The 243,793-nt window shown below is 41.1% G+C and overlaps 3 protein-coding genes across 30 annotated transcripts; 1 reads left to right on the top strand and 2 right to left on the bottom strand.

Annotated features, from left to right (window-relative positions):
* Window positions 1-275: 275 nt before the first annotated feature.
* JAKMIP3 (Janus kinase and microtubule interacting protein 3) lies at window positions 276-132,263 on the bottom strand. Of its 26 annotated transcripts, none has more exons than XM_081955979.1 (24): window positions 131,691-132,263; window positions 91,527-91,627; window positions 60,751-60,983; window positions 53,189-53,686; window positions 41,588-41,803; window positions 40,087-40,206; window positions 35,856-36,002; window positions 35,174-35,305; window positions 34,113-34,148; window positions 33,317-33,376; window positions 31,640-31,768; window positions 26,763-26,891; window positions 25,265-25,348; window positions 21,548-21,610; window positions 20,924-21,022; window positions 18,723-18,821; window positions 18,554-18,613; window positions 16,013-16,078; window positions 13,927-13,995; window positions 13,761-13,838; window positions 10,831-11,034; window positions 9,602-9,667; window positions 2,733-2,774; window positions 276-548 (listed from the first exon to the last, which is right to left on the bottom strand). In XM_081955979.1, exons 3-24 carry the CDS (start codon window positions 60,883-60,885, stop codon window positions 405-407), a joined length of 2,676 nt encoding a protein of 891 aa, XP_081812105.1. In that variant the 5' UTR covers window positions 60,886-60,983; window positions 91,527-91,627; window positions 131,691-132,263; the 3' UTR covers window positions 276-404. The 26 variants fall into 26 exon arrangements, 25 of the variants coding, with proteins under 25 accessions (XP_081812105.1, XP_081812097.1, XP_081812087.1 ...); XM_081955971.1 differs by lacking the exon at window positions 91,527-91,627 and having other exon boundaries at window positions 131,691-131,972; window positions 132,108-132,263; XR_014175616.1 differs by lacking the exon at window positions 91,527-91,627 and adding an exon at window positions 723-2,285 and having other exon boundaries at window positions 428-548.
* A 33,628-nt stretch (window positions 132,264-165,891) lies between these two features.
* On the top strand, window positions 165,892-180,901 carry BNIP3 (BCL2 interacting protein 3). Of its 2 annotated transcripts, XR_014175639.1 has the most exons (7): window positions 165,892-166,375; window positions 169,710-169,887; window positions 173,704-173,788; window positions 175,309-175,415; window positions 175,526-175,675; window positions 177,358-179,944; window positions 180,005-180,901. XR_014175639.1 is itself a non-coding variant. In XM_081956184.1 (6 exons), the coding sequence occupies exons 1-6, from the start codon at window positions 166,330-166,332 to the stop codon at window positions 177,407-177,409; spliced, it is 618 nt and encodes a 205-aa protein (XP_081812310.1). In that variant the 5' UTR covers window positions 165,892-166,329; the 3' UTR covers window positions 177,410-180,901. The 2 variants fall into 2 exon arrangements, 1 of the variants encoding a protein (XP_081812310.1); XM_081956184.1 differs by having other exon boundaries at window positions 177,358-180,901.
* On the bottom strand, window positions 179,770-218,720 carry PPP2R2D (protein phosphatase 2 regulatory subunit Bdelta). 2 transcript variants are annotated; one of them, XM_081956182.1, is made up of 10 exons: window positions 218,215-218,720; window positions 217,870-217,977; window positions 199,725-199,822; window positions 198,813-198,978; window positions 194,617-194,729; window positions 192,925-193,102; window positions 190,976-191,140; window positions 186,880-187,049; window positions 186,702-186,793; window positions 179,770-184,102 (listed from the first exon to the last, which is right to left on the bottom strand). In XM_081956182.1, exons 1-10 carry the CDS (start codon window positions 218,219-218,221, stop codon window positions 183,823-183,825), a joined length of 1,377 nt encoding a protein of 458 aa, XP_081812308.1. In that variant the 5' UTR covers window positions 218,222-218,720; the 3' UTR covers window positions 179,770-183,822. The 2 variants fall into 2 exon arrangements, with proteins under 2 accessions (XP_081812308.1, XP_081812309.1); XM_081956183.1 differs by having other exon boundaries at window positions 217,870-217,974.
* Between the last annotated feature and the right edge of the window lie 25,073 nt (window positions 218,721-243,793).

The following is a 243,793-nucleotide window of genomic DNA, read 5'->3' as shown; positions in this document are numbered from 1 at the left end:
CCAATGATCAGCCTGGAACTGTTTTCAATCTTCTTTCAAGACATGTATTTAAGCATTTACAAATAACAGTACAAGGACTGAATTACAAAACAGGATGAGTTCACTTCTTTACAGAAGCAGTTTACTGCCTGCTTAGCAGGGAACTAAAATATTTTCACTTCATCTGAACGAATTTACTGCTTTTCATGTAAAGCTGAAGTTGTTTCGGGTAGCACAGATGAGGCTTCCTTCAGAGAAGCTGGTTAATTATTACGATTTTTTTCTTTCTCTCTCTCTTTTTTTTTTTGGCTTTCTTCTTTAACAATTTTAATACTAGTTCATAAAAAGTTAGAGAGCTATACTTGTCCGAAGATCAGGCTTAACTTCAAAATAAAATTCACGCAAGTTCTTCTTTATAAAAATGGTCAAAAGTTTAGAACTTCAGTCTCCCGTGTCAAAATAAAATGTAGTCCACTTTCTTGTAATGAAATCGTCTTTTCTCCAATTTCTTTTTTATATACACGGTTCCAGTGCCCTAAAAGATAAACATTTCTAGTCTTCTCTCTGGGCTGAAAAAAGAAAACACAATACAGAAAAAGAAACTAAAGTTATTTAAGAGAAGAGCTTTATTTTTATTTTTTTAATCAAATTTCTCTACCACCCATCCTGCTTGCACGCCTCTGGGCTCTCTTTCTACAGACACAGTTACATGCACTTGAATTTCTTTTCTAATATTCTCTTACCTTTTTTAGATATTACTATTAAAACATAGGAGTGGGATGGGCATATAGTTCTTGATTCTTTTCAATCACTCTCTGCCTGAGACTTTTATGATAATGGATGACCTTTCTAAAGAACTTCTAAGTCTCATCTGTGTCTTGGTTCTTGGGGGGGTGTCTCCTTTTGGATTAGGTTGGTAATTGTTTTTCTTTGGAATCCGTTGGAGATTAATACGTTTGTGAGAGTGTGTAATTCAGTTTTCAGGTGGTCTTTGTCGGCTAGGCATTTGGTTCTGGAGATGAGGGTCTTGACTACAGAGTTGATCTGTGCAGGGTGGTGATGGGATTGTGCGTTTAGGTAGCAGTTGATGTGTGTGTTTTTCCAGTAGATGGTGTGTCCTAGGGAGCCATTGGGTTTTTTGTAGATTAGGACATCCAGAAAGGGAAGTTGGTTGTTTGCTTCTATTTCCACAGTGAATTATATTTTGGGGTGTAGGCTGTTGAGATGTGTGAGGAAGTTGTCCAGTTTTTCTTTCCTGTGTGGCCAATTCACGAAAATGTCATCAACATATCTAAACCAGAGTTTGAGTTTGTGTTCAGATTTATCTAAGGCATTAGTTTCAAAATGTTCCATGTATAAGTTTGTGATGATGGGTGAGAGGGGTGATCCCATGGGTGCTCCTTCTATCTGTTTGTATCTTTGTCCATTATGTCCAAACTCACTCCACTTCATAGGAACAACACAGAAACAAAACGTACAACCCAGCGACCTACTATGTGAGTTTCGATGTCATATCCCTCTTCACCCAAGTACCTATAAAAGAAGCCTTGACAGCTATCCAGAACAAACACAACCCCCGTAAACACATCCTGGACCTGATCAACCACTGCCTAACCAACACATACTTCATCCATAATGGACAAAGATACAAACAGATAGAAGGAGCACCCATGGGATCACCCCTCTCACCCATCATCGCAAACTCAAATTCTGGCTTAGACATGTTGATGACACTTTCGTGATTTGGAGGCAGAGAGGGGGCCAGAGCTATAGGCCAGTTATCAGCTGCCTTCAGAGTCAGACATCAGTGAGGCAGACGAACAGCTGGAGCCTGTTCCCAGTGTGCGCATGTGCAGAGTTGCCAGATGAAGGGAACAGCTAAAGAACAGCGGTCGATTTGGGAGTAAAGGGTGAATGGCTCCTCCCAGAGGAAATAAAAGAGGAGCGAAAGGGGAGTGGAGTTTGCAGGAGACAATTAGTTTGCTTAATTGGCTCATGACTCTCCAAGACTTCTTGCCAAGTTTTGCAGATATCAGCCTGGCAGTTCCCTACACCAGATAAGGTCGGTGACTGAAAATCCTCCCTTGAAAGACTTTGCTGGATATGAATGAGCAGAATTCATAGCAAATTAATAAAAGGGTTTTTGGTCAGGACAAGGAGTTTGCTTCATGCTTTTAGGAAGCCTTGGTCAGAACAAAACCAGGACACAATAAGACACTATTCTAGTCCTATATTAGGCAAAATACAGTTGTGGGACTTTAGGCTAGTCCCTCTGACAGGAGGATGTGGCAAACCGCTTGTGAAAACTGCAGGAGACAGATGTTGGGAATAAAGAAAAATGATTTGAAAGCATGATTTTTAAGTACCTTTGTGATATGCTATTATACTTTATAGTTTCTATAACTAAGAAATATATAAACATTTTAACATATTGCTATTACAGCTATCTGTAATTTATGGTGCACAAATAACTTGGTTTGAAAAAAGCTGAAGAAAACAATCCCCCCCCCCCCCAAACATATACGAAATTAAAAGGAAAATTGATGGTGGCCGCAACAATGCAGTCAAAACACTGTCTGTTTTTTATCTGCATTGCTTTGGCATCTGCCATGTAGCCTTTTGTTTTATTTTTAACCTGCTTTTCAGCTAAGCCTTGATTGTATCCCAAGCCACCTATGCAGCTGTGTGGATCATAAGAAATCATTAGGCTCAATGAAAGGAGTGCAGAAAGAATAAGCAAGGAGGACGCTTACCTCTTGTCGCTGGATGGACACACTATGACCAAAGAATGAAAGCTAGAGAAAAAAATAAAAACAAAAATAAAAACTAAAAAAAGGGAGGAGAGGAAAAATGGAAAGAAAAAAAAAGAGAGAGAAAGATTTTAAAGCACACCTAGTAAGAAACGAGCAAGGAGTCTAGAATAAGGGGTCGTAGTTTGTGCAAAGGTGTGAAATATGCTGGGATAGGACACTTCCCAAATTTAATCTTTCCTCTAACAGTTGTCATGTCTGCTGGCATGAACACAATGTATAAGAAAGACAGAGAATGCAGGATAGCTCAGTTTCCCAATTACTTTTGCTTTGTCCCTATCCATTTCCAGCACATAATTCCCCTGGGCTCATTGATAGGATAGAAATTTAACAGAAAAACAGAATGACAGAGTTGGAAGGGACTGTGGAGGTCTTCTAGTCTAATACACCCACACCCACTCAAGCAAGAGACCATATACATATACGTACATTTGGCAAGGGATGTGGGGAGTTTGATGGTCCTCTAATTTCTTGCAAAAATGATGGTCTAATAGTGCAATCACACCATTTTATCTACCCATACAAAACCTGAATTGCTGCTATTTCATTCACTTGCATGAACCATTCACCAGTAAGAAAAACCATTATATTATGATTACTGGGATCAGGTATTTGCAGTATACTTCAATATCTTATGGTTTTAAATGACGTTATTTATTTTTATGGGACTTATTTTTGGTGAAGAAAGGACATAATTTCAGACTTCTTCTATTCGACTGTACCTTTTCTAATCAAATTTATTAGCTAATGAAATTATTCAAAAGAACCAAAAGTAACATTCTTTTTCTTTTTAAATATCTTTTCTATATGATGCTTCATAGTCTATCACATTTACTTATACAATTCTTAATTTTATGGCTCTAGAAAGCTGGCAACACTAACTGTAATGCTGAAAACACACAAGAATTTTAGTTTTCTCATTGTTTTTAGGAACATAAAAACAAGGTAGAATAGCAATCTGCTTTTCATTCTATTCTGAACAGGGACAGAAAAGAAAGACTGGGGATTATTGCACTTTTGCTGCAGAAAGTTAGTTTATGAGAGGCCTGCAAATATCTTGCAAACCAAATGCAACCCCCCCCCTCCTAATATTCATCCTTCATGTTATCAGAAGCATCTTTTGCATTTTAACATTACATGTATTTTTAAAATATTGTGTCTAATATCTGCAAATGATTGCGTTATTGTCACTAGGCCATGAAAAATATAGAAGAAATGGTGGTGTTTTATAGTTAGGAAGAGCATAGAAAGAACAGCACTTGGTTACAATGAACTAAATGACTAAGTACAGATGGTTCTTGACTTATAACAGTTCATTTAGAGACCATTCAAAATTACAACATCACTGAAAAAAGTGACATGACTATTTTTCACTTTTACAACCATTTACAACATTCCCATGGTCACATAATCAAAATGCAGATGCTTGGCAACTAACATATTTGTGATGGTTGCAATGTCCCGAGGTCATGCAATCCCCTTTTGCGACCTTCTGACAGAGTCAATGGGGAAGCCAAATTCACTTAACAGCTGGGTTGCTAATTTACCAACTGCAATGATTCACTTAACAACTGTGACAAGCAAAGTTGTAAAGTGGGGCAAAACTCACTTAACAAATGTTTCATTTAACAACAAAAATGTTGGGCTCAATTATGGTCATAAGTTGAGGTCTAGCTATAATATCAGTTTGACTTCATGGATAACCCTTTAAGATGAGCATTCAAATTTATGCTCCAACCACTGATGCAGAAGATCATAAGTCCAGTTTTAAATTGACAGATCATACAAGCAAGATGTGCTGTTTGTGATTGAGCTATGGTGACACAGTGGCTAGAGTGCAGTAGTGCAGGCTACCTCTGCTGATTGCTGGCTGTTGGCTGCCTGCAATTTGGCAGTTCAAATCTCACCAGACTCAAGGTTGACTCAGCCTTCCATCCTTTTGTGTGTAAAATGAGGAGCCAGATTGTTGGGGGAAATATGCTGACTCTATAAACCCCTTAGAGAGGGCTGTAAAGCACTGTAAAATGGTATATGAGTCTAAATGCAATTGCTAGTCCTCTTGGAATCTGGAGTGCCAAAAAAGAAGAAAAGGAAGTTGGATTATATGGCTTAGAAAATTTAAATGAAGCAGGAGACCAATTTATACATTTTTGCCACACCAATGATTTCTTCATAATACTATCTTCAAATGGCCAAAATGATGCATCCTTACATGTACATTACCTGTGATGGAGTATATAGAAATCAAATTAACTACCGTGTTTCCCCGAAAATAAGATAGGGTCTTATTTTCTTTTGACCCCCGAAATAAGCGCTTGGTCTTATTTTGGGGGAGGTCTTATTATTTCTGAGGCGTAGGAGGTGGCAAGTATAGTCACCTCATGGTGCTGCTGTGTTGCAATATTTTTGGGGAGGGCGTATTTTTGAGGGAGGGCTTATTTAGTGCATGTGCTCAAAAGCCCGATTGGGCTTATTATCCAGGGAGATCTTATTTTTGGGGAAACAGGATATATTATTGCTAAGAGGACGTGGAGGAGCTCAGTAGCATGAAAGATATGACCAAGTAGTGGAAGAGATCATGAACTGTTCATGTGCAGGCTCCAAGTTAAGCTAATAAGAAGAAAGCCATTCAGTTTCCATAATATGATCTTGAATATATAACCACAATTTTCAAGGGGAATCAAATACATCGTCTTAAAATCCTGAACTTCACTGATAGAGAACCAGTTGGATTACGGAATGAATTTAAAGGATGGATATAAAAAGAGACTGCTGAAAATAAAGACAGAGAAGAAAGTAAAGTGCATGTTGTACAAAATCATGGAGAAGCCAAAGACCCCCCCCCCCAAAAAAGACAAAAATCTCAGAAAGGAATTTAACAAAAGTTTCAGAGAGTTGTTAGAAGACATAAGAAGCAGTATTACTATAACATATATAAAATATTGAAGATGGAAACACATGGAAAACAAGAAAGCCTTTCAAAAGAAGGCTCTAAACTCAGGAGGAAGTTCCAACTGGCAGACTAAAGGACACCAATGGACATATAGTAATTAATTCAAAGGAGATCAAAGGAAGATGGAAGGAATATATTGAAATGCCACTTATCTTCCAAAATACCTTAGAACAGGGGTGTCAAACTCACATCGTCACGGTGACATCATGTGACGTATTGGGACTTTCCCCACTTGGCTAAACCGGGGGTGGGCGTGGCCAGTGCCTGACTCATCTGTCCCATGGGCTGGGAGTTTGACAGCCCTGCCTTAGAAGATATTTCTGGCTTACAAGAGCTTTTTCTACTTGAAGGCGACATTAGATCAACACTCCGATTATTACCAAATTGGAAGCATACAGAAATCTATAGCAAAAGCAATAGGAGAACCAGTCAAACTTCTTACAGAGCTATGCTTGCAAATCTAGAGAACAACACAGTGACCAATTATTTGGAAGAATTTAATCTACATTCTAATACCAGAACAAGGAGACTTGACAGGATGTGCAGACTAATGTACATTGTCCTTAATTTCACATCCTAGCAAAATAATGCTTAAGTTCATCCAACACAAATTAGAGCCCTATATGGAAAAAGAGATATCAGATCTTCAAGTTGACCTTAGAAAGATCTGAAAAACAGAAGACATTATTCTAGATGCATGCTGGATAATTGAGAAAAGCAAAGAATATCCAAAGGAAATCAATAAGTACTTCATTGATTAGAGAAAATCATTTGCTTCTGTCAACCATGTCAAGTTGTGGAAAATGTTCAGAAAATGAGAATCCCAGAACATCTCATTGTCCTCATGAGAAACTTATATGGGTCAGAAAATTCACACTAGGGACAGAACTTGGGGAAAGAAACAAGACTGCAATAATACTTTCCCTTTGTTGATTTAACCTACATGTTGAATTAAGGGATTGGAAGAAGATTGTCAAGAACTGGAGAAAGAAACACCAATAACCTGATGGCACTATGCTAATGGCTGAAAATGTAAAGGAGCTGCAAACCCTAGTATTAAAGGTCAAAAAAACACATTGAAAAAATGGATCTAAAATTAAATATAAAGAAGACCAAACTAATGATAACAAGTAGATAATTGCCAATAAAAATATCAAAGTGATGGATAGCTTCTCCCTTTTAGGATCAGCCATCCATAGTAAAGGGGCAAGCACTCAAGAAATACTCCACAGACATGGTGGAATAGTCATGAAGTCTTTGGAAAAGATATTCAAATCTACAAAGATCAGAATTCCCTGTGACACTCTATGGAAATGAAAGTTGAATGTAAAGAAGTAGGATTGAGAAAGTATTGTGACCTTTAAACTCAGGAGAAGACCACCCAGAATACTAAGCCAAGAAAACAAACTGATGGATCATCAAATAAATCAATCTAGAATTCTCACTCTAGGCACAAATGAACAAGCTTAAATGATTCTATTTCAGACATAGTCTGCAAAGATCCAGCTCTTTGGAAAAGGGCCTAATGCAGGGGTGAAATCCAGCAGATTCTAACAGGTTCTGGAGAACCAGTAGCGGAAATTTTGAGTAGTTCAGAGAAACCGCAAATGCCACCTCTGATTGGCCCCAGAGTGGAGTGGGAATGGAGATTTTGCAGTATCCTTCCCCTGCCACGCCCACCAAGCCACGCCCACAGAACCGGTAGTAATGAATTTCACCACTGGTCTAATGGTAGGAAAGGTGGAAGAAAAAAGAAGAGGATGACCAGCAGCAAGTTGATTGGACTCAGTTGCTGCGGCTCTGAGACCTGAAAGAACAAGTTAGGGATAGATAGTCATGAAGAAGATTGTGATTGCTAGAAGACAAAAGTGGAAAAGGGCACTTGATAGGACATAATCAATTATTGTCAAAGGGACCTGCTGGATTTTGTTTTAGGAGACTTATATAGGCTATTGCATCTTTATGTAGGATATGATCCTGCTTTAAAGAGCTGCTGGCAGGTGCTATGTGCAAAAGATATGTAATGTAATGTAATGTAAAAAAAATACAGTAATGTTGGACGCCCAAGGAAAATTCTATGTAGTCAAGTTCATAGGAAGAATCTTCTGCATTCAAGAAGATTTCTGAAACCCAGCATCTTATCATATACAGGTAGTCTTTGACTTACAATCACCACTGAGCCCAAAACTTCTGTTGCTGAGTGAGACAGTTCTTAAGTGAATTTTGTCTCATTTTATGACCTTCCTTGCAACAGTTGTTAAGAGAATCACTACAGTTGTTAAGTTAGTAACATGGGTGTAAAGGGAAACTGGCTTCCCCATTGACTTTGCTTGTCAGAAGGTCGCAAAAGGTGATCACGTGACTCTTGGACAATGCAAACGTCATAAATAATAGCCAAAAGCCAACATGGGTTTGTCAAAAACAGATCATGCCAGACTAATCTTATTGCATTTTTTGACAAAGTGACAAAATTAGTGGACCAGAGGAATGCCGTCGATATAGTTTACTTGGACTTCAGTAAGGCTTTTGATAAGGTAGTAATAACCTACTACTAGATAAAGTAGAAGAATGTGGGTTGGACAACATCACCACCAGATGGATTCGTAACTGGCTGACCAACCGCACTCAACGTGTAGTTCTCAATGGAACTGCATCTACATGGAGGGAGGTATGCAGTGGACTACCCCAAGGCTCTGTTTTGGGCCCAGTACTCTTCAACATCTTCATCAATGATTTGGATGAGGGAATAAATGGGGAACTCATCAAATTTGCAGATGACACCAAGCTGGCAGGAATAGCCAACACTCCAGAAGATAGGCTTAAGATACAGAAGGATCTTGACAAACTTGAACATTGGGCACTATCTAATAAAATGAAATTCAATGGTGAAAAGAGTAAGGTTCTACATTTAGGCAACAAAAACAAAATGCACAGGTACAGTATAGGTGGTACCTTGCACAACAATAGTAACTGTGAAAGGGATCTTGGAGTCCTAGTGGACAACCATTTAAATATGAGCCAGCAGTGTGCAGCAGCTGCCAAAAAAGCCAACACAGTTCTAGGCTGCATCAACAGAGGGATAGAATCAAGATCACGTGAAGTGTTAATACCACTTTATAATGCCTTGGTAAGGCCACACTTGGAATACTGCATTCAGTTTTGGTCACCACGATGTAGAAAAGATGTGGAGACTCTAGAAAGAGTGCAGAGAAGAGCAACAAAGATGATTAGGGGACTGGAGACTAAAACATATGAAGAACAGTTGCAGGAACTGGGTATGTCTAGTTTAATGAAAAGAAGGACTAGGGGAGACATGATAGCAGTGTTCCAATATCTCAGGGGTTGCCACAAAGAAGAGGGAGTCAAACTATTCTCCAAGGCACCTGAGGGTAGAACAAGAAGCAATGGGTGGAAACTAATCAAGGAGAGAAGCAACTTAGAACTGAGGAGAAATTTCCTGCCAGTTAGAACAATTAATCAGTGGAACAGCTTGCCTCCAGAAGTTGTGAATGCCCCAACACTGGAAGTCTTTAAGAAGAAGTTGGATAGCCATTTGTCTGAAACGGTATAGGGTTTCCTGCCTAGGCAGGGGTTGGACTAGAAGACCTCCAAGGTCCCTTCCAACTCTGCTATTGTATTGTATTGTATTGTAAATACATGGCGGTTGCCAAATTTTGATCATGTGACCATGGAAATGCTGCCAACGGTAATAAATGTGAAAAACGGTCATAAGTTACTTTTTTCAGTGTTGTTGTAACTTCGGACGGCCACTAAATGAACTGTTATAAGACTACCTGTACAACTTTTTTTGAATATAGCTTCATCTCATCATTCAAGCTTTTCAGTGTTTTAACCATACCTTTTCTTCCAATTCCTTTATTTGTCTTTTTTGAGCTTCAATTCTTTCTTCTAGCTCCTTAATTCTCTGTGAAAATTAGAATTATGTATGAATACTACATTTTTAGACTTTCTGTTAAGCCCACTTTTGACTGTTTGGTATGCTATGCTTTCGTGGAGAAGGGGAATATATTATGAGCCATGATATGCTCATAGTCAATACAGTAAGTCAAGTAACAACTTTCCTTTGCACAGATACAATTGTTAACGTCATAAAATGAGGTCCCTGCTTAATTATACTCCTCAAGGCTGGTTTACAGCAGCCTGGTTGCAATCCCCCTCCCCCCCGTGACTATTAAAGCTGTGAAAGTGACTATGCATAATGGAGTGATGTGCCTGAGGACATCTGGTATCTTTATGGCTGCTTGTTGCTACTGTAGTCACTTCCTTAAATGAGCTTTTTAAATCAAATTTAAATCAATTTTAATGTATGTGTTTTTACATTTTAAACTGCTGTTCTGTGTAGCTTTTTCTGTTTTGTAAGCCACCCAGAATTGCAGTATTGGGGAGATGGGCAACATATACATTTAATAAATAAGTAAATTTAAGGTCAAATTATTAATGCAGGTTCCAATCTGGATCAGTCACCAGGACCAGAGGTTTAGTTTTCTGAGCTTTCAGACTCATGCTTGAGTTCATCCTCGGGGAACTTTTCTGTATCAGAGTGTGTGCTTTGGGATATTCTATTTATATGATGCCTCTTCTTTGAGGCTTTTTAGTTATAGATTGGGGTGGTGATGGCTGGCTATTAAGTCTTTGGCTGCTGTTTCCTTGTGCTGCCAATCCCTCAGTTCCTAAGTATTTGATAAGCTGGTGGTAAATCCGCACTCCTGTTGACCTATAAGGGGCTTCACTCACTTCCCTGGCTGTTTTTGTGCCTGCTCGTCCACAGTAGCTGCAAAATTGAATGTATGTCCTTGTTTGTTGCAATGTGAAGTTACCAATGAGTTTGGATCTCCTTGTCTGACCGCTGGCTTGTGTTCTTGTAATTTGGTGGTTAGCTTCCTCCTGTGAAAGCTCAGAAAACTAAACCCCAGGTCCCAGTGATCAACCCGGATCCTGCAATATTATCCAGGGACACATATATTCACCTTCATTCATGAAAATTATTAATGGCATAAAGAAAACACAAGTGAAAGTCATTGTTCTTCTTGCAGGAGGCATTCCTAGTGGCACAATATCCTATATCACCTGTTGTGCATGTTGAATATGCTCCATCCTTTCTCGGAGAATCTGGGAGTCCCTTTCTCGGAGTTCACTCATAACCTGCCGTTTCCATTGTTCCACAGCATTCTTCAACTTCTCTCTCTCTTCATCTGACAGTATTTCTGACATTTTGGCTCCTGCTTCCTGCTGTAGAGCATCATAGAGCATGGCTTCCAATTCCAAAATGTGCTAAATAAATGAAAAATCAAGCTACTTTATTCCGATTAAGTTTGGGTGATGATGGCAGTTTGATATAATTTGTGACTGTGTGCTCCATTGCTCCTTGTCTTTCATTGTAAACAGGATGGGCTGTTTCAGCCAGAATATTATTGTCTCAATAAACATGGCAGCTGATGTCTTCTTTTGCCTCCAACTTTAATGTTGTACTAAATTTATTCTTACAGAGCTCATCAATTTAAAGCTCAATCACAACCAATAGAGCCTTTTTAGATGACTCAGTCACTCTATATTTCAAGATCTTAAAAAAGGAATCACTTTTAAGTCATTGCTCAAATTACCCAACTTGTTGTCCCTTTTCCAAACACAAATGTAGAAGACTGAAGAGAAATATATTGCTTATTGATGGCACCACTAGATTGCACCCAGGAAATTCACTCCCAACTACACATATCATTATGTAGCTAAAGACTTTTGTGACTTCTAAATCTCACAATGTTTCTATTCTCTCTCACATGATCTCATTAGATTTGGCACATTTAATATTTTAATGGTTTCATGACCACAACACTGTGCATATAATATGACTATGTCTGCTGATCAAAAATATTGCTGACTTATGTTGTAGAGATAGATCACTTATGGCCAGGCAGAACATGGATTACGCCACAGCAGCTGCCATTTGAACTTAATTTTTTACCATTCTGCATGCATGTTCAATATGAATAGAACATACGAAGAATCTCTCTCCCAGTCAGAAATATATATATCCTTATCAGCTGAGCCAGGGAAATAGGTATGTATTTGTGTTACAACCCCTGGTATGCCCAAATATGGGAGGGAGCTCACTACTCCCCCTTTCTGTCCTTCGGCTCATTAAGAGGAGGAGAGCCTGTGGCTTAGTGGCTAATCATCTGCCTAATATGTAATACAGCACAGGTTCGAATCCCAGTAAGGGTATGGCTAGCTGATGAGAGCTAAATATCTTGAAATAGATCTATACTAGTCTCCCTTTATTTATTTATCAGCACAAATACAACACAAACATAGCAAAGGCAACATTAAAAATAAAAATATGGTTTTCTGCCTGGATGGTCTTCTGTAATGAGTTGAAGGACAGAAAGGGGGAGTAGTGAGCTCCCTCCCATATTTGGGCATACCAGGGGTTGTAACACAAATGCATACCTATTTCCCTGGCTCAGCTGATAAGGAGGAGAGCCTGTGGCTTGGTGGCTAATCATCTGCTTAATATGTAATACAGCCCAGGTTCGAATCCCAGTAAGGGTATGGCTAGCTGATGAGAGCTAAATAGCTTGAAATAGATCTATACTAGTCTCCCTTTATTTATTTATCAGCACAAATACAACATTATATATATATATATATATATATATATATATATATATATATATATATGTGTGTGTGTGTGTGTGTGTGTGTGTGTGTGTGTGTGTGTGTGTGTGTAGCCTTTATTGTCATTGTACAAAATGAATACAACAAAATTGGTTTATAATAATTATAATGTAATAATAATATTCACATTGTTGTGAATAAATCATCATGAACATCACCCTTGGGAAGCATTCAATAGGTGGACAAAAATGCCAAATTCAGTATAAACTGTGTTACCAACCATCAAAATAAAACAATTGCAGAATAAATATCTTGTCTCCAAATCCAGAAATAGCACAGAAAACTTGTATTGATGAGCTAGGGAAAAATTGAGATTTTTCCATATTTCTGCAATGTTTCAAAAGGAGTGCTAAACACAGCATGGTTTTGCCTGTGATAATACAACAAGCCATTCCATGTGAATTATTTAAAGTCTCTAGGGGACTGTACATTTCACACTCCATTTTGTAATCTGTGATATATGATTAGGTGCTGAGTGGAGCATAACAACGAATTTTCAATGGATTAAAAATTAAATTTGAGTGAGAGAGAAAGTGGGCAAGCAAGCTCAAGAGAGCACAAAGTGTTAATCAGCTATGGCCACATAAGTCATTAAGTTGTTGCTTTTTCTGGCTCATAGTGATAGAAATCTGAGTTGCTAACATCTCTACAGTTTTATGCCCGTTATATAATTTTATATAAAGTAAATATACTTTACTATACTTTTCTATCATAGGAATACTTTGCTAAGAGTCCATGGTACAGATGAGGTGGGAAAACCTACCGTTCCTACCACAGCTGCAGTCCTGATCAAATCCTGTCTTTCAGAATCTACTGCTAGTTTCATAGAGGAAAAAACATCAACCGAGACCTCGGGAATTGCACCTGAAAATTTTGCCTTGAGGTTGAAAAAGGAGAGAGCCTCTTTCTACCTACCCTAATCCAAACTGATTTTTGTATAATCAAATTGCACTAAAAAAAAATATCCAAAACAGATTTTTTGTGTAATGATTGGCCCATACTATAATGTATCTCAATCCAAAACCAATCTGGATTCATCTCCCATGGAGTGCCTGAGAATTAAACCTGTGCATGCCAAATCCCAAATGTAATGCAGGTTTGCTTTCATTAGTGAATCTTTTACACTGAATCCACTTCTCTGCGATAGAAAGTCTTTCAAGCTATGTGACTCAAAGATTTCAAGAGAGGTTCTCAGAATCATTTGACTTTAAGGCGGTGTTTCTCAACCTTGGCAACTTTAAGATATGGGAACTTCACCTCCCAGAATTCCCCAGCCTGGGGAAAATGATCCAAAGGAAATTTTGTCTGTGGACTTTCATACCTACCTTGTGTGCTTGATCTAAAGACTGTTTCCTGTAATCCAATTCATCATCCAGATACCCCTTTTGTTTACTAAATAGGTCCTAAAAACAAGGAGATTCGGGTTATACTGATTTTTCTCAGGAAGCACAATATGTAATCACGGATTTTAACTGTTTGGTGAATCTGTACCTTTTCATTTTCTAAGTCTATCATCTTTTGCTGGAGTGCTGATTCTGTAACTTCTATCTGTTGTAGCCACTGCATGAAGAAAATGAAGAAAAATCAGATTTGGATAGGCATATCGAGGGTTTGTTGACCCTGGCAACTTTACGCAGTACGCAGTTCGATAAAGGAGAATATTTGTAGCTCAGGGTTGAAATGAGGGGTCCTTGGTGTTCTCTGAGCCTGTTTTCTTTTAGACATTTCATCACCCAAACTAAGTAATCGGTGCTGGAATGCTGGAAAATGCTATAAAGCAGGCATGTCCAAAATGCGGCCCGGGGGCCCAAATGTGGCCCTTTTTCAAATTTCAAGCAGCCCGCAGCCTCTTCTCCCCACTGGAGTTATTTGTTTAGTCTTTCATAAAATACCGTATTTTTCAAAGTATAAAGATGCATCTTTTTCCCCTCAAAAAAGAGGCTAAAAATCTGGGTGCACCTTATACACTGAATACAGCATTTTTTGCCTCCCAAAACTCTGCCCCCTTCACCAAAATGGCTGTGCATAGCCTTTAGGAGGTTTTCAGAATGCTCCTGGGGGCTGTGGAGGGCATAAATGAGCAAAAAACGGGCCATTTTTTGCTCAACTTTGCCCCCTTCTAGCCCCCAGGAGCACTCTAGAAGCCTCTTAAAGGCTATTCATGCCCTTTAAAAAAAAAAGGCCCATTTTCGTGAAAAATGGGCCATTTTTGTGAGAGTGCAAAAACTTTTTTTTTTAATTTGCCTCTTCAAAATCTTGGTGCGTCTTATACTCCGAAAAATACGGTAGTTAATTCGCATTTAATGTTAAGGGTTCAAAGAATGTCAGGCTGAATGATCGGCCCCACACATTTTCACCTCACCAAATCTGGCCCTCCTTGCAAAAAGTTTGGACACACCTGCTATAAAGGGCTTGAATCAGTGTACTAATCAGTGCTAGAAAGGTGTGAGGTAATGAAACACCTGCAAGAAAAAAACCAAGCTCAGAGAAGTCATGTATGAACTTTAACTCCCAGAATTCTGGGAGGTGAAGTTCACACAGCTTAGGGTTTCCAAGGTTGACAAACATTGGGCATATCAGACAAGAGACCAGCCTTCAGTGCATAACTCTATTATTGGGTTTATAGCAAAGTACCTCAGTATGCTCAATATCTCTAAGTTTGGCAATTCAGTTATAATAATCAGCATTGCGATTTAGCAAAGGTAATCTGATCTTTGGGCTCAATGCTTCATATAAAGGAGCTGAACATAATGCCTGGATTGTCGAATAGTAAATTTAAGCCTAAGTTATAGTACGATATTTCTGTACCCAAATCTAAGGCACTTCCATTTTACAAAAGTAAAGAAAAATATTTAGGTGAAAAACTGGTCACTGATCAGCAAACAAATATTTTTAAAAACTATTGGTAAGAGAGAATAGAAAATTAGGGATAGGCTTAGCAGCTTGAATTGTTTTAAAGCTACTAGCTATGAACATATCACTCTGCTTCATTTTGTTGTTTATTCCATTCATATCAGTTTAATAGCTATAGATATTTATAAGGAATTTGGTTGGAAATGGTATTTACAGCTTTAGTTACTCTATTAACCCACTTTGGGTATTCTACCCCAACATCCCAGCAACCAAATATCCAGATCAGGTGGGGTCAAACTCGCATCATCACCGCAGCATCATGTGACATACTTTGATTCCCGCCCTCCTTTGCTAAACTGGGCATGGGCGTGGCCAGTGTATGATGCATCTGGCTCATGGCCTGCGAGTTTGATAGCCCTGATTTTTTTCTGTTTGATGCAGAGTTGAGAGCCATCCTGCTAGTTATACTGGTGACCAGTTATACTGGGGACATGGCAAGATCATTTCCAGACAATGATAAAAGTAATTTGTAGAACCAAGTCTTAGATAAGTTTTTGGCAAGATTAAGGTTAAAGTTAAGGCAAGGTTAAGGAGGATGTCAAATCTGTTACATTTGCTCTACTTTTATAAATCAGTACTCAATAGTGTTGCACCAGAGCATAAGTTATGCTAATATAACTGGACACTGAATCCCTTTCAGCAAAAGAAGCAACATCCCCATTACCTTTTCTGCCAGTGTCAAAACTGTCCTTGCTTGTATGACTACAACTTGCTCGTCATTCGTTAAGTTCTAAATTAAGAGCAGAATAAATGTATTATCACAACATACATCTCTGCATTGTTTTCCCATTTCCAAGGTGCTCTTGCCCTGAATATTTAAACATTCCTTAAAACTACAAATCAAAAGTAGTACTTGATTATACTTTCTTGATTATAATTTCTTGATTATATTACTTGATTATAATTTCAAGATAATATTCCATGACCAGGAGGTGTTGAAAAGAGTTGATCTCTACAATCCACTCCCGATAAATACAGGTAGTCCTCAACTTACAACGGTTCGTTTAGTGACTATTCAAAGTTACAACAGCACTGGAAAAAGTGACATGACCATTTTTCACATTTACAACCTTTGCAGCATCCCCATGGTCACATGATTTACATTCAGATGCTCAACAACTGATTCATATTTATGACGGTTGCAGCATCCAGGCCAGGGGTCATGTCATCAGTTTTTGCAACTTTCTGTCAAGCAGAATTAATGGAGAAGCCAGATTCACTTAACAACCGTGTTACTAACTTAACAACAGTGAGTCACTTAATAAATGTGGCAAGAAAGATTGTAAAATGGAGCAAAACTCCCTTAACAAATTTCTCACTTAGCAACATAATTTTTTAAACTCAATTGTGGTTGTGAGTCCCTCTATGCAAATATTGGTTTACTCCATTACTGATGTATCAATTATTAATTCTCAATAAATATTAAAAGAAACATGAGGTAAATAAATAACATTCTAATACTTCCAGATATTAGAAGTGAGAAATCTGGACCAGCAACAGTGAATCGCTTCTCTGACTTTGTGAAACAATACATGGTACAAGTCCAGGTTGCCCCCTGAAGTCATTTGGAGGTATCCTGAAACACAGCCTTTTTATTTGTTTATAAGAAGCCCATTTGCACTTTATCTCCTCCCCTCCCCCGCCCCGACTTCACAAAATATCTGGAGTTCTCCAATCCTCTTTCCAAAAATAATTGCCTATTGGTTGCATTGAACATCTAACCACAAAAGCCTCAGTATTTGCAAGTTAATCAGTGGGAAGAAATGAGAAACCTAATTTACGACCTACTCTGCTTCCCTTTAATCAGTGTAAATCTAAAAACTGCTGATGCTTGGATCAATCTCGGCAAAATGAAAGAGCTGCCCTTTGGAATGGTCTCTCCTCACTCCCAACATTTAAAAACCTAAAGATATGATTATTCCCCCCGGGTTTGGGGCTGGGGTTCATAAATTCACAACAAGAGAGGGTGTGAATGTGTGCCAATTTGTCTATTTCTGACTTTTATGGCTGATTTTTGTTTGTCTTGATTAGTTTCCTGTAAGCTACCAGGGCCACCTTGGGCAGCCCTATAAATTATTTGAATACATTTTTAAAGCATCTGGAAAGGGAAGGGTATATGATTACGGCTCAGACAAACATAACTTCTCTTAAATGAAGGAAAAGTCTACCCTGCTTTTCTTTGCTTCCAATTAGATGTTGCCCTGAAGCAGTAAATTTTCAAAAAATAAAATAAAATAATAAAATAACAATAAATAAAATAAAATAAAATAAAAATGTTGAGGGGGCTCTAGAAAAGGTTTTGGGGTCCAGATGAAGCCTATGGGCATTGGATTGTAGAGACCATCCCAACATAAACAAAAATTAATTTATTCCAATCATGCTTGTTTCAAGCTGTGGTATGTTCTAATACACACACGCACACACACATGCACGCACACACGCACACACGCACACACACACTTAAAGGTTTTTAAAAATAGCAAAGGCTAGTAAAACACTAGCAAAACACTAGTAAAGGATATCCAATCCCCATGTTACAATATTAAGTTAACTTGTGAAATACCTTAGACCAGGCATAAGTAACTTCAATGTGCCTGGAAATTATTTTCCATGTTGTACCTTGCCTGAAAGATACAACACACACCCAGTGGCATCATGGTCATCATTGTGACACACACACACTCTCTCACTCCCAAAATTAACTCTCTCCAATTTGAGTGTTTCTGACAGGATATTGGGAGAGGCGATAGTGGCCTTCACGTTACTTGTTGCCAACTTCTGCCGTATTCTATAAAATAATAGATTGGGGCAGTATAATGGTTGTTGGTATAATGGTATCACACAAGTGGATGATATAAGGGTTAATGCTTAGATAATGCTTTGTTTTCAGCCCTTAGCTACTTCAACCAGAGAAAAATATTTAATCCTCCCCTAAACGCAAATCTAAACATTTTTCTTCTGTCCATTTCAGGGGGTCTCTGGGGATGGGGAACATGTGACCTGGGTCTATCCAACCCTGACTTATATTATTGACATTCTGTATAAACTAGGTGTGAGAAGCATTGGTCCGAAACAAGGACTTCCCCACGTGAAAATGTTGCTTAATTATAACAAATAAAAGCAATTACAGGGGCATTTAATGCAGCTTGAACAAAAGAACGAAACACATTCACTGAAACATGCACAATTAATTAAATGAACATACACTTACGGCGTTATCCCCTAAAATATCCAGTTTTTTCATCAACTCTGCTACTAGTATATCCTAACAGGAGAAAAATAGACAAGGAGCAGCATGTGAAAAGAACATGATATTACACCGAGAGAGAAACAAAAATTAAAAGTTGCAACAAGAGCAACTGGGAACTACTTACTGTTACTCCTTCTGCCTCGCAGTAGACTTGGAGGGGACTTTTCCCTTCCGTAAAAGGAATGTGATGAAAATTAATTGCTGGTGATCTTCTTTCTCTCTCCTACAATCAAATTATTTGTGGGGGGAAAGGGTGTGGCTTAATCATCAGCTTAGCCCACAATACAATTTCATTAGTTAATTTTCCAATGTAAGTTACAAAAAATAATAATCAAATATATGTTGATAAATTAGGAACTGTTTTAAAGGATTGGTTTTGGACTCTTTGAGTTGCAGAAATTCATTTGCTCCGCTGCTCCTCCTGAAGAAATGCCAAAAAAGAGTTTCTGAGGGGATTTTCCTCTTATGATTCTTGGAGTTTTTCTTCTCCACCATAGGGGAAGATGGCATTTTGCCTTCAGCTCTAGAAGACTTTGCTGCATCCCTTCATTGTGCCCGGTTTCTGGGTGCTGCTTTTCTTTCTTTTTTCTCATCACAAAAAGCAAACTTGATGAGGGGTGAATAAAGAAGAGGGCAGGCCAGTGCAAGCTGCTATTTTTAGCCCCCTCCCCCTGGCCAGAGGGAAATTGTCAGAACATTAAAGTGCTATCACGAAGCATCACAAAAATGCGCTTGACAATTGGTGGCTGTCTGAAAAAGACTAAATTTTTCCTCAAAATAAATAATACCATATTTATGTTTCTCATATGCTGGGAATACAAAGTCTGAGAGGTTTAGGTTTAATAAAGGAGAATATTTGTAGCTCAGGGTTGACATGAAGGGTCCTTTTCCTGGGTTGTTTTTTTGCAGATGTTTCATTACCCAAAATAGGTAACATCACACCAGTGAGCATCCCTTAAGCTTAGATTTTCCTCACTTTCACTGTAAAAGCTCATCATACTGGATTATGGACTTTGGCTGAAACCTTACGAAAGGCCCATGAAGACAAACCAGACAACATGGTGGACTCCTCATTAACCACCAGGCATGAGTTCTGATTCTGGGACAATCTTCAATCTTACCAAAGAGAAGGTAAGATTTACAGAAGTAGGTACTAGATAGAAATCTGTCATTTATTTAGCAGATGGGTACAAATTTCTGTCAGCTAGTACAGGTAGCCCTCAACCTACAGCCACAATTGAGCTGAAAATTTCTGTTGCTAAACAGAACATTAGTTAAGTGAGTATGCCACCATCTTGCCACCGTTGTTAAGGGAATCACTGCAAGTGTTAATAATTTTGACACGATCAAAATTCACCTGCTTGGCAACTGGTTCATATTTTTGATGGTTGCCATGTCCTGGGATCATGTGATCACCTTTTGCGACCTTCTGACAAGCAAAGTCAAAGGGGAAGCCAGATTCACTTAACAACCAGCTTACTAACTTAACAACTACACTTGACAACTGTGGCAAGGAAAGTTGTAAAATGGGGCAAAACTCAGTTAACAAATGTCTCACTTAGCAACATAAATTTTGGGCTCAATTCCAGTCATAAGTCGAGGACTACCTGCATTTATTTATATTCAAAGTTGCTTAGACATATCATATAGAACAGGGCTGTCAAACTCCCAGCCCATTGGCCAGATGTGTCACGGGCTGCTCATACCCCCACTAGGTTTAGCGAAGAGGAAAAAAGTCCCAATATGTCATGTGACGATGCCGTAATTATTTCAGTTTGACACCCCGGATATAGAAGGTTGCACATTTACTGGTACTAATCTAAAGCAAATCTGGAGGAGGATAGGAGGTGTAGTCTGAACCGCCTGGTTGAGGAATAGATATATAATAAGTATAATTTAATAAAACTCATGCAAGCTAAAGTGAAGGAAATCAGACTTATGCTGATCATCTCAACAGTATTTGCTTCCACTTAACACAGCTTGTCACTCTGCTATGGGATTGCAGTGATAAATAGTTGTTCAAACATGCCAATGCTAGCAAACCCAATTTGTATTGTCTAAAATTATGAGCCAACAGAAGGAAGAGGGGAGGACCCTGAAGTGTGATACAAACTGCACTTGGCAAATCAGAATACGCTGAAGACCAATATATGAATTTTCCCAATATATGGAACCAAGTAATTAATGTAATTGGGCCTTAAGTTGAAGCTGTTCTGGCAGAGTTTCCTTGATTATACTGTAATGATGTTCCATGAGCCATAGGTGAATGTGGAACACATGACAAAACATGGAAATATGAACTCAAAACATCTAGTTCTTACTTACCTCAAGTTCTAATATTCTAAATTCCAGCAGTTCATTTTGATCTTTAGCATCCTGAACATCATGCTTTAGCCGAGCTTCTTCTATTTCCATTTGTTTTATCTAAAAAAGCAGAAGGATTTTCCCTTTTTAATTTTTTTTGTCAACAATTTGTTTTAATTGCACAGTGACTATAGAACTGATTATGGAAACTAAGTGTGAGCTCTAATTTTGCTGTAACCATTAACTCAGGATTATGCTTGATCAAACCACCACTGCTCAACCTCATACTTCTATATGTAGGTAATAATACTAAGAAATTTTAAAAACAAATTTCAGAGGTAAGATATGTGATGTGTGATAACTGGAAAGATAAATGTGTTGTCATTCTAAACAAAAATTGAAAGTCAAATTTTATAGTTTACGTCTTTCTTATATTAATTTTCAGCATTGAAATTGAAATAAAGATGTCTACAAGAAATACCATTTTTGTTTGGTGACAATTCTTCTGCAAGTTTGGATTCGAATAACGTTCCCTTTTGATGACATACAAAATACGTGTGTTTCATTAAGTGCTCTTTTGCCTTAAGATTTTTCTAAATTTCTATTCACACTTATTTTTAAATTCCCTATGAAAACAGAGGGCACCTTTTCCACAAGCTCTTGGTTTCTTTTGTATAAAGCCTGCTTTTCTTCAATCCACTTCATGTCCTTAAAAAAACAGAAAAACCCAGTGTTATAACAAAAAAAGATAGGGAAACGCCACAAATCTTTTAAAAAGGCAAAACATTTGAAGAGAGCATATACGTCCATAAGAAACAAGGAAAGCACAGCTGAAATTTGTTTTCCTGATTTGGCTTCAGTAGTTTTTAGATAAAAATACATTCTGACTTTCTAATAGCTGGATAATCTGTCTTTAGCTCAGTAAGTTATCTCCTCATGGACAATTAGATTACTGAAATGAAATACACCCTACTGAAGAGTTTCATGTACAGTTTTGAGGTGTGCTCTTCAATGAATTACATTCTCAATTTACAAGGGTAGGAACCTTCAGAAGAATAGGAAGTACCGCAATCCAGCAAAAATCATACTAGAAGCAGTTTTGGTGTCTACTCACTGATCCTTCCCCTGTTACTCATCTGGATATATTTGCATTGCAGTTTCCATGACTGTCAATGTCTTTTGTTCTTGTACAAATTTTTAAGAGAAATCTTTTAATTTAGGCATAAGATGCACGCAGTGTATTTATGTCCTGTATTTTATGTATCTCGGGTTCGTTTGCTAGTTTGGGGAATAGTTATTTCTCATTGAAATGGGAATTAATTGGCTTGATCTCACAAGACAATGGGAATCTTTAGCTCAGTAAGCTATCTCCACATAAACAATCATTGGAATAATGGGCATTATAGATGAATAGTACAATTCATTCAGAGAAAGAGAAAAATAATCATTAACATATGAAAGAGAAAATGGTTTGGTGAATCTGATACACTAGCCCTTAATACCGTAGCCTAATTTAGAGCTAGAAAAAAAAATCTAAAGTTAGAAAATTATTTTAATTTAAAGAGAGGGAAAATATGGATTATCAGACACTATGGAAAAGTTGAACTAAGTGAAACAATATAAGAGAATATTTGTAGCTCAGGGTTGAACTGTGGGGTCCTTGGTGCTCTCTGAGCTTGACTGTTTTCTTGAAGTTGTTTCATTACCAAACTAGGTAACATCATCAATGCTAGAAGGGAGTGGATGTTACTGCCCAGTCAGTATTGGTGGGAATTGTCTTGGTGATTCCTTGATTAGGCTCTTGTTTACTGTTAGCTTATTTGTCTGAGTTGGTAGTTCCTTGATGGGCATACTGTTTACTTCTTGACTGTAGGTCTAGTGTTAATCCCTGCTCATCTGGGTGTTGAATAGATACATAAACATAAACAATATGTACATAGTATGCAAACAAGACAATAAACAAGCCAAAAAGGGAACAAAAAGACCAAAACACCTCCCCACCAGCAATCAGCACCCAGATGAGCATAGATTAACTCCAAGATTAACATCAGACCAACAATCTGATGTTAAGGAATGGCCAAACAAACCAACAGTAAGCAGTAAAACCACAGATCCTCTAAGACCATCCCTACCAACACTGTCAGGACAAGCCAGTAGAATACGTAGAAACTGAGACCATATCCCACAACTAACTAGCACTGATGTTTATCTAGTTTGGGTAATGAAACATCTACAAGAAAACAACCAAGCTCAGAGAGCACCAATAATCTCTCAATAATATATACATCCAAGTAACCTTCCAAAATCTCAAATTTCTAGCCAATCATGTGACTTTTAAACCATTTGAAGCAAAGAACTAAGCTATGGATTTAGCAAGTGAATTTCTGGGAGATAAAAAAAAACCCTTTTCTCTAGGGCTATTATAATATAGATTTATCCTAGAAAACAAAATAAGTATAGTTCAAATAAGTATCGAATGACTCTCCACCCGGAAATGAGATTAGGCAGCAGAGTTGGGCAGAGGCAGTGCTTGAAAAGGAAAAAAAAGAATGAAAGGATTGGAAATTAAGCAAGGCAGTGAGTAGACAGGAAGGAAGAATGAGAAGAGAGGCGGCAAGTGTTTGGACTCAGGGCATTCCTAGGTTGTCCAACAAAGGCTGGCAAATCTCAACAATTCCACAATGATGGTAAGGATAGGAGAGAAAATGAGAGGTTCGCCCTGAAAAGAAAGCAGGAATGTAGCTGGCTTGACTTCTACAACTACATGACAAAAGACAGACTGCAGTGGCGGATTAAGGCTCACTGGTGCCCTAAGCACTGACAAATCTTGGTGCCCCGCTCCTTTGTACATACTTCATTGTTTTTTTTCTTTCTCAACTTTGTGGTGCCCCCTTGGGCCTGGTGCCCTAAGCACGTGCTTAGTCTGCTTAATAGTTAATACACCACTGACAGACTGTTGAAGACAAAATCACACTGGAGATGGCTACTAGGTTGATAACAAACCCCACCTCTGCCCTCATTTTCTACTTCACTACCTACCCATCTTTTATTCTTCTATCGCTGAAGTCTCACTGTTTTCTTTTTATTCCTTGTTCTATTGTTCCATTTCTTTGCTATTACTATTATGTTTAGGATATAACTGATGAAAAATATGGATTCAGTTGAAAATGTATATTTGATGTCAAAACTACATAAAATGTGTGCATTAAATATTAGAAGCTTTCACCTTCTTTCTTTCTCTGCCTGCACTGCTTTGAATTTTAATACGCATTGCTCCATTCACACAAAATAATAGAGCATTGTTTAATGGACAGAAAAGGAGCATCAGTAAAAATGGACTTGTTCCAACGCACTTGTTCTTCTACCAAACCATGGCAAATAGCAGTAGCACTTAGACTTCTATATTATTTCTTAATGCTTTACAGCCCTCTCTAAGTGGTTTACAGAGTCAACATATTGCCTCCAACAATCTGGGTCCTTATTTTATTGACTTCGGAAGGATGGAAGGCTGAGTCAACCTTGAGTCAGTCAGGATCAAACTCCTGGCAGTGAGCAGAGTTAACTTGCAATACTACATTCTAACCACCATGCCACCATGATTCCTTATGTAATGTAGTGGGGAAGATGTTCGAGTTGAATCTACCTTCAGTCAAAAGCTTACTCGGTGATTTTGATCCAGTCGCTCTCTCACTGAACTTGTTTTTATAGCGGCAATTCAAATGCTATGTATGCTGCCCTGAGCTCTTGGAATAAACACAGGATATAAATCTAATAAATAAACATCAATAAATAAAACCAGGAAATGTGTATAGTAAACTAAGATCTGCTAAGTAAGATAACCAATCCAGAACTTGGAATTATCAATTATAACTTGCATATTAGAGGAAAGGAGGAACCAGAAAATGGGGAACTATTTTATTTCTGTCTCCAGTCATGAGGGAGAGACTTCACTTGGTATACTTTATAGATATAAAACTGATTTAGCTTTACAATATAGGGATATTTTAGACTTAAGTTCCACAAATGGAATGATCAGGAAAATTAATTTAGAATTAAATCCACTCTCCTTCTAGATCATTCACTGATTTTCCAAAAATCAATCCTGTGAAATGGAAAAGGGATAAAAGAATACAGACATGGTTCAGCACCAAAACAAGTCTGCTCAACCCAAAACACAATGTTTAGAACCATTTTCAATTCAATATATTGATTTTTGGAAAACTGTTTGACAATCTCCAAGGGAGATTAGAATACATTTGTTCATGTTTCCATGTGAACCTATTGCTAGCTATTTTATAGTGATAACTTTTGATAAATTTGTTACAGTAATTAACACAAAACATTTTTTCCAATGTATATTACCTGTCCTTGTTCAGCAAGGGCCTTTTCTAGATCCTCTATTTGAGCTTGGGATCTCTGGATTTCTGCCTGAAGCTGCTCACGAGTCTGTAGGATGGGATTGAAAAAATGTCAAACTTACTCTGATTGCTGCTATGTTAAATTATCCCTAACACATGTTTGCATGGAGGGATATAAAATTGGAATTGATACATGCTAAAGACAGCCATAGCTCTCTTGTACCAATTCCTCATACTTCAGGGATACATACTTCAGGATGTCCATCATCCAGTATCATCTATGTCTTTTAGTTGATTAAAAATTGATTGCATTTTAATGTATAACATTACATGTTAATAACGTGTCCACTGTCAGTAACCATAGGAAATTGGTTGCAAAAAGATGAAAAATTATGTGCCTGTGCAACTTTACCAACAACCCTTCACTTTACTTCTTTATTTTCTAGCATTTCTGTCTAAAATGGCACTGAATTCCAATTTCATTCAGAAAAGTTGTTAAAAGTAAAACACGTCCCTAACTAGGGATGAGTTGATCAGTTATTTCCACTTTATGTTGATTTCAACTCAGCCTTGAGTTTGACACCCCTGCTTTAAGCACTCTATTCAAGCCAAAGAGGATTCTCTCGGCGTGTGCCTGCATGTAAACCTTTAGTAATTTCCTTCATCATTAGAGGGAAAATTATAATTTTATTCTGAATTTAAATCAACAAGAAAATGTTGCTGTATGGCAGGAAAAGAAAAAGAAAAAAAGAGACAGAATGACATGATTTAGATGCTTTGGTTTTGCTGGTGGGATACTGGAAATATGTGGCCTGCAATGCAATAATCAAGGGATTTCTTAATAAGTATAGTATTTAATTTATTGATCGGTGAAGCAAAGCAAGTTTGTTAAATGTCATCTTCCCATAATTTCACAAACACTCCCACCCACTATTTATTTATTTATTAATTTATTTAAAATATTTACATAGCTGCCCAGCTTATAACAAACCACTGGGTGGTTCCCAATAAAGCATAAAACCATGTAGTGCATCTTTAATGCCCCGTTCTCAGCATATCTTTTTAAATAGGTCCCTCTAAACCAGGAATGGTTTAGAGCAGTGGTTCTCAACCTTTCCAATTCTACGACCCTTTAATACAGTTCCTCATGTTGTGGTGACCCCCAACCATAAAATTGGTGTCTTGGTTCCTAAGACCATTGAAAATATGTGTTTTACGATGGTCTTAGGCGACCCCTGTGAAAGGGTCGTTCGATCCCCAAAGGGGTCCCGACCTAGAGGTTGAGAACCACTGGTTTAGAGGGACCTAAACTTTGGTAACTTTAAGAGTTGGCAGGCTGGGGGATTCTGGGAGTTCACAAGTCTTAAAGTTGCCAAAGTTGAACACACCTGATCTAAAGCAAAGATATGAAGGGGTGGGAAACCAAAAAAATTGTAAAGAGTTCAGGAACAACATGATACAGTCACAAGTTTTTACTTTCATGTAATATAAGCCATTTAGACCTTAACTTCTCGCTCAGCATCCAACGTTCCTCCAACTTGTTCTTGCAACAGTGCATAGGCTCTCTGTAAAGCTTGATATTCCATTGTCAGTTGCCTGAATCTTAATTCTGTTTCTTCTTTTGCCATACCCTAGTGTGAGAAGGAATGCAAAACTGAACTGAAGGTGCAATCCTCCTGACAAATCAAAACATTAGCATTCATCCATCTGTTTATGAGCAGTACAACCTCTTTTATGAAATAACAATTTGAGAGAATTATAAAATGTTATGTATTTATTAATGGATTAACTAAAATATTTCTAATGCAATATGTGTGCTAGTCTCCAAATTACGTGACCAAATTTGGAACAGCAGCTTAAAGTCTACTAAGGATTTTTTTGGGACGAGAATCCAATATAACAGATTCCAATCATTTAAATTTCACGGAGCTAATTATCTATGTAGTCCCTAATTTAAATAATGACTTGATTGCAATATTTAAATTTAGATATTACTTTAATTAAATTTATTATTATTATATACTTTATTCATTAAAAATGAAACTCAGCCAACTGAACATTCAAAAATGCATTACAAGTACCATTGACTGGTGCTAATGGTTGATACGGTTTGCTGCCAGCGTCCTAGGTATCAACCAAGAACCTTCTTAAAATATAAGATGTTCCGAGTAGCTCAGTTTTTTGCAGTTCCGCTGGTGTTATTGCAGGAAGCTGCAATTTGTTGATGTATCTTGTAAAATTCTTGGACATGGTGCCAAGTGCCCGGATGACAATGGGTATCACTGTTACATGCTTCATCCATAGCCGTGTAGTTTCGATGGCCAAGTCGTGATATTTCATTATTTTTTCTAGTTCTTTTTCTTTGACTCTGGCATCTCCTGGAACAGCGATATCAATAAACTGTACACTTCAGCCCTCTACAACCGTGATATCTGGCGTGTTGTGCTCCAAACGACGATCTGTATTCGAAAGTCCCACAAGATCTTCACCTTCTTGATAACTTTTTCCACTTTATGTTCCCATGACTTTCTGGATACAGGTAAATCATATTTTTTTATATAATGACCAGTGGGTTAATTTAGCAACTCGGTCGTGTCTAGCTTTGTAATCAGTTTGTGCGATTTTGCTGCATTCACATATTAAATGTGAAACAGTTTCGACTTTGTTATTGCAAAGTCGGCAGTTTGGGTTGTCAGTGGATTTTTGTATCTTCGCTTTCATGGCATTAGTTTGTAGTGCTTGTTCTTGAGCAGCCAGTATTAAAACTTCCATTTCTTTCTTGGTAGTTCCCATCTTTAGCCATGTCCATGTCAAGTTGTCATCACACTTTCCTTCAATGTTTATTTAATGTTTTTTTTTTGATGATGATGATGATGATGATGATGATGATGATGATGATGTGGTTAATCTTTAGTGAGATTCACAGCCTTTGGGGCTGGTTGGTAGATCAACAGCTCGAGTCCTAACCAAGGACCTAGGAACTGTTAAGGTAACATCGGAGGATATAAGCTGTTCCAAGTAGGGTGGTTTTTTTGAAAAGTCAGAATGTTCAAGTGCAATAAATTTAGAATTTCCAAATAGCGAGATAGCCCTTTAAGTATTGCTCCAAGGGCTCTAATTACAATCGGGACAACACTCAATTTCTTTTTCCACAGTCGCTCAAATTCAAATTGCAAGTCCCGGTACTTTGTGATTTTTTCTTGCTTCTTATCTTCAATTCGTGCATCACAAGGTATTGCAATGTCAATGAACCAAACTTTTTTCTTTTCAACTATTGTTACGTCAGGTGTGTTGTAGGCCAAGTGCCTCTCAGTCTGAATTCTGAAATCCCACAAGATCTTGACTTTTTCATTCTCTAGAACCTTCTCAACCTTATGTTCCCAGTGGTTTTTGCTGTACTCAAACCCAAACTTCTTGCACAATTTCCAGTGAATGATCTTAGCAACTCGGTCGTGGCGTTGTAGGAGTCAGTTTGTGAAATTTTGCTGCACCCACTGATCAAATGGTCAACTGTCTCATCTTTCTCATTACACAGGCGACATTTGCTATTGGTGGTAAAATGCTGAATTTCTGCTTTCATGTAATTTGTGGCTAAGGCTTGTTCTTGAGCTGCCAAAATAAAGCCTTCTGTTTCTTTTTTTCAGTACTCCTGATTTTAACCAGTTCCAAGTTAGCTTTTGGTCAACTTTGCCTTTAATACTTTTCAAGTATTGGCCATGCACAGCTGCTGCTATTATTATTATTATTATTATTATTATTATTATTATTATTATTATTATCATCATCATCATCATCATCATCATCATCATCATCATCAATAATAATAATAATAATAATCATCATCATCATCTTTGGTGAGATTCACAGCCTTTGGGACTGGTTGGTAGCACAACAGCTCGAGTCCTAACCAAGGACCTAGGAATTGTTAAGGTAACGTCGGAGGATATAAGCTGTTCCATAGGGTGGTTTGTTGTTGTTATTATTATTATGTTAATCTTTGGTGAGATTCACAGCCTTTGGGACTGGTTGGTAGCTCAACAGCTCAAGTCCTAACGAAGGACCAAGGAACTGTTAAGGTAACATCAGAGGATATAAGTTGTTCCAAGTAGGGTGGTTTTTTGTAGAATCAGAATGTTCAAGTCAGGTAAATTTAGAATTTTCAAATAATGAGGTAGCCCTTTAGGTATTGCTCCAAGGGCTCCAATTACAATTGGGACAACACATGATTTCTTCTTCCACAGTTGTTCAACTTCAATTTGCAAGTCCCGGTATTTTGTGATTTTTTTTCTTGCTGTTTATCTTCACTTCGTGCATCACCAGGTATTGCAATGTCAATGAACCATACTTTTTTCTTTTCAATTATTGTTATGTCAGGTGTGTTTTAGGCCAAGTGTCTGTCAGTCTGGATTCTGAAGTCCCACAAGATCTTGACTTTTTCATTCTCTAAAACCTTCTCAAACTGATGGTCCCAGAGTACATTTTGCTGTACTCAATTCCAAACTTTTGGCACAATTTCCAGTGAATAATCTTAGCAACGCAGTCATGGCGTTGTAGGTAGTCAGTTTGTGAAATTTTGCTGCACCTACTGATCAAGTGGTCGACTGTCTCATCTTTCTCATTACAGAGGCGACATTTGCTGTTGGTGGTAACATGTTGAATTTTTGCCTTCATGCAGTTTATGGCTAAGGCTTGTTCTTGAGCTGCCAAAATAAAGCCTTCTGTTTCTTTTTTCAGTACTCCTGATCTTAACCAGTTCCAAGTTAGTTTTTGGTCAGCTTTGCCTTCAATACTTTTCAAGTATTGGCCATGCATAGCTTTGCTTTTCCAGTTTTCAGCTCACTTCTCAATTATTTCTTTCTTATATTCAGCTTTTAACTTAGTTGTCTTCAAAAGGTCTCCTTTACTTACTTCCTTAATCATTGGTTCTTCACTTTTCTGGATGTAATCATTCAAACTGTGTCTTTCTTCTTCCACAGTCTGCTTTGCTTGTAGGAGTCCTCGACCACCCTCTGCTCTTGGTAGATACAATCGGTCAACATCACTTTTAGGGTGCAAAGCATGATTCATTGTCATAAGCTTCCTTGTTTTTCTGTCCAAATTGTCCAACTCCATCTGGGTCCAGTCAATTATTCCTGCAGAGTATCGAACTACAGGTATAGCCCAGGTATTTATGGCTTTTATGATGTTTCCTCCACTCAGTTTGGACTTTAATATCTTGCGAATTCGTCGAATGTACTTGGCTGAGGTTAATTCCTTGACTTTATTATGCATTAAGTCAGAGGCCTCTAAAATCCTCAAGTACATATAGTCTTCTTCTGGTTTTACTGCCTTTATCATTTCTTCATTCTCAAGTTGTATTCCATCATCTTCTAGGACCTTGCCTGCCTTGGTTGCCATTGTTGCACATTTATCAATTCCAAACTGCATACCAATGTCTTGGCTAAATTCTTTTGTGCTTTCAAGTAATAAATTCAGTTCAGCTTTTATTTTACCAAACAGCTTCAAATGTACACCATGTACACCAAGTGTGAAATTTTCAGTCCTTTCTTTGCAAGTTCGCATCCACAGTTCATCTTCTTCAAAATGGTTGTCAGTGGTAGCATTGAGAGTATAAAAAATAGGGGTGAAAGGGAATCACCCTGGAAAAGGCCTCGTTTAATTTCAACTTCACCCAGTTCTTCTCCATTAGCCATAAGCTTCGTTTTCCAGAGGTTCATTGAAATTTCCATGAATTTTTGTATGTTGCTCTTGATGCCAAAGATTTTCAGGCATTTCTTGATCCAGCTGTGGGGAACAGAATCAAATGCTTTCTTATAGCCTATCCAAGCCATGAACAGCTTGGTTCGTCTTTTCTTTGAATTCTTTAGGATTAGCTTGTCAATCAGCAGTTGGTCCTTTATTCCTCTTGAATTTTTGCAGCATTATTATTATTATTATTATTATTATTATTATTATTATTATTATTATTATTATTTTGCATTATTATTATTATTATTATTATTATTATTATTATTATTATTATTATTATTATTATTATTATTATTATTATTATTATTATTGAAACTCAGTCAACTGAACATTCAAAAATGCATCACAAATACCATTGATTGGTGCTCATGATTGATATGGGTTCTTGTTGTTGTTAATAATTCCTTGTAACAGTAGCCAGGAGACCACCATGCTATTGCAGAGTAGTAGTCTGGCTTGCCAAGGTTCTAGAAGAGACCTTGTTGATCATGGTTGTTGGTATACAGCACTGATCTCCCTGCAAAGTTTATATTATTACTACAAAAAAAAAAGGAATACATTTAATTGCATCTCATATAATATCTCTTTAAGCATAAACTCTTGCTTGAACATTATACATATCATAAATTACCTCTTCCAGGTCATCATCTGGAGTGCAAGGAGTTTGATCTGTTCGATCCGTTTGATATGAGATTGAAGAGCCATCCGATTCAAGAGATGCTTCTTCATCGTACCCAAAAAATGTTTCCACCACTGGCTTCTGACCAAATGACAATGTGTAAGTACAAACAAGCCAAAGTTGCAAAGATTTTAAGCATAACTGACATAAGGAATAATTAGATTTCCTTCTTCCATGATGCAGTGCTATTTATGAATCTCAGCACTTTTCTCATTATATAGTAGTTTATCAGATCTGCCATATAAATGGGGCAGCAGAGTAAGTAATGATTACCCATCAAGCACAAATTAATGGATACCAAAGTTGCTGTTGAGCCAGCATAAATCCTCTATAATTTCAGTGTAGAATCATCACAAATGATAGTAAACTTGATATTTAATCTATTGTGGGATAAAAAATTGGTGCTATCATCTATGAGTATTCCCTCAATGCATAAAGAAATGGAGTGTGAGCTGGAAAAAAAATCTTTATATGGACCTTCACAATGATAAAGAGGTTTAGGAAGAATAGCTTTAAAAAGGTGGGGATATAAACTAAGAAGGAATGGGTGGAGGAAGGGGAGAGTCAGAATGGAAGGTTTTGCAAAATAATCAATTTAGAGACTTGTAGGGATGAAAAAGCTCTATGGAAGGATTTAAATTGTCTTTAAAAAGGCAACAAGAGAACAGATTGGCATCCTTTCAGATATTGACTGAAAATATGTGAAACTAGATTATAGTTTACCAAGAAAACCCAAAATTTCTGGTATTCTAAAGAGTTAGAACTATTGAACTCATGGAGGATGGAAATATCCCTACTTGATTTTCATTAAAAAAAAACAACTCCACATGAACAAAGAAGAAAATGCTTATTTTAGTCAAGGGTCAAGATAAGAAAGCAAGTAGAAATTGCTTGGAATTCACTTTGCTGCGATTCACTATTGGGAGATGTTTAAGCTTCTGAACTTTAGGAAGAAATATTGGGGAAACAACAAAGGTTTGCTGAGCTCTTCCACCTTCCAAGAAGCTGCTAACAGATGTTCTGGAATAAAGACTGACAGATTCATATGCAGAGTCATCACTTTCCTATTCACCCACCTGCAAGTGAACCACAATCAGTGACATTTTAATTCAAAAGGTAATTTATTTACGGGTGGTGGAGAGATTTTGAACATTCTGCTCTGAAAACCAGTTTGTCTTCACGTCCTTCAACTGAGCTTTTAAAATTTAAGTTACAGTATCTGCCTCTCTAAATTTTATTTAGAAGATTTTAGAGAAAGTGCAGTTTGAATTAATTTAAATATTGGAATAATTTAGCAGTAATTTTTTTGACATTCTTAATGGCATTTGTCGGCATAATTTTATATTAGAGCTGCACCTGAATTCATGACTGAAGTGACTTTGGTGATACTATTTTAATAAACATATTCATATTTATATTTCATTAATGTAGTTTTGAAGGGCAGGTGAAGCTGTGAATTAATAGTAGGGAAAGATCTACATTCTCACTCTGTTTATACAGTTCTCAAAAACTTCTGGATAAATCTGTGGGAATCCAGATGCTCAGTCAAACGGTGTCTTTCACTGTTCCATCAAATCTTTCATAATACTTGCCCCCAAATAAGACTTTTTTTTTACATTATTTGCTTACCTTGGGAAATTTTGCAAATTTCTTCCTTTGTTTCTTGTATCTTAAAAGCTTGTCACGCTCCTGTCCAAGAGAAAAGAACAAACAATAGTTTGAGCTCTGCATATGAAACATGTTTATAAGGTAAATGTAAAGGTTCACCTCGCATATATATGTGCTAGTTGTTCCTGACTCTAGTTGGAAGGTGCTCATCTCTATTTCAAAGCCAAAGAGCCAGCGCTGTCCGAAGACGTCTCTGTGGTCATGTGGCCAGCATGACTAAATGCTGAAGGTGATTGGAACGCTGTTACCCTCCCACCAAAGGTGGTTCCTATTTTTCTACATGCATTTTTACATGCTTTGAACTCCTAGGTTGGCAGAAGCTGAGACAAGTAGCGGGAGCTTACTCTATTATGCGGCACTAGGGATTCGAACCGCTGAACTGCTGATCTTTCTGATCGACAAGCTCAGCGTCTTAACCACTGAGCCATTATAGAAGGTGTGAGATGAGGAATGAGTTTGGCAATCAAATTGTACGGATAATTTATGGTGCAAATCAGAATATAGCAAAAAAAAAAAAAAAACAACCCTGAAATGAAAAATGTGATCATCAGACTTTAGGAACACAATGTGTCCTTGGTTTACTTTTAATTTTCTACCACCTTGGAGGAAATTCTGTGCCTCATATCTGTGTTAGTAATTAGAATACATTATTTTGCTATTAATACATAATATCATTAAATATCTATAGCTAAATAATCCCAGGTAGAACACAGAGAAGCATATATGAAAATCAAAATGAAATGTGAATGTTACTTACTATTACACTCTTCACATAGCCGGCAGTTTCTAGAGTCTAGTTTAAAAGAATCAAAATAAAAAGTTAGGGTGCTACTATGATGGTAATAAAGATTTTGAATATCCTCATTTCCTTTTCATCCACATACTTTTGGGTACCTAGTTATTGTGCAATTGGCTTTAGATATAACTTTTAAATTATTAATTAGATATTTAGACCTGTCTGGATGATCAACAACAATGCTACCTGGGAATCCAAATACCAAAATATCTAATGTTTAGCAGAAGGGTCCCCCACCCAATAGTAACTCTGGATTTAAAGAATTCTAATCCTAAAGTTCCATAGCTTTTATCAGGCCATGGTTTTCTTTGAAGAAATTTGTGAAAGTTTCATTCAGATAGATAAATTCTTGAATGTTAGATCACAGTTCCCATGACTTCTTGTACCTAGCATTTAAGGAATTGTGATCAAACATAACTGGGCAACATCAGATTGGGTAGGGCAGAGTAATGTACTGATACATTGTTAATTTCATTTTAATGGAATTCAAGCAAAAAAAAGAGATTGGGGAGGCAATTGACTACACACCCTCCAAATTTTAGAAAAATTCTTGTTCTAATTCTAGTGCAAGCAAGATAAAATTGTGTACTATGATGCCACAAAGAAGGAAAGTAATTTCCATCTCACTGTACGAATCCCAAATGTAGAAACATGAATTAAATGTTCAGTTTTTTATCATGCCTTTTACTTTTACTGTGTGAAGTGAAATACAATAGAACATTTTTTTTATTACTGAATCTGAAAGGTAGATTTTTGCCAAGAGAAAACAATGATCACATTTAGCTTAAATTAATTATATAGTTATAATTAATATAATTATATAGCTCAGAAATTTTATCTTGTCCATCTGTCTAGTTACTACATGAATTATCGAATGAAAGATTTTCAACTTTCTGCTTAGCACTGCTTAATAACTTTCATCTTATACTGTGCACATTAAGTTAAGATCTTATTTTTTTCCCCCACACAGAAGGAGACAGTCTAGCCAATGTCATGTCAAGAAGACAAAAAGTTTTGGTTACCTTTGAAAGCTCATCTATGATATTCTGCTGGTCCATGATCTGCAACCGCAAAAAGTCAACTTCCCTTTCATCTTGATTTTGATCAAGATCATTTAAAGAACTTGGTCTTCTTATTGTCCTCACTCTTTGTCTCTAAAAGGAACAGAACAAACACCGAGAAATTGCTAGAATACTTATTTACTATAGGAATTTATTTATCTATTACCTTACCAGGTAAAGCTTGACGGCACATGATTTCCACTATTTTAAATTGACCCCAGTAAGTTACTGCAACAGTTCCTGTGTCCTTAATTAAATGTGTCAGTGCAATGAGTTACATATTATATACACTTTTATAAAACAAACCTAGAAACACTGGAGAATTTCATTTGTTCTTGCTCTTTTTCTTTTTGTTCCATTCACTTTCTCCCCAGAATGCATTATTCATTTTAATCAAACTGAGTAGGATGGAATGTGCTCAGATTCATTTGTGAATAGCGTTCACCTCACTTTTTGACATTTAAAAACTATCAAAACTGAAGTGCTGTTCAGAGTTGAAAATTGAATTGGTTCAAGTTCAGATTGCCAGCAAAATTTTAGATAACAATAATATTTTGCTCAAAGTTTTTTTAAAATTTAAAACTCAGAACCTATCACTAATGAACTCTGTAGTGACCTGATATTCTTTTGTACAAGAACTCACCATTTCTAAGTTCTCTTGTGTTACAAATTTGAGTTTGTTTTCCATACGACGTAAGGTGTGGGATAAGTCCTCATTTTTCCTACTTAGACGTTTATTTTTGTCAAGCAGTGGTTTGTACTGGCTCTCAGATTCTCGTACACGTTTCACCTGAAAAGTAGAGAAACAAAAAATATTTACATAGCTGTGTACGTTTGGCTGCCATACAAAATCCAATGCATTTATAAGGGATGCTATTGCTAACCAAAGTGATTTAATTTTATTGAAAGACCTGTATGGCAGCCTATCTCATATAATGACTCTATATGGCTCACAACAATCCATTAAAATATGGTTAAAAACAAACAGTAATTCTTCTAGTTGTCAAACCAAAATCCTTGCAGCTCAACCACCACCTTAGCCTAATCAATTATTGGGGGGAAAGCCAGGTCTTCACAGGTCTCTGAAAAGGGAATCCCTCAGATTTCAGATGGGAGGCTGTTCCAATACAACCACAATTCTTTTCACATGTGGAAGATACCTATAATGTTTGGAATTAAGCTGTTCTTCTATTTGAGTCCCAAAGGTGCTTTTTCAAATGGCAAGTGGACTTTGTTTTTCCTTGAAGATGTTTCTTTCCCGCTTTCTACTCTTGTTCTACATCCCTTTGTTTGCCCACTTTCTACTCTTGTTCTACATCCCTTTGCCATCAGAAACACAATTTTCCCTTTTCAGTAGAGGTCTGCTTACATTTCTTTCTGTGAGTCTTTAGGTCTACCTTCCTCAGCCTGGCACTCTGCATTATCATAGCTACTGGTAGTTGGGCGTTTCAATCTGAGTTCATCTGGAGGAAGTTAGGTTGGGGGGGGGGGGAAACTGCTTTGGATGAGAATTATTGATATTTCACTAAGCTTTTTCATTTTCCTCATAGTCCTATGGAAGGTTATAATGGTTGGATTCAGCTCATAGAAAGTTTTTTTTTTAGCTTCTCTTAATTTTTTCTAGATTTTTGCTCCATATGGTCTTTTCATTAAATGTCTCTGTTTCAGAGACATTTCAGGTGGCTTGTAATTGGATTTAGGGGTGTTATTGATTAAAATACTACATGCATCCCCAAAGGATATTAAAATCCTATTTTGTGCCCTTCTGGTTGGATAGAGATGGTTGGAATCAATTTGGAGTGAGGAAATAATACCGCTTTCCAAGTCTCCTCTATTGCTCTGTGGCAAATTCACTGAAAACCACGATCACACCATCATTTACACAGGGTAGATTTGCATGTAACATTCCTTTCAGGTTGTATGCTTTGGCAAACATTATATTATTGTATTACCAGTCATGTGCTCCTGAACATACTGATTCATGGGCAAAAGCTTCTATACTCTTTTGAAATTTTTAAAACATAAATATTCTAAAAATCACAACAGATGTGATCACTGAATCATTAGCCGTTAGACTACAATCATGGTGCAACCTCCTATCAGCCTTTCCTGATCTGTTTCCCACCAGATGTGTTGGACTGCTGCAAATAACATCTTCTCTGGAAATTGGATATATTTTTTGAGTAGCATATTCACCGAAAGGGCCACCTTATACTGTTTTCAAACCTAATACATATTAGCAGATTCAAATGTATACATTTATGTTTATGTTTTGAGTTTTTCAAAGCATACAATCAATGAAAAGATATGTTGAAATGATCCCAAAATGTTTAATTGTACACTTCCTTCCTGCCTTCCTTCCTTCCTTTCTTGCTTCTTCCCTTCCTTCCTTCCTTCCTTCCTTCCTCCCTCCTCCCTCCTTCCTTCCTTCCTCCCTTCTCCCTCCCGTCCACTAGGTGTTGGTGTTTGGAAAAGCAGAGGTTGTTTGAACAACCTATTTTACGGAAATGGCTTTACTTGATTCCTAAGATGGAACTCATAATTGTATGCAAAACAATATATGATCTGCATACTTAATTATCAATTTGGGTGATACAGGAATACCAATATTAGCATTTGAAAGATATTCTCCCGCTATTTTTGGAATGAAATATGTTGGGGAAAATATTCAGTTGCACGGCTAAAATTTCATTGAGGAACTGAGAGAAAGCTTTGCAGCTGCCTCCTCTACTAAATAAATCCCACACATAGTCTCAGATCTAACTACAGATTTGCTGCTTTAATGACCTCTATAAATGTATTCTGTCTCCCCCATCCATATGCCACTATGGTTTATTGCATTAGCTCTATGAAAAATAAACCTTACCCCCACAGATGCCATTAACTAGCCTTTAAATGGAATTTTATTCAGATATGGGAAGAAAATGTCATCTGTGTAATTTGTCAGTTTGAAGAGAGTTGCATTAAGGAATGGTTGGCTGGATGTAAATGTATTTAACTATCTCTAAGTTGTGGCTGCACATTGAAAAAATCAATGAAACCATAGCAATCGAAATTATATCTCAATGACATAATTATTCCTCTCCTCTGCTGGATGATTAAAACTATACAAAAAATGGTTGCAGGAATTGGGTATGTCTGGTTTAATGAAAAGAAGAACTACGGGTGACATGATATCAATGTTCCAAAATCTCAGGGGCTGCCACAAAGAAGAGGGAATCAAGTTATTCTCCAAAGCACCTGAAGGCAGGACAAGAAGCAATGGGTGGAAACTAATCAAGGAGAGAAGCAACTTAGAACGAAGGTTAAATTTTCCGATAGAACAATTAATGAGCAATAGAACTTGCCTCCAGAAGTTGTGAATGCTCCAACACTGGAAGTTTTTAAGAAGAGAATGGACAATCATTTGTCTGAAATTGTGTAGTGTTTTCTGCTTGAGCAGGGAGTTGGACTAGAAGACCTTCAAGATCCCTTCCAACTCTGTTATTCTGTTTCCTCCCAAATTTGAAATTGCTTTATAAAATAAGTATGAACTTACCATTACCAAATATGTTTTTTTGAGCAGTATATAACTCTGTCTCAGTGAATAATTGATTAAATTAATTCAAGTGTCAATTTATTATAAAAGTTCATTTTTAACCTCTTTTTCCAGGCAATTGGCAAATCACGGTTGAATTATATATGTATATCTAAATTAATGATACAGATATAATATATTATATGAAAGAAGTGATAAACCATAGATTAGAAGATTTTTTTTAAATTACAGGTTTAGAAGTCAAAGGATGAATGATGGCATCCAAATCAGATCCAACATAAAATCTGCTAGCCTTGCCTTGCTTAGTGGGACATTTAAATGTTTTAAATGAAATATTTATTTAAATAAATATCTAATTGCATTTATATAAAAAATTAAATGATTTATTTATTAGGAAAAGTAATTCATAGGGACAAATACTAATGCCTATAAATGAACATTCTGGGCAAAATGCAGTTTCCAGGTTGTCTCCAACAGCAGCTCCAGGTAGAGCACATTGCAAACCAAACAGGAATTGAACAAGGTGTGAGTCACAGGAAAATCTACAATTGGTGCACAAGATGAATCAGTACAAAGGCCTCCTAGCTATCACTGCCACTTATTCTTTAAACAGGAGCTGAGAGTCAAGCTGTGACTTCCAAATTACAAGCCACATCTTCATGAGAAGCGGAACTCCATGCAATTGACTCAACTGTGTATAAATGTCCCTCATTAGTGGACTCACCCAATGGCTTTATGAATGATGGTATAAAAGTCCATTGAGAGATTAAGCAAGATTTGAAGAGTCATATTTTCCCATCCCATCACAGTCCTTCTATACTACTACCAACAGGGGAATGCACAGAGATGGCAGAAGTATAGTCCATAATATGCATTTGCTTGATTTTTCAGGCATTTTTTCCTCTTCATCTCTTTTTCTTGGAGGACAAAGTATATAAAACACCTTAACTGGGATAGACTTTGTTTTCCCTACCACCCAACTGATTGAGTGGATTAATTTTAATCCCAGGAATGACTATATCTATTTAAATTTACCCTTCCTGGTCAATTGTCTCCTTGTTGTGCTTCCACAGTGTATTAATCCCCTCATTAACTTAGTCAAAAAAACCCAGAAGGCTGGAAGCCTCTTTTCAGACTAACAAATTTTATTAAAAGACATAAGTACAAATTTTTTTAATACCTTTTCATAAAATTCAATCTAAAAAGATGCTATCTGAATCCTTCTAATTTTTGACTTCCAGAGCCAAGAGACTAACTTGTCTCTTCTCCGACAAAGCTACAGTTAGCCAAATAGGGTTTTCTTTTAAAAAAAAATGAAAAGCACACGATTTCTTACAAGTTCATTTCGTTCTTCTGACAGTAATGCATTCCGATCTTCGAGTTTCCTGATGATGGCGCTTAATTCGGCTATTTTAAGTTGGAAACGCCGAGCATCCCTTTCATCCAACTGCTGTTCCTAAAACAAAATACAACTGCAAATAACTGTTCAACAAGAAAACTGTTTTTAGAACTTTCTACCAATTCCCATATTCTTTCTTGACAGATTCCATCCATTACTAATTCTAAAAATCTGTACCTTAATACTAAAAATGAGACTAACAGAAATTAAGAAAGAAACTATTATGCAAGAGAAAAGGCAAATAAAAACAAAATGTGTAAATAAACACAGACTCACAAGTGTTGCTTTGGAATGTGAAATAGATGACTGAGAATTACTACTGTGTTTCATATTTATGCCACTGTTGAATTGAGAACTTTAGATGTGTCATGTATCATTTTTCTATGATAATATATTTATTAATACTGACATATAACTTGTATTAAGTGTGGGCAACAAACCACTGTATCCATTTGGCTCCCATGGAGCTGTGAATTTAACAGAGTACTGACATGAGTCACTTAAATATAGATATAAGAATAGGCAACTTCATTTATTTTGAACAAAAAGCAATTTAGTTATAATAGCGTTTCCTTCCTGCGTTCCTATTTAGTAGCAATTTTAATTTACTTTGGAATGCTTTATGTGTGACCCTTTACTTCAAGCAAACATGAGAATCTAAGAACCAAAGAAACTCAACAGGGCTAGGAATCTTCATTCAACAGGTGCAGGAGAGGCTTTGGGCAAAAGGGTTGACAAAACCTATGTTTATGTTTTTGAAAAAAAAATCTATAGGTCAAATTAAGCAGCGATACAAAGGAAATCTTGATGAGATTCAACAAAGAAAAGTTCAACAAATGTGACAGAAAAATCTGTAGTTAGCAAATTAACACAGAAGCTGGAAGAGATGGCATAGTTATGTCAAAAGCCAAGATAAAAGGTGAATTTAGACTGAATGGAGTAAGAAATTGTAAAATATGGAAGAAAAAGCATATTAGTTGGCGTCTCATTTATTTTCTAGAGTTTAGAACATTGACTGACATCAAAAGCACAATCAATCCACCAGGATTAGTCATGAGACTTAGGACCTCATTTTGCCATCATCTTTCTTTTTTACAGATATTTGTAGGCCTCCATGAAAACTAGCAGAGTAGCTATTAAAAGGTTAACTTATAAGTTTGTGTTGTGAGTCTCACCATGTCAAATTAGGCACGCATTCAAGGTAAGGTACAGTTGCTTTTAAAAAAAGCAAGTAGCTGGCAAAATAAAAGCAAACCAGAGGCTCAGGATGTCATCTGACTACACCTGAGCTGGGTTTCCTCATCCCAACTTGCTTTTAAAACAAACAAGCAAGCAAGCAAACAAACAAATCAAAACCAACTTTGCTGGTCTGGGCAGTCACTCATCAAGATTTTGGCACAATTTGTGGTTTTAGGGAAAACTACTAGAAAGTGCTTACAGGACTTCCTGAGTGATCTGAAGTGTCTCCTGCACCACTTGGATGAGGAACTTCCCGCTTGGGGCTACTCAGATGCCGGTCAGCCTCTCTGAGCTGGGACAGCTGTTCATCTAAAGCCTCCTTTTGGAGTTGAAGTCTCTGAGTATGCCCAGCTTGAACCCCTAACTCTTTTTCCAGCACGTAGACTGCTCTGTCTTTAAATTTGATCTCCTCCATCTACAAGGAGAATAAAATACAATCACATACAGTACAGTTCTTCAGTTGCCATGGAAACTGGCAGCATCCTAGCTTTGGGGAATATGTTAGATTACAGAAAGCGGTGAACAAACATAGGATTCAGTTCTATAGAGTTCCAACCCACTATTATTGGTAAGCAGAACCAGGTTTGGAATGCTGCAATGAAAGTCTTTTTATTGTATAATTAAAGATATAATTCATCATCATCATCGTATCATCATCATAAAAAAGTCACCAAAAGTGATTCATTGGAACACCTGTAAAATGATCATATGCCAGTAATGAAACACAGTACAGTAATGAAACATGTGGTAACATATAGTTGAAAAAGGAGTCCAGAAGGAGCAGATTGTGGGATTTCTGATTAGAAAATGATGAGGTTTGGGCTCATAACACACCAAATTTAACTGTGGTTGAAAAGAAAGTGTAGAAAATTGATGAGGCAATGCCAGGAGAAAGTAGAAAGAAGACAAAGAACTAGAGATCACAAAATGTCAAGATCTGAAAACCAAAATTGAAAAATTGTGGCATAAACCTGCTGTGCCCTATGGTTATTGTCACACCTGGGGTCATACCCAAATTTTTTTGGATATGCACTTTGTGCATTTACAAAATTTTCATGTGCCAGTTACAAAAGGCCACATGGCTTGAATCTGCACATATGCTATGTCAATTTCATTACAGAATTCAAATTCACCAAAGACCCATGTTGCTGTTTATGCCAACTTTTCAATGATAGTTACTTCGCAGCCAGTGATTATATAAAAAATGTTCCTCAGTGTTCAGGGTCTTATTTGAAATTTGCATTTTCAAGGATTGAAGGAACTTTGTTTATCTTAAGAAGCCACATAATACCATTTAGTATAATGGTCCTATATGCTGGCTAATGATTACTGCAACCCTATTCACTTAGTTTTACACTTTTAAAAATAGGTCCCAAAAGACCACAAATATACCTAGAAAATAAATACATTTGCTACATACAAGGGGCAACACATGTAGAGAACCTACATTTAAGGTAAACATTTCCACTTCTGTGGAAGAATTCTAATTTGCTAACTACCTAAGGATGGTTAAAAAAAAATCTGAAACATGAGTTCTTTATGAATTTGCAAGAAATTTTAGCCAGGCCTCTTTATTTTTTCTTTATAAATAGTATTACCCAACCCGGTGTCTTCCTTTTATATTGGGCCAATTCTTAAAATCTTCACCAATCTAAACATAAGGGAAACATAAAAATTGAAACTTCTGAATGAATTATGTCTAAGCTTTGGAGGCACATGTTCAGTTTATGTTCCTTGATCTAATACAATCCCATACTTGATACAATATTTCAAAAGCTACAACTTATCCAATAGATTCCAGCCCTTTTGGAACTTCTTCAAGGTTCTCATAAATTCTAATATAAAACTATTTTTACTTGTCAGTATCTTAAACCCAGCAGAATCTTAACCTATTCTCTGGATAGCAAAACAGAACTTTTTTCCTAAAAGGTACTGTAGTGTATATAGTCTGATGTCTATAGTAGATACTGGAAAAATTTGAAATTGAACTGAGTCAGCCAACTATGGGCTTCAAAATAGTGAGTCAAAATACATGATATTTTTTTTCCTAGGACTAATTAGTTCAGAGTAGCCTCCAAATCTAGTTTTACTAACTTTGGATAAAAGGGATTACAAACTAAAGAGGTTGTAGCAAAAGCTACATGTAAAACAAATTAAGTTGGCTTGATACGTTTATAAATGCTAGTGAAGCCTACGCAAACTGTGTCTGTTGACGGCAAAGTACTAATTAATGGGTCAAGATCAGAGGTGGGTTGCTGCCGGTTCGGCCCGGATCAGGCGAACTGGTAATAGCAGCGGTGGGACGCTCCGCCCACCCACGCGGACGCTTCTGTGCATGCGCAGAAGCATCACATGTGCGCGCAAGGGTCCGCTCATCCATGAGCGAAATGGTAGTAAAAATAATAGAAATCCACTACTGGTCAAGATGTAAGACCAATTTATCCTGAATGTTGGAAAGCCATTCAACATGGACATTTCTACTTAGACAAATTTCAGTTTTCTGCTAGTTTCTTTTCCCTTCATGTGTAACATGCTGTTCAGGTGAAATGCAAACAAAACATGATTTTAAAAAAAATAGGGATCTTTGGCAGATTTTTTTGGGGGGGGGGATTGATGGTAATAGTGGTGGAAATTGCATGCATGCCCTATGAAGCACCTCTAAGCTATGCTGTCTTTGTTTTCCCTTTATGATTTTGTTTGAACATACCTGTTGGCCTTCCCAAGTAGAACAAAAGGAAACACAATGAAATGAGCTAATTCTACTTTATTGTAAGGTTACATTAAGAGAATCTTGCAAGTCTGAATATACAAATATCCCATTATCTCCTTTACAGCCTGAGAACAGTCTCTTCTGAGTGTCTTTCTGCATCCATTATATGGCTCTGGGCGATAGCCACTCTTATCAGACTGTTCCCTAGGCAATGTTTCTCCTCCATCTCCCCAGCTCATTCCCACATACCATTACATCACCCTAGAGAAAACATCAGTCATAAAACATCATTCAGTCAGTACATTCCAAGGAAATACTGTACACAGAAGAATAGGGAAGGATACTTTATTTTCACATCTGTAATGTAACTAAACTGCAATTCCACTACTCCCCCAAACATACATTTCTTAGACCACATTAAAATCCTACCCACGTACATGTAAATATACATTTAGGTTGCTCTACTACAACCTCTGCCTTTTGTCATTTCCCATTAAATGCACTAAAAAGCTCTATTATAACTATAAAAGGGGGCTTTTCTTAAAAAAAATAGAAGACTGCTAAATTTCCATTCATCTCAACATGCCTTCCCTTTTAATAGAAATGCATACCCAAATATAAAACAAAAAACAAAAACGTCCAGTCAATGACATTGCTTATTAATATTTTCAATTCTGCAAAAAAAAAAAAGGACTGTATATTTTGTGCATTAAAAAACCCCACAGCAAAACAACACAAGACACATTTTCTATGGTTACTATAGGATTATTAAAAGGATTATTTAAAACAATGAGAGCACAAATTTAAAAAGTTAGATTAGATAGAGAGTACATTAGAAAAATGACACAAATATATTCACTCCAATACAAAAAACGCATTCAAGCAAACATTTTCTTGCAACATATTTGCTCCGTACTAGTCTCAAGACAAAGAAGACATACAATTAAAAAAAAAACACAACTCACTGGGAGGGCTGCATCAGCATTCAGGTGTGTCTCCCCCCAAAGGTATCCCACACCTTTCATTCATTGCTCTAGAAAGCAATGCTGTCCATGTCTCGCCTTGCTTAGAATTTTTACCACCTACTTTCAATAAAAAGGCCTACTTGTGAAACAGACTCAATGAATATACATGAGAGTAATAACCAATCATCTTTAAGGAAATGCCTTGCTTAACAGCATGGCTACTTCCACTTTGCATTTAGCAGGTTGCCTCCACCAAGACTGCATTTTAATTAATAAACAGCTTGCAAGCTCCACTGCTGCCAATTATGGAAACATTGTGCTATGAAATATGGGTCTTTCCCCCCCTCTTGTCTCTTTTTCTCTCTTCAGTCTCTGCCATCTTCACTACTGTGTGTGTGTGTGTTTTTTTTTTTTAAATTCAGCTGGCTTTCAGAGCCGTGGCTATTATTTATCAGTCTGCCTTAAAACCAACACGTAATTTGTAAGGCTGTGTCAGTTGCTTATAGCATGATGGTCTTCATTAGCTTTGTTAATAGCGTATACCAGCAGAAGCTGCAGAAAAGAAAAGGCCATATTTTTAATGTGAAACGTCTCTGTACAAAACAAAAGATCAAATCTTTCCTGGGCACAGCTATTAGAAAATCCATCCCCGGTCATTGACTAATATATAGCTTCCTCATTTTCTGCAGGAAAAATTCTAATGGAGTATATCAAGAATGTAGCATCAGAAGTTTGTCTTTCAAAGACCTTATCGTATATTTTAGTTGGCTATTAATAAAGGAATAACTAACATTCTGAGACGGTAGAAGATAAATAACCGTGTTAGTCAAGATGTCAGTGTGTTCCTCGTTTGAGATGATAGAAGCTGTAGTCCACCTATCTGGAAGTGATCAAGTTGTGAAAACTGGCAATATGTCATTTAGAAGGCATCTTACCACTTGAGGTGAGACCAAAATAATAATTGATTTATCTAGCTGTCTCTTGAAAGAGCCCTCAAATAATTCTTATTTTGTAGCAATGGCTTGAAATCTTTTGCAAATGCTGTTGAAGGGGGAACTGGGGTCTTTTGATATGTTAAACCTGATGCAACCATCTGACGCACACAAGACATATATAAACTAAAGAGGAATAGAACAAGATGCTTTACCGAAGACCTGCTGCTGATGTTACCTAGCCTGGTAATGAGAGGTTTGGGAGTTAAATGGCAAGCTTAGAAAGCAAATCACTGCCAAAACCTAAAACCTGAGCTACAAGTATTTTCTATTATTTCAACATTGAGTTACAGTTTTTCCCCCCATTTTCTAAGCACGCCTATGAAAGCCATAAGAAATCATGTAATCATTTTCTATTGTAATGGTCTCTCTCTAAATCTTTGCCTTTAGATTATTTTTCCATGTTATATATTATAAGTAATAAATCTCAGTCTACCAATGTAGAGTCACCTTGGTAAATTGGGCTATATTACAATTTAAAGACAGAGCTGCACATCTGCAAAAGTATCTTAGTTTGTGGGTTCTTTGTGACCCAGGTTCCCATGCAAGTTTGTATATCTGTGTAAAAGAGGATGGGTAGTAATATTCCAGGTTATTATAGCATTGAGGGATTGTATCCAATGCTCCTTAAATCCTGACCGTAGGATTGTATGGACCAATGGTGGGTTGCCAATTTTGTTACTACCGGTTCAGGCGCGCTCATGCGTATGCGTAGAAGCGTCTGGGAGGGTGGGTGGAACATTATGCCGCAGCTACTACTGGTTCACTGGATCCAGGCCGAACCAGCTGCAGCCCACCTCTAGTATGGACATGATAATAACCATTTATAGGTATGAGAATCTGATGTGACAGCCCCATTCCTCATTAAGATGTTTGAAATAAGTTACATTCTTGTGATAAATGTTTTGGGGTTCCCTGACACATCAATTTTTTTCTCCCGTTATGAAGGACCAAGTGACATTATACAATCTTTCCATGCTCCCGATAAAGTTTAATCATATGGGACTCATATTGCACAGTTCAATCAAACCTGTGATTTCACAAATCCCCTCTGGCGGGTTTCCTTGCATGGCAGATTCCCATGCAGCCTTAGGTGAATTTTGCTCTTTAAATTTTTGACCTCGTGTCCTAGAATAATGGCCAATCAATCTAATGCTGCTTCTGATCAGGAAAAAGGAAATTAAGGAGACAGTAGAGTTGGCTTCAGCAATGGCCTATGAAATAATAAATAAAAAATATTGTGTGATGAATCAGAAATACAATTCATTATGTAGACTTATTTAATACTTCACTTGATATTTGCAGTACATAACTGAAAATAAATGGATCTCTTGTGAAGGACAGGTTTTTTTGTGTATTTTTTATTTTTTATTTTTTGCTTTGATCAATTCCTAATTTGTGTCTAGGTGTTATGTGGATGAAAGAAGCAAGAGAAATAAGATGATGCACATGATATGACTGTATGTGGTGTTAAATAAAGAGGAAATATCTTCAAAGTCATAATTTCTTTTGTATTTTATCCCCCAAATGTATTATGCACAATAGGAACTTTAATCCAGAATATGCAAACTAGAATGAACTCAAGAGCTTTGATAAAACATTAGCACATATTTGACAACTGCATTGAAATATGATCAAAAAGTATATATTCATTGCAAAAGCACATATTCGATATAAAACAGTGTGTGAAGAAATTGTTTTAAATTCAGCTAAATCCAGCAGGGGAAAAAAACATTTTGATCAATTATAGTTAAACATAGAACATTCCTGGCAATCCCCTATCTGTTTCATATATTGTTCAATCATATGATTTAATGAATTAAATCTAGAATAATTCAGTAGCAAGCTGATTAATATGTTGTTTCTGGATGTCATGAGAAAGAGAAAACATTACAAATAATTACTGCATCATGAATTGCTTATTTGTTTTTTTTTTCTGTGACATTAATCTAAAATGCTAAAATGTATCAAACTTACATACATCAAACTTACTTTTCTGTAAAATTTTCATAGATGCAAGCAATCCAAGATTTATGACTGAATGGGGTCATTAATACAAACATGAAATGTCACCCACTTGCCTGATTAATAAACTGATAGTTTATCTAATAGGTTGCATTTCTCCAGGGGAATGTTAGCTGTAACACTTTTGTCAAATGACCTGTTGGCCTTTATCATTTTCCTAAATTTGTCTGATGGGAATATCTAAATCCACAAAAAACTGAATCATTTTTGCTATTAGTTCTTGTGCAATTTGATTAAAGAGAATTGTCTTTGATTATTATATTTTTTTCAGAAGAATGTATTGGTGAAATTCCCCCAAGTTGCAAAAGTTTTGCACTTGCCTAGTTACAAGGTGGCCAGAGGTAAAGGAGGTAAACAGCTTTTCTGCCTTCCTGGGCTTCAGTTAACTACCATAGCAGAAAGTGTTGAGGGATGCTTCCCATTGGGCTATTCTCAGATTGGAAGGATGAGACTTCAAAGAAGTTTCTGAATTAGAGAAGTCTCTTTAAAGAAAGGAACAAATTTATCAGGAGAACCTCCACCATTTCTGATAAAAGAGTAAGTTGCAACATTGCAAAGAGCGAGGGGTGTGCAAAATATTTCCTACACAAAACATTCATATGAAACTTGTATTTCTGGGCAGAGATGTCTTGGTGGGAAAAAATACCAAGGAGGGTTTTTTTGTGTGCCTTTAATTGCCCAATATCATAGAATCACAGAGTTAAAATGAGCTTAGAAGACATCTAATCCAACCCCCTTCACACTGCACCATTCCTGTTACATATCCAACCAACTCACTTCCCCTCTTCCCATTCCTCCCCTCCCTTTAGCTGCCTCAACTTCAAACACAGCATAACCAACCAGTCTTCCAGTCTGAGCCCTTCAATCTTCCCAACTGGAAGCTTGGGAAAGGGAGGCACTGGGAAGACTGATGGGCAGATAGGAGGAGGAGGAGGAGGTGGCATTCAGTTTTGCTTCATATATCCTCCAAACTCCCTAAAACTCAAGGTATCCAAAATATTCTAGGCCAGGGGTGTCAAACTCGATTTCATTGAGGATTGTATTAGGGTTGTGTTTGACTTTGGGAGGCCAGGGTGGGCATGGCCAGCTTGACATCACTTATGTTGGGGGCACCTGCGGTGGCCTGAGCACTCTGCCAGCAAAATGGGCTCACAAGCTCCATTTTCAGCTCTGACTGCTTGCTGCATCCCTCTGCAAGTGAAAGCAGAGCTCTGGGCCCCTGCATGCAGCCCTCCCAAGCTCCATTTTTGCTGGCAGAGGCACTGTGGGCCGAACGTTTGCTGTTTCCAGGGTGACCCCATGGGCCAGATGTAAGCACCCTGTGGGCTGGATCCAGCCCATGGGCCTTGAGTTTGATACTCCTGTTCTAGGCTGTGTTCTGCTGAACTGCTGCCTTCCTAGAAGAGTTTAGCAAACTGACACTGTCAGCCCTTTGCAGTAGAGCAGAAACAAAGCATACAACTTTACTTAAAGGTTGTAGTAACCAAATATTGCAAGTTTGAAAGTATTTGTTCCCTCCCTTATTTTCCAGAAAAACAGGGAGGGTGTTTTTGAAACTCTTCCTACTCCCTTTCTGTTTCTTTGGGCTGAGATACCTTTTGCATGACCACTGTTAGGCTGCAGCTCTTACTCATGTCTTCCAAGGTCATCCTCACATACCACAAAATGCTTTTTTTTTCATGTTCAAAACAAAAGACATTTTCTGTTTCTGCTACTCCTAAACAGACGTTCAAAAGAAATCCTCAAGCAGGTTGAGAACAAGAAAGCAAAACTAATTTTAAAAAAGGGAAAAAAAGCTTTGGAGAAGAGAGATTTCAACAAAACATCAAACTATCTAAAGTTTCTGAATTGCTATCTATTAAAATCCTTGCCAGGAGACCATCCCACAACTGGTAGCTCTGAGGTGAAAGAATGATGTTTTTCCTGATAGAGATACTTTTTATATGGAACTTCGGGACTTAAACCACTGTAAGCCACTAAAAATATATGTGTTTTATTCCACTACAAGGCAAAAGACTGTTACATGGGACAGATTCAACAACACTGTTTAATAAGAGCTAAAGTCTCACTTCAGAATTTCCAAACTGATCTAATCTCATACGTATCCTGAAACATATAATTAGTTGTGTAATTGTACAGTCTTTGCACATGAAGACATTTTTAAATACAATTACGGTACTTTATGAAATCAGTGCCAGATCTGCAGTTACAAAAAAAGAGTTTGATTAGGAAAAGATTAAATATTTGGGGAAAAAGAGATAATTTAGGGACACACAGTGGTGGGATTCAGCCAGTTTAGGCACGTTTGGGTGAACCAGTTGTTAAATTGCTGGCTGGCCCCACCCCTTTCTGCCCCGCCCCATCCAGGAATCCCTCTGCGGCCTTTTTTTGCTCCCAGGAGATTGCAGGGAGGCCTATTAGACCGAAAATGAGGCACGTGGGGGATGCGGCGCTCCCCCCGTGGCCAGTTTTTGCTTCCAGGAGGCTGCAGGGAGGTCTACTAGGCACAAAATGGGGTGAGGACAGTACCCCTCCCCCTGGCCCATTTTGCTCTCAGGGGAGTGCAGGAGGCCAAGTGATGCCTGTCGCACCCCCTGGCCATGCCCAACATGCCCATGCCCACCCAACCAGTCATTAGGGCAGACCCGTTGTTAAATTATTTGAATTCCACCACTGGGGACATAGTGTCCGATACCACAACTAGGAGGTTATCATATTGGTCACAGGGCAAACTGAAATGAACTCTTCTCTAGATTAGGTGACAACACTTAACCAACTCTGGCTAATCTTGAAAAGCCAAGCAAGGCTTTTTAATGGGAGACTTCCAATGCTTCCTAGAGGTGTATGCTAATGTTGGGGGGAAACCCACATCTTTTTGAAAAAAAGACAAGCCACTTCCAAGAAAATAACATGTGCTCTTATATTCATCAGGAGGTGAACCTCACACAATTGAGACTTTCGTTTTACCCAAGCATTTCAAGTACAAATTATGGATTATTTTTATTTGTAAACTGTTTAATGTCATGCAAATGTGATGGGCAGTATAGAAATTGGACAAATTATACCGATGACACATAAAACTATTTTTGCTTCTTTGGTGCTGATGAGAACAGCCTTAATCATTGCTGAGGAGATGATCCCACTGACTTTACATCCCAGCAACTGCAATCCATTAAAAACCATGAAGCAATATTGATCAATACATTTTTCTGTTATCTTGAAAGATACAGCTACAGTTTTAAATAGCATTCTAATTCAGGCAATATCAGATGAAACAGAATTAACGTATTAGTAATGGGCAAAGTTCTGAAGTAGAAAACATTCATTGTCATAATTTCACTCTTCACACTGTAGATCCCAGGATATGATGTTACCAATGTATCCTCCCTAATTCAACCTGACAATAATGATTATGAAGAGAAGAGGTGAAAAAACAGTGATGGGACAAAGCATAGCTTATTCTTTCCTTCCTTCCTTGTACATTGCTTTTTCTACATTTCAGGCTGCCTAAATTCATGCTAAAGAATACATTACTGCAGAAAATAACTATGAAAGATAGAGACAGTACACCAGTAACAGTTTTCCCTTTTTGCTTTTGCATTTCACAAATTGGATTGGACTGCCAATGGTCAATGTTATTCCTTTATAAACTCCCTTTATAGAAACTATACTATTTTATCCTAGCTAGTGCATCAAAACTAAAATTGTTTCCCAAAATAGAGGATCTCATCACTTTGAATCTTATAGTTAAATATTTTTAACAATTTCAATATACCGTGATTGTGATAACAATTACAATCCCAAAATCTGAAAATTAAACACCTGTTGGGGAGGAAAGAAAAATAAACACAAAACATCTCTCACACACATTATCCAAAGATATCACTTTAAACCTTTCAAAAGTACTTTGCATGATTTATGCAAATTTATGTAATGAAAATATGTTAGTCTGGAAATTGAAAAAAAGTAAGAGTCATTATAAATTACTTATTTTTCTATATGGAAGGCATTGTGCAATTTAAATGTGCAGGATAATAGAAAGAAATTACAGGCATGGATTTAGCTCCATAAAAACATGTCTAGCTATATGCTCTATGTAAGTACTTTATAGTTTTATAAAATATCACATATGTATCCACTCAGCTTGAATTCAGTGGCCACCATCAAACAATGCTTTATTTAATAAGTTTCACTGAATTCTATGGTAATTATTTCTTTTACATTAGCTTGTGAAATGATTTTGAAATTCTTGAAGTGAATATGCTTAACTTAAATATTGGATCTAGAGACCACTCTGTGGTTTTGCCAAAGTAATCAACTGACTTGCTAATAGAATACAAAATTTTAAAGATAGAAATAGATATAATAGATTTCAGCAGGGATTAAAAAGTTTTTAATGTCTTATAAAACAATATTTTATTTCCAGATCTGCACACTATCAGCAATGCCACTAGAACAAATGCCAGAGTTCAAACACTTTCCTTACTATATAATTCAGACACTTCACTTCTATTACTCCATGATAAGAACAGTAAAGCAACTAATGCAAGTAAATTTAAAATCTGCACACCCAAGAGACTGAAAAAGAAATGTCATCATTTACATAATCAATACACAATACAAGAAGTGCAAAAGAAATCCTTACGCTTATATCACATGCCTGTTTTTCAAGTTTGGAAAGTTAGAACGGAATCCCAACTTCTGCAGAATATTAACTCATTTTTGTGTGAAGCTCATAATCCAGATGGAATTAATTATAATTTGGAGCAGATGACATGGCAACAATGCAATTGACAACCAGAATCAAATCTTTCAGCCAGAGACAGCTTATGACAAAAGGTCACAGAGCATCCATTGCAGAGATAACCACATCTAATGAGCTTTTCATTAGCATTGCATAAAAGATCCGAAGGATCTATCTAGATTAGCTGTCCAAAAGGAGGATGCTTGGCCATCTATATTAAATTATTTTTTAGTGTAAACATGGAAACAACATTCACTTCCCCTTATTAAATGGCCATCTGTATTAAATTATTGTTAGTGTAAACAACAAGGAAAGAACATTTACATTCCTATTAAAATCATCAAAATGATGGAAAACTGCATACCAGCCTGCGAATTTCCCGATCACAATCTCTCTTTATTCGGGTGATTTCTTCTTGATGTAGGTGATAAACGCTCCTTATCTCTGCTGCTTTTATTTTGTCAGCTTGAATGACTACCGATAAAGCTTCCTCCACTTGTTTCTTTGCTCCCTTCAGTTCCAAAATTTCCTGCTGCATCTTAATTTTCTCCGCTTCAAATCCTTTTTTGGCCTCTTCTTTTGCTTCAGAGTAGAGCGCTGTCTTAACCTTGTCAGGTGTCCCATCTCGTACAGCGTTAAGTAAGGTTTGGAGTCTTTGAATTTCATTATCTTTAATTTTGATAACTCTAAGAAGCTCAGACTCATGCTGTCTCAAAAGTCCTTCGCGAACACCCTGGAGCTCTTTCATTTTTTCCTCATGAAGTTTAGCCTTGAGTTCCGTTACAATGACTGTGTTTTTATGCTGTTCGTGTTCTTTAATCTGCCTAGCTTCTTGGTTTTTCTCCCTCTCCAATTTGCTGGCCTAAAAGACAAGGAAAGAGCCTTCAATGTGTTAAAACAGCATCTTACCACAGAGATATATGCATTATTCCATGTACTAGAGAAAATTCTTATCATTCAATTGGCAGTGTGATAATCCCTCAGTTCACAAAACATAAAAGGAAACTTGTGTAGGTGGGACACCCTAAATCCTTTTTCAGAATTTCTGACATCAAAGCCTCCTATTTTTTGGGGGGGGGGGGGGGTTAGGGAATTCCTCCAATGGCAAGCAGTGAACAAAATAAATTTTATATGAATTCTATATATGGTAAAATTCCAAATCAGTGTAGTAGGGTATAACAGGACTGGGTGTATCTTCTGGAATCTTATCCTTCCTGGAAGATCTCATAACCAGCTGATTCCTCCAATATCAGAATTCATGCACTTTCCTATTTTCCAATATCAGAAACCAATTTCATTTTCAAAAGGAACAATCCTGAGCTTTCTCAACAGTTAATAAATAGTGCCAGAGGTGAAAATATGACTTGCTTGAATCATGCTTTTAACTAACATACACATGATCTTTTAGTAGTGTCCTGTTAGGAATGAAACTGTTGCAAGCAGGAGTTTAATACTACAATGCTGCTGAGTTATTCAAAATATAATTTGTACAAGAATTTGGAGTTCACATTAAAACTCCTAATTGGAAGAGATGCATAATTGCAGAACACTATAATTGCTTGTCTGCAGCTGGTATTAACAACATGCAAGATATGCCTAACCCTAACAGATGGCTTATTTTTCATTAGTGACAAGTTGGCTTGCTGTGCAAGCTGATTATATCGCCAGTTATAGCAATGTCCAATACAATCAATACTGTAATCTAAGATAGCTTTTATTTAATCTATGTAACTGTTACAACTGTACCGGATAATGCTTTAAATTTTAAGATGAACTTGCAGAGGAATAGTGGGAAATGGTGGGATAACATATGTGAATTGCAAAGCACCTAGGTGCTTTTAATTCCTCAAAAAGTAGTATCTAGTATGTAATTCTTCAATCTGAATTGGGTTGTTTAAATATGCTCAAGTATGTTCTTCACTAAAATATTTAGGATTCTTTATAAGGTAAATTTAAAGATGGAAACTAATAGTGGCTTTTCTTCACACATCCTCTAGATCAGGGGTATCAAATTCACAGCCCACAGGCCACATGTGTCATGTGCTGGCCCTGCCCCCGCCAGATTTAGCGAAGGGGAAAAAAACCCCAATACATCACATGACGATGCCGTGATGCCGTGAGTTTGACACCCCTGCTCTAAATGGATTGGAATACAATTTCAAAAAATTCTGGGAAATGTCAATCTGCATATTTAGATGGCACCCGTTAACCTAATCCATGTAGTACTATATGTATGCATGAACTCACATATACATATACAGACATTTATAAGAATCAGAATTTGTTTTACTTTATATTCATCCTGTCTAGCAGTTGGGGAGCTGAATGGACACGATGGTAAAAGAGTAGTGAGGAATTATGAATAAAGTGTATGAAATGAGGTAGAAAACTACTGTATTTTTTGGAGTATAATACTTTTGGAGTATAAATCCCCCCCATGAAAGCGGGTGAAAATTTGGGTGTGTCTTATACACTGAATGTAGCCGCACCCACCTACCAGCCCTACCCTTTGGCCTCTGACTCCCAGCAATTTGCCTCCTTGCAGCAAACAGCCTGTTTCTGTTTCAGCACAGCCTAATTAGCACAAGCAGCTGATTGTTTGTTAGATCGGCCTCCTGACCATCAGCTGTTTCAGGCTGCAGGGATTGCCTATTGCTGCCTGTGTGCCCCATTTTTGGCCTCCGCATACCATTTTTGGCCTCTGCATGCCCCATTTTCAGCCTCCACATGCATAATTTCCCACCCGTTCTGATCCCTGCCACTCAGAACAGGTGGAAAATGGGGCACATACAGGTAGAAACAGGGTGTGAGGAGGCTGAAAACGGGATGCAGATGCTGAAAATGGAGTGCACAGAGGCGGCAATAGGCTATGGCAGCCTGAAACAGCTGATTGTTGGGAGGCCCAACAATCAGCCGCTTGTGCTAATCAGGCTGTGCTGAAACTGAAACTGAAATGGGCTGTTTGCTGCCAGGAGGCAAATTGCTGAGAGGAAGCGGTAGAATTTTTTTCTTGTTTTCCTCCCCAAAATATAGGTGTGTCTTATACTTCAGAGTGTCTTACACTCTGAAAAATAAGGTAAATTCTGAAGAACATTGGGTGGCTTGGGCAATGATTTTGAAATGAAAGAGACATTCACTTTCCAACATTTTAACTTTCTTCCAGTTAAAGAGTAGGAAGATACAACTAAACTGTAATGGACACATACGTACTGGAATCCAGCAAGAAGTAAAGATGGCGCCATAGTTTTATATAAGGGAAGTCTGCTGTGAAGGATGTTACAAAATAAGCATATCCTGCCAAGAATGCGTGTTCTAGCATGGCATTGGTATGGTTTATGTACACTTCTAAATGAGGCAATGTAGAAGACAAGTGAAATCCTACTCCAATGAATTGGAATAACTTCCACAAAACTGTTTAGTGTACTGTGAACCTCTGCAAAAATTATTTCATTTTGCAAGTCATGAAAAAAGAAAATATGGTTAAAAAAAAGGGGGGGCAGTTACTTGAGCCAAAAGGGAAAAAAGAGCAAGGAATAAAATGCTACAATGAACTTTTTATAGAAGTTCAAGATCAAATCCAAGGAGCCCATTTTCCATGGACGGTAATGATATTAATCCTATGCTAATCAATAGAATAAAATAGGTTTCCACATTAATAATACTGTTGTGGGGTCCTTATCCATAGTGCTGATCTAGTTTTATAAAAACCTTGTATTGCCAATCCAGAAACCTTGGAAAACAGCTGTTTCTTAACTCTGAAATTCTCATCACCATCATACATAAACAAATACTCTGCAATTTTGAGGCGATCTCATGATCACTTGACATAAACAAATACTGAACCATGAGATGATTCCATTGCCCGCATGATGTAAACAAATGCTCCTTAATCTTGATGGGCTCATTTTAACAGACAAAGTATTCCAAACACAAGATAAGACGATCTGGTCCTTGACAAACTCTAGTTACACGAGGCCATCAAAAAGGGGTGCGAGTAACGGTTGTTCAGAGTTTATGTAAGCTAGTCAAAATTACCGTGAGATGGAACTTCAATTCAGACCTAACTGAGAGGGCAATACATGTTTGCTAGCTTTCAAGGCAAGGGTGGGATTCATCTGATTCGGACTGGTTTGGGCAAACTGGATGCTAATTTTGCATCTGGTTTGCTGAACCGGTAGTTGCAAGGATTGGCTGGCCTCACCCACACCTTCCCTCCCAGGAATATCCATGCAGCCCGATTTGGATGCCAGGTAAGTGCAGTGCCTGTGTGGAAGCTCTTAGAGGATGGAAAATGGGCCTCTGGAGCCTGGGGAAGGCCATTTTTGTCCTCCCGAAGGCTCGAGGAAAGCCTCTGGGAGCCGGAATGGGCAAAAAATGGGCCTCCCAGAAGCTCCGGAGATCCAGAAATGGGCCCATCTCCAGATTCCTGAGGACCTCTGGAGGCTGGGGGAGGCCTATTTCACCCTTCTGGAGGCTCAAGGAGAGCCTCTGGGGCCTGGGAAGGATAAAAATGCCCCCCGCCATGATGCAGGAGGTTGAGTAGGCCATGCTTACCATGGCCATGCCTACCCAGCAACCGGGCAGGGAACTAGTTGCTAAAACTTTTGAATCCTACCCCTGTTTCAAGGAGCCCATCTGCTGTATTCTCTTGGGGATCTCCCACTGACAAAGAGTACATAATGTCTTTGACAAAATGTACTCTTCATTATTCTTGAATATTCTTCAAATGCCGTCTTGGGTTATGTTATATTTCAACATTCTTGAATATGATTTCATTGCTGCTTCATGTTATTATGTTATTTTCTCATCTCTCCTGAACTAAAGCTAGGAGTGCAGTGGTGGGTTGCAGGCACCACGCCCCGGTACGGGCGTATGGGATCCTGCTCGGAGCACCAGGTACAGTGCTCCAGAGGGCCCGCCCGAGCTTTTAGCTTTTGGCACTTCCGCATGGCACGTACGGCGCCTGCACGACACTCCGCGGAGCAGCTGGAGCATCACGGAGGCTTGCAAAAGCATCATTTGATGCTAGAACGCATGTGCATGATGTGCACATGTGCACACGCACTGCACATGTGCATGTGGTGACTCCGGGGCCATTCTAACCATACCGGTTGGAATGCAATCCGGAACCCACCACTGTAGGAGTGGGTTACACTGTATAGTCATTACTTTCAAATCTAGAAGAAGCTGTGACCCAACCCAGCTGGAGCGGGGACAGAGCGATACAGAAGTTTCATGAAAACACTCAGTCTGCAGAGAAAACAAATATTTAACAAAATACATCTTCAACTTTGGTTCATTATTCTAAAAAGCAAACACATACTTCAAGCTTCATCCTGCACCATAACAGTAGCTTGATTTTTTTCCCCCTAGAGAAATTGCCAAATTAGCAAATCAGATGTGTTCTGCAAATGGATTTACTTCAATGCCCCCCCACCCTTTTCCAAGACCATCCTGGCAGTTCTACTCCTTGATGTACAGTACATGCTGACAATGCAGCTGGTTTTGCCTCCAAAGGGGACCAATTAGAGAATGCACTGAATAATTGATCAAAATGCACATTCTGTAAAGAATGGCTCCGAACCAATCTTCAGACTTCATTCCTCCAGAGTAATATCGAAGACTAAGACTTTGTTTAAAGTTCACCACATCTTTCTGCAATCGGATTTTTATGCTATTACACTACAACATCTATTTGGTGGGCTTTATTCAGGATGATAATGAAGACGATTACTGGGAGGAGATAGAAGGTTTGATGAACTGGTGTTGTGGCCCAGCCAGTGCCGGTGCCGCTGCCACCAGACTCCGAGAGTGAGGTTCCCTACGAGTCATCTCCAGAGGAGATGGGCGACCCTGGACAGGATTCGGAGGCTGAGCAGGGATCCGAGAGTCTGGTCGGCCACCAGGAGGCGCCTGAGGCATGGAGCAGCGGTGAGAACCAGAGGAGGGGGGCTCCTGATGCCATGCCTTGGAGCAGCGGGGAAGACTCACGAGACAGTGAGTCAGAACTCAGCAGGGCGTTTCTGGATGCCCGTTACCGGCGCGCCCACAGACGCAAGGAGCGTGGGCGTAATTATAGGCGGTAAAGAGCTCTCAGCTGCTGTTTGGGAGGCGCCCTTTTCAGGTTATAAAAGGGTTGACTGCGCATACGCCCTTCGCAGCAGTCAACAGAAGACTTATGCCAGAAGCTCTAGTCTGGAATCCTGGCAAGCTGGATAGCTGCTTTTGTGTTCTGTTCCTGTGAGTTTTGTCTTGGTGGCTTGCTGCCACGGAACCTCTTGTCTGTTTGTGCAATAAACCTTGTTCCCTTGTGCTGTTCCGGAGTGTGTGTTCTGTGTGGGCAATGGAGGAAGGGGGGTCAGAACAAACTGGTATAATAAAAACGGCCTGGTGTTAAATGTAGGAAAAACAAAAGAGACCACTGTTGATTTCAGAAAAGGCAGGCATAGTCATATACCTCTGTGTATTAACAATCCAATTGTGGAGGTAGTTAGTGGTATCAAATTTCTGGCAGTGCAGCTGACTAGCAGCTTAGCTTGGTCACTCAACACTGGTGAAGTGGGCACAGTAGCACCCAGGGGGGGGCTTCAAAAGTTTTAGCAAGGGGTTCTCTGCCCAGTTGCTGGGTGGGCATGGCCATGGTGGGTGTGGCCTTGTCACCCTTCTGCACCATGGCCATGGATATATATTTTTTGCCCTCCTTGGGCTCGGGAGGCTTTCCTTGGTGTCTGGGAGGGCAAAAAGGGCCTCCCCAGGCTTCGGAGGCCCTCGGGTTCCAGCCTTTCCAAACTTCCAGTAGGCCCATTTTTTGCCCTCCCCGAGCCTCCACACACCTGCACTTACTTGCATCCAAAATGGGCTGCTTGGGGACTTCTGGGAGGTGCGGGCAGACCAGGAGTGGGATTTGGGGGTCCTCAGAACTGCACAAAATTTTAGAGGTTCTCCCGAACCGCTGTGAACCCCCAGCAGCCCACTCCTGGCCCCTCATTTTCTGCATCATATGAGAAGAGCACATCTTCCTTCTCTTGTCTTTATCTCTTTCTATAGAGGGATGATTGAAAGCATCCTGTCATACCGTGTTTCCCCAAAAATAAGACAATGGAAAATAATACAGGGTCTTATTTTCCTTTGACCCCCTCCCTGAAATAAGCACTTGGCCTTATTTTTGGGGAGGTCTTATTATTTTTGAGGTGCAGGAGGCGGAGAGCATGGTCACCTCATGGCTGCTGCTGTGTTGCAATATTTTCAGGGAGGGCTTTTTTCTGGGAAGGGCTTATTTTAGAGCATGGGCTCAAAAGCCTGATTGGGCTTATTATCTGAGGGGGTCTTATTTTCAGGGAAACAGGGTAGTACTGTGTGGTTTGGAGATATTACTGTTTCAGACAGGAAGAGAGTGGTGAGGACAGCAGAAAAGTGTCAGAAATTCACTTCCTTCTATCCAGGACATGGCAACTAAGCACTGCTTGACAAGAGTCTGCAGTATTGTCAGAGAAGATACACATTCTCTCCATGACTGGTTTTCTTTGTTACCTTCTGGGAGGAGGCTTCATGATATCCGAAGCAGAACAGCCAGATTCTGTAATAGCTTTGTACCATACAATATCAACCTTGTTAACTCTCAAGACTCTTTTTTCTGCTCTGTATTCAAAATGGACTGATTAGTGTGTGTGTGTGTGTGTGCGTGTGTGTGTGTGTGTGTGTGTGTGTGTGTAGCATATGTATCTGTATGTGCATGTATGGGTATGAGGTCTTTTTTGAGAGTGGGCATCAAAATTTCATTTTTAATATGTGCCGGTGTGTTCATACAACAAAAAGTGACAATACAGGTTATCTTACATTATTTTTCACATGCAGAGTTTACTTATGAGAGCAAGAGGTAAGTGGATGGACACTTACTAGGAAAAATTAAGTGGGACAGATACGCACCTTACTCTTTTCTTGCTGAAGTTCAATTTGAATATCTGTGAGCTTTGCCCTGAGCTCTTCATTAGCAGCTTGCAAGGCGGCTAAAGCGTCCGGTTTTTCTCCTTTAGCTCGAAAGCTGGCACCCTTCTTTGACATCGTGAGACGGTCTGGCGAGAGGGGTAAAAGCCCAGGCAGAAAGAACCTTCCGTTCTCATCTAGTCCTTGATTCTCTTCCACGACATGGTTTCAGTTCCCTGCATAAAGAGAAATAGCAATAGCACTTAGCAATAGCACTTAGACTTATATACCGCTTTACAGCCCTCTCTAAGCGATTTACAAAGTCAGAATATTGCCTCCCACAATCTGGGTCCTCATTTTACCCATCAGCCTTCCAGAAGGATGGAAGGCCGAGTCAACCTTGAGCCTGGTGAGATTCGATCTGACAAATTGCAGTCAGTCAGCAGAAGTATCCTGCAGTACTGCACTCTAACCACTGCGCCACCGCAGCTCTTATAACCATTGTGGTGAATCCAAGAAAGACTGTTTCTGGCATACACTGAACTTAAAGGAACAAAAAGGATTGAGGGGAAAAAACCACACTCAGAGAGGGATCAAACATCTTCACTACACTATTTATCAGAAATGCCAGGTGGCCCCCCAACAAAGTTTTTGCAAGTATTAAAAGGCTATAACAAGCTAAAGGCTATACCTGGGGGAATTTGCAGGAATTTGGAATGGTCTTTTTGGTATTTTTCTGGGTTTTTAAACAGGGCCATTCAAAGCCCTGTGACTTTGTTTGCCTCATTGACAGTCATTTTAGTAAACTCTACTTCTGTATGATTTATATTAGGGCTGTTCAGAGTCAGATCCAAAGGGGTTCAGAGCAAGCATAAGTGTTTATGAAGCATCCACCAAAAACTCCTTACAAAGTTTTCTTTTTCTGGAAGACTTCAGCTGCCCTTCATGGCTGTCCTCTGATACTAAAAAAAAAAAAAAGATAGCACCCCTACTGCCAGTTCACTCACGGACTTTGCATGCTATGCGCTCATGTGCAGTACTAAAAAAATGCTTCTGCACATGCACAGAAGCAAAAAACAAGATGCGCCACCAAGAGAACAGGTTCAGGGGCGTGGCAGGCCGAGTTACAACCTACTTGGCCAAACCGATCCAAACCAGTAGGGACCCACCTCTGGCTGGTGGGTGCTATGGTCACATTATCCCTTCAGATCCAAAAACTGTCCATCCTTAATTTATAATGAATTAAGTTCCAATACAAAACCAATATAATATTGAAATCTGTCACCACTTGGTTTTATAATCTACAAAGCGATTTTATTCGGAGTCTCATAGTGATTTGAGCTCAGGATGCAACAAAAATATTCTCACATAGAAATTGGGAGGAGGAGGAGGTCTTAAACTTTCATACACTCCTCCCTTTTTGTTCTCTGGTGCTGCGGAAAAATTGAATCTTTTATCTTATATTTCATATTATACACAGCTTATCTTGAACTTGGACACACTGTACTGGACAAAAGAGTTATTGTTATTGTTGCTGTTTAAAAATCTTAGATTTGTTAAATTTTTTGACAAAACAAGGATCTTTAATTCCTTATTTCAGTCTTTAAAATGTGTGCATCAAATTGATTTATAAACAACGGTACTCCTAAAGATTAAGTTTGGGACTTTTAGTCTCATAAGCTTTGATAATAATGTCTGGTTTTAGTTGTTTTGAAGCTGAAGGTCCCTATGCCCCAAACAGAAACCTCAATAAATGTTGTAGTTATAAATCTTGCCAGCGGGTGGCAAAAGACAAATGATATTTATCATTGAATGTAGAAAATGATTAAAAACCCATTGCTATCATTCAACAATTGACCAAACATAGAAATCCCAGCATCCATCCAGATTTTATATAAACAGAGTTTTTAAGATCAGTTTCAAGGTTTGGACGATCCTTTAACTTCAATCATGAAAAAGCAAGCTTGAAGATAGAATCAAATGCAAACAGAAAAAATATACCACAATATTAATATCAATTTAACAGTTACGGTATATAATAAAATTTGCTTCTTCCTTGGCAGATTATCTTCCATGATCTTCAGTGAAGTTGCGATGGATGGGGTTGGGCTGTGCCTGGGTGTGTATTCTTTTCTTTCCGTCTTGGTTCCAATAGAGGGTTGTTTGATTACAACGGTCGCGGGGAGGGGGGGATGCGAGGACAAGAGAAGATCACAAGGTTGGTTGGGAGACCGTGGTTGTTGGCTATGCCCGGTCGTTTGTACCAACCCCCGCAACCTAGGTGGCCAGGAACTACAGAGCCCGGGCCTACGGCTGATGCTTTGCAATGCAAGGTCCGTAACCAACAAGGCCCCCCTCATTAATGAGTTGATCTCTGAGGGGGAGCTAGACCTTGCAGGGATAACGGAAACCTGGTTGGGCCACGAGGGTGGTTTACCCCTCGTGGAAATGTGCCCACCAGGTTTCTGTGCATTCCATCAGCCTCGGGCCCTGGGTAAGGGTGGTGGGGTGGCGGTAGTTATACGGGAAGGTCTAGAGCCGAGGGAGTTCACTGTTCCTCAGATATCCGGGTGTGAGTCCCTTGGTGTGAAATGGGGCCCAGGGAGGCAGTTGGGTTTGCTGATTGTATACTTGGCTCCTCGCTATACATCAGCAGCCCTGCCCGAGCTCCTCGAGCTGATCTCGGAGACGGCGGTTGAGATCCCCAGGCTTGTGGTCATGGGGGATTTCAACCTGCCGTCGACGGGAGCAGCGTCTGAGGTAGCTCGGGAGTTCATGGCTTCCATGACAGCCATGGGCCTGACCCAGTTAATTCAGGGCCCCACACACGAAGGAGGCCACACATTGGACCTTGTTTTTGTATCTGAGCAGTGGACGAGTGATCTGGGTAGAGGGGATTTTACTGTTACACCCCTGTCATGGTCAGATCACTCATGTCTCCGGCTTGACTTCCCTGGCGCTACCCCCCACCGCAAGGAGGCGGGACCAGACGGTCCACGCTGGTACCGCCCCAAGCACCTGATGGAGCCGGATAGGTTCCAGACGGAGCTTGGGCCATTACCTGTAGCCTGACCCGCGCTCGGTCGGAGGACCTAGTGGCCGCCTGGAATAGGGCGGCGGCTGGGGCCTTGGACCGGGTTGCGCCTTTGCGACCTCTCCTGCGGCAGCGACCCACCCGGGCTCCTTGGTATACCGAGGAGCTGAGGGTGATGAAGCGCCACAGGAGACGTCTAGAGAGCAGGTGGAGGTCCTCACGCTCCGAATCTGATCGAACACAGGTAAGATCCTACTTGCGGACCTACCTTGTGGCATTAAGGGCGGCCAAACGTAGATATTGCGCCACCCTTATTGCGTCCGCGGATAACCGCCCTGCCGCCCTGTTTAGGGTGACCCGCTCCCTCTTGTCACAGAGGACACAGGGGGCACCCTTACAGGGCAGAGCAGAGGAATTTGGGGAATATCTGCAGGACAAAGTCGCTCAGATCCGGAGCGGATGGGCCCCACTCAGTGGACCAGACGGGCCGCCAACAGCGAGTCTTGTGAGACCATCCTGGGAGGAGTTTGATTCTGTTGCCCCCGAGGATTTAGATAGGTTGCGTGGACGGCTGCGACCCACCACATGTTTAATGGACCCGTGTCCCTCCTGGTTGGTACTGGCATCTTGGGAGGTGACCCGAGGCTGGCTTCTGGGCCTGGTGAATGCCTCATTGGGTGAGGGATCCTTACCAACTGCCTTGAAAGAGGCGGTGGTGAGGCCCTTACTTAAGAGGCCTTCACTCGACCCAATGGAGCTAGCTAATTATCGTCCAGTCTCCAACCTTCCGTTTCTAGCGAAGGTTGTTGAGAATGTGGTGGCGCAGCAGTTTCCACGACACCTTGACGAATCCGAGTATCTAGACTCACGCCAGTCCGGCTTCCGACCCGGGCACAGCACAGAGACAGCCTTGGTCGCGTTGGTTGATGATCTCTGGAGGGCCAGAGATAGAGGTTGTTCCTCTATCCTGGTCCTATTAGACCTCTCGGCGGCTTTTGATACCATCGACCATGGTATCCTATTGCGCTGGTTGGAGGGGATAGGAGTCGGAGGTACCGTTTTGCGGTGGTTCGGCTCCTACCTCTCCGACCGGAGGCAATGTGTGTTGACAGGGGGACAGAGGTCGACCCCAAGGCCACTCACTTGTGGAGTGCCACAGGGGTCGGTCCTCTCGCCTCTCCTGTTCAACACATATGTGAAGCCGCTGGGTGAGATCATCCGTGGTTTTGGGGTTGAGTATCACTTCTACGCTGATGATACTCAGCTGTATATTTCAACTCCAAACCACCCCAACGAGGCTGTTGAAGTGATGTCCCGGTGTTTGGAGGCCGTTGGGGTCTGGATGGGGGACAACAGACTTAAACTCAACCCCTCCAAGACTGAGTGGCTGTGGCTACCGGCACCTCGGTTCAGCCAGCTGATCCCATCGCTGGCCATAGGGGGCGAACAATTGCCCCCTGTGGAACGGGCGCACAATTTGGGCGTCCTCCTTGATGCCCGGCTGTCAATGGATGACCATGAGGCAGCCGTGGCAAGGGGGGGCGTTCCACCAGGTTCGCCTGGTGCGCCAATTGCGCCCCCTACTGGACCGGGATGCCCTACGCACAGTCACTCATGCGCTGGTGACGTCCCGCCTGGATTACTGCAACGCTCTCTACATGGGGCTGCCCTTGGGACGCGCCCGGAGACTGCAGTTAGTTCAGAACGCAGCCGCGCGGGCTGTGATGGGGAGTACGAGGTACTCCCACGTAACACCTCTCCTGCGCGAGCTGCACTGGCTGCCTGTGGTTTTCCGGGTGCGTTTCAAGGTGCTGATTACCATCTTTAAAGCGCTCCATGGCACGGGACCTAGTTACTTGCGGGATCGCATCCTCCCACATACATCCCTGCGGCCAATACGCTCACACAGGGAGGGACTTCTCCTGGTGCCGTCCACTAGGCAATGCCAGCGGGTGACACCGAGGAGTAGGGCCTTCTCTGTGATGGGCCGAACCCTCTGGAATGACCTCCCCCCCGACATTAGAACCACTTCTGACCTCCGCTCCTTCCGGCAAAAACTGAAGACCCACCTGTTCCGATTAGCAGGCCTGGCATAATTCAACTGTCCCTCCTGGCAAATGTATTATATCTGGTTATTTTAGGGTTTTTTTAATTTATTGTATTTGTTTTTAGGGGTTTGAATTTATTCTATATCTGCTTTGTACAGTTCTTTTAACTACATTTTAACCTCCTCCATGTCAATTGTCAACTGTACTTATTTAATTTTATTGTATCTTGTTATATTTTGTATGAACTGTACACCGCCCCGAGTCCCTTTCGGGAGAGGGGGCGGTCTAGAAGCATTAAATATTATTATTATATTATTATTATTATTATTGGTTGTTCTGCTTAATTATTTCATTAATCAGACATAATAATTATATTACAAAGTAGCGTTTTTCCAAAAACCCCACACCGATTTCTATGAAATTTGACACTCTTTTTAAAGCTGTAGTTTCCCCTCAAAAGTTATATAGCTGTTTTTTTAAAGAATTCCTACATTAGAATATAAAAAATGTAGCTTCGTTGTTTCCTTTTTTTTTCTTGCCTGCACAACATATGAAATGCAGGTAGTCTTCGACCGTTACCGCACTGAAAAAAATAACTTACAACCAGTGGTGGGATTCAAATAATTTAACAACTGGTTCTCCCAGGGTCATGTTTGCTGTCGTGGAGGTATGGCCCATCCCTGTTCTCCAGCTCTGCTGCACATGTGGGATAAGCCTCCCGTGATGGCCAACCTGACCTTGGCGAACCAGTTGTTAAATTTCCACCCTTTGCCAAAAGGCTGTTTCTGAGGGTGCTTGTCTGCAAGTTGGTCTCAGCCGTCTGGACATAGCTCCTTTAAGAGGTGAGGTTTAAGAGGAAAGAGGAGCAGGGGTTACCATAGAGACAAGGAGTGGGGAAGGTGAAGAATTGGGGGGAAGCAGAGGGAGGGATTCCCCTCTTCCTGTGGAGCTGCGTGTAGGGGGTATTGGTCAGTCTGCGGGCAAAAGTGAGAGGGGCAATTAAGTTGGCAGCACAATTGAAGATAGGCACAATGTAGGGGAGACTGCGGGGTTAGTTTGGCCAGGCAAATTATTACCACCACCTCCCTATCAAAGTGGCTCCTGGACGCTGCGCTGCAATGGAGAAATGGACAATGGAGCAGCCAGCACGAGGGAAGGAGGAGGAGCAGGGAGAAGAAAGAGGGAAAGTGGCCTTTTCCTTCACTTGCACTGGCCACTCTGTTGCCCATTTCTCCATTGCAGTGCAGTGCAGCTCCAAGGATCAATAGCGGGGTGGGTGGGTAATTTAACAAGGAGTTCATCCGAACCGATGTGAACCGGCTGAATTTCGCCACTGTTTACAACCATTTTTCACAGTTATGACTTTTGTAGCATCCCCATGTTCATGTGATCAAAATTCAGATGATTGATAACTGGTTCATACTTATTACCGTTGTTGTGTCCAAAAGATAAGTAATCACCTTTTCCAGTCTTTTGACAAGCAAAGTCAATGGAGAAACCAGGTTCGCTTAACAACTGAGTTACTAACTTATCAACTGCAGTGATTCACTTGTGGCAAGCAAGGTCGTAAAATGGGGCAAAATTCACTTAACAAATGTTTCACTTAACAACAAAAAGTTTGGACTCAGTTGTGGTTGTAAGTCGAGGATTACCTGTAATCTGTTTCTATCAGGCCATTTCTGGAGCTCCAAGTTAGGCACCTGCATAAGATGAATTGGTTTCTGCACATCTCTAGTGACTAGTCATAATCCTTGAGTATGTCTATGACTATTTGCCACAATTGAGGCCAATTTTTCTGCTGCTAAGCAACACAGTTGTTAAGTGAGTTTTGCCCCATTTTTTTAAATCTTTCTTGCCGCAGTTGTTAAGTGAAACAATGCAGTTGTTAAGTTAGTAATGATAATAAATTGAATCTGGCTTCCCCTTTGACTTTGCCTGTCAGAATGTCACAAAAGGGGATCAGGTGATTCTGGGACACTGCAACCGTCATAAACACATGCCTGTTGCCAAGCATCCAAATTTTGATCACATGACTGTGGGGGATGCTGCAATGATCGCAAGTGTGAAAAAAGGTCATAAGTCACTTTTTTCAGTGCCGTTGTAACTTCACATGGGTCATTAAACAAACGGTTGTAAGTCGACGGCCACCTGTAACCGCACAACCTTAGTTGTAAAATCTGCTTCCAGGAATGCACTAGTGAACAGATGTGCACAACTTGCACAAGCTATCCGGTTTTTTTTTTTTTTAAGAAACCTACAACAGCACTCTTTTTTCCCCCTAGAATGACATCAATTCTGTGGTTCCCTATATTGAAAAGTTTAAGTTGCCAGTAAAAGAGAATATTTGTAGCTCAGGGTTGAAATGAGAAGTCCTTGGTGCTCTCTGAGCTTGCTGGTTTCCCTGCAGACGTTTCATTAACCTAAAATAGGTTACATTATCAGTGCTAGCTGTTACAGCGCTAATGATGTTACCTAATTAGAGGAATGAAACATCTCCAAGAAAACAGGCAAGTTCAGAGATCATCTTAAGATGGCTTGGAAAACATGTAAATTGGAATTGGTGAAAGCACTATTTCTTAAAAGGGGAAGTATAATGGATTTCATTTCTGGCCGTACATAATGAAAAAGAAGTTGTTTAGGGTATATTTTTAAGCTGAAAACATTTGAATTGTAAGTCAATTGGCTTTTCTGAACAGTCATAAAATAATATGCCTGATTAAAGGGCAGGAAAGAAACCTATAGGAAAATTAACACAGAACGTTTGAATTAAGCTTTTAGAAAGGAAAAGAAGAAGAAAGTACTGCCATTAACAAAACAAAACCGCAAGATTAGGGTGATTCATCAAAACATTAAGAATTTGATTAAAGCCTTCATGTATTTTCTTTCTACTGTTTTAACTAAGCAAATCTGTAATGCTGCACTATCCCAAGGATTAAGATTTTTTTTGGACATTTTTATGTTTACTGCCATTTGTCCTAATTAATTTTAAGGTTAAGATTAAATATTAATAATTTAAGGCTGAATACGATGGAGGAGAAAGCATGGGGACAGGGAGGAATTGTACCATGGACAGGATATTAAAGAGCATAGTTTTTCTCTGGATATATTTGCTTCTCGCTCTTAGTATTCCCCTTTCCCACAACTACTAGGAGTCACCCACATATTCTCAAAACCTGACATGCTGTTATCAACCCCCAACATGTTGCATATCTGTGATGAAAAGGTTATAGTAGTGGTGGTGAACCTATGGCACAGGTGCCAGAGGTGGCACTCAGAGCCTCCTCTGAGGCCACATGCACCATTACCCCAGCTCAGCTCCACCATGTTTCTCTGTGGTGTTTCTCACCATTGTTTGCAGGGAAACAGAAACTCGCGAAAGAAAAAGATCTTGCCTCTTGTAGAGCTGCTGGTGTTGGAATTCCCCACCTCCCGCCAGCCAGCTGGTCTTTAGGTTGCTGCGGCGCATGTGTGCACCCGAGAGAGAGAGAAGCTTGCATTGGGCACTTGGTCTCTAAAAGGTTAGCCATCACTGGGTTATAGCAATATAGCTTCTTCATAATGGTTTAAAGCAGGGGTGTCCAAACTTGGGAACTTTAAGACTTGTGGACTTTGGACACCCCTGGTTTAAGGAGAAGCATTCGCAACGGAAAGCTGAAAGTAGGTGACAGAATCTCGGAGATTGGCGCCCATAAGCTTATTCACATGGTCTGACAAGAAATATCAAATCTATTTTGAAATAGTGACAGGCCTAGTTCCACCAGGTTATCCAGAAGTAAGAGGTCCAAGAGGATTAAAATGTCTATATCTCCCAGACCTGGTTTTCAGCACAGATCATTCATCTAAAACAGTTTCAAAGCCATTTTCAGGTTGAAAGTCCAGAGGAAATCAGAAAACCACTATCATTCTGATGCATCTGGAGCAGTGGTGAAATTCAAACTTTTTTACTACCAGTTCTATGGGAGTCTCTTGATGGGCATGGCAAGGGAAGGATACTGCAAAATCTCCATTCCCACCCCGCTCTGAGGCCAGCCAGAGGTGGTATTTGCCGGTTCTCTGAACTACTAAAAATTTATGCTACCGGTTCTCCAGAACCTGTCAGAACCTGCTGAATTTCACCCCTGGTCTGGAGAGATGAGGCTGTGACTCACTCAATCACCTCGATCTCAAAAATTAAACATCTGAGGCAGGCATAAAATTCTAAAGATCACTCAGGTCAAGGGAAGTCTTCTTCAATAAAGATCCTATTATCACCTCCTTTAGGATTTCCCTTGGGAAAAACATCCTTTCTAAAAAAAAGCAGCAGTATTTATCCTCCTTAACCATGGGGTCAAAAAGGTTGATTTAATCAGCATCAAGAGGTCAACTACACAGGTTGTGGTACTCATTTCCTCAGATACCCAATCCACACCATCAAGATCTATCAGCTGAAAGGAATTTAAAAAAGCAACTATGTTAATTGATTGCTGAGGTTACTCTTATTTGACATACCAAATCTCTAAAGTTCACCTTGAGGCCAGACTGATCAACTCTGTCTGCAAATTGCTCATATTACAGGTAGTCCTTGACTTATGACCACAATTGAGCCCAGAATTTCTATTGATAAATGAGACATTTGACATTAACATTTGTTAAGTGAATTTTCCCCCATTTTACAAACTTCCTTGCCACATTCGATAAATGAATCATGGCAGTTGTTAAGTTAGGAACATGGTTGTTAAGTGAATCTGGCTTCCCCATTGACTTTGCTTGTCAGAAGGTTGCAAAATGGGATCCCGGGACCCTAGAACCGTCATAAATATGAACCAGTTGCCAAGCATCAGAATTTTGTTCATGTGACCATGGGAGTGCTGCAATGGTCTTAAGTGTGAAAAATGGTCATAAGTCACTTTACTCAGTGCCATTACAATTTTGAACTGTCACTAAATTAACTGTTGTAAATCAGGGGCCAGTGGTGGATTCCTAACGGTTCGGACTGGTTTGGCCGAACTGGTAATGGTTGCTGGAACCGGCAGCTGGAACTGGCAGTGACCCAGGCCTGCCACGCCCCAAACTGGTTCTCCGGGCGGTGCCATAGGCACCACCATCTTGCTTTCACTTTTGTGCATGCACAGAACAATTGTAATTGCATTGTGCATGTGCACGCACACACAGAGTGCACACACGAGCGAACCAGTAGTAGTGCCTGCTGGAACCGACCTCCGTCAGGGGCTACTTATATATCATAATCTAGAGTCAGTTTCCTGACTCTAAATCCTTGGAAATAGTTCATAGCATGGAAAAATGATGCTGGCCTTTTCCATGGAGATGTGATAGAGAGGCAGGGAAGTCAGTAACGCCTCTTAGGTCTACTAATGTTGAGTAGAATTTCAAATGAGTCCTTTTTCTATATGCAATTGGATCATGATTTCTTTGAAGTTTTCCCAATGTCAGAATTTCTCAGTGCCCGAAAAACCCATTCTTGCAGCCTAGCAACAAAAGAAGAAAAAAAAGAGTAGAAATACACTATATTGCCAAAAGTATTCATTCACCTGCCTTTACTCGCATATGAACTTACTGTAAGTGACATCCCATTCCTAATCCATAGGGTTCAATATGACGTCGGTCCACCCTTTGCAGCTATAACAGCTTCAACTCTTCTGGGAAGGCTGTCCACAAGGTTCAGGAGTGAGTTTATGGGAATTTTTGACCATTCTTCCAGAAGCGCATTTGTGAGGTCACACACTGATGTTGGACGAGTTTACACTACCACTTCGTGGCTGAGTTGCTGTCGTTCCCAAACACTCCCATGTTCTTATAACACTGCTGACAGTTGACTGTGGAATATTTAGGAATGAGGAAATTTCACGACTGGATTTGTTGCACTGGTGGCATCCTATCACAGTTCCACGCTGGAATTCACTGAGCTCCTGAGAGCGACCCATTCTTTCACAAATGTTTGTAAAAACAGTCTGCATGCCTAAGTACTTGATTTTATACACCTGTGTGTGTCTGTGTGTGTGAGAGAGAGTGTGTGTGTGTGTGTGTGTGTATTTCTCTTCTGAGATGTAGGATCTTTTCTCCAATCAAAGTGTAATGAATATGATTACATGGCCTCCAGAGATACCATTTCATAGATTAAAAGATTGTAACGTTGATTAATAAGAAGATGGAAAAAAGGTGGAAGAGATACTTACTATTTTCACGTTCTTATTATTGGGGTATTATGATGTTACTTTACCCATATCAGGATTTAAAAAAAACCAGAAATATCAACATTAATTGAAACATTATCTTGTTTGTCTCTGTGTTGGAATTAATACTACTATAATATTAATCCACATTTCATCATTCAAACTAAGGTCTAGAGAACAGGAAGGATTAAATACTAGCACTCATTAAAATTATCCAACTGCCAAACTCAATATATAAATTCAGAATTAGAAGAGGAAAAAAGCCTCAAATTAAATAATTTGGGAATGATGATGCAAGAAAACATTGCCTCAAAATATGTGATCCAATTTTACAGAGAGACATTAATAGTTCTTTGGAGTAGTGGTGATGATGATGATGATGATGATGATGATGATGATGATGATGATGATGATGATGATGGAACGAAATGGAAATTATTCTGAAAGTAACTTTCTGACAGAGGACACACAGTTTTTCTGTCTCTATACAGGGTGAAGCATTGTTGAAAGCTATGAAAGAATTGGTGCTGGATTGTACACTGTTCTAGAATTTATCTCTTCTTTAAGGCTTCTTTGTTATGTGCAAAGAAAGAGAATTGTTTGTGTATGTCTGTACCCTAGAGGATTAACCAAGGCCATCTAGCCACTTGTGGACTTTGCCAGCATGAAATGAGTCTTACTGCCTCTTATCACATGAACAAGATTTGTCATGGCCAAACTGTAGTAACTGATAGAACATCTGGCTGGCAATGTCGCAGAGATTGACTGAGGTTTCTTTGTTTTGCCAGCGAAATATCAACACTTGATATTTGAAGTCACATGAAAAAGATATGATTCTGCAAACAAGTCTTCTCTGATTATCCTCCAATATGTTGAGGGTGCTGTTAACCATGTAAGGGGGGAATTTGGGGTTTTATAATCCTAACATATCTCCAAAGCTAGGATTGGCCACTAAGATAAAATAATACTGAATTAAAGAAAAAGAAAAAGAATAGTATGTGAGAAAAACCCCGGCTTTCCAAACCTTTTTTTTTTATTTTTGCAAGTAAATAATTCTGTTTTTAAGAATTAGTTAATAACAAGCTTGTTAAGTATGTTAAGATTTGCTATTGATTTTTCTTTGGCTTTGCTTTGTTTGTAATTGTTACCCTGACATGGCACTGTCTTTTCAATAAAGTATATATATAAAAAATAATTAGTTAATAACAGACTTGCAAAAGTTTACTGAACTCAGTGGAATTTTCTTTTAAAGACATATATTGCTGATACGTTTCTGTTTATGGGCACCTTTTGACAGTGCCCTTATGCAATATGCATAATAGATAAAATAATTAATCTTTGTTGGCCTGGATTACGGCTACCATCCTTAGTTGCAAAAGCTGGGCAACAATTCAGTTAATTGCATTTAAAAATAGAGTTCTCAATTTATCTTCACTAACATTTAGGATTGCATTCCTAAATGTTGCACCTTTGTATGGCTGCCCTGTTATCATTCTAAGGCAGGGGTGTCAAATTCGCGTAGTCACAACGGTGTCATGTGATGTATCATGCTTTTTCTCCCTTCACTAATCCCGGCATGGGCATGGCCAGCCCGTGACGAATCTGGCCTGTGGGCCATGAGTTTGACAGCCCTGTTCTAAGGAAAGAACAAATCTGCTTCCATCTTATGCAAGGTTTCTAATTAAGACAAGATTTAGATGTAGTTTGTTGAAACTATGTTTCTCAGCACACTTACCTACCTGAAACATCTTATTCTCGTAATTGGAAAATTCAAAGCAATGGCCCGAAACCCATTTCCCTGTCAAGGAAATACATTCATGTAAGAGGCTTGTGATCTGACAAAAAATAAGATGAAAAACTGCATCAAAATGGGGCATCAAAATGGTAGGAGGTTGAAGCCCACTTCTTTTGAATAATGAGTCTCAAAAACATTACACCCATTTAAAAGGGTAAGGCTTGAAATTGAGACAATTGCACCTGCCATTTTGACAGTGTTAATCTCCCTCTCCTGTGGACTTTCGTATATGTGCATTTTCCCTCTCAAATTTACTCAAGAAAAAGAAAAAAACAACTTTAGATTTTCTTTGTGATTTTAAACAGAGCTAAGGAAGCTTCAATATCAATTCAAGAAAATAAGATCTTCCTGCATTGGAAACAGCTTCCTGCCATGAATGAAATCCCTTTGTGTGGTTATTGTAGCGCAAACATCTCTCTTAAAAATTACTTAGCAACTTTGTTGGCATTTGAATTGGAAATTAGATTGCTCTGGCTCCAGCTGAGTAGAAAATCTATACACATTTGATTAATGGGCTTGGACATCAGGAAGTTGCTATGCATCAGCAAGGCTGTTACATGGGAATAGTGAGGATATGTGATGCTACTAATGGCCTGGGGAAGAGAGCAAAGTAGAAATGAAAGAAATAGGATACTTGGGTATGACATCTGAAGCAGGTGAAGCCTTTGTTTATTGTTTGCATAATAAAAATGTAAGTTATATAGATAATAGGCTATGCATGCTTTGAAAATGATTCAGAGAAAGTACTTTATATTTTGCATAAACACAACACCTCTTTATTTGTTGTCAATCAACATTTTTCCAGGCTTCTACAACTGTCTGTAGAAAGTGACCTAGAGCTCTAAGAGTTATATTGACTGTAGTGGGTTCATGCGAAAACTGAAAAATGTCGGCCTGCTTTAATGAAAAGCAGAGAGGGGTTGCCTTTGTGAAGTCCAAAATACTTTTTCCTAATAATTTTTGAAGGGTTCGCTGGGCTGGAAGAGGAGACACACGAAAGGATGAATGTATGTATAGTATGTGAACCAGTGGTAGGTTCCGGATCATGTTGCAACCGGTATGCCGCAATGGGCCTGGCGTCCACCACGTGAACATGTACATCATGCGCACAGCCCGTGCATGTGTACTTACCGCCTGCGACGCTCCAGCTGCTTGGTGGTGTGTCGCACAGGTGCCGTATGCTTCCTGCACATGTGCCAAAGCCCTGATAGGCTCAAATAGTGGTAAGGAGAGATGGCGGGTGGGTGGGCCCTCCTCTGGAGCACCGTACCGTAATGGTACCTGGTGTTCCCAGCAGGCACCAGTATGTCAGTACAGGGGCGTACCAGTCGTATCCCACCACTGATGTGAACATATCTCATTATACCATCTATCTTAATAAGTGGATCAATAATGGAACAATGAACTTTGATAATGAACTTTCCATGAAATTATAGTAGTTAGCATAGTAACCAGTAAATCTTTTTCATTTTATGTACCTAAAACACATAGCTAAGAATAAGCACCACTGCACTTTTTTCTGGACTGGGTGGCTCTATTAAATCTACATCATCATCATCATCATCATCATCATCATCATCATCTGATTTTCTTGTGATCAGTGACAGTAAAAAAAAAAGATTTGAAAATCAACATAATAGTAGTTTCTATTCAAGGTCTCTTTCCCATTATTTTGCCAAATTATCCCCTATTTGCTGTTGGAATTCAGCAATAAGCTATCTTGTTTTGGGGCATGAAGGATAGTTGTTTTTAATTATTACAATTAATAATATACAGTTATCACATTGTTTTGTAATAATTGTTTTTATTCACAAATGTTTCCTGGCCCACTCCTTTTTCTACCAACTTCTTTAATGCGCTACTCCCTGTCTCCCCTAAAAAGTAAAAATTAGCATCTTTACATTATGAAAAACAACGTGAAGGCTTTATTTAATGGAAACTTTAAAATGATTGCTAGTTATATTCACCTTTTAGAATTGGCAGTCAAGATATTGAAGTAGTGGATAGCTTCTGTCCTTTTGGAGAGCAATCAGCCATCAACAACATGGAACAAGCAGCCAAGAAATACACCACAGACTAGCACTTGGTAGAGCAGACACGGAAATCTTGGAAAAGATATTCAGTTGCTGTGAAATATCTGCACCTACAAAAATCAGAAATATGCAGGCTGCGGTATTCCCTGTGACACTCTATGAAAGCGAAAGTGAAGCTGAGTAGGTAAGAAAAGGTAAAGGAGTCACTGTGGATTTTACTCTGCTAGTCATTGCCGACTATAAGGAGTGGTGCTCATGTCCAAGGTTGAGAAACACTACCCTACTATTTTCAATGATGAACTGGATTGGGTGTGGCAAGGGCTCAGAATGATGGTCTTATCTTCTATAGTCCCTCCAGAGTCTGTAGTCTCCCTCATTGCTTTCACTTATCTGTTCTTCTGAACATACTCTGAACGTGGCTCAGTTAATACAATTTCAGGCAAATTGTTGCCCAATCTCTTCTTTAAAAAATCTCCACTGTCAGAGCACCCGCAGCTTCTAGAGGCAAGTCATTCCACTGATTAAGAAGGAACTGAATTAAGAAGAGACATTCCATTGGACCCCGTAGAAAACAACAACAAATAATAAGTATAGTGGTTAACATAGGATTTGAATAGGAAAAAGGGAGGAAAAGAGTAGGAGAGAGAGAAAGAGTGGAAAGAGGAGAGGGGAGAGGGAGAGTGGAAGGGGAAGTAGAGAAGAGAGGGATGGCAGAAAGAAGAAAGGAGGTAGGGAGGAGGAGAGAGGGAGAGGAGATGGGTTGGAAGGGAAATAGGCTACAATATGGTGTATGGAAAGCAGAAAAGCTAATGATAGTTGTTGTGGGTTGATGGTAAGAGGAACTGATATACTATTGAACAATCTAAAATAGTACTTGTTAAGATGTAATGGTATACTTTGGGGGATCTGTATGTAAAGAAAAAATAAAAAAAACTTCTAAAAAACACCCATAGGATTTGAATGGGGAAGCCCAGTTGCAAGTCTTGACTCGACCCCAGAGTTCTCTGGATGAATGTGGGCCAAATTTGGGCCAGTTACTCTCCCAATGCAACCTACAGTATTTCATAGGTTTGCTCTTTTGGGGTAAAGCAAGAAACACAATTATGTAGGTCACTTTGAGCTTGCAGCAGTTTTATTTACCTACTGAGCCCTTCCCAAGGACCAGGGATAGGCAGATGTTCTTCTTCAATAATATTAAAAGTATCAATGCAAGATGTAAGCTGTTCCAAGCAAAGCTGCCTTTTGCAATTGATTGATGATGATTTTGTCAATGCTGATGGTGTTCAAGTGGTGCTCCAGTTGTATTGGGATTGCACCCAAGACACCTATTACCATTGGCACCTATCTTTGCATTATTATTGTTGTTGCTGCTGCTGCTGTTGTCGTCGTCATCAACTACTATTATTAATAATAATACACTATACTCATCCTCTTAGAGTTGTCATTAAATAACATGAGCCATTTTAAAAACTTGGTACATAAACTCTGGTTTCACTTCCATTTCTTTTATTTCATTCCTTTTAGATTTGTAAACTTTGGATTTGCAAAAGCCTTTTTGTTCACTGCTTTTTTATTTAGACTTTTAATTTTTTTCCCCATATAGAACTCAAGGTGGCAAACATACTATCCCTCCCCATGCTATTTTCCCCACAACAGCCTGGTGTTCTTCCTGCGCTAACTCAGATTGCCCAAGGATCTGCTGATACAGTTCTATTATAGAATCTGACATATGTACTTTTATAACTGTCTGACTTCAAGTGATAGTTAGCACCGTAGAAAAAAAAAACAATTTCAACCAGCCTGCCTTCCATTGAGGATCTGTATACTACCTGGGTCAAAAAGAGGGCTGAGAAAATACCTATAGACCCCTCATATTGTGGACACACACTGTTTCAACTTGTCCCCTCAGGATGCTGCTGTAGGCCCAAAACAACTAGATGCAAGGATAGTTTTTTTGCCTGTGCCCTCACTCTGCTGAACACATAATTGCCACAGGATCTGGGGTGAGTTCTGGCTGCCGCTACTGCTGGTTCGCTCAGGGATGAGCTACGCGCGCATATGCAGTACTATAAAAATGCTTCTGCGCATGCACAGAAGCAAAAAACAAGATGGCGGCACCTATACCGCCACTGATACAACCAGTTTGGGGATATGGCGGGCCGAGTTACTACCTATTCGGCCGAACTGGGCCGAACCGGTAGGAACCCACCTCTGCACAGCATGGTCTTATGCCTAAAGGTATTTACTCATTTAGTAGGCTGTATTGCTATTATCACATCATCTCATCTTTACTCATCGTTCCATCTTTCCTACTATCTTCTCCTACTGATATCATATTATGATTTATCAATTCTGTTTTTGTCTTATGATTAATGATTGTAACTATAATTTATGATCTATCAGTTTGTTGTTTGTTTGTACACCAAGAGCTTATGCTCTGGACACAAATTCCTTGTGTGTATCTAATCACACTTGGCCAATAAAGAATTCTGTTCTGTTCTGTTGTCTTTTATTATGAGTTGGGCTGAGAGAGAGTGACTGGCCAAAAATCACTCAGCTGGCTTTTGTTCCTAAGGCAGGTCTAGAATTTCTAGACCAACATCTTAATCACCGTATCAAAGTGGCTTGTACTTATTTTTCTTGCAAGTGATGTGCTCGGAGACCTTTTCTGTCTAAAGAACAGGATAAACATCCTTAAGATCAACAAGCAAATAGTAATTATCTATGAAAATAGCCATTGAATTTAACTCAATTTTGCCTTTTTAACAGCATCTGACAAGAGCCAATTATCTTAAGCACAGTTCCATTGGAAAGCTTTGCCAGCATAATTAACTCTAATCAGTGTAAACAAAGACAACATCAGTAGACACTATAGATATTTATGAATTTATTTTTACCAAATCAAGAGTAGGCCAAAATTACCCTTAACTTCCTAGTTCCATAAATTATTTCTGTTGAAATGTAAAACACAGCTGGGTTTTAGAAAACACATGTCAGTATTGAGCTAAGGCACAAGATTTGAATAAATTAACTGTATTTACATTAGGAAACCAACTTTCTAGCCAAGACTTTGGCCAAAGGCCATGGTAAATCTAGGAAGAGAAAACTGTGGGCAGCTTAGATGTCAGACTTCAAGCCAGAATGTTTCCCATTAAAAATACTATCTATATATTAATCAATGTACAAAGTGTTTTTACAGAATGAAAATACCTTAAGCTTGCCAACGACTGGGAGATATTACAAAGGGAAGATGATGAGGCAGGAATAGATAGGGAAGAATATGTTTCTTGTTAAGGCTGGCTCATACCAGGGGTTGAAGATATGTGCCAAATGCTCAGTTTTGAAGGGGGAATTGAGGCAAAGAAGAGTGATAGCACCAAAGGTGGGTTACTCCTGGTTCAGCCCAGATCAGGCAAACCGGTAGCGGTGGCAGGAGGCTCCGCCCACCCACCCAGAACAAGCAAACCAGTAGTAAAAAAATTGGAAACCCACCACTGGATAGCACCATACAGTTGTGTGTTTTCCCCAAGAGACCATGCTGTTCTAAGGAACAGCAAGGAAGGACGGTGAAGGACGGAAGATTGTTTTGAACTCAATGGTTGGGCAAAACCTATAAATCTTATAAATACATTAATAAAATATAGCTCGACTTGCTGAAATAATGATATAGTGAGTATGGGGCATACAAGAGAGAAACCCTAACTAGATTGGCTTCCATTGCTCCTGAGATGGAACTATAGCAAATCCTACTTTAGCAATCCACTACTAAACTAGGTATTACAGCTCCTTCTGCTCCAGGCCTGATCGTATTTATTTGTCAATCAAATGTATATGATTTATGCAGAAGTTTTAGGATGATTAAAGTAGGACTTACAGGGATAATATAGGAGAATTAATAATAAAGGAGAGCCAGTTTGGTCTGGTGGTTAAGGCATCAAACAAGAAATGTGGAGACTGTGAGTTCTAGCCCTACTTAGGGCATGAAAGTTAGCTTAGTGACTTTGGGCCAGTTACTCTCTCTAAGGCCAATCAACCTCACAGGATTGTTGTGGGGGGGAAAGGGAGGAAGAAGAAACATTATGTATATCCACTGCCTTGAGTTATTTATAAAATAATAATTTTGGAAAGTGAAATAAGGACATCTTGTGGAATGGATACATAGAGAAAGTCCTCATAGGTATATTTAAATATTTAACAGTATATATTTAAATCATCAGCACTGTAGATCACATAAGTAATGTATATGGATATTAAGTTCAATGACCTCTCAGTCATTCCTTAATTCTCATGCATTTTTAAACCAAATGCATGTTATCCAGCTCTCTTAATAAAAATATAAATTGGTTCAGCATTCTGTTCAAGGACGTTAACAGATTCTGAAAATGACCCATAATCATTCAATTAGTGTCATGGATAAAGAGAAATCCCCATGCTGATCATTGCATTCATTGATTAAGAGAGATTATCATACTATTACATTTATAGCCTAAGAATTTGGTCTAGACTTCTTTACCTTGAGGTCATCTAAATCTTCAGAACTACAGTTCTAATCATTTTCAATCAGCAAGCTTCTATTTTCCCAGCTATCTCTTATAAACATTTTATTATTCTGATCAGTCTTAATAACTGAGGACTTTCTAGATGTAAAGTTATCTATCTATGTACATAAATACATAGGCATATTATATATAAAAATAGCCATCCACAAAAAAATGCTTTTGTTGCAAAAAAAAAGAAAGAAAGAAGAAGAAGCCTTAATGTCTGTTAAAAACTGTCCTTCCCAAAAAAAATTATACACATTTATGGTGAAAATTGAAAATAGAGAAATTATTAGACAAAATTGATTGTGTTATAAAACGTAATAAAATATGTGGTTTGTTTTTATGGGAATTGTTTTGCTATTTCAAAAGAGTGGGACAAAGAATGACAGTGTCATAAAGGTGAATCTGAGGTCGCTAAAAGTAGATAGAAACTGTCAAGGCATATCCATAAAAAGAACGCTCGAAGTGATTGATGTACGCATGGCGATCTGAAAACAGAATAAGCAATGTTCTGTGTTGCCCTGACATAAAGCCTTTCTCTGTCTACTGGAAGACACTAAGTATTTTTGAACTATAAAACTGTGGTGGTAGCACTAGTGACAATATATGTTACATTCTGGTGGAGTAATAGTTCAGGAGGTCTATTGTTTTTACTTATTTGTGTTTATTTATTATTTATTATTTTTATAAATCACTCAAGGCGGCAAACCTACCTAATGTTCCTTCTTCCTCCAAAAAGTCACCCAGTCAACTTTCATATCTAAGGCAGGACTAGAACTCATGGACTCCCGATTTCTAATCTGGTACCTTCACCACTAAAGCAAAGTGGTTTAAAGGGAGTCCTTGATTTACAACCATTTGTTTAGCGACCGTTTGAAGTTACAGTGGCCCTGAAAAAAGTGACTTTGGACCATTTTTCACACTTACAACCATGGCAGCATTCCCAATGCCACGTGATCAAAATTCAGCTGCTTGGCAACTGACTCATATTGATGACGGTTGCAGTGTCCTGGGGTCATGTGATCACATTCTGGATCATGCAGGATCGCATTCTGCCCCATACATCCCTGCGACCAATTCACTCTCACAGAGAGGGACTCCTTCGGGTGCCGTCCACCAGGCAGTGTCAGAGGGCGGCGCCCAGGAGTAGGGCCTTCTCTGTGATGGGCCCAGCCCTCTGGAATGACCTCCCCCCAGATATCAGGATAACGACCGATCTCCGCTCCTTCCGCACGAAACTCAAGACCCACCTGTTCCAACTAGCTGGCCTGGCTTAACTAGAACCTCTAACCTCCCTGGCAATTTTAATACCGTAAATGTAAATTTTGGGTTTTTAAATTGTTTTAACTGTCTTAACTTATGGCTATTTATTTTAACTTAGTGGCTTGCACTTGCATCTGTATTGTTAAACATTGATGTTACCTCCTCCATGCCACACTTGTATATTTGATTTGATTGTACGTCGCCCCGAGTCCCTTTGCGGAGAGGGGGCGACTGATAAGTCGAATAAATAATAATAATAATAATAATAATAATAATAATAATAATAATAATAATAATAATAATCACCTTTTGCGACCTTCTGACAAGCAAAGGCAATGGGGGAAGCCAGATTCACTTAACTAATTTAACAACTGCAGTGATTCATTTAACGACTGTGGCAAGAAAGGTCGTAAAATGGGGCAAAACTCACTTAACAAATGTCTCACTTAGCAACACAAATTTTGGGCTCAATTGGGATCATAAAGTCAAGGACCACCTGTGTTTTTATTTTATGATTATTTTGTCTTTAGTTTGATTGGTTGCACATTCAGCCAGATGTTTTAAACTGAATTTGTCATTTAACCCACCTATCGAGTCCTTCCTGAAGAACTGAGAGTTGGAGATATTGATTGATGGTAGTATTATTGCAGGATGTAAGCTGTTCAAAGTAAAGCTGCCTTTTGCAATTGACTGAGACAGATTTTGTCAATGTTGGTAGTATTCAAGTAGCCTTTGTTTTCAATCTTTGTATAATTGGGAACAAATTATCCTTGAGAAGGTTTAACTTCATAGTCCTTAAGGAAGCACATAAAGAGTCATTCAGCCTATCCAGATACAACGTCAATTATATAACACTGTTGTGATAAAAAGAAGTACATTCAACAAGCTCAAAATAGAAGAGGGGGAAAATGATTTCCAGAGTAGTTTCATCGATCAGGATGTGACATTGCCTCAAATCAAAACATTACTTCCATTTTATCTATTATTAACCATTAGTGAGATGACGGATTATATATATCCGGTCTTTAACCAAATAGGAAATATTGCACTTGGAAACCAGGAAGCAATCTACTTCAGATCAAATGAAAAACTGATGTGGTTTTCAGAAATATGCTGATAGAAGCCAATCACAAACCATCCCATTACTCAAGCCAAGCTTCCTAATGCACATAGAACTTTAAAAGGTATTAGTAATTAACCACAATGGAACCCCTGTTGTGAGCAATAGCAAATTGCCCAAGTTGCCTAACAAAATATGCTGTAGCTTTCAAATTATGTTTTTTGGTTTCGATTGGAGAGAATCAGTGGTGGGTTTCTGCCGGATCGCACCGGATCGCGCGATCCCGTTAGTCAATGAACCCGGAAGTTCTTGCCCCGCCCCTGTCATGGGACGGCGCTTGCCTGCGCTCCACCAGCTTGGGTGCAACCGGAGAAGTTTCTCTTCTCAGAAATGTCTTCAGTGGAGCGGTGGCAGCCTGCGTCCCTTTCAGGAGCTCCACTGAGGAAACTTCTCCGGTCGCGCCCAAGCTGGTGGAGCGCAGGCAAGCCCCGTCCCGTCGCCAGGGAGACAGTGAGTGAGGTGAATCGTGTGGTTGCTCAGATCACACGGGCGCAGCCCGAGAAGACATTTCTGAGAAGAGAAACTTCTCCGGTCTCGCCTGAGCTGGTGAAGTGCTAGAAGGGGGGGAGGAGGAACAGAAAAGACAAAAAGGAGAAAGAAAGGGAGAAAGAGGAGGTGGGGGATAGTGGGATTCTTGCTGCTTTCTGAGCTTGGTGATATTCTTACAGACATTTCATTACCAAACTAGGTAACATCATCAGTGCTAGAAGGGGGTGGGGGGGAAGGAGCAGAAAAGACAAAAAGGAGAATGAAAGGGAGAAAGAGGAGGTGGGGGATAGTGGGATTCCTGCTGCTTTCTGAGCTTGGTGGTATTCTTACAGACATTTCATTACCAAACTAGGTAACATCATCAGTGCTAGAAGGGAGTGGGGTTGGGGGGGGGAGTTGAAAGGACAAAAAGGAGAAAGAAAGGGAGAAAGAGGAGGTGGGGGATAGTGGGATCCCTGCTGCTTTCTGAGCTTGGTGGTTTTCTTACAAACATTTCATTACCAAACTAGGTAACATCATCAGTGCTAGAAGGGAGTGGGGTGGGGGGGGGAGTTGAAAGGACAAAAAGGAGAAAGAAAGGGAGAAAGAGGAGGTGGGGGATAGTGGGATCCCTGCTGCTTTCTGAGCTTGGTGGTTTTCTTACAAACATTTCATTACCAAACTAGGTAACATCATCAGTGCTAGAAAGGAGTGGGGTTGTGGGGGGGGGGGGAAGTTGAAAGGACAAAAAGGAGAAAGAAAGGGAGAAAGAGGAGGTGGGGGATAGTGGGATCCCTGCTGCTTTCTGAGCTTGGTGGTTTTCTTACAAACATTTCATTACCAAACTAGGTAACATCATCAGTGCTAGAAGGGAGTGTGGTTGTGTTGGTGGGGAGTTGAAAGGACAAAAAGGAGAAAGAAAGGGAGAAAGAGGAGGTGGGGGATAGTGGGATCCCTGATGCTTTCTGAGCTTGGTGGTATTCTTATAGACATTTCATTACCAAATTAGGTAACATCATCAGTGCTAGAAGGGAGTGGGGTTGTGGGGAAAGGAGAAGGAGGAGAAGTCGAAGGACAAAAAGGAAAAAGATAAGGAGGGAGAGGACTGTGGGGTCCTTTGGTGTTCTCTGAACTTGGCCGGCAAGCCACTTCCACCCGGTCACATGGCCGGCAAGCCACTCCCACAAAGGAGGCCACACCCACAGAGTAGGTTCCAAAAATTTTTGAAACCCACCACTGGAGAGAATGCAAATATTATTCAAGACGACAAAGTATCATGAGTGTCAACAAAAGAAGTTAACAATTATCTACAATAGAGTCTACATTGGGGGCCCCTTTGTTAAATTATCTAAATTGAGATCATGGATGTACAATGAATTAAGCTAAAAAATGTGTGTGAAACCATAAAGGGCAAGAAAAAATAAGAAAAATAGATGGATAACTCAGACCAGGGAATAGGAGAGAAGAGAATAATGGTTTAACTGAAGAGCAAGAATATGGAGGAAAAAGGAACAGAAAATAGAAAACAGCTAGGGGTTTTCACTGGAGTAAAATAGGCTAATAGATGAAATAGGGAATGATAATTTGGATTAATTTTGAAGGGGCAATTAATGATATTGTAGATGTATTAAAAAGGAAATAAGGTGAGAGAAGGAGCTGATGTCACGACGATACGGACGTGCGATCTCGGAGCTCCAAATTGCTGTGCAGTGCTACATCTGTGAGGGGGAAAAAGGGCCTGGAGCACATGATAATGCTACTATTGAAGAAGAAGGATAATCTTACTATTTCAGGTTAGGGATACTGTTTTTTCTGACTTTTTCTGACTTTTTCTGATCATTGGAGCACCCCCCACGGGCACATGATCAGAATTCAAATTCTTAGCAATTGACTCATATTTATGACAGTGGCAGTGGCAGGGTCCCAGGCTCATGTGATCACCTTTTGTGACCTTCTGATAAACAAAGTCAACGGTGAAACCAGAGTCACCTAACAATTGTGTTACTAACTTAACAACTGCAGTGATTCACTTAACAGCTGTGGCCAGAAAGATCATAAAATAGGACAAAACTCCCGACAGCAGCAATTTTGGGCTCAGCTGTGGTCATAAGTTGAGGACTACCTGCATTTAATAAAGATAATAGTTCTTAGTAGTAATAGTATTATTATTATTATTAGTAGTAGTAGTAGTTGTTGTTGTTTTAGTAATAGTAGCTTATCTGTTTGTTTAATTAGTAATGTCATCAAAGAAAACAAATCCAACATGATACAGAGGTCAGCAGGTACTAATCATATATGATATGCATAGCCACTTCCCACATGATGTTGAGTCACAGGTTCCATGTCCACTGCACGTAACATCTTGAACCTCATCCCGTTAACCCAGTGCTTCTCAAATAGTGGGGCGGGCCCCCCAGGGGGGACGCGAGGGCCCTGAAAGGGGGGTTCAGCTCAAATTATTTTATATATTTTTGTTTTGCAGGTTAAAGTTTTTTTTAATATTGTGTTCCTTTAAATCCTGTGCTCCTTTAAATCTTTTCTGCTACAGTTAATAAAGCTATTCTTTGTTGTAAATTGATCCACATTTCTTTCTTTTTTTATTCTCTTATATGTTAATAAGGATACAGTGTTATGCAGAGGTGTACTTATAACAATTTTATAGACAAATGATACTATTTACAGTCGTGCGGGGGGCGCGAAATGTTTTCTTCTTCCTGGGGGGGCATGACAGAAAATAATTGAGAAGCACTGCGTTAACCAAAATGTGACAGTCAACACTAGAATACACAACTAGGTTAACCCAAATCTAGCCCTCACTCCTATGTGAATTCAAACCAAAACTAAGCGAATGGGTTTACAGACCCCTCACATCCTGGACATAAACTTTTTCAACTCCTACCCTCAAAACGACACTATAGAGCACTACACACCACAACAACTAGACACAAGAACAGTTTTCTTCCCCTGAATGAATGCTAAACAAATAATTCCCTCAACATTGTCAAACTATTTATTAAGTCTGCACTACTATTAATCTTCTCATCGTTCTTATCACCCATCTCCTCTCATTTATGAATGTATGACTATAACTTTGTTGCTTGTATCCCTACAATTTATATTGATTGTTTCCTAATATGATTTGATTGCTTATTTGTACCCTATGATTATCATTAAGTATTGTACCTTATGATTCTTGACAAATGTATTTTTTCTTCTATGTACACTGAGAGCATATGCACTAAGACAAATTCCTTTTGTGTCCAAACACACTTGGCCAATAAAGAATTCTATTCTATTCTATTCTATTCTATTCTATTCTATTCTATTCTACAATTAACAGAACCCTAAACATCACTGTATTGGGAAGCAACTCTACCTTGTGCATTATGAAATAAATGTAGGAAGTTATCACCCAGCCCTCTCCCAAAAAAATGAAATATCCTAGGAATATTGAAAAGGCAGAATATTATATTTCCTGGATGTGAAAAAGGGAGAAACACATTTTAAACACAAAGTAAATTCCTGCAGCTTCCCCACTTTGTCAATGGGCCATTAAGAAGGCCAAGGTAGTCCACTTTACATAATAAAGAGTTCTCCCCTTCAGTTCCAGGGGGATGGGTGTAGAGTTCTGGCAGTGACAATGAAGGCATGATATTATAAGCCTTTACTCAACTGACCACATGGCAGCTGAACTCAATCAAACCTGGATTCAAAACTCACCCTAGAAGGTTGCCCTTGCATGGGCCCATGGGAGTCTGGCAACCAATCAGAATACATTTCTTACACAGGAACAGGAAACAGATAGGTGGGGCAGAACAGATTATAAAAAGCCCTGCAAGCCTCTTCTCTTCTTCTGCTCCTCTCTTCTCTTCTCTTTTTCTCCACCAACATTGAAGCATGTGATCACCTTTTCTGTTCAAGCCATGTGGTCCTGTCCACCATTAAAACCATCTTTCCAAGCAGCCTCCATGTCTCCAATGTCTTTTTCCCCACTTGGAGCCGAATCCAGAAGGACATTTCTTCCAACACAAATAATAGCCTATTCATGCTTTTAATTTTTGTGGAGTTACAAAATCAATGTCTGGAACGTAAGAAAAGGAATTCTCTAAATTACAGCCACAATCTGGAGTTGCCCCCTGTTTCTAAAAGCTTTTATTTCTATGTAGTTTTAAAATCATTTTCTCAAAAGCAGGGGGGGGGGAATTAAACCAGCAGCCCCAGAGTGATTAATTTAATCCTAATCCAAACTCTAATCCTATTTGGATTCAAATAAGGCCTAAGTGAAGTGAAAATCATAGTCAGCTTTACCCTTCGTAAAAGTTAAAGAAACATCATTTTCAAATCTGCTTGAAAATATACCCATTGCCATATATCCATCGCACTACACCCACACGCGTATGTTTGCAAATTTAGCTGATTACACAAATACACAAATGCATATAAACATTTTGAAGCATGGCCTTTTAAAAGCTTTATTCTACATTCCTCCAGCAAATCCAGGAAAATTTTAACTGGGAAGAAAATACTCACATAAATACACAGAGCAACCAACAAAGCAGTGATTATCCAACAATGATATTTATTATCTATATGTCTATACATGTCAGAACTGTGATTCTAGGCACATACACAAATCAGTCACGTGAATACAAAAAAAGAGGGGGGGGGTTTCAGGCATGTCTGGGTAGAACCTGCACATGTCCAGACATGTCAGAGTTCTGACATGTCTGGACATGTGTATACACATCTGTAGATAGACTAATTCTGTATGTGTACACACATTTCATCAACTTTAATTGTAACACCGCTAGGCAGTAACCTGTGGACAGCACTGTATTTTTCCCTACTGAATCAGTCATTTGCATTATAAAAATATTTTAAAGTTGTACTCTGACGACAATAGAAAAGAAAAAATATGTGTTATAAGGGAAGACTGATATAAAACTCCATCATATTAAATGTCATGTATTCCAGTCTCGTTAGCCAAGTGCTGAACTCTTCTGGTCAGCCAATTAATTTGGTTAGAATTTCTCTGTATTTTCCTCTTTTTCTATCACTTTTTCAATTCCGTAGTCAAAGTGCTGCTCAATAGGAACTTTTTGTAGCTCCTGGAAGAGAAGGGGCCTCTTTACAGGCTTGTTGGGGTAATATTTTAATCTATACACCACTCTTCCTCTCCTTTATCCCCAGATCACCACCTTCTCAGTGGTGGCCCCATTTCTATGAAACACTGAGATACAATTGGCTTCCCCACCCACCCAGCCTGCTGCTTTCCTGAAAGGCCCTGAACATGTGGTTTTGTCAGCAGACCTGGTCACCAGAAATGGAGATCAGAAAGCTGATCAAGTTTGATCCTAGCAGTGTCATGCTTTCTTCTTAAGGAGCTATCACTTGGTTCCTCTATCCTAGGAAACTGATCGCCTTGTATGGAAGTTTGTTTGAGAAGTTGCCCGTATAGCAGTCGTAGAAGGACTTGGAGGAAGCTGATGAACTGATCTGTTTCAGCCAAATTTAAGGCCAAGATATAGTACAGAGACAGTATTGGTAGCACTTGTGGATAATCTGTGGTGGACCTGGGATGGAGGCATTCATCCTTGTGCTTCTTGACCTCTTAGCAAATTTCTACATCATTGACCATTGAGGAATGGACTGGCTTCAAGGCTTGGGAGTGTGTGTTTGTGCTATGCTGCCATGGTTCACCTTTTTCCTCAGTGGTTGATTCCCCAGGAGGGAAGAGATTACATCCACACCTGTGCAATACTTCAATGTTCAATGCTGTTACTGCCACTTTTTAAAGTCTACAATATATGGAACTATTGGGTGAGGTCATCATTCAGTTTGGGATTTGGTACCAATACATTAATGATACCTAATTGTACATCACAACCAGGATTGGGCAGGTAAAGCTATTAATTTACTAAACTGACCTGGTATCTAGAGGCTAGTTGGGTCTGGATGGGGAGGAACAGATTGACAAGGCTAGCTATGGCTCTTTGGGCATGTTTACCTTTGGTCTTAAATGGGGCTGCATTTCCCCAGGTAAGATTAGTGTGTAGCTTGGACTCACAGTTATTGTTCGAAGGATGGGTGGCAGCTATGGCCAGGAGGGCCTTTTCTCATTTATGAGACCCTAGATGGTTACAGTGCTCAACAATCTCACAGTTGGATTACTGCAATGCGCCCTACATGTGGTTGCCTTTGAAGATGATTTGGAAACTACAACAAGTTTAAAGTGCAAACAGTGCAGGCAGTAGTGGGCATTCATTACTACGTCCATGTGTTATTGTTGCTGTGTGAGCTGCACTGGTAGCCATTCAGCTTCTGGGTGCTGGTCTTCACCTGCAAAGTCCTTCAGAACATAAAGTCTGGTCATCTCAGGAAATGCCTACAGTATCTCCAGTTGTTCCTGCCCATCTGGTACTCTTTAGGCAGAGTGGGTCCACTCCAGGACCCTTCAATTAAATGTTGTCATCTTGTAGGATTCAGACTGCTCCTCCCCTGTAGAACAGCATCCCATGGGAGACATATATGACTTTCATTCTCTAAATGTTCTGGAAATCCATGAAAACCGGGCGCTGTTCCAAAACTTTGGGTTAGTGTATTTGTGGGTCAAATCATTCCTGAAAGTTATTGATGTTATTTTGTTCAGGCAGTCATATTTTTTAACTATATATTTGAAATATTGCAAACTGCCAAGAGCCATTTTTTTAACTTGAGTGGTCTCAAAAAATCAGCAGAACAAAATCAAATAAAATACAATCATAAAGTATTTGATTCCTAATATTCCCTACTCCAATTTTCTCCAACAAGAGAACACATTAGACTCAGAGCAGTGGTGGTATTCAATTTTTTTTACTACTGGTTCTATGGGCGTGGCTTTGTGGCGTGGCGTGGCGTGGCTTGGTAGGTGTAGCTTGGTGGGCATGGCAGGGGAAGGATACTGCAAAATCCCCATTCCCTCCCTATCAGCTGGGACTCAGGAGGCAAAGAATAGATGGGGTCGGGGTCAGTCAGAGGTGGCATTTACCGGTTCTCTGAACTACTCAAAATTTCTGCTACCGGTTCTCCAGAACTGGTTAGAACCTGCTGAATATCACCTCTGACTCAAGGACAGTAATTGGTTCCAAATCATCCAGTGAACTTCTATGGCTGAAGATAAAATCTCCTCCATCCTTGTCCTATCCTTAACACCATGCTAGTTGGGATGCATGAGTAAAGTAGAGAAAGTGTAAGAGTAACCAAGAAGTTTGAATGCAAGTATGGCAGGAGCATTTAATTCATTACTTTCTTGGACAACTGTTTTTCTCAAAGTTGATTTATCAGCTTCATTTCCCAAAGGTGAATCATTTTTTTAATGCACATTATTCACATCTCCTTTGGGCCCCAAACCTGAACCAAATGAAGCCATTTTTAGAAAGGCAGGCAAACAAGTTGACAACACAGCCATGGAAAGGGTATAAATGTTTCCCTTCCCTTTGAGAGTGTTCATAATTTCAGTCCTTCAAGAGGAGATTTTTTTTACAAATGCACACATTCATACAGCAATGATTAATTCTGCAAAAGCAATTAATGTTTATTTTTGAGCTTATAGGCTTTTGCCCCATTTTCCAAGACTTTTGAAAGCAGATTAATAGAACATATTCTACCCATTTCTCCTAATTACTTATCGTCTGCCCTTCCATGCTAAGCAGATTTATCTGTTCACAGGCATCCCAGCTACTTTGCACACACAAATCATCTGGATGGTAAATGCACCAGGTGTACATTCCTGTGTCTACTCGAGCATAAGCCCTACTGCTCTCGGGTGGAACTTATTCTTTTAAGCATGCATACTATGAACCAGGCAGGTTCACTGTGAGATGAGAAGAGCCTCCAATGGCCATTAAATATGGCTGAAATCCTTTGCACAGTGGAAGCTGCCTCCAAGTAAATGTGCAAGCATCTCGTGCCTAAAATGCCATGTTGCGGGAGCATCCTTTGCTTTTCCCCCCCACGGAGGTAGGGGTGGGTGGGGTTAGACTTAGAAAGCAGCATTTCTTAAAGACTGTACCTAAAAAAAACCAGCATGCACTGCAATTTCTACAAAGCACTAAGAGAAAAGAGAGAGAGCCGACTGAATTAATATTTAAAGCAGGGATTGCAATTTTAAAGCCTGCACAACTCTGTCAACACAACCACCACCACAACACATTCAGAAGAAACTCTCCTCACCTCACAGTAACCATTTCCTGGCTTTTCTAAAATGCAGCTCAGAAGCGTCTATGACTCAGCAAAGAGATCTGATTTTATTTTTCAGATGGAACTTACCAACATGATAAAGCATTAAGGGGAGGCTCGGCTGTCACCATCCAGAGCTGAACGATATCTCTGAAGCAATGCCTGGTGCTTCTCCCCCATCTCTTCCTATGCTATGAAAACAGGGAACGTTGGTTTTCATCCAGCAGCGAGCAGGGAAAAACAATTCACACAGAATGTCATTTAGAAATTACAATCCCCCCCCCCCACCACATAACATGCTGTGGATTTGGAAAAGGAAAGAAACAAAGAGGAAATTGGATGGGCAGGGGAAAGAAGGGCTCATAAAACCTGGAAGTGGGGTGTTTGTAAACTAGCTGAAAGTAGCCATCTATTCCCCTTTGAGGGTATTCCAAAAATAGAAAACTGAGTATCAAACCCAGAAGGGGTTTTAATTTTTACTGAACTTTTGCTTTATTATTTAAACATGACAAACTGACTGGATTCATACAGTTTGCTAAGGTCACTTAGCAAAAACGGAATGCACAGGTACAGTATAGGTGGTACCTTGCTCAACAGTAGTAACTGTGAAAGGGATCTTGGAGTCCTAGTGGACATCCATTTAAATATGAGCCAGCAGTGTGCAGCAGCTGCCAAAAAAACCAACACAGTTCTAGGCTGCATCAACAGAGGGATAGAATCAAGATCACGTGAAGTGTTAATACCACTTTATAAAGCCTTGATAAGGCCACACTTGGAATACTGCATTCAGTTCTGGTCACCACGATGTAGAAAAGATGTGGAGACTCTAGAAAGAGTGCAGAGAAGAGCAACAAAGATGATTAGGGGACTGGAGACTAAAACATATGAAGAACGGTTGCAGGAACTGGGTATGTCTAGTTTAATGAAAAGAAGGACTAGGGGAGACATGATAGCAGTGTTCCAATATCTCAGGGGTTGCCACAAAGAAGAGGGAGTCAAGCTATTATCCAAGGCACCTGAGGGTAGAAGAAGAAACAATGGGTGGAAACTAATCAAGGAAAGAAGCAACTTAGAACTGAGGAGAAATTTCCTGACAGTTAGAACAATTAATCAGTGGAACAGCTTGCCTCCAGAAGTTGTGAATGCCCCAACACTGGAAGTCTTTAAGAAGATGTTGGATAGCCATTTGCCTGAAATGGTATAGGGTTTCCTGCCTAGGCAGGGGGTTGGACTAGAAGACCTCCAAGGTCCCTTCCAACTCTACTATTGTATTGTATTGAAAGCTAGCTTTGTGTCTAAAGCAGAACTAGAACTCACAGTCTCCTGGTTTCTAGCCTGATGCCCTAACTAGCTACACCAGAGTAGCAGAGGTGGCTTGCTCCCAGTTCGGCTGAATCAGTAGTGGAATTCAGGCCTCAGTCACAGAACTGGCAGCAACCCAGGCCTGCCACGCCCCCAAACTGGTCCCCTTACCGCCACTGGGCTGCTGCCATTTTGGTTTTTAGTGACTGTGCGTGTGCGGTTCATTGTAAATTGTTCTGTGCATGCATGAAGAACAATTTACGTTGAACAGTGCATGTGTGTCTGGCGCACATCTGGCACACGGGTTGTGAACCGGTAGTAAAACCAGCAGCAACCCACCCCTGCATAGTGGCTTTCTAAATTAGACTTAATATAGGGAAATAACAATTTAAAACGTCATCTCCAAATTTTTTCTCCCCAAAGGAAAACATCTGGACTCTTTCCACACAAATGTCATAGGCAGCCTTACTGTGGCTCTCACGGCTCAAAAAGGGTTTGGATGTCTTTATTCTAAACCACAGCTAATTAAAAGGAGCCAAATCAACTCTAGTTTAAAGGCCAGCTTTGTTTCAACAAACTCAACAGAGTTGGGGATCATACTGAATTTTGTTTAAAGGAGAAGTTGAAGTTGTGGAGGCTGATGATCTTTTCATGGCTATGATTGAGGTCATCAAACTAAGGGATGTTTGAGAGTCAAAGGCTTAGCTTGGCTTGATCTCATAGCATTAAAACATAGTTTGATATTATGAGCCAAACCTGGTCCAGATTGAGATGAGCAATGGAGTTATATAACTCCCAGAATTTGCCATCCAACATGACCAGTGTTGTAAATTGTGGAAGTCTAGATAATTGGAGGAATCAGTGGTTGGAAAAGCTTAGATGACATGGCTGTGTTTGCGCATTTTATTCAGTCATAGGGTGGTTCATTTCGGTTTTGTATCAATGTGTTATGTGAACGTATCGTTCTCACATATCTGGTGAGAAAAATCAGTAAAAAGAAGTATAATGAACACCTGTGTCCCAAAGGTGCTGACTGGAGAACTGAAGAAGCTTCTTGGATGAGAAGCAAAAAATCTCCAAGGAAAAACAAAGACAGTCCAGTTGCCTCTTGAAAAACCACCTTTGGGACAACCATGATCTGGAGAAATGAGAATCTCCATAGACAACAACCGCATATGTTTATTTGTTAATTGTGAAATTATACAAAAAATGCAAGGATCAAGTATTTGGCCAGCCAGTTAGATGGGTAGGTCTCCAGTGATAACAATAAGAATTGAGTATATCTTTATTACGGTCAAAGACCAGCAATAGACATAACGTTTTACAATATATTAAAAAAAATAGTACTGACATTAAAAGTGGATAAAAACATCCCTGTTAAGAAAATACCTGTTCTCAAACTGTTTGGGTCATTCCCTGGTTTACGTGGGTGATAAGCCAATAAGTATGTGAGTAAATATAATGTTCCAAAAATTGTTAGAGATATCTCCAAACAATTGGTACAAGATGACAGCTATAATTCTGTAACCAATTTTTTTTCTTGTGGACATTGCAGCAACACAGAATGTTGCCAGACACACACACACACACACACACACACACACACACACACACACACACACACACACACACACACACACACACACACACACACATATATATATATATATATATATATATATATATATATATATATATATGTTGTATTTGTACTAATAAATAAATAAAGGGAGACTAGTATAGATATTTATTTATCAGTACAAATACAACACAAATATAAAAAGGCAACATTAAAAATAAAAATATGGTTTTCTGCCTGCATGGTGTATATATATACACACACACACACTGTTCTGACCCCCCTTCCTCCGTTGCCCACACAGCACACACACTCCGGAACAGTACAAGGGAACAAGGTTTATTACACCAACAGACAAGAGGTTTTGTGGCAGCAAGCCACCAAGACAGAACTCACAAAGACAGAACACACAAAAGCAGCAATCCAGCTTGCCAGGATCCCAGACTAGAGTTGCTGTCAAAAGTCCTTTGTTGATTGCTACGCAGAGCCTGTCCAGAGTCAACCCTTTTATAACCTAAAAAGGGCGTCTCCCAACAGCACCTGAGAGCTCTTTACTGCCTATAATTACGCCCACGCTCCTTGCGTTTGTGGGCGCGCCGGAAACGGGCATCTCGAAACGCCCTACTAAGTCCTGAGTCACTATCCTCTCCGCTGCTCCAAGGCAGGGCATCGGGAGTCCTCCTCCTCTCGCTCTCACCGCTGCTCCATGCCTCTGGCGCCACCTGGTGGCCGACCAGACTCTCGGATTCCTGCTCAGCCTCCGAATCCTGTCCAGGATTGCACATCTCCTCTGGAGCTGACTCATATGGAGTATCACTCTCGGAGTCTGGTGACAGCGGCACCGGCTGGGCCACAACACTATCCCTCACCGCAGGGCCCTTTCCCCGGGCCTGACGCTCGGGATGTGGTCGAGAGGGAAATTGTCCATGATAGGCCCGCACCAAAGCTGGAGCATGCACAGCCGTCGCATCGGTCCAGGACCCCCCGTCCGAGTCCTCGTCCGCCCAGTCGACCAAATACTGGAACCGACCCTTGAGCCATCTCGAGTCATGGATCCGGGTCACTCTGTGCGATGGCCGTGCGTGCACCTCAGGCGACGACAGCAGGGGTGAAGAGGACGTCGGAGAGGACAATCCGACCGCTCAGGGATCAGGAGCGAGCGATGGAACACCGGGTGTACTCGCATTGAGCGCGGGAGGGTCAGGCGATAGGCCACCGGATTGATAACGGCCTCCACAGGGAACGGCCCCAGATACCGGTGGTCCAACTTCCTCGTAGGCCGGTGGGATGGAAGATGCCGCGTGGACAACCACACGCGATCACCCACGGCCAATTCCGGCACCGCACGGCGAGACCTGTCCGCCACCCGCTTGTAATCCTCCTTCGCCTGATTCAAGTAGCGGCGCACCATCTGGTGAACCGCCTAAAGCTCAGAGAGCAAATCCTGCGCTGCAGGGACCGGAGAGTCCACGGGGGTGAGAGGGAAAAAACGAGGGTGGTACCCGACGTTCGCCATGAAAGGCGTCGTCCGTGTGGAGGAATGCTGCGAGTTGTTGAACGCAAACTCCGCCACGGCAAGGTACTCCGCCCAATTGTTCTGCTGGTGGTTCACGAAGCAGCGCAGATATTGTTCCAGAATCCCAATCACCTTCTCCGTCCCTCCATCGGTTTCGGGATGGTGCGCCCAGGACAGACAAACTTGAACGTCAAGAGCGGCCATCAGCCCTTTCCAGAACTGGGCCGTGAATTGTGTACCACGATCGGAGATGACCCGGTCAGGTAGGCCGTGCAGCCGGAACACGTGCTGGATGAACATGCGGGCGGTGGCGCGGGCTGTCGGCAATCTCCGGCAGGGGATGAAATGCGCCATCTTGGTGAGCATGTCCACCACCACTAGGACCGTAGTGAAACCGGACGACGGAGGCAGTTCCGTCAAGAAGTCCATGGACACGGCTCCCCAGGGTCTGTCCGGGGTCGGCAATGGCTGTAGCAAGCCTGGAGGAGCTCCCGTCGCTGATTTGGCCTGTCGACACTGCACACATGACGTGACGTACGTCTGCACGTCGTGTCGCAGGCGAGGCCACCAAAACGTACGGGAAACCAGGTGCAAAGTTTTGAACAGGCAAAAGTGTTCCGCTGCCGGAGTGTCATGACATTGGGAGAGAACCAATCCACGGAGCGGTCCTGCAGGCACGTAGAGCCGATCCCGATACCTCAAAAGGTCCTCGTCAAAGGTCCACGGGGATGTCGGCCCTACCTCTGCCCGCCGTTGTTCCACCCACTCGTCGTTTCGCTGCGCATTCCGTATCAACGACCGTAAATCCACGGATTCCTGGATTGCAGCGAAGGACTCGACGGGTAGGACCGTCCGGGGGGGCAGTGAGTCAGCAGGGTCTGAGTACTCCGGCTTTCTAGATAGGGCATCCGCCCTCTGGTTCAAGGCACTGGGGATATACGTGACCTTGAAGTGGAACCGGGCAAAAAACAGAGACCACCGGATCTGGCGCTGATTGAGCTTCCGCGCTGTTGTCAAAAACTCCGATTCCGATGGTCTGTCCGGACTTCGACCTGATGCCTGGCCCCCTCCAGGTGATGTCGCCAGGCTTCGAACGCCGCCTTGATAGCCAGCAACTCCTTCTCCCAGATGGTATAATTGCGCTCGGAAGGATTGAGTTTCTGAGAGTAATAGGCGCAAGGGAAAAGGGTGCCATCAGGGGCGTGAGCCTGCAATAACACCGCCCCCACCGCGATGTCGGACGCATCCGCCTCGACTACAAAGGGGCGATGGGGATCAGGGTGTTTCAAGTTCGGCTCCTTTGTAAAAGCGCGCTTCAAGGCCACGAACGCTTGTTGTTCCGTGGACCCCCAGTGAAACGGCACTTTCTTTTGCAGGAGCCGAGTGAGGGGCGCGGTCAAGAAAGCAAAGCCGGGGATGAAGGACCGGTAGTAGTTGGCAAACCCGAGGAGTCTCTGAACGTCTTTCATCCGTCGAGGAGATTGCCAACTTCGTAATGCCTCCACCTTGCCTGGCTCCATCGCAATTCCTTCAGGGGATATACGGTGCCCCAGGAACTCGATGGTGGTCTGCCAGAACTGACACTTCTCCAGCTTGGCAAACAAGCGATGCTTTCGAAGGCGCTGCAAGACCTGACGCAAATGCTGTTGATGATCCTTCTGAGACGTAGAGTAGATCAAGATGTCGTCCAGGTAGATGACGACAAACTGATCCAAAAGGTCCCGAAAGATATCGTTCATAAAATGTTGGAAGACAGCTGGGGCATTGGTCAACCCGAACGGCATGACCGTATACTCAAAATGTCCGTATCGGGTGCCAAAAGCTGTCTTCCATTCGTCCCCTGCCCTGACTCGAACCAGATTGTAAGCTCCACGTAAGTCCAGTTTTGTAAACACCACGGCCTCCCGGAGCCGCTCCAACAACTCGGGAATCAGAGGCAACGGGTAGCGATTACGGATAGTGATGGCGTTCAAGCGCCGGTAATCGCAACAAAGTCTTAGATCCCCTGTCTTCTTTTTGACGAACAAAACCGGGGCAGACAAGGGCGAAGACGAAGGCCGGATAAAACCCCGGGCCAGGTTCTTGTCAAGGAAGTCCCACAATGCGGCCAACTCCGGTTCAGACATGGAGTATAGGCGGCCCGTCGGGAGTTTCGCATCAGGTACCAGGTCAATGGGACAGTCATAAGGCCGGTGCGGTGGCAGTTGATCCGCCTCCTGCTCGCTAAACACGTCCGCGAACTCCGCTAAATCTGGTGGCACTGTCACCTCGGCCGAACTGGGCACCTGAGCCGCGCAAACATGACGGGTATGGTCCACGCATTGCAAGGACGGGAACGAGATGCGGTTCTGCGACCAGTGGATCTGGGGATCGTGCGCCCGCAGCCAAGCCAAGCCCAACACCACGGGGAAATGCAGACCCGAAGCCACGTAAAATTGAATGGCCTCCTCATGCTCCCCGAGGATCAGGCACAAAGGCTGCTTGGCGTTCTTGATGGGCCCAGACAGAAGCACCCGGCCGTCAATGGTCTCCACTCGCATCGGAGGGTCTACCGGGCACAGAGGGACGTGATATTTCGTGACAAACGCTGCATCCATAAAATTTGTGGTAGCCCCGGAATTGACCAAGGCATGGGCTGGTATTCCCTGCGGACTACCCAACAAGAGAATGTGCGCTGCAAGAATCAGATGTCGTGGAGGCCCCTCCCCCTCTGTTCCGGCCTGTGCCCGACCCGAAGTCTCCCTCAGATCGGGCTTTCCCCGTTTCCCAAGACGGAGGTCCGTCGTTGAGGGGGGGCCGTAGACCGTGCAGCCCCTCTACCTCCCTTCTTGGGGCAACCCGTAGCCAGATGTCCCGGATTCCCACAGTAAAAACACAACCCCCCTGCACGCCGTCTCTCCATCTCCGTGCGTGACAAGCGGGGTCTGGCTGCACCCAACTCCATGGGCTCCTCTCGTGGGACAGGAGTCTCTCGTGGAACTGGCACTCTCAGCACCTCCCGGGACGCTCGGCGAGGCCTCCGCCTCTGCAGCCGGCCGTCAATCCGGAGGCATAGATGAACCAACGCGTCAAACGTTGGAGGCCTGTCCACTCTCACCAGCTCATCCTGCAGGTCCTCTGACAGGCCATCCTGAAAAGCATCCATAAGGGCTGGCTCATTCCACTCAGAGTCCTGACTGAGCAACCGGAACTCGGTAACGTAGTCCAGTAAAGAACCACGCCCTTGGTGCAACTCTTTCAGGAGTCTGGTGCCTGTTTCTCCTTTGATGGGGTCCTCAAACGTCAGCCGAAGATGAGTGCAAAAACCCTGGAAGTCATCCAGCAGGGGGCTCGGCTGAGTCAGCAAAGCCTGTGCCTGAGAGCAAGCTTATCACAAAGCCCACCTTCGTCTGGTCGGTGGGAAAGTCCTCTGCTCTCAAGGCAATGAACAACCGGCATTGGCCCAGGAACGCCGGGAACAGTTTCGGAGTGCCATCAAACTTATCCGGCATGGCCACTGGGCATTTCCTTCGTTGCTGCTGGGGGGGTGGGGGGTTTGCAGGAGCAGACAGCTGTGCAACTTGCGCTGTTAGCAAGGCAAGTTGCTGTGCGAAGAGAGCATTCTCCGCCTGAAGTTGCTCCATCATAGCTGAATGGAGATACGTTTGGGGTAGCAATCAATCTGTTCTGACCCCCCTTCCTCCGTTGCCCACATAGCACACACACTCCGGAACAGTACAAGGGAACAAGGTTTATTACACCAACAGACAAGAGGTTTTGTGGCAGCAAGCCACCAAGACAGAACTCACAAAGACAGAACACACAAAAGCAGCAATCCAGCTTGCCAGGATCCCAGACTAGAGTTGCTGTCAAAAGTCCTTTGTTGATTGCTACGCAGAGCCTGTCCAGAGTCAACCCTTTTATAACCTAAAAAGGGCGTCTCCCAACAGCACCTGAGAGCTCTTTACTGCCTATAATTACGCCCACGCTCCTTGCGTTTGTGGGCGCGCCGGAAACGGGCATCTCGAAACGCCCTACTAAGTCCTGAGTCACTATCCTCTCCGCTGCTCCAAGGCAGGGCATCGGGAGTCCTCCTCCTCTCGCTCTCACCGCTGCTCCATGCCTCTGGCGCCACCTGGTGGCCGACCAGACTCTCGGATTCCTGCTCAGCCTCCGAATCCTGTCCAGGATCGCACATCTCCTCTGGAGCTGACTCGTATGGAGTATCACTCTCGGAGTCTGGTGACAGCGGCACCGGCTGGGCCATAACACACACATATATACCTGTTGTACTATTGGTATTCTCTTATACTGCCCTGGAGGAGTGCTGAGGGAAGAATGCTAAATCTGGCTCTGAAGAAACCTATTCTTTGTTTTGGGAAGATCAGGTCATTTAGATATCTTGATGATTCCCACACTCCCTGTTTGATTCTATCCCTACTGTGGAGAGGCAACCAATTTAGTTCTCGGAACTCCATGTCCTTCATTCTACTGATTACTACTTGCTTTGCTTGGTCAAAGCCTAGGGACATTAAGAAGAAATAAGATAATAATAAGAAAAAACTAAGGAAAGGGGGTTAATACTGTATTAAAATTTGTTTTTCAACTATTCAACTGGCACTTTAACTGGAATGCTGTTAAATTTCCCTGAATCTTCTAATCTCCCGGTTCTCTTTTTAAGCACAATATATTTGATCCACCTGTTTAATAGACACATTTTATATTCTATAGAAGTGAACATGGAAATGATATGGACTCATGTATATGAGTAGGGGAAATTGTTGCCTGAGGGTAATGCGAATTGTTACCCAAGAAAATTGAAAGGAACCAGGTTGGGATATTCTAATATAATCCGTCTGAGATATGGATGGGACATTTCTCAAAGGCAAGCCGTGGAACAGTGCTTTCTGATTGCCAGACAAGGTTCAAACCTTTTGATAACGGCTTTGTCACTCACACAATCCTTTCACCGTGAATGTTCAGAAATGAAAAGAGAAATGACAGAATAGTTCTCCCTGTGGGTTAGACTTAGGTCTAACGTGTCCTTCAACCCTTATCTACTTTGAAATGATTACAATTACTTTGCTGCATCTTGACAAGGGCAGAAAGAACATTTGTCTCAGAAACAAAACCAACTTTTTGTTTTTTGCCTGGCTTAATAAGTTTGCCTGGCACAAAATAAGTTTGGTACAAAGTATGTATATTTTTTGACTCTGAGTAAAAAGCAATTTGTGACAAGTCAAAAAATAGATCCACCTATTGTGTCGCTGAGTTGGAAGAGTCATTTTGATGGCTGCTTATATAGGAATCTAAATTAAAATCACTTTTGTGTGATGGGCAGTGATATACATTTGATACATTTATTTATGAAATGTATATGACTTCCCATCTCACAAAAGGTAACTCTTGGCAGCATACAACAATAAATTAAAACAACAAATATATAAAACTATTATTATTAAAAACATTAAATAGCCATTACTAAAACAAAGCTGCAGATGAGACTAAACATCATCCACAGTGATGGAACCATCATAAGATTTCATCAGTTCCCTGCCAGGGTGGACTTGAAAAATTTCAGCAACAGGTTCTCTGCCTGGTTACTGGGTGGGAGTGGCCATGGTGGGTGTGGCCTAGTTGGCCTCCTGCATCACAGCGGGAGGGCCGTTTTCATCTTCCCCAGGCTCTGGAAGCTTTCATCAAACCTCTGGGAGGGCGAAAACTGCCCCCGAAGCTCCAGAGGCCCTCAGGAAGCTGGAAATGGACCTGTTTCCAGCCTTCTGGAACTTCCAGGAGGCCCGTTTTCCCCCTCCCCAAGCCTCCACATTGGCCCTTTACTTACCTCACATCCAAAATGGGCCATGTGGAGACTCCATGGAGGAATGGGGTGGGTGGGGCCAGCCAGGGGTGGAATTTGGAGATTCAGCCAACTGGCCATGTTACCTAGGGGTTTTCCTGAACCTGGCCGAACCTGTAGCAGCCCACCCTTACAATACAATAATACAATACAATAGCAGAGTTGGAAGGCACCTTGGAGGTCTTCTAGTCCAACCCCCTGCCTAGGCAGGAAACCCTATACCGTTTCAGACAAATGGCTATCCAACATCTTCTTAAATATTTCCAGTGTTGGGGCATTCACAACCTCTGGAGGCTGGTTCCCTGGGATGACAAAGTCAGATCTTGAAGGACTTTCTGAACATTAGCAGGGATAGAGCCAACCTACCTTTGAGATGGGGAAGAATGTTCCATAAAATGGGTGCCATGGCAGAGAAGGACCACCTTTGGAAGCCACCCAAGAGGACCACAGTGGATAGGACCCAGATCCACAGCATGTTTTCTCTATCAGACCTGATGGGATAGGCTGATGTAACTGAGGAGAGATGATCTCTCAGACAACTCAGTCACGTGCTATGAAGGGCTTTGAAGGACTTTAAACTAGCATCTTGAATTAGACCCAGAAGCAACTGGCAGCCATTGCAGTTCTTAGAGCAGGGGTGTAACACAGGCACAGTTCTAGCACCAGCTGAAGCTTCCAGACACTCTTCAGTAGCAGCCCCATGAAGAATACCTTATAGTAGTCCAGTGCTTCTCAATTATTTTCTGTCATGCCCCCCCTAGGAAGAAGAAAACATTTTGCGCCCCCCGCGCGATTGTAAATAGTATCATTTGTCTATAAAATTGTTATAAGTACAACGAAATCAGTATTATTTGAAACTCAAAGTTATGTTTCTTCAAGGTACCCGCTTAATTCAAAGTGTTATATAATGTCAGTATCACTTAACAACGCTCCTGCTTAGCAACCAAAATGTTGGCTCAGGAACTCTGGCATTTGAAGCACACAAGTCTTAAAGCTGTCAAGTTACAAGACCCTTGCACCCCTAACCCTTTAGGGAAAAAAAACCCAGGGGTCTTCAAACCTGACAGCTTGAAGACTTGTGGACTTCAACTCCCAAAATTCCTCCTCCAGTCCTGTTGGCTCAGGAACTCTGGCATTTGAAGCATGGAAGTCTTAAAGCTGTCAAGTTACAAGACCCTTCCACCCCTAGAAAAAAAACCTGACAGCTTTAAGACTTGTGGACTTCAACTCCCAGAATTCCTCCTCCAGTCATGTTGCAGCGACGTCATCTGCGTGGATCTGCTCCATCTTTGCTTTCTTCTGCTGCTACCTCCTCCTCCTCCAACAGCACCACCAGATTTGCTCCTGAGCTCAGCGCTGGGTAACCCATGCCCGCTCCTCCTCCGTGCTTTTGAGGAGCCATGAGGCTTTTTTCCCCCTGCTCCCCCCCCCGCCTTCCTACTGTCTCATGGCTCTTCAAAAGCACGGCGGAGGAGGAGGGGGCAGGCAGGGGTAACCCAGCGCTGAGCTCAGGTGCTCCGAGCAGAGGGGAGGCGCCGCTGCCACGCGCGGAGATGCCGGCTGGAGCTTTGGCGGCTTCATCTCAGCCGCAGCGCCGGGCGGCAAATCCGGCAGTGCTGCCTGTTAGAGGAGGAGGAGGAGGAGGTGGTAGCAGTTCTTCCGGTGGCGGTGGGGGCTTTGGGGCTTCACAACTAGCCTCAGTCGCCCCGTGCTCCTCAAAGCAAGTCTGGGGAAGACCTTTGCGGGCGGCCCGTTCTAGCTGCAAAGGACTTCCCCAGCTTCTGGAGCCTGTGGCAATAGAAATCACTGCGCGGCAGTTGAAAACTGCTGCGCGGTGTTTTCTTGCCACCTGCGCGGGCAAGCAGCCGCGCACCTTAGAGGGAATGTAGCAAACGAGCCCCCCTTTACGGAGCCTCGCGCCCCCCCTGGGGGGCTGCCCCACTATTTGAGAAACACTGTAGTAGTCCAATCAAGAGATGACTGGGGCATGAAGACTGTGAGCAGAGCCCCTGACTTAGAAACGGGCACAACTGTACACAATTGGCTTAAGCAAGAAGGGGTTCAAAAAGTCAATGTGATGTTGTGGCAGCACAATGCAAACTCTGCCACTTTTGAATGTGCATTTATCAGTGGTGGGATTCAATTTTTTTACTACCGGTTCTATGGGGGTGGCATGGCTTGGTGGGTGTGGCAAGGGAAGGATACTGCAAAATCCCCATTCCCTCCCCACTCCTGGGGGAAGGATACTGCAAAATCTCCATTTCCACCCCACTCCAGGGCAAGGATACTATAAAATCCCCATTCTCTTCCCACCCCACTAACCTGCTTTCCAGCTCCGTTCTCCTGTGATGGGCAACAGAAGAAGTCCCAGCCGATCAGCTGAGACTTGGGAGGCAGCGGATAGATGGGGACAGAGCCAGCCAGAGGTGGTATTTGCAGGTTCTCTGAATACTCAAAATTTCAGCTACCAGTTCGCTAGAGCTGGTCAGAACTGGCTGAATACCACCTGTTATTGAAAACATATTGATATTGTTGATATTGAAAACATATCTAAAGAGGCTGCATTGTGCAAATAGCATCTTGCCTTTTTTTGATAGCCTATATTTCGAGGAAGGTATTATGTCCAGATAAGTGACTCCAGACTTCTGAATGCTGAACTGCTCTTATGGTTAGGAAGTTTGGGTGAAAGATTGCAGGAGGTAGGCACTGTAGTCCAGAGCAATGAAATCGTATTCCAAGGCCTCATGTTCAATTTTTGGTAAGACTTACCATTGTTCTTTCAAATATTTTGTATATGAGTCCTAAAAAAGCAATTGTTTAAGTTATTTAAGACTCCTTGGGCTTTTTAACTATACAGGTAGTCCTTGACTTACAACAGTTCATTTAGTAATAGCTCAAAGTTACCACAGCACTGAAAAAAATGACTTATGACCATGTTTCACACTTAATGATCATCACAGCAGCCCCATGATCAAAATTTCAGATTTTTAGCAACTGACTCACATTTATGACTGTTGCAGTGTCCTGGGGTTACCTTTTGCAACCTTCTGACAAGCAAAGTCAATGGAAAAGCCAGAAAGTTAGTCAATGTTACTAGCATAACAACTGCAGTGATTTGGTTAACGACAGTGGCAAGAAAGGTGGTAAAATGGGGCAAAACTCACTTAACAGCTGCCTCACTTAGCAACAGAAGTTTTGGGCTCAATTGTGGCCTTCCGGTTTTACGGCGTGCACATACGTGCGGCCGGGTGATCATCGTGTGCGCATGTGTGCCAGGATCCAGAAGACTACTTGCCCTGTGCGCCATGCACACGCTGGAAACCAGAAGTTCATTTCCTGGTGCACGCATGCCTGCCAGCCAGTTTCTCTTCTGGGTCGCAGCCCTGACGAGTGTGTGCACACTCTCTTTTTGGCACTCGGTGCTGAAAAGGTTCGCCATCACTCGTCTAGTCAGTAGCACAGCATAAGCAGTGCCAGGAATATAAATTTCAAGCCTTTATGAAGAAAAAAGAAGAAAAAGATGAAGGAGAGAGAAGGAGGAGGTGGTGGAGGAGGAGACAATCTGTGTCTCTTCTGCACATGAAAGAGAACATAAATGAAGTGTTCAAGTGTTGCTTCAAGTCCCCGCTTGTCTGGAGGCTACCTGTCTCTCCTACTGCAAAGCATTAGCATTTTTCAAAGTCAGCCCTTCTTCTCCATGACCCATACCAGGATTGAGTGGCAGAGATGAGAAGCTAGAGCTGCAGGACTTTGAAAATAGGCCCAGGGCACTGAAAAAAAGGCCTTTGATTGTGTGTGGGAGGATATTGAGCCACGTAGAGATTCAGTAGCAATTATTCAGGAGCCTCTTTGAAAGATAGAAATCAGAAGCCCAGTCATCACATTGCTAATAGCCCTGACTAAATTCATTCTTGTTCTTATTGTGGCTTGGTTCTCTCTCCTCCCCCCCCCCCCCACTTCTTCCGTTGCATTGCTACAACTGTGAAAATATTTCCTTTACAATTTCCTAGGAACCAACTGATCCCCCCCCCCCCCCAAATGCAGAAATGAACTGTGTCATTCTGTTGTGTTATTAAAGTGAGCAATCCCTGGAAAATGCTCACAGCATCATCAGCCCACGAAAGAGCGTCACTGCTCATCCCTCATCCACCCCCATACAAAAATATCACCTAGGAATTTTAAAAAGGCACTTAGTTTGGTGATGGGTGAATGCTTATTTACTGAAACTGTTTCGTAACTCCTTGCTTATTTATCCATACATAAGTAGCCCTCAATTTACAACAATTGAGCCCATAGTTTCAGTTGCTAAGTGAAACGTTTGTTAAATGAATTTTGGCCCATTTTGCAACCTTTCTTGTCACAGTTGTTAAGTGAATCATTGCATTTGTTAAGTTACTAACGTGGTTGTAAGTGAACCTGGCTTCTCCATTAACTTTGCTTCGTTAGAGTAATTACAGACTAGAGAAATATGTAGAGATCAAAGCAGAAACCTCTTAACTCAAATCTACGTTTATTCATAACATTATGAATTCATGGATGGACAAGTTTAAAAGATTAAAAGATAAGAGAACAAGCAAATGCATAAATAGGGAGACTGACCAACAATGATTAAGACTTTACAATAGAAAGAACAAGGAAGTACCACAGATAATTAGATTTTTTTATTGTGTTAGAATCATACTGACTTGGAGAAAAAAAGAAGGAATGATCAACATAAACGTTAGGAATAAATAATAGGAATCGATAAAATAAGCAAAACAAATTTCTAACCACTATCATAACTCTTGAAATATTCTGTTTAGACCACTATCATAAAACAATCAGGCCACAGACAAGTTGAAATACTGTTTCAATATTGTTTCCCCAAAGCAAGAAAATTTATGGCTATTCTCTTAAAATGCAATGCAATTTCTTTAGCTTAGTGATGACAGCTTTGAAGTATAAAATGCATTTTTGAAATTGATATATGCCTCACTTTGGATTAAATATATTAATAGCATGTTTGATTATTCAACACACAGTGCTTTGGCAATACCATAGTCTAGGTTTAAATGTTGAAATGTCATAGTCCAATAAATAAATGTGGTGTGTGCTGATTTAAAACACAACCCCAATTATTTTAGTGCTGGACAGCCTCAACTAAGTGTTCATACAATTACAGCCTTAATTATTTTGAAAATTAGTGAGTTTATTTAATGACAGAGCTTTCTACTTTCAAGTATGTTTATAGGCACAGTACTATAAATTTGTACTATATTTTTTAAAGTTTAGGGTAATTCCCGTCATATGCTTTGCAGGGCTTCTATAAATATTTGGAATGCTTATATTCTTATTTATTAGATCACAGAGCCTCGATATTTGATAGAGTGCAGTTTATTCCTATTCCCACCCTCCAAAAATTATATTCCTTTCCTCTCCTCTCCTTCCCTTCCCACCCCTGCTCTCCTTCCTTCTCCTCTCCTCCCCTTCCCCTCATCTCCCTTCCCCATTTCCTTTTCCCTTTCCCCTCCTTCCTTTTTAAAGAAAAGGTAAGAAAGAAACTGCACAGGAAATATAGAAAGATCATTTTGTCAACACAATGAGAGAGAAAAATAACTTTCCTGAATATTTAAAACCTTCCACATCTGAATGGTTGCAGTTGCTAGGAAACATGGACCACATGTGCGAAAATATCCCCTCCCTGTACTGTGTTGTGTTTTCCAATGAGAAGATCTTTGCACATATTTGATGGAAGAATTAGGGCAGCGATGGCGAACCTTTTTTGGCTCATGTGCCATAAGTGGGGGGAGCCCGGGGGGTCATGTGTGGGCGTGCCTCACCCATAATGCAATGCATGACACACACCTCCCGGGGTGCATGCACGCACTACAGGCGCGACCCCCCATTTTTTACATGCTTTTTTCGCCCTCCCCAGGCTCCAGAGGATTTATAGGAGCCTGGGAGGGTGAAAACAGCCTCTCCCCCCCCCGGAGGCCCTCCGGAGGCTTCAGGGACCTTCAGGAGGCTTCCCTGAAGTCTCCGGAGCAGTCAAAACGACCCTCCGAGCAAACTAACTTGTGTAAGTTTCTGATTTACAAAGATTTATTTATTCTGGGTGATTGCTCTGATCTTGATTCTGATTCTGTACGGGTGCTTGTGAGTAGGTGTCAGCTTTATGTAAATGGTTATGATGTTTGTCTTGCCTTAGATTAGATTCTATGTTATTTCTAGTGGTCATCGTCAGACTCCTTCCCATGCTTTTGTTACTTTTAATCCTTTATACTACGTTTCCTTTTGTGATTAAATGTAACCCCTTTTGGCTACGTGTATGGTTTTTCTCCTGACTATGGCTCCTGCCCGTATGTGTTTATTAATTTCTAGGATATGCTTTTTGGTTATGTCTTTCCGGTACCTTACTACACTATTAAACATACTTCAGTAGAGAGAACATGAGTCACAGGTACTTCCTGCTGCTTGCAAACCAGATCCTGGTTTGATGCTTTGTTTACTGTGATATCTTTGTGACGAATGTTGTGTTAATTAATAAATAGTAAATTAATACAAAGTGTTTTGTACTAATTTATATTTGTCATGTAAAAGAAGGTAAAGATTTCCCCGTCAGTTGTGTCTGACTCTAGGGCATGGTCCTTATCTCCATTTCTTCTCTCTCTCTCCCTCTCTCTCTCTCTCTCTCCCTCCCTCCCTCCCTCCCTCCCTCCCTCCCTCCCTCTCTCTCTCTCTCTCTCTCTCTCTCTGTGAGATTGTGTGTGTGCATGCTCTTGTGTGTGCGCTTATGAGATAGCTCCCCCCCCTCTCTGTCTCTCCATCCCTCTCCCTCTCCCTTTTTCTCAGGGTAACTATGAGTGGCTTATAATTTTAGACAAATTAGGTAGGGAGGTATGTACGTAGCAGGGGTGGGTTCTTGCCAGTTCTAACCTCTTCTATAGAAGAGGTTCCACAAATCTACTGTGCCATTTAGAACTGGTTCCAGGTCCCTCTCCCCCACCACGCTTGCCCCACCCCCCACTCACTGATTGGCTGGCTTACCAATTGCCCCGCCCACCTCTAAGAGTCCTATCTAAACCTTAAAGTCTTGAACACCCCTGGGGTTTTTTTTCCTAAGGGATTAGGGGTGAAAGGGTCTTGTAACTTATCAGCTTTAAGACTTGCACACTTCAATGCCAGAGTTCCTAAGCCAACATGACTGGAGGAGGAATTCTGGGAGTTGAAGTCCACAAGTCTTAAAGCTGCCAAGTTTGAACACCCCTGGTTTTTTTTCCCCTAAAGGGTTAGGGGTGCAAGGGACTTGTAACTTGACAGCTTTAAGACTTGCGTGCTTCAAATGCCAGAGTTCCTGAGCCAACATTTTGGTTACTAAGCAAGAGCATTGCTAAGTGAGTTTCACCACATTTTACAAGTTGGCCACGCCCACCCAGTCACATGACTGACAAGCCACTCCCACCCGGTCACATGGCTGGCAAGCCACTCCCACCCGGTCACATGGCTGGCAAGCCACTCCCACAAAGCAGGCCACACCTACGGAAGAGGTTCTAAAACATTTTGAAACCTACCACTGGTAGGTAGGTAGGTAGGTACGTAGGTAGATAGATGAGAGAGAGAGAGACATGATAGAGATAGTGTTGAGGATGGAGATAGAGATAGATAGAGAGAGAGAGATAATGACAGATGATAGAGATGGAAATGGAGATAGAGATAGATATAGATATATAATGAAATTTCAGAGGCAGCACTCCTTGGAGTTTCAGGAAGAAGCCAAATAAGATAAGATAAATCCTCCTGTCAACTTCCAACAAACATTAGCCTGTGCAAGAAACAGAATGCTTGCCTATCTGGCCCTTTGCTTTGTTCCATTATGATTCTTTGTGATATTCCTAAATCCATCAAAAAAACGTCATTACAACCTGAGATTATAACACTGTAAGGAAGTGATGAATCCAAATGTATTCAGCAGATGCTAGCTCAATTCCCGGCAAAACAGAGATGGGATTAGCTCCAAAATTGAATGGATTCATAACTTTGCAGTTCCAGGCTTGGAACTAAGCACTCTAGTTCAATGCATCTCTCATTGTAATGGCTGTTTTTGTGAACCCTCAAGGAGAATACAGCTTCAGTAATGTAGAACTGATTAAGACAGGAGTCGGGTTATAACTCAGGAACAGAGGCGGTATTCAGCAGGTTCTGACCAGTTCTGGAGAACTGATAGTGGAAATTTTGAGTAGTTCAGAGAACCAGTAAATACCACCTCTGACTGGCCTTGCCCCCATCTATTCTCTGCCTCCCCAGTCCCAGCTGATTGGGAAGAAATGGAGATTTTGCAGTAACCTTCCCCTGCCACGTCCACCAAGCCACAGTACACCACACCATGCCCGTTGCCCACCAAGCCACGCCCACAGAACCAGTAGTAAAAAAATTTTGAATCCCACCACTGATCCAGTCAATTCCCAGGATCTCTTTAAAATGCAGTGATTTCACTTGATGAGTGAATACCTTAGATTGGCCAGTGTTATGATCTTCTTCCTCTCTCCTCAAAATTAGTAATGATGGATGAAGAGGCTGCATCCAATCCAGAGGTGGATTGGCTGTCCACAGTATTCTTCCCCTGGAGTGTGGAGGGAATGGAGATTTTACAGCATCCTTCCTCTGCTACGCCCACCAAGCCATGCCCACCAAGTCACACCCACAGAACCGGTAGTAAAATTCTTTGAATCCCACCACTGCTCAGGAGGTTTTGACCAGGCTTTTATGGAAAAGAATACCTGACCTAGGTCTACTGCAGGGCTGACACCCCCCACCCTCTTGCCCCACACAAACTCAGACGAACCTGGAATTTGTTTAGGACTGTATAATGGACGAAATGGCAGAAAGATGACAGCTCACCACGATCACCTAGGGTGGCTGCTAGCAAAAACATTCAGAAATGCTAGTGCTTGTCCAGATTTTTGCTGTACTGAAACAAGCCTGCTGCTTTCACCCCCACAAGAGCACTCTGAACCACTTGGTACTTGTCTCTTTGCTGAGAGTGGTTTACATATGCCTCAGGCACCAGAACAGCTCTCCTCAAATGTAGCCATTAGCTCTAATGACTAATGTTGGAGGCGAAGGCAGCAGAGATACATCCGAGAGATTTGCCTTAGGGTCCAGAGAGCTTCACTTTTGTTCCCAGTCTTAAATTCAATGAAATCACCATGGTGTGGGTGTGTATTTAACTCCTCTTTATTCCATTCTATAAATTGACTTGGCCTAGGGCTGCTGTTCTTCCCTCAAGTTCAGTATATGAAGATGATTCCTCCAGAATTCCTCTCATTCTGTAGCTATAGAAAATACGGTTGCAGGTGTCCACTATTTGAGCGGACAGTCCACTTTTTTCACATTATGTTCACTATTTTTTTTCACAAAATAGGGGACATTTTTTTTATTCAAAAGCTTTATGATGAAATGGTACCTAATCTAAAGCTGTACAGTCTAAGACAATAAGGATAGGAGAATCGCGTTTTGTCTTTTTTTTTCATAAGTTAGAATGAGACAAAGATCGAATATCCATTGAACTCGATTCCCCGAAAAAATGATTAATCCTATGCAATTGTTTCACAAGACATTTAATAAAAGTATATAAAATTATTTACAAACTATTTTTCTTAACTCGCATTTACCTATTATTTTTATATTATACTTTTTTCTTAGTTGGATAGGTATGTTTTGGAACACTCAATAACGCATCATCATTTGAGGTTCAATGAGGACTAGCCTCAATATGTAGAGCGCGAATTTGTCAAACCAAAAATTTCGTTGAAGCATTATAAACATAAAAGTTAATCATTGTTTTTATGTAAATACTATTTTGCTGTTTGTAAGAAAATATATAATTTAATTGTAATTTTTTTTTACTACTTAACCCCCCCCCCCCCGCTTGTCCACTATTTTTTGGAAGCAGACCTGGCAACCCTAATAGAAAAGCATGGAAGCTGCGCACACATGCATGCACTAAAACAACAGCAATAAAAATCAAAGTACAACAGGGCCCACTAGCAAACTATATCATTTTAAGCCGAGCCTCTGAACAGAACCATGTCTTAAGGAGATTCTGAGAGATACCCTTATAAATGTTTCCTATATTTCTGTAGAAGATGCTGTTCCACAGGGCAGGGACTGCAATGCAGTTGGAAGGTACTTTGGAGGTCATCTAGTCTAGTCCAACCTGCCTGAAAATACCAAGTGGGCAGATATAATAGCAATAGTACTTAGCAATAGCACTTAGACTTGTATACAGCTTCACAGTGTTTTACAGCCCTCTCTAAGCAGTTTACAGAGTCAGCTTATTGCCCCCAACAATCTGGATCATCATTTTACCAACCTCGGAAGGATGGAAGGCTGAGGCCTGACGTATATCCATATCCATTCATGTGATCCACAGTTCCCAAAACACTTTGGAAGTTGGCAATTGGAGAGCACACATCTCATTTGCTTGGTCTTTCTGATACAATATAGTGTGCAGTGGTTGTAGTAATTTATTGCTAAATTTGCAAATTTGTAGTTTAACATATAGAGATGTGCAGATCTCTATAGTTCTTTGTCTCCTTTTTTAGGTAATGCATAGAGTTATCCTAGATATATAGTACATGAGCCATAATTTTTTAATACACTAAATTGAACTGTATTGATTTTAAGGCTTCTATTCATCATTACTGCAGGAGTTAGAAGTATAATCCTTGGAATATTTGAATAAAAATGTGAAAGCAGTTAAAGCTCTCAATGTTCCTGGATATAGTCAGAATGCAAAGTTATGCAAAGATCATCTAGATTTATTGTATTGTACATAATATACTATATGAAATGCATACTTGATGCATTCTAACTATATACATGCTTATTTTATTGCATACAGATCCTCAGAGATCCAAGCAGAAATCTGACATGGGGACGACATTTAGAGGTAGTTGTGTCTACCATGGTTTGTCCACCCAAGTAGATACAGTGGGACTTCAGTACTCATTGTTAATTGGTTATGGAAGGCGTGAAAAATAATGAGTACCATGTAAGTTTTTCCCATAAGGAACAATGTAGTGAGTCACAAGACAGCATACACTGACAAGTTCTAGCTTGTGAGTTGGGTACCAAACAATGTGTACCAGGGGAAAAAATTGCATCAGAATGCATTGAGTACCAAATTTGATAAGTTCCAAAGCAGTTGAGTACCAAGGTACCACTGTACGATTAAAAAATAGCTACTTAATTTATTTAAAACCAGTTTAACTCAAGGATCCAAGTGTTCTAAATAACTAACTACCATGTTCCCCTGAAAATAAGACCTGGTCTTAATTTCTTTTGGGCTTGAAAATAAGCATGCAGGCTTTTTTTCTGGGAGATCATATTTTTTTTTAAATGCAGGAGGCAGCAAGCGCAGGGTTGATGGGAGTGGGAGCAGAGCTCCCACTGTCTACTTGTCCATGACTGCAATGGGTCAAGCTCTCAGCATGCCCCAGCAGTGCAAATACCGTTAATTCTGAACATGGAGGCAGAGGTGGTGGGGAGGAAAAGACAGGTGATCCAGACATGCTGTGTGGCTGCATGACTTACGGGAGGCTCGTAGGAGGCTTGCGTGGCAGCACCAGCAGCAAGTGGAGGCAGAGGCATGCGGGAGGGGGAAGAAAGGCTATCCCGGCAACACCCCAGATAGGTCTTGTTTGGCATAATAATAATAATAATAATAATAATAATAATAATAATAATAACTTTTATTTCTAGACCGCACCCTTTCCTAGGCAGGACTCGGGGCGGTGTACAGTCATGTTAAAACCATATAACAAATACATAGACATGAACATAGACATAGACATAGACGTGGACGTAGACGGAGGAGGTAAAAAATATACTGTACAATTCTTAGTTAAAATACAAATATTAAAATTCCCTTAAAAATTCCCCAATAAAATGTTTGCCAGGAGGTGGAAGATGGAACTGTCAATCAGCTAAGCCAGCTAGTCGGAACAGGTGAGTCTTGAGCTTCTGTCGGAAGGAGCGGAGGTCATTGGTAATTCTAATATCGGGAGGGAGGTCATTCCAGAGGGTTGGGCCCATCACAGAGAAGGCTCTACTCCTAGGCGTCACCCGCTGGCACTGCTTGGCGGGTGGCACCTGGAGGAGTCCCTCCCTGTGAGAGCGGATAGGTCGTAGGGATGTATGAGGTGAGATGCGGTCCCGCAGGTAACTAGGTCCCATGCCATGGAGCGCTTTGAAGATAGTAACCAACACCTTGAAACGCACCCGAAAAACCACAGGCAGCCAGTGCAGCTTGCGCAGGAATGGTGTTATGTGGGAGTATCTTGATCCTCCCATGATAACCTGCGCGGCCGCATTCTGAACTAGCTGCAGTCTTCGGGTGCATCTCAAGGGGAGCCCCATGTAGAGAGCAATGCAGTAGTCCAGGCGAGACGTCACCAGCGCATGAGTGACTGTGCGTAGGGCGTCCCGATCCAATAGGGGGCGCAATTGACGCACCAGGTGAACCTGGTGGAGCGCCCCCCTCGCCACGGCTGTCAGATGGTCATCCATCGACAGCCGGGCATCAAGGAGGACGCCCAGATTGCGCGCCCATTCCACAGGGGGCAATAATTCGCCCCCTATGGCCAGTGATGGTGTCAACTGGTTAAATCGGGGCGCCGGTAGCCACAGCCACTCAGTCTTGGAAGGGTTGAGTTTAAGTCTGTTGTCCCCCATCCAGACCCGCACGGCTTCCAAACACCGGGACAACATTTCGACGGCCTCGTTGGGGTGGTTTGGGGTGGAAATGTACAGCTGTGTATCATCAACGTACAGATGGTATCCAACCCCAAAACCACGGATGATCTCACCCAGCGGCTTCATGTATGTGTTGAACAGGAGGGGTGAGAGGACCGAACCCTGAGGCACCCCACAAGTGAGTGGCCTCAGGGTCGACCTCTGCTCCCCTGCCAACACACACTGCGTCCGGTCGGAGAGATAGGAGTGGAACCACCGCAAAACGGTGCCCCCCACGCCCATCTCTTCCAGCCGGCGCAATAAGATACCATGGTCGATGGTATCGAAAGCCGCTGATAGATCTAATAGGACCAGGATAGAGGAACAACCCCTATCTCTGGCCCTCCATAGATCATCTACCAACGCGACCAAGGCCGTCTCCGTGCTGTGACTGGGTCGAAGGCCGAACTGGCGCGGGTCAAGCTAGACTGCTTCCTCCAGGTGACGTGGGAACTGCTGCACCACCACACTCTCTACAACCTTCGCTAAAAAGGGAAGGTTGGAGACAGGACGGTAATTAGCTAGTTCCTCCGGATCCAGGGAAGGCCTCTTGAGCAGGGGCCTCACCACCGCCTCTTTCAAGGCGGCCGGCAAGGACCCCTCCTCCAGTGAAGCGTTCACCAGACCCAGGAGCCAGCCTCATGTAACCTCCCAGGATGCCAGTACAAGCCAGGAGGGACACGGGTCCAGTAAACATGAGGTGGCTCGCAGCCGCCCACGTAACCTGTCCAAGTCCTCGGGGGCAACAGAGTCAAACTCCTCCCAGCATGGTGTCTCAAGACTAGCTTCCGACGTCTCACCTGGTCCACTGAAGGGGGCCCATCCACTCCGGATCTGATCGATTTTGTCCTGCAGATATTCCCCAAACTCCTCTGCTCTACCCTGCAAAGGGGCTTCCCGCGACCTCTGAAATAAGAGAGAGCGGGTCACCCGAAACAGGGCGGCAGGGCGGTTATCCGCGGACGCAATAAGAGCGGCACAGTGTCTACGTTTGGCCGCTCTTAGAGCCACAAGGTAGGTCCGTAAATAGGCTCTTACCTGTGTTCGGTCAGATTCGGAGTGTGAGGACCTCCACCTGCTTTCTAGGCGTCTCTTGTGGCGTTTCATCACCCTCAGCTCCTCGGTAAACCAAGGAGCCAGGGTGGTTCGTTGCCGCAAGAGAGGCCGCAAAGGCGCTACCCGGTCCAAGGCCCCCGCAGCCGCCTTATTCCAAGCGGCCACTAGGTCCTCCATCCGGGAGCGGGTCAGGGCTACAGGAAATGGCCCAAGCTCCGTCTGGAACCTATCCAGTTCCATCAGTCGCTTGGGGCGGAACCATCTGGGACAATCAGGTTCCGCCTCCCCGCGGTGGGGGGTAGCGCCGGGGAAGTCGAGTCGGAGGGAAGAGTGGTCTGACCATGACAGGGGTGTGATAACTAGATCCCCTATTCCCAGATCACTCGTCCACTGTCCAGATACAAAAACAAGGTCCAGTGTGTGTCCACCCCCGTGTGTGGGGCCCTGAATTAATTGGGACAGGTCCATGGCTGTCATGGAAGCCATGAACTCCCGAGCCACCTCGGATGCTTCACCCATCGACTGCAGATTGAAATCCCCCATAACCACAAGTTTGGGGGTATCAACTGCCGTCTCCGCGATCAGCTCGAGGAGCTCGGGCAGGGCCGCTGATGCATAGCGAGGAGCCAAGTATACAATCAGCAAGCCCAAATGCCTCCCTGGGCCCCATTTCACACCAAGGGACTCACACCCGGAGATCTGTGGCACAGTGAACTCCCTCGGTTCAAGACTCTCCCGTATAATTACCACCACCCCACCACCCTTACCCTGGGCCCGCGGCTGATGAAATGCATGGTAGCCTGGCGGGCACATCTCCACGAGGGGCAAACCACCCTCGTGGCCCAGCCAGGTCTCCGTTATCCCTGCAAGGTCCGGCTCCCGCTCTGAGATCAACTCATTAATGAGGGGGGCCTTGTTAACAACGGACCTTGCATTGCAAAGCATCAGCCTCAGGCCCTGGCTCTGTAGGTCCTGACCACCTAGGCTGCGAGGGTTGGTACAAGTGACCGGGCGTGTCCAACAGCCGCGGTCTCCCAACCGACTACGAGATTTTATTCGGTCATCGCATCCACCCCTCCCCACGACCGTTGGAATAAAACAACCCTCTGTAGGAATGTCATTTCCCCTCCCCCTCCACACTCCGCTCACTTCCTCCTTGACCTCACCTGTTCGCCTGGCTACAGTCCTCCTCCTGGCCTGATCCCTCCCACCCACTCTGGAACCCCCTAAAAAGGATAAAAAGCATTTAGTTAAAACCCCCTTGAGTCTTCGCTTCCTCCACCTCTCGGGGTTAACAAACCCGTCATTAAGGTGGGCCCTTGAGAGGGCGAAGGGCCAGATCTGTGAGAGGGGGGACTCCCGCAGCTGGAGCAAATCCGATCTCGAATATATGCTGGAATATATGCTAAAGGCGATGCAATCAGGGCCAGGGTGCCATGGATGATAAAATGAGACAGCAGGCCAGGTTCCACATCAGATGGTAAATAAGGAGATAATGAGAAGACAGCAGGAAGATGGTAAAAAAGATGGAGGCCGGGAGGCAGTCCATGATGTAAGTAGGCAGACGAATTAAATAGATGTTTGATGGGTTTTTTTTCCTAGTGGGTTGATGAAAAAAAATGGTGGGGGTAATCACGCAGGCGCACACAGTAGTTGTTCAGAGTCAGATGTAAATAGTCACAAACAAAATGGCAAGTGGGCAGGTAGTTGTACAAAGATGTTGGTGGTTAATGAGGGGCACCTGGGCACAGCCTTAGTCTTAGTCTTAGGAGGCAGATAGCAGATGGCAGGGGTTGATAGCAGGGGTTGCTAAATCCTCTGCCTCCTGGCTCTATGTCCCCTGCCCCTGGTGCCACAGGTCTCCTCCCTCTGCCAAGCTCCAGGCTCTAGGCTCTAGGCTCCAAACTCTAGGCTCCAAACTCCATAGATCTTGTCGTGGCCTGCCCACCCCCTATTTCAGCAACCCCCGGCTGCTGGATAAAGCCCCGGCGGTCCTCACCCTTCCATTCGGCCCTGCTGGCATCACCGATACTGCCGTCTAGCCGCCCGGGTTGCTGGGAGCCATCGCCACCATTCTTTCCTCTTATTCATTCTGCCTCGCTCTGCCTCACTCCTCTCCTCTCCTCCTCTCCTCCAGCCGGAGCTCCGATCATGGCTCCGCCTCCAACTCTCATCTCTGCCGATCTCGGCTTCAGCTGGGGCAAGGTGGAACAAACTTCTTCTCCTCCTGCCTATATGACCACCCTGGAAAGCCAAATTAGGCTGTATGGAAAGCCAGGGTGGTCGCTGCTCTTAATCCTCGGTCCTCCAGATGGAAAGAGGGCCGGGGGGCACACACACCCTGCATCTGCGAGCTGCAAGCTGCAGAGCTCAGAGACCGGCAGCCATTCCCCTGGAAGCTCCTCCTCCAATCGGCATGGCCACAGGCAAGCCGAGAGACAGTGGGACTGAGTGGGCAGTGCGTTGGGACTGCGTCTCTCTCCATCTGGCTCTGCTGTGCACTTTTCACCCAGAGGGAGATGAAGCTTCGTGTGCTTTGAAACAGACCTAATCAAACATACATATTAAGGACCCATAGCATGCATAAACACACACATATGTACATTCCCCCCTCCTCCTAAGAAACAGGTTTAAACAACAGCAGATCAGGTGCTTGTTTCATCTGCTCTTTAGACTGGTCTTATTCACTGATTAGTTTTAAAAATGACACTGAATGGCTTGGTCTTCATTGAAGGGATACCTAAAGAGGACTTTATGGTGGGTTACCCATGAAACTGGAATATACACAGAAAATTCAATTTGCCACTATTTGCCACGATTGCAAATTCCATTTGGATAGAAATTGATTTCTAAATTCTTAATGCATCCATCTCACAGACAAAGCTCATGCTCAAATGTAAATGTAGGTGAAAGAAGGTCAAGGGAAAAGGTGTAACCAACTTGCTGTTGCCAACTTTCAAAACACTTGGGTCTTGGGGACTTTTTTTATTATTAAGTTTAGAAATACCTTTTGATGTTACATATATCACATTAATATCCTAATTAAACAAAACTGCTGTAGACATAGGAATTATGATGCTTCTGGTAATCATAATGATACAAATACTAATGCATTTATAGTCCATTTTTCAACCTGATGTGGTCCCAAATATTGAGGGCTCAAATCCAATGGTTTTGGACTCATGACCATAAAGTATATTACAGAGTTTGGCTCTAACCATAAGAGATCTTGTACGGAACAGCCTTGTGCTTTAGCTCTGCTTCTAATCTGCTGGAGGGATCTGGTTGCTTGCAGAGGAGCAAAGGAACTGGTTCAACAGTACTTTTCTAACTTATTACAATGCATGTCATCATTTGTTGCAGCCAAACATTTGAATTGGCTAGTATGAAGGTGGAAAATTAGCAAGGGCTAGTGATATAGTCCATATAAAATAGATACCCTAACAAGCTAGTAAATTGAGCAACTATTAAATGAGCAACCTTTGCATTAAAAAGTACCCATTTAGTTTGGGCTGCTGGTAATAATGATGGCAGAAACCAATATATTATCATTATTTTCCTGGTGTTACTACTATTAACACCACTGCTTGAGGGGCTCATAATAAAAATGCTAAATATATAAGAAGAACTTCTCTGGATGAAATCAAAAATTCACCTAGTTCAACATTTCTAATTTCAAGTGCCAGTCATTTATCTCCAGAAAACCAACTAACAGAATAACTGTCAATCTGGATCAGGGGTGGTTTTTGGCAGTCACTACTGCCGGTTTGCTCGTGGGCATGCCGTGCATGCATGCTTGATGTGCGCTGCACTCACATGCGCACTGCGTTTGCATACGCAGTGCAATAAAAATTGTTCTGCTAATGTGCAGAAGCAAAAACAAGATGGCGCTGCCTACGGCACTGCCCAGACAAACCAGTTTGGGGGCGTGGCAGCCTGGATTGCTACCGGTTCCAGTGACCCAGGCCGCCAAGCCACTACCGGTTCAGCCGAACCGGTCCAAACCGGTAGGAACCCACCACTGATATGGATAGATTGACAGAATAACTGTCAATCTGGATAGTCTGATAGTTTGACTTCCAAGAGGCAATCTTTCATAAGATTACATATCAACTATAACTGTATCAATTTAGCAAGGATACATATCAGAGCAAAGATACATATCAGAGCAAAGATATATATCAGAGCAAATCTACTATGATTCAGCATTATACCAAAACTGTGAAATAAAAGCCATTAATCAATATAAATGATGTAAATGGGTATATAACAACAACAACAACAACAACAACAACAACAACAACAACCCCAAACTGTGCAGCATCAGATTCCCTAGGAGTTATCTTACCCAACTGGTCAAGTAATGTGAATTTGTAGTTCCCTGTGATGGATCTACTTGAAAGACATAGCACTTTGCAATTGTTTTCAAAATCTTAGTTATGTCCAAACTATTAGAATAATTAATAAGGGAAACAATTAAGATGGATAGATTTATTTATTTTCTGTTCAAAGCAATTGTGTGTGCTGAATTTGAAAAGGCATTTTATTTTATAAACATTCACATGAAACTATCCAGCTTTTCGTAACTTAATTGGATTCAAATGATATAAAACAAATATGCATATTTATCCTCTTTGAAATCCCATCCTATTTCGAGTTTTTATTTTATTTTTATACTGTGTTAAGGTCCATTAATGAAACACACTAAGCAACATTACTATGTAAGATATATTTATATCTACAGATATAAATAGTAGGCTGGCCACCATCTGAAAATAAGTTGGAAGAAATATTTAGGACTTCATGTATGGACAATATTTCTCTGTTCTTCATTAAAGCACTGATTTCATACACGCTATTTTAACTCTCCAACTCCTTTCATAACGGAGAAGTCATACAGGCAAAAAAGATGTGGGGGATATCATGAAGAAAGTAGTGAAGTTGTGACTTTAAATCAGCCTTGTCTGCTGTACTCACATAAAATGTGTTTTTTAATATAATTAGTAAGGTCTACGTTAGACATACTGTATTTATTGGAAACTAGATCAAGGTTTGATATCATTTTGTTCAGGCTCCTAAATCAGTTCTACTCATTCTTCTTGGAAGTCTCAAGTAGCAATAGCACTTAGACTTATATGCCTCTTGACAGCATTTTATAGCCCCCTCTAAATGGTTTACAGAGTCAACATATTGTCCTCATTTTACTGACCTCGGAAGGATGGAAGGATGAGTCAACCTTGGGGCCACTCAGAATTGAACTCCTGGAGTGAGCAGTGAGTTAGCCTGCAGTACTGCATTCTGACCACTGAGCCACCATGGTCAATTAATCAATTGCCAGGGGAAACTTTGGACATAACGTTTGAATCTTCTTTGATAGAAGGTTTCTTACCCTTTTATATGCACTTCATTGCAACACCAAACTAAGGGGAAGATGAAATACTATGAGTCATCTTTTAGATGCAACCAACAAGGAAGATAAGCAATGGTGTATTCTGGCTTTATTAAACAATTTTTATTTAATTATTGCCTTAATGCAATAGTGAGGTTTTAAAGAAGAGCATCACCCTCCAAAGTTGGCAAATATATCAATAGTTGTACTTCCACATGTAGATGATGTATTAATTTTATCGCTGCACTTACCGTATTTTTCAGAGTATAAGACGCACCCTTTTCCCTCAAAAAAGAGAGTGAAAATCTGGGTGCATCATACACGGAATAGGAGCATTTTTGGCCTCCCAAAACCCCACCCCCTTTGCAAAAATGGCTGTGCATAGCCTTTTAGGAAGCTTCCAGAGAGCTCCTGGGGGCTGAGGAGGGCAAAAATGAGTGAAAAACAAGGCATTTTTTGCTCGTTTGAGGGCCCCCAGCCCTCAGGAGCACTCTATAAGCCTCCTAAATGCTATGCATGCCCTTTTTGACAAAAATGGGTCTGTTTTTGTGACAGATTGGCTGTTTTTTGCTTGCTTGTGACCCCCCCAGCCCCCCGGAACACTCTAGAAGCCTCCTAAAGGCTATGCATGCCCCTTTTTTTGACAATGGGAGGTGTGCAGAGTGCAAAAACTTTTTTTTGCCTCTTCAAAATCTGGTCCGTCTTATACTCCGTTGCATCTTATACTCCAAAAAATACGGTACTTTGATAAGAAGAGCCATGGGGGATTATCTGTTTTCTGCAAGGATCATTTACAGAAAATCAATTATGACTTAACTAATATGCACTTTGGAAGGGTTTATAAAAAAATTGCTTTGGTGACATAATAGGAATCTAATCAGACAGTTGTTTTTTGTTTTTTGTTTAAATTTGGGATCTGTGCTGCAACAACACAGGAAGTAAAATGCCCATATTATCCAAATTTAATTGGATGTCTTTGTTAAGTAATTAAGCTCCCTGTTAGAAGAGCGAGTATGCAGAGAAGCGTAATGAGAGTGATATGGAATAACACACACAAACCAGCATACAGGGACACTGAATAGTATAAAAAATATAGTAGTTTACTATGTAGAAATATAGAAGTATTCAGAGTCCGGTTAACAGTCCAAGTCATACATGGTTCAGTAAACCAGTTATCAAATAGTCAGTCTAACACACAAAATATAGCTAAACAGTTGCAAACCACAATACCTCACAAATACACTGACCAGCGTCTAACAAAACAGAGATCTAGCTCTGGCTCCCTCTTATAGCTGCTTGAGGTAATAAACCAATTACATCTCTTAAGCATTTAAAGCAACAGTAAAGTAATCATAGCTTATATACATTGCCAAGCCAAGCTTAGCGTTACATCCCTAACATTCTCCCCTCTTGGGTTGTCAATGTATTTACACACTACTTCACATTCTCAATCCATAAACATCACAACATTGTTTATGTTTGACCTTTAACACACAATACAGTACATAATGTAGGTTCAAGATACATTGCATAATGCATCCCTTATCACACATAGAACCTTTTATATCAACATCATCTAACTTATTGGGGTTTACATAATTTCCATCCATAATGGTTTGCATAATTCCCATTCACTCCAGTTTTACGCTTATATACCCGTTTGCGTCCCGTTGCATATTTACTTGAAGGTAAATCAGTCTTGTTAATCACTCCCAAATCCTGCAATGACTTAAACTCACTGTTCATTTCAGCTTGCCCTACTTTTTTATCCTCAGTTGGATACGTAGTCATCTCATTGTATGCAGCAGGTACCTTATCCACCTTACATGCAATAGATGCCTGATACCTATTAGGTGGCCGCGTTACATGGATTGACCTTCTGTGTAACTCAGGGCTTATAGGTGGACTATCCTGAACATCCTCCTGCTTTATCACTTCCTCCTCCTGAGTAGACTCCTTCCCTTCATCACTCGTTTCTGGTATTCCTGATACATTATTTTGGTCTCCTCGGGTTTCAATCACTACATCGTTGCTTAATTCCAGTTTATCCCAACCAACATGCTCTAAAAACTTCGCATTTGCACTGTGATAGATCTTAATTGTCCCACGTTCCCAGAACCTATAAGATCTATGGTTTGAATTATAACCAACAAAAATTAATTGCCTTGCACGAGTTTATCAGTTACATCCATGTTTTTCAACCTTAGCAGCTTTAACTTGTGTGGATTTCAACTCCCAGAATTCCCCAGGGTGTCAACTCCCAGAATTCCTCAATCAGCATGTCCACAATGTAGTTCTACTTTTGGAGGCAGGTCTGCTGACGGTTGAGACAAGGGCATGGCTAAACATTTTCCAATACTGGGTAAAAATTAACCTTCAATTCAAGGTTTGACATTTTTTATCTTGCTAGTCAGACTTCAATTCACCTAGAAACATCAAACGGGAGACAAGGGTTCAGAAAATGGGCTTTGCCCCAAAGGTATTGCTGCTACTGAGACAAAACCAAATAATGGCAATTTTGAGTCAAACGATGCTGGCTGTACAATAGCAAACCAAACATAGGAAAGTGTCAGCTGGAATACAATTGGAACACAGCAAGTTCCACTTAAAAGCAGTCTGGTATCTTAACCAGCTTATAGTTAATAAACCTCATGGGGGTCTTTACTCTTCTGTGCTTTGGTACCTGGTTGTCAACTGCATTTGGGTGCAAGTTTTAGAAGAATGGCCGTGCTAAAAGGATTTGTCACTTTCAGTCTAGGAACATTGATTCACTGGCCCATATGTTTCTGTGCTGTAGAGATAAGCCGAGCCAGCTCTTAACATTCGTTCAGCCATTCCCTGGATGACCATATGTAAATCTCCTTTTGGTAGTCCAAGGTCTCAAGACAACTCAAGCCAGTGCTGTGTTTGCATTTGCAGCCTGCTAAATTCATGCTTTATTAATAGCAAGTTAATTTTGGGTTAATTTTAGGTTATATAATGTAGATCGGGTATTGTGTAGCATTTCAGTGTGCCCCATTGCTCTTATTCTACTGTATCTTGTTCGTGTCTTTCTGTTCATTTTCTTATTTTACCGTATTTTATCATCTTGTTTTAATTCTGATTCTTTTGGTGTGCTTATGATCTGTAATCATTCCAAATAGTTATCAATGTGTGCACAATCATAATAAACAGAAACTTCATTATTATATAATTTAGTGCAGTGAACACGTAGTGAATTTCCTGGAAGAACTACAAATCTTGCATGTACTTGATAAATATGTTTCTGATTTGTAATTACATTCACAATCTAGATAATGCTGTCATCATTGGTTTGTATATTTATGAGTTAATCCAATTGTACTATTCATTGATTCAATAGCAACAATAACAATAATAATTTTGAAAGCTGTTAAGAAAGGAGAGGAGCTATGATGCTGCCTATCCAGAATTCGCCTGTAGATGGCTAGTTGGTTAGTTAGTTAGTCACATGTAATAATGCATTTTCTATTTCAATTATACCAAGTTATAAATCTGGGTCAACACTTGCAATCCAACATATAACATTTCAAGGAAATCATGGTGTCCCTTTTGGCAATATATAGGCATACATTACTCAAGGTCTTATTCATTGTATTTGTTTTTTAAAATCAGTCACTGATATTCATTCATTCATTCATTCATTCACTTATTCAGTCAGTCAGTCACTTATTCAATTTATATAGCCACTCAACTCAACCAAATGACTGTGAGCAGCTATAATGTAATATAAACCAGAGAAGACAAATAGCCAATGTTGTATTCAATTAAAATCAGAATTTCAAGATCAAGAACATGTTTTCTTGTTTCTGTATTTTGTGTATAAAATTAGACAATTTTTAATTTTGTTGGGGTTTAGAGAAGATCAAGGAAGAATAAAGATTTGTCATACTACTATGTACAGCGAAAATTCAAAGTCATGCTTTTTTCAGCTACTGGAACAAATATATAATTGTACAAATTAATAAGCTAATAATAATAATAATAAAAATGTTGAAGATGGTACCAGCCCTTTACAACCATGACCACTAGGGTGAGTGGTGGAGATAGATGAGAAGAAGGAATATTATCATTTCTGTATCTGTTTCTTATCTGGACTAAATAAACCTCTGTGCTTAAGTAATAAAAAGAAAATTCCTCCCTGCTTCTCTCTTTGTCAACATGCCTTAGGTAGGCTTGTCTGTCCTAATCAATTTCTTAATAAATTGGTTTCATAAATCAAATACATATATTTCAAATATAAGGACCATCTGTTAGCATTCAATGATAGCTGGGCTAGTACTAAGCTCTGCATCCAAGACAACTGTATTACAAGCCTATTCTTTCCAATTTTATTAGTTTTGTCCTTTTTGTTATGCCGGAAGTGAGCTGTCATAGTCTATGGAAGCCAAAAATTAGGAGACGCTTTAAATATTCTTTGTTAGTCTGGAAAGGTGCAGCCAAACTCCTAATTTTCAATATTCTTTCAATACTCTGTGTATAAATTGGAGCACATCATTTGACAAAGACTCTTGCTGAATTCAAATCCCCAATGAGTAGAAGTAGTAGTAGTAGTAGTAGTAGTAGTAGCAGCAGCAGCAGCAGCAGCAGCAGCAGCAGCAGCAGCAGCATGTTATATGAATACTATTTATGAGTTATCATGCTTTCACAAACTTTTATCTTCATAAAAAAGCAGAATTAAACTAAGGTTGTTGTGATATTATATTTAATGAATCATATTTTTTAAAAAGTTTCATTTTATGAACTATTTTTAAACAATGAATAAATGACCAATATCCTAACTAGCTTTCAGCAGATGAATTATATTGAATTGTATATTCATCAAACAAACTTATTCCTAAGTATTTCACCATTAACAGCCCAGCAAGATGAAATAAGTCTTGAATAGTGTTTATTGTTCTTCCTAAGCTTGGGTTTTGTTCCTAGTAAAACAGTAACAGAACAATTCTTCTGTTGTAAGTAATGAAAGGAAATAAATCTGTTTTTTTAAAAATCTGATATATGGACTAGTAGTAGAGGAATCTAGGATATAGGAATAGGATATAGGCACAAAATGCATCCTATTAAATCCCTTTTTGACACAAAATTCAGATTTCTCAACCTGAAAAACCTTGGGAATGAGAGAGAAATGTGGGAAAGAATCAGAACCTAGTTCCCACCATCCAATGTTGAAGGATACCATCTAACACTGGAGTAAGAACTATAATATTGCTTTGTATCCTTAGATGCTTTTTGCCCTCAGAACCTTATACAGAAAAGGACTGTCTAAACCACCTAGATATAACAGATGCTTTACCCTAAAGGCTTTGCCTTTGATCTGAATATCAATTTTGTCATCAAATGTCTGGCACATAAGCAGTGTGGGAGAAGAAGCACTTAGTGAGTTGAGTACTATAGAAGACCACCAGGTTCATCATGAAATGTGGAGAGTGATTATTACTAGATATTTCACTTAATTTTTTTTGATGACATGGCTTAATTTGTGACTGAATAATAATGCAAAAGGATGCTTAGACTTAGGAATAGAAAAGAAGGAATTTGGAGGGGGGGAATGAGGGATCCAACTTATAAATTGTGAGATCTCAAATGCTTTCAAATGCACATGTTACAACTGAGATCATCTGCAAGAACCAAAGGATTCATTATTTACTTTATCTCAATATTAGAACATGTTCCCTCTCTTGAACATACTTATTGTAAGTAAGGAATTTGATCCAACTCCCCAATGGTATTTTTTAAGAACTCAGGATTCCATTTTTATGGTGAAATATAATAGCCAAATATCATAATAAATACATCATAATAATAGGTCTGGATTGATTATAAAAATGTGTTTGATTCATTACCATAAAATTGGATCATTTACTGTTTGGAAACAACTGGTATCAGTAAAAATGTTAGAATGCTTATGGAAAAAATAATGAAGCAGTGGAAGACAGAACTGGTGGTTGGAAATGAAAAATATGGGCTTGTGATATCATCCTTATTATTTGTCATTACTTTGATCCACTTTCAGTGATTTTAAAGAAAACAAATCTTGCTATCAAACAGCAAAAAATACTAACAAAATCTCATATTTGCTTTACATGGATGATCTGAAACTTTATTGAAAACCAGTCATTTAAATCCAATAATTGACACACACTGTAAGTATTTTTAGCATGGATGTAACAATGGAATTTGACCTAGAGAAATATGCTACGGTAATAATAAATCTGGGCAGAATCATGAACAGTATGGGAATTGAAATGCTAAATGGTCAAACCACCAAGAGCCATAAGGATAAGACTACAATTATCTGAGCATTTTACAGTTGGATAACATTAACCATGAAAAAATTAAAAATGTAAACAGTACATCCAAAGAAAGAAAATTCTTCAAGACAAAATTGAATGATTGAAACACCATGAAAGCCATCAATATCTGGACTATACCAGTGACATGATACATTGCTTGAATTATTAACTGGACCCAAGCTGAAGTAGACAATTAGGACTGAAATTTAAAAAGTGATCATTCACTATTAAACCCCAATAGTTGAAATTGATAAATTATATCTGACCTGAAGAAATGGAGGCAGAGATATACTTCAAGTCAAACTGTTGAAGTAGAAAATCATGCATTGCCTGATTATGTAAAAACCAATCAAGAACAAGCATTAATACAAATAAAAAATGAGAGCTTGCTGAATGTACAGGAAACAATACATAAACTTGAAAATAATATAATTAAAATCATGAACAGAATGCTGGCAAGTAAAAGCATTATATATGATCAATTTCTGTAAAAGATTGAAGGGAAAATGGATAAAGATAAAATCTAGCAATTGGTTACAACTGGAATATTAAGAAATGTTTTTGGCTGCTGAAGAGCAAGCTATTTGAACTAATGCAATCAAAGCCAAAATTGAATCACATGATTCAAAATACAGATTGTGCAAAGAAGCAGAAGAAAAAGTAAGATCACATACTCATCGCATGCAAGAAGATTGCACAAATTGACTATAAACAATGATAAAACCTAGTCACAAAAATGATTAACTGGAATATCTTAAAATTATCATGTGCCAGTAATAAAAAATTGATGGGAAGTTAGAGTTGAAGTAGTTGAAAATGAGCAGGTTACAATATTGTGGGATTTCCAAATTCAAATAGGTAAAGTCTTGGTGCATAACACACAAAGCTTAACTTTGAAAAGAAGAAAGTGTGGTTAATTGATGTAGCAACACTAGGAAATAGTGTAATAGAAATCAAAGAATTTGAGAAGATCACAAAGTATCAAGATCTGAAAATTGTAATTGAAAGATTTATGACATAAACTGGGCATGGGTCCCAGCAGTTATTGGATAAAACGTGTTGGACAGCACTTAAGAAAATCTGCACTTTGTCAAAATTTCCATATGTCAGTACAAAAGGCCACATGGCTTAGATCCACATACATATTATGCCAATGAACTACAACAGGGGTGTCAAACTCAAGGTCCACGGGCCGAATCCGGCCCTTGATGTGGTTGGATCAGCCCTGCGGGTTTGTCCTAGAAAATATCAGGGGCCGGCCTGAATGGCTTCAGCCTGGTCTACCAGGCTGAAGAGGAAACATGCCAGCAGTTTGAGGAGTGGCATCAAGCCACCCAGTCAGCCATGCCCATCCAGCCCCCCAAAGTCAACCACAGCTCTGAAGCGGCCGTCCATAAATTGAGTTTGACATCCCTGCATAACATCCCAGAATCATTCATTCATATATTATAATAATCAGCAACAAAAGCTTAACTATCATCGTGACATATTTCTTGAAGCTCTGGAACTCAAGAATGTTTATATCCAAATCAATACGAATTGTATTGTATTATAACAGCACAATCCTAATCATATCTAATGAAAAGAAAGATTGTTGAAGTCAAGGATGCGTGGTTAGGATCTGGGGTTTAAGTATAAAAGGAAGAAAAATTATGAAAGCATGGCAAATTATCTGCCCTTATCTTCCAGAAAAAGTTAATATAAGCGAGGGAATTCTAATGAAAATTTAAAATGGAAAGAAAAGAATGGCATCATTCAAGAACATTTCTGACATTACAAATCCTTAAAAGTAGCTTGTACCTATGCAAAGTCATATAAAGAAATATAGTTTGCCTAATATATAAGAGTAATTTTTTTATCTCTTAAAGAAGTGGAGAGGACAAGAAAATGAACAAAAACCCTTTCATCATTATTCCTTTAATATATTTGTACGTTCTCTTTTAGTTATAACAGAGGTCCAGTTAATTAAAATGCATTTTAGGCCATCTAACATGAAATAAAACACAAAGCAGTAAAACTCTCTGTTATATTAAACATATAAAACATAATGACCATGAGTAGCAGGAGAAGTCCATTTGGAGATGTCCTATGCCAAATTAGATACATTTATTGACTGCTTCTGTAAGTTCTAGTGCAACTAAACCAATTTTGCTGAAATATAACTCATGTCAGACGCAACTAGCATGGCCATAAAAGATAAGGATTCGGGGAATAGTCATTCAAAAACATTTTGAGGAATAGCAGTTCAGAGATAGCTGAAGAGAAACGAGAGATGAGAAATATTTTCCACATCTCTGCACTAACATGTGGCAGCTGCAGCTGCCTAGAAGCAGCCCAATACACTAGTCACGTGGAGTGAATACATTTTATCACCGTATTTCATCTCTGTATCTCTACGTTATAAATATAGGTATCTGCAACAGTAAAAGTAACGCTTGTGAGAGGAGAAAATTTAGCAATTTAGGTGAAGGATTTCAGCAAAGCATCCCAGATTTTGTACATTTCCAATAACATCCAACAAAACTTTCTGAAAAAGCAGATATAACACAAAAAGAAGAATGCATTTACAAATGAGTATCAATGGAGAAGTAATCTTAAATGGCATATTATGCAGTGAACAAACAGTGACATTTGTAATCCCCTCAAGCAAGGAACACCAACATTTAGATAATATTGACCTATCATGTGGAAGTCTATGCTGCACATTGTAATTTTACTGTGAGTTCTCTAAGCAATATTTTCTAATAGCTTTTTAAAAGAATGGACTGTATAAATCACTATATTATGCATTATGGTTTTTGAACAACACAATATGGCATGCCATCTGTGTTGCACTAACAGGACAAATGTAACTGACCATCCATATATAGGGCTGATCATGCATGTTGCAGGAAGAAACAATGACCGGAATAGATTAAAAAAAATGGCACGCTAATATGCTTTTGGACTACCGGTATATATACTGCAGGGACTTAGAGTATGCTTCAGTGAATGATGTTACTGTTAAAAAACCATTTGCTTCTTGCTAGGTCTTTCTGAAAGATAATGTCTTGATTTCCCTAAGGAAATGTTATTCATAAATACCAAGGTAAGGTTTTGAAAACTTCCACAAATTTCCTTTGAAGCAGCAAAACTTAATGAGTTGAGTAAGCGGAAATCTACTAAAGGACAGCACCAATATACATAACAAAAATTTCAAAGAATTGAAGGGCAATTAAAAAATCAAAAGTAACATCTTTCGGACAATATTGTACCACCTTTCCCCCCTCGAGGTAGATACGCTTAAATTGCAGCTAAGTGGAAAAAGAAATCTAACATTTTTTTCCATAATTATATTTTTGATCTGCACAGCTCTTCCTTCTTTCCAAAATACCGTAGCCTTATCATATAGAAATAAGTAAATCCTATTGATTTCAAACAGCGAAGACTACCAGGTATGGATACCCAGAATTTTACCATCAGCATCTTTCCGAAATTGCTCTTCTAATTTTTCCCTTTTTCATTAGTATAATCTTCCTTGTTTTAACACAGGGATGAGAGGGTTATTAAACTTTGAAGTAAGTGCTGCCTCTTATTTCCAGCATTATTTCACATGCACACGAAAGTTCCTGCAAATATTTCTTTAAGGCATATAGCAGACCCTGGTTCAGAAACACATGGCTTTCCACACATCAGCTAGGCTCAGCAGAGTTCAGGTCTTCCGAGAGAATAATTCATACGTCTCGATGCTCGGAGGTTAAAGAAAAACAGTAGCACAGATAAAAGGCATGGTTTTTACCCTGTGACCGCCTATATATTAAGCACAGCATTTTTAGCTCCATCGCTTGAAAGATAAAGACACTTAACAGGTCAAAGTGCTATTTATAAGACAAGGGAAAAGCTGGCCATAAAACAAGAATTTCCACGTTAATCTAGGATTCGATCCCAGCGGCTTTCGTCAAGAAGAGGCAGTGAAATAAGAAATTCCACTTTGATCTAGGATTTAATCCCAGTGGGTTTCATTGGCCATAAATGGAATGTCAGCTGTGTCAAGGAATTGCTTGTGTCATGTTCCCAGGAAAACGAGCTCTCTGGAATCTGCCAGAGGCTGATAATGGCATTGATGCTAATCTGAAAAAAGTATATGTAACATCTTACACAGGCAGTTCAACTCGACCCACTCCTTAAGTCGGAAGTATTGGAATAAAGCTGCCTTACGCAATAAAATATAACACGGAATTGGAAAGGCCTGCTTTCCTCCACTTCCCCCACCATCCTGATCAGCTTCAATGGCAAGAGGAGAAGCTTTCTGTATTTAATAGGGACCCGGTAAGGTTACTTTACTTGCTACATAGACATATTTTGCCAGCAGTGCATGCAAACAGGATTTGGCAACCGCTTGCCTGTGAAAAAAAATGCACAAGAAAAGGTTTTATATAACACTGTGCCGAGATACCAGTTCCACTCAGATCGAAAGAAAGAGAGACACAAATCCATATGGAAACTAACCTTACAGGCATGCTCCAGCTTTCCTTGTTTGCTTTACCTGGTGATAGTATCAGTCCACGCATTTGCGGTATGCTTCATCCTAGAACCTGCCGGCTGTTTGTAGCAGACAGATTGCAATTTGGAGTTGTTGGGTTTTTGGTTTTTGGTTGGGACGTTTTGCCATTTACCTCATTTGGTCATTTTGAAAAAAATCAATTCAAAAGGTCCACTCCATCCCTGACTTCTCCAGATGCTATATTTTTTATCCTCCAAAGAGTTGAGAGGGTGATTCGGCAAGCCAGTCTGAGAAAGCATTGAGAGGAGGAGAGAAGAAAAGGAGGAGAGATGAGAAAGGGCTGAGAATCAACCGTGCAGGGTTCTCTTTTTCTTTTTTTTCCTGTTTGGTTTTTTTTTTTTTTTAAAGAAAAATCTGCTCACCCTGCACACACAGTCTTGCAAGGAAAAACCAGGCCAGGTAAACTAAGGAAGGTGCTAGAAGGGAATTTTCACAAGGAGGTTGCAGTAGTAGCCCGGTGATGCCCCCCGATCCTTGCTTTTTCTTCCTCCTGGGAAAATGAGCTCATTGTAAGCATCCAAACCCCAGCCCCTCAGCCATTGCAGTGACACTGCAGCTAGGCATCAGCCTCTAGGCACGTCATCAGAGGAGCTCACTTCGAAAAAGTCGGCCCTCCCTTTTGGGAGCAAAACGCCACTTTGAAGGAGGGCATTGCGCACTGAGCAACAAGCTCTCGGCAACCACGCAGTTGTTCGCTGGGTGGTTTGCTTAGAAAAAGGCAGCATTATTCTTCTCAAGCATCCTGGGCAGGGTGTGAGTTCTTGCTTTCACTCTGGGCGTTGCCAAGGCTACCGAGATCTCTCTTCCCCCCCCTCCCCTCCCTCTTCCCTGCTGCCAAGCACATACGCAGGTTGGAGGGATGCTGTTACGGAGATGCTCCAGAGCCCCTTTGGAGTTTGCTTCAACCCAGGAGTGATGACACGTACGTTGGGGAGAAATCCTGAGGCTCACCTGGGAGTGGGTTATTAAAAGACTGAGCTTGTTCAATAAGAGCAAAAGAAAAGTCATTGCTAAGTATTGCTTGACTTTGCTCACAAAGGGAAATTTGCTTGCCAAAAAAAAGAAAAGAAAAGGAAAACAGCCAACTGAGTCTCGCGGGTCAGGCACCAGGCTAGAAAGCAGGAAACTGTGAGTTCTAGTCCTGCCTTAGACACAAAAGTCAGCTGGATGACTGTGAGCCAGTTATTCTCTTTCAGCCCAACCCACTTTGCAGGGTTGTTGTAAGGAAAATAGGAGGAGAAAGAAGCATTAGTTATGTTTGACATCTAGAGTTATTTCTGAAAATAATGAAGGTGGAATTTTAAAAAAAAAAGAAGAAAAGAAAATTCAACAATTAGACCGCCTAAAGGGAAAATAAAGAAAAAGAACAATTTAGCAGCTGTTTTTGCAAAGTTCAAAATGTGTGAAATCAAATAAAATACCAATGGTCCGTCCTCCCCAATGTAGGAATTCTCTATTTTGCCTGAGAAATCATTATTATACCTAGTGTAAATCAACTGTGAGAGAAACAGGACATGAGCAAAATATAGGGTAGAATGTAACATAAGATTCTAAGATATTCTATTCTGTTTCTCTTTCCCTCCCTCACAACCTCTCCCCCCACATCTCTAGACATATTTAATTGTCGGAATATCCCATCTTCTCTCCCCAAAATTGTGCTGCTGAAAAACTTGTGATTTCCTTTCTTTCTGCTGTGTGTGTGGTTGTCTTGTTTGGATTATATAAGGACTTGGCAAAACATGAAGTTTATCTTCAGTAACACATAGGCTAAGGTCCAGTGACGTGCGGTGAGGTTTATGGGTGGTGAGGCACTGATGTCATCAAATGATCATCATGAAGGGAGGATTGTGACAACTTTGATCTTTGCAAGCGTGCAAACAAAATACCCCAGGATCAGGGTGGTGGGGACAGCAACTCCTATCGCTGCACTGCGGAGAAGAGCCAGCCTCAGATCAGCGCTAGCCACTGTCCCCTTCATGTTGGCTCAAGAAGGAGGGGAATGGGACCGCGTGTGCAGGAGGCTCCTCAGCACTAGCCTCAGATCAGCGTGAGCCGCTGTCCCCTTCATGTTGGCTCAGGAAGGAGGTGAATGGGACCGCGTATGCAGGAGGCTCCTCAGCGCTAGCCTCAGATCAGCGCGAGCCGCTGTCCCCTTCATGTTGGCTCAGGAAGGAGGGGAATGGGACCGCGTGTGCAGGAGGCTCCTCAGCGCTAGCCTCAGATCAGCGCGAGCTGCGGTCCCATTCCCCTCCTTCCTGTGCCAACATAAAGGGGACCGCGGCTCACGCTGATCTGAGGCTAGCGCTGAGGAGCCCCCTGCACAGCGTGGCTCTTCTCTGCAGCTCAGCGGAAGGAATTGCTGTCCCTGCCACCGTGATCCTGGGGTATCTTGGTTGCACGCTTGCAAAGATCAAAGTTGTCACAGTCCTCCCTTTTTTAGAGGCTTTTTTAAGCCTGACCTCAGCACTTGCCTTTTCCCTTTTACATTTTCTTTTCTTTTCATGATGAGAGCGGTGAGGCTCTGCCTCCCCTGCCTCCCTTGACTGCACGTCACTGCTAAGGTCTTTACATATTCTATTGGCTCAAGAAGCATGGTCAAACAGTTTCAATAGGCAGCATGAAAATCAGACCACCACAGAAGAGTAAGCAAGCAGAATCAATCTTGTAAACTACTGGTTCTTCCACCAGTCTGAAGGCATCAAGTAAAAATATAATCACCAGGCAATCAAGCACCCAAATCCAGATGATTCAAGAAATATCAGGGTTTACAAGAATGGCCTGCTTGCTAAAGAAAGCAGATTGGGTGTTTACTTATTCCTTAGACCCCCTCAGAGTCCACTGTTGCTGATCAATTCCAGGCTGGTGCCTGTTGAGGTCTATAAATGTGCAAAACATGAATAGTGTTCTGACCTAGGCTTCCTGAGACAGTAAAAATCACACGCTTAGTCCCCAAAACCATCTTTTTATTAAAACTGCTGTGAATTAGGTTCATTCACAGCCCTTAATAAGTCACAAATAGTTTGTAAAGAGTCCAACAGAAATCTGACACAGTCTTTCGGGATAAGGCTGATAAACACCCACCTTTATCTCCTTTGAAATGCTGCCAAAGACCTGAATGCCAATTGGCTTTGCAAGGCCAAACAGAGCACAAAGTTAAAAAGGAGCTTCAGAGTTTTAACCGACCAGAACACACAAATTTGCTTCCTGCAAAAGCTCACGTGCCTTTGCTCCTACTTTATGTCTTATGGGAGGGGCCAATCATCTCCAAGCCTTACTCCTGAGTCGCCCCTTTTGTCTTAACTGTTCTTTCTGCGCATGTGTGCACTGGGAACAGGCTTCCCCTGTTCCTCTGCCTCGCTGATGTCAGACTCTCGAGGCTCCGGAGGCAGCACATAACTTCCAGATGGCTCTGGCCACCTCTCTGCCTCTGACTCAGAGTCCTTGTCCGAGCCTTCCCCAGACTCCAGGACTGGCCCATGTTTCTCCCCAACCTTCTTACTGTCTGACTCTGCTGCCAGTTCCGCAGGCTGCCGGTGAATCGCAACAAATAGAATATGTTCTTTTCTCTCTGAATGTTCCATTTTTCTTCTAGAATGTACTGATCCAGACTTCACGAATCTTGGAAATCATTTCTTCTAGAAGATCTTAACCATCACTCCCCTGTCATGGTCAGATCACTCACTCCTCCGACTTGACTTCCCTGGTGCTACCCCCCGCTGCGGGGAGGCGGAACCAGAAAATACTAGATGGTTCCGCCCCAGGCGCCTGATGGAACCAGATAGGTTCCAAATGGAGCTTGGGCCACCTCCTGTAGCCCTGACCCGCCCTCGGGTAGAGGACCTGGTAGTCGCGTGGAACAATGCGACTACCGGGGCCTTGAACCGGGTGGCGCCTTTGCGGCCTCTCCGGCGGCAACGATCCACCCTGGCCCCTTGGTTTACCGAGGAGCTAAGGGTGATGAAGCACCACAAGAGATGCCTAGAGAGTCATTGGTGATCCTCCCGTTCCGAATTTGACCGAACACAGGTACGAGCCCATTTAAGGACGTACCTTGTGGCATTGAGAGCGGCCAAACGTCAATATTGTGCCGCTCTCATTGCATCCGCAGAGAACAGCCCTGCCGCCCTGTTTCGGGTGTCCCGCTCCCTCCTGTTTCAGAGGCCGCGGGAGGCCCCTTTACAGGGTAGGGCAGAGAAATTTGGGAAATATCTGCAGGATAAAATCGCTCAAATCCGGAAGGATTGGGTCCCTTTCAGTGGCCCAGTGGAGGCGTCCGTGGCGAGTCTTGAGAAACCAATCTGGGAGGAGTTTGACTTGGTTGCCATCGAGGATTTGGACAGATTGCGTGGACGACTGCAACCTACCACATGTTTACTGGACCCGTGCCCCTCCTGGCTTGTACTGGCATCCTGGGAGGTTACACGTGACTGGCTCCTGGGCCTAGTGAACGCTTCGTTGGGTGAGGGGTCTCTTCCGGCCGCCTTGAAAGAGGCGGTGGTGAGACCCTTGCTCAAGAAACCTTCCCTGGACCCTACGGAGCTGGCCAATTATCGTCCTGTCTCCAACCTTCCCTTTCTGGCGAAGGTTGTAGAGAGTGTGGTGGCTTATCAGTTTCCACGACATCTGGAGGAAAATGATTATCTAGACCCGCGCCAGTCCGGCTTTCGCCCCGGGCACAGCACAGAGATGGCCTTGGTCGCGTTGGTGGATGATCTCTGGAGGGCCAGAGATAGGGGTCGTTCCTCTATCCTGGTCCTATTAGACCTCTCGGCGGCTTTTGATACCATCGACCATGGTATCCTGTTGCACCGACTGGAGGGGTTAGGGGTCCGGGGCACCGTTCTGCGGTGGTTCGGCTCCTACCTTTCCAGCCGGACGCAACGTGTGTTGGCAGGGGAGCAGAGGTCGACCCTAAGCCCCCTTACTTGTGGGGTGCCACAGGGGTCGGTCCTCTCGCCACTCCTGTTCAACACATACATGAAGCCGCTGGGTGAGATCATTCGTGGCTTCGGGGTGGGATATCATCTGTACGCTGATGATACTCAGCTGTACATTTCCACCCCGAACCACCCCAACGAGGCCGTCGAAGTGATGTCCCGGTGTGTGGAAGCCGTACGGGTCTGGATGGATGACAACCGACTCAAGCTCAACCCCTCCAAGACGGAGTGGCTGTGGGTTCCGGCCCCCCGGTTCAACCAGTTAATCCCATCTCTGGCCATCGGGGGCGTACAACTTGCCCCCGTGGAGCGGGCGCGCAATTTGGGCGTCCTCCTGGATGCCCGGCTGTCCATGGATGACCATGTGACAGCCGTGGCAAGGGGGGTGTTCCACCAGGTTCACCTGGTGCGCCAATTGCGCCCCCTATTGGACCGGGACGCCTTACGCACAGTCACTCATGTGCTGGTGACGTCTCGCCTGGACTACTGCAACGCTCTCTACATGGGGCTTCCCTTGAAATGCACTCGGAGACTACAGTTGGTCCAGAATGCAGCCACGCGGGTAATTATGGGGAGTACAAGGTACTCCCATGTGACACCTCTCCTGCGCGAGCTGCACTGGCTTCCTGTGGTCTATCGGGTGTGTTTCAAGGTCCTGATAATGATCTTTAAAGCGCTCCATGGCTCAGGACCTAGCTACTTACGGGATCGTATCCTGCCCCATACATCCCTGCGACCCATTCGCTCGCACAGAGAGAGACTTCTCCAGGTGCCGTCCACCAGACAGTGCCGAGGGGCGGCGCCTAGGAGCAGAGCCTTCTCTGTGGCGGGCCCAGCCCTGTGGAATGACCTCCCTCTGGATATTAGGACTACCTCTGACCTCCGCTCCTTCCGTGTAAAGCTCAAGACCCACCTATTCCAAGTAGCTGGCCTGGCTCAACCATAATTTGATCATATCGCTCCTGATGGGTTTTTAATTTTGTAATTTTATTTAGGGGATTTTAAATTGCGATTTTAATTGTTTCCATTCATCTGTCTACCTCCTCCATGTACACGTATACGTCTATATTCTTGTGTATGTATTGTCCATATTTGTATTTTATGTGTTTTTTATTGTACGCCGCCCCGAGTCCTTCGGGAGAGGGTGCGGCTAACAAATAAAATTGTATTATTATTATTATTATTATTATTATTATTATTATTATTATTATTATTATTATTATTATTATTATTATTATTATTATAAGATCTATTTCTGGAAAAAGATCATGTTAGAATATAGAATTATGAATTCAGTACACATCTCATTCTTCCCAAAGAAAGCAGCCCTGCAATCTGCACTATGACACACTCAGTTTGCTACACTTTTAACATTGGCCTTGGCATTCTTTCGGGATTAGTGGCCCACAGCTGACAAAGTCTTTTCTGATGCTTCCAGGGAGCTACTGAAAATGGCAAAAGAGAATAATGGCATGGTACTCTCGTCTTTAAGTTTATCCTCACAACGATGACCCTGTGACATTGGGTTGGTTTTCAAAATATTAATTAACTGAATGTCACTTAGTACATCTACACCACTACAGTCAGTCCATTTCCTAGTTCAGTAAACTCACAATGTGTCTTCTTTGAAAGGGGGATATACGTGTAGTAATAATATAATATAAATAATTATTATGGATAAACGGAGATGTGTACTACTCATTCAACACCTGCTGTATTCCCCAGTTCCCCACCCTCAATGCTGTTTACTGTCTACATGAATCCACTAAAATAACATATCCAGAGATTTGGTTTTTGATAACACTAGTTGGCACCCAATGTTGGCACCCAATGTTATGGAGGTAAAACTGAAATTTTCTGGAGCTGTTGTCAAATATTGCAATAGTAATAACACTTTGACTTATTTACTACTTATCAACACTTTACAGCCCTCTCTAAGCGGTTTATAGAGTCAGCATATTGCCCCAAGCTATCTGGGTCCTCATTTTACTGATCTCGGAAAGATGGAAGGCTGAGTCAACCTTGAGAATCAAACTGCTGGCAGCCAGCAGCCAGCAGAAGTAGCCTGCAGTACTGAATGCTAACCATTGTGCAATCAATGGACCAAATGAGAGTGAATAAATAAAACATTTCAAACTAGATGGAAATAACATTGTCAGTGGTGAAGTTCCTGTTCAATCAATGTCCAATTTAGTTTCCGTAGATCACCTGCCTATTGAAGAAGCAGGCTTGCAAACTTTAAATTGTTTTAATTATGTTTGGTACATTCCCATTTTGACTATTGCAATATATATAGGTCTGCATTTAGTGAACTAGAAATAGCAACTGGTCAAAATAATTTGCTCGCATGGCTGACTCATACATATTATCCAATCATATATTCATATATTCATATGATGTCAATGATTTATTTGTGCATGGGACTGTTCTATTCTGGGCTCTTAGTTAAAAGTATTGGTTTTACACATGGAAGCTCAAAGTCTGGGAATCAAAGTACTTGAAAAATTACCTTTTCCCATTAACATCGACCTAATCTTTAAATTATTTCCAGAGGTGCTGTTGTGTGTTTTCCTAGCTAGCCATTAATTGTAAAATAACTTCTCCAGAGAGGATCAATTATCACTGAGTTTATAACTTTTCAGAAAGAAACATATACAGTATATATGGGAGGGAACTCACTCCTCCTCCTTTCTGTCTATCGGCTCACTACAGGAGACCATCCAGGCAGAAAACCATATTTTTAATGTTGCCTTTTTATATTTGTGTTTTTAAAAAATGTTTATTTATTTTTCTTTTAAAAAACAAAACAACACATACAGCACAAGAGCAGGGAAGTAAAAAAAAACACAGAATTTCATCAAGCATGTCGTTTGGTTACAAGTTTTTGTGTGGTGGTTTTTACAATTAAGGATACGGTCACTAATTATCCATTAAACATAGTTAAGTATTTCATTGAGCATTGTGTGTTCAAATTATCATTAGTATTCTTTCTTTTGTGACAACCCTTGTTTCTTTACCTCCATAATTATATACTAGGTAACAATAAGTCTTTATAAAATTATATCACCATTCTCTCAAAGATAAAAATAAAGATTAAGTCAAAGAAAAAAAAACTCATTACTTCATATAAGACATTTCTACTTTCCATTAGCCTTAGAATTTCAAATCGTCCTCAACTCCAAATTTAATTTTCCATTATTATTTGTCAATCCATGTAGTTATTAAATATTTCAGTCTATATTTATATCCATTATTCATTACATCATCATTATTCCATTTTATATTGTAAGATAGTTACCAACTACAATCATACCTAACAATTTAGATCAACTCACTCTTATATGTTAAATACCTTATTATTCTTATATCGTATAAGTAGATAGTCTGTTTCATAGTTGAAGCATGTATATATGTATGTATGTATGTATGTATGTATGTATGTATGTATGTATGTATATGTGTGTGTTGTATTTGTGCTGATAAATAAATAAAGGAAGACTAGTATAGATCTATTTCAAGCTATTTAGCTTTTATCAGCTAGCCATACCCTTACTGGGATTCGAACCTGGGCTGTATTACATATTAGGCAGTGTATTAGCCACTAAGCCACAGGCTCTCCTCCTTTATCAGCTAAGCCAGGGAAATAGGTATGTATTGTGTCTTTTTATTTGCCATCCAGGCAGAAAACCATATTTTTAATGTTGCCTTTTTATATTTGTTTTGTATTTGTGCTGATAAATAAATAAAGGGAGACTAGTAAAGATCTATTTCAAGCTATTTAGCTCTCATCAGCTAGCCATACCCTTACTGGGATTCGAACCAGGGCTGTGTTACATATTAGGCAGATGTATTAGCCACTAAGCCTGGATGGTCTCCTGTAATGAGTCGATAGACAGAAAGGGGGAGTAGTGAGTTCCCTCCCATATTTGGGCATACCAGGGGTTGTAACACAAATACATACCTATTTCCCTGGCTCAGCTGATAAAGGAGGAGAGCCTGTGGCTTAGAGGCTAATAAACTGCCTAATATGTAATACAGCCTAGGTTCGAATCCCAGTAAGGGTATGGCTAGCTGATGAGAGCTAAATAGTTTGAAATAGATCTATACTAGTCTCCCTTTATTTATTTATCAGCACAAATACAACACACACACACACACACACACACACACACACACACACATGTTCGCCTTGTTTATTTGGGTCTTTTCCCGTGTAAGATTGAGATTGTCTTGGCAACGTTTCAGCGAGGTCTCACTCACCATCTTCAGGCTGGTGTTTTCGGCTTAAAAAGCTGAAAATACCAAACTGAAGATGGTGAGTGAGACCTTGCTGAAATGTTGCCAAGACAATCTCAATCTTACATGGGAAAGGTACCAAATACAACAAGACCAGCATACCTACACCTGTGAAAATCTATGAAAACATTTATATGTATGTATGTATGTATGTATGTATGTATGTATGTATGTATGTATGTATGTATCAGTGGTGGGTTTCAAATTTTTTTGGAACCTACTCTGTGGGTGTGGCCTCCTTTGTGGGAGTGGCTTGCCGGCCATGTGACCTGGTGGGAGTGGCTTGGCAGTCATGTGACCAGGTGGGCATGGCTAACTTGGAAAATGTGGTGAAACTCACTTAACGATGCTCTTGCTTAGCAACCAAAATTTTGGGCTCAATTGTGGTCATAAGTTCTTTTTCTTTCTTTCTTTCATCTCTCTCTCCCACTTTCTTTTTTTCTTTTTCTTTTTCTCTCTCTCTCTGGCTCTTTCTCTCTCTCTCCCTCTCTGTCTCCCTCTGTCATTTTCTCTGGGTGTCTATCTGTCTGTCTCTCTCTCTGTATCTCTGTCTCTCTCTCCTCCTTCCCCCATCTCTGTCACTCTGTGTGTGTGTGTCTGTCTGTCTCTCACTCACTCTGTGTGTGTGTGTGTGTGTGTGTCTGTCTCTGTCTCTCCCTCTGTCTCTCTCCCCTCCCTTCCTCTCTCTCTGTCACTCTGTGTATGTGGGTGTGTCTGTCTCTCACTCATTCACTTAATCACTCACTCTGTGTGTGTCTCTCTATCTTTCTCTCCCTCCCTCCCCCTCTCTGTCTCTGTGTGTGTGTGTGTGTGTGTGTGTGTGTCTGTCAGTCTCTCTGATTCCCTCCCTCACTCCCTCTCTCTGTCTGTCTGTCTGTCTCACTCACACACACACACACACTGTGGTCACCTTGTTGAGTGTTCCAATCACATTTGAAACACTCAACAACTGGCCTGCATTTATGGTATTTTGCAGCATTCTGCAGTCATAGGACCAAAATATATGGTTAAAAGCATATATTTTGGTCCTATGACTGCAGAATGCTGCAAAATACCATAAATGCAAGCCAGTTGTTGAGTGTTTCAAATGTGATTGGAACACTCAACAAGGTGACCACAGTGTGTGTGTGTGAGTGAGACAGACAGACAGAGAGAGAGAGGAACAGAGAGGGAGTGAGAGAGGGAATCAGAGAGAGACTGACAGAGTCTGACAGAATCAGAGAGGTACTTTTAACTATCTGGCAGCGGCGTTTTTCCTTGGGGGGCTCCTCAGAACATCCTAAGACTTCGGAGGGAAGCCTCCAGCCCGGAGCAGGAGCAAAGCCCCTTTTCCAACTGGCCTTTCCTCGCTTGGAGGGCTTTGGAGGGAAGCTTCTGCATAAGCCCGGCCGAGTGACAACAAGTTCCCACCGTTACGAAGCCTCGGAGGCTGTAATTTTCAAAGCTGTGCGCGCCCGCCTGTTTTCCACGGCGTGGAGCAGCAGCGAGGTTTGTGTGGCCGGCAATCACTCCAAATGCCATCCGGGAAGACGAGGAACGTGAGGGGGGACCGTTGACGGCCTCCGCAATCATCGCTCGCCTCGCAGAGCCTCGCTGCTGCTCCACGCCGTGGAAAACAGGCGCGCGCGCACAGCTCAGAAAATTACAGCCTCCGAGACTTCGTAACGGCGGGAACTTGTTGTCACTCGGCCGGGCTTATGCAGAAGCTTCCCTCCGAAGCGTTCTGAGCCTCGGAGACTGTAATTTTCTGAGCTGTGCGCGCGCGCCTGTTTTCCACGGCGTGGAGCAGCAGCGAGGCTCTGCGAGGCGAGCGATGATTGCGGAGGCCGTCAACGGTCCCCCCTCACGTTCCTCGTCTTCCCGGATGGCATCCTGAGTCATTGCCGGCCTCGCAGAGCCTCGCTGCTGCTCCACGCCGTGGAAAACAGGCGCGCGCGCACAGCTCAGAAAATTACAGCCTCCGAGACTTCGTAACGGCGGGAACTTGTTGTCACTCGGCCGGGCTTATGCAGAAGCTTCCCTCCGAAGCGTTCTGAGCCTCGGAGGCTGTAATTTTCTGAGCTGTGCGCGCGCGCCTGTTTTCCACGGCGTGGAGCAGCAGCGAGGCTCTGCGAGGCGAGCGATGATTGCGGAGGCCGTCAACGGTCCCCCCTTGCGTTCCTCGTCTTCCCGGATGGCATCCTGAGTCATTGCCGGCCTCGCAGAGCCTCGCTGCTGCTCCACGCCGTGGAAAACAGGCGCGCGCGCACAGCTCAGAAAATTACAGCCTCCGAGACTTCGTAACGGCGGGAACTTGTTGTCACTCGGCCGGGCTTATGCAGAAGCTTCCCTCCGAAGCGTTCTGAGCCTCGGAGACTGTAATTTTCTGAGCTGTGCGCGCACGCCTGTTTTCCACAGCGTGGAGCAGCAGCGAGGCTCTGCGAGGCGAGCGATGATTGCGGAGGCCGTCAACGGTCCCCCCTCGCGTTCCTCGTCTTCCCGGATGGCATCCTGAGTCATTGCCGGCCTCGCAGAGCCTCGCTGCTGCTCCACGCCGTGGAAAACAGGCGCGCGCGCACAGCTCAGAAAATTACAGCCTCCGAGACTTCGTAACGGCGGGAACTTGTTGTCACTCGGCCGGGCTTATGCAGAAGCTTCCCTCCGAAGCGTTCTGAGCCTCGGAGGCTGTAATTTTCTGAGCTGTGCGCGCGCGCCTGTTTTCCACGGCGTGGAGCAGCAGCGAGGCTCTGCGAGGCGAGCGATGATTGCGGAGGCCGTCAACGGTCCCCCCTCGCGTTCCTCGTCTTCCCGGATGGCATCCTGAGTCATTGCCGGCCTCGCAGAGCCTCGCTGCTGCTCCACGCCGTGGAAAACAGGCGCGCGCGCACAGCTCAGAAAATTACAGCCTCCGAGACTTCGTAACGGCGGGAACTTGTTGTCACTCACCCGGGCTTCTGCAGAAGCATCCCTCCGAAGCGTTCTGAGCCTCGGAGGCTGTAATTTTCTGAGCTGTGCGCGCGCGCCTGTTTTCCACGGCGTGGAGCAGCAGCGAGGCTCTGCGAGGCGAGCGATGATTGCGGAGGCCATCAACGGTCCCCCCTCGCGTTCCTCGTCTTCCCGGATGGCATCCTGAGTCATTGCCGGCCTCGCAGAGCCTCGCTGCTGCTCCACGCCGTGGAAAACAGGCGCGCGCTCACAGCTCAGAAAATTACAGCCTCCGAGACTTCGTAACGGCAGGAACTTGTTGTCACTCGGCCGGGCTTATGCAGAAGCTTCCCTCCGAAGCGTTCTGAGCCTCGGAGGCTGTAATTTTCTGAGCTGTGCGCGCGCGCCTGTTTTCCACGGCGTGGAGCAGCAGCGAGGCTCTGCGAGGCGAGCGATGATTGCGGAGGCCGTCAATGGTCCCCCCTCGCGTTCCTCGTCTTCCCGGATGGCATCCTGAGTCATTGCCGGCCTCGCAGAGCCTCGCTGCTGCTCCACGCTGTGGAAAACAGGCGCGCGCGCACAGCTCAGAAAATTACAGCCTCCGAGACTTCGTAACGGCGGGAACTTGTTGTCACTCGGCCGGGCTTATGCAGAAGCTTCCCTCCGAAGCGTTCTGAGCCTCGGAGGCTGTAATTTTCTGAGCTGTGCGCGCGCGCCTGTTTTCCACGGCGTGGAGCAGCAGCGAGGCTCTGCGAGGCGAGCGATGATTGCGGAGGCCGTCAACGGTCCCCCCTCGCGTTCCTCGTCTTCCCGGATGGCATCCTGAGTCATTGCCGGCCTCGCAGAGCCTCGCTGCTGCTCCACGCCGTGGAAAACAGGCGCGCGCGCACAGCTCAGAAAATTACAGCCTCCGAGACTTCGTAACGGCGGGAACTTGTTGTCACTCACCCGGGCTTCTGCAGAAGCATCCCTCCGAAGCGTTCTGAGCCTCGGAGGCTGTAATTTTCTGAGCTGTGCGCGCGCGCCTGTTTTCCACGGCGTGGAGCAGCAGCGAGGCTCTGCGAGGCGAGCGATGATTGCGGAGGCCGTCAACGGTCCCCCCTCGCGTTCCTCGTCTTCCCGGATGGCATTCTGAGTCATTGCCGGCCTCGCAGAGCCTCGCTGCTGCTCCACGCCGTGGAAAACAGGCGCGCGCGCACAGCTCAGAAAATTACAGCCTCCGAGACTTCGTAACGGCGGGAACTTGTTGTCACTCACCCGGGCTTCTGCAGAAGCTTCCCTCCGAAGCCCTCCAAGCGAGGAAAGGCCAGTTGGGAAACGGGCCAGAAGACAAGGAACAGCAGTGGCGGCGGGGAGTCAGCCCCGATGCAAAAAAAACGCCAAGGGGGCGGGGCCGGAAATTACTTCCGGGTTCATTCTTCAACCGGTTCGCACGATCCGGTGCGATCCGGTAGAAACCCACCACTGGTATGTATGTATGTATGTATGTATTCGGGTCTTTTCCCATGTAAGATTGAGAGTATCTTGGCAACGTTTCAATGAGGTCCCACTCACCATCTTCAGGCTGTGCCTTCAGCTTCGTGCTTGTGCGAGCAAAGCATGATCGGAGCTGCCGTCTTTCTATAAATATTGGTGGGGTGTGTGTGGAGTGCTCGCTTTGTTGCTGTAAGTGAATTGGTTGGCCGTGTTGTAACATCTTGATTAGTTGATGGAGTTGATGTTTGCAGATTAGTCAGCTGTTTCGTAACATCCTGTCTGGCATTTGAAGCACGCAAATCTTAAAGCTGTCAAGTTACAAGACCCTTGCACCCCTAACCCTTTAAAAAAAAACCAGGGGTGTTCAAACTTGACAGCTTTAAGACTTGTGGACTTCAACTCCCAGAATTCCTTCTCTAGTCATGTTGGCTCAGGAACTCTGGCATTGAAGTGTGCAAGTCTAAAGCTGTCAAGTTACAAGACCCTTGCACCCCTCACCCTTTAGGAAAAAAACATCAGGGATGTTCAAACTTGACAGCTTTTAAGACTTTAAGGTTTAGATAGGACTCTTAGAGGTGGGGGGGGGATTGGTGAGCCAGCCAATCAGTGAGCAGTGGGTGGAGCAAGCGTGGTCCGGACGGGTGGTGGGAGGGAGCTGGAACCGGTTCTAAACGGCACAGTAGATTTGTGAAACCTCTTCTATAGAAGAGGTTAGAACTGGCAGGAACCCACCTCTGCCTCAGTTATAGTGAGAGTCCTGGGTCCTCCTCTAGAATTATCTGAATCTATTGAGCAACAAAAATTATTGGTAATTGCTATCACTTTTGCTCTATTGAACTTGGCAAGCATATGTAATGGTAAAGGATTCTTGTGGCTCCAGAGCTTCACAAAGAATTTTTTTTTAGAAGGGAATAAAAGGAAACAAAGCTTGCTGCAGAATTCTGAAATAGAATGCTTGAAACAGAAACATTCTATTTCAGAATGTTGAAGCATTCTGACTTTAAAACTATGCAGCACCTATGTAGATTCCACTGGTATGATCACTATTCTCACTGAAGTCAGGGCAAGTGAAGCTAAGATCATTTATCTTCTCTGAGCTACTAGCAATAAGCACTGTTCTTTTTTTCTTTTCTTTTCTTTTCTGCACTTCTACTGTTGCTATTTCTACTGGATTATTTTTTATTACCCATTTTATTTGTTCTTCCGAGGACTTCTACAGAGGGTTTAAAACTCAGCAGAAGTTTGACTAAATAATAAATCAATGCAATATCATGACTTGTTCTGGTTTTTTTTTTTCCAATTAATGACCAAAATGAAACAATTTATTCCTCTACAGCCAAAATGCCATGCTAATATTGCATTATCAAATGTAAATGTAATAACGCGTGAATTAAAATAAATGAACACAAGAAGCTAACTGCACAGCTCACGCAGTATAGTGTTCTTCGGGTTTTACAGAGCTTTTTACGTGAAGAGACAATTGAGTTAAAATATAATTGAGTTAAAGCATAATTGTGTTACTGTGAGATCAGGTCAGCAAATTTTTATCCAGTCAACATTTGATCCTATGCCGAAGGGAGTTAATTTGCACAATGCTTTTAATTTATGCTTCCTATTTTTATGTTGTGGTCTGTATTTAATTGCATCTTATAATCTTGAGGATTCCAGTGAGTAGAAAGGTGGGTGGTCAAATAAATAGATCTATAGCTTGCACAAATCAAATAAGTGTCAGAGTTGCTTCTGAACCCACCTGTTCAATTTAGCTGGCCTGGCCTAATCCCAGTTTAGTCCCTCAAGTCTGTATTTTAAATTTTTAGGGGTGAGTTTTTAGGTTGTTTTTAATTTTTATCACTTTGTACAGCCTATTGTTTAATTCGATTTTACGGGAATTTAAGGGTATTTATTTATTTATTTATTTTTATAATAAAATTTTATTGGGTTTTCAACATTTATAGGGAAAAGGGTAAATGGACAGGTCTACAAATTTTGGCAGTTGCAAAATGTGAAAGGCGCCCCTCCCTCCATACCCATAGTATACATTTATATATAATGCATTGGTATATAATTGATTACAATCAGCATATTAGTTCTATTACTAAATTCAATCAGATTAAACATTACAGTATAAAATCCAAGTATAATTCCATTATCACTTTCGGTCAATTTACAATAATATGATTTTCTTGTTTATTTTTGTGATCTGAGTCTTCTTGCTATTGCCCCATCTCCCTCCACTGGCAGAGCTCTGGCCCCTCCCGTGTCCTGCGTGTCCGTTGTAATGTCTGGTGTTTTCTCTAGGAGTGTTTTATTTTTTTCCATAAAGGCCTGCGCCTCTATGGGTGAATTGATTCTGATTCTTGTCTCCTCCCAGAATATCAGCATACCTTCAGGCATCAACCATCTAAACCACACCCCTTTCTGGTATAATTTATTTGTTAATTGCGAATAATTCTTCCTTTTTTCTCTAATCTTCTTAGGGATCTGCTTCAGAATGGTTATCTCCATATCATGATATGTCAATGCTTGCCCCCTTTGTACACCCAGAATTTCATCTCTTGTGCTTTTTCTAAGAAATTTAATGTGAACCTCCCTGGGTACATTGTGTGTTCTAGCATAAGCTGAGTTCACTCTATAAACCAGGTCTATATCCCACCCCATCTGTTGTTTTTCTTTGTGTGTGTAGTCAGCCAGGATGTTTGTCATGATGTCCCTTATGTTTTCCCCATCTTCTTCTATAACATTTTGAAATCTAAGATAATAGGACATTCTCTCAAATTCTAATTTCATCTGTTGGATGTCAAGATCTTTGTTCCCTTTCTGCACAGCTTCTACCACCCCCTTCACCTCCTCCACCCCCCCTTCCACAAGGTTCAGTCTTTGTGAGTTCTTATAAATTTGGGCTTGATTTTCTTTAATTTCATCTTTCATTTCCCTTAGCTGTTTCTTGATTTCCTCCTGGCCCTGTAAAATTTGTTGAAGCATTTGTTGAAAGTCCATCTCTGTAGTCTTGGGTTGCATCAGTTCTGTTATCTTTGACTGTGTGGCTGGACTGGATGTTGCAGATGTTGGAGCAGACGTGGCAAAGCCAGGTTTTCCAGGAGGTGGTCTTTTGGATGCCATCCTTTATAACGTTAAAAGTTCAGTCCATATATAAGATAAACAGTTAGAAAAGAAGGGTAGCCAGGTGAATTCCGGGAGCAGGAGAACCAGGCAGAAGAGAATCTCTCTAATAAGTCTGGCAATAGATGAAAAGTTTCCCCTAGAAAGTTCAAAAAATACCAATCCACAAGAGTTTCCTCTGGGAGACACGGAGAGAAAGACCGGAAGCCTGAATTTTAAAGGTGGAGTCAGGTTTCACAGTTCATAAAGACAACGGAAGTGTGCCATCTTGCCCTGCCAGTTTTGGGCACAGAGGCATAACAAAGTTTTTAAAAAAGTTCCAGAAGTCCTCAAATCACAGTAATATATAAAATTAAATTGAAAAGAAAATCATCTCAACCTGGGTGAGGCTTCATTCGTTGGCTCTCCCCCCTCCTCCTCCCCCGGGGGCTGAGAGCAAAATTGTTCCTCACCGCTTGTCCAAGGGGGGGGGAAACCCCCCTCCCTCCAGCCGCGCCTCCAACTTGCTCCGAAAGTTGTTTTAAAGAAAGCTGAATAATCCTTCGTGCAGAATAGGGAGTGAAGAGAGAAGCAACCTCACCGCACCGCAGCTGCGTCCTTCTATTGTTGCATTCTCCGGTCGGCTTTAGCGAGGCGCAAGGCGCAGAAACGCAAAGCGCCCTCCGATCTTGCTCCCCGGTGCCTTGGGCGCGCGAGAGACCTCCCGCTGGCCGCCGCCGCTGCAGGAGACCCCTGCGATGCCGCCCCTCCAGCAGCAGCCCTCTGCGGGGTGTCCTGTGCCCCCCAAGGAGTGGGGAAGCCCACCGGGGAGCCGGAGTGGGCAAAGAGCTGCCCGCCGCCGCCGGAACAGGAACTGAAGGGGGTATTTATTTTTGTATACGGTTTTTTATTGAGATGTCTGTACACCGCCCCGAGTCCCTTCGGGGAGAGGGGGCGGTCTATAAATCTAATAAAACTTAAACTTAAACTTCTATTTCAGCCTTATCCAATGAGGAAATAAATGACAGAACCAATTGGTTGCACAGATTTGTGACAGAGGTCTTCCTAGTCAAAGTTACACTTCATTAATGAAACTGTAGATTCAAGAGAAAAGAGCCACTGCCTATTCCCTCCCTGCTCAAATTCTTTTTTCTTTTCATTCATTCATGAATTCAGTTAAATATGAGACAGCCTTATAAGGAAGTAACTCCCAACTTCAGGGTTTTATGTTTGAAAAGTGGAATGGTTTTGATTTAGAACTGAATGAAGCTGTGCCTAACCAGCAGAAACAAATTAAGGCAAAAGCATTTAAGAACTAAAACAAAACCTCAAGTAAATAAATTACATTAAAACAGCAGGTTAAACAAAGAAAAACAGTGAACAAATTACACTCATATAATTAATGACAATTAGAAACTTGTACAATTGGAAATATTTAAAGCAGAACCTTCGGAGTTCCATCGAAAGCTGACCTGCATGCCCTCAAAGATGATCTTGGGATGTTCCTACTATTTTAGGTGGTTGTTACTCGTGAGTTATCATTATAGATGAAAGGGGCTGCTCTCTGCCTTGAAAACCTGGAGAGAACCATTAAATGGCAGAAGAGAGGAACAGACAAGCATAACTTTTGCTGCCATCTAGTGGCCATTTGGAGCTTCGCAACTTTTAAAAATTCTTTCTAGTACAGTGGTCCCCAACTTTTCAGCTTTGTGACCCGATGGCGGGGGGGGGGGGTAGGACAGGGGATGGTTCTGGGCAAGCAGAAGACGAGAAAGCACATGCACACCTCTCCATTGTACATGCAGCAGGCATGTCAGTGGCAGGTGCACATACCTAACATACTTAATGGTCAGACCACTCACTTCTCCGGCTCGATTTCCCAGCCGCTACTCCCCATCGCGGGGAGGCGGAACCGGAATATCCAAGATGGTTCCGCCCCAGATGCCTGATGGAACCTGATAGGTTCCAGATGGAGTTTGGGCCATTTCCTGTAGCCCTGACCCGCACCCGGATGGAGGACCTAGTGGCTGCATGGAACAGTGCGGCCACCGGGGCCTTGGACCGGGTTGCGCCTTTGTGGCCTCTCTTGCGGCAGCGATCCACCCAGGCCCCTTGGTTTACCGAGGAGCTGAGAGTGATGAAGCGCCGCAAGAGACGCCTAGAGAGCAGATGGAGATCGTCACGCTCTGAATCTGACTGATCACAGGTGAGAGCCCATTTACGGACTTACCTTGTGGTGTTAAGAGTGGCCAAGCGTCAGTATTGTGCCGCCCTGTTTGGGGTAACCCGCTCCCTCCTTCAACAGAGGCCGCGGGAAGCTCCTTTGCAGGGTAGAGCAGAGGAATTTGGGGAGTATCTGCAGGACAAAATCGCTCAGATTCGAAGCGAGTTGGTCTCTACTAGTGGTCTAGAGGGGACATCGGAGGTGAGTCTTGAGGCTCCACTCTGGGAGGAGTTTGACTCTGTTACTTCCGACGATATGGACAGGCTGCATAGGCGACTGCGAGCCACCACATGTTTACTGGACCCGTGTCCCTCCTGGCTTGTACTGGCATCCTGGGAGGTCACACGAGGCTGGCTCCAGGAGTTAGTCAACGCTTCTTTGAGTGAGGGGTTCTTGCTGGCCGTCCTGAAAGAGGCGGTGGTGAGGCCCCTACTCAAGAAGCCTTCCCTGGACCCAGCTGTGTTAGCCAACTACCGTCCCGTCTCCAACCTTTGCTTTCTGGCGAAGGTTGTAGAGAGTGTGGTGGCACAACAGTTTCCACGCCACCTGGAGGAAACTGATTATCTGGACCTGCGCCAGTCCGGTTTCCGGCCCGGCCACAGCACGGAGACGACATTGGTTGCATTGGTGGATGATCTCTGGAGGGCCAGAGATAGGGGTTGCTCCTCCATCGTGGTCCTAGTAGACCTCTCGGCGGCTTTTGATACCATTGACCATGGTATCCTATTGCATCGACTGGAGGGGCTGGGGGTGAGGGGCACCATTTTGTGGTGGTTCTCCTCCTCCCTCTCTGGCCGAGTGCAATTTGTATTGGCAGGGGGGCAGAGGTCGACCTCGAGGCCGCTCACTTGTGGGGTGCCACAGGGGTCGGTCCTCTAGCCTCTCCTGTTCAATGCATATATGAAGCCGCTGGGCAAGATCATTCGTGGGTTCGGGGTAGATTACCATCTGTACGTGGATGATACCCAGCTGTACATCTCTACCCCGAACCACCCCAATGATGCCGTCAAAGTGATGTCCCGGTGTCTGGAAGCCGTACAGATCTGGATGGGAAGTAACAGACTCAAGCTCAACCCGTCCAAGACGGAGTGGCTGTGGCTACCGGCACCCCGGTTCAACCAGCTGATTCCATCACTGGCCATTGGGGGCGAACATCTGGCCCCTGTGGATCGGGTACACAATTTGGGCATCCTCCTAGATGCCCGGCTGTCAATGGACGACCATGTGACAGCCGTGGCAAGGGGGGCGTTTCACCAGGTTTGCCTGGTGTGCCAATTGCGTCCCCTATTGGACCGGAATGCCCTTCGCACAGTCACCCATGCGCTTGTGACGTCCCGGCTAGACTACTGTAATGCTCTCTACATGGGGCTCCCCTTGAGATGCACCCAAAGACTGCAGTTGGTTCAGAATGCGGCCGTGCGGGCAGTCTCAGGAGTCGCTAGATACTCCCACATAACACCTCTCCTGCGCGGGCTGCACTGGCTACCTGTAGCTTTTCGGGTGCATTTCAAGGTGCTGATTATCATCTTCAAAGCACTCTATGGCACAGGACCTAGGTATTTGCGGGATCGTATCCTGCCCCACACATCCCTTCGGCCGATTCGCTCACACAAAGAGGGACTCCTCCGGGTGCCGTCCACTAGGCTGTGCCAGCGGGCGACGCCCAGGGGAAGGGCCTTCTCTGTGATGGGCCCGACCCTCTGGAATGACCTTCCCCCTGATGTTAGAACAACCACGGACCTCCGCTCCTTCCGTAAGAAGCTCAAAACCCACCTGTTTAATCTAGCCGGCTTGGCCTAATTCCAGCTCTCCCACCTCAGTCTGTATTTTTAAATTTTGGTCTTAGGCTAAGTTTTTAATTTTTATAAATTTGTACAGGGGTTTAAAGTTTAATTCGATTTTAACTATATTTATGATTATTTGTAAGGTTTTTAATTTGGTACCTGTACACCGCCCCGAGTCCCTTCGGGGAGAGGGGGCGGTCTAGAAATCAAATCAAATAAATAAATAAATAACGCTCACACAAATGGAGTTTTCCACATGCACGCTCAGTCGTTGCTTGTGCAGCACAGTTTGGTCATTGGGGACCCCTGTTCTAGTCAGTGACTGCTCAGACAAGTCCCTGTAGTTTTATTGGCAAGATTTTCAGAAGTGGTTTACCATTGCCTCTTTCCTAGGATTGAGAGAGTGTGGCTGGCCCAACGTCACACAGAGGGCTTTTCTCCCTTGAGGACAAACTTGGTCTTTTCGAACTCTTGGTCTTTTCCAGCTGAGTGCCCTTAATGACTGCATCAAAGTGGCTCTTTCAAAACATTAGATGGAAGGGGAATACAGATAGCCCTCGACTTATGACCACAATTGAGCCCAAAATTTATGTTGTGAAGTGAGAAATTAGTCCCATTTTACGGGTTTTCTTGGCACATTTCTTAATGGAATCAATGTAGCTGTTAAATTAGTAACACTGTTAAGTGAATCTGGTTTCTCCATTGACTCTGTGTGTGTGTGTGTGGGTGTGGGTGTGTATGTACACGTACACACACACACACACACACACACACACACACACACACACACACCTGACAGGGGCAATGCAGGAATCTGTATTGATGCTAAGAAAACTACGTGCAGGGGTGGGATTCAGCCGGTGTGCACCGGTTCGGGCGAACTTAATGTTAATTTTGAATCTGGTTCACCAAACAGATTGTTGCAAGGACCGGCTGGCCCCGCCCCTCCCCTCCCAGAGTCTCCATGCAGTTCATCATGCCAGCGAAGTGCAGGGCCCACACGGAGGCTCTGGGAGGTGCGAAAAACAGGCCTCCTGGAAGTCCAGAAATGGATCCATTTCCGGCTTCCGGAGCCCGGGGGAGGCCGTTTTCACCCTCCTGGAGTCTAGGGAAAGCCTTCGGAGCCGCTGGAGGGTGAAAAACGGGCCTTCTAGAAGTCTGGGAACGGGGCAATTTCTGGCTTCCGGAGGGCCTCTGGAGCCCGGGGGAGGCCATTTTCCCCCTCTAGGAGGCTCAGGGAAAACGTCCGGAGCCTGGAGAAGGTGAAACACAAACACACACACACACACACACACACACCATCATGGTGCAGGAGACTGATTAGGCCACGCCCACCATGGCCACGCCCAGCCAGCAACCGGGCAGAGAACCGGTTCTTAACAGTTTTGAATCCCACCGCTGACTAGGCCAATATGTTTATGAAATCAGTAGAAATCCTCTTGGAGGAGGTTTTACCTAGAAGCAGAAAACCATAGAATCAGATGGCTTTTTCCATCTTACTTCTATTTTTCAATGTGCTTTCTTTTCCTCCTAATGGTATGCATAGGGTAGGGGACACCTTGGGGGTTTGGAGTTTCATAAGAAGGGTAGTAAGTTTCCCTTCTACATCCCTTACTTTGGCTTTGCTGCTATCAATGTGTCTCTTTGTCAATGACCCATAGTAATTCTTACAAACAGAGTTCTTTATTTTTTCACATTTATAGACATAATCCTGCCAGACTGAAGACTCTACTATCAACACCTATAATATACTATGTAAACTATTAAGGGCGGAGTGTCTGAAGACACTTCTTTCTCTCACACATAATAAGTTGCCTCTTACTCCTTAATTGTTGCCTCTTATTCCTTAATTGTTACCAAGAACCCTTGCAGCAACTGGATGTACCTAGTCTAGTGAAAAAGAAGGACCAGGGGGTGACATGATGGGAATCTTCCAATACTTGAAGGGCTGCCATAAGGAAGAAGGAGCCAACTTATTTACCAAAGCACCTGTAGGCAGGATAAGAAACAATAGATGGAAACTAACCAAGGCGAGAAGCAACCTGGAACAAAGGAGAAAATTCCTAACAGTGAGAACAATTAACCAATTGGAAGAAATTGATGTGGGTGCCCCATCACGCTTTTAAGAAGAGATTGGACATCCATTTGTCAGAAATAGTATAGGTCTCTTGGGAGAGCAGGGGTTAGACTAGGTGACCTCCAAGGTCCCTTCCAACTCTGTTACTGTTATTCCTCCCTCCTGGGAATCCACCTCCTCATCAGCTGCTAACGATGCAGAGGGATCCTGAGAGGCATAGGATTCTCTGGGGTAGATTCATTAGTATTGGTAGGAACACAAAAGCTTTTCTGTTTCTGCATCGAGGATAGCTTTGACTAATGTATGCTTGTGTCTCCACATGTTTGCAGTTCGGGGAGACAAGAGACATTGTTGAATAAATATTGTAAAAAGGGGCTGGATCATTTCCCCAAGAAATTTTCAACCTTAATGTTGCTATTTTTGCACATTGTGCAAAATGTACATTCCCAATCAGGCTACACTGTATGTTTCATGCTATATTTTCTGAAGGCTATTTCAACTTCCATTTTGTGAAACAGCATGAGAGAGAAAGAGAGGGGGGGGGGAGACCACTTAGGGCCTTATTTTTGTATATACAAAAATGAGAGTTTGCTAAAATCACTTAACAATGCTGTCATCGCTTCTTCCATTTAGCAGGGTTGATTTGACTACAAAGATCCCTGTTGAGGAACCTGCCTTCTAACATGTGAATTATAAACTGAGTGTGCCAGTTTCTAGGTTAGAAAATGTCTCATTACAGAATAAGCTGTGATGCACCTCTGGGAAAAAAAATTGATTTTTTTTTTTATCCTAAAAGTTGAAAGAGAACAAAGATGAATGGAACTCCTGCTACAACTTTAGACTCAGAATTTGTCAAATGTGAAAAAGAAGTAGCACTACCAATGACTTTTGATAATTATTAATTGTTGATATTCATTGATAATTATTAAACTGTTAAAAATTATAATTCTAATAGTAAAAATTAAATACTAAAAGAAATATAGCATTAAAAAAAGGTGCACAAAAGAAGCAGCATGCGCATGCGTACTTAATACCCGCGATGCTCCACGACACTCCAGCTGCTTGGCGGAGTGTCGCGCAGGAGCCATATGCTCCGTGCGCATAAGCCCCGATTGTCTCAAATACAGGCAAGGAGGGCGGGAGGGCCGGTAGGCCCTCTGGAGCACCGTACCAGAACAGTACCTGGTGCACCCAGCAGGCACTGGTACGCCCGTACCGGGGCGTACCGGTCGTATCCCACCACTGCACTGATGTTACCTAGTTAGGGTAATGAAACGTTTGCAAGAAAACAAGCACCCTCGGAGAACACCAAGGATCCTTTATGTCAACCCTGAGCTACTAATATTCTCTCTTATTGGCAGTCACTTTGTTTTGGGGCAGCAGAGGGCGATGGAGAGCTATAGAAAATTCTGCTAATTTTTCCAAGTCCCAAGAACCAGAAATTTAACAATTTCTCTTAAAATATTTGACTGCTTAGCCATTTCGCAATTCAAAATATAGAATTACTGATGCACACCTCCAGAAATGATATAATGTCTTAGGAAACAGATCCCGGGCAGATTGTCTTATTAAAAGAGAAAACCAAACGTGCCTCGTTGGGGTACGAGGGATGCAACGGTGATGGTTCAGAGTTCAGTGGTAGATTACCTGCTTTGCATGTAAAAGTCTCGTCATCAGCTTCAACCATCTCTAACTAGAAGTCAGTTTAAAACCCAGGAGCACATTGGGTCTCAATAAGAAAGCTCTGACTCAGAAGAAGACCATTGCTAAGGGTCATTTTGGGAGACAACAGCAAAGAGAACAAATGAAAAAAAGAGGGATTCTTGTGTTTGCTACCCCTACTCAATGCCTTCGTAGATTAGGAAAGAGGTATTGTTTCATCTTCAACAAAGGTACACCCGGCTAAAGAGAAAACATCAGCAAAAATCTTGGTGAAAATTCACACTTTTCAGAAGTGTTGACCACCACACCAGAAGTGTGACTACCATAACCGGCTGCCAGAAGTTTGGCAGTTCAAATCTCACCAGGCTCAAGGTTGACTCAGCTTTCCGTCCTTCCAAGATTGGTAAAATGAGGATTCAGATTGTTGGGGGCAATACACTGGCTTTGTAAACCGCTTAGAGAGGGCTGTAAAAGCACTATGAAGCGGTATATAAGTCTAAGTGCTGTTTAGAAAATTTGCTTTGGAGGACCTGAGCACAAGTACCCCAAGTGGCAAAAAGGAAGGGAAATCAAGCTAATACCCTGAAAGAAATCACCACTGGCAGCCTGCAATCCTGAGCAAGAGAATCCATGTTGTAACACTTCGCTGTGCATCTTTTGGTGAGTGAAGCGATTGTTGCGCAACTCAGATGACTAGGCTAATTTGTGAGACTCCAGAAGAGGGGTTGCAGTGCCCCGTGCATAAGAGACTCAAGAAATCCTCCCCCCCCCTCAATTGCCACAATTTTCCTCTTAATGACAACATTTCGTAAGATTGCATGGTAAAATACTGGAGTCATGCGGTCTTGCGCAAAAAAATGCATAGACGTGGCAGGGGAAAGCTATTACGTGCAACAATGCCTGGGGCCAGAAAAAGTGGCTTGTGTACGTGTTAGAGTAGAAGCCTTCAAACTTTGCAACTTTAAGACTTGTGGACTTCAACTCCTAGAATTGAAGTCCACAAGTCTTAAAGTTGCCAAGTTTGGGGACCCCTGTGTTAAAGACATAACTGCCTACCTGGTAAATGGGAATCATTACTCATCTCACTTGGATCCACAGGTTTCAAGACCTTCCTTGCCAGTTTCCCACAAGCAAAGCAAATGGGGAAGCCAAGCAAGGAAGATTGTTAAGTCTCTCTGGTAAGTGTCTCCAGGCTGCAAGAGTTGGGGACGGCTGGGGGAGGATGTTCGGAACCAGCCTTAGCAAAACCAAGAAATAGACTCCTTGTTCCGAAAAAACCCTCTTTGTTTAGCTACTGTGAATTCATGGCATTCACACACAGAAGAGTCCAGGCAATAATCCTTCCAAGGGTTAATTGCAATAACAGACCTTATCAGTCCTTGGATAATTGCCAGGCCAAGAGCTTCCAGCTGCAAAGCTGTAAAGTAATTCCTGGCAAGAAGCCTCTGAGGCACGAACCACCACGATTAGCAAATATTCCAAAAGAAATCTGAACTGTTGTCTCCTACGACCACCACTCTCCTTTTGCTTCTATTTATTCCCCAGCCAGGAAGGGGCGACTCAGCGTCCACATGTGCCTTTCTTCCCGAGTTGGCTCCTGTTCCTCAGTTGTTCTCCTCTGCTGATAGCTCTGCACATACGTGCATCTGGAACAAGCCCCAGCTGTTCTTCTTCCCCAGTTATCTCTGACTCCTAAGGCAGCTGGGAAATACTGGACGACCGTGCCTCTATCTCTGCTTCTGATGCAGAGCATCCATCAGAGCCTTCCCCAGACTCCAGGACAGGCCCAGGTTCCTTCCCAATCTCCTCATTGTCCGCTGCCAGCTCTGCTGGCAGGCCACAACAGAGTACTTGGAGAACCATAGCACAGAAGGCTGGATGATGGATGGTGCTGCAGATCCAAATACAGGAGGATTGGGGGAGATTTACCAGAGCAACTTACAACCTTCCCTCTGGCTTCCCCACTGACTTTGCTTGTGGGAAAATGACAGGGAAGATCACAAATGGAGTTCAGGTGATCGTGGGATGCTGCAAACCACTGGAATGTCAAGGAAGGGTCGTATGTATCACTCACTCAACAACACAATTCGGTCATTGAACAAGTGGTCAGTAAGCAAGTACATAAAAGCAGATGCTTCATTATATATAAATGCATTCACCAATGTTGTTGCAGAAGTTTGAATTCTCCAAATGGGAAAGTTGGGAATTTAATTCTAAACCTCTGGATAACCAAAGTAGAGGAAACCAGTTTATTTTCTGTGATTTGCTTTTTACAGTGAAGTAATATGCAGTTAGTAACTCAGATGAAGATGTATTAACCTTTCAGTCTCCGGTTATCCAAGTAGCTTAAATAGCATGTTTTAATAACTAGAAGATTTCTGTAACATCATCTGTGATTATGTAAAAAAGAAGAAACTTGCATTCTCTAGGAGACCCTAAATTAAGGAGGTCTGATATAAATTGTTTTATTTGTAGAGCCTGGGATTAGTAATAGTTCCTGCAGAAATGCAAGACACTCTATTCCAGCTCATTTCCTTATCTCAAAATCTCACTTCCTCCTTAACTGACAGTCAGATGATGAAGTGTATTAAAAAAAGAATTCCAGTAGCAGAGTCAGCACTTCACTGTAGCTTGATTTCCAATAGACAGGGCTATATTTCTTCCCTTTCAAAGGGGAAAAAAAAACTTCCCTTTCATGAAATCTTCTGACATTAATTAAATTTAAAGCCTATCCTCCCAATGTTTCTGGAACTCAGAAACTTCACAGACTGCATCAGATTTTCACCTTTATAGTTCATTAGATGGTCTCTTGCAAATTAGATGGTCTCTTGCAAATCACAGGATTTGGCTCTTATCCCATCAGCAAGATAATAGCCTACCTTTTAGGATTACTGTGTAACTGCAAGATGATATACAGAAGAAACACGGACTCTCCTGAAGATCTAGCCACCATCTGCCTGCCTATTTATCTATCTATCTTTCTACAGAAACCAAAATGGTTCGGGCGCATGTCCGGCCGAGTTACTACTACTCGGCTGAACCAGTCCCAACTGGTAGGAACCCACCTCTGTGTCCCTCTGTCTCTGTCTCTCTCATGCATCTATCAATCTATCTTATCTATCTATATCATCTATCTCTACCAATCAGTATGTCTGTCTGTCTGTCTGTCTGTCTGTCTGTCTGTCTGTCTATCTATCTATCTATCTATCTATCTATCTATCTATCTATCTATCTATCTATCATCTATCTATCTATCATCCATCCATCTATCTATCTATCATCCATCTATCTATCTATCATCCATCCATCTATCTATCTAGCTACCTATCTCTATCATCTATCTCTATCTATCATGCATCTATCTATCTTCTTTCTCTCTTTCTCGCTCCCATTTTTGGCGTGGTTGTTAAGCAATTAACTGCAATTGTGAAGTAAATCATGTGGTCGTTAAGCGAACCTAGTTTCCCCATTGACTTTGCTTGTTGGAAGCTGGCTGGGAAGATTACAAATGGTGGTCACATGACCCCAGGAACTGAAATGGTCATAAATACATGGGGATGCTGTAATGGTGGCTGTACGTGTGAAAATTGGTCATAAGTCACTTTTTTTCAGTGCAGTTGTAACTTGTCACTAAATGGTTTACATCAAAGATTGCCTGTATCATTTACACACACACACACACACACACACACACCTAATGCTAATATGTAGGTACCATTTCATTACATATACCAGTGATGGCTAAACTTTTTTCTCCTCGTGTGCCAAAATCGTGTGCGTGTGCCCACACCTACAATGCAATGCACCCTTCCCCCGTACATGCGTGTGCAACCACCACCACCCCGCTCATGCATGCGTGATCTCACCCCCCCCCCAGGTGCGGCCTACTTGGCCTCGTGCTCCGTGGCGGGTGTGTGTATGTGTGTATTTTCGCCTTCCCCAGGATCCAGTGTCTTTTCTCAAGCCTCCGGGAGGGAGAAAACAGCCTCCCCAGAGGCCAGGCACAGGCTCTTTTTCAGACTTCTGATACGCTTATTTTTCACCCTCGCCAGGCTCCGGAGGCTTTCCTCAAGGTTCAGGAGGGCGGGGGGGGGGGCGAAAATGCCTCCCCTGAGCTCTGGAGGGGTGTAAGGAACTTGTGGCTCATCAAATGTTGCTGAATTATATTATCAGCAAACTAAAGCCAAGACGTGCTGAGACCCCTGTTCAATAACACTGGCTGTCTACAACTGTAAATTCTCATCCTGTGAGCAGAAATACGATCGGAATGCAGCTTTCATATTGAACTGAACCCCTGGTTGAGATCATACGCTTATTGTCTATGCATACAAACAAAATGCCCGTATCGAAAAGCATTTTTTTAAAATTTGTCTGTTTCATGAAATCACCCTAGAATCTTATTAGTCCTTTTGATGGACATACATTCATTCTGTGCTTTAGGAACATATGAAGAACGATTGCGAGGACAGAGTAGGGCTAGTCTAGGGGGGGGGGGGGAAGGACTAGATGGGGACATGACAGCAGTATTGCAGCATTTGAGAGGTTGCCACAAAGAGGAGGGGGGTCCAACCTATTTTCCAAAGCACCTGAAGGCAGGACAAGAAGCAATGGATGGAAACTAATCAAGGAGAGAAGCAACTTAGAACTGAGGAGAAACTTCCTAACAGTAAGGACAATTAACCAGGGGAACAGCTTGCCTTCAGAAGTTGTGGGTGACTTCATCACTGGAGGTTTTTAAGAAGAGGCTGAATGGTCACTTGCCTGAAATGGTATAGGACAGTGATGGCTAACCTTTTCAGCACCGAGTGGCCAAACCAGAACGTGTATGCATGCGTGCCGGAGCGCTGGAAACCCGAACGCCAGCTAGCCAATGCGCATGCGCACACCAGCTAGCTGGTCCTCAGGTTTCTGGCATGCATATGCATACTGGTCAGCTGACCTTCTTGCATGCCGGAGCACCAGAAACCTGAAGACAGCTGGCTGGCACGCACATGCCTGTTTTGGGGGGCTTTTGGGTCATTTTTCGGGCTGTTTTCAGGCTGCTTCTTGGGCCAGTTTCAGGGTGTTCTCTAGCGCTCTGGCACCCATGAAGACCAGCTAGCCAGTGTACAAGAAGAACATCTGGTGATGTCGCACGTGCCCACCGAGAGGGCTCACACATGCCTACGTGTGCCATAGGTTCACCATCACAGGGTTAGCTTATCTTGCTTGAGCATGGGGCTGGACTAGAAGACCTCCAAGGTCCCTTCCAGCTCTATTTTGATTTAACTTGTCATCTTTATAATCCGCACGTTGCAGTGATTTTAGTTAACACTGAGCCATGTGGCTTTGATCACATCTGGAGTTAAACAGGCCCTTGAAGCAGCTTCAGGCTTTGCGCATCACACTTTTCTCTTCCTCTCCTGAAACAGACTTCTGAGCATGTATATTGCACATATTTAAAATATTCCGGCTGAGTTTGCAAGAGAGAAATGTTGTCCCCAATTCGGGTCTGAGCCTGGTGCCAAAGCCAATGATGGACGCCAGACACGAGGTGCAGGTTTTCTGATTGCTTTTTATTGGAGTACTCCAAGGAAAAGGGTTCCTGGTCAAAAGGCCAAGAACCAAGAACAAAGGATTAAGTAAGTTTTATACATTTTCACTAAAGGAGGAGGAGGGACAAGGTGAGATAATAAGAAAATATCCTCTAATGAACATTTTAGCAATAATTCTACAATTCGTTCTATTGGTTTATAGCTGCCCCATTCCTAAACCTTGGCGAATGAATGCTCCAGGAGTTATCTAATAGACATTTCATTTGCTGCAGACCATCTCCATTGCTAACTTTTGGCTGAGGTCTGCAAGTTGTCTAATCCTTGTTACCTGTTATCAGCGTTCTAGCTACCCATAATTGCTACAAGCTTTACACATGCATATTTCCTGTTGATAAGCATTCTTTGTACTTGGGCAGACAGACACCCCCCTCCCCCCATTACAGTCTTCCTGACTTACTTTCAAGGGTGTGCCATGACCTTGCTTTATTTTAGCAGCCAGCCCATCACAAAGCTCCTTTGTCAAGGCCGATCCCTTCATCTCTTTATCTCTGTGAAGAGAAGACTTAAACCACGGCCCGCCCCCCAACCTTATTGAACTCCAACAAAGAATAACAGCCAAAGCTCTTTATTTATGTTTGTTCAAGCCATCTTATACATGCCCAGCCATTACATCCCATCCTGCATGTTACTGAAAAGCTTTTACCAATGGCATTCAGTCATTCCTGCTATTGTCAGCCTGGTTTACTCTTCCGTGACATCGAGCATGGCTGCTAACATCGAAATAGCATTTGCCTTACTTTGTAAGCCATGTGCAGATCTCCCCCGCAATAAACAAGAGGCTATTTTAGCCTCCAGCTATCCTCACCAGTTCCGAAAAGATTGCCAAATTTTCTTCTTGATTGTTTGTGCAGCTGGTTCAAGCAGGTCATTGGGAAATCTTCACGGCCTCAGAGTTGGGTCTGTGACTCACTCTTCGGTGCTAAGGACTGAAAGAACGCTTCGTTCCTGCAGCTGATTGTTTATATGTGGGCCACCAATGAGTGGCATTTTTGGTTTTCGCATGGGAAGGACTTTCTTAAAATTCAGCAAAAGTGTAAAATAAATAAATAAATAGAAAATATATAAATAAAAAAACAACATGCTAGGCCAGGGGTGTCCAAACTTGGGAACTTTAAGACTTGTGGACTTCAACTCCCAGAATTCCCCAGCCAGCTGGCTGGGGAATTCTGGGAGTTGAAGTCCACAAGTCTTAAAGTTCCCAGGTTTGGACACCCCTGTCAAAAGTTCACAGAAGGCAATCACGACACTGCAACTATCACAAAAGTATGAGTCCATTGTCTGTTTTTACCTTTATGGCCATTGCAACATTCTGTGGTTACACTGTAGGAAATTAGCACCCTCCCCTCCCTTAGAAATATGAAATATCCTGGGAAATATTGAAAAGGCAGATTATATTCCCTGGATCAGAAATGGAGACACATGTTTTTAGGCAGGAAACAGAATCAGCCTTAACAGCCCGCACCCTTCTCAATGGGCCATTAGGGGGCCTAAGCTAGTTTACTCTACATAACAGAGATAGGATTAGCCTTCTACAGAAACTCACCACATGGCATCTGGGAACTCAACCAAACTTGAACTCAAAACACAGTTGCCCCTACATGGCCCCATGGGAGTCTGACAGCCAATCAGAATACATTTCTTACACAGGAACAGGAAACAGAAAGGTAGGGCCGAAGAGAGAGTATAAAGCCAGGAACTTTCAGCATCTCACTTTTTTTTCTTCTTTACCCAACATCTTGAAGCATGTGACACCCCCCTTTTTTTTTCTGTTCAGGAGCTCAAGCCATGTGATCCTGTCCACCATTAAACCATCTTTCCAAGCAGCCTCCATGTTTCCAGTGTCTTTTTCTACACTTGGAGCTGAACCAGAAGAAAAGTTTCTTCCAACAAGACGATGCAATTTTTAGTACTTTTTGCTTATTTCCAGCGTTTATTTCCAGTTTCAGGGGGGGGGGGAATGCTCATTAAATAAAATATATTATCCTAATGACAAAAAATGTAAAATCAGGTCCAGTCTCATGGTGATTTGCTTAACAAACTGTAATTCTGGGTCAACTATTGTCATAAGTTGAGCACTATCTGTATAACTATAAAGAGGCATTGGGATAGTCTGAACTTTGTCATGTTCTGTAAAGAACTGCTACACAATCACATCCAGAGTGGCTTTTCTAAGAGATTAATGAACTCCAGCATAAACGGAGCAAGTATATTCTCTTATCTTTAGTCTTCAAAGGCCTGGAAAAGCCTAGGTACTTTAGCAACTTTGCAGAATTGTAACTGCCAGGAAATGGAAATCCTCATAATGTCTTTTAAATCCTTGATTTTGCCAATTACTGATATCTGAGTTGTTTAACGTATCCATTTTCGCGGCTTAGCGGAGAATTGTAAATATGATCCATTCATAACAGAATAACAATGTTGGAAAAGACCTTGTAGGTCATCTAGTCCAACCCCATCCCCCCACCCAAGCAGGAGACCCTACACTGTTTCTGACAGATCATCCCAGTCTCTTCTTGAAAGACTCCAGTAATGAAGCTCCCACAACTTCTGAAGGCAACTTCTTTCCATTGGTTGATTGTTCTCACTTGCCAGAAAAAAAAATCCTCCTTATTTCTAGGTTTCCATCGATTATTCCTTGTCTGGCCTTCATGTGCTTTGGAAAATAGGTTGTCCCCACATCTCTCTGTGGCAGTCACTCAAATATTGGAACACTGCTCTCTCATGTCTCCCATGGTTCTTCTCTTCACTAGACTAGCCAGACCCGGCTTCTGGGACAGAAATGCAGCCATCTATCCTAAGGCAATGTGCTGTCAGACTCCTGAATGCGAAATAACATCATAACTACGTAGTACGATGGACTTGCAGGGTCGGCACAAGGTGTAACATGTTCACATTGGTGCAATAGGACTGGGTGTTTGTCAATATGATTTATTGGGTTAGGGATTTTCTGTCTTCACTGTGAGTTGTATTGTGTTTGGAAAGGGTGCACTGAGGGAGCTCAACCAATCTCATTGTACATATGTTGTGCACTGACTATTATTATTGGTTAACCTTTGGTGAGATTCACAGCTTTTGGGGCTGGTTGATAGCTCAACAGCTGGAGTCCTAACCAAGGACCTAGGAACAGTTAAGGTAATGTCGGGGGATATAAACTGTTCCAAGTAGGGTGGTTTTTTTGAAGAGTCAGAATGTTCAAGTGCGATAAATTTAGAATTTCCAAATAGCGAGGAAGCCCTTTAGGTATTGCTCCAAGGGCTCCAATTACAATTGGGACAACACATGATTTCTTTTTCCAGAGTTGTTCAACTTCAATTTGCAAATCCCGGAATTTTGTGATTTTTTTCTTGCTGTTTATCTTCAATTCGTGCATCACCAGGTATTGCAATGTCAATGAACCATACTTTTTTCTTTTCAACTATCGTTATGTCAGGTGTGTTGTAGGCCAAGTGCCTGTCATTCTGGATTCTGAAATCCCACAAGATCTTGACTTTTTCATTCTCTAGAACCTTCTCAACCTGATGTTCCCAGTGGTTTTCGTATTCTTCTTCTGCTTCTTAACACTGGTACGTCCTATCCGCAAATACTAGAGCTGACCCCAAATTTAGATACTTCATCGCGCGGCGACAAGATCTTGGATCAGGCCAAACTCTGCTTGGCCTGTCAATCACCGCCCCCGCCCCTCCGCCCAAGGGGAAGCGAAACCGCAGCTCACAAAAAGTTAAATGTTTCCTGAGAGCCAAAACGGGTAAACAACTGAGGCTGGGAGCCCGCCCAAGAAGAGCAGCGCGCGGGAGTAAGATGTGGAACACCAAGTCCTCAGCGCACTTTAAAGTTTAAACAGAGCCGAGGCGGGATTCCTTTTAGTCTTCGTCCAATCGAGAACGGCTAACCTACCCACCACCGACCAATCCCGCCCCTTTGCAAACCCCACTTCAGCCAATCAGGCAGAAAGCGAGAAGACGCTTAACAGCACGGCGGGCGGGCGCTTCTTTGTTTTTTTTTTAGATCCCGCAGCTGTGGTTCCCCCCCCCCCCCTCCAACCAAACGACTATAAATGCGTGGTGGGGACGGAAAAAGTCCCGTTGCTTTCTAGAGACCTCGATCTTTCTCGCGGCTCGATCGGGTAGACTGGTCGATCGATACGAGCGATTGCCGATCACAGCAGCGGCCCGGACGCTGGTCTCCGCAGCCTCTTAAAAGACGCCCCCACCTACCCTGGGTTGTCTTTCAGCGGGGAGGGGAGGGAGAGGGGGCGTGCCGAAGATTGGTTTCGGCAGCCAATCGGGGCGTCCAGTTCTTTTTTGACGTCACAATCCCTAGAACCTGCAGAGGCGACAACAATAACAATAGCAGGCGGGGATCGATCCCCGGAGGCCAGCGACCAAGCGGGAGCCTTGAGTGGAGCCAGCCGTCAAAGCAGCGCGTCGCGTGTCCGGCGGTACCGCTCGCTGCTGGCCGGAGCCGGAGAGGAACAAGCCAGCCAGCAACTCCGGAGAGACCCCGAAATAGAAACGCCTCTGCCCCGCCAGCGATGGCCTCGGGCGAGCCCTCGGGGGTGCAAGAAGAGAATCTGCAGGGTAAGAGAGCCTCCCTCCTTTAAAACGGTGAAAATATGAGAAAAGAAAAAAAAACTTGGACTCCTTTAAATACGGGGCCTTTCATAGAAGGGGCCTCTTAAATTATACTTTCCTAGGTCACCTTGTTTTGAAGCCCCCCCCCCCCCGGGATTAATATTAATATTCCCTCTAGGACAGGTGATCCTCGACTTACAACCTCTCGTTTAGTGACCATTTCCCACGGCACTCCCTCTAGGACGGGTGGTCCTCGACTTACATCCTTTTATTTAATGACCGCTCCCCACGACACTGAAAAAGGGGACTTACGACCTTTTTTCACACTTACGACCAAAAAAAGGGACTCACGATCATTTTTCACACTTAAGACCGTGGCAGCATCCCCATGGTTCACATGATTTAGATTTGGATGCTTTGAACCACTGATTCGATTTTAGGACGGCCGTAATTTCCCGGGATCCCGCGATTCCCCCCTTGTGCAACTTTTGGATGAACAAAGTCAATGGGGAGGAAACCATATTCATTTAGCGACCGTGTGACTCATATAACAACTGCAGTGATTTGAGTTAACAGGGCAAGAAAATGGGTCGTAAAATGGGTCAAAACTCACTTAACAAATGTCTCACTTGGCAACATAAATTGTGGGCTCACTTGTGATTGTAAGTCGAGGACTACCTACAATTAAAATTTCCCTAGAATTATTTCTGGAGGGCAGGAGAAACAAAGGATGAGGAAATACTGAATGTCCTGGAGTTACTTTTGTGTCATTCCGGATTTCCTCTGTTTCCTGGAGCTAACAAACTCTAGATTTTTGTCTACTTCGGACTTTTTCTTGCCATTGAGTTGGCTTTTATCTTGGCAGGCTCGGGACCAGCAAGGGAGGATGGTTTTAAAATAGCCCGTGTTTATTGGAAGGGGAGAAAAGGCAGATCTGTGGTTGTAACTTAGTAGCTGTGGCTGTGTGCTATAGTATCCTTGTGTATGTGACTCAGCCCTTTACTAATAGCTTTTAAGGTTGTAAATAATTGGCCTTGGAACTTATTGACACATCTGTGCTGGTTCAGAGCTGACATCATGGGATTTATAGCCCCATGTAGAAAAACTTGGAAGTAGATTGCAACATAAAAGGGATCTTTTCCAATTTTTAGATTATGTAATGTTATGTTATCTTTTCCTGGGGTTTGGTCACTTAATGTGCCAAAGGAAAAGTGAGCACAGAATTATTGTTTTCATGTTTTATTGTCATTGTTTGTGAAGGAAAGTATCAGTATTTTGTCCAACTTGAGAGAAGTTTTCTTGAACTTTCCAAATATTTGGTGTTGCTTACTGTCACTTGATACAAAGACTTCCTTGGGAATCATTCTAATTGATTTTGGTTGGAACTTTTGAATAGGCAGGTACAATGTGTTAGTAGGTTGATGTGTATTTCACAGGAAGGATACTACATCCCTTAGTATACATGCACACTAGATATAATACTACACAATGTCACCCTCCCTTCCCATTAAAAGAAATTTAAATTGAATATTTTCTACTGAATAGTTAGGACTATAGAAACAAATGTATATTCTCCAGAGAAACTTAAACGAGAGAATAAATTAATTATACATGCAGAGTTTATATAAGATGTAAAATCTAGTACTTTTTGCCACCACATTGCATACTTTATATTTTGTGAAGTATGCAGTTTTACTTCTTAGCCCTGTTTTTTTGGTGTACAGAGTAGATAAAGCCTGAATCTGGCTTTTAAGGATTATCTCTTTTTTAATGAATGCTCTTATACAAAGAGCATATATTATCCTCTTTTCCAATTTCCTTATTCCAAGTTAACTGGATAGATATACCATACTTGACTTCCATTCTCCTCTCTTGCAGTTTTAGCTAATTCTTCCTAAGGCTCCAAAAATAGGCTGGAGGAGAAATTCAGCGCCTGTGGCTTTTCTCAAAATGAATTTATGCCAGTGAAAAGCATTGTCTGTTAATTTGCAGCCTGCCACGTTTAGATCAAAGTACTGGATAGCTTTTATTTGCCTAAGCCTTGTGAGCAACAGCTACTGTAGTTTTTATAATGTCAGTTTAGTTTTATGAGGGAATGTTTCCCAAGGCTTAGACTGTTTATTTTTCAGGTTGGCGTAGGGAGGAATTTCTTTGGTTAACGTTCTGCAGTAAATTAAATGGGATATGTTGTGTGAATGCAATCTATATCTTAAGATCTGATAACAAAGATGCTCCATGCTGTCTATTTCCTATCAGCAAATGGTCTCTTCTCCTTTCTTTCTGCTCATTTGACGTCCTATTTTCACCTTCTGTTCCTGAGCATCCTGAGAATTGCAATCCATAGAAATAGGCCAATGAACAGAACTGTAAAATATACAGTTGGGACAGAAAGTTGTCCATCAAAAAATAAGGAAGACAGATGTTTGGATGTAAGAATGTTTTCTGATAGTTCAGTTTGTCATTTCATTATAGTTCCAAAAAGCCCATTTTCCAGCATGATTTCACCCCACTTACCTTAAAGTTAGCTTGTTCTCATTTAAATCGTTGTTACGTTTCCAGCAACTAAAGTGTGGTCTGTTCCATACATATTTTTCTACTAGTGGTCTAGCCAATTACTGTTCACAATGATAATTAATACCAGTCTGTTATGGTTCCAAGTTTTTATTTGTGGACTGCATCCCGCTTTTTAAAAATGCACGAGCATTTTAAGTGAACTTGAAAAGATTAAAAATGAGAATGGTCGCATCTTGCAAAAGCAGCTTGCTGTACATTAAAATGAGCACCTGTTTATTTTGCAGAGTTATAGTTTGGTCTACTAATTAAGGCACCAGGCTAGAAACCAGGAGTGTGAATTCTAACCACACATGAGTGACCTTGGGCCAGTCAGTCCCTCTCAACCTAACTCACCTCACTGGGTTTTTGTTGTGGGGAAAATAGAGGGGAAAAGCGTTCGATATGTTCACCCCTCCGAGTTATTTATAAAAGTAATAAAGGCAGGTTAAAAAATCTTTTAAAAAAAGATCTTATACCATAGAGCCATTAGAGTGCTTGTATAGTAAATATAGAAGCACAGCTTTTGTTCTGAGCAATACAGCATGCACGAGATAGATATAAAATACTTATGCACGGCTGGGGGGGGGCAGAGTCACCATACATCATTGCCATTGCAACAGAGTTTTATTATTAACAGGCAATAAGCTGGGTATTCTTTGTACCTCCTAAATATGCAAGCAAAGGAGACTGTGAAGTCGGACGTGAAGTAGAATGTCAACAAACGAAAGTGCTTGGTTTCCTAATAAATCCTTGTGGTTTTTGTTCTTTCTCAATGTTTACCAAGCAGGTTCCTGGGTAGAACTGCACTTTAGCAGCAATGGGAACGGTAACAGTGGCCAGCCGGCCAGCCAGGAACAAGTTCCTGCTTCGGTTTCTATTTATAACGGTGACATGGAGAAAATCCTTCTAGATGCCCAGCATGAGTCTGGAAGAAGTAGCTCGCGAGAGAGCTCTCACTGCGACAGGTACTCTGACACACACTGAGGCAGCACAGGCTGCTCACAATGCATTTCCTCTTTATTTCGGCTGAAGGTACAGGTAGTCCTCAACGTACGACCACAGTTGAGCCCAAAAGTTTGGCCGCTAATGAGTTTTGACTTTAATGAGTTTTGCCCCCTTTTAAGACCTTTCTTGCCACGGTTGTTAAGTGAATCCGTGCAGCTGTTAAGTTAGTAACATGGTTGTTAAGTGAATCTAGCTTCCCCATTGACTTTGCTTGTCAGAAGGTTGCGACCGGTGGTCGCATGACCCCCAGGACACTGCAACCGTCATAAATACGAGTCAGTTGCCAAGTGTCTGAATTTTGGTCACGTGACCCTAGGGATGCTGCATTTGTCCTAAGTGTGAAAAACAGTCATAAGTCACTTTTTTCAGTGCCGTTGTAACTTTGAACGGTCACTTAATGAACTGTTGTAAGTTGAGGACTACCTTCACCTTCTGGCTGACTTACAGATATTTCAATTGTGTTTTTACCAGTGGTGGGCAATGCTTCTCCATGAGAGTTATCAAGAATAATGGGAGTTGTAGTCTAAAAAAATGGAAAGGTACCGGGCTGGGGAAGTGAAGGTATGGTCTGACGTTACGCTTGGCCTCTTTAGATTCTTGAAAACAGTGGGATCTAATTTAAGCAAGGCTAACATGTGTTTTGTTTTGTTTTGATTTGTCTGGGGGAAAGTGTTCTAAATAGCCCTATTACAAGTCTGATCAGGATGATGCAATGGTCCCTGGTCTTGCAGCTGATGCCCTTTCTCCTGATTAGCGGCAAGGTCATCTTGCCCACATGGGGTGATCCATTCTTTTTTCATTTAGGTTCATCTTTTTATTTAAACAAAACTGGAATCCCTTATTAAGTGAGACATTCCAAAGCTAACAAGAGGCATGGCTTGGGAGAACTAAGTGATCTTTCATTGTGAAACTAAGCAAATGTTGGATTAGGGCTGACTGCCACTTTGGGACCAGCTCCAGACCTGATTAAATTGGAGATGATGTTGGTTTTTGAGGAAAAACTCTGGAGAAAGCTTCTTTTGGAAACTTTTGTATCTTTGTGGGGGCCTTGTGAGCATTCATAGGAATTTGAGTCTTGCTCCATTTCCTGAGCTACAACAAGTTTTTACTCTCATCTCTATCCCCATCAAAGAGGGGGCTAGAAATTGGCTAGAACTAATCTGCCTCCACCTAAATCTAGCCCATACACTATGGCCACATTTATCGGGGGAAAATACCAAGTTGCAAAACTTCTCCCTATAAGCTTTCATTTTGCCTTCACAACTGCTAGGGAATGTTAACCATAACAGAGGAACGGTGGTACAATGATTAGGAAGCCTTTAGATGTTTCCCATATTTTTCTTTATACTCCTTTATACTTCCATCATAGCAACTTTGCTGATATTTTTTGCAAATTTATTTGGCATACGCATATAAATGCACGCAGATAGAAATGCCGATTGGATGGGTGTCCTTGTAATTTTATTTTCATTTTGTATAGACACTGCTATGGGGATTTCTTTTTGCTGCAGGTTGTTCTCATTTAGCGGCTACCTTGTACAGCCACCATTCAGTTATGACGATGATGAAACTTTGTGGTCAATCCTCACATTTGTGACCTTTGCAAAACAAAAGAAAATTAAACTAAGATCATAAGCACAGTCATGTTGGCGACTGCTTCTCTTGATGGCTGAATTGCTGATACCAACTTTGGTTGCTAAATGAGGATTACCTGTGCTCTCATAATCAGGAATGGAGATAGCGGGACGGTGGCTGGGATATTGATGGATTATATTCTTTATAGTCTTTCACCGGTCCATTGGATGGGAGAAGATGAGAGTCTGATTGGCTTATGATATTTTCTGTGTTTTAAGATTCAGTAGAAGTAAAAATGATTGCAATCCATTGCATGTTGTTTGGGTGAATGGTTGAAAGGCTAGAGAGATTGCAGTTGTGTAAGGATCCTCAGTACTTAAAGAGCAGAGTGGAAGATGGGAAGTGGCATAGCATTGGCTAAAGGTGTAGTCTCTGAAATGTTGACCCATTGATTTTGTCCTAACCAGCTACATTTCTCTAGGCCAGGGGTGTCCAAACTTGGGAACTTTAGACTTGTGGACTTCAACCACCAGAATTCCCCAGCCAGCATGGCTGGCTGGGGAATTCTGGGGGTTGAAGTCCACAAGTCTTAAAGTTCCCAAGTTTGGACATCCCTGCTCTAGGCCAATGGTTTGTAACCTCAGCAATTTTAAGATATGTGAACTTCAAACACGGTGGCTGAGAAATTCTGGAAGTTGAAGTCCCCACATCTTAAAGTTGCTGAGGTTTAGAAACACTGCTCCCTGCTATTGTATTTTTGCTTTTAATACCAATTGATTGCGGTAAGAACACTGGTGCTACATTTCTTAAACTTAGATTGCATTTCTTCTTCTTCCTTTCTCTGGAGTATCTAAAGCCGTGATGGCGAATCTATGGCACACGTGCCAAAGATGGCACGCAGAGACCTCTCTGTGGGCATGAGCGCTGCCGCCAGCTGCTCTTCTGGTTTGCGATGCATGCTTGCCAGCTGATCTTCACACATGCCAGAGCCCCGTAAACCCAGACCAGCTGGCTGGTGTGCATGCGCATGCTGGACACCTGGTCTTTGGATTTCCGTTGCTCATGCATGCACCAGAAACCAGAAGACCAGGTGGCGCGCGCGCACATGCACACTGGCCAGCCAGTCTTTAAGTTTCCAGGGCTGTGGCACGCATGCGTGCAAGCACACATACACATTCCGGTTTGGGCACTCGGTGCCAAAAAGGTTCTCCATCACTGATCTAAAGTGTATTCCTGAAGGCAGAACCTGTCCGTCATGAGTTGCTTTGGGTGCCTTTCTGGCCACATAAAAGTGCTTGAAATAAATTAACCAAAAGTGGAAGCCCAGATAAACAACTCTTTGCATTCCAAAGCTTGTGAGTAAAAGCATAAATTTAATCACACAACCACTATAAACAGTAGTGGTGGTGTACCTGACCACTTATCTGCCATTGGGCAAGATGCTTATTCCTGGTTAATTGAACTCTGGTGTAAGTTAATTGAGTGCAGTGGGGTTGCTCAACACCCATAAAATAACCCAGGGATTGAATTTCCACATTGCATTATGTTTAAAGGTGTTTGTAGTTCAGCGTGTTTTGCAAACACAGCCACGAAAAGATGGAGATATTCAGGATTAGAGAACTGGACCAGACTAAACCTAACAGAAGTGCCTTGTTATATTAAAAGTTACATGTAAATTAAAATGCATTTAAAGTCAAAACAGGATTATTTTGTAATAGGGATGATACTCGTGAAGGGAAAGCTTAAGCCTTTTCTATGTAGTTATTAGTGCTAATGAAAGTAGGAGCTACAATTGACACTATGAGGGATTCCAGGAACAATTAAATACTAATTATTATTATTATTATTATTTGCATTTTAGATGACTTTATTTATGAAAGAAATAAGCAATTACTAAACCACTTGTGGTATTTGCTCAATCAGATTTTTCACAAAACCAGAATTGCTATCCATTTACCTTGGGAAGATGTCCCTTTAAAAAAAAAAATCTGTCCCTTTTACCAAGGTGCTCCAGAATGCATAACATCCTTATTCCTATTTCTGTTCTTATCACAATAAAGAGGCAGGTTAGACTGCAAGATCTTAAGTAGCCTTGTAAACCTTATTGGGATGTGAAGTTATCTTGTCCTGGTAAAACATGAATCAGTAAGTCTTGTTCTTGGTTGGTTATTTTCATTTTTCTTCTCCCCCGCTCCCCCAAGCCCACCACGTTCCCAGACACCTCAGGATGTTCACAGAACTTCAGAAGTGGAGAGTCGTGCCAGCGGAGAAAAGAATAGTTCTCAGGTAAAGTCTTATCTGCTGACAAAGACACTCAAATAAAAATTGATTTTTGTGTGTGTAGTGTTTTTCTTTAAGAGAGGAAAATCCCTTCTTCCTGGGAGATTGTATTTTCTGCAGAGTCTCATTTATAGCTGGGAAATGTGCTTTGTAGTTTTTAGCAGACCCATTTCAGTTTTGGCACACAGTTTGGAAAATCACTGCATGAACGACACAGTCATATTGGAAACTATCTACACACTAATGCTACTTGAAGGAAAATGCAGCTGTTAGAACTTTGTTCCAAGCATGTAACTCCGGCTTAGCAAAATTTGCTTTTAATACTCTTTGAGCTTCTCTGCAGCATTTCTGTTGCTAAGAGAGATCCAGTTAGCTAGCATGTAGGAAGCCAATTGATCCTCTTTAACAAGGAATCTTTCATGCTGGAAAAACTTTCCATTTGTGAGGTGGCTTTGTCAGGATTTTGCTATTTCTCAGTTGCGACTAGTTTACCTTATTCAGACACCAGAGAATCTCTCTTGTCAAGATCTGGCCTCATCTATCCTCAGATGTGGTTGAATTAGCTTGGCTTGATTTGAATATTATAGAGCGATAGAGTATTGTCAGAATGTGAAATCTGGCTTCCAAATTCATGATAATTTAACATCAGATATAAAATGTGAGCTCATTGTATGGATGAGTGGCAGCACAGAGAAGGTCTGTATAAATGAAAGAAAGGTAGATATTAGATAGATGATAGAAGATAGCACTTAGCAATAGCACTTAGACTTATATGCTGCTTCACAATGCTTTTACAGCCCTCTCTAAGCAGTTTACAGAGTCAGCATATTGCCTCCAGCAATCTGGGTCCTCATTTTACCCACCTCAGAAGGATGGAAGGATGGGTCAACCTTGAGCTGGTGAGATTCGATTTGCCAAACTGCTGGCAGCCGGTGATCAGTAGAAGTAGCCTGCAGTACTGCACTCTAACCACTGCGCCACCGTGTCTCTTAGATGATAGAAAGTGATAAATAGATGATAGAAAGACAGATGATAGATCAATAGATTGATAGATGACACTGTAGATCAGGGCTGTCAAACTCCCAGCCTGCAGGCTGGATGCGTCATGCACTGGCCACACCCACTCCTGGTTTAGCGAAGGGGAAAAAAGTCCTGATACATCACGTGATGCAGCTGTGACAAGGTGAGTTTGACATTCCTGCGATAGATAGATGATATAGACAATAGATGATATTATAGACAGACAGACAGGGTGGGTGGATGGGTGGATTCATGTGGCACACTCATTATTATTTATTTGTGGCTTCTCAAGCTGCATCTCTTCTGAGACGTTGTACCTCTTTAATACCTTCTTCATTCAAACTGTGTACTTGTATTTCTACTATGAAACTCTAGGAAAAGCCACAACATCTTTAAGGAACAGCCAGATGGTTGTCTACTCTGGATCCAAAGTCCCCTTGTCCATTTACATACCTCTATTCTGAGAATGGACCTAGGTCACTTGATTGTACCTATCTTCCTTTTAGTCTGAAGAAGATTTTCTGGAAAGAAGGAAAGAAGTTGAACGGCTTTTGAAGAAAAATTCAGATTGGATGTGGGACTGGTCGAGCAGGCCTGAGAATATTCCCCCCAAGTGAGTGATCTTGATAATGAAGAATGCAGATTTGTTTCTTTATTATAAATATATAAATGGGAGCGCAAACAATTATGGATAAAAAATGTTTTTGTCTTCTCATAAACCAGGGAATTTCTCTTTAAACACCCTAAGCGCGCAGGTACACTCAGCATGAGAAACACAAGTGTCATGAAGAAGGGAGGCATATTTTCTGCAGAATTCTTGAAGATTTTCTTGCCATCTCTGTTGCTCTCCCATCTGCTCGCCATTGGATTAGGGTAAGGATTCATTTAGATCGACTATTCTGACAGCCAGAAATCTTGTGGGCTGCATCAGCAAGACCTTCTGGACTCCTCATAGTACTATCAGAGAGAGGGAGAGACCACTGCTCACTAGCACAACATGTTAGATGCAAAAGATGCGGTGTTCACTCCCTGGCCATTCCAGGTAGGAGTGAAAAAGCTGCTGTCACAATTCTGGAAAGCTTGAAGCTGGGTTCACAAATGCCAAGATGTCATTTGGGAGCTCAGTCACTAAAATTCCGTAATTTACAGAGTGGACCAAAAGAGGGGAATCCAGTTTAGGCCATTGTTGGTAGTCCAGATGTTGCTGAAATGCAACTTCAAGCATCCACAGGAAGCCAAATTAATGACAAAGGAGGCTGGGAATTGTACTCAACGTCTGAACGGCATCAGGTGCCTGCTTCTGAGAAGACCAGATACTGAGATTATAATTTTGCAGCATATTGCCTTCCACTTTTTTCAAAAGTATTTTATAAAAACACCCTGCTTTTATAAGTGTTAGTGTGCAGGAAATATTTAGCTGACAGCTAATCCATACCCTGCTTTACATATGTAGCCCATATGTACAGGTAGTCTTAAGTCCTAAAAACCTAACTACATTATAGCTTCAAGTGTGGTGAGAATCCACTCAGTCTTCCTAGTGACTCCTCTCAGATATCAACCACATCATTTTCTGCATTGTACAACTTCACAAGTATTTCTGTTATTGTTTATAAGACCAAATCATTGGGTTTTTTTCCCCATTACACTGTTGCAGTTTTGTAAACAGGCCAAAAGTGGTTGTGACTCATAAATTCGCAGGTTTATGAAACAATCTAATTTGTTATATAATTAAACTACAGGTTAATGGAATGATTCTGTGATAGATAGATTATAGAGATGAATGTGAAATCAGTGGAAAACATGTTTCAGTACAAGTAATCCTCGACTTACAACTATAATTGCACCTGGAGTTATAGTTGTAAGTCATGTAGGTCGCTGAGCGGGTGACCATGCCTGCTTTTATGATCCTTTTTTGCTGCGGTTGTTAAACAGACATCACAATCGCTAACAAATGCGATAGTTGTTAAGCAAATGTGGTGGTCATTAAGCAAACCCATTGTACCGAAGGGGCATTTTTTTCTGGAAACCGAAAGAAATGCTGGTTTCTGCTAAAAAACATACATTGCAAGGATCTGACCACTAGGCACTGCAAATGGCTGTAAAGGCAGGCCAGGAGCCAAGCATCCAAAATGGGATTAAGTGGCTGAGGCCATCAGAACTTCTAAACCAAGTCATATGTACCTTTTGGGAGGATCTATCATATCTTCGAATGATCACTAAGTGATCATTCATAAGTCAAGGACTAGCTTTAGTATTATCTGGGCTGATATGGATTTTTATATTATGTTTCTAATGTATGTCAAGAAAATTTTTGAACAATTACATTTGAAAATATCTACATCTAGAGTCTGGGAATGCCGGCTGGGCAATTCTGACAGTTGAAGTGCACACACCTTAAAGCTACCAACATTGAAAAAAAACCCACTGATGTTGTCCATTTTTGAGTGACTTGTGCCGGATAAACTGACTTACATTCATGAGAAAAGAGGTGAGGTTGAAAATGCAACTGCAGTTCAAATTCAGCAGAAGTCTTACTGGTTGTTTTTGTGTTTCAGGATCTATATTGGAAAACGGTTGACAATCACAGCTTCCAGCAGCTCCTTGTAAAAAGAAATGAATTCATCTCTTTTGCAAATCATGACAAACTTCATCCAGGCATTATAAAGTGCTGAACCGAACAGAAGAAACTTCCAAATGTATAATCATAATATGACAATGTATGTTTTATTGCGTAAAGGGATCTTGCAAAAGAAAAGGAAGAATACCCAACTACCCAACTGCTCTTAGATATAAATTCTTATTTGCACGATTTAATATAGTGTAGCTTAGATCAGGAGTGGGGAACCAGAACTTCCAGGAAGCTCCAACTTTGGGCCAGTCGCAAAGGATATTGGGAAGATGTTGTTCAGCATGTAGAGTGGCCCACATTTCATTATCCCTGCTTGACAATTTTTCTTTGTTGCTATTATTGCAAGAATGAACAGTGTAGCAAACAAAACAAAAATATTCTGTGAACTGTGAACATCTGGGAAGGGATCCATGTACAATTTGTTTTTGTCCAGTTGTGAAAAGATTCGTAATGATTAGTTGTGAAAAAGACACCACTTTTTTTTTAAAGAAAGCTATGGTCAACAAAAGTAGAATGGCCTTAAATTTCTTAAAGAGTACGTTTTTGCTATTTGAGATGAAATGAATTACTGAGATTCTTTGAAATATAAACATGAATCAGTAGAGAGTGTTTTGATATATGAATGTCTTAATGTGGAACCTTTTCTTTCTGTTTCCAGCAAAAGTTTGTATGCAGCTGTTGAGACAATGGTTTTAGTAATACATAATCTGATTTTTCTTAAAGTCAGCCCAAAATTGTGTGGTTAGAAAACTTGTAAGAAAGGGATTTCTTCCAAGAAGTTCCTTGTGGGAAAATAGCATTAGCCATTCCATTTTTCCCTCTTTGACTGATGAACAGAAATCTCTCATCTCTGACTTGCAAGGCATTGCTTAATGTCCTAAATCATCCCCAATGAGTCATAGTGGGATAGCTGGGTCAGCCTTTTTAATCACAAATGTTGTAGCTGTTAGCCATTGGTCTGGTCTGTGTGAATGTATAGGAATTTACTCAGGGTGAATGGTGGCAGTTACCGAAGAAATAGCTGGTCAGGTGCTGCTTTGCCATCTTACTTTTTCCATGTTGGTTCTTTCTTTCTGTTTCTTTCTTTCTTTCTCTCTTTCTCTCTCTTTCTTTCTGCTGTAGATGTGCAAGGAGCTGGGAATAGAGAGAGAGCATGGCTTTTTCCCTCTCCTGCACATTGCTGTGTTATTCTAGATGTGCAGCAGGCCTGATCCGTTATATAGAATGGAAACACAATGAGCACAATGGCAAGGCATAGATGTCTGATGTTATCCATACATTCTTTCAACATGTTCAACATTGAATCATAGTATCTGGCAGAAAAGTTAAGGCAGGTTCATTTCTAACCTGAAAAGTATCTTCTACGATTTCCATGTCCTATTCATAAGGAGGGTTTGCAAAGTATGAGTGGTGGTGTGGGCCAGCCACGCTTCCCCATTCCTTGCGGACTACAAAAATTGAGGACTTAAATGAACAGGGCTTACACTAGGTTCTGGACACAGTTTCAATAATCCCTAAAAGAAAATGATATTTTAAGGGAGAATATTCTTATGCTGAAAGCTATGAGCAGTATGAGTGGTGGTGTGGGCCAGCCAGGCTTCCCCATTCCTTGCGGGCTACAAAAATTGAGGACTTAAATGAACAGGGCCTACGCTAGGTTCTGGACACAGTTTCAATAATCCCTAAAAGAAAATGATATTTTAAGGGAGAATATTCTTATGCTGAAAGCTATGAGCAAAGGCCACAATTAAACCTGCAAACAGCATTGAGCTGGCATAGTTTTAAGGCCTCTTGTTACACATTTTAGTTGCCTGGCTTCTAGTCTAGTAAGACTTGAGATTTACTTGTACATAGACGAAAACAATGCATTGTAGTTACTTTTATTTAAAGGTCTTATTGTTCATCGGTCACAATAAAGGATGAGAATTCGCTTAGGAATTAACATGATGTACAAACCAGACAGTGCAACTTGTTCAATAGTGTCATTAAAAAAATAATTGCCTTAGCTTTATGTGTGAAGGCAGCCTCTGGGTTACAGTATGCATAGCATTGGAAAAAGGCTGGCTTGATTTAATACTTTCATAACTAGTCTCTCAAGAGGGCTTAATTTAAACCTTCCTGTTGGAAAGTGTGGGAGGGGGTAGAATATCAGTTAAAAAGTCAAGATGGCGGCTGCTTTGTTACCCATGAAAACAAAGTCTTACCCCCTTTTTATCTGCGCTACATTGAGGTGGGATTTCAGTCATGCAATGGCAGCAGCTGTAATTTATTTTTTATTTTTGACTCCCTGAATATTCTGCCATTCTAGAATCCCGTTTGTTTTGCTCTTTTTTGGGTGGGGAGGGGCACAGGATGCCTAGGAGGAGCATGGTTAGGATCTACCTATATTCTTTCTGTAGTATTGGTATATATTTTTTTCTTGCACCGATTTTGATCTTATTTGGTACGTGATTTATTTTGTGCTCGAGTTAGAACTGGAATGAATAACTGATATTGTGCCCCATAGATCAGGGGTGTCCAAACTTGGGAACTTTAAGACTTGTGGACTTCAACTCCCAGAATTCCCCAGCCAGCCATGCTGGCTGGGGAATTCTGGGAGTTGAAGTCCACAAGTCTTAAAGTTCCCAAGTTTGGACACCCCTGCCATAGATCATCCTATTGCAATGCTTCTCAACTTCGGCAACTTTAAATGTGTGTCCTTCAATTTCCAGAATGCATGACTGGCTGGGGAATTCTGGGAAATGAAGTCCACACATCTTTCACAAGCTTGCATCATTTGTAGTAAATGCTGTTTGATCATCTGAATAATTTGGCTTTATTTTGCCGTTAATATAGTTGCTATATATTTATACAGGTGGAAGCGCCACAAGTTTTGTAAGTTTTGTCTTGAACAGATTATTCACTTCGATTGGGAAAAAAGGACACATAGGCTCAAATAGTTAGCTGTGTAGATGGGTTGACTTAACAGGTTGAGACAAGACCATAGTTTAGTAGACCATTATCTTGATGATTGCAAATTAAATAAATACACCATCATCTGACGAGAGAAACTTGGCTCTTTTTAATTTTCATTTACTGGAAGCTTTCATAGACTTATGAAATGGGGATTTGCCTTGATCTAGTAAACTAGTCAATATTATTCAAAAATTGCTTGTTCTTCAATTAGCTACTGTGTGATCACATTTGTACTGCTGATTTAGCTTTTTTAAAAAAATGAATCAAAAGCGTGTACAATAGTTGTATGACAATGTCACTACTGGCTATCACGTCAGGTAAATGGTGAGCATATAAAATGGTTATTTTCCAGCTTTTTATCAAATCAGTAAGCTGTGAAATAGTGCATCAAATGTCCATGTTTTTGTTGCTACTGTGCTAAAATAATAAAAGCAGTGAGTAAACTTACATGTTGCTTTTGAATTCTCTTGTGCACTAATGTATGATGAAACTAAATAAATGTTATTCTGGAGTTATTTTCAAATGTCGTCTTTGGAAATTGAAGTCATATGTGCCCATCTTAGAAAATAAAGGGTTGAAGCATAAGCAAACAATTTTCAAATTCAAAATTCAAATTTTTAGTTTTTAAGGTACTTTATATGATTGCCCAACAAGAGACTGCCCTGGTAAAAATAGGGAGTTAGCTGCAGCCAGTAACAAAACCCTTTAAACAAACAAAAGATGCTTGTTGCATCTCTCACCAGATTTTTGCCATATTTTTTTTCCTAGTAAGCAGAGTACACATCCAAAATCCCGATTTTTCACTCTATAAACATCTATAGCCCTAGAGTTTTACTTGTATTTATTAAATATATACGCCACCTATCTCACTGATAAAGTGATGGTGGGGGTTGATGGTACGAGTATGATATTTATAGAGTATAGAGCTTTATAGAGTATCCAATTCCTTATTTAATTTCTGGGAACATAAATTGAAACTTACAATGAGGCGAAGCAATCACGAAGTCTCCATAGGCTATGAATACTCATGAGCAGAAAATGTATCAAATAATGAGGAGCCAGATAGTTAAAATTAATCCAATCAGATATGCAGAAGTCAGCAATACCTGCTCAGTTTTACACACAATGTCAAAAGAGGCCTTTAAGAAAGGGAGGAGGGTTGCAATACAATAGTAAATGCTTAATTTTCATCCATTGAACTCCTTAAATACTGATGTCTGTAGAAGAAATTGATGGAGTCATTCAGACTGAAAATATTAACATCTCTGCAGTTCTGATTTGCTAATTTATAATTAACAATAGGATATAAGCAATATCAACCTTGTAAATGTATGATCTTTGTTAAGATGGAACACATTTCATATGCACAATCACGTAAACATGTTAAAAATAGGATTTAAAATCAAGAGTACAGGAGGAAAAAGCAGAACCTTGTATTCCCATGCACAATACAAATAAGAACCAGGTCTAGTAAGAATCAAATTAACTTATTTTTGACCACTACCTCCTATCAACTAGCACAGTACTGCACAATGAGTATTAAATATATATATTTCAAAGGCATTTAATGCAAATTTAGGGAAAAACATTGAAAAAGTTTTAAAGTACACAGTACAAATTCAGGTAAACATTTAAAATTTATTAAACTTTTTGATCAAAATAATAGAACAATTATATACAAACCCATTGTATTTGTTTTGCAGGAAGGCAGGGAGGGAACAAAGTCAATCTAATGGTTAAATGACCGATTGGTTCCACATTTCAAGATTTGCAAATAGTGTCACAACTGATATACAGTATATGATTTTTATTTTCAGATCCACCAAATTGGTGTTAGATTCTGAGGATGAGTGGCACTCCATGAACATTGACAGGATAGGATCAGAGACACATTCCTCTTGCATACTCATACTTTTAATAATCATATTAAACCTTCATTTAATTTAGAGCATTAACAAATCACCCTATCTTATCTTCAGGAAGCTCAAAGGGCCTGAATTTTAAGGGGGATTTCATAGGCACATTCAGCAGTTAACTTTACAGAAAGTGGAAGATACGTAATCTATCAAAATTGTGCCCATTGCTACTTCTTAGGTTTACTCCCAGAGATGTTTACGGTGAAATACTGAGAGTTATTCCTACTTCTATGAAAAAAAAATATCATAAAAGAGATGCATTTTTCTTCGCCCCCATTCCTAGTGGAAATTTAGCATTGTATAAATAATTTCCACATCAGCCTTAAGACAGCCAGGTGTAGGTCTCCTGGTGTCACAGGCCCAGATTAAGAGTTGAAATATATCTAAATGTGCTCCTGTTTGGCATAATTAATTTTAATAACATACAAGGTTGAGCTTCAGGGGCAATATGCTTGCATCTGCTTATGCCTAGTTTAGTATTAAAAAAAATCTCCTTGAAAACAAAGAACTAGGGTAAAAAAAATGTAATGCACATTAATGCATGCACATTACCATTAATTGTAAAGCATATTTACTATTAACCAAAACAATGATTATTGAAAGTTCTGATGTACATGGCCCATTGTGTTTAAGGCTACATGTAAGTAAACGGGCTGTTTTTCACATCACCTCTTTTGTGCATACCATATTATCTTCTTTTAAACATAGAAAAGCAATACAAACAAGGGTAAAGACGACAGCTGGATACAAATTTCAATTTAGAGATTGAAGCAGTAGGACACCACCCAAAACTGCTCTTTTTCTATAATATTTTGAGGGGACAACTTTTCAAATCTTTCCATCGGGTATCTTGCACAATCTCAATACATGCAATAAAAAAGACTGAATACATACTTTCAGATTTAAAAACACTTTTTTTTATAGTTTGTTATTTTTATTAAGTGGTTTACACCAGAAGGTGTGGTTATAGATACAGTTGGTGAGTAAATATACATGAAAAACCTGTCTACACACCCGACTCTCGACTTACCTATATGCTCAAAGGTAGAAACACCTAAAGCTTAGATGAAGGCCAGAGAAAGAATGTTTACAGGCATAAAGCACAAATATATGTTCTGAAAGGCCCAAATACTACAGCAGATAAAGAGCATGTGAGATAGAAATTACATTTTTATGACAATTTGTTTCTTGGGTGTTAGATTTTTGGTCTATCAACTGGAAAGGAAGGCTCAGACTTAAATAAATACATTTTTTTTAATATTGACTTTTATTAAGTATTGTCCATCAATTCTGCTTCCAGTGGGCTTTTCTTGTTTACAAAAATCAATTCCATGTTCCCCCCTCACTGAAGGCAGAAATACACCACGAACTCAAGTCCAGGCCAGTTTCTCTCCTTTGCCTATAAAGGGAAATAAGTGCATCAATGTTCTTTACTGGAAGGACAACAAGGCCATCTCTGACAGATAAACAACAGAGCTTAACTATTCAAGACGACAACTCTGTCCTCAAATAAGCCGTCTTTAATTAATTTTGTCTTGGAATATATACAAGTTATTGGTTGCAGCTACAGCAATGATGTTCTCCGCTGGGTGCCACGCTGTATGAAGGATCTTCTTATTGAAGTCCAGACTGTCAACACTTATTTCATCTTTCTTTCTTTTGCCACCTGTACACACTTTCCGGGGTTTTAAGATCGCTCTAGGTTTGCTACTTTCTCTTGAGGCCTCTAATGTAATATCTCGCCGTGTGTTCCGATCAAACATCCTAAAGAAGTTGTTATAGGAGCCAGTCATAATGGCACTGTAGGAAAGAAAGAACAATGTTTTACTCATTTGTTTCAGATGAAGGAAAATAATTGCCATAAGGTCCACCTAAATAATCACCCAATTTCCCTCTCTTTGCTGTTCACTAAGTCAGGCAACCGGAACTACAGGATTGACACTTTTAATCTTATTTTTAAACAAGATTTTTTTAAAAAAAACATGCATACATAATAGAACTCTTTAAATAAATTATTAAAGCAATTACAAGAGAATCACAAACAATACAAGCTAAGAGAAAATAATACATCTACCTTTTATTTCATACTTAATAGTCACTAATTTGCAAACGAATGTACTATAATAATAGCGTACATACAAATATTTTATAGAATATCACAAAATCCAGGAATGACAATGAAAATGTGCCTGACTATTGTAATGGGTTGTACTTTATTAAGATTGGCTCAACTATTCAGCTAAGCATTATTGCATCTGCTCTAGAAATGGATTGATGACTCAAAGATGAGATTTGTAGATCGGTGTTATTCACTCATCATTTGTGTCACCAAATGTACAGTTGAAGTCTGTCACTTTAAATATATACTATCAACATGGCTAATTATGCTAATTACAACTTCTTAACAACATTTTATGGGTACAGACCTCAAGATTAGAAAGATTAGAAACATTTACCTGTGTCTTGAGATAGAATAAGTTGAGGGTAACCTTTCCCCTTCCCCTCAAAATGCAGTTTTGGCTAGCAGTAACCCCTCTTCTCCCCATGGTCATAAGTGTAGAATGCCAGTTCCAAGGAGATTTAATGTAAACTGAACTCTCTCTCAAAATCAGCTATTTTGTCATACTGCTGTAATCTTTAAACATTCCGCTCTTGTTTTTAAAGGATATTCAATTTTAAGGCTGTGTTTTCTTCAGTTTAAAATGAATTTTATGCAATTACCTAGATGCTGTCAATCCTTAACATATCACTGCCATATTTCATGCTGTCCTCTATTTATAGTCCATTTTACATGACAGCATTTTTTGATAATGTAGGCCGAAGAGTCCGGAGTCGATATTACAGTCATCTATTCATTTTGAATGGATGGTGGTAGGTTTTAAAACACTAAAATAATGTCCAGAATCCCTTTAAGGCTTATTATTATTTTTCTTTATAAAACAGATCTGAGAAATCATGTCAGTTATTTAATGGTCTACTGTGGCATTTTTATAGTGCCAGTTTGGGTGTTGAGGCATTAAATGTATCTAGAATAGTGCGTTTAAAATGGAATGCATTAAATGGTTAAATAAGTGGTCTGCTGCATACATTGCTTTCAAATATAGATTTCTAAAAACCTCTTTCTGGCTTATCTGGGACAATACTATCCATTCTGGCTGCCAGCAGTTCTCTGGGTTAAAAGGGAGAGGTTATTATTCTGTTATGGATTGCACCAGTAGATGCTATACCAATTTCGTTGTTTCGGCCCAGTATTTTTCAAATAGTAGGTAGATACAGCAATTTTATATGCGGCAACTACCATTTGTCATATGTATATGCAGTATTTAAAGCCGTTTCCTCCAAAAATCCATTCCATTAATATATGCAATATTATTTGGTCTGCTAACAGGAACTGACCCTGGCATTTATTTCATGCAATGTGAAGAACATGTCTCATCACTTAACAATAATTTTGCTTATGGCAACATTATTTGTTTGAATTATATCACACTCATCACTGAATAAAAAGGGGTAAGCCTAAAAACAATCCTTGTTCCTAAATGCTAACCACTATTAAGAATAGGTAGCAAGGGCATGAATAGATGTTGGGCACAGATGTTTACTGCTTTTAAGAAGAAAAGCTGGAAATACAGAAGCAGGGTTAACATTGCTATGATATCCTTAACTCATCCCTATCTTTGACTTAAAAGTGATACAATAGAAGTCTTTCAAAAATTATTGTGCCAAATCCCTTAAAGTTGAGCTCTAAGGGTAGATATTTTGCAAACTTAGTAATTTCTAGAAGAGGGCTTGGCAACCGGCAACCCATGGACCTGATGTGGTTCACCACATAAAATCATCTAGCTCAATCCCCAAAAGAAATAGAGGAAGCAAGAGGGAGAGGTTCCTGTGGCTCCTTAGTTTATTTTGGCAATGGGTTCACTAACTCTCATGGTATAGATGGGGAGTCACATCCCCTGGGAATGGTGGCAGTAGTGGCACAGTCTCTGCTCCCTTCTCATAAGAAGTCTGCTGACCCGTCCTTCAGAATGTCTACCATACTTCCAATTTTTATCTCATTAAAAAAGAAAGTTTAGGCATTTTTATGCCTCCAAATTCAAAGGGTGAATTCAGATCCAATCAAATGATATGAAAATTTCAAAGTGGATCATAGTTATGAATACACATCTGGAGGCACCTTTATTAATCTATTACACCTGCTACCACGTGTCATCATTTAGAGGCAGAGCAGGGTTTGCAAATGTTGGCCTTTTCAATGGACTAGCAAATTCTGGATAATCCACTATTATACTGCAAATATGTTAAAGTGAACTGTACCTCTTTATTTTTGCCACAGTTAAGACAATATAACCATTTTCAATATTCAGGAAAACTTTTCAATTATATAAACCAGTCTTACCTATCAGAACCATTCCAGCAGCATTCAAATTTGTCAAAGATGCAGTCATTCTCATACAGTGAACAGAGTTTGCTTCGAAGATATTCATGAACCTTAAAATATACAAGTGCAGAACAGTATGAGAAGGTTTTCCATTGCAGAGTACCTCTTTTCCTTTTTTAAAGCATGAGCACTATACCTGATAGGTCTCTACTGGCCTGTTTTCCATATTTAGATCCCATACTTTAACTGAAAGATAGTCTCGGGTCATCATGTATCGACCACTGTGACTGAATTTTACATCTGATATTGAAGATATTATTTCTGAAAAGAATGATCTGCTGCTGGGATCTTCAGGCTCCTCAAAGACTGAGAATTACAAGATAGGATGAAAACGGTTAATAATTATGTAGATGAACATTGTTACCTTTTCAATAAATTTAACCTTAGCTAAAGCAGCTACAGGTGGTCCTTGACTTACAATAGTTCACTTAGTGACTGTTCACTGTTACTGTTGAACAGTTACTGTTCAAGGTAATTGTTTTTCAGAGTTATGACCTTTGCAGCTTCCCCATGGTCAGGTGATCAAAATTCAGATGTTTGGCAACTGATTCATATTTATGACTCTTGTAGTGTCCCAAGGTCATGCGATCCCCTTTTGTGACCTACTGACAAGCAAAGTCATTGGGAAAACCAGATTCGCTTAACAACCGGGTTACTAACTTAATAACTGCAGTGATTCATTTAACAACCGTGCCAAGAAGTCGTAAAACAGGGCAAACCTCACTTAACAAATGTGTCACTTAACAACAGAAATTTTGGATTCAATTGTGGTCATAAGTCAAGGACTACCTGTATTTCCAGACAGTATGCCTTGAGAGTTACTAAAATATAGCTGAAAACCCAAAGTAGCTTCACAATGAGATAGGTGGCATATACATTTAATAAATTAAAGAAATGTCTGTTCTCTGCCTGTTAGAATGGGTACCAAAGTGACTTTGGATACACACATACACTTACATGTTGCTCTACATTAGTATTCGTTAAATGTGGTCCTAGGATCCTGGGGGTACCTCAAGACTCTGTCTGGGTTTCATGAAATGAATATTAATTACTATCGTAAGTGGAAACATAATACAATATTGAAATCCCATCGAATAATTGTGAGAAGTGGCAGCAGCAACCGTGTCAATTTTAATTTTTAATATAATATATATATAGAAAAATGTAACCTGTAGAAACAAAACCTTTTGTATCCACTATAATTTTGTAAAGTGGCAAAGAGTCCTAAGATAAAAAGATTTTAAGGAACTCAGCTCTACAGTGGCGGCTTGTCAAACCCTTTCTGGCTTGTCTGACAGAGGGGCGGGGGAAAGAGGTTCTGTTGTGCAGCAGACACATGCATGTGCAAATGGAGCTTAATGAGTGTCCCCTGCTCACGAAAGTGGTGCTACGCACACACTCACTCATCCGCCACTTGCACAGCCTGGTTTTGAACAGGCCACAGCCTTGGGGCTGGGGGGGCCTTGCTCTATGGGTTGCTCTCTATCATAACAAGTTGACTCTTCCATATCTGTGTTTTCTAATAATGTATATTAAGAGCAGAAAAATACTTCAAAGATAAAAGATCTGGTTATCTGCAATATTCCAATTTCTTGTTTATTGATTTCATTAATCTAAAACCACCAAACAAACCAAATTGGATGGGGCACTACAGAAGCTCTACAGGTACCATAGCAGGTGTTTATGAACAACTATTTGTGCTCAACAAAAGTAAAGAAATTGAAGTTTTAATTTTCTCCTTGCTAATGCGGCTTAACTTCCAAGTTTATTAGCATTTCCTTAATCATACAGAAATAATGTTGCTTTTGCTAATCTCTGCTGATCTCCAATTTATAAACTTTACATTTAAATATTCAACAAACAATATTCTTCCAAATCAATGGCTTCAGGCTCTTGAACAATGTAAAACTAATCAACAGTAAAACCCATTTCACCAAATGTAAGTACAAAACAATGATATTATTTTTTTTCTTTTAAATTGTTGTTTGCCACCCAGAATCACAAGGTTGAGGTGGTAGCCATATAAATAGAAACAAAAATAAATAAACATAAGGACAGGTCTAAATATCTTGGATAAAATTATAAATTTTAAGTCCCCTTCTAAACTAGAAAAAGGCTACATTTAATTTTAAATGTTATTCCATATCATAATTCCCCATGATAAAGAAAACTAACAGTTCTTGATATTAAACATATACAAGATGGGATCTGCAAGAATTCCTCTGCTAACAATCTAATAGCTCACGGTATAGTTTATGGGAAGAAAAATTCTTGCAATCAGTGTACAAAAGTCTTTGTACAATGTAAGCATCTTGGACCTGAAAATCAACTAGTACAACCAGGGAAACTGCATAAAACCCTAAGAGCTCCTCCTGTTTGCTCACATCATTTATTCTTAAACAGTTGTAATCAGAAAACAAATTATTTTCAAAATGTGAGCTCCTAAACTTTTAAGTAGTAAAGTCCTATTAAAAATGATCGATGTATAATCATGAAAGATTTTATTTCTGGAAACTACATTGAACCACAGGTTGAGAAGTCTAGCTTTTTATTTATTTGCATTTAATTATGAAAGCAGTCGTTTCAGGCTTTCATAAGCAGAGTTATCTAATAATAAGAAAACAGTTTAAAATGCTTCAAGATACTACCTGGCAAACCAATCCAATAAGGTGGGGGAAAGAGAACCTTTCCCGGAGGATCCTCCACTTCCTGAGTTCTGCTGTGCTCATGCCAGCTAGGGCAGAAGAGAGGGTTGCAGCTTTTACCTTTGTAAAAATATTATCTTGCCAATTGGTCTTTTTTTATTTATTTAAAAAAAACCCTCTTCCCATTACGTTCCCCAAGGGAAAGCAAGTAATGACATCAGCTCCAGGGGCTGATATAGTTTCCCATTCACTCCAGAAGTATGCCTGGAAAATGTAGGGAATTTGGATCACAATCGGATCCAGAGACTTCCCCAGTCCAGCCCTAACACTCCCCCAAAACCTACTGCAGAAGCAGTCATGACATACCATTCATGACAGGTCAATTTTCCGTTGAAGGTTAGTGCAAAATCTCCCTTTACCCATCCATGAAACCACTGAATTTGGTCTAAATCATCTCAAAGATAGATAACCTTTTCTAATTTCTCATGCTGTTCATGGGTCAAATAATTTGACATCGTAATTGCTAACAGCTTTGTAATTTAATTTGCATTTTATTCCTAGCCACTTTGAGAACTGTTCCTGCGCGGGGGGGGGGGGGGGCGGGGGGCGGCGAGATGAATGCATATTAAGGTACTTCATGGTTCTATATTTGTACAAGCTTCTCAGGAGCCTATTTCCATTTTTTTAAATATAGCACCAGATTAGGAGCAACAATACTTACTATGCATAAGCATTAAGCTGGGAAAAAAAGTCCAACATCAAAACTAATGGCTATCACAATTATTTTTTCTCTCAATATCTAACTACAAATTGCAACAGAGTATTAGTATTTCTCAAACTTAACTACAATTACAGCTTTAACAACTGAATTCTTTTAAAAAATATATTAGGGAGAGTTCCAATTGAATATTTATTTTTAAAAAATTAGCAGACTCAAAACCAAGACCATGACCTTGAGAGAACACTTCAGAATGTGGGATGTTTAATTTTGAGTTTAGAAATGTTACACACTATTTCAAATCCAACACATTAAAAAACAGATTTGTAATAGATGATTTTGTTCTGTCAACATAAATTAGTTATAGTCATTATTAAAAGAGGTTATGTTCTACCAACCCAACTGATGTAGCAAAAATATACTGAAACTTCTTAAAAGTTTTTTTTTTTAAAAAAACCAACTAGTTAAGATAGGATTGCCAAAAATCGAGCGGCTATATTTTACAAATGGGCAAACTAAATTATATTAGTTATGTCTCACACTTTATCCTTGCTTAAGAACTATCTATCTAAAACACGGGTGTCAAACTCGCCGTGTCACGTAACTGTCACGTGACATTTTGCAACGTTTTCCCCATTTGCTGAGCCGGGGTGGGTGTGGCCTGTATGTGATACATCCGGCCTGTGGGCCGCCAATTTGACACCTCTGATCTAAAACAATAGGTTGATTTTCTATTCTTTAAAATGCAGTTCTCTCACCATAGGAATGATATTGAAAAGTCCTTTACTGGCACCTATTTAGTACTTATTCACAAAAATGAACATACCCATTTCATTTCTGAATATGCTTTATAAAGCCTAACTACTTACATTTTGAATGCCTATCACAAAGGGCAGAAGAACGCATATCACAGAGCCGAATAGTTCCTTTGCTACTGCTGTAGACAAACACATTACAATGATGAGGATGAAATTCTGCTGCAGTTATCACCTCTGTTAATTCCTCCATATTAGCAGGCTTTATGTCTACAATATCTGAAAGTTGCTTGTAAAGGTTAATATTGATTTGGTTATTCCAAAAATCCAACTTTATGCAGGAAAAATGTTACAAAATCTTTAAATAAAATTCTGTTGCAACATTCAGAACCTTTATCTGTGGCATTTAATGTAGTTTCTAAAACAGTCACTTAAATTTCAGAACAGCTTTATGAAAATGTTTACCATTTATTGACATAATTTTAACTGTTTAGCATTTCAGATATGTAGGATTCAAGAACATAACAAAACTATGCTGTTCTGTAATTTCACTTTCACTGTACAATTACGTTAAATGGTTAGTATTTTATATGAGGCTTGTAATTTATGAACAAGCCAACAGGCACTTTATGTTCAAGGGGTCAGAAGAATTCATACTATCTTTGAGTGTAGTCAAGCCATTGAATTTTCATTAACACATTTAAAGAGTCAGGATTATGTGCTGTCGTCAGTGTTGACTCCATTAGCAATCACAAAGACTAATTTCACCATAATGTGTCTCTAATCTGGTCCTTCAGGTCTTCCAGTTTTTCACTTGTTGCTACTGTACCTGAGTCCAACCATCTTGCTATTGTCATCCTCTTCTTTTTTCTTCCAACATTAGAACCTTCTCAGAAAGCTAGGTCTTTGCATAATATGGTCAAATGATGATTCAATTCTGGTCATGTGTGTCATGTTCAACTGAGAACTCAAGATTGGTTAGTTTGATGATCCATGTTTTCTTCGCTCTCTGTGGTATCCATACGAGTCTTCTCCAAAGCCAAATTTCATAACTATGAATAACCTTTGTCTTCAAAGTCCAACTTTAGTTTCCCTAGTGTCACAGGAAAACCTGCACAATTCTGAACTTTGTAAGTATAAAACATCACATCATCTGAATAACTTTTCCAAGGCCTTCATGGTTGCTATACCAAGTTCTAGTTAGTGGCCCAATCCTTCACTTTTTCCTTTACAAATAATCCTAAAAGACAGAAGATTCCTAACACTTTGATATCTTCATTGTCAACTGTAAGGTTAGTTTTTGTAGCCACTGTCAAGTTTGTTCTTCTTTATATTTAATTTTAGTCCCATCTTTTTCATTAAATTCCTGGACATTACTAGAACTTGTAGATCCTTTGCATTTTTGGCTATCAGAGTAGGGCATAAGGACAATGCAGGCTACTGATGTTTCTTTCTCCAATTTTAAAATCACAGTGTTCTTTTAATCTTCTTTTAATTCAATTTTCTTCAATGGACAGTCAACCTACAGGCTGAAAAGATAATGGGGAAAGTATATAGCCTTGTTTCACTCCTTTGCCAAACCTCAAGCTGCTCGGTCCATAGTTTTTTCAGGAGGACCATAAGATCTCCCAAGATTTCCATTCTTCTAAGCACATCCCACAGCTTGACATGACTGATACAACTGAAGGCTTTCTTGTAATCAATGAGGCAAATACTGACTTCTCATTGGGATTCTTTGGCTTTCTCAATGATCCAGTGTGCATCAGCTGTAAAGAAACGCAATACACCCAGTGAAGTCAATAAGAATTGTCACTTTTCTTGGCAGGATCATGAAAAAGATACGCCACTACCTTTTAGGATGTACTTCAATTTTCTGCTCTAGTCTACAGATCCTGATTCTTTGGTGGTCTAACTTAACTTAAATTCTAACCAGTTCTGCTTAGATTCTGTGACCAGACAAGATCAGTCAGGTGCTGCCACCTGCTGAGACTTAACCAAGTATTAAACAGTAACTATTTCACTCTACTATATTTATACATTTTTTTCTTACGTAAAAAGGATACTAAAACTTCTATCTGTGATTTCTAAATGCCACAGGTTGATTCTTAGGTCATCTGCAGAAAGGTATGTTTCATGATCACTATTTACTGAAATAGAGTTTATGTGATATGTGTGTGCATTTGCAAATATCCTTCGAGGACTTGCTTCTACCATGAGATCCATGGGTTTCAATATTGGCACCTAAAAATTAAGAAAAAGATATCAATTTGAAACTTCAAATTAGTCTGATAGCATTTAAAGCAATTTTTTCAAAAACCATTTAAAAAGTTTTAATTACAAGGTAGCTTGCTCAAATTGCACAATCTACGTCCCCATGGAAATAAATTCAATGGAATTACTTCAAGGGAAGTGAGTATCCAATTACTTCAAGGGAAGTGAGTATCCAATTTTAACCTGGGTTATGATTACAAAGGTGATACTGCCACAAACTACTGCTGCCTTATTCATATTATAGTTGTGTAATTACATTAATATGCTTTGTAAAACTGCATCTTCTGGGCTTTTCACATGTTCAACATCTAGCATCCAACTTGGTGTAATATTACAAGTGTCATCATCTCAAAAACATTGTTGGATATAATAAATAGAAGACAACCCTGAATTTAAGATGATCTACCTCACTATCTCCTTGTTGCAAAATTTGACACCCCTGCTTTATATTGTCAGGGTATCCAAGATATCCCTATCACTTTACAGATAAATTATTGGGGTGGGGTGGGGGTGACAGAGCTATTTTCAGATAGAGATAATATAAGAATATATCCTGCCAATGAAAGGCACCCCAGAATCGCCTTATGGGCAAGATGGGCTTCATAAAATAGGGAGGGAGGGAAGGAAGGAACTATCCTGCAAAAAATATAGTGATAGCTTACTTCTTTATGATTGAAAAATTAGCTAACACAGTAAAAATCTTCCAAAATAATTACATTAACTGACATACACTACTCAAACTAAAATGAAACCTAACTTTCATATAGCATTAAAATGTTCTGCATCAAGCAGATGATGTTATTCAATATAGAAGATCAATTATTTCAAATTCTGTTTTTCTTTAGTCTTTTTATGCAGCTGGACAGTGAATTTCAGAAGCCCTACATTGAAGGAATATAGAAAAACAAAATCAGACCATCCAGATTAGGATTGTCTATACTAGGCAGTGGCAATCTGTTAGTAACCAAATGGTGTATGTATGTAATACAGGGATTGGGGGACAGATAAGGCAATAACGAGAAGCTAGGTTTTTTCTTCTTCTCCTAGACTGAGAGAGGGGATGGTGGAATTTTCTTTTTAAACTATTAAATCTGATTTAGGATTTATGCTTTCATTTGTTTTCCACCCAAAAGAACAGAACTGCTGCCAATTTCTACATGTGGTTGGAAAGGGCCATGATAGCATTTAAGGGCCAAGTATAGCTCAGAGAGCTTAAAATGCCTATGGCTGATTTTCTTGATAATGATTCTCCAAATAGCTGCTTTCTTACATTTATGTTTGTGGGCACTGATTCTATGACCATTTACAATATATTAAGAAAAAGCTGCCAAAAATTACTTCGGTAATTAGAGGTGTTACCCAGGCAAATAAATTAAAAAAATGTATTTTAGCACTGTAGCTCAGAAATGAGTATTTCATGGCTTAAATGCAACATAACAGGTTCGGACATTATTCAGATTTTATTACTAATGCTAAAGAAATACCCGTAGCGCTGTGATTCTAAATGGATCCCGAAGTCGTCCATCTTCATCTTTCAAGTTATAACCTTCAGCTCTTTTATCCCTTTCACTGATTTTCCATAATTTAATAGTTTTATCTGAAAGGAGAAAGATTTCAAGCTAATAATAATTACTAAAAATATCTGAACATATCACCTATTATTCACCTCTTCTTACAAATAACACAGTATTTTGCAATCTGGAGCAAGTGCCTCTTGCTTCTTCCCCAAATTTAGGGATGAGATGTTTCCTTTTCTGCAGGACTGCCACATATACTTTGCACTCTTTGAGAACTTGGGTGGTGGTGGTGGTGGTGTTGGGCAGGGTTTTCTATTGGAAACCTGACACAGTGTTTGGATTCCAGTCCAACATTTATTTTAGATTTTATAAAAATAGAGGACATTGAAGCTTTGTTTACTATCTGTGCATAACTGTATTTCAACAGTGATTAATCATACATTTGAAAGCACATGTTTATAGCTATATATAGATATATAGATATAGCTATAGAAGTTTTTTATTTGATGAGTGACATCTGTAACTCTGCTTTTGTCCAAGATTATTGCATACGATATTGGCTAAATAAAATAACTAAACAGTTTTGATAAATTAGATAGGAATTGGCAACATACATACAATTTCAAATTCAGCAGGGACAAACAATTCCTGGAAAACAGGGCTATCAATAGGCACTAATCTCTGCACAAACAATGTAATTTAAGGACAGCTGCCAGAGAACAACAGGGGAAAAGGACTTCAGGTAATCCTCGACTTTTGACCATTTGCTGGCCTGTGATGCATTATTTCATTCAATTGAAGATTATAGACAAAAGAAAGCTTTACGCAGACATGAATGGTATACACCATTTTCAATTATTTTGGCTCCATTTTGTGGCTAAAGAGGATGAGGGGGAGGCATGCCTCTATCAGAGTAAAAGGAACAATGTGGAATTAAATCATGCAGGCCAGTCCTAGGGTAATCAGCAAGTGACAGCAAACTGCTAGAAGCTTTGCAAAGCCCGGTGGGCTTCTGGCTGCACTATGAATGGAAATTAAATTGATGAACTGGCAACCACAAACAACAGAAAGATGCCAGGGGTTCCAGAATAAGTTATAAGTGATGTACAGCTAGAATCTCCAGTGCCATATCAATTAAATGATAACAATTCTGCAATAGTATAAGGTGAAGAATTTTAATGCAGCAAAGAAGCACAAAACAGCAGTAGTTGTAAACATGAAACAGAATCATCCTACAAAAGAGGGTTGGAACCAAGAAGCATCAGAGAAGCCATAGGAGCATTAGAGCAAGTTACAAGTGGAGTACATGACGTACTCCACCTCATACTGGGCTGCTCCAGTAACAGCAGTATGAGAAGAATATTAGCATCAGTCAAAGGTGCTCACATAGGGTGAACAGAAGGCGACAAGTCATGGTCAAGGGACTGAGTGACCCAACCACACCAGCTCTCTGGTTACCTCCCCGCACTGTAGGTATGGCCGCAGGTGGCACAAACTGAACTCTCTAGCACAATACAACATTAGGAAGCCAGAGGTGAGGCCATGGTAATCCATGTCCTCACAAAGACTTTTTCTTTGCACCTAAACTTTATGGATGGAGCGGTATTAGATTACAAAAAACATAACCAATAAAGGTTTGGTCAAACTCATCTTTTCTCCTGCAGTACTCAAATGACGTTCAAAATATACAGTTGCAAGAAAAAGTATGTGAACCCCTTGGGATTACGTGGAGTTTTGCATGAATTGGTCATAAAATGTGCTCTGAACTTCATCTAAGTCACAACAATAGAAAAACACAGTCTGCTGAAAATAATATTACACAAACATTAGATGTTGCCATGGTTTAATTGAACATAACATATAAACATTCACAGTGCAGGGAGGAAAAAGTATGTGAACCGTTGGGCTTAATAACTGGTTGACCCTCCTTTGGCAGCAATAACCTCAACCAAACGATTCCTGTAGTTGCAGATCAGACCTGCACAACGATCTGGAGTAATTTTGGACCACTTCTCTTCACAAAACTGTTTCAGTGTAGCAATATTCTTGGGATGTCTGGTGTGAATCGCTCCCTTAAGGTCATGCCACAGCATTTCAATCGGATTAAGGTCAGGACTCTGACTGGGCCACTCCAGAAGGCGTATTCTGTGCTGTTGAAGTCATTTTTGTGTTGAATTACTTGTATGCTTTGGGTCATTGTCCTGTTGCATCATCCACCCTCTGCGGAGCTTCAGTTGGTGGACAAATGGTCATACGTTTTCCTGCAAAATGTCTTGATAAACTCTGGAATTCATTTCCCCATCAATGACAACAATCCGTCCAGGCCCTGAGGCAGCAAAGCACCCCCAAACCATGATGCTTCCTCCGCCATGTTTTACAGTGGGGATGAGGTTTTGATCTTGGTGTGCTGTGCCTTTTTTTCTCCACACACAGTGTTGTGTGTTTTTCCCAAACAACTCAATTTTGGTTTCATCTGTCCACAGTATATTTTGCCAGTAGTGCTGTGGAACATCCAGGTGCTCTTTTGCAAACTTCAAACGTGCTGCAATATTTTTTTGGGACAGCAATGGCTTGCTCCGTGGTGTCCTCCCATGTACTCCATTCTTGTTTAATGTTTTCCTTATTGTAGATGTGTCAACAAAAATGTTAGCATGTGCCAGAGATTTCTGTAGGTCTTTAGCTGACACTCTAGGATTCTTCTTTACCTCATGAAGCATTCTGCGCTGTGCTCTTGCAGTCATTTTTACAGGATGACCACGCCTAGGGAGAGTAGTAACAGTGCTAAACCTTCTCCATTTGTAGACAGTCTGTCTTACCGTGGACACATGAACATCAAGGCTTTTGGAGATATTTTTGTAACCCTTTCCAGCTTCATGCAAGTCAACAATTCTTGATCGTAGGTCTTCTGAGAGCTCTTTTCTGCGAGGCATGGTTCACATCAGACAGTGCTTCTTGAAACCAGTAAACCCAAAACAGGTGTGTGTTTTTAAAGGGCAGGACAGCTGTCAGCAACACATCCAATATCATCACACTGATTGGAGTCAAGGTTGGCTCACTCCTGGCTCCAATTAGCTCTTGGGTAAGTCATTAGGCTAGGGGTTCACATATTTTTTCCTCCCTGCACTGTGAATGTTTACATGTTATGTTCAATTAAACCATGGCAACATCTAATGTTTGTGTAGTATTATTTTCAGCAGACTGTGTTTTTCTATTGTTGTAACTTAGATGAAGTTCAGAGCACATTTTATGACCAATTCATGCAAAACTCCACGTAATCCCAAGGGGTTCACATACTTTTTCTTGTAACTGTACTAGCAGCTACAAATGCTTTGGTTTGTGTTATTTGTAGAAGCATCTATTCCAATAATAGTGTTGTGCTTTGTTTAATGGCAGAAGCTTTTTAAAGATATGCTTGTAATCTGTTGTTTTACACGTGGGGCATATGTTTCTAGATTTCCTTAATGATTTTATACAGCATGACTTTTTTCTGTGAAACGTATCAATGGGTTTCCTCATTAGGTGTTTCCTTAGGTGTGGATTTGTGAATAAAGAGAACTTACAGACTTGTACTTTTCTACTACCAAATATCTGATTTAGCAAATTTCAAATTTAGATATTCACTTCTGCTTTTGCGATGCTATTTGGTATGGAAATGAAATTGTTACAAGGGACAATGGGCTTCTGAGAAAAAGAATAAAATAGATTAGCTTGAAATAAGTTTTTTAGTTGCTTTCTTTCAAATTCCATGGCTTGGGAAGGGCACAAAACCAAAACAATGTAGCCATCAGAATAATGTAAGCACATGTGGAAATTTGACTGGGAGCAAGATACTTCATGAACCATTAAGGAAAAAAAAAGCCAACAATCAAGAACAGCCCACAAGGAATATGGTTATTTTCAATATAATATTATTCTGAATCTTTAAGGACAGTTGAAAAATCTAGAATTCAAACTGATAAGTCCATCAAACATTAACCTAACAATCTATTTAGGCTTACAGTCATTTATTGGGAAACATGCTCTATTGAATGTTTATGAGCAGATACAAGTACATATTAATTACAATTACATTAGAAATTCAAAAATGAGGAACTACTAATATGGAAGTTATCATATGCAATTAAAGTATCTACAACACTATTATGTAAATAAAATATATTTACCATTTGTAGATAATAAGAAGTGAGCAGCATTCTGTTGTGGCAACCACCTAATTTTATTAATTTTTTCCTCAATTTCTAGACTTTTCAAGTAGTCAAACTCAGGTTCATGACTCTGAAAGGTACTGTAAACATTATATTCTCCCCTTGAATGAGGACGGCTTTTATTCTGCAAGGAAAGAAATGTATGAACATAAAAAAATAGTATACATTATAATGAATTAAACATTATAATGAATCAGATGGAACAAAACCTCTAATTCTTAATTTCCATGTTATAAATAGATAAATTGGGGATGGGGAACTGAAGTTTTTCTAGTTATAACTGAACTACAATATCACCAGTCTGTAGTGATTGCAAATACTGTCAAAACAATATTTCAGCAGCATCTGGATGACCACATATTTTTTATCCTGTAATAAAGATGTATCTTGAATTTTATTGCACATTTCTGGCTCCAGTGAGGTACAAAGGAGAGTTTTCTTATATGACTTAGAGGCAAAGGCAAATGCACACATAATAAATGTCACAATCATATGACATTATAGAAAATCATTGTGCATGCTTATTCTTTATAACATTTCTTGCAACATATGGCATTGTAGAAAGTCTATATGAATGCTTATTCTTTAATATATTTTAATTACTTTATTATTCCCAGTCTTTTATTTGCAAATAAACACAAATTCTATGTATGCAATACCTGTTTAAAAAGAATAATCTGAAAAATAATTATGTATAAACGATATCCATAGAAAAAATGTTACTGGTTTGCCTAGTTCATTATCAATTTAAATTTTAAATAAAAATACCTTTAAAATTCTTAAAGATATGTGTCAGCATAAACAATGACATTTGATTATGATGTAACATCTTTACATTATAAAAGTTTGAAACACCACTTTTTCACTGACCTCTGGTTCCCTTTGAAATATAACCACTCTGCCACCTTTGTCTCCTGTTGCCAGAAGATCTCCAGAGTAATTAAATTCAACCGTTGAGATAATATCAGCTGTAAAAATAAAATATAGATCATTTTGCAATTGAGGACAAACTAATATATTATAACCTTTCTACATTGTTATGAAAATCAATGATTTTCTTAACTTTTTTTCAAATTCTGATTTTCTTGTTATTACCAGTCCCTTGTCATAGACAGACTTCTTGGTGACTCTGGAGTTTCCATGTTCTCTACATTCATCTTTAGTCAGTGCCAATTGGGGCTAAATATCTTTTGTCAATGAGTTTTACTGCTGTAGCCTAATAGCTGCCTTTGTAGTTTTTGACAGTGAGGCATGCAATATATCCAATTCAGTTGCCATGTATATTGACTTTTAACTGCTGTTAAGATGGACAACTTTTAATAACCACAACTGAATAGATCACACAGATCCAACAAAACCACTTTCAGTTTGTGGTTTTTAGAAAGTAGTTCCAACAAAACCTTTCATTTTTAGTTGCCCTGAATCATACAGGCCACTTAAAGAGGCAAACCTCTTTAAGTGGAGAATGATGGACAGCCCATAAAGTGACTGTGGTGCTCCAGAACAAACCATAACACATCTAGTTCAAGAATGTCTCCTCGGGAAATGTCAAGGCACCTGGGATGATCTAATTGCAGTCACACCAAAACCAGTTAGATGGTTAACTTCCTTAGATATCAAATTATAACATTTATCCCATTGCAATTCTATCGCCCCTTATTATGGTGATTTTATTATAGTTTTATCTTAATTTAATATTTTATCTCCTAGATTGTATTCGTTACATACCTTTATATATTTATATAATTTATATACCAGTGTTTGCATGACTTCTACAGATGCCATACACTAAATAAATAAATAAAATTCTCAATTGGATCATTGCAGTGATTCTACATGGGGCTGCCTTGAACACTTAATGCTATAGAAGAATCGATGTAAGGATTAACAGTTTCACTAGAATTGTAATGTTGTTACAACACTGAATGCTTAGAAAAAAAATTATTTAATGTTCATTGAGAAAGAATTGTAGCAGAAAAGACCTTGATGAACTTAATGCTTTGAGTGTTATAGAGTGAACAAAATGAAGGGGGGGGGGGAGAACCCACAAAGATGCTTAAATTATTTTTATAATTTAGGTAGATAGCACATATAAAGGGAACTAAAAGAAATGATAATATAACATTATTTTACCGGTATAAGGGGAAAAAATTAAAAGCACTTACAATTTTTTTCTTGTTTGATTAGTGCTTTGTTTAAATCTTCTAAAATCTTCATGTACAAAGATTTTCAAGGAAAAATAAAACTATTCTCAATTTCAAATCATTCTGCTGTTGCCCTAGCATTTAAGGTTTGTTGATTATTATTAACCCATTATTCCTTATTTTTAGCTAAAAGACTAGTAATATTAGAATATCAGAATATTAGTATAACAGTGATCCTATTTATCTAACAGAATATAATAAAGAAATAGGGTGAGAGGTAGAGGAAGGGATTATACACAGAGATTAGATAATTTTCAAGGATTTTATAGTTATGATTTTCCTTCCTGATTGGCCTTGAATTTTTTCCTTCTGCATAGTCAATTTCTGCTCCTCCTTAATCTATGTTTTATTACCTCTCAGATAAAGTAAGGTCAAAACTAGCATACTCAAAATGCAAAATCTTCTATTTCACAGAAAATGCTAAACTTTATTATCACAAAGAAAAGCACAGCAACAATAAGAAAAGCATTTTCCAATGACAATTCAATCCAAGAAAGACTTAGTATCAAAAATACTGAAATTCTAGAGAGACATCTTGGACTTGTGAAATAAATGCTTGTTTGTTTCAGAAAGACAGCAACATTAACTGCAGATATAGTAACTTTGCCAAAATTTCTGCCAAGCATAAATCATCATGTTGTATCTATAGCAGGGATCTAGACAGCTATTTCTTAGATACACTAGGATGCTTATATTGAATATAAATAATGAAAGATAAAGGATTGCAAGAAAAAAAGAAAACCTTCCCCTCCCCTCAGGGTTTCTATCTTTAGATATCTGACTTTCTTTTAAATAGCAATCAATACAACCAATACAACATCTGGGTAGCAAAACTTGCGACCAACTCAGTTACCTGAATTTTGGCAGCCCAGATAAAGTATCCTTTTAATTAAGAGGAAAATGATGCCCCTGAGGGGGTATCATTATTACAGAACTGTTACCCAAGTTCACCCAGCAAATGGTAAACATATGAAAAACATATCTCCACTGGTTCTGTGTTTCGCCTAACAGACTCTCAGATTTGATTCAGATTATGCTATTCCCATCTTTGCTGCTTCACTAGCTTCAGTTAATGATTAGCTCTTACCATTTGACAGACAGCTTATTCAGACACTATTTCTCTTTTCTTACCCATCTTATCCAGATGTTTAGTTAACAGTATTTATTAATCACCATGACTCTGGTTAACAAAGAAACAAACAGCAAACCAAAATAGAATCAGTATGTCCTATGCTTTAAAAAACCCAACCAAATTATGGCAAGAAATCAAGAGGCTTATTTTTCTGGGGATGTTTAGACCAGTGTTTCCCAATCTTGTCAATTTAAGATTTGTGGACTTTAACTCCTCCCAGAATTTCCCACTCAAAATGAGAAATTCTGATTAAGGTTTGGATAGAGGAGAAACACTAACCACAATACACCAGAAACAACAACAAAAAAACAACAACTTCCCATTTGCTAAGTCATACTTCCAATCAGTAATTTAACAAACAATCATGTTTTTATATTGTGGCTTATGACCTTAACAGAAACCAACGTTTATTCAGTGACTATATTCATATAATATGTAAACAACCAACCAAATTATAACTTGTTTAGAAAGACAAGAGAAGGAGATGGAGAGAGAGCACTCTCCTTTAGTTTTAACTTCTGTGGACATATTTATGTAAGTATCCAACCTAATCAGTAAATATGTTGATATATCAAAATTACCTCCATTTTCTTTAACCTTTTTTTTTAGCGTTAAAGGTGTATGGCAGGGGTATCAAACTCAAGGCCTGCGGGCTGGATTCAGCCTGCGGGGTACTTAGATCTGGCCCATGGGGCCACCCTGGAAACAGCAAAGGTCCTGCCTGCAGTCCCTTTGCTAGCGAAAATGGAGTTTGGGAGGGCTGCTCACCATCACCCCTGGCTGTTTTTGCTGGCAGAGGGCTATCAAACAAGCTAAAAACAAAAGGAGAAATGTTTCGCCCTTTGCATTTGAGCATGCAAGTTCAGACAGGAAAGGAGAAAGGGAAAGACAAAGAAAAAGATGGGAAGATAGCAAGGAAAGAAACATAAGGAAAGGGGGGAAAGGAAGAAGAAAGGAAAATGAAGAAGAAAGGAAAAAGAAGAAAAGGAAGGAAGATTATAATAAGAGTGGGGGGAGGATCTGAGTCCTGCCTTAGTACTTGGTCACCGCAGGTGCCCCCGACATGAGTGACGTCGAGCTGGCCCTGCCCTGCCCACGCCCCTGCAGGTCAAACACAATCCTGATGCAGTCCTCAATGAAATAGAGTTTGACACCCCTGGTGTATGGGTTTTTTGTGGTGAATCATCTAAATATCTGTAACTATCTCTATAATGTTTTTCTTTATCATACTTTTTTTTTTTGCATCCTCATAGGATAAAGACAGGATACGATTTCTGCCTCCTTGCTCCATATTTGTGGTCTGCATATTAGAAAGATTTCAGGAAATGAGCGTACGTGTCCTAGGTTAAAAAGTACTGATAGATCACTCTCCCAATAGAATAAATGATTCGTAAATGAAGGAATTGGAAAAATTGCCAAGAACAGGATAACGCTGGTGGAAAGAGCTAAAGTTTAAATCAACTGTCATTAAGACAATTTTCAAGGTCCTGTAGATAACAAACTTAAAAGTTAAAATGAATGGACTACACATTAAAGTCTTAGGCATCTGAAAATTGAAATGGACTTGAACAGGACACCTTGAATAAGATCACACTAATTATTCCTTAGGGTACAGTAAAAGTATACAAAACAAACAAAAAAATAGAACGTAAAGAAAAAATGGGAAAAACATACAATTTACCTTTCACCCTTCTTTCTATCAAGTAACTATGGTACAATCTTTAACTTTCCTCCATTCTCTTCATTCTTTTAACTTCTAAAACATCCAATTTGATCTATTCTTCTATCAACAAAAATTCAGGTAGGGTTTCCAGTTTTTCAAAAGAGACTTTGTTTTTCTCTCTAGACCAAATTGGTCAGAGTACGGGTAATCTTTGATTTACAACAGTTCGTTTAGTGACCATTTGAAGTTACAACGGCACCCAAAAAAGTGACATAATCATTTTTCACACTTAAACTGTTGCACCATCCCCATGGTTACGTGATTTACATTCAGATGCTTGAAAACTGTTTCATATTTATACAATAATACAATAGCAGAGTTAGAAGGGACCTTGGAGGTCTTCTAGTCCAACTCCTTGCCTAGGCAGGAAACCCTATACCAGTGATGGCAAACCTATGGCCCGCGTGCCACAGGTGGCACGCGGAGCCATTTGTCAGGGCACGTGAGGCGCTGCGCTGTCAGCTCAATTCCCTGTTTTTAAAAGCCATTTTTCGCCTTCCCAGGCTCCAGAGGCTTTATAGGAGCCTGGGGAGGGCGAAAAGAGCCTCCCCCACCCCCCCCAGAGGCCCTCCAGAGGCTTCAGGGAGCGTCCGGAGGCTTCCCTGAACGCTTAAAAAGACCCTCCGAGCAAACCGGAAGCCTCCGGAGGGCCTCGGCGGGGAAGGCTCTTTTCGCCCTCCCCAGGCTCCTATAAAGCCTCTGGAGCCTGGGGAGGGTGAAAAAAGCATGTAAAAATGGGGGGGGGGCGCCTGCTGTGCGTGCCTGCGCACTGGGGGGTCGCGCATTGCATTATGGGTCCGGCACGCCCACACGACCCCCCTGCGCTCCCCTCACTTGTGGCATGCGAGCCAAAAAAGGTTCGCCATCGCTGCCCTATACCGTTTCAGACAAATGCTATTCAACATCTTCTCAAAGACTTCCAGTGTTGGGGCATTCACAACTTCTGGAGGCAAGCTGTTCCACTGATTAATTGTTCTGTCAGGAAATTTCTCCTCAGTTCAAAGTTGCTTCTCTCCTTGATTAGTTTTAACCCATTGCTTCTTGTTCTACCCTCAGGTGCCTTGGAGAATAGTTTGACTCCCTCTTCTTTGTGGCAACCCCTGAGATATTGGAACACTGCTATCATGTCTCCCCTAGTCCTTCTTTCTCTTAAGCTAGACATACCTAGTTCCTGCAACCGTTCTTCATATGTTTTAGTCTCTAGTCCCCTAATCATCTTTGTTGCTCTTCTCTGCACTCTTTCTAGAGTCTCCACATCTTTTTTACATCGTGGTGATCAAAACTGAATGCAGTATTCCAAGTGTGGCCTTACCAAGGCATTATAAAGTGGTGTTAACACTTCACGTGATCTTGATTCTATCCCTCTGTTTATGCAGCCTAGAACTGTCTTGGCCTTTTTGGCAGCTGCTGCACACTGCTGGCTCATATTTAAATGGTTGTCCACTAGGACTCCAAGATCCCTTTCACAGTTACTACTACTGAGCAAGGTACCACCTATACTGTACCTGTGCATTTTGTTTTTGTTGCCTAAATGTAGAACCTTACTCTTTTCACCATTGAATTTCATTTTATTAGATTGTGCCCAATGTTTAAGTTTGTCAAGATCCTTCTGTATCTTAAGCCTATCTTCTGCAGTGTTGGCTATTCCTGCCAGCTTGGTGTCATCTGCAGATTTGATGAGTTCCCCATTTATTCCCTCATCCAAATCATTGATGAAGATGTTGAAGAATATTGGGCCCAAAACAGAACCTTGGGGTACTCCACTGCATACCTCCTTCCATGTAGATGCAGTTCCATTGAGAACTACACGTTGAGTGCGATTGGTCAGCCAGCTACGAATCCATCTGGTGGTGATGCCGTCTAACCCACATTCTTCTACTTTATCTAGTAGTAGGTTAGGGTCTACCTTACCAAATGACTTACTGAAGTCCAAGTAAACTATATCGACGGCATTCCTCTGGTCCACTAATTTTGTCACTTTGTCAAAGAATGCAATAAGATTAATCTGGCATGATCTGTTTTTGACAAACGCATGTTGGCTTTTGGCTATTACTTTGTTTACTTCTAGGTGTTCGCTAATTCGTTGCTTGATTATCTTTTCCAGAATCTTTCCTGGTATTGAGTTTATTATTTATGGCAGATGCCATGTCCTCGAGTCATGTGATAACCAGCTGATCATTGGGCGTGCCTGCATGCTAGAACCATGAAGTTTGGCTTTTCCTGAGCAGGGACCCAATGAATGTGCATGCGTGCGACATTTCCGCACAACCTTTTCGCCATCACTGATCTATCTCATTGTTTGAAATATGAGACCCAGCTTCTCTACAAGAGAGCTGATTACTCTAGAGGCCTTACATTTTTTTCCAATAAAAGCGGTAAGTGTTGAATCAATGTGTAAATGACTCGTATCTTTTGAGTATTGTCCATTTAATCAGAATTTCAATATATATTAATAACACTCAAATGAAACTCTGGTAATATTGTAAATTGCAGCAAGATTACAGATAGTTTCAAAGGGTTAACAATCTTCTTTCAACAAGAGTTATGGCCATGAGACTAAAATTATAGGGGCCTGTGGCTTTTTAAGTCTCAGAAACAGGTAAATGCAATCAGTAAATATAATTTGACAAGAATTTTTATTGGCAGAATTACCTCATACACGGCAGACTTTTAAAGGATTTATACCTGTTTCACTGTATGTTGATATTTAAGAGCTATGTAATTTATGCTACTGATATATTAAGAACTATGATTTTATATATTAAAAACTATCATTTTTAAAGTATATTTTGTGTATGTTATGTGGTACACATTTTGTCCATTATTAAAAATTTCAAAATCCCAGAATGCTTGCATTTCTCCCCACCAACAACACTAATTCTAAAATTTGACAGCTACCAGTCAAGTATCATTTCAATGCCTGGTGATCTGTTTTACAATTCATTTCCAGGTGAAATTCTCGATCTAATTCTAGCTATGACCTTTAAAGCTGTAATACTGTTGTTCCAAAGGGCGGGGGGAGGGGCTAACTGGTATGTTAAACGTGTACTTTTAACTGTAGTGATGATGAATGATGCTTACTACCAAAATTCCTATATCAAACCTTAAAGATTTATGAATATTGTTTGGTATTTTATTTTAAAACTAATTCTGTGTATGAATGAATTTGCTTCTCGGATATTTGTAAGAAAATATAGAATGTGCCAAGAAATTGTGAAAATAATTGCTACAGGTGATGGGTAAGCAGATAAGATTTGCCTCTGAGATGTCTTAACATGGCTGAACTGTACTTGAAAGTAGACTAACAGTATACTTTCTATACTTCAGAGATTCTATTAATAATTTTATCCATGTAATAACTAAAATCACCATTAGATGTAATACTAAAGATAGCAGTTTACTTTACTTTGATTACTAAATATCTTCAAATTGTTTATAAATTAGACCAAAAGTAAGATATAATTAGAAACATGCTTTAGGAAATATATTTTTATACTGCGTCTTTAAGTACATTTTTCAACTGCAGGTTATGTAAACTACAAGCAGTCCTCAACTTACAACCACAAATGAGCCCAACATTTCTATTGCTAAGTGAAACATTTGTTCAGTGAATTTTGCCCCTTTTATGAGCTTTCTTGCTACAGACTTTGCTTGTCAGAAGGTCACAAAAAGGGATCACAAGACCCCGGGACATTATAACCGTCATAAATATAAGCCAGCTGCCAAGCATCTGAATTTTGATCATGACCATGGGGATGCTACAATTGTCATAAGTGTGATAGTCCTAAGTCACTTTTTTTCAGTGCAGTTGTAAATTGGAAAGGTCAATAAATGGACTGTTGTAAATCGAGGATTACCTGTACTTATGGCCTAAATTCAGTGAGGCACTACTTATTAAGATCTGTTAAGAAAAACAGGTTGTACTCCAATGGCAACTAACTAACCCTGGGTTAACAATCATTAACTTAGGAACCATTTGAAGCTATGGTGCTTAACAAATGGCACTAACATCTGGGCCTCAGTTACAGCTGTTGTAGTGGCATGATCACATGCTTAAAATTTTGGCGCTTGGCAGCCTGCTTGCACTTACAACCGCAAGAATACTTCAACTGGCTACACCCACCCACTTCCCCCCTTTTGGATGCCCTGCATACTGGCACTCCTTAGCAGCAGTGGCACTGAACCAGAGGCCCAGTGTTTCCATCCAGTCGTCATGGCTCCCAGACCTCTATTCCTGCCTCAGTGCCATCGCACAGCATCACCATCAGCTCTGTGGCATCCATCCATCCGTCCCAATTCCACAGTGTCAAACTCGACAAGCCCCACTATGCCCAGCTGACCTTCACTGTCTTCTTCATCCCACTGAAAAGGTGTGCCCAACCTGGCCCTATGTGAGCCAACTGCTGACCATGTCAGCCTTTCTTCTCGATGCTCCTCACATTGTTCTCCAAACGCTGCACTTCGTTTTCGCGATGTTTCATAAAGTTTCAGAGGCCTTCGGAAACTTTGTAAGAAGGCCACTCCCACCATTCTCCAAACTGTGTATACCGTTCTCACAATGCTTTGCAAAGCCTAAGAAATGTCTGTTAAGTAGTAGGATTCAGAAGCTTAAGAAGACTAACAACTGGCAGAATTCGGTTAACAGAAGAATGGACGCTACTATGGTTGCAGTTGCTAAGCGATGATGTAATGCCATGCTTTATGACTGCATCACTTACCAATGGAAATTCTAGTTCCAATGATCATTTTAATTTGATGACTATCTGTATGCTCTTCAAATACAGTTCTTTTTAATTTGTGAGTCCTTGGTGCTCTCTGGGCTTGGCTGTTTTTTCGCAGATGTTTCATTACCAAACTAGGTAATGCACAATCTTTTCAATTTGTTAAGTTTACTTAGTAGATTGCTTATATTTAAAATTTAAGAGAGAGAGAGAGAAATACAGTAGATAGGTAGGGAGAGAGAGAGAGAGAGGAGGTAGGTTGGTAGGTAGAGGGATAGAGAGAAATAGAGAAATACAGTAGATAGGTAGGGAGAGAGAGAGTAGGTAGGTAGGTAGGTAGAGGGGGAGAGAGAAATACAGTAGATAGGTAGGGAGAGAGAGAGTAGGTAGGTAGATAGAGGGGGAGAGAGAGAAATACAGTAGGTAGGCAGGGAGAGAGAGAGGGTAGGTAGGTAGGTAGGTGTGGAGAGAGAGAGAGAGAGAGAGAGAGAGAGAGAGAGAGAGAGAGAGAAATACAGTAGGTAGGCAGGGAGAGAGAGAGGGTAGGTAGGTAGGTGGAGAGAGAGAGAGAGAGAGAGAGAGAGAGAGAAATACAGTAGGTAGGCAGGTAGGGAGAGAGAGTAGGTAAGTAGATGTTTCCAGGTGAATTTATCCATATGCTGGAGAAGGAAATCGCTGACAAACTGCAGCACCTAAGACTTTGTTTCTGCTGCCACAGCACTTGATCAATGTAATTCTCATCAATCAAAGAGCTTTCCAAAAGGGGGAAAAATTTTTGCACTCTGCAAACCTCCCCCAAATGGCCCGTTTTTCATGAAAACGGGCCTGTTTTTTTTTTTAAAAAAGGCATGAATAGCTTGGGGGGGGCTTGCAAAGTGCTTCTGGGGGGTGGGCCAAAAATGAGCAAAAAAAAACCCTTTTTTTGCCCCCCCCAAAATGGATGCATAGCCTTATGGAGGCTTATAGAGTGCTGCTGGGGGTTGGGGCAAAACCTGCCCCATTTATTGCTCATTTCTGCCCTCGCCAGCCCCCACGAGCTCTCTGAAAGCCTCCATAAGGCTATGCATGGCTATTTTGGTGAAGGGGTGGGGCTTTGGGAGGCAAAAAAAATGCTGCATTCGATGTATAAGACACAACCATTTGAGGAAAAAAGGTGCATCTTATACTCCGAAAAATACGGTACTTAACTGATTTTAGCTATTAATGATTTTTGGACTGACAAGTCTAGAAAAACTGGGTGACCTTTTATCAATCCTTGGCAAAAAAGAAGTTGCAAATACAAGTTTAAGGACTTATAAATTTCTTTGTCTGGATTAAACAGGGTGATTAGGATATTATATTTGGAAAGTCATAAATGGATTAAAGATCCAGATGGAGTTGAAATAAGATTTGAAAATTAATTTAAGAATTATTTGTATGAGAAAACACTGTTGTTTTGAATTCTTTAAAAATATTGAAGAGACTTGGAAGGCTGGACGCTAGAAGGAACCAGAAAGAACCAAAATTTTCATTTCTAATTAAAGATTTAATTTAATTTCAATCAAAATTTGACTAATATAGTCTACCTTTTAGCTTGTATTAGTTTTTATCCTTTTAGTTGTAATATTTAATAAATTTAAATAATCTGAGATGCCAAATTGATACCTTACCGTTTCATAGGATGCCTTTATTAATTCTGTTAGCAAGAGATGGAGATGAAAACAGTGGATTTATTATTTATGCTCAGTTTCGACTTTGGTAGACAAGTGTTGTTGGTCTGGGATTTTCTGTGGTGCTGCTTACTTTCTCCTTTGCCCCCAGTAAAAGGGAGAATGAAGCTTCCTCTAGTTTCCCTGAAAATTACTTAATTTTATCTTTGTCCACCATGGGGAGACCTGGTAGGACAGTGGTGGTTGTATAGGGTGGCTTTTGATAGATGAAGTGGCGCCTTGTTAAGTTTGGGCACTGACTGGTAGGTGGAAGGGTCCAAAAACAACCAACCTGTTAGGATGGTGGGGAGTTCAGGGTGTGGATGAAGCTCTTTCATTTGGATGAGGGATTGGAGTGGCTAGCAACAGAAGCAGAGAGGCAGGTAATAACATTAAAGTGGTGTTGGGAAGAAGGCAGTTATCAAAGGGGTTGGGGTGTGTGCTCATGGAGATTACCTACTATGGATTTCTGTAGAAATTCGAAGAGCATAGAAGATAGCATGCATCTTCTCTTATTGCATTATTCTCTAAGAAACCAATTCAATAGTGTTGAATTTCTGTTGTCTGTTTCATTGTTATCTTTGTAAAGCCCTTAAGTGAAGTTTTTAAAATACACACATTTGTGTGTGTGTTCCTCAATCTTGGGTGCTCCACCAGAGGCCTGGGATTAGCTGTTCCCAGCACTGCACTCTTCTGGACAGAGCTCTGATCGAATTCCTGGGATCTGTCGGAGCCACTCTCCCAGCTTAGGAGTCACAGATCCAAGTGCTCCTATAACCACTGGGGATCACTTTGGCCTTTTACTTTCCACATCCTTTCCAGTTCCTCCTTCAGGCTCTGGCACTTCTCCAGTCTCTCTTACCCCCTCTTCTTGATGCTCTCTCATTTGGCACTGCTACATCTATCACCCACACTGTGTTATGGTTGTCAACTACTACGATGTCTGGCTGATTGGCTAGTACCTGCTTGTCTAGCTGTACCTGGAAGTTCCACAGGATCTTAGCTTTCTTATTCTGCACAACCTTCTGTGGAACCTATCTGATGTAGGAGTATCTAGTGCAGTGATGGTGAACCTATGGCACGCGAGCCACTTGTCAGGGCACGCGAGTCAGCTGGCCAGCGCGCATGCGCACTGTTTTTAAAAGCCATTTTTCGCCTTCCCCAGGCTCCAGAGGCTTTATAGGAGCCTGGGGAGGGCGAAAAGAGCCCCCCCCGCCACCCTGGAGGCCCTCCGGAGGCTTCACGGACTGTCCGGACGGTCCCTGAAGCCTTCGGAGCGCTCAAAACGACCCTCCGAGCAAACCGGGGTCGTTTTAAGTGTTCCGAAAGCTTCAGGGAAGCCTCCGGACGATCCCTGAAGCCTCCGGAGGGCCTCTGGGAGGGGCGGGGGAGGCTCTTTTCGCCCTCCCCAGGCTCCTATAAAGCCTCTGGAGCCTGGGGAGGGCAAAAAAAGCATGTAAAAATGGGGGGTCGCACCTGTTGTGCGCACATGCGCACTGGGGTGGGGTCACGCATTGCATTATGGGCGCGGCACGCCCACACACGACCCCCCTGCGTTCCCCCCACTTGTGGCACGCAAGCCAAAAAAGGTTCGCCATCGCTGATTTAGTGCATATTCTGTGCAGCTGTTCCTATGAACAATGCCAACTATTGCTTGTGTCTTTTAGTATATGTGGCTCCTGCCTGTATCTTACACCCTGCCACTATGTATTGGACTGTCTCTTAGGCCTGCAGTCTGTACCTTCGATCTGACTAATGTGGTAGAATTCTGTTTCTATGGATCTGGTACGTTGTGCCTGTTCTTGTGCTGCTAGGATCAGTGCTTCAATACTATTTTTTAGTCCAACCCTCCCTTTCATTTAAATAGAACACATACCACTATGCTGAATAGTAAACAGCTTAGGCCATCAGTACTAGCCTTATTTTTTTATTATTTCTTGCAAATGTTTTAACAGGATTATTGTCGCTGTTTAGCTTTGCAAAGGATGTCTTATTACTATTGGTGGCTTTTTCTGATGTTATATACTTTTGTATTCTTATCCTGTGAGTCCGAGAGAGATTTATACCCCATTAGTAACATTCTTTTTATTTGTATAAAAGAATGTGCAGGCTGCCTAGTCATTAGCTTTTTAATTGCTGTGTCCTAAATTACAGGCAGATAAGGTATTTGGGCTTGTGGGCACACTTGAAATATTGAGGAAATGTTGAGAACACTGATACATCAGGATTATTATAGGAGTGACTAAATTCACAAAATGGCTGCATGATGGTTCTAACTAAACACACTACGTAAATTAATTAACATATTTTCCTAAATTCACATGATTCTTTTCAGTTTTATCTATGCATTTCCTGGCAAGTAAGCACACTTTGTTTTATTTTTTATTAATCTGCTTGGGAGTTATGTAGGACCCATGGGCATTCTTGAGATGGCACTTTGGAGCATTCTAATTTAATTATTATTAGAATTTTTAATTTCAAATAAAGTTAAATGTGTGAGTCAGTACAATAGATACTTAACAAAATAACCACCCTGCTATTGGTACTTACAGAGACATACAATAAAATCTATTTTGAATGCATATGTTGAAATCAATTAGCACATTAGATAAGTAAGCCCAAGATGAGCAAGATATGTGGCAAAATAAAAATCCCCATCCCAAAGCACTCAATTATTCAGCAGCTTGATAAACAAAAGAGGCTTTCTTCTAGATGCCCGTTTGTCCAAATACAGAAGAAGATGCAATGCTTAGAATAAACAATGTCTTTTTAGTAAGTAATTTCTGTTCAGAACATGGGTAGGCAAGCCACATATATATGTTCCCCAAAGCACCTAACCTCCCCAACCCCCACATGATGATACTGGAATGCACGCAGCAACCATTCTCAATATGTATGTGGAGGGAGCAAATGTAGCCTTCAGCATTAAAAATTTGCTGGACTGTGAATTGGATAATGGATTGCCAAGCATTTGGGAAACTTCTTTATAACGGAATGGAAGATGAATAATTCTTACAAACTATAAACTAAGGTACAGAATTTAGAGAACCTTTTGTTACCAAAGAAATGAGATTTTTTTTTGATCAGAAAATATTTCATACTGAGCACTTTTATGTGAGATAATATACTTATATAAATAATTATTAGACTTGTTGTTTGCTTAGAATAAGTTGTTTCTTTCCTTTCTATCGGTAGATACACAAAAGCAAGCAAGATTTACATTTATAGAATGCAAAGTGACAGCAGGAATGGGCATATAACTAGGTGGCCTAAAATGTCTTACTATGTTATCCTGTATATCCATCATAATGATAGTTTCATATTTGATAGAAAGGTTTATAGTTTATGTTAAACAACATTTGCACAATACATAAAATACCAACATGAACATGTGGCCAATATTTTCTAACATATGTACACCTGGCACAGCCACCAATCTCATTCCACGTGCAGATTACAATATAGCATCATTAGAGTATATAAGACAGTGGTTCTTAAACTTTGCAGCTCTGCAATATCCTAAAATGGAAATTGAGTTTTTATGACTACTTCAATAAATGAAATCATTGATCATAGTAGTGTTGGGATTGGGCAATATTTTTTTAAATTTTGGTCTATATACCATAAGATTATCATACTTTAAAATACAAGTGTCCCTTGCAGGCTTGCACAAACAAAATGACAGCCAAAGATCAAAGTGACTTTTGACAATGCTCTTGCTTTGCTTGCCCTGCAAGGGAGGAGCGTTGTCAAAACTTGTCCCTGTTCTGGTTGGGCAAACATGCACCTGGATTGCAAAGCCAAAGCCCATAGGGAGTTTTAACAGTGCTTGAACTTTACCTGCACAAGTCTGAACAGGTAATGAACATTTTGACATCTTTCTAAGTTGCTTTTGACCTGTTGGGGAAACCGTCTTGAGAATTTCTGCTACAGAATATAACAGGACTTCTTTGCACTAACAAATGTTGCATGTCTTCAAATAATAGAACAGCAATCAGAAGTCAAGGAAGTCTGTCTTAGTTTGGCAGAAGCAAAATAATCCTGGTGGACATACTGAAACTTGCCTTTGTGGTCGCTGTCCTCTCTTTCCCACATTAGAACACCTACATGGAGTTTGAATCAGATACATACAGATTCCACTGCAAACTCACTTTATGGGAAAGACAAATTAAAAAATTCAAAACTTAGTAGAGATGGAAGATTACAAACTTCAGAAAAAAACCTAACATTTTTTGAAAGATAAATTCTTGGGAAACTACATACACCTAAATAAGTGAAACCAATTAAATGCACCAAACACTATGAGTAGAGCAAGACTAAGCAAGCGGGCAATTTTCAATACACCATGCATTTATGGCACAGAGATAGCATCGTAGGCTGTTTAGCAGAAGTTATGTTTCATGAAAACAGTTAAAGCTAATATAAACTATTTGGTAAAGACTTGCTTTAAAACATTTTATATTTTATAGGATACTATTCTATATTCTTATTGTATTAGAGTTCTTTACTTAGAACTCATTTGGATTTATTGCAGTACAAACATGCATAATGTCCTTACATTCCTACAGCCCAATATTAACTGCAGTTTAACACTACTACTTCAGTGTAAACTCCTTTAAGAAGCACAGCACTTCAGTATGAATAAGGAAGTGATTCACAAATCAGAAATGAAACACAAGAGTAATTTCATAAGTAACCATATATAATTTAATTACTACCTTTCTTGCCACAGTTGTTAAATTAATCACTGCAATTGATAAGTTATTAAACCAGTTGTTAAATGAATCTGGCTTCCCCATTGACTTTCTTTGTCAAAAGGTTGCAAAAGATGGATCACATGACCTTGGGACACAGCAACGGTCTTAAGTATGAACCAGCATCTCAACCTTGATCACATGACCATGGGGATGCTACAAAGGTTATAACTGTGAAAAATGGTCATGCCACTTTTTTCAATGCCATTGTAACTTTGAATGGTCACTAAATGAACTGTTTTAAGCTGATGACCTGTACTGTACATTTTCAAATATGAACAATTTGGGATCAAAACTTCAATGAAATGCACAACAGGCCATTTTTGTTCAAATGCTCTTAATGCAAATTGCAGCTTGCCTCCTTAACTGCACCTCTGCATATTCTGAAAGCAGGTCTATTGCTTCCCAGATGTATAAGCAAGAGGCATCACACACGAAGCTAAGTCTAATATAGTATACAGAAGCACCAATCGCTTTTAATATCTTCCCTCAAAATTACATAATCATCACCCAAGACAAAGTGTAAGAAGTTACTTCTTTCCAAACGTGCATTTCTGAATATCATAACAATCTATTATCATTTAACCCATACCTAGTGCCCATAAATCAGAAATATCAGCAAATTGGGGGAGGGGGGGGGCTTCAAAGTGCTGACTATCTTTCTCCAACCCACCTTCAAAACCCAGTGTGTTTCAATAGGCTAGACTCTTTCTTTAAATGCAAGGAACAACTGGAGAGAGAGCAAGTTCTGTGGCTCCACTACTACAGAAAACACAACAGCACTTAACGTTCCTAACAGTATGGATTCCTAGTACAATAAGACCAGGTGATTATACATATAATTCTGACCTCTTATGCAACATAGCTGGAATTGAACAAATATGGGTGGGGCTATTTTCCCTGCTATAAATAGAACTCCAAATACTACTCTCCACATAAATATTAGCTATGCTCAATAGGAAAGCATGCAGACAGCTTGTTACTAGCATTACATGGCTATCTGCTATTCAATTACAGAACTGTGTGAAGACTATCAAACGACATTGTAGTGTCTAAAAACAATACCTGTATAGGAATGCTGTATTACTTTCCTATGAAGCTCTCTTCTCGCAAGAGATAGATAATGGAAACAGTTCTTCTACACTTACCATCATTGAAGTATGCACACCCTAATGATTCATAGAAACAAGTTTTTAAATTATGCATAAACAATAAGAAAAAAATCAAGCATTGTTCAAATAAACTTTCTTGGACTACTGGTCACTTTTGCAAAGCATAAGTGTTCAACAAAGTAGGAAAACCCCTACATACCTGTTTATAAATACTAAAGAATTCAATTCTATTTGATAAAAATCAAATACAGTAATTTGAAAAGGACACTATTTTCATTGTTAGTATTTAAAGTTATTTCAGTACTTCATCCAGACCACACCCTGCATTATTCTCTCCTCTCTTTTCCTGCAATAAGTCTAAACTCCAGCAAAGTATAAGTAAAATTAACATCTTTCAGACAATATAATTTTAGAAGCTACCTATTTTCAAAAATACATTTGAATGTATCATGAAGATAACCTGAACAATTACAGTTCCAAGAAGTGATGCAAAGAAAGCAAATCAGCAATTGTGAACCCAAAGCAGTAATTTGCCTGCTATCCTAAGTAAATTTGTCAGGTAATAAATACCATTGAATTTAGTTTATGATGTGTCTCAATTATGTTAGAGGCTAAACTATTAATACAGGTAAAGGTTATTGTTGCTCTAAACTGATCAGCTTAATCAACATATTAAGAGTAAAAAATCTGCATTGCCAGAAAGACAGTCTCATGTTTTAATTGTTTATATTAAAACCAAAGAGCTGCATTATCAGTTAGAACCAGGAATACTGACAGCTATTCTAATCATTCCTGCATTCCTTTCTTACCATTATCCAATTCTAGTGTCATTTCTCCAGAACATTAAAAAAGCTTTCTTTTGAAGAGAGATGACAGCAGCTTAGTCAGACCCTGCATCCCCCACTCTTTTCCCAAGGACAAGAGTTATGGGGAAAAGAATTATACAAAAATAAGCAGGCACACCTGTACTGACAGATTGATAAAGTTTTCAAAGGCTTAAAATGACCTTTAAGCTTCTGAAAACTTCATGTCCTCCAACCTAAATCATGGAAGCTGCTGGACAGCATCACCCATTATCCCTGCCAGCTTAGTAATTGAGAAAAAATGGGGTCTCAATACCCTGCAAATGTCTCGGGTGCAATTTTTTTTTGCAAGTAGGATTGTATAAATCAGGCTGCAATCATCCTATAGGCACCCAGTCATCAAAGCCAAGACTTTCTGCATCTTCACACTTGACCCTGGACCTCGACAAACAGCACCTTCCTTAATAAAGGAGAATATTTGTAGCTGGGGGGGATTACACAAGGGGATCCTTCCAGCTGGTTTGTTTTCTTACAGACGTTTTATTAGCCAAACTAGGTAACATAATCAGTGCTGGTTAAACAGCACCGTCTTTCTTACTTGCTGAAAAAAGAAGGAACCATTCCCCCAGCCCCATCATGTGGTCTGGGATTAAAACCCATCCCAAAGGTGGAAGGAAAGAAAAGGCATTTGGGGGGGGGGGTTGTTAAAAAAAGAAGCAGCTATTTCAGCCCCCACCCCGAAAATTCAAGGGGCGCCGCTCCAAAGATGCCACCACCTGCGGGAGGTGGAGAGCCAGCTTGGGACGGAGGGAGAAGAAAAGCAGAGGCCACGGACGGCCTCGCAAGCGCCAGGGGTCATTCGCGACGCCGCATTTTACCTTCCGCCACGTCCTCGTCGATCGCCCCCTTCACCTGCGAGAAGCACCACTGGAAATCGTTGCCGCCGCCGGCGACGCCTCCTCCTCCGCCGCCGCCGGCCACCCCTGCTGGAGGAAAAGCGCCGTGAGCACGGACCGTGCCGGCCAAACCTCAGTTTCTCCGCCCGCCGAGGAGGCCCGGATGCCGGGCCGGCTTTGCGAGCCGTCCTCGGAACCGCTCGGCCCTCTCCAAAGGCCACCCCTGCGGGCTCCGGGCCTGCCTCCGCCCGTCAAGACAAGGGCGGCCGCCGCTGCCACTCCGCGACCAACAGCAGCAGCAACGCCGCCGCCACGCGTGTCCCTTACCTGCCATGTTGCGCGGCGTGAGGCTGGCGGAGACCGCCGGCTGCAAAAGCCCGCGGAGCGGAAGAATCAACGGGGACGGATAGGAAACCCGCTACAAGCGCCTCCTTCGTTGCTGCTGCTGCTGGTGGTGGTGGAGCTGCTGGTGCTGCGGCTGCCGCCACAGCCAGCGCCGACGCCGCCGGAGGTTCGGGGGTTTCAAAATGGCGCCCATTGCCGGTCAGCCTGATCCGGTGACGTCATCCTCCTGCCAGCCTCCGCCGGCCGGGAAAGGACGGGCCCCGGGATGAAGCTCTCTCGGGAAGTTTCAGCCGGCCTCGATGGGCGGCTGGCTGGCGGGCGAAGGGGGCGGGGGAAAGAGGTTCAGGGCTTTGAGGCTGCCAGCCTTGCCGTCCCGCGCGGGCTGAGGGGGCTTCCCCGCGGAGCCACGGAAGGAAGCTCGGGCGCCTTTTCGCGAACCTCGAGGACGCCGACTTCACGTCCGGCAAATCTCGCCCGCCCGGAATCCACGGGACTTGGGATCGGCCGGGGGGGGCGGGGCTGCCTTTTGACCCCGCCCCCTAGAGCTCAACCAGGTCTCATTGCCGTAGGAGGCGGTGGTGGGGTGTGGAGGGAGGGTCGGTGTTGTCTGTTGTTATGGATTAGCCGCGCTTCCCCCCCCCCTTCTTTTTGCCTATTCAACACGGAGCTTCAGCTTTTTAAGCTGCAGGGCTGCCGGAAGGGAACAAATCGCGTCGCCCCCGAGCTGGAGAATGGCCTTTTATTAGTCGATTCCGGGTAACTTCATGAACTCCCCTCTCTTCCTAGCAACCTCCCCTGTCTCTTCCTAGCAACCTTGATGAGTCCATATTTTGGATAGAGAGGACCGCTGGTTTGAAAAAGGGGTTAAAAAGGCCATCATCTATCTCCAATCTACAACACAGTCTTTTCAACGGTTCCAAGAAGGCTCCACACCCATTTGCACCACTCAGATGACCCTGACCACAGAGATAAACCTTCAAGTGGCCTTAAAAAGAATGCAAATGTTCAGCTGTCTGCAAGGGGTATAAACCCTTCCATTCCCCACCCTCCAGTCAGAGGTGAAGAAGCTTCTTGCATGAGAAGCTAAATGTCTTCAAGGAAAAAACAAACCAAGGAAGTCCAATTGCCTCTTGGAAAAAAAAAAAAAACATTTGGGATTGCCTTCCTGGATGTTTCTTTCCCCAATTTCCCAGCCCAACCTAAAACCTTATGGTTCCCTGGATCTCTTCCATCATCTCTGATTTTGCTCCGTTTCTGGGACTAAAGTTTGCCAGGTGCTGCCATCTGCTGAGGCTGCCTTTTTTTAAAAAAGCACCAAACAAAATACAAATGTCTATGGAGAGTCTCGGTCATCTAGGTCATAGTTGTCCCAAAGGTGGGGACAGACCACAGCACAGACCATGGCCTGGATGACCAAATGTCATAGACATTTGTATTTTGCTTGTTGCTAATAGAATCTCCCTATCCAGAGGAGGGATACGACATCATCTATTTCCAGTGTACAATGCAGTCTTTTCAACAGTTCCAAGAAGGCTCCACACCCATTTGAACTACTCAGGTGATCCTGAGGACACAGGTAAACCTCCCATGACTCTAAAAGGATGCAAATGACCAGCAGTCTGCAAGGAGTATAAATCCTTCTATTCTTCACCATCTAATCAGAGCTGAAGATGCGTCTTCAAAGAAAAAACAAGAAAGTCTAGTTGCCTCTCAAAAAAAAGCACCTTTGGGACAAGCAAAATACAAGATCTTCAAAGATACTCCTTTAAATCCCAGTGCTGCTGCTCTTATTACAGGGCTGCATCTGTGTGGTTTTCTGGGCAATAATATGAAAGGGTTTTGTGGCATTTTTTTTATTACTTACAAATCTTTTCTTTTGTCTATGTGTGTGTGTCTTCAAATTAGTCCATGAGTCGTGTGGGCAAGTCCATGTGGTTTCTTGGCAACACTGTTCAGAAGTGCCTTGCCATTCTTCTAGGATCCAAGTGCTTAGACATTTCAATCAATCTTGCTTTAGCATTGGAGCAGCATAAGCTGAAAATGGAAAATTAATCACACATATATTTCTGTATTATAAAATTGCATTCTTAATAACTAAGCTATGCATTTGCTACAAAACATCATAGGTTAAGATTTGTGAAGTAAGTATGAGGTATACATAATGCCTCTACCAGAAAATGTCTGACAGAAAAGATCTGTAAACTAAAAAACAGTATTTAATATTCATAGACTTATTAATTAAATTTATATTATAAAATAGCCACGTGCTTAAAATTGATAAAACTGTTACAGATAAGTTCATCTATAGCTCTATAAAACTAACTCTTTTCAGGTAGTCCTGGACGCACAAACACAATTGAGCTCAAAATTTATTTTGCTAAGTGAGAGAAATGTTAAGTGTGTTTTGCTCCATCTTATGATCTTTCTTGCCACAGTTATGTGAATCACTACAGTGGATAAGTTAGTAACACGGTTGTTAAGTGAGTCTGGCTTCCCATTGACTTTGCTTCTCAGAAGGTGATCACATGACCCTGGGACACTGCAATCATCATAAATATGAACCAGTTACCAAGCACTCAGTTTTGATCATGTGATCATGGGGAAGTGGCAATGGTTGTAAGTGTGAAAAATGGTCATCAGTCAGTTTTTTTTCAGTGCTGTTGTTTACAAAGTGAACTGTTGTAAGTCAAGGACTAACTGTATAAATAGGTCTATAACTATATGTTAGTCCTTCGGGATTGAAAGACACACATTATTGTGCATTTTATCTGACGAGGTGCCTCTGCAGGCCCAGTCTAGAGAGGCAGAACCTAGCATGATGGGGACATGGGACGTCCATTGTTGTAGTAACTGTGGGTGTTATTCTGTTATGCCTCTCAACAGGTTTCTACCAGTTTGGGTACAGCCTGTTTCCAAACCCAGTGAAGATAGCACAGATCCCGGCAGCCTGTAACAGCTGATAGGTGGTATTCTGGGAGGCTGATCCAACCGTCAATCAGTTGCTCATGCTAAATCAGGCTGTGCTGAAGCTGACTAAGCTGTTTTCTGTTTGCTCCAAGGAGGCAAATTGCTGGGAGGCGGAGGCAGATTTTTTTTTCTTGTTTTCCTCCCCAAAAGCTAGGTGCGTCTTATAGGCTGGAGCATCTTGTAATTTGAAAAATATGGTAATTGTTCCTGGCTATCAGTTCCTCTGTATTTTATGTGCTGCTTCAAAGAACTTAGTTGCATGGTGGGTAATGGAAAAGTCCTTGTTCAGAAGTTGGCATTAAAATGTGTTGACATCCAGGCCCTTTTGCAGTCAGTTTTAGTGTAGTGTTTATAGGAAACAGTAATTCTAATCCTGCCTTATCCACAAAACCAGATTGTTGACTTTCAGCCTGTCACTTTTTCTCTGCCCAAGAAAGAAGGCACAGGTTAACTGCTTGTAAAAAATGCTGCTAAGAAAACTGTATGGACAAATTGTATCTGGAGTCAAGACTGACTCACCTCCCCACCACTCACACCCAAAAAAAAGTTAGCTAGAAAGCAGACACTATTATAAATCTACAACTCTCACTCTTAAAACAGTTTGGGTCTCTGATCAATCTCTGTTCATTTTGCATTCTTTTATGGAAGTTTTAACCTGACTATATCCTATATCCTATTATCCTAAAGTCAATAGGCAGTCCATTTAAACATGTTTTTTCCTCTGACGTTTTCTTCCAGGTTGGTAATGTCCGCTAGCAATTAGTGGCTAGTTCTATTGATAAAGAGATAATCTGAAACTAAGTATGGATTTCCAGATCCAAGCCTCCATCACCTTCTGTATGCCTGCCTCCTTATTTCAACATTTGAAGTGTTGCAAGGTATTTAAAAGACATGATGATGTAAAGATGGTAATTATACCTTAGCTTTTTCAAGGTCAGCTAAGTTCTATGCCAATGAAAAGAAAAGTAGACCAGATGTCATGCCAATAAATTCTGTAGTTTGTCATGAAGATGAAATGGTATTTTTTTAATAAATTAGTCATAGGTGTGAGATAACTTCCTGGATAAAGAAGCAAAAGGGACAAAGACTAGCATCATCTCTCATTTTTTTTAAAAATCCCAGCTATAACCCAGATCTGCTTCTTGTATAACACTTAAGGGTTCCTGATTAAGAAGAGAGAAGAAAGCAAAACTGAAGAACTAAGTGGTCCTCAATATGGCTGGATATAATACCCAGTTAGTACTGAGAGATGCTGTGACAAAAATCAAAATTTCCACCTCCTGTTTACAGGTTTTATAGTTGCAAAATCAGAAATTAATTTTGGGTTGTGGGGAGGTGCATTAGGCAAAAGCAAAGTTGTATAGTAAGGGCTATTAGACACAGAGAATTGGAATTATCCCGAAGAGGGGTGGGTTGCTGCTAGCTTTCCTACTGGTTCGCAACGCATGTGCGCTGTTTAATGTAAATTGTTCTTCACGCATGCGCAGAACAATTTACAGTGAACTCTGCACGCTCAGTCACTAAAAATCAAAATGGTGGTGGCCCAGCAGTGGCGAGGGAACTAGTTCAGGGGCGTGGCAGGCCTGGGTTGCTGCTGGTTCTGCGACCCAGGCCTGACTTCCATTAATGGTTTGGCCAAACCGGGAGCAACCCACCTCTGATGCTGAGTTCTAATCCCGCCATGAAAGCCCTCTGGGTGACTTTGACCTACTCACTGTCTCTCAGCCCAATCTACCTCACAGTGTTCTTATGGAGAAAATATGAGGAGGCAGAATTATTAGGTATGTTAGCTGCCTTGAGTTATTTGTTGAAATACTAAAAAGCGGGAAATAAATAAAATTATCTTTCTTTTGAGAAAGTTTCCTCTTTCAATTAATAAATAGTCTGTTTTCCAGATGAAATGGGACTCAGAGATACATTAGAAACATGTTTCTATACCACACCCACGGTTTAAGCAACCTAATTTTCTGGTTTTGCACAACTTGTTGAACCATGAATGAACTTTACGGACTGAATTTGCACAATGGTACTAGGCTAAAAACATGTTTTCCTTTATTGTGCTTCAGCATGTCATGAAAATATATTTTCAGCGCCCTAAGAACTATATGAGGCTGAGATTGTAGCCTAAGGATAGATATGTGTTGGCTTCCAGTTGTTATTACATTTTCATTCTCATCAGCCATAATCAGCATGACCTTGGGTGTGTGTGACAGGGCCTGTTTCCCACTCTTGCTGTAACTTAAGCAAACCAACTATTGAAAACAATGAGATTTAATACAGGTCATATTATTTTAAATTATGGAGATATTAGTAAGAGTAAGATAACTCCAGAGCATGTACAAAGAACCTATGCCTGTTCAGAAGTATTAGGGCTTATCAAGTGGATCAGATGTTATAGCTCTCAAATGGATTTAAACCATAGCACTTTTCCATAAAAGTGTTGCCCTTTTACCTTTTAAAATCCCGTAATAGTACCTCTAGTCCTAGTGGTAGAAAGAACCGAGTAGAGATATATTTACGATGTATTCTTATACACCAAGACCATTTCTTTTAATGTAATGAAGGATAACCCTTGATGTTTGGTGAAAATGATATTCGTTAGTATATCATAGACCTGCTTGGATCAGGACATTTTTAATAGTATCTCAGGGGTAATAAAATGTACATGAATGTGATAGAACACGCTCATGTTTAAAATATAATGTATTATCGTGGAGGAAAATTGTCTCCTGTACACTAATAGATAGGTGCAAGCATAAAATCAAACCCCAATTTTCCCTGCTTGCTGTCACGCTGGCATTATAAATAGCTTGTGTGAAACTGCCCCAGGCATTCCCTTCCTTTCCCTAGTGGTAAGGCTTATATAATGGTGGCTGTATAACTCATATTTATTGTTATGCCAAAGCTCTGTATATCAACCCCACCCCTAATATATCAAGAAAACATAACATTTGCTATAAAATAAATTACGAGATTTGATATAGTTGTCTCACTACAGTAGATAAAAGGTAAGCACATCATTACTGACTAATTGTTACCAGGAATTCTTCAAAGGTTATGAGATGGTGCTAGAAGCACAACAATTTAAAAAGAATTTTTTAACCAAGTTCATTTTCCTAGGGTGACGGCTGGCATTAAAATGATCAGGTATGCTGTAAAGTCTTCTCTACTGCTGTTTAAATATTGCTTATGATTCAGTGTCACCTGAAATACCTTTGTTCAGCATTCCAGCAATATATATGCTATAGTGACGTAGTATATTTGGGATTTACTTGGTATAATAAGGACTTTCTCAAAATGTTACAGCTGTTGTTTCTTGAATCTGAGCTTATTCATAAAATCTCATCGCTCATTTTATGTAAGAAGATCTTAGAAGCTCCCTATTGTGGAAAATATGCTACTACTTAAACGTGTCAGGTATACCTGATGTTCATGAGAACAATAGGTATCAGCTATTTGTTTATTTGCATGCTACATTTCTTAAATTATATGTCACCATACTGGTGAACTGTGAAATTCAGAGAAACAAAAGTGGCTGTGAGGACAACATAACTGCAGCGTGGAATAACCAGTTGGCCTAGAGATTGATTTTTTGCAATGAAATGAAGCACACTGGGCCAACTGGACACAATTGCTTGTGCCAGTCAGAAGACACTACATGTGTAGCAAGAAGCAGTGTGAAAAAGTTGCCTTTCCAGTGAGTTGGAACCAGATAGAGAGTTACACCATGTCTTCATGCATGTGAGAAGTGATCGGGGTCCTGTACTTGTGCTGTGCAAACTGTTTTCCAAGCTCAGCACTGCCAAATTTCTTTCCACCTTCAAATGCATAGCCAATTCACAATAGCAGCATAGCCAATGGAGAAGCCAGTCACTTTACCTATATCAACTAGCACATTTGCAAATCCAGATACAATAATGCAAAACATAGGCAATAGGGATAGGATAGGGATTGGCCAATTTTAGCCTGGCATTGTTTGGTGCTGAGTCAAAGATGGGTGGATAGCACTCAGTATTAGGAAAAAAACTAAAGAAAAGAGAGGTGAAAAAACTAAAAGAAATCAGGACTTTGGAATTATAATAGTTTTGACTACTGTACTAGTAGGATGACATAGGCAGAATAAAAAGCTGGCTGATATATTTAGAAATTGAAAATTTTCTGAGTGATTTTGATCTATGATTTCTAAAGTACGTGATATTTGGAAAGATTTAAAAACCTTTTGGCAAAGTTTAGGTGAATAAGCTTTTGGCAAGGTTATTGATCTCATGAGTTGTTTATTTAGAGGACTACATCTTCTTTGAGATTTACAAAATACTTGTCTTGTTTTCTAACTGATGACCTAATTCCAATATGCCAGAAGGGCACAGTCCCAGTTATGTTGTATTTCAGATAAATGCATTTCTACAGTTAGTTACAGTTGCTTCGTAATTGTCTTTATCTAATACCTGTGTACTCTTAGTTTACAGCTGGAGTGGGCCAACAAATGGTCACTCATTATGCTGAATCTGCAGAATGCTTTGAAAGCTTCCTATTGCATTTTGTTTTCCGTTTATTATCGCACCTTTCTGTTAGTATGAAATTTCCCAAGTTCTGAGACAGTACGATAGTGTACATTTGCTGAGCTCAAGAATGATGTAATGAAAAATCAGTCATCACTAATAATTTGAGTGTTTCTATCTCACACGTGGAAGTTTTCCTGGAAAAAAATATTTCCGTATTTATGCAGTGATCTAGAGCCTCTGTGGGAGATTTCGGAATGAAAATCATTGGATTTGTTTTTTAAGATATGGAAGCAGGGGACACTGAAGATGCCACAAAACGGTAGAGGAACAACGTTTTATCATTCTACAGCAAAAATAACATCAACGGAGTCTAAAGAAAATGCAAAGAACTTGAAAATGAGGTAGAAAAACCACAAATCTCTTTGCAGAGCAATTCCCCCCCCCAAAAAAATAATTTGATTTTTTTTCCATAAAGAAGTAAACTTTGGGAAAATTACAGTCGAAATTTCAATTCAGTATTGATCACATTACCAATTCTTATTAAGCTAATGTAGGATATTCATTAAATAATGCTACCGTGTTTCCCTGATAATAAGACAGGGTCTTATTCTCTTCTGACTCCCGAAATAAGCACATGGCCTTATTTTTGGGGAGGTCTTATTATTTTTGATCTGCAGGAGGCAGAGAGTATGGTCACCTCATGGCTGCTGCTGTGCTGCAATATTTTCAAGGAGGGCTTATTTTTTTTTGGGGGGGGAGGACTTATTTTAGCTCATGCGCTCAAAAGCCAGATTGGGCTTATTCTCCAGCTCTTATTTTCGGGAAAACAGGGTATATACTAATTACATTGTACTTGCTGAATGAAGAAGTTTCTGTCATAGTTCCTTTCATGGCCAAAGCACCAGAGAAGTCTTTCCATTATTAAAATTCAGCTAGGGCAATTCACAACACATGTATGAACTTTTGCAAGCATGTCCACACTACTGAACTAGGTGTTAGTAAGAAGAGCTTCTTCTCTAAGCAAAGATAATATTGCATGCTCTCAACAACCAAGATTAAAAATAGCTTAATTTAAAATTTGAATAGATGTGAAGGATGATCAGAATAATAATAATAAAAAAAGAGTCAGCCAGGAAACTGCTCTTCTAGTTTCTGGCTCTCCTACATGTGCATGCCAGGGAGCTGCTCTTCTGGTTTTTGGCACTCCCCCAGGGGGTCACGCATGCTCCTGTTTCAGTACTCGCTGCCGAAAAGATTCGCCAACACTGCTATATAGGTTTTTGAAAATAATTGGTTGGCTGGTTGATACAGTACTGAAAGTTCAGATTCTTTGCTTCGCTTTTTTGGAAAACTTCCTTTTTGACTTCTTCAGATTCAAGATTTAGATTGTACATTTTAACATTTGAAGAGTGATATCTCCTATTATTATTAAGTTTGCAAGAGGGGCCATCCTGACTTGATATTAAGAAAAGCATGGAATTAAAGGGGCATAGTTTCCAAAGCTTCCCAGATAAAGTTGTCCTCTACTTAGAACCAGGGTTGGCATCACAATTTTAGTTGGAACTCACGAGAGTCAGAAATCGAGGTTACTAGACCCATTTTACAGCAGTCGTTAAGTGAAGTTTGTGTTGTAAGTCAGAATCACACAATTGTTAAGCAAATCACATATTCGTAAGTCCAACTCTAATTTCCTAAATGGGGATGTTTTGCTGGAAACGGGTAAAAAAATACCAGAAACCAGTAGAAAAGTTGCAAATCAGTTATGTGACTCCCCAGGATGCTGCAGCCCGTGGTAAATGTGGCCAGTTGCTAAGCACCCGAAATGCAGTCATGTAACCACAGGAAGGAGTGGTGCGGCATTTTACAATGTCTGGAAGTGCCTTATGGGCTGAACAGCATCCTTTCCAACACTATCATAACACTGAATGGTCATTAAACAACTGGTCATAAGTCAAGGACTTCCGATATACTATCTTCAGTGATTTCGTCAAATAAACTGTTCGATTTAGCATGTATTTTAGCAAAAGAGAAATCTCTTTTTTTTGTTGTTGCTAATTTCCTACAAAAAAAAATTTTTTTTTTGCCTTACGATTTCTGGCCAGACATTTTATAGCTCTGAAAAGGCTCTAGAGTCAAGAATATCCTATATTTAATGTGAAAAAAAACAACAACCACCCAACCCAAAATCTGAAGTACTGAATAACTGACAATTCTACTTTTCAAGTTCTATCCTGCTGCTTCGCTTTTTCCTCAATCTCTTCAGCAGGTCCTTTTGTCAAGGTGATTGACAGCAGTTTGACTATCTGATTATGATGCTAAAAAAAAAACCTTACATCTTCCTCCCTTTGCTTGAGAAAGAGAAGGAAAAGCAGGCCTAATTTCACTGCTCAGATACTGAAATGAAGAGGAACAGAATGAGTAATTCTTCTCTTTATCAAAATGAAAACATCTTTTGTCATACTAAGCCAACAAGCAGCCCAGAGGGCAAAAGGGAGTGTTTCTTCTCCATCTTCAGTCTAAAAATCTATATTTCTCCCAAAAAACTTAACCTTCTATTTTGTTCTCACTTCCAAATAAAAGGGTGCTTACCCAAAAAAGATTTAGCATACATCTATATAAATAAATGCTACATTTTTCACCTCTGCTGTAGCAAGAAACTTCTATATTGCATCTTTTATCTCTGGCCTTGGGTGTAGTAAGACTCCTCTCCTTTTATTTTTGTTTTGTCTATTATATTTATGCTTTATTAAAGTAAATCATTTTCAAAATTCCTAGTTCCCTGCATATTACTTTGACCATGGACCAATCTTCCTCCCTCCCTCCCTCCCCATAATTTACCTCATGGGTTGTTATGGAAAAAAATATTTCCTGTTATCTCTATTGCATTTAATTTGACTTCAGCTGTACAGAATCAAAATGCATAGTCACAAGTACTTCGTCTGATTAAGGCATAGACAGACAAATAGTTCCAATAAAGGAGAATATTTGTAGCTCAGGGTTGAAGTGAGGGGTCCTTGGTGATCTCTGAGCTTGGTTAGTTTCTTGCAGATGTTTCATTACCCAAACTATGCAACAACATCATGTTACCTACTGTAGTTTGGCTAATGAAATACTTGCAAGAAAAAAAAGCAAGCTCAGACAAATAGTATTTTAGTTCTGACTTCGCATTCCCCTTTTGTATTTTTGATTCTGGGAATAGTTTGGGTATTAGCAGATTCAAGCTAGAGATGTTCAGGATTTTGATGAGGTAATCCAATAATGATGATATTTTCCCCCACGGAAAATACACATCTTGGGAAAGTTACTAAGGAAATTAAGTTATAGGAAGAAAAGATCTGGAGAGAATAATGAGAAAAGGTGTGGGAAGGACTTAATGTACAAAGAATGAAGATCAGCTGGAAGGGAAATAGAAGGCATTTGAAGATTTTACACAATGACTCACTTCTAGCATTGTCGGGTTGTTATTAGAACCCACAGATTTATGTATAAGATGCATATAGTAGGAGAAGGGAAAAAATCCTCTTCTCTTTGAAGGCCAAAATGGATAGCCTGTAAAAGCTAAAAAAAAAAAAAAAACACCTAGGGAAGAAATTTGGAAACAATCTATTGACTTCATCTTGTTGAGGACAGCTTTGGAAATGACTGAGTTTTAAGGGTATTCTACTTGGCCGCAAAATAGCTAGGTTTTTCTCATTTAATTTTAAGTCTCCTCCCCCTCCCCAACTAATGGTGGGAATGGAAATAAGAGGTCTCTAAAAGACAAGTTTCTTCCAATTCCATACTTAACCCACGCAAATGAAATGCTATTGCTAACATTTGGTGGCAAAAAGGCTTCCTGATGTTCTGAAATTAGAGGGGTCTGTGATTGTGTTGTCATAGACCGATCACTCATTCTCAAGTTTTAGATCAATAGAATTTAAAAGGTCTATAGAGCCATCCATTTTGTAGCTGCTAATTTGGATGGTGTACAAAACAGAAATAGAAACGTCCAAACCATAAAATAAAAAATAAGTAAAAAGTCAGTGAAATTTGTTTTAGACAAATGAGTAATATAACTTTTGAAGGGGCAGAGGGTAAATTAAAATGGACATAGACGTTGGATGGATCCAGATGATTAGGTGAGTGAGCCTGAGAAATTTCCCACATCATTTGTTGGTAATGCAGTCAATATTTTAGTGAAGCAGTGGAATGTTGAGTCAAGCTGAGTGATCAATACTACTGTACCCAAGATCACTTTATGTTCTAATAAAATCAAACTGTCCCTTGATTTACAAGAAAACTCAGAACTCTGAAGTAGAGATATCAGCTGGAACCCATATAGAAAAACTCCCAGGCCAAATTAAATTGCCCATAGAGTGAGGCTCTGTTGAATTATATCAGAAGAGGCAGCCCATGGAGTTTTTCTGTGCCACATCACATCTGCACTAAATGGCATCACCCTACCAACACATTGGAATGAAGTAGTCAGAACAATCACTGGTGCACACTGAACAAATTGCACTGTTTGGTGGTGCAGTGGTTAGAATGCAGTATAACAGAGGTGGTATTTAGCAGGTTCTGACCAGTTCTGGAGAATTGGTAGTGGAAATTTTGAGTAGTTCGGAGAACCAATAAATACCACCTCTGACTGGCCCCGCCCCCATCTATTCTCTGCCTCTGGAGTCCCAGCTGATGGGGAGGAATGGAGATTTTGCAGTAACCTTCCCCTGGAGTGGGAATGGAGATTTTACAGTGTCCTTCCCCTGCCACGCCCACCAAGCCATGCCCACAGAACCGGTAGTAAAAAAAATTGAATCCTACCACTGAAATATAACTCACTGCTCACTGCCAGGAGTTTGATTCTGATCAGCTCAAGATTGATTCAGCCTTCCCTCCTTCCAAGGTAGATAAAATGAGGACCCAGATAGTTGAGGGCAAAATGCTGACATTTATAAACCCAGAGAGTGCTGTGCCTTATGGGGTGGTGTATAACCTAAATTATATCACTATTGGATATAGACTCTTGTCTTATCTGTCCTGTAATTTTGGCATTCTTCTCAGCTTTTATATTTCAAAGGTACAGATGGCATATGGATAGAAGCATATTCAAACCTTGCTTTCTTGCCTGATTAGATCAGCCTCACACTAACCTCTGAGCAAAGGTGTTTGGAGCTATATCTCTTAGGAATATGAATGCAGGTTTCTGTACTTTAGTTCCCCCAAAAGCTGCTGCCCACAAAATACAAGAAGTGTATGTGGGGGGAGGGGGGAGATTGGAGCTCTCTAATACAGTCTAAAAGTTATGGAAGAGATTTTTGTGTGTGTATAAATTGAGACTCAAAGAGTTAGGAAATACTAGAATTCTAAAGGGATGAGCACTTAGGATGAAATCTTGCCTTAAGGAGTTGATAATTGAGAGAATAAGCATGAGAAGTGGGGAAGTTTACAAACTTCTCCAGGTGTCAATAAAGAAAACATTTGTAGGGTTGAAATGAAGGACCCTTGGTGCTTTGGGTAATAGAATGTCTGCAAGAAAACAACCAAGCTCAACACCAAGGATCCCTTCTCCAGGTGTGTTGAATGACATTGTTAAGCAGGGGTAAAATTCGACCGGTTTGGACCAATTCAGGCGAACCGGTAGGGGTGATTTGAATCAGTTTGCTGAACTAGTAAAAATCACCCCTGGTTGGCCCGGTCACCATTCACCCCTTCTGGCTGCTCGCTCACCCCTTCTGGCCGCTCCTATATTTGTTGCCTTCGCCATGTGGCCCAGCTAATTGTGTCGCCAGTTGCCTCGCCCGCTCAGCTCATCAAAGGTGATTTCGAGTTGGCCACGCCCAATAAATCACAAGACACCCACACCAAGCCACACCCACAGAACCGGTAGGGAAAAACTTTGAATTTCACCACTGTTGTTAAGGGAGCAGAAGGAAGGAAGCCAGTGCAGTTAGGCTTTAAATAAGGGACTGGTTCCACTTTTTGTGTTAAAGGCATCTGCACAGATTTAGTGGGTTCTGATGTTGCAAACATGAGAGGAGCGGATGATGAAAAGGTGTAAGGATTTATTTATTTATTTAGCCTATGTCATCTACAGAGGTCATGCAATCACTGATATACACATTTAGTTTAAATAAAACATACTCAAAGACACAGGCACACATACATATGTGGATGGTACGATATAGGAGATAACATACCATATTAAGATAAAAACACCATAATGTGGAGTCATGGAATTGCAGTGGGATAGAAGTTGTAATTCTCTTGTCTGAGGAAGCTAACCATCCAGCTGCCTCTGGTGTGGACTGCAGTGAGATCATCTCAGGTGCCTTGAAATTTCCCGAGGGACATTCTTGAACTAAAAGGACCTTGGCCAACCCTTTCTAGCCTACCTTCTAAAATGCTGAAAGTCAACTGCATACATCGAGGTGGTTGTAGAGACAGTGTTTATTTAAAATGTATAATAGTGCCATCTTCTGTCTACCGATGCAGACACTAGAAGCTTTTAGATGTCAGCTTAATCTATGAACGCTAATATTTTTCTGAGACCACAAAGCAATTTATATGCTCACTTGCCAGATGGCACCTCTTATTATAGATATGACATGGAATACTTTATACTTCCACCTTATCGGAGTAATAATATTACGACAGTTGGCATCCCAGCACGTTCCACAATATCTTATAATTAAGGATAATGACCTAATGCTTCTTTGTCAGGTTAATATCTAGAAGGGAGGAGGGTGAACTTACATAGCTACAATTACATAGCTGGATAAGAAAAGGCTCTTGGAAGCGCTCTCTGCTGTTTCTTTTAATTTTGATTGCCTTCCTTGTTAGCAATCCTATTTTGGAAAAACAAAACAAAATCAAAGCCAGATCCAGGATTTAAGTTAAATACAGTAATCCTCAACTTAAAACCACAACTGAGCCCCAAATTTATGTTGCTAAGTGAGACATTTGTTAAGTGAGTTTTGCCCCATTCGACCTTTCTTGCCACAGTTGTTAAGTGAATCACTGCAGTGGTTAAGTTGTTAAGTGAATCTGGCTTCCCCATTGAAGTTGCTTGCCAGAAGTTCTCAAAAGATAATCGTGACTCTGGGACACTCCAACGGTCATAAATATGAGTCAGTTGCCAAGGGTCTGAATTATGATCATATGAATATGGGAATGGTCATAACAGTGGTGAAATCTAATTCCCCCCACCCCATTGGTTCTATTTGCGTGGCTTGGTGGGGAAGGTCATATGACTGGGTGGGTGTGGCCACCTTTTTTCACTTTTAAAAGCATTTTTTCCCTGCCTGTTGGGGCAAATAGGCAGGAAAAATAATGCTTTAAAAAGTGTGGGGAAATCTTCCAATGATTGCGGGGCTCACAGCTGAGCTGCGCAATCATCGGAAGCTTTTTTTTTTTTACCACCAATTCGCAGAATCAAGGACAATCATCCCTACTGGTTCAGCCGAACTGGGCTGAACCGGGAAGATTTCACCCCTTGGTCATAAGTGTGAAAAATGGTCATAAATCACTTTTTTCAGTGCTGTTGTAACTTTGAATGGTCACTAAATGAATGGTTATAAGTTGAGGACTGCCTATATAAATATGAGCACTGGAGAAGAGCATAAGGGGACAAAGAATTATATCTAAATAGTAGTGCAAAGAGACTATCGAGCTATTGGTTTAAAACGATTATGGAAAACAAAGAAAAGTTTTAAGCAAAGATAGGCACATTAAAAAAGACAAACATATGCTTACCTGAACCCAAGGCAGCCATAACTCACAGACAGCCCTGAGGATATGATGTCTCTGAGGCTTCTTCTTTAGAAGAAGAGTGGAAGTGACTAAATGACCAAAATGTGAATGACTAAAGAGGACATTGGCTACTTCAGGACATTTGGAAGAGGTATGCACTTACACGTGTAAATGCATTTTGGATCATTGTGGAGAGTTGGAATTTGAACTCAGGTGAAGTAATTATGCAATCAGGTGCTTCCTTTTACAAATATTGCATTCGTATGAGACTTGCATATCCCTCATGTAACACTTTTGCAAATGCAATTTCTTGCTGGGCCAGTTTTGTTAGTGACTAATTGATTACACAGTTCATGCCTTGAGAAGATGCAATAAATGTACTGCTATGCTTCCTTATCTCTCTTTGCAGTGGAGTTCATGGACTATTTGTCAGAATATCAATTAGAGACTTGGCACCAGTTGTATATCAAAGCTACTACAGTGTGTTGCCATTCTAGGAATATGTCTGCAATGTTTTCACACCATGAAGGGTTCCCCTGCTTTTCCTGTGTGGCCTTCTTATCAGTTATAAAGAAATTCCTTCTTTGCTAAATCCTTTGTCAATATATAACACTCTCTACATTTGTGATCAACTTCTACATTATGTATCCCTTGCCTTATCTCAGTGCAGAAGACCAATGACCAACTACAATCTGATATCAGTAGTTGGTTCCTCTCAAGAGGTTGGTGTTTATCTACCACAGAGGCTGTCACATAGACCCATAAATTATTCCACTCCAGGGATTCTTTTCAGCAAATCATTAAAAAAATAGAATTTTTTCTACATCCATCTCTCTCTCACTCTAGTCCAGCAATAGCAAACCTTTTTTGGCTCGCGTGCCATAGGTGGGGGGAGCGCAGGGGGGTCGTGTGCAGGCGTACCGTACCCGTAATGCAGTGCTTCTCAATTATTTTCTGTCATGCCCCCCCTAGGAAGAAGAAAACATTTCGCGCCCCCCCCCCCCCGCGTGACTGTAAATAGTATCATTTGTCTAGTATCATAGCACACCGGTCTTTCCTCGTCTCCCACCGTAGTCACATGCTTTCTTTCTTCTTTCCCTCTTACTTGTCTATCCTTCCTTCCACCCTCCCTTCCTCCTTCCCTTCCTTCCTGCCTCCCTTCCAGTTCCCTCCTTCCTCTTTCCCCCTGCCTGCCTGCCTTCTTTCCCTCCTGCTTATCTATGCTTCCTTCCTTCCTTGCACCTCCCTCCCTTCTGCCTGCCTGCCTTCTTTCCTCTTTCCCTATCCTCCTATCCTTCCTTTCTCCCTCCCTCCTTCCCTGCCTCCCTTCCAGTTCCCTCCTTCCTCTTTCCTCCTGCCTGCCTGCCTTCTTTCCCTCCTGCTTATCTATGCTTCCTTCCTTCCTTGCACCTCCCTCCCTTCTGCCTGCCTGCCTTCTTTCCTCTTTCCCTATCCTCCTATCCTTCCTTTCTCCCTCCCTCCTTCCCTGCCTCCCTTCCAGTTCCCTCCTTCCTCTTTCCTCCTGCGTGCCTGCCTTCTTTCCCTCCTGCTTATCTATGCTTCCTTCCTTCCTTGCACCTCCCTCCCTTCTGCCTGCCTGCCTTCTTTCCTCTTTCCCTATCCTCCTATCCTTCCCTCCCTCCTTCCCTGCCTCCCTTCCAGTTCCCTCCTTCCTCCTGCCTGCCTGCCTTCTTTCCCTCCTGCTTATCTATGCTTCCTTTCTTCCTTGCACCTCCCTCCCTTCTGCCTGCCTGCCTTCTTTCCTCTTTCCCTATCCTCCTATCCTTCCTTTCTCCCTCCCTCCTTCCCTGCCTCCCTTCCAGTTCCCTCCTTCCTCTTTCCTCCTGCCTGCCTGCCTTCTTTCCCTCCTGCTTATCTATGCTTCCTTCCTTCCTTGCACCTCCCTCCCTTCTGCCTGCCTGCCTTCTTTCCTCTTTCCCTATCCTCCTATCCTTCCTTTCTCCCTCCCTTCCTTCCTGCCTCCCTTCCAGTTCCCTCCTTCCTCTTTCCTCCTGCCTGCCTGCCTTCTTTCCCTCCTGCTTATCTATGCTTCCTTCCTTCCTTGCACCTCCCTCCCTTCTGCCTGCCTGCCTTCTTTCCTCTTTCCCTATCCTCCTATCCTTCCTTTCTCCCTCCCTCCTTCCCTGCCTCCCTTCCAGTTCCCTCCTTCCTCTTTCCTCCTGCCTGCCTGCCTTCTTTCCCTCCTGCTTATCTATGCTTCCTTCCTTCCTTGCATCTCCCTCCCTTCTGCCTGCCTGCCCTCTTTCCTCTTTCCCTATCCTCCTATCCTTCCTTTCTCCCTCCCTCCTTCCCTGCCTCCCTTCCAGTTCCCTCCTTCCTCTTTCCTCCTGCCTGCCTGCCTTCTTTCCCTCCTGCTTATCTATGCTTCCTTCCTTCCTTGCACCTCCCTCCCTTCTGCCTGCCTGCCTTCTTTCCTCTTTCCCTATCCTCCTATCCTTCCTTTCTCCGTCCCTCCTTCCCTGCCTCCCTTCCAGTTCCATTCTTCCCTCCTTCCTTCTGCCTCCTTCCTGCCTGCTTGCCTTCTTTCCTCTTTCCCTCCGGCGTGTCTGCTTTTCTTTCCTTCCTTCCACCTCCCTTCTGCCCTCCTGCTTTCTTTCCCTCTTGCTTGTCTATCCTTACTCCCTCCTCCCCTCCTCCCCTCCCTCCCTGCCAGCAGCTCCTCCAGCATCCCAGCTGGAAGCAGCAGCACAACAGTCGCCGTTACCAGGGGCAAAGGGGTGGCGGTGGCAAGATCGGGCGACCGCCGCCCCTTTGTCCCTTCCCCAACAGCGGCTGTTGCGCTTCCGCTTCCAGACGGAATGCTGGCGGTGGAGCTGCTGGCGGGGAGGCGAGCTACGCGGTGGCGAAGACGGGCGGTCCCATGCTTCCCTCCCTCCCACCCCCGCCCAAGCAGGCTTCTTGCACAGCTCCAGCCCGCGGCTCCAATGAAAATCCACAGTCCGAAGTGCTGCCACTTCCAGGCGGGATATATTATGCCTCGCCCACGCCTTCGCCGCCGTTGCACCCAGATGGAAAGGGAGCCTTCGCGCCCCCCTTTACGGAGCCTCGCGCCCCCCCAGGGGGGCGCGCCCCACTATTTGAGAACCGCTGCCGTAATGCAATGTGCGACCCCCCCAGTGTGCATGCGCGCACTACAGGCACGACCCCCCCATTTTTGCATGCTTTTTTCGCCCCTCCCCAGGCTGCAGAGGCTTTATAAGAGCATGGGGAGGGCGAAAACAGTCTCCGCCGCCCGGAGGGTCGTTTTAAGTACTCCGAAGGCTTCAGCGACCTTCAAGGCGGCTTCCCTGAAGCCTCCAAGGCAGTCAAAACGATCCTCTGAGCAAACAGGAAGTCCATTCCCAAACTTCCGGTTTGCGTTTTTTTGCACTCTGGAGGCTTCAGGGAAGCTCATGAACCCTCCAGAGGGCCTCCAGGGGGGCGGAGGAGACTCTTTTCGCCCTCCCCAGGCTCCTATAAAGCCTCTGGAGCCTGGGGAGGGCGAAAAGTGGCTTTAAAAAAGGGCGAACTCAGCTGGCCAGCGTGCAGATGCGCGCTGGCCAGCTGACAGGGCAGCGCCTCGTGTGCCCTGACAAATGGCTCCGCATGCCACCTGTGGCACACGTGCCATAGGTTCGCCATCATTGCTCTAGTCCCTAACCCATCACTAGAATGCATCAATGTGAAAGCATGAAATCAGGCACATATGCATCCATAGTAGAGAGGTGGTTGGGGAGAGAATAGGAAGGAGCCAATGGCAAAACATATAATGTTACAGTACTCCATTCATTCCAAATATGATGGAAGTACACTAAGGTGTTAGCTTGCGTTATGTTGTCTTATAGCCCATTTCATCATTTTGGTGTTATCATGGTTATAAATGGGAAGCTACGTTTAGACAACATAGAGAGTATGGGAACTGAGTCTGTAAGAATAGGGCAAACAGGATAATAGTCTCTGGCTAATTGTGTATATGAGATCAATCCTCAAACAATTATTGATTAGAAAGCAAACTGATAAAAATGTTCTCAGTAGAACTTCATTCACAACAGATTGTTCTCTCCCAACAGAAGAAGACAGTTTGTCCTTTTTAGTAGGTGCTTGGAAATACTTACAAAGCTTTGGGTTGAAACCATATGATGCCATTTCTATTTCCTATGAGTCCTGTCACTGAATGTGCTAATTCATCGAAATGACAACATAGTAATTGCACCAATGTGGTGCAAGCTCTGCTCCTTTTGTAGATGTATGTGACGACACAATATTTAAAAGGGGTAGAGTTTGCATTACGATGGCATGCTTGTTTTGCAGGCTCCTGCAATTTAGTCATAAGGAGCACCAGTTCCTTCATACATGTGTGTGGAACCATGTTGCACAAAAAAAGATGCATTGCCATGGCATCTTTGTAATTTGTCTCTTCCCCAGAAGATTAACAGATTAACGGAGTTGAAGGGGACCTTATAGGTCATCTAGTCCAATCCCCCGCTCAAGCAGGAGACCCTACACCATTTCTGACAAATGGCAGTCCAATCTCTTCTTGAAAGTTTCAAGTGATGAAGCCCCCACAACGTCCGACATCAAGCTGTTCCATTGGTTGATTGTTTTCACTGTCAGAAAGTCCCTACTTATTTCTAGGTTGAATCTCTCCTTAATCAGTTTCCATCCATTATTCCTTGTCTGGCCTTCAGGTGCTTTGGGAAATAGCTTGACCCCCTCCTCTCTGTGGTAGCCCCTCAAATATTGGAACACTGCTCTCATGTCTCCCCTGGTCATTCTCTCCACTAGACTAGCCATGCCCAGTTCCCGCAACCGTTCATCATATGCTGTAGTCTCCAGTCCCCTAATCATCTTGATTGCTCTTCTCTGCACTTTTTCTAAAGTCTCAACTTTTTTAATAGTGTGGTGACCAAAACTAAGATGTGCTGGCCAATGGGATTTATGCCTGAAGGCAGTTAATATTAGCTTTGTTTTACAGCATTCTATATTTGTTTAGTTTTTCTTAATAGAACTTAAAAAACCCTAACATTGGATGGAACAAGTGGCCTAGTGAGCACTAAGAGGACATGGGAACAAATAAAAAAGCATCAGATTTCCTGCATCTGTAACAGAAGTAGGGTAGAATGTTTAGACTTTTCCTACCTGCAAAATTAACTCATTGATTCATATATAGTGACTCCACATCCTTTAAAACAGTGCCCTCCCCAACCTTTTGGGTACCAGGGACTGGTTCTGTGGAGTTTTTTCCATGGACCGGAGGGGCAGGGTTTCATGTGCTGCCTGCATTCCACGGATGGGGCTTCACTTGCTTGTGTGACCCGGTTTCTGGCATGCCGTGGGACTGGTGTTGGTCCATGAACCGGGGGATTGGGGACCTCTGCTTTAAAATACAGCAGAGGTGGGGTTCTTTTATTGGTTACTTTTATTATATCTTACTCCTTATATCTTAAACTTGCAAGCGTTTCACAGGTCAAGTTTTTCTTTCTACTTTTTTCTGCTTTTTCACTTTTTCCATAGACACATGATGTCTCCTATTCATCAAATTTTCTACCTGGATCATGGATGGACTAATGTTTAGGGAAAAGAAGGGACCTTCTTTTATAAAATATCATCCCTAAGAAGAAATTTTTAAGATAAAATGCAAAGGAAACATACTAATGTTGTTCTTCTGTATTCCACAACCTTGGAGAGTTTTCTGTCTCTGTGTGTGTCTGTGTCTCTGTGTCTGTCTGTCTGTGTGTGTGTCTCTCTCTCTGTGTGTGTCTGTGTCTTTCTCTATCTCTCTGTGTGCCTCTCTCTGTCTCACTGTCTGTCTGTCTGTCTCTCTCTCTCTCTGTGTGTGTCTTTCTCTGTCTTTCTTTCTCTCTCTCTCTCTCTCTCTCTCTCTCACACACACACATCCCACTGTAGAATTATTATTATTTGGTTGGTCACACACTCAGATGTTTGGAATAGATTAGACATTTTTCTCCACCTATTGAATCCTCCCAATGACCTAGGATAAGCAGATATTGTCTGATGGTGTTAAAAGGATCATTTCACAATGTAAACTGTTCAAAGTAAGCTGCCTTTTGCAAGTTATCTGATGGTAACTTTTGTCAGTGCTGATGGTATTCAAGTGGTGCACCAGATGCTTTGGAATTGCACCCAAGCCAATTACTGTTGTTATTATAGTTAGTCACCCAGGTTGCCATTATTATTATTTCCTCATCATACAAATTGCTTACATATGTATGTTCAGAAGAAGCTAATGTTGCAACTTATAACATCAATGACCAACACAGCTTCCTATGTCCTGGGAGGACAGTTGTGGCACTTTTATATAGTATCACATGTAGTCATAGAAAACCATCCTAATGCCATACAACAGGAGTGTCAAACTCAAGGACCAGGGGCTGGATGTGGCCCACGGGGTACTTAGATCTGGCCTGTGAAGCCACCCTGGAAACAGTGAAGGACTGGCCCATGGAATTCTGTTTTCGCTGGCAGAGGGCTGCGCGAGGCCATTGTGTCCGAAAACCGGGCCGGGGGGTAGGTGGGGGAACACGTGTCAGAGTTTTCGCAGCATGACGATTATTATGAGATAAACCCAGGAGCAAAACACAGCACACAGCACACAGCACACAGAGCCTTGAGACAATTAATAGTGGTTTATATACAAAATGTATACAAATATACACACGGAGATAAATCCCTTATCATTCAGCTACGAACTCAAGGAGAGAGATGAAATACACAAGAGAGAGAAAAACACCCTCTAATGGCCACCTATATATAGACACCTCATTGCATCAGCCTTACATTGCATCAGCTTACAGTTTACAACCTTACAGCAGCTGGCAGCTATTAAATCTTCAGTACCTGACAACACATGTCCCACCTGAGCTCCATTTTCACTGGCAGGGGGCTGCAGGAGGCCATCATGGCCGAAAACGGAGCTCAGGAGCCCATTTTCACTGGCAGAGCGCTCAGGTCACTACAGCTGCTTCTGACACAGTGACCTCAAGCTGGCCCTGTCCACCCTGGCTGCACCCATCCAGGCCCCTGAGGTAAAATACAACCCTGATGTGGCCCTCAATGAAATCGAGTTTGACACCCCTGCCATAAAAGAACACCTACAGGACAGAACCAGTCTCCAACTGGGTAAAGGCGGAGAGCATAAAGCAGTAAAGTGAGAAATAGGCATTTAATGAACAATCCGAAGCAGCCACATCTGCCATTTCTTCTTAACATTCCAGATAGAATTTATTGACTCCTATGCATATGGGGAATCTAAAAGGTCAATATTCCCAGTATATACAGTATTTCTCTTATCCAGAAGAGCCCAAACCATTTGTTGAAGAGAAATGATGAGAAGGAAGAAAGAGACAGAGATTCTGTGATTCATAAGAAGATTTGACAAGACTACTACGGATGAAATGCATTGCTCTACATAGGGTTTTCCTTTGATTTAGAAGCCACATTAGTTTGTGGAGTGAGGAGGGGATGTTCTTTTCCTTTGTGAAGAAAAGCAGTTTCTATCGTACAGTATTAAGAAAATATGAGAGAATTGAAATTCTAATATTACTGTACTTACCTAGAAATAATTCAGGTTAACCCTAGGGGCCCTTCTAAATAGAATAGCAGAGGGCTGCACAGCTTTGAAAATAGGCTTGATATCTATCTATCCATCCAAAAATAGAAGAGCCCACATTAGATGGTGACTTTAATGTTACAGTTGCAGGCACAATCTTGATCTTTTTTGTTGCTCCTACAGATATGAGTGTGTTTGTGTGTGTGTGTGGGGAAACGAAGGGGAAAAAAAACCCTGTTTGATTAAAGCCTGTTGCATTATGTGCATATTCTAGGTTTTTTTTAAAAATGAAAAGGTTGCAATCTTCATCTTGTTTATTAGGAGTAATTGTTTGGGTATTTGATAACACATATCCCTCTTTATAATGCTGGTACAGATAGTACTCGACTTATGAGCACAATTGAGCCCAAAATTTTCGTTGCTAAGCAAGACCCTTGTTTCATAGGTTTTGCCCCATTTTACGACCTTTCTTGCCACAGCTGTTAAGTGAATCTGTCAACTTCAAAGCGAAATAGTGCGGATGAGCAACTGTTGCTGCTTCTCCAACGCCACAGAGACTGGGGGGGGAGGGGAGCCACCCATGGAATGCCTGTTCCAGACAGTAGAAAACAAGAAGAAACCAGTTCTATGCAGACCAAGGTCGGTCAGTCATCTGTGTTACTAAGGCCCGGACCGATGCTAAAACAATATTCAGATTGCTAATTGGACAATATGATTCGAACTAATGAGGGGAGGGGAATTTGATTCTTTAACTATACAAAACCCATGGGGATTAATTAGAGTTGTGTTTGCTTCAATTTGTGCCAATATGATGTATCCAATAGTCTTGAATAAAAAAGGGACCGGAAAGTTTCAGGTCTGCTTGTTTGATTGGGTTCATCAGTCAGGACACTGCGACCGTCCTAAATAAGAACCAGTTGCCAAGTGTCTGTATTTTGATCATGTGACCATGGGGATGCTGCGATGGCCATAAGTGTGAAAAATGGTTATAAATTACTTTGTTCAGTGGCGTTGTAATTTTGAATGGTCACATTTGAATGGTCACTGTTTTAAGTCAAGGACTACCTGTAGTTTTACTGGAAGACTAATGAGAAGAAATTAGATGGTGGTATATATTTGTTTTCTTTTAAAGCAATGGACATAGAACTTCATATTTTCATGCAGTGGTTGAGTATGTACTGTATTTTTTGGAGTATAAGACGTACCTTTTCCAACCAAAAAAGAGGGTGAAAATCTGGGCACATTTTATACACTGAATACAGCATTGTTAGCTTCCAAAAACTCCGCCCCCTTCATCAAAATGGCCGTGCATAGCCTTTAGGAGGTTTCCAGAGTGCTCTTGGGGGCTGGGGAGGGCAGAAATGAGTGAAAAACCTCCTAAAGCCTCCTAAAGGCTATGCATGCCATTTTTTTGATAAAAATGGGCCTGTTTCCATGAAAAACATGGAAACACGGCCATTTTTGGGAGGTCTGCAGAGTGCAAAAAAAATTTTTTTATTTGCCTCTTCAAAATCTTGGTGGGTCTTATACTCCGGTGTGTCTTATACTCCAAAAATATGGTAATACAGAATTAAGCAAGCATTTATTTAAAACACTAAAGGGTTATTCCTGGATTACAATTTTTTTTTTTTTGCTCTGTCCTTGATGGGACATCTGTGTAGAGTAGGATGATGTTTCTTATTATCTGTTCCAAAACCTTGGGAAACAGACACTTCTTAACCTTGAAATGATTTCATTGCCATCTGACCAAAAGAAATGTTTCTTAACTTTTAATATTTCTCTTGCTTTCTCTCTCTTTTTTTGGTAGAACTGGACAGAGCATTCCAGGCACATGATAAGATTAATTTGTCCTTGGGAAACTCCAGTGTGATGAGGCCTTCAAAAAGGGCTATGAGTAATGGTGGTTAGGAGCCTAGTCAAGTTAGTCAAAAATGAAAAAAGAAAGAAAATCCACTTGCTGTAATCTCTTCAGAATTCTCTGACTGACAGAAGGGGCCTAAAGCCTTCCTTCTTTCCTTCCTTCCTTCCTTCCTTCCTTCCTTCCTTCCTTCCTTCCTTCCTTCCTTCCTTCCTTTCTTCTTTCTTTCTTTCTTTTTGCCTTATTGCATTCTTCAATATTAAATATTCTTTGATTACTGTGTCACTGCTAGGTCAAGTGTTAGGGCAGTGATCAGATACCCAGGCGATTGGTACTTCTGGATTGGATCCAGAGCCAATGAGCATTGGCATAACACACAAGCAGAGGTGGTATTCAGCGGGTTCTGACCAGTTCTGGAGAACCGGTAGCAGAAATTTTGAGTAGTTCAAAGAGACAGTAAATGCCACCTCTGACTGGACCCGCCCCCCCCCCCATCTATTCTCTGCCTCCCGAGTCCCAGCTGATCAGGAAGGAATAGGCATTTTGCAGTAACCTTCCCCTGGAGTGGAGAGGGAATGGAGATTTTACAGTATCCTCCCCCTGGAATTGGGTGGCAATCAGGGGTGGGTTCTAGCAGCCATATTTTATTCCACCAATGAGATAAATGGTTAGTAAGAAAAAAAATTATTAAAGTGATCTCAATTTAAAAACTTCATTTTAAAAATTCCCCAAGATTTATACTAGCTGTTAATATATATATTTTTAACCACAAACAGCCATTGGGTGGTAGTCTTGTTCCTTCCTTGCATTCTCCTAAAGGGAGAATTCTTTGGTGTTAGAAATGTATAAGAACTATTTGAACTTTGAGGTCTTTTAGAGAATCAGAGTCAGCCGATGAATCAACACCCAGACACGAAATAACTTAAATGCTTAAAA

The sequence above is a fragment of the Natrix helvetica genome (assembly GCF_964273705.1).
Source record: "Natrix helvetica genome assembly, chromosome: 5".
Taxonomy (NCBI): domain Eukaryota; kingdom Metazoa; phylum Chordata; class Lepidosauria; order Squamata; family Natricidae; genus Natrix; species Natrix helvetica.
This window is presented reverse-complemented; position numbering and strand designations above follow the sequence as displayed.

What these genes read in the sequence shown, in the direction of transcription:
- JAKMIP3 (XM_081955979.1), bottom strand. Translation starts at nt 60,885, where the DNA reads ATGTCAAAGAAGGGTGCCAGCTTTCGAGCTAAAGGAGAAAAACCGGAC. An exon ending in TCATAGATGAGCTTTCAAAG is followed by an intron (nt 34,149 to 35,173) that starts GTAACCAAAACT and finishes CTTTTAAACTAG; the next exon opens with ACTCTAGAAACTGCCGGCTA. An exon ending in TAGGGGATAACGCCGTAAGT is followed by an intron (nt 16,079 to 18,553) that starts GTATGTTCATTT and finishes CTCTTAATTTAG; the next exon opens with AACTTAACGAATGACGAGCA.
- BNIP3 (XM_081956184.1), top strand. Translation starts at nt 166,330, where the DNA reads ATGGCCTCGGGCGAGCCCTCGGGGGTGCAAGAAGAGAATCTGCAGG. An exon ending in GCAAGAAGAGAATCTGCAGG is followed by an intron (nt 166,376 to 169,709) that starts GTAAGAGAGCCT and finishes TTTACCAAGCAG; the next exon opens with GTTCCTGGGTAGAACTGCAC. An exon ending in GAGAAAAGAATAGTTCTCAG is followed by an intron (nt 173,789 to 175,308) that starts GTAAAGTCTTAT and finishes TCTTCCTTTTAG; the next exon opens with TCTGAAGAAGATTTTCTGGA.
- PPP2R2D (XM_081956182.1), bottom strand. An exon ending in TATTTCAAAGGGAACCAGAG is followed by an intron (nt 198,979 to 199,724) that starts GTCAGTGAAAAA and finishes CTTTCCTTGCAG; the next exon opens with AATAAAAGCCGTCCTCATTC. An exon ending in GGCCAGTAGAGACCTATCAG is followed by an intron (nt 186,794 to 186,879) that starts GTATAGTGCTCA and finishes GTATATTTTAAG; the next exon opens with GTTCATGAATATCTTCGAAG.